The following is a 250,323-nucleotide window of genomic DNA, read 5'->3' as shown; positions in this document are numbered from 1 at the left end:
CTGCCCAACGAAGGAGAAGAGCTATGCTGTCACCAACAGAAGTTGCTCTTCTTTTATCTCTCTTGTTATGTATAAAAATAGGAAAAGGATGTGGGTCATTCTGAGGAAAGTCCTGTGGCACTGGAGAGTACACCAAGGCTCACAGGTGGACTTTTAGGATTTCACCATAAGTGAGAGATATCAGGGAGCTCTCTCCATCCTAGTGGCTCATGGTGGTATAGCTGAGCAGTGACTGAGCAGAGACTATCAGAGCCTCACCACTGTTCAAAACAAACCACTGGGGTTTGGAAGACGCTTAGTGGGTGAACTGCTTTTAGTGCAAGCTTGTGACATTAATTCGGATCCCCAGCACCCATGCAAAAGCCAGATGTTACTGGTGACCTTGCTGGGACACTGCTTGGGGTAGGGGTGTGAAGAAGCAGCAACAACAATACAGGCATTGTCAACAAGTGACAGAGCATGCTGCAGACTCCTTTATTAAGGAAGTTTGACCTGTCTTTATACTGCCTTCCAAGGTCCCATTGGCTCAGTAGGCTGACTCTGCTGCATTGTCCTTTTCTCATTGGTGTCTCCGGTCAGGTGTTTCTTCATCAGCAATCTCTGGGCATAGAGACAGGCTTGGCTCTTGGAGGAAGTGCTTGTTGTGCATGCTCGTGAAGGCTGGCCTGGGCACCTGAGCAGGCAGACTGCAACATGGGTAGGCTGGCGGGCAGTTTCTCCTACAGTCAGATGAGCTTGATGGCCTGCCTTGGAAAGAAGATATGGGAAATCCCTGGAGCTAGCTGGTTAGCTAGACCAAATGCCTCAGGTTCAGTGAGAGATCCTGTCTCAGTATATAAAATGGACAGTGTGATGGTTTGAATGAGAATGACCCCCATAGTTTGAATGGTTGATCCCCATTTAGTGAAACTGTTTGGGAAAGATTAGGGAGTGTGGCCTTGTTGAAGTAACTGTGGCATTAGATATTCAAATCCCATTCATCTTCCACCATGTAAACACAGTACTTTGAAAACTCGTCATCTTAGTCTTCACATGTGTGATGAATTGTCCATCTATGTTTCTTCCTTATCTACTAATCCACAGTAAATTTTGAGTGTTTGTTATATATCTAGCATCTCAATGCGTCTTCCAAGTGTTTGAAAATGGGATGTAGGCTATATGGGATTGGGCCTCAGATGTGATTCTGGAAGCTTCTTCTCACATAGTCTTGATGCACAACTGAGAGAGAGAGAGAGAGAGAGAGAGAGAGAGAGAGAGAGAGAGAGAGAGAGAGAGAGAGAGAGAGAGACTGGGAATAACTGAATATTAAAAGGGACCCAAGGGACTACATCGTACTGCCTTTCCAAAAATAAGTGTGGAGCAGGCTGCGGAGAAAGAATCGACAGCTTCTTGAAGGAGAGTGGCTCTGTACTTCATCCAAAGAAAAATCCCATTGAAACTGCTCCAGGTTACTGTTCTGTGAAAGGCAAAGGACAAAAAAAACTGTGCAAATCTACTTTGCTGAATAAGAGAAAGAACATCAATTACATCCTGCATTTTGTAGCTCAAGTCCTCACTTTATGGCTTGGATTTTTTAAAACACAGAAGTATGTGGAATGGATATTTTTGTCTATAGAAAAGTAAAAAAGGATTAATTAATTCTGTAATTGCTGAATATAAAAATTAATAGAATTTCTAACAAAAGTATAACTATAACATGATTTAAATTCATTGTCATTTCTTCTTGCAACTTCATCCTAAATAGTTAATGAAGAAAAAATTTACAAGTTATACTGAATTAAGCACCTAGTTGAATGTGGGGTCTGAAGACCAATGAAGGATGAGTGAATAAATGATCTCTTGTCAATTATTTTTCTTCCAGTATGAATATTTTATGGTATTTCAATGTCACAATATACAAAATCATATAACTGATACTCAAAGTCATGTGTATCATTTCTTATTTAAAATGTAAAGTTGTCTTAAGCAAGTTCTTATCAATTGAGACTGTTTGTAAAAGAGAATATAATGGTGCAATGATTATTCTTCACCATAAACCTGCTTTAAAACACAGTAACTGTGCAGCCAACACCCAAAAATCCTCATCCTGAGAATTTACAGTTTTAAAAAATGTCTAGTTAATTTTCAGTTTTAGGTACTGAATTTTTATATCACATTCCCCTCCCTTATATAAATGGATAAATGGTTTATTTAACAAAATAGAATTTCTCTGTGAAAAGGTTAGGCCTGTGTTTGGTAATCATACCTGATTACTCATAAATGTTTGACTCTAAGTACATTTATAAACATGGTAGGATGAACAGCCATAATACGTTAAAGAGTCCAGGTTTTATAATCAAAAATCAAAGCTGTCTTGGTGAAAGCCATGCTTATAGTGACTGTAACTTAGGACTTAAGCCGTTTTAGCCCTAGAAAACTAGTGGCTTATTGTTTGATCACATTTATCAAGGGCAAAGTGCTGTTGAATTGTATTTTGGTAATGCTCTTCTTTGGGAATAATATGTGAAGGAATAAACTACTTTGTATACTAGATATCACTTTTAGAGTTGATATATTGTATAACTGTTGATGAAATAGAATGATGACAGCAAACAACTTCTTTGCCTAACAGACTTAAGGCAAATTCTTTGTATTGCATATTATATTTCATTTTACTAAACTCTCTCTTTCAAGAACACTCTTCATATTAAACAGGTATAAAATATGTCTTATTTAAATAATTCTTCCAACATAGAGCTTCACATGTTAATAGCTACAATGTTAATGTAGCAGGTTCTAAGTCACACTGTGTGAGTGGCTGGGCAGATACCTCAGGTGGTAAAGCACCTAATGTGTTGGGTTCAGGGACCCAGCACAGAGCAGCATGTCAGGCAGAGCAGCATGAGCCTGGAAAGCCAGCGCTGTTGAGATGGGAGGAGTTCACAGAGACAGGAGATCCACGAGGCTCATTAGCCAGCCACCCTGGCCAAATCTATGGATCTGAGGTTCAGTGACAGACTTGTCTTAAAAAAATAAAGCAACCATACTAGTGAACTCTCAACTCCACACACATGTATAAGTGCATACACCCACACTAACAAATATAGATCACAAACATGACACATAACAGCATTCACACAAACACACATTCACACAAATTATTCATAAATTAAAATGTAAAAGACACAGTGTTGGCATTAAGCCCATCCCTTAAGGCCATATCTACTCCTTTTTACTACTATTGTGTTTCTGATATAGGCACTTCCCCTTTATTAAAATGAACAAATTAAGACCTAAACAACTGGAAAGCATTTCTAGTAGAAATGTAACAAACATATGCATATATAGATTAAAATTTTTCAAACAAATAGTAAATTGTTAGAGAAAGCAGGCACAGGCAGCCTGCCATTTCTTGTTTGCCCTAGACTGTGTGACTGAGATAAGTGAGCGATAAGAAGAAAGAAATGGGTTGCAGCATGAGTTCTAATTGTTCTTAATAATAAAACCAAGAGACAGATATTGGGGCTAAAGCTGAAGATCCGAGATACAAAGCAGCCAGCCACTGGAGAGTTCTTACCTCTACCAATGCTCAGATCAAAGGGGTGATCCTGTTCTCACATTGCATCTCCAGACTGCATCTGTCTCCACCAGACCTCAGACTGTCTGAGCTCCTGTATCCTCTCATCATATATTCCTCTCTAGTGCTGGGATTAAGAACATGTCACTCTAAGTACTGGGATCATCTTTGTGTGAGGTCTGAATCTCCTAGACAGATTCAATCTCCTGTAGCCCAGGGTAGCCTTCACCTCACAGAGATCCATCTGCTTCTGTGTCCTGAGTGCTGGGATTAAAAGTGTGTGCACCACCACTGCCTAGCCTTATGGCTAACTTGTGTGGCAACTGGGATTAAAGGTGTGTGCCACTACAGTCTGGGCTCTATGGCTAGCTTTGTACTCTGATCTTCAGGTAAGCTTTATTTGTTATACCATAAACAAAATATCACCACAGAGGGTCTCTCTTTTCTTGTCACATCTGCTTTGTGGCTCAGCAGAGCATTTGGGGTTCTCCCTGTGTCCAGGCTTCTCCATATTCAGATGAAACAGAGAATAGGGCCTATAATGCTAGAAACTATAACATGGGTATGTCCAGGATGAGAATCACAGTTTTGCCTTGTGGAAATTTGCTTCCCAACCACTGGTTCCCAATGAAATTGTCCATTGAAGGAACATAGAGCCAAAGGACAAGGGCATTTTTATCCTCTGACAATTCACTAAAAATAGTGTAGCCTCTCCTCTTCTAAACGCCCTCTGTAAGTGGGCTGTGTAAGTAGTTACACGTGACATTGATCTAGTTACTATTTCACTTGAAAGGTAGCATTAAACATCAAATGAGAAAGTGTTAGACAGTTCACGTATTTCTTGATGTACCAGAGAACAATAGTTAATGTGATGTCTATGGAATGCCCTGAGGTGATTGGTAGACTTTTAATCTTGTTTTATATTTTTAATGACATTTTATACACGGGCAAAGATTCACAGTACCAGATTGTATAGAGATTGCATAGCTTTATTTATATATCTTTGTACTCATACATACTACATCTTCTACCATATATGCAGTTATATCCATATGTATGCATATGCGTGCACACACACAGACACACACATACACATATATATGCATGTATAATTATATGTATGTGTATGTATCTCAGACAACTTCTACCCTTTTTTGTTTGTCAGTGTGTTGTACCATATGGTGTAGAGCATTGTGCCAAAAGATAAAAATATTTCCAGAACATATGAAATCATCAGTCATCCAAAGAAGGCTAATGACTTTTGACCAAGGCATTTGTAAATCTGATATCAATGTAGGCAACAATACATGCCTTTAACACCCACAATTCTAAGAAGAACAGATATTTTAAACTTAAAATGGCTATTGCTTTATAAGAGAGAGAATGCAAATGTGAAATCCTTATATTTTTCTAGAGAAGTGGACTAAGGTTAATATTTCTTTCCTAACCAGCATCTTCTGTAGAAAAATGTGGAACTTGCCTCTATTCTTTGGTCTCCAGAGTGACACACATTTCTTTCTAGTCACAGAAGCAGAGGCCTTACAGATGAAATCCACTGCAGGTGGCTGGATTCTGAGTGGTTAATGACATGGACACTGCAGGGGCAGGGTGTGCCAGCTAATAAATAGAGTTCAGAAACTCAGTGTACCACATGAAAATTCATGTCCTTTTGCAATCTGATCCCATGTACAATGACTACCATACATGATGAAATTTCAATTAAAAGGAGAGAAAGGTACAGAACATTTGATCTCAGATCATTCCTTTGGTCTGTCTTTTCCCATTTGTAAGGAACGAGAGATCAGAGATTATCTGTGCTTTGTCTTTCATTGCTTCTCAGAACTTCTCCATTTCAAATCTCAAATAGCTGTGTTTAATTGTGCTATACTGAATGTTCTGTTCTACTACTTGATTAAGCAAGAGTGAATGTATGTGAGATACGAAAGTAGTTAATTTTTTAGCAAAACATTGAAGATTTGGGATGGTGTCCCCCGAGCCTTCTTACCTTCTAGGGTATATCTTCCTAGTGTGTTCTCCATTGTATGATTGGATTATGGTGTGTTCAAATTCTATGGTTGTAGTTCATATTTAAGCAGTGGCTGCTTCATCTTGAGATTCATGATGGTCTAAAGAGTGTCTGAGCTATGGGGTCACTCCAGAAGCAACTTTCTTTTGATCACCAGAAATGTAGCACATAGCAGATTATTTGTCTCCAACTGTAATTAATAAAATTAAATTGATACGTAAAAATCCCTTTAATTAGATTGTATTAAGAAGACATGTATAAGCTCTGTTCCATCTATATATAGCGCATATAAATAAACTCTATATAGTATATAAATGTGCCCTCTATAATTATATAATATATATCAGTATGTTCACATGGTTAGTTTATCTCCTTTAGATGTTGCAGTGACCAGTCCTGTCATTGTCATCAGTCTGCTTCAATGGGAGTGATCGAGTCAATTGTTTTGAAACTCTGTATTTGGTTTCTGTTCTTTCTTAAAGAGAAAAACTCAACAGACACATGTAGTCAAATAGAACCTGAAGCCAGTGTCTGTTTAGAGGTCATCAAAACTATTATTTTCTTACCAAAAGCATGTGATGAAATAGTTTATAGAACTACATTCAAATCTATAGGGTGTTCTAAGTCATGTTGTAAATTTATAGTGTTGCTTATGCCATCTGATCCTGAAAGAACAAATAAAGTTGTTCTTTATTTGTCAGATGCACCAAAGTTTTCTTCTTCTTTTAAAACTTTATTTAGGATATGCATACATTTATTTGTAAATTTACCTTTCCTCAGAACAGGTAATTATCCTTTAATGAAAAAGCAAGGAAATGTGCAAACACATTGTTTTGTTGCAGGGTCATTCTTAAAAGGAACAAATTTTGGCTATGGCCAGAGCATTCTTATTTCAAGGCCTCTGACAACTTCATAGATTTAAGTGAAACAGGACCCATGACAGGAAGTGCTTTTGGTCTCCTGTGTCTGTTTGTTAACCTTCAAGGAGATGCTGTCAGAATAGCCAGGTCAGGAATACTTATCCCTACTGAACAAGAAAAACAAGAATCATGCTATTCATGAAATAGCACTAGTAAAACTTCCACAGGAGAGGAAAAGGCATGATGACACTTGTCACTCTCTCTGACATTCAGTTTACTTTTCTAAAAACTAAGAAGTTGGACTGATGAATCACTTCTGATGACCAGTACAGTGTTATTTTAAGCTGATCCCCCCCCAACATGTATTTTAGTAATGTGGATTTTACCAGACAGCAAACTCAACATGCCTCTTTCCGACTTTTGCAGTCCCTTCCTTTCTGTACTTCTAGAGGAAATACCCATGGCCCAGATCTGTGGGATTTTCCCAGGTCTCTTAGGGAAATCTTAATGTCTTCTCCCCAGAACCTCAAAACTTACATCACAAAATATCATGATTTAATGCCCATCTCCACCCAGCTACTGTGTCTGCAATTTGATATGATTCAAAATCTATTGGTGATTCATTGGTGTGGTTGCAGCATTTAGAGAAATGCCTGGTACTTTTTAACTCATTGAAAAACAATGCATTCTTAGAAAAGCCTAGCTCCCAAGTAAAACATGTTATCTAAGCCATATCTTTGCACAGTCATATTTAGTTTAAAAGATGCTGAGAAGTCTGGCAAACATAGTTCACAACCAAGAATATGACTCATGACCCCACATGTTAGTGAGAAGTCTGTTGTTGGAGATTTATTTAGACTATTTTTAACAATAGTTTTAGGATGCTTGGTATCAGGAACACAAGGCTCCAGGTCCTGAGGCAATGGAGGAGCATGAGAAATGTCTGGTTTCTGAAGATGAGAACAGAACTGTTTCTGAGAAGCAGAGTGAGTGTTTTTATTGCTGCCCTTTGATGGAATTGGCTAAGGATATCTGAAAGTCAAAATCGGGAACAAGAACTCAGATTTATTAAAGTCACTTTGGAATCAAGGTGGCCCAGATTCGTGATGAGGAGACACTTTATAAAAATTAAATTACAGGTGTGGGGGCTCACATTCATAATTTCAAGAAGTATGAAGCTGAGGCATGTGGTGATAGAATAGATTCTCTGATTGTCAGCTGGAAGCTTGAACCCCAGTGTCTCTCTTTGGGCATTTATTTGTCATGTTACAGAGGCAGGAAGATCTGAAGTTCAGGTCAGTCTTGTCTACATCACAAGATCCTGTCTGGAAACAACAACAACTAATACTTCATTTTAATATTTAACATAATAAGGAGGATGAACCTCTTGTTAAAAAAAGGAAGCAGAGAGGGAGGTATTTGACTTTCCCCCTTTTTATTTGGTAAGAATGAGCCAGAGAGCCATTGACAAAGCAGGTGAGAGTGGGGCACTCACACCATAGGTAATGGGGGGTTCAATACTAGCCCTTCTACTAACCGGAAGTAAGGCTTTCAACAAGATATTTTATCTCTGAGGATAGGAGTTGTGGATGATTTTTAAAATTTTCCATGGCTTTCCTTAGATGGGAAGCAAATAAAACTTTTTTTTCACCCCAAAGTTATTGTTCTCCAACAATGTGGGAAATCCCGAGGTGAATGCAAAACAGAATAGCTATAGAGTCTGTCTTTGAAGACTTCACAGTTATGTTAGGAACACAGGCAATGAATTGAGTCTTCCAAGTTCACACTTCCCTGCTCAACAAACCAAGATTGCTTACTGCTTGTATTCCTCAGTTTTACATACTTTGTTTCTTTCACACAAACTCCTAAGTTTGGGCTTTGTATTGAGTGAGGAATTGAAACTATAGGTGCTAATTAGCCTAGGAAATTCCTTCCTTATTTCTCTCAATGTTTAGTCTTCTCATTCTGAGCAATGAATACTAGTTGACTGACTAATGCATGAGTGTATTGTTAGCTACTGGTTATGCATCATGAATAAAAGGTCATTGGCTGATAGCACATGGCCTTTGAGTCTCTACTTTAGATGTTACAGTCTGCTGTTGTTAGAAAAGTTCCTTTTCCTCTAAAAGCCAGAAGTTATAAAGAAGTAGGCCTTTTAACATCTAGTAGCTATTGGCCCTGCCTCAAGGGAAAAGGGAATGTGGGCAAGTGGAGGATTTTAGATAAAGATTGTGTGATTCTGGACTGACTTCAGCATTTTCCCAGGTTTGTGGACATTGCATTAAAGTAAGACCTCCACACAGGTTTGTACATTTTTCTCCATCCTTTATCCATTGTCAGGCTATGTGTGAGCTTCTAGGCAAAGCAGGACACTGGTAGAGTTACAGTTTTGTCTATGAACCAATGTATACTGAGAGGAATATGATAGTTGAGGGAGACCATGGAGGATGGCGATAATTGATCAAGGAGGGGAAGGTGAGAAATGGGGAGAGGAGGGCAAGTGGGGGAGATAGTCAGAACACACTAGAAAATCTAAGTTCCTGGGGCTAATGCACTGAAGTTCTATTGACACCTGAGGCTGGTTTGCTCTTCACCTGGGATGCTAAGCACATCCCCTTCATGCCTATGCTGTTTCCAGTGGGGTTTCTGTTGCATAGGACCGTATTATGCTGATTCGGGTAGATGATAAAAAGAAAACCAAGAGGTTGTGAGCTAATGGGAAGCCTTCTAGTCTCTAAAAGAGAGACTCTCAGGTCTCACAGTTTGTCACAGTTACTATTAAAGCATATCTGATTTTCTAAATACTGCCTATGTCCAAGTCCGGAGATTGTGATTCAGTTTCTAGGGAACATGGTTTTATTTTCAAAACTTCAGCTGAGTTGAGAAGAGCAAAGTAAAACCCCCAACTAAAAGTATTAACCTCTTTCAAATGATTTAGAAGCTCTGAACTAAATGACCAGTGAACATCTAGATTATCACTGCATGCTACTGGGGAGGGGTGGAGAGAAGGACGATATGTTCACTTTTTCCCAGGGCAACTTTTCTAGCTCCAGTGCCTATCCTCTTTGCAGAGTATAAGGAGCGAGACATACAGACTGTGGGCTCATCCACCCTGGCACGTGTTGATGCTGGTGCACAGGCCACCATGAACAAACTGAAGCATGGCTGCCCCCTTGGAGGGCAGTGGGACTTTTATTTGTGTTGTTGTTTAAGGTTTATTATAGTGGGTATATTGGCTTTTGGTTTATGGTTCAATAGTTTTATTCTTTATAGTAGATAAACATTTTCTTGCAAATTAAGGCTTCTGAAACAATAAGTGTATAAAGTATGACACTCTTAATAGGCGTTTAAAGCCTGACAGTAGACTGTACTGAATAGAACTTTGTTCCATGTGTCAAAGTCACTCAGTCCTTTTTCCCACTTCCTAGGTCTGATATTCAGAGTCGGTTCCTCACCTGCTTTATGTGTTGGATCTGCAGTGAAAAAACTGGGGAATTTTGTGTTGAAGTTCTAAGGTCCACTACAATTCCTGAACTCTGAAACTTCAATGACATTTCTTTTTGACCCCCCCAAAAATATTTTTCAGATGGGTAAAATTTCTTCAAATTTTTATTAAGAATTTTTATTAAGAGAAATTCTATGAAGAATTATTTAATTGTGAGAACCGAACAACAAAAAAAGATGAAGCAAAATGGTGAGAACACTGGGGCTCGTCAGCTGTTCTGCTGGCTGAATTTGCTGGGAAAGCTTGAGTGAGGCACTGATGCCTGACCCAGCGTTTTCAGGGTGAGCCTTCTTCAAACAAAGCATGTTCCAGCAGCAAGTGCATGCTTGGCTGGCGGTAGGGAATGAAGGTGGAAGCAGACAGAATATGGGAATAGGAAAGTGAAGATTATATCTGAGGGAGAAAATGTGAAAAAAAAACAATTTTTGTAAGCCCAATACTAGAAATACACCAGAAAAGAAAACTGCAAAGGAATTGCCCTCTCAAAATGAATAATATCTTATTGTATACCTCCTATGTTTAACTATTGGGCCTATCTGTCTAACACTAGAGAAATGTCTAAAAAACAAACATTATTCATCAGTAATTTCAACAAAGAATAATGAAACAGAAAAATAAGGTGTTTGGGGAGCAAAAATACTGCAGGATTTTGGGGTTAATTTTATTCCTAAGATTGATGCATGAACCATTGTCTAAAGGTGACTGGATGAAGCTGAGTGTTCATATAGAACATGAGAAATAGTTTCTTATAAAAAATAACGAACTACTTTTGTGTCTGCTTCTAATCTGAAGCATAGGACTTTAGAACACACAGTGTCACTGCATGAGTTTACTAGTAAAGCACATGGAAACTTGCTAAAGGAACTTACTCTTTCTTGTGTGTGCCTTATTGTCTTAAACTAATTTGATCTAAGTAGCAATGATTCTCTTTCAATTTCTTCACATGTAAGTTATTATCAGTGTGACAGAAATTCTAGAATTTGGGGGAGGGGTGGCAATTTTTGGTCAGCATGAATAAAATTTATCACTAAACCTATAACTGTAGAGAAGTCAAGTCAGAAAAATATAGTATAGGCTCTCATTATCAGGTAGGCTTATTTTTATGTCACATAAAAGTAATTTATATATAGCCCAGCTCCTATTTAGACTTAAGAGCTTAGTAAATGATTATCTTAGATAGGATAACATTGCAATCATGATATTGTTATTAGTGCATGAAAACAACAACCACAAAACAAACCACAATGGTGGGTTTCAGAGTCCCAATTAGGGTAACTGCCATCCTAGATGAATTGCATAAGCTGAGTGTGTATGTTCAATGTTAGCATTTATAACACTTTCAGCAAGCTAAAGACATTTTTCGCATTTGAGGACTTGGAAAGCAACTCAGAATCTCAACTTTGGAATGGGCTTGCCTTTCTTATTTCCTGCTTCCTCCTCGTATACTCTGTATTCTCCAGTACTGTGGGTTATCACCACAAGCAGTCTGAAGACAGCACTGGATACAGTTCACACAAGGTCTCGGGAAGAAGATGGGACTCACATCTTCAAGCATATGGAGTGCTGAAATTTGGGGGAACAAACCAAAATGTTAATCTGAAGTCTTATTTAGGAAACAAAACTTGTGTGACTAGAAATAGACCATGTCCTAAATATATTCTGGTGTGTGTGCATTCTGGTGCATAACAAATGTCACTGAGTAAGGCTTTAGGGGTCAGCCCAGCACAGCATGTTTTTCCAGAGAATGTGTCTTCCATTCCTGGAAATTATTAGACTTCTCATATTTGAGAACTTCAAATCTTTTCTACCTGAGTCACAAAATTTATATTTTCAGTTCTTTGAAGAAATGGGTATTCAGTTTAAGGTAATCCTCCATATTTATTTATGATTGATAAATAAAAAAATGTATATGGGAGCTGGAGAGATGGCTTGGCAGTTTAGATTGATAGAGGACTCAGGTTTGGTTCTAAACATCCACCCGGTACCTCTTTTTAGCCCATATTCCTGACTATGGTTGCTTTTATGTTTTAAATTGTTTTCTTATAAATTCATTCAGGGCTGGAAAGATAGATCAGTGATTAACAGCACTTTGTGCTCTTGCAGAGGACCTGGGTTCTGTTCCTAGTGCCCTTATAGCAGCTCACAGCCATCTGTAACTGCAATTCTATGTAACTTTACGCCCTCTTGTGGCATGTGAAGAGAGGATATGCATGGGTGCACATGTATAGAATACAAGCTCTCATATATGTAAGATAAAATAAATAATTTTAAAACACTGTGTATTTGATGCCACACAATGATGTTACATCTGTGTAACCTTTTCAACACCCATGCTATTTAACATGTCCATTGCATTTATGACGATGCTCCAGGTATTTAATTTAATAATATTTAAGGATGTCCATAATAAATTTCAAGCATATATAGTTCACTAGTATTAAATATTGCTAATAAGCTATATATTACACTTTGTAGAAATTACTCATTTTATAATTGAAAGTCTGTACTCTTTGGCCACCATTTCCCCACCTTCCAGCCCCTAGCAATCTGCATCTCAGCTATTTAAAACGTTATGCACCTTTGCTCTTATCCAATGTTTGTCTTTCAGTATCCTTCTTTTTGCTCTCAGTCTAATGTTCAAGTTCATTTATATAATATACACAAGAGTCCCTTCTTTATAAAAGGGCAACGTTTTGCTGTTTGCATAGACTGTGTGTTGTGAACCGTGTTGCTGAGAATGGAGATGCATGTTTATTTTTTTTTGTTGTATTTAAAGTTTTAAACAATATATTCTGACCACTTTTTCCTCCTCCTCAACTCCTCCCAGATCTCTTCACCTCCCTGCCTTCCCAACTTCATATTCTCTCTGTGTGTCTAAAGAAAAAAGAAAACAAGAAATATCAAACCGATTACTTTTTAAATAATTTTAATGAGGGTATGTGGTATATAAACGGAGAGCAGTCACATAGACGTGTGGAGCCAGGGATGGACTTCAGATCTTTTTAAACTACTCTCCACCTTATTTTTTGAGACAGCATTTCTACTGAACCTAGAGCTCACCAGTTGCTAGAGTAGCTGACCAGTAAGGACCAAGAATGTTGCCATCTCCAACTCCCAGTGCTGGGGTTATAGGGTGGGGCTGCCACCCAAAGCTCCTTCACATGACAGGGGAGCTCCAAACTCACATCCTCAAGCTTGTGCGAATGATTTACTGACTGAAGAATCTCTACATGCCCATCTCCACCACATTTAATAAAAGGGCTGGTCTTGTACATTATAAATCGGTGGGAGCATAAGCACTCTGAACATTAGTAGTCCCGTTCTTTTAAGTTTTGATTATGTGTCAGCCTGTGTACCAGGTCCCACTCTCAACTGAACACACTCTGGGAAGCTGGTTTCCTTTTCTTGCCCTCACAGAGGGAGCTTGTCTATTGAGCCAGTCTGTGGTGCTTAAGGCCACTCCCACTGAGCAGCTGAGTTGGGATTCAAAGTCTCCAACTTATTCGCAAACCCTATATTCTTCTCACTTCTCAGGCTGTTTGACTGGTAAAGACAGAATGGCTTGGCTCTTGTTGGGCCAATGCTTCAGCGCTAAGCTTGGAACTCTATAAAATGTGCTCACTTCTGGGACTCGGGCTTGTCAACATCCTGCAAGCAAGTGAGCTGGAGCCCTGGCGGATCTCCCACAGAAAATGCTGGAAATCCCCATGGCACTTCTGACTCAGAGCTGCATTTCTGAAGCCATGAATTTTTAAACACAACGTCAGCAAAGCTGACTCTCAAAGTTCCTAGAAACTGCGCTGCCCTCCAGCCCAGAAAGTGCTGGGAAGACTCAGTTTCTCTAGTGTCCAGAAACAGAAAGAGAAACAGCAATTCCAAAAGTACAGAGAAAAGGAGCACCGGGGTCTCTGTGGTTTCATTTATGAAGTATGGATATGAATTTGCTGTCACAGAGGTCCTTTCCCAGCTGTATTTTATTATGAAGAACCCACAATGAAGCAGATTGTTAGATGCCGGTGGTAGAGTACGCTTTCCACATTTATTTCTTCAGCACTCAGCAGGCTCCTGTTTACCACGTGACAGTGGGATACAGGAACCAAGGCCTTCATTCTTCACTTTTTCCTCCCCTCCTTCATAGATTTCCAAACTTTCCTAGCACCTAGACATTCCGCTTCCAAAATAAGTCTTGATATTAAACAATGGCTGAATGTTTATTCTAAGTTTTGGATGAAGGACCTTAAGTCAGTATTTTTTATGTTAGCTGTATTTATATATTGAAATTTTTTCTTAAATGTGAAATTTAAAGATTTCCCCCACTAATGACAATTTAACAAGTATTTATCTTATGGTGCTTCACTCTTTTTGGACACTCTATTTATTGTACTGATATTATAATATATATATAATCAGGAGAAAGTAGTCACAAGTTTCTAAGGAAAGGGGGTTAGATAGAAAGTTTTAGCAGAGATACCTTTAAAAGTCTGTTATTCAGTGTTGAGATTATAACATACACAGATTTGACTATATTTCATGCATAAACTCTACACTAAATATCATACATCTATTCTACAGTTAGCTCTATATGAAAAAAAAATTTTGCTTCATTTTATTTTATTGAATTAGTATTTGACAATTGAATCTGGTTACTCTCTGTCCCCATCCTCTCTTACCTCTCTTCCACCTCTATCAACTTTCCCTTCCCTATTCATCACTTTTCAAAGTTTGTAACTTTTTGGGTTTGTTTTACCATCTATTTAGTTTAACCAGGGCCATCTCTATGATCATTGGATTGGGATTATCTGTTAGAACCTGGTGAAGGTCACCAATGCCTGCACAATTAAAAATGACCACACTCTTTAAGGAACCCTAGGCCCTTCCTCCATCTGGGTCTGGCTGTTGTTGGGTCTATTCTTGTGCAGAGTCAGCAGAGTTGCAGTTGCTGAGAATTCTGCCTTGTTTTTAAAGAAGAAAGCATGTCTCACACTCCAAATCTGTTCTCTTGGACCTAAAACTGAATTTACCTAAACTTAACTAAGAAAGAAAGCTTTCCATTTAGGTTTTAAAAAATGAAATTTGCAAATTTGGACATTTATGAAAATACAGTTCACTGGTGAGATACCGTGGAAGTCAGTTTTTCCTAGGTACCGGCATTGAAGCCACCAGATATCGAGTATAGAGGATGGCAGAATGGTGCCACTGTGTAGAGCCAGAGTCAGTGTGGAACAGAAGGTCGTAGGAGTAAGGTTATGTTTAGACAACATGACACTGATATGGACCTCCAAGAGGAATCAGCTAAAACATGGTTGCCACCAGACATCCAGGAGCCCATGAATCAACTAATGATGACTGGCACCGAATGTACAGAAAAAACTATACAGTCATATTATCCATTCTATAACTACTTCTGACTACTCTGTGTGGGTTTTCTATGGCCTTAAGTCACAAACCTTTTCCTTTGTTTTTGCCTCTGTCAGTCTGCCTGTAGGCCAATGTGCCAGGTTTTTTTTTTGTTTGTTTTTTTGTTTGTTTGTGTTTGTGTGTGTGTGTGTGTGTGTGTGTGTGTGTTTGTATCCTTGTATGTGTGGGCTGCTTGTACAAGTATGTTCCCAAGTGCCTAAAAGGAGACTGATTGCTTTTACCCAGTTAATTAAAGTATGTCTTATCTGTCTAGGACTCCTCACATACTCTTCAATCTCGCAGCACCCCTGACTCTCTTATTTCCACTGTGTCACGGTTTGCACCTCACAGTCTTCAAATGATAACCTATGGGTCAGCATAACCCATCTTCTGTACCTCATTTTTTCAGTGTGCAGTCTAGGAAAGGTGTTCTTATATGTAAATATTTGCAACTAATTTGATGACCAAGGGCAGTGAACTACAAGTGAAGTAATCCACTGAAGGAATTTCATTCTTTCTTTCTCTCTCTCTCTCTCTCTCTCTCTCTCTCTCTCTCTCTGTCTCATTAATTTCAGGTGTATTAATTAAACCTACACCACAGAATAAAGAATTGTAGTAAATTATTATACTTTATGTATCATCAGTGAGAGATATGTGGCAGTACAATTCCTTCCTTCCTTTATATACAAACATCAACATACTATAATCACTTTTGTTCCTTATTTTGCAAACCCAGAAATACACAATATCCAAATGTTAGCCATCCACTGTCTAAGAGGAAAAGCTACCAGACAATAGTAGGGCTTATAGGAGAGAGTAAATGGGGTGCTAAGGAAAATATGTTTTTATTAGAGAGTGGGAAGAAATGAAATGTTCTTTCACTAGCTATGCGAATGGAATCCTTCAGAACTGGTCAATTTTCCTATCTTCCAGCAAAAAGTTGTCATTCTCTGTTCAAATGGAGCAAAAAGTCAACACATGCATTGAAACATGGTAAATGTATGCACAGATAGACATGCACACAACACAAGCATACACCTGCTGGATGGCCTATTCTGAGGGAAACATGTCTGAATCTAAAACCTGGGTGACTGTGAGCTAACTGTTTGAATCTCAGAGGTCTTCCCTGTGGTGCTGATTGTTCCCAGAGATGCTGTGGAAAGGACAAAAAAAAAGCTAGCGAGCTCCATTCCTCCTTCTCCTAGAAACTACACCTTTGTCTATGTCCTTCCTAACTCCTCCATTGTTCCAGAATCCTCTGCAGAAAAACAGGCCATTCCTGGACTCTCTCTGTTTATAACTCCCTCTAGGAAACCTAACCTCTGGAATCTGATCACATCACTTGGCTCTTCCACTAAAACCCTGCAGGATGTCATGCTACCGTGACAAAGGTAGATAACTGTAGATATACTGGGACTGAGCTCCTGCAACTCCATCACCAGCAGCCCTCATTTGCTTCTTTTATCTTGCCACTTTCTGTCTGTGGTGTAGCTGGACTCATATCCTCCAGTCCTTCAGTACTGAATCGACTCCTACCTGTTAGCCAGTTTATCTTAAGCATTTAAACGTGCTCATAAACTTAATGGCTTCTCATTTTTCAGCGGTTTGCATTACTGCCGGGCAAACAATTCCAGTATTGAAACAATTCCCAAACTGTGAGACCATCCGAGGATCTTAAAAACACTATTTGTAGATGGAGTTCATCTAGTTTGCACAGCTATTACAACGCTACAAGCCTATTCATTATGCCTACATTTTAGACAAGCTATTTGTAGTTTATTCAATATACCACTTCAATTATAGGCATTCGTGTCTTCCTGTTGCTCTTAGAAGAGAGTGTTAATCCTACACTGGGATACAAGTACTTTCAGAAGCTTCAATTCCTCCTTTGCCTCTCTTTTCATAGGGCTTTGGCTATAATGGCCTCTTTGTTACTTGGATGCATTCAACTGACCTCCTCCTCTACTTGTGACTGGCATTTGGTTGCCACTTTTTCAGGACTAGTTCACACTTGGAATCCAGAGAGACATTTAAATGTCACCATAATTATTCATTATTATTCATCACCCTTTCTCAAATTCTCTCCTCTCTCTGCAAAATGAACCCACCTCATTTTTCTTTAGAATTTAGCTTTCTGCAGTTTGTGTTTTTGCAAGGCTCTTGTCTGTTTATAGTAACTATAAAGTAACATTAAGAAGGCAAGAGTCTTAATTTTAATGTTGCCATCCCCTAAACCATCCAGACACCATTCATTTTGAATAAATGGGCAAATGTTGCCATGAAGGGTAATTGTATGCAGGAGATGGTCACTTTCCCTCTAAGTGAGCATTTTATGTGTACTTGGTTTTTAGGGAAATCTGGTTGATACATAAGGGAAGCCATTTTTTATTTGGGAAACAACAGGAGCTTATATTGATAGTAAATACCATTAGCTGTTTCAAACTGAGAATCATTAGCTGTTTCAAACATAATCTGTGTGCCATAAATAAATTAGAAATTTAATAAATTCTCTCACAGTGATAACTGAGACATTTTTCTCTAAAAAACATTATTATAATTTTTAGGGGAAGCTGCTGTCAGGCTTTCAAAATCATGAACATTGTCTTCATTTTAAAGGATGTTAAACACTTAAAATGACTGAACTCTGATGAATTTTCAATAAAATTCATCTCTTTAAAATTTGAGTAAAACCTAAAATTTCTAATGCTTAAAGACCTTAATATTTGGATGCCATTTTTGCATTCCCCTTTAAATTTCAGACTATTAATTGCATTGTACTTTCCCTTTTACTTATTTATTGATTGATTGATTCATTCATTCATTCGTTTTCTAGACAGATTGTCAAGCCTAGGCTATCCAGGAGCTCACTATGTAATCAAGGATGATCTCGAGCATCTGATCTTCCTGTCTTTATTCCTGACTGGGACTACAAGTGTTTGTCACCATTCCACCATTTGTAGAATGCTAGGAATTGAACTCAGGGCTTTAGACATGCTAGTTAAGTGCTTTACTAACTAATCAATATTGTTAGCCATTCTTCTCACCCATCCCTTTGTTTCTGTATTTTTATCTATGTGTGTGGAGGCAAGAAATCTATGTCATGTATCTTTCTCAATTTTTCTCCACATTATATTTTTGGCACAGCATTTTCTTTCACTCTTCCTAAAGATAAAGGACATGACTGGCCAACAAAGCCCAGGGATTACCCTGTCTCTACTTCTCCATGGTGAGATTGACACACACACATATATATATATATATATATATATATATATATATATATATATGTGTGTGTTCATATATATATTTCCATGGGGTCAATGTTTTAAATATATACATATATTTATATATATATAGAGAGAGAAGGACATAAGGCTTCAAATTTTCAAATACCATAGCATGTAAATTCGCATGGAGAACACTAGAAAAATATCCTTCCTTGAATCTCATTCAGTATCTCTTACCACCTATACCATATCCCATATGTCTTCCCTCATTACAAAAATATCTTAAGTCATTAGAACTCAGTGGGTAGCAAAGATACACTGGAGAGAAGCTCATAATTAATATAAACCTCTTGGGGATACTTTAGGATTCAACTTGATTTACACACACACACACACACACACACACACACACACACTTGATTTTAACAGAATTTGGACAATGCATTTAACTATGAAGACACATTCCAAAGTTTGCAGCCATAGTGATAGAAGATCCTCTCTGTAATTTTTACATAATTTCAGGTGTCTTCTGTTAATGACCCAACTAGAACACTGATTTTTCTTAAAGTATCTGGAAATTTATACTTAAGCTCCCTTTTCTCCTGTCTAGTGTACATCATGGATCAGGTAGTGGCATCTGCTGGCAATGAATGATATTGCCTTCTAATTCTGTAGGTGGTGGGACTGTTCATCACAACTCATCCCAGGTAGCAGAATGTTTTATTTTTCCAAAGCATATGTATATGTAAAACAATAAGTAACAAAATGGGGGTGACAATTATTTTGTATGGTATAACACAGGAAGGAAGGAGAGAATGAGCTTGAGATGATTAAGCCTCCAAGTTACTATGTTCTTTCATACACTATTAGTAGTGAAGGATCAGGGAGTTTCACACACAGGGCAAGGTTCCCAAACTAGTGTAGGTGAGGCTCAAAATAAAATCCCAATCCTAGAAACTAGTCGGGATGACTTCATGCTTGACGTAGATAAACTATTTAGAAGGCAATAAACACATTAGATAGCAATTTAGAGACTATTTAGATAGCAATAAATATTTTAATGTTTCACCACTTATATATACCTTCAGTTCTTCTGAAGAACAATTCTCCTACATACATCAAAAGTCTGAAAAGAGTTGAATGTGGGTAATAAAGACCAATAATCCTAGAACACACAAGATTGGGGCTGGAGGATTATGAGTTCAGGTCCAGTCTGTGCTATATGAGGCTATTTCAAAACATCAAGGTCAACGAAAAACCAAATGAAACTAAAAAACCAGCTTAAAGGCATGCATGCTATTTGACCAAGCAATGACAATGCTAGTTAGTAACTTATCCTTGGAAAACAAACATAGATGTTCTTAAAGATCTATTAAAATACAGTTATCTCATCTCTCTGTGTATATATGATGTCTATTATTGTATTTAATAAATAATGAAAATAAGGTATCTAATATTACTAGTGTCAAGGGGTTTTCATGTTATAATCCATCCCTAAATTGTAATTATATTTATCCCCTAAAAATACAGCAATATATGATGGAATGAAAAATGTTTATATTATTAAGGAAAAGATGTGTTAACAATACTATAAGGTATCATTTTGGGGGTAACACTCTTTACATGCATATGTGAGTTGTCTGAGTTTATATAGAAGATGAACCAAAATGATTATCTCACATTGATTTTTCCCACATCTCTATTTTCATCTATTGTCTGTCTACAATAAAAACACACTACTATTCAATTTTAAACTGATTTATTTATTTTAAAGGTTTATTTTGTTTTGTGTGTATGAATGTTTTGCTTACATGTATACCTGCGCAGTAGATGCACGCCTGTGCACATGGAAGCCATAAGTCAACACTGCATCCAATAGAACTGGAATTACAGATGGTTGTGAGCTGGCATGTGGGTACTGGGGAACTGAGCTCAATGGAAAATGCTCTTAACTACTGAGTCATCTTTATAGCCCCACAAACTAATATATCTTTTAAGGAATATTTAAGGAATATATATATATATATATATATGTATATATATATACATATATATATATATATGGAGAGAGAGAGAGAGAGAGAGAGAGAGAGAGAGAGAGAGAGAGAGAGAGAAACAATCACCACTGGGGGTTCTGGCTAAAAAGAGACCTGTGGGAACAAAATTGGATTGAAACCACTCTAAGGTAGCAAGAAGGCCAATGGCATAAGGGGGTCAGGCTGTCACGCTGCACAGGAACAGTCTGGAAGCATGTGAATCACTTATGTCAGACTTGTCTGAGAAGGGTTCAGCCATGCTATCTCGAGAGTAGCACCAGGATTTAAATCGCCTTTGTACTCAGGAAGCCAGAAGAGAGCACAAAACAAAAATTAGGTTTGGTTCTAAGAAATGTGTACTAGCCTGAGGAAGAAAGTGATCATGTTCAATTAGGAGTAAATCACTAAGCCTCTGGATTCTTCATTTCCCTTTGGTGATATTCCAGTCTTCATTCTGTCACCTGCCTCTGCACTGAAAAGTTACAGAATCATTTTTCTAATAGTTGAAGTGCAGTCTATAGTATATTAACCATTGCTTAAGGCTACTTGTGTGCTTGGAACAAGATGGAGAACAAACAAAACTAAGCCAACAGATGGAGCCAAGATCTTATTTACCTATTTTTCCTTTAGGAAGCAAAGAACTATTGAAGGGAACAGAGGGCCATACGGACTCAGTTTTAGACAGTGTGGCACTGATAAGGATCTCTGGTATGAATCAGCTAAAACATAGCACACACTCGACATCTGGGGAACCTAGGGCAAGTGGTGATGTAATCTGATATATAACTAATCTTGGCAGCATGCCACTTTTTGAACGCTTTTTTTTTTTTTTAAAGCAATATGGCCTTTGCCTTGGTCAGTCTTCCTGAGTGTGTCTGCTTGTTGGCCTGTGTGCATAATTCTGTGTAGCCTCTATGTGGTTCTGCATCTGTCCTTATACCTATCTATGTGCAGCATGCGTGTGCCAAAGTATGCTTGTGTGTCTGGTAGAATCTGCCTGCCTAGTAGTCTACATCTCAGTAAATAAAGTAGTGTATTCACCACGTGTCCACAGCTTCTCTCCAGTTCTTGGTCTCCCAAGCCTGTCATGACCCTCTTCCTTTCCTAACTACTATGACTTCAAATGTCTCTTTAAATTGAGATTATTTGCAACATACAAGTGTTTCCAACCTCGGAAAAAGTTTGAGGCTGTAAAGCTTGGAAAGAAAAGACCAATGAACTAAGAGTCAGTCAATTCTCTAATACGCTGGTGCTCTCAAATCTTGGTGTCATTGACTAAAGAGTGAGATAAAGATAGGATGTCCATCCTATCACACAAGGAATCACATATATCTCTAGACCTCATGTTATGTCTCCCCTCTTATCTGCCCTCCCCTAAATAAGGAACTGTGGAGAGGAACTGAAAACACAGAAGGCTTGGCTGAGGATGGCATGACTCTTTTTGTCTCTGCCCAGAGCATCTGTACAGATGCCTAAAAGTCTGGAGGGGGGCACTTTTTAAATAAATAAAAAGTCTAGGGAGAATTTTAGCATTTTTTATTTACCAAGTTCATTCAAGAACTGTTAAATAAATAGTTTTGTGCTTGACATTTTTCAAAGACTTGGGTAAATAAAATTTAAAATTCCCTTCTGTCAGAAAACTTTATAGCATCCCTTATTTTATATTACTGTACACTGAATCTCTTCATTTTTCCTTCCTTTTCTACTTTGCTTTTAAGAAAAAATACTTTGGTGGTAGTGTGTATGTGTGTGTGTGATATAATGATAGATATGACATATAAATGCTAGAAACCACTGGACTGGTGTAGGAGACAGAATTGTGTCTGAATGGCAGGTACAACCTATCAACCTTTTTCTATTGCCATTGCCTCCACTTTATCCAGTTTGCCAATATCATTTACATGAATTTCTATTAACACATTTTTCTTATTTCCCCCTTGTATTTTCTGCACTAAAATCAGGGATCTACTTAAAATTCAAGTTAAAGAATGTCTTTATTTTCTGAATTTATATATCTAAAGTCTAACTACAAATCCATGTAACTCAGTATTATAATTGTATATCTATCATTCCCTCTGACTTCATTGGAGTCGAAGTTTATTCATCAATAATCTAAGGGGATTAGCATTGAGGCTGCAGAGAGTAGGTCTTCAACAGCATTTGTTAGAAAAATGAACGTTGTCATTTTGGAGGTCATATTTAGTTGAAGTGATGAGCACAGATAAAATTTAGATATAGTAGATGCTCAGTGGGTGATTTATTGAGTTAACGGATAAAATCTACATGTAGGGATATGATGGGGGATGGCTTTCTGTATATATGATTCTCTTATTGGTTGATGAATAAAAGGTTTATGACCAATTGAGGCAGGAAGATGGCTGGGACTAGGAGACGAGGAGAATTCTGGGAAAGGTAGGCAGAGAGAGGAGCCTTAAGAGACGCCATGTAGCCGCCAAAGTAGAAAATAGGCAGGAGAGAGGTGGAGAGAGGAAGTGATGGGGAGGAATCTAGGCAAGTGGATTTGCCAGCCGACTCAGAGCAAGTCAGATGTGCCATACCTAGGAGAAGTAACAGGCCCACATGGCAGAACATAGATTTAAAAAAATATATGGGTTAATTAAGTTATAAGGCTAGTTAAAAACAAGCCTAAGCTAAAAGCAAAGCTTTCTCTGTGTCATTATTTTAGAGGCTGTCAAATCCAAAGATAGTCTAACAAGAAAGGTTGCTATAGGTATTTAATAGCACAAGGTCTTGAAGAGATGAGAATGAAAACTGAGCCAGTCCTTCGGTCTTTTTAGTCTAGCAGTCATCTCTGGGTCCCCAGAAGAACTGAGTTGAGGTAAGAATGGCAGACATGGGTTCTAATTGTAAAGTGCTGTGTCCAAGGGGTCCCTGCAAGCCTAAGCCATGACCTCCGTTCATCCTTTGGCAGGTTTTTGGCTCGACCCTCTCAGTAGCTTCACATGTCTCCCCGTTCAATATTCTCTTTATATTTCTCTAGTACATATTTGGCTGCTTAAGTACCTTTGTAAGCAATATCCAGTTTATTTTATATTGCAACTTCATGAAACAGATAAAATTTGTATTCACATCTTACAGGTCAGGTTTGTATAATATTATGTACACCATAAACATATATTTGTAATAAATAATATAGCATATAATTTAATATGTAAACACTTATGTTATATAATTGTTATATTAATATATTTGAAGCAAATAATGCACAGCTGTATTAATTTAACTTAGCATACTTTACACTGAGAAAACTATAATAATAGGATTTTCATAAATGTATTACAAAATTGTATTTTAATGTAGATTTACAAATACAGATTCAGGTTGAAGATATGCAAAAGGACATTACTAATTTAAGGTTATAAGCATGCCATTTACTCTCCTTTGTGTTTCTAGAGAGTTGTGACAAACACAAAGGGAATTTAGAAAAATATAGAACATTGGTTACTTTGGGGTCCTTTTCTAAATTCTTATGCTCTTAGTAATATTAATGAAATAATAATGTTTCTGAGAATTTGTTTTTATAATAAAAACATTTCTCCTGGCTCATGGTAAGAAGTTCTTTTTCTAAATACTGACTGTAAAAATGCAATTTAATTGAATGATAACTCAAATATAACTAGTTACTGTTTGTTTTAATTATCAAATACAAGTACATTTAATATCAGCACTTGAGTGTTCACAGTCATTAGGAGCAAATGGTTGTAAAATATATTTAGTATGTTTTCTAAAGGAGTGATGGTATAATGTAAGGAATTGACAGTGTCTCTTGCATTATTCCCAATGCAACCGTCTGAATGGATTTTTCTTGTGACTAAAGAAACTGGAAGAAAAAAATGCTTTTCTCTCTGGAGACCAGCACTCTGCGACCTCAACCATATTATCATTTCTGGAGTTGAGTTGCAGGAATGCTAGACATATCATAAAAGAGGGTCTACACTGGAGATTTAATGAAAGACCTAGATATACATACTCATTAAAGAATTTTTATTCTCACCTCCAAAACACTTCCTTTCTTTTTAATTTAACATAGGCCGAATGGGAGAATTTAAATACATTTGGACTTTTTAGTTGAGAGAAGTACCCCTTAATATCAAATAGATTAAAAAAGCATGAGTTGAATAGTTGACTCAAGGGCTTTCACTAAACTGGCCATGAATGCTGAAACCATCTGTTTTTCTGGACGTTGTCAGGGTGAGTGTGGCAGAGGCAGCTGTTTGCAAAGGGACGCTTTGGATGATGAACCAGCCCATTGTTTCTAAGCAATTCACTTGCATTCAGAGGCTCTACCCAAGCGTACTATAGAGCAATCAAAATCAAACTATTGTTTGTACCAATCATATTGATCTGAAAAGAACGTGGTGGGATGACCCCATTGTAGATGCAAATAGTTGTTCTGAGCAGCTGTATGCTGGCCAATATGTACCTCAGTAGGAAACAGGCTTGGAAGCTAGAGGGCTCTCTGCACCCTACTGGGGGAGGAAAAAAGATTACACCAGATTGAACTGCAGTTAAAGGGGCTGGAGGGAATGAAGACACAGGTCTTTTGGTATTAGTGGTAATTTTCTTTCACATGCACAAAAAAGTCAATATTTACTCTATGGTGGCAAAGCTACTTTTGTATAAAAGCTCTCTGCAAACTATGGTTACAGACATCCTTTAAAATTAATGGCTTAAAACTATCACGAAGTAGTGATTTGCTTTCATTTCGAATGTCAGGTCCTGACTAGGTTTACAAATTTAAAAAACTCACAATCTTAGCTTATCAGAAAGTTTTCATGCACTATTTAAAGTGTTACAATTATGTATAATTCTGAAAATGTAGAAACAATCTTGATATTGCAATATTTGCATGAATATTAAAAAGGATAGTTTTTGCCTATGCAGAAAGCAAATGGAAAGAGACAAATGAAAATTATACAGTTACGTTTTTTTAAATAATCGTAACACATTGTTCTATCCATTAACATTTCAGACTTTTGGTTGTCCTTGTCACTTCATTGTGTGCATACTAATATCTTCTCATATAAAATTTAATCTGTTGAACAAAATGAAGGAATTAGTATTTGTAAGACATCTTTCATTAAGCAATTAACGAATCTCTCCAACAAATCTAAAAAAGCATATGTGTTTATATTTAACAATTACTTCTATGGTCTACCTGTTATAACATGCATACATTTTGTGTTTCTTGGGATATTACCATATCTCAATTTAATCAATTATACTATAGAATCCTAACAAAAATGTGTTAAGGCTGTTTCTTTGCTAAAATTGCAACCATTTATGGACTTTATAAGTATTCCATGGTTCAGATTTAAAAGTTAAAAATCCCTCAAGTAGATGTATTTGTCTATGGATGGAATTTTGTTTCATATTACAGTGAAATTCAGACAGCTGAGTGGAGGTGAGACAATTCATAGGCTCTGGTTGTATGCATAGAAAAAGACTGACTGCAAACATGAGGAGGCCTACCGCTTCTGTCAAGTGTTTAGGGGCCGTGATAAGATTTTAATTTGTGTGCTTCTAAAGAAGATATCTAGTTTAGCTTCTTTCCATGGCTTCAGTAATTATTTCTGAGCCACAGTTTAATTAGCTGCCTGCATCTCTTTGTTTGAATACACAGTTGCCTCAGTGCCACTGTGATCCCATTGTGGGGCAGAGCCTGAGATGGTGACAGCATTATACTTTGGGCTGGATTGTAAGAACCTATCTTTAAAAACAAAAGAAATTAAAGAGAAAAAAGCAGTTAACAGGAAAGGTAACAAATAACTTTGTTAATTAGAGTTAACTAACTATTAATGGCTCACTTTTGGTAATTTTTTCTGAGTTTATTTATTGGGAGAAATATATTAAATTGTTCTTTTCGAATAGCCAGGTGTTCATATTTCTCAGTATTAATAGAAAGAGTATAACATTCTAAAGGAAAATATTAAAATGATTTAGGAAATTAATGACCTTTTTAAATGTGCTAAATATAGTAATATGGAAGCTTAACCTATGGACCCCAGACTGATAGCTGGGAAACCAGTGTAGGACTGATCCAGATCCCCTGAAAGATGATGTCAGTGAGGAGGCCTCGGAAATCTATGGGGCCTCTGGTAGTAGATCAGTAAGCATACGAATGTGCTTTGGGAGCCCACTCCACATAGTGGGATACTCTCTCTGCCTAGACACATGTGGGAGGGCCTAGGCCCTGCTCCAAATGATATAACAGACTCTGAAGATTCTCCATGAAGGCCTCACCCTCCCTTGGGAGCAGTAATGGTAGGGGGTCGGGGGGCGGGAGAGGGAACTGGGATTGACATGTAAAACAAGATTGTTTCTAATTTAAATAAAAAATGGGGAAAAAGAAGAGCAAACAAATATAAGCAGCAAAAATGAAAAACAAAACAAAAAAAGACTTGAAGATGTGGTCTTCCCTAGAGATAAACACACCAATTGGTTGCCTGGTGTCAAATGGTTAGTCCTGAAAACATACATACAAATAACATTGTACAGACTGAGCAGGTTATAGCTAGGAATATATATGTACACAGATATATATATATATATATATATATCACTTAAAGAGAAAAGAGGCCATGAATTTGAAGGAGAGCAGGGAGGGCTTGGAGGAGGAAAGGAAATCATTATCTAAGAAATAAAAATGTAAAAATTTTAATTATACAATATAGTGTATGAAATTCACTTTAGATAAAAAAGTTATTTGTCAGCATGGAACTATTTAAAAAGACTAGTGAAGTTTGCAAATGCACAAAGTTTGCAAGTGCTCTTTTGCAGGATCAAGTATTAAGTAGTTCAAAATAACAGTGCACGAATTTGCATGGGTTTCTGTGAGGAAACCTTAGAAATCTATGGGACTTCCTGTAGAATCCCAGTATTTATCCCTAGCGTAAGTGTGGACTTTGGGAGCCCATCCATATAGAGGAATACTCCCTGAGCCAAGACACACAGGGGTGGGCCTAGGCCCTACCCCCAAAGGATACGAAAGACTATGATGACACCCTATGGAAGACCTCACTATCCAGAGGGAGCAGAAAAGATATTTGACAGATAAGGTTTTAGTTGGGGGGGTGGGTAGGGAAGGATGGGTGGGAGAAGGGAACTAGAATTGTCATGTAAAACAATCCTGTTTCTAATTCAAATAAAAAAAGTTGGAAAAACAGTGCACAAATGTTTGGAATTGTAACATCCAATTGAAGATTTTTTTCTTTAATGAATATCTGATCATTAGTTTTGGCTTGATCTCTTTTGATCAGATATTAAAATACCTACTACACCTGTTTTCTTCTTGATTCCATTTGCTTGGAACATCATTTACCATTCTTTTTCACTAAGGTGGGTATCCATCCTTAGTGGTGAGCTATGTTTCTTAGAGGCAGCAGAAGTGTGGGTCCTATTTTCTCCTTCCTCCCTTCCTCCCTCCCTCCTTCCCTCCCTCCCTCTCTCCCTCCCTCCTTCTTTCCTTCCTTCTTTCCTTAGTTCCTTCCTTCTCTGCCTCCCTCCCTCCCCCCTCCCTCCCTCCCCCTCCCTCCCTCCCTCCCTCCCTTCCTCCTTCCTTTCTACATTTCTGGAATAGTCTCTATTAAGCAGCTCTGGCTGTGTCTATTTGTTGAGAAACATATTTGTTGCACAAACTCAAGGCAGAACTATTCTAAGGTATAAAAACAGGAAATAAACATGAAACATGAAAAGCATGCTTGAGATAAAGGCATTAACATCATATAATATTTTTAAATACTCAAATATTATTTGTCAATTTAGGATAACTATTTATACATCTGAAAGTTACCAATGTTCTTAGAAATTTTATTTTAAGCAACATAGTACATGTCAATCATAATTTCTATTGTAAAAAGTTAGTATAGCTATAATTCAGTTAAGTTGAGCTCATAATTTTGTTTTTCACAATCATTGCTCTTACATGAGAGCAATGATAATAATCTATGTTATCAGGAAATCTGTGTAAAATTAGGAAGTTTCTATTAATTAGCCACTTTATTAAATGTCTACTGAGATTTAGTTAGAGATTTTCTTCAGCTTGCAGAGAACTGACCTCAATATTATTGACTCTTTCTACCCCATAAACATGAAATACATTTCTTCATTTATTTAACTCTTTAATTTCTCCTATCAGAATCTTATAGACTTGCAAATAGATCCTATAAATATTTTGTAGGATTATTAGGTGTCTCATTTTGGGTACTAATTATTTGTGGTTTTTGTTCAAAAATTAACATTTCATTTATTTGTTGAAAATTTTGACTTTATGTGTTAATGTTGTATTGGCTTCATGCTTCAGGAGTTCTTTGTTCAATTTTCTGGGATTTCTTTATAGTCATGACCTAATATCCTGAGGTTTTATCATGATGGATATTGGGTTTTTTCAAGTGTTTTATTCTATCAACTAATGCTATAATGTGATTTGGAGGATGGACTATACTTTTTGTCAATAAAACTTATTCATTGACAATTTCATTCAGGTACATAAAGCATTCTGTTGCTCTCACTCCAGTCTCTCTTATCTCCTTCCCACACCCTCAATGATTTCTCCTCCCAATAAAACCTTTTTCTACATTCTTGTTTTGTGTCCTCTACTGAGTTTAACTAGGGCCATCTACATGACCTTGGGTTTAGAAGTATCCATCAGAGTTTCCTGGGATCACCAGTTATTTTAAATTGAAAGGTGATGATTCTTTCTCTTCCAGAATCTACCAGTGGCCAATATTTCAACAAGGTTGTGTGTATAAGGCCCCACGAGCCCTTTCCTGGGCATAATATTAGTCTTGTGCAGGTTCAGTATAGGCAACTACAGCATCTAGACTTTCATTATTGCAATAGTTGTGTCATTACCAAGAGAATCTCCCAATCATTCAGATCTTAATTACTCCTGTGTATATTATTCCTTAGCTCTTCTGTGATATTCCCTGAGTCTTAGAGAAAGAGGTTTAAATCTCCTATTTAGGGATTAATTAGTTCTCACTAATTCTCAGCTCCTGGAGCAGCCATGGGTCTCTGAATTCACTGCTTTTCACTAAAGAGAAAAACATTTTTAATTAAAGTTGAGAATATCATTTCTTTGTGGGTATAATTATAGATCTGTACAAGGCAATTTGATTCTATGTTAATTTAGCTAAATAATAGTACTAAGCTCCCCTACTAAGATCTATGATATCCCTGTCATGTGTTTTTACCCACGTTTATAGTACCAGGCATGAATAATAATAATTTCCTGTGGAGTGTGCCTTGAATCCAAGCAGAGAGTGGTTGGTTACACCTATAATAGTCACGCCGTTATTGTGCAAGTTGGTGCATAGTTCATAGTGCTTACAGCTTGCAAAATTACTGATGCCTTTTTTCCCTGACAGCCTTCATAACACCTTCCACCACTATGACAAACAGCTAGCGGGGATGTTTATGATGTATATGTATGCATTTATGTGGTGTACACATTCATCCGAGTTCAGAGGCCAGAGGAAGACACTAGTGGTCCTGCTTGTTCTAACACTTTTGTGACAAGGTCCCTCATTAAACCTGGAGCAAGGATGATGACCAAGATGTACCAGTGAACCCCCTGTTTCTATCCCCAGCAGCACTGGGCTTACCACCATGTGTGTGGCCACACCCAGGTTTTTAGATGGATACTGTAGATTTGAACTCAAGTCCTCATGCTTCCACAGCAATGTTCTTACTTATTGAGATATTTCCTCAGTACATTTTAATGAGTTTCTTATTGGCCTATTTCATGTAAATTATCAAATTTCTGGGAAGGTGGGTGCCAGTAAAATGATTCAGTGGATAAAACAATTTCATCTCAACCTGATGGCATAAGTTTAATCCCAGGAATGTATATTAGAGTGGAAGAAGAGAAATGACTCCACAATAGTCCTCTCATCTCCAGATGTGTTCTATGGCTTGTGCATTATCATGCATGCACACATCATAATACATATGCACAATAATAACTGTCAGGACATAGTCCAAGAATGGAATTTTGCAAGAGGAATTCTGAGTGATTTTTGGGAAACTCCAAGGAAAGAGGACATCAGTCTTGTGACCTCAATTTCTTCAAAAACACAGAAATGCTCTTGGAATGTGCTTTTGTGCCCCTCCCAGGTGTAGTGGATAGGAATGAATTTACTTTAGATTATTCAACTGGTTATTGGTATTTATTTATATGTCTCTATGGAAAAGCTTGTTTTTGTAGCTTGTCCTTATGACTGTACAATTTATTCATGTGACTCTTTTTAACCTTCAGAGTATAAATTTTCTGATGCTCTCAATAAAGTTATTTATTACATGAGACTTTAGTTTGCCACATTTTAGGCTCTATTCTCCCACATCTCACTGCCTTTAAAGCAACAAACAACAATAAATTAAATTTAAGACATTGTATGAATTCATAATATTTGTATATCATTTTTATAGGATTCATTGTCCACAGAACTGTAGTGATAAAGTCTTTACCCCTTTTTTAACACAGATAAATTATCTAAGATAGATAAATTTTAATTTTCTCTCATGTTCTTAGCATGGAAAAGCGTATCAAATTTATTTGTATTTCTAACATGCCAGTTTTTAATCTTATTAATTATGTTTATTGTTGCCCCTTTTTAAATTAAATTTATTGCTACTCTAAATGATTTGTTCTGCATCTTTTGTGTATAGATTCTTTAACTCTTCTTCTAACCCTCTGACAATTAATATTTTTGATTATAAGTTTTCTTTAGGATTATATGCTTTTGTTTGTTTGTGTTTGATTTTTTTGTTTATTTGCTTATTTGTTTTGGGGGGCAAGAGCCTTTCCATACAGCCTTGGCTGGGTTGGTACTCACTATATAGACTAGGCAAGCTTCAAACTTACAGAGATCCACCTGCCCCTGCCTTCCAAGTGCTGATAACATGTGGCTTGGGATATATGCTTTTATTGCTACATTTTTTTCTATTAGCTATTGTATTTTCTAAAATTTTGATGCATTATATTTTTGCTTGTTTCTTTTGGTTGGTTTGGTTTTCTTGGTTCTTTGTTTGTTTGTGACAGGATTTCTCTATGCAACAGCTCTGCCTGTCCTGGAACTCACTTTGTAGACCAGGCTGGCCTTGAACTCATAGAGGTACACTTGCCTCTGCCTCCTGAGTGCTGGGATTAAAAGCGTGCATGCCCAGCTATGTTTCTGATGTTTAAGTGCTTTCTCCTTGTCCACTGTACTATTTAAGTCTATTTAATTCTCACATAATCCAGGGAATCTTCTGGCTTCCTTTCTGATATTTATTTTTGTTAATTGAATTGTAGCTTGGCAAAGCATGAGTTTTTAAAAGTTCGTTAAGGCATATTTTATTGCTCATTGTGGGATCCATCTTGGTTTGTTTACCCTGTGACCTTGAAAAGTGTGTTTTACTGTTTCTTTTTAGCACTTTCCTTTTTTATGGAGTTCCTTGGGGTTCAGTTTTTCTTTTATTACCATATGTTATCCACATAAAATAATGAGAAAAACAGAGTAATAGTGCTTATTGTGCAGATTTAAGCCAATTTATTCTGCACTGATAAGTCAGTTATTTTCATGGGTGAAAGGGAGACTCTTTGAATTAGAGAGTTTCTTGGTAGATCAAAAAGGTAATTTCTAGTGTATTTTTTGAGCTTCACTTAGACTTTCAAAGTAACCAATTTAAAATAAAACTTTTGCCAAATATGTGTATTTGGGGATAGAATAGTCTGGTCTCCTTACGTACAGCTTATTACTTTAAAAATAAATATGCAAATGGGGCATGGTGGCACCGGATTTTAATCCCAGACACCCAGGAGCCAGAAGCAAGCAGATCTCTGTGAGTTCAAAGTTAGCCTGGTTTACATAATGAGCACCAGGCCAGCCAAGGACACATAGCTCTTGCCTCAAAAATAAATAAAGAAATACATGGATTTTTAGGAAACAAGCAAGTTTTATAAATTAACAATTTACTGATATGTTTAGAGAGACTGGTTTAGAGAATCTATTGTCCTAAAATATTTCTTTTTTTTTCCTTGGTGGAAAACAGATTTACTTTATGATACCCATCAACTTAATGACTGGACAACCTATGATTATATAAGATACAACTTGCCATGACAACAGTTAGTGCTTTTCTGTAGTGAACAGGGAGTGAAAAGATTGTATAAACCAGAGGAACAGGGAGTTTTCTGTGAGAGTCTGATCTCTGTAAGTGTAACAGAAACTATTACCCATGAAGTCTCCCCACCGTGGTTGCCTAAACATGAACTGAACAAGGATGACACTAATAGACTTGCTAATGTGGGTGGGTGAAAGCTCAAATGATCTCAGCCATAGACAACAATTACAGGTGACCAAGACAGGCTGAGAGTGGGAGAAAGAGTCTTCCCCACGGAATAGCACACCAGTTGGTATTGGTACTCAATACCAAATGGTCGTCCTTCAATTAAAGAAAAAGATGCCATGAATTTGAAAGAAAGCACAGCAAGGGAATACATAGGAAAGTTTGGACAGAGGAAAGGAAAGAGGGGAAATATTGTAATTACAATATCAAAGATGAAATTTATTTAAAAATAAAAGGATATACTTATCCAATAACTTGATAGTATGTTGTAGAAGTGTTCTGAACATCCCTGTCATGATATAATGTAAAATACACATTTTTAATTGAATCATTATTGATTATAGGCAGCTGGAGCTCTGTGAAGATGTGTTTGTGTCTCTTCTTGAATTCATGTTGTAGCTTAATCCTTGAAACGTTATTAAGATAAGTGTCCACTGAAGGGTGATTGTTACAAGATCTCTCTTTGCCTCTAAAAATGGGTTAATGCTTTATTGAAAGGCCAGGGGGACCTGAGTAGACTTTTCTTGTCCTTTTCCTTATGTATCCCTTCTAATTGTGATCTTGGAACATTCAAAGTAGCATCTGGGAAGCAGAACCTGAGACTTCATTAGACACCAAACTTTTTAAAGCCTTGTTTTCAGATCTCCCACTCCTCTGAGCTGTGGTGAAATATGTTTCTGTTCTTTACAAATTGCTCATCTCAGTCTGCTTCTCTGTGTAGCAGCAGTAACAGGACAAAGATTTGGTGATAAAGCACACTGCTTAATGCTTGCCCAAATACATTATGATGGCTATTGACAGGAAAATTAAACCTTATTATTTGCTGTACTTCCTAACCACATGGTAAATGCATTTATTTATTCAGTACATAAAGAGGTATGTACTATGAAACAAAAACATTTTCTATAGTCCTTTTATCTGTAACCCTTTAGAGTAGGGGTGGAGTTCACCTACCTTAAGCTTTGTTGAGGGAGTGACTTTTAACTCTTGACTTCAAACTGAGCAGAAACTTCCAGGTACCTCTGTTACCTTCAAGCTTTAAGGTATTTGCACATGAGCTGGCTTCTTAGGTGTGAATTGGGAGATAGTCACATGGATAGTAGAGACCTAGATATGCATATATGGAGGACTGCTGGAAATCAAACCCTTCTTTTAAATCTAGTTTGTTTCTGTGGAAGTTATTGTGAGCATGCCCTGAAAGTAAAATAATGGGTCAGAGGGTCATCTCTTTTATTTATTCTTATGTAGGTATCCAAAGTCCCTCTGGGGGCTGAAGAGACAGTTCTGCAGTTAAGAATTTAGTTCCCAGCATTCATGCCCAGTGTTCATAACTCCAGCTGCAGAGGATCCAGCACCAACTCTGGCCTCTGTAGGGACTCACACACGTGTGTGCATATACATACACAGACTTCCACACATACACAATGTTAGACCCTAAGTTAAACCTGTAAGCCCCACCTGCCCAAGGACAAGGTAACATCCTAACCTCTGGGACTCTGAGAGTTACAATTCTTGGAACATAACAAAAAATTCTCATAGGAAAGTGTGGTGGCCTATCGATTTTGCCAATATAAGCCCCCCCAACCAGTGTCTTAGAGCCATTCAGGTAGGAAGGTTTTCAGGTGATTATCCTGACCAAATTCCATCTTGGTCAGTATTTAACATTTTAATAAAAGTTTTCTTAAATTGAGCCAAAACAGTGGAACTGATTTTTTCTGCCAAGTTTCAGGATTAGCAACATAAATAAAATAAACCTTTTATTACAGCCCCATTTGAATCAGTTGAGAAAAGAAGGACTGGAATATGGGAGGAGTGAACAGTTTCTAGCATGTTATTCATTCATCTTTGCAATGGTAGTGAAATATGCCCCTGAAAATTGATGCATTTCATCTAACTTCTCTTTTTTACAGGAATACTGTGTGCTTAGAAGAAGAAAATTTATAAGACACGACTCTGTACATACACATGTACTATGAGTATGTATATGTGTGCTTGGATATGTAAGTGGTTCTTGCTTTACATAGTTACAAAGTACACAAACTTCAACAACAATAGTTTAGTTAAATGTCTCCAGTCCAGAACAGTTCAAATTGTACTTACCACGGTAAGTTAACTGGGTGATTGTATAAAGTTGGTGCTAGATCTCAGAACCAAACATTAGGCAGTTAACACTTATTCATCTTGATCTGTGACTAGTCATGTTTATAAACATGCTGTGATGGGTTATTTAGTTTAGGTATAGATAACGAAATGTATATTTGTATTCCTTCCTTGTATAGATAACAAAATGTGTAGTTGTGCTTCTTCCTTGTATCCTGGAGAAAGACTTAGGTGATATTTTTTTATCAAAATGCACAGGCAAAAGAGGAGTTGACTTAGGAATTAAATCACAGGGGTTTGGAGCTGATACTCGGGGCTGTGAATTGCCCTAGGTTTGATCACCAGCACCACAAGGAAGAAGAGGGAGAGAGGGAGGGAAAGGTGAGGGGAGGCAGATGAGAAAGAGGAGGGAGAGGAGGTTAAGAAGTAAGGCAAGGAGGAGGAAGAGAAGCATGACATGTTGAAAATCTTTGGAAGACATAGGGGTGGTCACCACCACATTGACAAGACTCTAGATTTTCCAGCTAGAGGAGTCCAATGAAGGTAAACACTTTACCAACTTAAGTGACAAATTGTTCAGAACAAAGGGGCCAAACACTTACCTAGGTCAGTAAGGACACACACAAAAAAATAAATAACTGGATGAAAGAAACTGAGAGTTATTGGACAGCACTAGAAGCAGGACGGAGAGAATGTTGGAATCTGATTGCAATCTAGAAGATAATGTGATTCATTGCAGCAGGAAAATGCTAAGCACTCTATACTGTAAGTCATTTTAAAATTGTGTAAATTTTTTTCTTTAAAAATATCACACCTGTAGACAATGACATATGATCATAGTTAGCCCTGATTCCCCCTAATTTCCTTTATATCCACTAACACATTTTACTCCCAATGTCACATCTTCTTTTCTTGTTTCATTAACCTATTAAGTCTGCTTAGTGATACCCACATAAACATGGGTATGGGATCTCCACTGAAGCACAAGAGACCTTCCCATCACCACACCTTTGTAAGTTTTCAAAGGAGAAATTAATTCAAGTTATTTTTGGTTAAATATTTAAAAATGGGAAAACATAGAAGCTGCACTCCATGCTAAATAAATATTAGCTTTAATTCACTTTTAATTTTCCTTACAATGTAAAACTAAAGGAGTTTCAATATCGTTTTTATGATGTTTTATTGAAGAAAATCTTCATGCAATATATTCTGATCTCAGTTCCCCCTCCCCTAAAGTCTTCCAGAGCCTTTCCACCTCTTCACCCACCCAACTCCATGTTCTCTCTTTTCCCCAGAAAGCAAATAAACAGGTAAATAAAACCCAAACAGAGTTTAAAAAGAGTAAAAACACATACAGGTCATAAATCCATCATAATAGTTTCAAGTATCTGCACAGTTTTAGCTTAAGTAATTTTGTTGTGTCTGCAATGTCTGTTTGTAACACTGTTTGTGTAAATGTGTGTGTGTGTGTGTGTGTGTTGCATGTGTGTGTTTCTGTGCATCCTCAAGTCAAGTAATTATGACAGTAAGTCCTGGATTGATGCAGATGTAGCAAATAACAAGGCCAGCTGAATATACATCTTCGTATCTGCAGCTGTTTTTCAGCTTTTCTTTATTTTGTGCCCAACTTGTTTCCTTGGCCTCTGACTGTTACTGAGCAGCCTTCTCTTTTGTGAAAAGTCCTTAACAACATAATTATATCACAAGACATGTAGGAAGCAGGGAATTCCAGTTTCAGTTATCTTCCTCAGTATTTCAGAGAAAGATGTGATGACTGTTTGGAGCTTTTCATGAAGATAATGGTAATCCTGCACTCAAGCAGCTAACATTTGCTGCATGTTTAGTCCATGCCAACTCCTTCATGGGACATTCCATTTATACTTTTTGACTACTCAACAAGTATGATAACTTAAAGTTTGAGTATATCCAGAAAGAAATTTGAAAATTAATTGGTCTGAATACAATTCACACCTTAGAGATTCTCCCAACTGAGGCAAAGCTTAGACAGAGCATGGGGAAGGATCAAATGGTAAATTGTCCACAGCCTGCATGCAACCAAGTGGCTCAGGTATCTTGAGATGTTCTCCCAAGAAGGTCGGCAAGCTGAGTGCTGACATCACCAAGGGGAACAGATAGCTTCATTCATCTTCAGTTTACAAACAATATACCTGGCCATTTGCTTGTGTGATATAAAGAACATAAGCATGAAAATGAATCAACCTAGTTCCCGGCAATACAGACAGTGGCTCATAATTGAACTCTTCTATATTCCCATAGAAAACTCAATGAGCTGTATTTACTTCTTCATGGCATTATAAAAATTATATACCCTTTTACAAGTGGATTGATTTTCATGGGGGATGAAGACCTCTGCCTGCATGAGCAGAGGACCTATGTGCAGAGCAGGTGCTGCATGCTAAACCCAAGACTTGGTATAGTAAAGGAGTGGCAAGTACCACTTCTGCTTTGTGGTGAATGAGAGCATGAAGAACTAATGAGGAGGAAGAAATGGGTGGATTTAAAAGTTCCTGCTCTAGCATGTGACTAAATATTCTTATTGTTTTCAAATTAGCCAAGCTTCTTCATAGATTGGAGTCAGAGTGTGGCTGAAGTGTTATCTTCTTTGCTCAGTTCTCTACTTTGTAATGTGAGATATCTTTGGGAATCTGTCAGAATTGGCAAGCCACAAACCTTGAGTTCTTTCTTTCTTTCTCTTTCTTTCTTTCTTTCTTTCTTTCTTTCTTTCTTTCTTTCTTTCTTCCTTCCTTCCTTCCTTCCTTCCTTCCTTCCTTCTTTTTTTGTCTTTTGAGACAGGGTTTCTCTGTGTACATTTGGAGACTGTCCTGGAACTAGCTCTTGTAGACCATGTTGGTCTTGAACTCACAACGATCCACCTGTCACTGCCTCTGGAAGGCTGGAACTAAAGGTGTGCACCTCGACCACCCAGCTGAGTACCGGTTTTAAGTCTTTGAATCTAAGTACAGTTCTCTTAGTGGTTTTTCTAGTTGACTTCCCATATGAGCATAATCTTTGCTCAAAGACTCCCTCCTTGTCATCTGTAGTCCTTTTCAGTTTAGAGGAATGGAGAAGTGAGGCAGATGTAGCCATGTGGTGCTGATATTTTCTTAAAATTATTTTTTCAGGAACTTAGATTCTCTGTTTTATTTAGTATTTTGAATAATGTATATATATTGTGAATATGTCATTCATAAGAATTATCAGGAAAATGTGTCCATTGGCTATATGTAGATTTAGAGTCTTAAGTAACTAACAAATAATTAGTTTCAAAGACATATAAGTGAAAAGAATAGATTCACATTGTTTGGAAACAATCCCAAAAATAAGCGGTAAATTATTGAATAAACAAACAATGGAACAAAAATTATGTGGTGCTGTTCATAAGTGATGGGTTCAATAAACAGGGTTTTGTCTGTAGGACTCTAGAGCCCCTGAAGCTTTACTGATTTCTGTATAATGTCTTTCCAAAAGAAAACAGCTTTACATATTTGTCTTTGTGATAACTCCCTGTTGGCACCCACAGTTCACACTGGGTTCTCACATTTATTCTCCCATTTAGTCTCTATCATAATCTAATCTTATATAATAATCATCCTTGTAGACCAGGGAGCTACTGTTACAAATATGACTTGCTCAAAGATGTTAAAAGCCATAATACAGAAGCCCTGAACTAGGAGTGAGGCTCAGTTGGAAGAGTTCTTGCCTATCATACACAAAGTTCTGGGTTTGATTCCCCAATATCAGATAATTTGGGCGGGGGGCGGGGGGGGGGAATACTACATGCCTGCAATCCTAGCACTTGTTAGATGGAGGCAGGAGGATCAGAAGTTTAAGGTCATCCTGGAATATATATTGAATTTCATGCTAGCCTGGGGCACATGAAACTGCATCTAAAAATGATACATGCAGTATATTTTAGAGCTTGTATCAGTACCAGTTGCTCACACAGTAGGTTTTGTTTTCTGCAGTTTGAGTTCTTGTGATCAAGTCTGGTCTAAAATCATTAAGGGGAAAATTTCAGAAATAATTTTAAAGGTTGAGATTACACTATTGTGGACAGTGATCTTCTGGGTCCTCTATTCTCACAGTGTGGTGTTTGGATTGTTCTACTTTATTATCAGCAACTGTTCATCTTCAGGATATATTCATAGGAAAAATTATTTTGTTTGCTGTGTATGTGTATTTGGTATCCTCTAAAATCCTGGGTTCCCACTGAGGGTGTGATATGGGGGACTAGGATCATAGTGTCTAAGCTGACTTCTGGTACAATGAACTAAAATAAAGGGTTTTCCTAATTCTACTGTAAGGCTCATATTCTGACTAGAGTTCCTCAGAAGCATGTGACTTTACGGGGCTGGCAGGCGGGTCATTTAAAAATCACCCTTGAAGCAACTTTCTGAGTACAAAAATGAAAATGTTGGGGAAAGATCTTCAAGTTCTTCTAACCATCAGGGAGTTGACAGCAAAGGATTCTTAGCCTAAGTGTTTGTTCCATAAAAGGGGCTCATTTTCACCCCAAGAAGGCTACACCTTAATTAAACTTCAGTGAGCCATTTTAATTAAAATGTGTCACTCAGATTCTCACAGGGGGACTTGATACCCACGAAGCACACCTTCTGCTTCTTCTGGGATTGTTTAGGTATCTTAAACCCTGCTGGTACTAGGGTCGGGTATGGTGGCTACAGGCTGTGCAATGCACTGTGCCTGCTAAAGGGAGCATAGGCATCCCTGGGCTAATAGTGGAGCTGGGATTGTAGGCAGACCGTTAGAATCCAGATTTGGAATTAGCACAAACTTTCTTCTCTAATACTATATTCACCAAGGGATTTCTGTCGTTTCTGTTAGTCTCATAATCAAGAAGACATCGATAAAGTGTTTCATGCCTTCTCTCTTTCACTCATTTTCCTCTGTCCATTTTCTGCTTTCTTGTGCATGTCCTGCTTCCTTTGTCTTACCTGAAGTCTTATGTATATCTGAAAACTTTCTAGTAGCTACTTCCTGGAGGCTGCAAGGAAAGATGGGAGAGACTGGGAGATGATTAGGAGCCCTGGTGTTCTGAGGGTTCATCGTCACTGATCTTGTCCTCTAGCTCTCTAAATAGTTTATTTATTTTATGCCCAGATGCTAGGAGAAATTCATATTGCAGATTATAAAGGACATGAAAGGAAGCTGAGAATTAACCCACCGAGCTTCTAAGTGGACTCACCTCTCAGCCACCTTGTCTTTTATATTTATGAAACTAAATTTATAGCTTTAGTCTCTCTATGTAAATATGAATTATTTGTTGAAAAATTCAGAGATGACAAATTAATATGATTAATTAAGGGCCTTTGATTAATTAATGATTAATGTCTTTTTTGAATACCAGCCCATTTTCCTCCTCTAACCTCTGTCTCCCTGCCATTCACCCTTCCATGCTCACTATTAACACCTTGTTGTGTGGCCTTGGGCTCTTTCTCCTGGAGCAGAGATGACATTAAACCTATCTGCACACATGTTTGCATAGGTGTTTTGCTATTTTCCATTTTTGGAATCTGTATCCCTAGCATTTTTCCATTAAAAACTTTCAGGGAAAAATTCTCCATCCAACTATTATGAAAGCTTCCACACCTTTAATGGTCCAGATTGTTTTTCTAGTTTGTTTTCCAGATGTTATTTCTTTGTTTCATTGTTATGGTCTTTCCTTTCACAGCTCCTAAAACAACTCTAACGTAACTGTCTTTGATTCCATATGATTTCATATTGCTGTTTTTGTGTATGAGAGGGTTGTGAAATTGGGAGGGGGTAAGAGTATCCACATTTCCTTTTAATAAACATCTCTAGATTGCCTAAGGAGTTTGTGTAATTGTGCCTTTATCAAAAGCTGCTCTTAGCTAATTTTTTTTCCCAAGGATATGACTAAGTTCCTGGGAAATATTTGATTTGGCTCATGGTTTCTGAGGGTTCAAGACTGCTTGGCTGGACCCTGTGCTGAAAAATGGAAGCATATGGTAGAGAAAAGCAGATTATGTTATAGCAAGCAGGAGGAAAAGAAAGAGCAGGAGGGAGGGGAGGAGAGAGAGGAATGAGGGAGGAGAAAAGGCAGTGAGGAGAGGAGAGGGGGAGGGGAGGAGGAAGGGAGACTTAAACACATACACAAGTTGGGGGATCCTAACATCTCTTCTAGGCACATCCTTAGTTACCTAAAATCCATCCAAGAGGTCTCACCTCCAAAGGCTCCACCACCTTCCAATAGCCTCACAGGCTAGGGACCAAGCCTTAGCAAGTACACAGCATTTGGGGGATATTAAAGATCCAATCCAGTCAGGTTTGGTGGTGTGCTCTCTCTCTCTCTCTCTCTCTCTCTCTCTCTCTCTCTCTCTCTGTGTGTGTGTGTGTGTGTGTGTGTGTGTGTTGTGTGTGTGTGTCTCATCTATCTCTCTCTGAATTTTCTGGTTTGGTTTTCCACCTGCACTGTAAGAGGAACCATGCATTCTCCAGAACCTCTATGTATCATTTTCTTGATGGGCTGTGTCATGGTCATGCTGCAAAGATGTTTGGTGTGGCACTGTGGTCAAAACCTGTCTCCAAGTGGTTTCCACAACATTCATATTTTTAAAAAGAGGAGAATTATTTAAGTTTAAAGACAGTGATTCAGGGTTAATGATTGTATAGTTTATTAATCAAATGTGTTTAGCAGGGGAAAAAAGTCAGCTACAATTCACTTACAATTGAGATTTTACTCCATTTTAACGTTATTTTAATGAGCTACAGATTTGAATGTGGGCTTTGTTCATCTGTTGCTTCCGCTCAATTGCAGTTTCACCCCAAGAAGACACAGGACAGATTGATCAGGCTTCCAGTCATTGTGAGGCTTAAATGAAGTGAACAGGGCCGTATGTTTCTAAACCAAATGAGAGGATTAAGGCAAAAAGGGGGAGGGAAGGGCAAAAAGGCACCCCTCCAAAAAAGAAAACCAACTATTCTATGCTACAAGCTATTTAAGTCTGTGTGATGATACTGAATTCACTACCTAGGAGCCCAGTTTTCCTAGGCAAGCAACAGGGACAAACATCATGCAAGTGAAAATCGCACATGTCCCTCATAACCCTGAACATGTCATAGACAGGAAAAGCCTCTGTTTTATAATGTTTTCTGGCTCTAAAAAGTTCAATGCCAAAGTAATGGTAGTGTAATTATGTTAGGCATTTTTTTAGAAGATAATGTTTTATATATGAATGCAGATGGTGCTTTGTTAAAAATTATTCTACATGGATATGGTTTATGTTAAAGCTTAGTTGAATGGTTCTGTGGTTAATACTTGTAACTACACTGCTGCCTGGGGAAAGTTCTTTGGTGGGAAACAGAGGCCAGACAGGTTTGTGCTACTCTTGCTCCTATCTCACTTCTAGCTTGGTGTTTTCCGCTGTAATTATACACTAGCCAAAATGCTTACCATGAAGCGGGGCCTTCAGCTGCAGGAACAAAACTGACACTGGTCATTTTAAACCAATGGATTCTATACCACAACTTTGGTTACCCTTACTAAGTGACAAATTCATTATAGTTTTCGAATGCCCATGGCTCAAACTTCTGATGATAAGAAAATCACTTACACCACCATTATGTGATTTCTAAACTTATTAATGGTTTGCAGTCAATATGATGTTCCTAAGTTAACATTTTAAAATGTACAGCCTCCTAAAAAAATAATCATGTTCTCGTGCATCAATATTCTTGGTAGAATAGGTTCTGTGGACTTTTTTGAATAAACATCAATGAAAATATTTGTAGTTGACAATGTTGTATATACATATAATAATTTTACATGTCATTTTGAATTGTGATATGATGGTAATATTATTTCAATTACTTTAATATATGTTAAATCTGCATTTGAAAGTGTTTTCATTCTTATGGGATATTATTTTGTATGTTATATATTATCTGGCACAGTTATAGATAGCAAACCCTTTAAAAACTGTGCATTTCCATAGGAAGGCATCACATTACCACAGAAGTTGTTTGTTGGTGTTATGGATCAAGATGTTTTGCAGGTGTGTTGTTTCTCTGTTTGAATCAGGCTCCTACTTGCAGGTGGACCTAGAATTCCTATGAGGTTCAGGTTGGCCTAGCACTCAGGACAGTCTTCTGATAGCCTTTTTAGCTCTGGGAATCCTGGTGTAAGAACAAGCTAGGCACTGTACCACACATATTAATCTTTTCATTGCTCCCCACCTACTTTATATGTTGATTTTCCTTAAAATGAAATAGACCTATTTTATTTTTCTCTAACTCACTTTTATTTTCCATATTCATATACTTGGATCTCTTAAGTAATAGGTGTGCCAAGACCAAACCAATATAAAATAAGATATAGAAATTAAGGAATTAGGAAAAAGAAACAGGAAAAAACCTCTATGTCAGTAAAGCCAGGAATCCACTGAGTACATTCTGTCGGTGAGATCTGGTCTTGGGTTGTGCTTGAGCTGCTGTGTAACTTGATGACAGGATTATCATTGTAAATGATGGTGGGTTTGATTCTTTGGTTGCCTTTTGGTTTAGATTAATGTCAAGTTTCTAATGTATCTCATATTAAAAAATTGACAAAATCCCTCAAAGAATGAGGTAAAAATAAGGAGAAAAGTTGAGTTTGATCTTATTGAAAGCAATTAGGTAAGGATCAAGAGTTTCTATTGCTTGTCATTTGTAATTATGTTTGATTTTGTAATAATTTTAGATTTTGTCCTTCAGTTTTGTTTTTAAATAATAAATTTTGTTTACTGCAAGAATGTTTTATTTATGTATCCAGTTTTTGATAGAGTTTTGCATGAAGAGAAATAACCCTTGGAAGTAATTTACAAATAGATTAAATTCAAAACATAATTGAGAAGCATTTACTAAACTCTTCTAAAAATGTATGCAGTGTTTTCATTACACAGAGACCATTGTGTCAGCTCTTAATTATGACAAAACTTAAAATGCATCCACATATACTTTTGTAATTACATATTTAGAAGAAAATTTTTAACATGAGATACTTATATTTGTTTCACTAATGTCTTTTAATGACAGACATGTGGATCTCACTCAAAGATATATGTATTAAAGTTATACAATAATATATCATATCTTAAAGAGCTTAGCTCCATTTTGATGGCTTGTGTACACAGCCATCACAGGGATGTTTTTGTCTTGATTTGAATATTAAAATTTTCTCTGAATATTCTATGGTCTAAGTAGCCATAACTGTGGTTCATTTCACTTAATGGCCATTCATATAAAATTAAAGCCTAAAATATTATTATTTGCTTCAGCTAATACTATTTATATTACTTTTTATAGGTTGGCTGGTATTTTCGCAGAGCACAGACTTTTCCCAGTCTCCTGATTTTTTCATTTTAATGTGTTTTTCCTTTCACTGATACTGCCCTCCCAATAAGTTCAAAGTGAAGTTTTGGGGGCTCAAACCTTTAAGTCAATTTTCATGTAAACAACTGGCAATAACCATCTCTGACATCATTCTTTCCTTAGTCAGCCTTATACTCTCTTATGTAAACGACTATACCTGTGTTTTTTTTTTAAAGTCACTATTTCTAATGGGCACTTTTAAAAAAAAAAACCCTTAGCTATTCAGTGTTTTTCTTCAAATAAATGTAAAGTGGGTGCATTGTGCTTTAGATTAAAGGCCAGCAAGGCAGACAAAAGGGACACCATTGCAAATTAAACCATAAAAGTCTGAAGTATTATTAAGAGGTTCACAGATACTATGTTCCAATCAGGTTCAATGAGGGCTGAATTCCTATTATGTTTCTAAAGCCTCCAAAAAGACATGGGAAGGCACCAGGGCTAAAGTCCTCAAAGAGAAAGCAGTGAGGCCAAGAACACATGAATGTATGGCTGGGTAATGGGCCTTTCATCTCTGAAATAAAAACAGTGTGGTTCAATTGGAACCGGAGCTTCCCCTTTGAGAAAGTTTATTTTAATGAGTTTCCATTTTATGCGTGGGTCGCTCCTTAATCGAGGCTGTTGCATTGAAGTCGTACCCAATGAAGACGCAAGACAGATTGTCCAAGCTTGCGGCTATTGTCAGGGGTTGATGAAGTGTGTGGGCCCTTATGGTTGATAACAGAAGTAGATGGTCAAAGCCAATAAATAAAACGTTAACTCTGATTGTTGGGTGCTTTCTACTGAAAGGTTTCCATTAGCATGGATCTTTGCTTTTGAAGGACTTGTGAACCCAAAGGCAGCATGTAGCTCTGTCACATAAACTAAGTCACTTGGACACATAACAATCTGTCTCGTTGGATAAGCTCAGTGGGGTTTATATAATTCTGAACTTTTTTTGTTTTTAATTTGGCAATCAGCACTGTAAATATCTTGACAGGCGATTAATGCCATTTGAATCTGCAATACTCTTTACTGATTTAACACAAAAGGTGGCTCCAAGAGGAAGTGACTTGTGCTTTGCATTCTGGGGTTCTTAATTTAGAATTAACAATTTGATTTGTTTTAAGTAGTCAATACTTGAGTGTGTGGAAAGGAGGGAGAGCAGAAACACCTTGGGTTTTATCAATGACGTTTCTTTACCCAAATGATAGTCACATACTCTTTAATGGGATTTATTGTTTAAAATTCTATCAAATTTAATTTGGGGGGAATGAATACTATCAGTTGTATATTGATACTCATCCTAATATATGTCAGAACTTCTTGTCCTGAGCTGAGATTTCTTAAAAATATATTCCAGTGACCTCTTAATGATACTATAAGAGTTTAGGAGCTGCTGTACCCCATGTCAGTTTAAATCATGGTTGTCATAGCAGACTGTGCCCAACTTTGATAGATGGTCTTAAAGTGGTAACTACTCCATAATCACCTTACCACTAAAACATTCCCTCTACCTTATATTCCCCTTTCCAGCTTTCCTTATGAAAATCTACTTTGATCTCTACAGACATAGATACAAATGTAGCCCTCAGCCAACATATTGCTTCAGCCATTCTACAATGCCATTTTCTCTTGCATGCCTAGAATGAGTCTTTCTATCTCCAGGAAGTCTTATCAGACTTGCATCCTAATAATGACTATTGGGTAGACTCAAGTGTGTAAGGGATCATGATTGATTTAATGACTGAACCTGAGAAGATGGATATGGGAGACTAACATTTGTCCCAGGTGGCTTTCTATTGCTGAGGCAACCAAAGCTGATATATGAGCACCTAAGATTCAGCCCTAAAGAAGACTCTTGAGGGACCCTGAAACATCATTAACATATCTCACACTTGGACCCATGGTGAATAAGCAGGCTGTTAATGACACTCACTTTGAATTTACAGCAGTGGAAAGACATAAGCACCCCTCATTCTGCTATGGTGAAAGAGGTCTGTGTTACACATATGAAGCAATGTATACCTATGAATAAAGCAACATAAAAACTTAAGCCAGCAACCTAAACTTTATCTAGGTTTTTGAAAATCTGTGTTCTAAAATGCTGATGTCTTGCGTACATAAATGGCCTGTCTTAGATCTTTAATGTTCTTACATGGCCATAGCAAGAAGTATGTGAACATTCTGTCTGTATAGTAATTTACGCTAATAACTATTAAAGTTAGTTGTTCCCTAACTTATAGTACTATTACAATGATTTGGTTGGTATTATGCTAGCCTGTGACAGCATTACAGTAATTTTCTAAAACATTCTAAGATTGTATTCTAAAGAGTGGGAGTCTTTAGCAATGGGAGTCAAGATGGACATAATAGACTGGTAAGGCATCAATATGTTATTTCATACATGAAGACTTCCTAAAGGTGGAAGAAATAAACATGGCTTGAAAGGCTATTCAATTTTGCTCCATTACATAATTATGTTTTAGTGTCTCTCATAAATGCAGAGGTATCAAATTGAGTATTTTGCACAACATTCTAAAATGTTCAGTTAATATGGCTGCAGAATTATATACACTGCTTAAGAGTAACAGCATGGCACTCCTCAACCCCTTTTGACAATATAGCATAGTTTAAGCCCATGTTCCAAATTAGTTATATCCCACCTTTTCCTCAGAAAGATTATTGTTATTTTAGAGTCTCTGATAAATATGTCAGACAACTTTTAAAATTACCAAATCTCAGTGGTTAAGATCTTGTACTGCTCTTTTAGAGGATCCAAATTCAGTTTCCAGAATTCATGTCCAGGTTCTCATAATTACCTGTAACTCCAGCTCCAAGGTGATATAATACCTTAGGCCTTCTAGGGCACCTGTATTCAAATGCATATATCTCTAAACACACACACACACACACACACACACACACACACACACACACACAATCACACATCTATACACACACTCACTCACCACTTAAATAACACAAATTAAAAGAATTAATCTGAGAATAATTAAATTAACTTTGTGTGTCTGCCATATGTGTAGAAGTAAAACCAGAGTCTGGGCACATATCCTTGAAGTTAGAGTTATAGTCAGCAGCAAATTACTTTTTATGGGGGCAGGCAACAAAACCAGGATCCCCTGGAAAAGCTGAAAGTACACTTAGCAGCTAAGCTATCTCTCCATTTCCTACGATATTAATTTAAACATCTACACTCAACAAGAAGTGACAATGGGTGCTGGTAAAAATGTGAGGAAAGTGGAACCTTTAGCCATTATTGGTAGGATTATAAATCAGTTGCAAAACGGAAATCAGTTTGGAGACTTCTCAAACAACTAGAAACAGCAGCACTACTCCTGGGCATATACCCAAAGAAATCTGCATCTTGCTACACATTGCTTATTCATGTTCATTGCTGTCCTATTAACAATAACAGGGAAATGGAATCAGTGCAAATGTGCAACAACAGATCAGTGGATAATGGGAGTAGGGTACATGTAGACATTGGAATTGTATTTAGTTGTGAAGGAAAATGGAATAATGAAATTTGCAAGAAAATGGGTGGAACTGAAAATATTGTGTTAAGAGAGGTATCCCTGACTCAGAAAAACAAATATGCATGTTCTTTGCTCATCCACAAACACTTCTAAAGGTGTGGAAACAAATGTGAGGTACAGCTAGGAAATTAGAAAGGGGCCCAGGAGATGGAAGAAAACAGCTTTAATAAAGGGCTGGGCAATGGAATTAATTAGATTAGAAACAGGAATGGGGAATCCCTGCAGAAGGAAGGCTACAAGGTGAACATGAAGGGAAGTGGAGGTGAGTGGCAGATTAGAATTAAGTCTATATTGAATCACTATTTCCTCAAATTGGTGTTATATATAGTATTTACATTATAATAGATATTACAAATTTTAAAATTAAATTTTAAAAAATCCAGAGGCTAGCAATATAGTTCAAGAATAGAATGCTCATCTGGAATGTGAAAATGTTAGGTTCAAACTCCAACATTGAAAGAAATGCAACCTATAAACAAAATTGGAATTTAAATCAGCAAACACAATAGTTTCTCTTTGTTAGGAAGACAATCCAAGCCCTCATGAAATGTCCCAAACTGTAAATAGTAATAAACATTGCATATACTATGTTTTGTCTTGTAAATACACATTTACAATAAACTTTAGTCCATGAATTAGGCACAGTAAGACATTAAGAGTAACAGTAGTAACATATGGTCACTGTTAAATACACTCTATAAGACTTATGTGAATGTTATCTGTCTCTTTCATAACATCTGACTGTAACATTCACCCTTCCGGAGATGATGCAGTACCCCTGAGATGATGAGTGAAGAGATTCATGTAGTCATTGTGAAGTAGTGTTAAGCTCTCAAAGAAGGATTCTTTGAACACAAGCATTGTATTTACACAGTTTATCTAAGAACTGAGGTGATGAGTGGGCAGGTGGGTGTGATATACTACGTGGGTACATGAGACAAAGGGAGGATTCCTGAGCCAGGTGGAACTGAGTGCAGAATGGCACAGTATGAGATTTCAAGTTTCTTACAGCAGAATATACTTTAAAATCCATGATTCATCCCTGCAATTTTCCATTTCATATTTTCAGACCACAGTTAACCACTGGTGGCTTAGACACTGGAAATTATGAAGCTGGAGGACATGGAACTAATGTAGTAAGATGCCTAGTATGTTAAACAATAGAGGTCTTGGGAGTATAATACAAATCCTAACTTCTAATACATTTCAACAAAGATGTTTCCAGATTTCCAGCCTTTAAGTCACTGGCTGGAAACCATCACAGCATCAGAGCCTCAGGTCAATTACCAAAAATGCTCCCTTTCTCTATTCCTGGATTTGGTGGTTTCATTCTCAAATAGAAATGTGACAGTTTATTCATAACATAGTGAGAAGGAGTTCTACATCATTTTACAACATCCATTCTCTCTGCAACATTAGACTAAACAATTGTTAAGTGTTGAGGTTATCCTACTGATTTTTTTTTTTACATTCAAAAACTAACATCATCTTTGTGTGCAGCCATCCATCCTGAGAGCAGGGTGATAGGGACATCAGTTTTCATACGGTATGTGACACAGAACCAGAAATGGGACACTGTTGTGTCCAGACCAGTCTGTCACTGAGGGATGACCTAAGACTTCCTGATCAATTCTGACAAGTCACTGGCAGTTTGCAGGGGAAGCACATATGTGACAAAGGACAAGCGGGGTTTCATGTTGTCAGCAAGAACCCTCCAGTCCCAAATAGGAGTCAGATTGCTGACAATTCGGGTTTGTGGGTGCACTTGATTTTCATTTGAAATAAAACTTCAGAAAATCTCAATGCACATTCCTCCATGGCTGCAACCTTCCTATTAATTTAGTTCATTTAGATCTGCTCAATGGCAGATCGTACTATTTGAATGCCAATATGTTCTTCATCTTTTTGCCAGTTGGGTTATGCATTTTCTCACATTTATTCACAGCATCCTGAATCCTGAATGCTGAGAGTTTGGTGATATTATTTGTCATGTGTGTATGTCTAGGTGTATGTGCACATATGTCCACATATATGTGTGGAGAGGCCAGAGGTCAACCTTGGGTGTTATTCTTCAGGAACTGTCCACCTTGGTTTTAGAGACAGGGTCTCTCACTCCCACTTTGACCCTGGGCTTGCTGCTCAGGCTATGCTGCCTGCTCAGTGAACTCCAGGGATCCTTTCCTTCTCCATTTACATGCTAACACAAGTGCCTTCTTATATGGAGATTGTGAACCAAACTAACTTCCTTAAACTTGTGTGGCCAGCGTTGTACTGGCAGCTATTTCTATAACCTCTCAACTGATATTCTATAAAATACCACAATAAATTGTTTTGTATTTAAAATTACAGCATAAAGAGGGGTATTTCTAGCTCCTGTCGGGTTTGAGCTTGAATATCTTATCCACTGAATAGACGGTAAAGAGACCACGTGATGTAATTGTTAAAAGTGTGACAGCTGAAGCTAGACCACATGGATTTGAGTTTTGGTTCCTCATAGACTGTGGTGGAGTTGAACACAGCAGCACTTAATGTTTCTGACAACATGTGTCCTTATGTGTAAAATATGGTTAACAAAAGTGCCTATCTCTTCATTTGCTTTGCATGTATGTTTAGTACGTTGAACGTTGCATCAAGCAGGCGTTGCCCCAGCAGATGTGGAGAAGGTGGGAGAATAGCTTTCAGGTGTCAGTTTTCTCCATGCACCTTGTGGGTCTTGGGGATGATGTGTTTATCTGCTGAGCCATCTTGATGGCCCCTGATGTTTTAAAGCTCCAACATGCAACTTTTGTGGGATAGGATAATGCATAAAAAGAAAATATATGAGTTTATAACCCTAATCACATTTGAAAAAATATTATTCCCTGAAAACTTTTGTGTTCCCTCCAACTATCTATCTCTTTGGGCTTCTAGGCACTTGTGTGGCTTAAATTGTCCACATTATCCCACTGGATGGTGTCTGTCTTATTCTTTTTAATTTTTTAAAAATCATTTTCTTCTCTTTTGGTAATTTCTATTACTATTTCATCAAATTCATTCATTTTCTGCAGCATCTGGTCTGATCTGCTTAGTATCACCCTATCCTTTCTTCACTGCAGTTACTTCATCTTCAGTTTTCAGTCTTTCCATTTCTTTGTGTCTGCCACTTTGGGGGAATAAAAGAAAAGCATGTGAACAAATACTGTATAAACAGCTCATCTGCTCATTTTGTGCTTTCTCATTTAGGGAATGTTTAATTGACTACTTCCTTGAGTACCTGATAATCTGACTACAGTTGGAGATTAAGAATTTAAGGTTTGGCCACGTTGCACTTCATCATATTCCTTTTAACAACATGGACTTTGTTCTAGCAATCAGTTAAAACTTCGGGATATTAATGTGACTCATTTGAAGTTTATGTTTAAACTTCAGAAGGCTGTATCTGGCCATGGATCATTAGACAGGTCTCAAATTCTACTCTGACAATTTTTTTAGTAGTACCAGTTATTAATTAACTCACCATCTATTCATAATTCATTGGATACTGTATTTATTTTCTTGGGCATGATCAAATAAAGATAAATAAAAATTTTCAAGGAGCTTACAGTTGAGAAAGCCCAATCTGCACAAATATAAACATTATCAGATAGTAATGTATATTAATAGAATAATAGGCAAAGTGCTGTGGATTTATCAGCATATTACTTTTCCATGTTTATGTGTCGAAATACGCTCATCAAATTTTACTTTCTGTTTAATATTCTCTTTTATACCTACAGTTCGGAAAATTATTTACACAAATATTTGGATGTATAAGACTAGGAATATACACACAGAGTGATATGTAATGTAAATGCATGTGTATATAAAGATATGTGAAAATTTTTATATTGATATGTATACAAACTTATATAATTACCTATGAACAAAGGAACAATATATTTACTTTCATAAGCATTCAAAACTCACTCAACAAATATATAATATGATAGGCTATTATGTGCCCAATCTGGAACTGGAGCCACAGTCATGAACAAAACGCAAATTCATAACCAGAAAATGAAGGGTCAGTAACACATGAGACATTATCAAGGAAGACTACAGTTATCTTCTAGCAAGTGACGTGACGACACTAGCACTTTAGTGAGCATAGAAAGCCTGTCCCAGGAAGGCCAGCTTGTTTGTGTTCTGAGATCTGGATTCTAAGTGCGAATTTCACGGGACCCAGCGAAGTGTCTTCATTTAAAGGACGTCTGATGTGTCGATATGTTTGTCCTTTTGGTGCTATTTCTGTAGAATAGTGAATTCCTATTTTGGGGGTTTTAGCTTTGGAATTTCAAGAAGATTCTAAATTGCCAAAGAGGAGCCAGGCTTGAGCGGCTGCACATGCTGCTACTCCATTCTGAGGCCTCTGGATGTGCTTCCAGCTATGATCCCCTTAATTGTCACCATGTGCCCATGCTGCACTGCAGGCTCTGCTACTCTCTTTCTTTATCTCTTTTAGTCCCTGAAAGAACAGTGATGTGAAGGACAAAAACAGCTCAGAAAAGGAAATTAAGGATTGGCCGTGAAATCAGTTTTAAAGTATTTATGAAAATGAAACATAGCCACCAAGACGGAGATAATTCTTAATCTGCTGTGTTGAAAGTGCTACAATAAGACAATTAGCACATGCTACATTGCACATTGTAAATTGCAATTAGCATTTTTTTGATTTGATGACCGAGTAGATAGATGGCCTTCTGAGAGGGGCATATTTGGAAAATTCAGATCAAATTCTACATTGTTTTCTAAAAGAAAAGCATACTGTAAGAATATTTAGAATTTAGAATTGACCGTCTTATTTCTGTATTACTGAAAGGTGATGAAGAATTCAAGTTGAGTAAGGGACAAGATGGGCTGGGTTGGGACAGCAATGGCTAGGAAGAACCTAAGTTCCACTAGTGGAGAACTGCAGTATGGCCGGTCCAGATAGTTTACCGGCCGGTCCTGTAGTTTGTCTTGGACTGTCCTTAGCCCTATTAAGAGTCACTTTTTGTCCATCTTTTTGTGTGACCAACGGCCTTCTGACTTGCAAGTGAAATCTTTTGGAATTATTAATTTAATAGATCACTAATAGCCTCCAATCAAAAAGCTAAGAACATTTTCAAGTAGTATCTAAAGGCCTTAAAAGAGACATACCCACTTTGTTGTAGCCCACGTCTCTAATGCCTCCATCAACATATTTGGAAAATGCCTTGATTTGTACCTGCCATTGTCCTGTTGCTGTAAAAGCTTCATGGAACTGCTGTCACTTTGGGACATGTAATTGGAGGTAGTCTGATTTTGTATGTTAGAGCATGGTGACTCATATTTGGCTCCCAGGTAAACTGTCTCTTTTCACTTTGAGATGAGAGTCGTGTGTCTTCCACTGACAGGCCTCAATATAGCTGTGCCTGGCAGGATCTTTTTCTGCAAGATTTGACCTCCTTCTCTAAGACCAGAACAGGACAGATAGCAAAACCAACCCTAGTCAGATGGCTTTCCTTGGCCCCTTATCTTCTCTGTAGTGCCCTAATGGTCCACTGTGGTGACTTGTTACAATAAATCACAAGGGGACCTTGGTGGATTCCATGGCGGGTGAGGGTGAATGACGGGGAGAGACAAACATGCCAGGCAGATAGAGCTTAATGTACTTTGGGAACCCACTCCACATAGAGGGATACTCTCCCAGCCTAGACACACAAGTGGAAGGGGGTAGGCCCTGCCCCAAAAGATGTGACAGACTTTGATAATCCCCCACGGAAGGCCTTGTCCTCCCTGGGGAGCAGAAGAGGAATAGGATGGGGGTCAGTAGAAGGGGGGGGAAGGATGGGAGGATGGGAGAGAGAGGGAACTGTGAATGATATGTAAAATAAGATTGTTTCTAATTTAAATAAAAATATATTCATTTATATCAAAAAAGAAAGGGAAGGGGAAGGAAAGAGAAAAGAGGTAAAGAAACACAGAGACAAAGAGAGGACAGAAGAGAAGAGGGACACAGGAAAAATCCTGTCTGCCCCAGGGGAACAGCAGGAAAGAGGGGGAAATGGGGGGCTGTAGGGGAAGCTGTAGGGGCTGGCTACAGGAGTACCTGAGGGCTTGTGAGGGTGTGGTCAGAGTGAGTAGGGGGACTGCGTTTTCGGTTTCGGTTTCTCTTTGCTTCTTGCTGTACAGACTACCACTGGCTGGCTGGTCCGCTCTGTAAGTAAGGCTTTTCCCTATTAAATACCCTTATATTTCTACCTGACTCCGTATTGGTAATTACCTACTATAGGGGGCAGAAAGAGAGGAGCAGGAAAGAGAGAGGGAAAAAGAGCAGAAGTAGGTGGGGTTTTCCTTTTAAAGGGGTCCTTTGCACCTGGGCTGACCAGGGTACTGCCTGAGTGCGCCAGGTAACAGGAGCAGGCCAGCATAATGTCTGAATGCTTACAGTGACTAGTACTAGATAGTGGGGCCACCAGCTAGGAACAGTACCAGGGAGTTTATACTGCTAAAATCCTTTTTCAGCCCAGTAGGTAGTGGAGATTGAGAGATGTCTGGTTTTCAATGGTGGCTATCCCAGATGATCTAGAAGAGACGATGGATGGTAGCCTCCCCACAATTGTTCTGTGGTAGAGTAAACTTTGAATACTTTGAAAAAGAGATTTTGCCTCATTCCTTTGTTTCACACAGCCACAAGGGTAGTTTAACCTCTTAAAAGAACGGAACAGAAGTGAGACATCTGTAGTGCATTTGCCTCTCTATGTGCAGCTTGTTGTAATGGTGGAAACAGTGCTTGAGGATGACAGAAAAGCTTTTGCAGATTTGTTCTTTAAGATCATGTGGTTTCCCCATTATAAAATAGTAGAAATTAGATACATCTTTCTAGTTGGGCTCCTTTGATAATTTAAATATTTTAAATATGAAAGTAAGCTTTCTTTTTATAGTGCCCTTTGTGTATTACATATTATACATATGAATTTAATATACAATTATATGGAATAAAACATGTTTGCAAGCTTTATCTACATTTTTAAAGTACTTGTTTTTCCATATTGATCCTTTGATTATTGATTTAGCCATTATGATAGAAAGTTAAACTGATGCTTAGGAGGTGCCTACAGTATTTCCTACATGATTGTGAAATGACTGGTGTTTGGCCTTGCAAGATAAGTCTGTTGTCAATGAACCAACGGCCACTGAGTGTGAGCAAAGGACTAGAGGAAATAAAATTCAAAGAGAGTTTAGGAGATTAGGAACAATTTGCTGCTACTGGATTTTGAGAATTATCGTTTTAAAATTACATTTATTTCTCCAGATCTTTGGTTTTGCACTCAAGAATACAAACTGAAAATAATGTTTTAAAAATTGTATGTGTGAAAATGTCATAATGAAAGTTCCTCCTTGGTACAACTAACATATCATTTCTTATTTTTAAACTGTGTCTTTACTAAGCATTTTCCTTTTCAGCATTCCCCAAACAAAATAGAGCATAACAAGTTTTTGCATTTTTAATAGATATTATAATTGATCTGGGGGCTATTTAATTTCCACAGATAAATATGTCTAGGTTATATGCAAATACTATGCAATTACACTAGTGATTTGGGCATTTGTGCTGTGGTCTTTGACAAAATGCCCCACTGACTTCCAAACAGTAGAGGGCCTCAGGCTCCATCCACTTCAAAGAATCTGAGTTTATTTGCACACTGGTTAATCACTGATAGTTTCTGACCTGGCCAAAGCTTCACTGACAATGACTTCACTGGGAACAACTGGTAGAAGGAAATGGTGTGGTTGCAGAATCACAAGGGCAGGTTCTGGGAAGAGAGCAATCTGGGAGGTGGAATCTATATGACTGTTCCCAGCTGAAATGTCAGCCCCCAGCAAAATGAATTGGAAGCTATCTTGAATACTGCCACACAAAAATATCCACTGAAGACTGTGGTATGACACAACCAGCCATGAAAGCAGACACATGCGTGTCTCAAATAGTGTAATATGAAATGAAGCTGTGCTTGAGAAATTAAAATCAACACAATGAAAATAATTCATCAGTGAATTCGTGGCTACTACTGTTTTATTTTCACTAATCTCAAGGGCTTCCTGGAGAGAACTAAGTTTATGATTACTTTTTCTGATTTCATCTTCAAAAGGCTATATGTTATTCATAACATTTGTGTCTTTTCTTAAGTTTGTTACATGAATTATGGTTGCATCTAGATTAGCTCTAAGGAGTCTCATGTTTATTTTTGAGGATAGTTTAAATCATAAGATAACATAATAATCACGGAAAACATTCCATAGTTTGATAAAAATTCCTAGACAATGTAGATGTCTAAGTGACAATAATTTTTATTATTCTATTAGTGTATTCATATCCATTCTGAATAGAAATGTAGACATTTCTTGGCTGAAGATATGCAATATATTAGTTCTATATTTCTACATACATACCCATATGAATAGAAGATTTTTGAGTTGCTTTTCTTCTCTATTTCATATAATTCAGAAATAACTAAAAATTAAGACACAAGTTAGAAATATGGGAATCTACATATCAAGTGTATTGTGCTCCAACTGGTCAGAAAAAATGAGGGCTGGCATTTACAACTGAAAGAGCTTATGGAATATTTGCTATGTTGGGCTCTTTCTTACCAGACAAGCCAATATCTGCAGTACACACATCTACAGGACCTTCCCTGGTCTATAACTGAGAGGGAATCCCCTCTACTCTACTTTTTAGAGTTCATCTTTACCCATCAGAACAACATGAATCCTTCATATTAGATCACTCTGGTCCAGGATTACATGAGTTCACATTCCTTCTGTGAAGGTAGGCAAAGGAAATGGTGAGGAATGGACAGAGGAGAAAGTGACTGATAATGTTGGGTATATGTATGCCTCAGACTTCATTGAAGGACAAATATTTTTACTACGCTTTTAGTATGTATGAATGAGATTGTACTAGAAATGTCAGTGTTTTAATATTGAATAGACTCTGAATGCATATAGTATGTGGTGGGTTGAATGAGAAATGTGTGTCACACTCTGATGTATTTAAGCACTTGGTCCTTGGTTAGTGATGCTGTTTGGGGAGGTGGAATCTTCCTTGAGGAAGTAGGTCTTTGGGGTGGGCTTTGATAATTTATGCCCTCACCCCACTTGCAGTTCTCTTTCCGTACTTTGTGTTTAAGAATGTGATCTTTCAGTTTCATGCTCCAAGCTGTCTTGTTTCCCTTGCTCTTATGGATTCTATTATGTAACTACAAGGCAAAATAAACTCTTACATAAGTGGTTTTGCTTTGGGTCATGACATTTTATTACAGCAACAGAAAGTAAACTAATGCATAGTATATACACATGAACCTGCAATAATAAAGAAAATTTTAATTCTTATTTCGAAAACATTATAAATTCCCAATAGAAAATTAATTCATAGAAGTAATGATTAATTTAAAGGTCATAATTACAATTCTTAAAGCCCCACACAAGAAAGGAAAAAAAATCTTTATTACAACATCAAATGTGAATTTGTAGAACTGTTTCAAACACCCTGGCTTGATTTGTAATTATCAGTATAAAAGTATTTCCCTAGTTCACAACAACCACAAAATAATTTGGCCCTTTTGACTTTGTTTACATATATTTTGTTCTTTTTATCTTCCACAGAAGCTTTGAAAATGAACCATTATTTTATTATATTGTTAGGCATGTTATTATTAATATTGTTGAATTTGCATTATAAGTTATTACTATGGTTATTAATAGTATCATGTTATTTGTTCCTTTATTGTATTATTATTTCTTACATTATTATTGTAATTCTCTTGTCACTGCAAAGCACTCAGTATATATCTGGTGGCTAACTGGGAGGACCTTAAAGGGCATAAGGGATGAACTCAAATGACCAGGAATTCTGATAGTAACATTGTATTTATTAAATATTTTATTACTTATCTTGGTGGATTTTCATGGGCGATGTCTCTTCTTAAGCATTTCATGTACAAACAAAAGTGGTTTTTCTTTTACTAAGTACCAAAGGAAAGTGGAAAGGTAGTGCCTAGATGTGAGAATGTAACAACCGTGTCATGTTGGGTTGGGTTAACTGGTAGCTACAATGAAGACAAAGTAGAGAGAGGAAATTTGGGTAGTTTTTCTCCCTTTTAAGTTTAATTTTGAATTTGAAAATCTTAAAAAAAAGCAAGACCTAGAAAAATGTAAAACAACTAAATTAATGAAATATTAGTTAAGTGATTATCCAGTGTAGCCTGCTATATTAGTCATTTGGGAAACTTTATTTGAGATGACAGGCAAATTTCATGAGTTGTATTTGCAGCTGAATTTATTAAGCTTGAGAATGACAATAGTCAATAAAGTATATAAGGTCTTTGTTTGCTCAATAGAAAGGACCATGGGCCAGGCTAGTCTGATGAGGGCCAGGCTAGTCTGATGACTTGATTTTGACACTCTGGACACAGATAGTAGCCTCTAACCTTCATATGCAATTAAAAAATCATAAAGAAAACAAAAGGGAGTGAGGGAAAGAAAAGAGAGAAGAAACATCAGCCTAGTTAGTTTAATGTCTCCAGTACGTAGTAAGACCTCCTGGTAAGTTTGGCCTGCACATTTAAATTGGAAGGAACCTAGAGATGACCTGTACAAATCAGAAATCTGACTGACTGTTGGCTGTCACAGTCTGTGGCCAGCACTTAAGGTAGCATACCGGGGCATATTAGACTTTGGAATTTGAAAATACTGTTAGTTCCCATATCCATCTTGTTGACTTCTCTAGCAACCATCAATACTGAATGAAAATGAACTTCACTAAGGGTGAAATCTTTGTTCCACTTTCAGACTCATTTCTCTGGGAAGTTTGTTAGCTGTATAGATATGTAATGCAGTATCTGCTAATTTGAGTTCTTCTACTGAAGATTTCAAGTACATGCTAATGCTGTCTTAGCTCCTTTTCTATTGCTGTGATAAAATACTATGATCAGGGCAACTTATATAAGAAAGCATTTAATTTAGGGTTCAAAATTCCAAAGGATTAGAGTCCATGGCCATCATAGTGGAGAGTATGGCAGCAGACAAACAGTCATGGTGCTGGATCAGTAATTGAGAACTTACATCCTTCCCAAATAGTGCCACCAACGTGGGACCAAATATTCAAACTTATGAGCATGTAGACAAAAAGGTTTCCTCGAACCACCAAAAATGTGATAGTGTTTAGAGATCAGCTACTCAGGTTTTCTATTACCAATGTGAGTTCTCTAAGCTACGGGAGGACATAGATGGACTGGTCACTTAGATTACAGTGCCAGCAGGTTAGTCCTGTTTCTGCTTTTAATAGCAATCTAAATTTACTCTGTAAGAAAATCGTACCAAGAGTGGTCTTGGCTCTTCTTTTTTGTGTGCCAGTGAAAGCTGTTGCTATGTCACCAAAGGGATGAAATTCAGAGGAAAGCCATGGCCTATCATGAAAAGCCTAAGAAACCGGACTCTGGTCTCCCTGATCTTGCTAGTGATCAGGGGCAGACTCTTCATTATAACAGCCACTCTGTTGTCATTGTTTTACTATTGCAATGGGGATGTAACAGTCCTTATAAATTGCAATTGATAGCAATGTCAGGACCTTGATGGTTTCTGCAATCTTGAAGCACCCACAATTTTGTGCTAGATTTTTCGTAACAGAAACTAGACAAGGGAGGGAACTTTACTTGTTCATCTTTTGATCTCTCAGCATTTCTCTCTATATCTGACTCCAGGTTTTTATTGTCTAAACCAATTAAGAACTCCATTTACAAATTAATTCTACTCCATTACAATTGGGGACCTGATTTCCAAGGTCCAAAATATGAAGAACTGTATGCTTAAGTTATGAATAACTTCTTGAGGACTCTGTGGAAAACTGGTGCTTTGAGAATAGCTTCTCCAAGTGGGTATAAGAAAAGCACCTAGAGTTTAAAGTTTCCTTCATTATAATTCATATTCAGCAGTTTCACTCAAGGTTTTATTTTTACCTTTACCATGAATCCTAACTTCAACTTCAAATCTAAACCCCAAATTTTTCTTAATTAATGTGAATGTTACAGCTTAACACAATCACATAAGACAGTTTGATCTAATCCATGACTACAAGGATCAATAACAAAGGTTATGTCTGTTCAGGATTCAGCAAATGGGTGTGGAGCCATGGTCTTTGCTGTAGCATTTAGATTAAGGCTGGGCTAGCCTCTGCACGAGGTTGTTATTCTATCAGAGAATACTGTTAGTTGTTCTTAACACAGTCATTCAGTCAATCATACTAACCCTTCTGTCATAGCATTTCAGGTATTTATTTTTTATTTATTTATCTACTTATTTATTTATGTTAGTGTTAACATAAGTGACCCCATTTTAATTCTGATGAATTTGTTATAGGCTAGGTATAATAACATTTAATTGGAGGGATTATCCATGCTGTTTTCATTTTCAGCAAATATCTTTGTAAGTGCTTATTAAAAGTGATTCTTATGTAAATAAAGATATCAGTGGACCTGGTGGGTTATGGTAAGCTGTTGTTAAATACAAAGAATTTATCTACACATGTCAGAGTTAAGTTCTCAAAATATTAAAATGCCACATTCCTGACTCTGACTGTTCAGGCTGGATTGTTATATTATCTTGATATTTTCTGGCACTTTCTGTGTAATTATTAAAATAGTTATGATGGCTCTAAAAGGATGTAATTGGAAAAGAAAGATGGCCTGTACTGGATGAAATTCTAATTAATCTTTCACTGTTAAATTATTCCAAATTAATCAAGTATATTGCCTATACCAAAGGCAACTACACTTTACAAATCTCACTCTTATCTCCACTAAGCCATATATTAAAAATTAATTTCTAATTTAAAAGTATATTCAACTGTAAAACCATCAATTCTAAATAACTTTATTAACTCTATCCCCAAAATATCTTACAAGGTTTCATGTCCAAGAGGGTTCTTTGTGCTTAACATTTGAGACTGGGGAAGACGGACTTTAAAACATCAAACTAGGATACATATATATATATATATAAATATATATATATATATATATATTGGATAATTTTTTGGCAGAACACTATTCATTTACTTACTGGTTGATTCATTCATTTGTTTAGTACATGCTCATTTTAAAAGTGATATTTTGGGTGCAGAGAATGAGTATTAAAAAAATCACAATAGCAATGTTCTGCTGTGTGAGTAAACAGTCAGCAAAGTGAATTCTAATCATATTATACATAAATATTCTTATAACATTTGAGAAACTGTAGAAAGTGATGGCTCCTCTTCTCTAAACCGTTTTGAATAGTGTTTTACACTCTCTCCTGGTTCTTACTGTATTTGCCACTGCCACACACCAAAGCAGTGACACACACTCCCCCAAACATATTTGTCTATGCAGTGCTTCTCATCTGGAGGGTGGCCACTTGTCCCTCTGCAGGAGCTGGACATGAGTTAGGGTCCCTTAGCTTTCTGCCCAATTCCTAGGTTGTGAATCATCAACCAGTCTGTGATACTTAATTACTGAATAGGGTCTGAAGATAAATGTTACATTTAGTTCAATGCAAGGTGCTTAATGGTCCTGATGCAGTCAGTACACCTATGTAGTTGACCCCATGCACATGTGCTTGTGCACGTGTGCGAGCACACACACACACACACACACACACACACACACACACACACACACACACACACACGTTAGTCAGTAAACTGTTGATTCAATCAGTTAACTAGAGGTTTTAAGGCATACATACATAACTTATATGTTAAGATAAAATGAGTTCATTATGTTGCTAAGATGTGATCACTGTGCTGTGGAGCACTGGAAGATGAGCATGTAACAGATATTCCTCACAACTCAAGAGGATGAAATACTGTATCACCTTGAGTACAAGAGCTGAGTAGATGCTTTGGGGGTACAAGGTGGGCACCTTCTTGATCTTACCACTTGGCACCCTGAGAATATAAGGGGCTTTTTCCATAAGATTAACATGTACAAATGACATGCCCTTCTTAGAAACAATGAAATAAGATTGTCTGTCTCCCTGAAAATAGCCAGGGTTCTGGGAAATACTATATTCTTAAATCCTCATGAAAAGCACTTGTAATGTTACACATCGAGAAAGACACGTTACTCAGACAAACAGTATTATGTGGATCAAATGGAAGCCACTGAGATGAGTGAGACGGATCTCTGTAGTTCATAGGAATTATTGATATATCAGATTTAATTAATATGCTTATTTTCTGGCTTTGGTTGGATGACTTGCAATTTGGCTAATGTCCTTTTCCAGATCAGGTTGGCAATAAAATCCGGATGGCTGTGGCACAGTCAAGTAGATAAGCTATTTAATGTCATGATATGACAAACTTAAATAAGTTCTATTTCTTCGTGTTAAAGATAACTTCTGGCTTCCTTCTTGCAAACAGAAGTGTGTTTTAAGATCTAACGTATCACATCTCTAAACAATTTATTATGGGTTATTTCTTACTTTTTCTCCTGACCAGAAATACAGAAAGAGGAACCCATAAGACATAAAGGAGAACACCACAAAACTTGAGTATTGTGTATGGTTTGATAAATCTCCAGGGGCATTTATTGCTCACAGTGTTAACTCAAGGAAACCTCTTTGAGAAATCAGTAAACAAAAGGCCAGAAATTGAAAAGGTCCCTCTATAATCAAAATCATTCATGTATGTAATTTTTTGAAAGGAAATATTTTTCAATCAATAAAAACTCCTTTCCCACTTAAGAAATAGACTTTGCAATAATTATTCATGTTTACCTAAAGTCTCCCCAATAAACTCTTTTGCTACAAAGCAGAGAAGTAGACCAATTAAAATAATACCCTGTGCTGATTAAATTTGTTTTCTGCCTGTTTGTCCATCTTCTCCCCATTTTGAATGCAGACAGTAATCTAGCAGAGGCTTCTATAGGTAGTCTAAGATGCTGAGAGAGGTGCCAGTCCTGATAACCTCTTGACTAACTGTGTGTTGTTGATTCCTTTTACATGATCTTAAAAATAGGATTTCATAGTGTCATTAGATGAAATTTACATTAAAGGAGAATAAAACAAACAGACATGCAAGAGCAGGCCAGCTTCATCAGAGTAGAGTACGTGCCTGTGCAGAAGATGTCTGGTCTGTGCTTTACTTACGTTGTTAAGAGATTCAAGTAAATGAAGACAATTTATCTTAGAAACTGCGTTGTTTGTCTTTTTTTCAATGGGAGCTATTTTGCTCAAAATGCATTCAAACCTTCTGTTTCAGAACAGAATGGGAGTTTTAAAAAGATGGATGTTTTTGTTGTTGTTGAAAAAATAGGAGGTAAAGCTGTTGACCCTTCCCTAGGCCCCTTCCACCCATCTCCAGACATGGTGACATTGGCACAGACAGGATTTGTCACCCAGAAATTTATAGCTTATTCCAGATCGCTTTGTAAATTGACTAAAATTTTTGAAAGAAAAAATATATAGGTGTATAAAATAGCCAGTTACAGGTCGTGTTCTATTTAGCCCTTGATTGAAACGTATTGCTCCTCAGTATCTTTTAGCAATGAAAATTATAATATGGAAGAGAGATTAGAATGAAATTATCATGGCTAGGAGGCATTTACTCAGTGGTGGCAGCCACATAAACCTGGGTCCTGAGAATGATGATAATGCATTAGGTTCTGCATGCCCGATATTATTGCCACACATTATGTATGTTTCATTTATACTATTTCGCACACACCAGCAACGCTGACAGATAGGTAATTACTCTCTGCGCCAATGAGCAGTTATCAGCAGCACCGCTGTTTATTGCTGGAATGAAGTGCGCTTGTCAGTCAAGGTCACTTGTTTGTGTGTCCTCCTTAATAGTTCCTTCACAGTTGTTGAACTTTGCACACGGTTCTTACCGCAGGGCTCCTGGAGGTTGCTTTACCGTGTTTCTGCTGTAAGCTGACTCAATTTCGTTTATCACCTTAATTGATAAACAACTAACTCATGGAAAGCAGAACCAAGGATGTGAAAAACCATATTTGGCTAGTCAGCTAGTCCCAGAAGCCATTTCATAATGACTAACCTAAAGATTACGCCTTCAACACCAGCCCTGTTGGGTTGTCACCTGCCAACAGCCTAACTAAAAATTTCTAGTGATATTACATTTTATGACATTAACCTTAATTTCAGCCACTGATGGATACAGACACAATTTCCTAACTATGGCAGGCTGAGTGTTCATGTCCTTAGAGATGCTATGGTCTATTCATTTTCTGTGGTATACACAGGTTATTTTCATTCTTTGTACTTATGCAATGGACAAAATCCATTTGGCTTGACTTCCAGACACTCGTGTTTATTTTTTAGATATGTGCCATTAATCCTCCCCTTACTATAAAAATGCTATTAGTCTAATGCTAGCCCTCCTCTTTGTGTTAAAGCACTAACCTTCTTCCAAAATGAATATTACACAGTGCATTTTTGAGACTTTAAATAAAGTCAATGCCATTGTGTTGATCCCATGCAGCCTGTAATTTCATCTGTTACAAAATAAAGAGAATGGTTAGTCTTTTTATTTTTGTTTGTTAGCTACAGTGCTTTATTAGAAACTGGAATAACCTTTAGGGTATAATAATTTATCCAGTCAAGATAACTGGAGCTATTTCCTTAAGCCTGTGATCAGCTTGAGTTTGTGTGTTGGGAGATTTATATTGCCGTTGCTTATTACCAAAGAAACAGTTAAAAGGGATTTATGGCAGTGCACGTTATGTGTGTGTCTGGAATTTTTGTGTGTTTAACTTCTCTCCTTGCCTGTCTCTGTTCCGTTTCCCCCCTTTTCTTAACATTATCGTGAAACAGAGAGAGTATCTATACCTACAATTAAATGCAAATTTTATTCAGGCATTTAAGCAGAATCACATTCATTCATTAAACCAAATGATTCCTTTATTTGAAAAAATATATCAGCACATGGCAATATGACACCCTGCTTACAAGGGACTCCAGTTCTCTGTCAGTGCAGGAGTTTACTATTTCATTATTAAAAGATTAAACTATTGCAAAAGGTGCCTGGTGACTGTGAATGCTTTAGTTAATTTGATTATGCCTATAAAAATAGAATTTAATTCCATAGCAGCCACCGAATCTTATGCCTGGCAGAGTGGTTGTAATGTGTGACAGGCCTGCTCTTGTTCTGAAAGAGGCTGGATTTGGCTTTTGGGTGAGGCTCAGAGGAAGAGATGAGCCATGCAGTTCAGCGGTGAACTCAGGTTAACACCATGCCACGACGTTTTCAAACCTTGTCCCCTTCTTAGTTCTTAGTTACCAGAATGTTACAAAGAAAGGGTTTTGATCTCATGTAGATAGCATAGCATTAATTACCCTGACACTAATTAAACTGCATCAAACAAATACCACCGTGTTCCTCAGGGGGACAACAGAAGGCAGTTTAAAATAATTACTGGAGCTTCATGCATGTGTGAAGTTTTCATTACTCTTAGGACATAAGCAAACGAGATTTGATATCATTAAAATAGCCACCCTTTAGTGATTGCAACACCGCCACCAAAAACAGTGACTAAAATTTCTGTGGAGCATATTGATGTCTAAATAGGAGTGGCTTCACTTCTTGTGAGTGGTAAGTTTTTCTTAAGAATTGGAAGTCTGTGAAGCAAGAACAGGTGTTGCAGTCACATTCTGGTATGATTATGTATTAGCTTATGTTTGTCAGACCATTTCATTAACCACCCACTGCTATCACATATACATAGACTTTGTTCTTTCTGAACCATGAAATGAAAAGCGTATATCTTCCCTAATGCTGGCTATCAATGTAAATGAGGAAAAGAGGCTTATCACCAATCACTGTGGCCATGAGGCTCACACCTCTGTGCACTTATAGGTAATAAACATCTTTTTCTAAGTAGGAAAGAAAATGCATTGAGTTCCCCCTCCGGGAAGGCATTTGATCTTGTCCTAATTTCATTGTCCTAAACGGCACTTCCCGAACACTATAGGTGCTCTGCAGTGCTACCATTGTCAAGCAAGTTTCTTCTCTCAAAGTCAGATGTGGCTGTTGTCTTTTAAATATTTTGCACTTGTTGAGGCAAGCAACCTGTTCTGGTCACAGAACGTTTTGAACCAGCTGGCCTCTGGGAGATTGTGGTTGAAAGGGCTGATGTCAAAATTGCTCAACCCTGGCTAAAAGAAAGACCAATGGGATATTGCAAGTGGCATTGTCATGATATCAGGGTCAGTTGTAGTGACTGCAGAAACTGTCACTGTGTGCATGCATGTGTATGTGTGTGCACATGCATGTTCGTGCGTTTGCTCGCGTGCGCATGCGCGCGTGCCCTTGAATGTTATACATATTCTCCTGATGCCTATTTTCTGCTTACAAGCCCAGAGCAACCCCAGACTTATCCTCACAAGGTCATATGTCCGTTTGTCTATTGATGGATAAGCAGCAGGAGTCAGGTTACCTGGGTTCTAGCACCAGGTGCAGGCCTTTCTTTCTCAAAGGAGTTAGAAATGAGAAAGGAACTTGGTCACTTCCAGACTTCTGTGGTACTATTTTCATCCAGTGAATGACTTTGAGTGCACTTATGGAGGGCTGTTGAAAATGCAGTACTGCATGATGTAAGCCATTTTTTAATGTCCTTATGAAGGCAATAATTTAAGAAAATTATGCGTCATAAGGGTTCTCCATTGATTTTTAAGATTAAAATAATGCCAAATATTTTAGGAAACTAATGATGAATTGATGTTTTAAAATTGTTACACTAAGCAAATGGGAAAAAATCAAAGCTGTGTAACAGAATAAGGAGTAATGAATCCAGTTGTAGGATTTGATGTGTGAAAAAAAAAAAAAGAAAAAAATTAAAAAAAAAAAACTTTTGTTCTGTGATAGCCAGATGGTTTGTCCTATTTTGGGCAGATAGTATCTTCACAATTCTTTCTTGAATGTCAGTGGTTTTAACTGGCAGACAGTAATGACTATTAGAATTTTCCTCCTTCCTGGATGATCTAAAGTATATTTTTGAACATTTGGATGATCATACTGTACAACAAGAAAATATTATTTTCATTACACTTAGCTCATACTCAAAAAAGTGTTTATATAATTTTTAAAAAACCTCTAAAAATGAACAGTTCTTTTGACATGATGTTGACAGAAGTCACTTTGATCTAGTTTAGAGCCATGAATTTTCTATCTGTTCCATTTTTCCTGGGGCTCCATCAACTCAGACATCCTGGACTGTCATTTTGAAACTCTCTGTGAAAGCCTTGACAGATAGAGGTTTTGACAGGCACTGGACATTGGCAGCAATTCTGAATAAGCCGTGTACATTTCTGCAGGTGAAGTGACAAAATGTCTAAAAGCGTCAGAGGAGCTGAGCAGGCTTCGATCATATCTAATATTCCAAAGCAAGCCTCTATTTATGTTCTGTGTTCCAACATTGTGGGATGGCTAAGATTGAAAATTCTGCCAGAACCTGTGATGAGAGAGCTTTGGCTAATTTACGAGTAGCTATGATACTGAGAACACTGGAGCAGATCACGAAGCCGTTTATATTCTTACCCAATGGCTGGTGGCAATGACCACACAAAGAATGTGATAAGAATCCCCAAAACTATAACACACCATCCTGCATTTCCGGTTTGAGAAATTCCACTAGATGCAAGCCGCTTTCTCATGCTGTCTTTTGAGTCCATGGCCCAGAGTTCCAATAAGAGAAACTTTGTTGGTTCCAGTTTCACTTGAGGACAAGCACTTCCTTTTTTAGATGTGACACTGACTGCCCTCCTTTGTCTACCCTATCAAGGGCCAAAGAGCACATAAACATTGTCTGCAACTGGATTTGTTGTTCTTTTCATATAATTATTTGAGGTCTGCACTCACACAAGAAACAGCTGTTGAAAGTTGAGTGGGATGGAAAACGGCACAGCCTGGAGATGTTCTTGTTCACTCAGTCAGCTCCCTCCTGATGTGATCCCTGCTGGCAGGGTTGGGTGGTGACTACAGCTTCTTTGACAGCTATCAGCACTCCTGACCAGTGGTTTGGGGTTTTTTAGTGAGGGAAAAGAAGAGTAGGAAAGAATTGAGTTAGTTCAGGGTTTTTTTTTCCCTGCTGCTAGAGCAAAGCTTCTGCCAACAGCCATCGAAATCAACACCATGCCTCCTTGCTCTGCTGACCCAGGTCACCCCAACATCTGGCACCACTGTCTGCTACTTTCAGGCTCGTCACTGGGCAGTATCTGCTGTGAATTCTTTCTCAAACTCTTTTTGAATTGTCTGACAGTAAAACCAAGCTTCTTTTACCCAATGAGTGTTGAGATTTTTTTTTTTTAAAGAGGATATTGGGAATGGTAGGATTTCTTTCTTCCTTCTCCATTTTAACCGTTTTAGTAGAAAGTTCTATTGTATTTGGCACAGACATGTGGGCTGAGGTGGATCCTCTCTCTCTCTTTACACACACACACACACACACACACACACACACACACACACACACACACACACACACGGAGTCCATGTATACAGAAGCAGCACCTAGCCCAGCAGGCCTGGGCCTGCCTTTCCTGGACAAACTAAAGACTTAGGAATGAAACACCAACTGTCCTTGGGTTTTTCCTTGCTTTATGTTCTCTTGAGAGTCCGTGTTCCTGCCTGTTGCCTCTTTTTCTGACACACAAACCAATGGCGGGCATTTCACGCATCTTTTTTCATGTGCTGTTAAATATGATAAACCACCTTAACCCAATTGGGATCCAGGAATACAGCTGGGGTCAAACAGCCTATCTTCATGAGGCAACCAAGCATCCCTAGATACTGTTAACTCTGATTCTCTTTAGTTCTTCTGCCCTGTGTCCTCCGAAGTAGAGTTCAAATTCCACAAGCACGAAAGTTTCTTCTGCTCTTGCCAACATCCTATAGAGTGGGCAGCCAGAAATGGACAAGGGCTCGTCTCAGAGTTCACCATGTGGATCGATAAGAAATAGTTTAAATTTTTCTACTTCCATTAGCTGCTGGATGAAGGCTATAGGATGGCATATAAGTCTCATTATCAGGGGAGGGCACTTAAGGTAGCCTCTCCTCTGTTTCTTAGATTATTAGCTAGTGTCATCTTTGTATATCTCCAGACATTTCCCTAGTACCTGGTTTCTCTGTAAACCTAAAATGTCTCCCTCTATTATGGTATCTCCTTTCTTGTTTTCTTCTATTCTTCCCCAACTCAACCTTCTTGCTCCCTCATGTCCTCCTCACCTCTCCTCTTCTCCCCTTCTCATTCTCCTAGCTCACTCTTCCCTCCCCCCATGCTCACAATTTGCTCAGGAGGTCTTGTCCCTTTCCCCTTCTCTGGGGGACCATGTATGTCTCTCTTAGAGTCCTCCTTGTTTCCTAGCTTCTCTGGCGGTGTGGATTGTGGGCTGGTAATCCTTTGCTCTATGTCTAAAAATCCATATATGAGTGAGTACATACCCTGTTTGTCTTTTTGTGATTGGGTTACCTCGCTCAGATTGGTTTCTTCTAGTTCCATCCATTTGCTTGCGAATTTCAAGATTCCATTGTCCCCCGCCCCCCCTCGGCTGAGTAGTACTCCATTGTGTAAATGTACCACATTTTCTCTATCCATTCTTAGGTTGAGGGGCATCTAGGATGCTTCCAGGTTCTGGCTATTACAAATAATTCTTCTATGAACATCGTTGAACAGATGTCCTTTTTGTATGAATGTGCATCTTTTGGGTATATGCCTAAGAGTGGAATTGCTGAATCTTGTGGTAGACTGATTACCATTTTCCTGAGGAGTCACCATACAGATTTCCAAAGTGGCTCTATGAGTTGACACTCCCACCAGCAGTGGAGGAGTGTTCCCCTTTCTTCACATCCTCTCCAGCATAAACTGTTATTGGTGTTTTTATTTTAGCCATTCTCATGTCAGAAAACCTCAAATTTACAGGCATGTTTGGCCTTCTACTGGTGTTGGCAATTCATTATAGTACTTACATGTGAGTTGAACTTCAGTCACCCATAGTTATGATGGTAATGAGATTTTGACTCTACTGCAAACTAAATGCCCAGACTTTCAGGGAAGATGTTAGACCACATTCCCCAGCACCTGCTTCAGAAACTGCCATGCAGTGCCTGTTCCTGCTGGGATGCTCTCATTGTCTTCAGCATCTATTATTCTACAAAATGACTGGCAATCCTTCACCATCAAAGAAACTAAAGCTGTAGATAAAAGACTTTTTTCCCAGTATGATTTAATTTTGACCAACTAGAACAGAAATTTATTTTCATAGCATTTGTCGCAATTTTCAAAGCACTTTTTATTAACTGGGTTCTGTTTGCTCTTCACAAACCCTTACAAATGTGTAATAAACAGACAGTTGTTGAACTTTTCAGTCTACAGTGACTAGGAGAGCCTCAGGTCAGAAATCAGATGATGTTTTAATCTCTCATTTTCATTTTGTAAAGCAATTCTCTGAGAGACAGGAAACACTTCTCCAGGTGTTGAGATCATCAACAGAACGTAAAAGGGATATGAATCTCATAACAATGAGAAACTTTACAAATATCACAGATCATGCTATACTGCAGACCATACAGGAGGAGGATGATAACAGCAAAAAACAACAGCTCAGGGTATTGGCTTTTTTTTTTTTTTTTTTTTTTTTTTTTTTTTTTTTTTTTTTTTTTTTTTTTTTTTTTTTGCTAATACTATGACTTGCAGCAAGTTATTTGAGTTCTATGATTCTCGGCAGTTTGCTGTTCCACGGGAAAAGATCTGAAAATTAGACAGTAAAAATGATCCTTTATATGCAGTTGCCACATTTTTCTTTGCTGTTTGGAATTCTGACACCTTTAATCTGGGTAAATGTTTTTCATGCTATTTGAATAAAGCTTTCTTTGCAGGCATCAGGTTGTAGTTCCTGAAGAATGACCAAGGCCTGTTTTGAAAAGCATCAGTTGGTGTTAATAGCCATTAATTGTGATATTTTTAATAAATCCAATAGTGTTTCTTCCTTTCCTAAATACTTATCGTTTTTTCATCATCTCATACTCAGAAAAAAAAAAATGACTTCATGTCTAGTAAACTATCAGGAGTATAACTATAGCTTACTGTGCACATTTTAATAAATTGCAAATACAATCTAAATTTTATGTCTTTCATATTTATAATTAGCACTCCAGTTTTTTTTCTTTTGAAAACATTTAGAAAAGATTATCCTTTTTTGTTAATGGAGATTTCAATTATTTCTTTGACCACTAGAGGGAGTCTGCATTGTCAGGAAAGCCAGAAACCCAAGGGAAAAGGATGTGTGGGGTGTTTGAGAGCATAGGTAATGTATCCATTGTCTGTTCACGACATCCTGTGTATTCAGAGTGCCGTGATGTTAATACTTAATTTCACAGGCACATTATTTTTTTAAAAGAAATTTAGAGACGTGTTGCTGTTCTCTTAAAAATATGTACACCTTTCAAAGGATGACACAAACTTAAAGCACTGCCTAGAAATCAGGAAAAAGGGAGGCTAAAGGAGAGAAACCAGTGCTACCTGGTGGCTCAGTTTTAGGACTGGCTTGTCATTTAAAATGGAAACTTCCCCAAACACTGAGGAGTAGGCAACAGCTGTGCCTTCTGCATCCCGACCTGCTGTGGTGTCATCCCCCAACCCTTAGGGACTTCTAGGTTGAGAGGGTAATCGTATCTCATGTTTGGTCAGTCCTCGGCCCATCTTCTGAGATTGCCAAACAAGTGGCTTTGTGTGCATATGATCACAGAGCCAGTTTATAAATGAGGAGACCGACTGAAAACACCTGCTCAGTTCACCTCAGCTTGGAGGAAGCAGGGCAGGTAGGGGCAGCCTTTCTGGTCTCAAGGTGCCTGACTCCAGCCTGCAGTTTAACACTGAACAGCTCACACACCAGCTTCCCACAGTCGGGGTCGCCTGTAATGTCTTGCCTTACCCATCATTGTATGAGATTTCATTCACTTCTGGCTTGTTTCTCATTGACCTCAGCCAGAATGCCACAGAATAATGAGTGGCCAAAGCTCATGTTAGCAAACACAGCATATGCTAAGTACATTTAACTTTTACAGGAGCATTTAGATGCTTGTGTTTTTAAAATTCTGGAAGGCTATTCCTTTATTCTCAGATAAAGCCGCACTCTGGAGGTCTGGTGGTATGGTCTAGTACAGTGCATCCCAACTGCCTATGGCAATGCATCAGTTCTCTTATTTCTTTACCAATTTGTTATGGATCAAATTTTCTTTAAGTTTCAATACTAGAAAAAATGAAATAAAAAGCACTTGAAATACTATCTAATTCTATTATATTAACCAGCATAAAACGATTCTGGAGTTGCTATGGGAGTCTCTACTCACATTGTCATCCCTTCCCTGTGTCTTGCTGCAGAGTAGAACAAGCTATGTAGCTGGGATTTTGAACGGACCTGGCCTAGCTGCAGACCTTATTTCACTACACCATCACAGACTCTTAATACGCAGCCAAGGTGTTGCAAGGTAAATACCCTTAATCTGAAGACCCAAACTTTTGAGTATTCACAAACCTCAGACTTCGTGTGAGTCAAGGATGACTCAGGTACAGAATACCACACCCTATCTCATGTGACAGAGAACATCAAAACTACATGGATTATACAAATGCGCTTTTGGTCTCTGTATGCAAAGTGCACATGAAATACAAGGGAACCTTATAATTCATATACAAATTATAACACTTGAAAGAAATCCCAAGCCTTTCTGCTCCACACATTTTAGATAAGGGATCGGTAACTTGTTTTGTTTTTCAAAATAATGCAACTTTACCAGGAAACCCTTTGTAGAGTTGGTGACAGAGTCTATTTAATGAAAGCAAAGTTTCAAATGTTTGACCATGAGCAAATAATTGAGGTTTCTTTGCAGGTGATACTTTATAACCCTAAGCTACAATACCTTAAGTTTTAAGTTATTTTTGAAATGAATTTGAGGCAGAAATGAAGCAAAGAAGGAGGTTTGAACTCATTTAAACCCTGCCTTCATAATCATGGGATATTAAATAAGAAAGAATCTGGGCATCTTAGTAGAATGATATACTGGACATGTTGCTTCACTTTTCTTCCTTTTCAATTGCCCTTTTAAAACAGAGTTGACAGCATTTGTCTTCCAACACCATATTAAATCTACATAGAGTTGTCTGACAACCAAGAAACCCACTGATCATACTGCCCCCCTTGCTAGCCACATGGTCTCTCTGACTCCTTGTAGACCTCAAGACCTCAGATTGCTTAAATCAGAAGCACATTGATCTCTCTACCTTCATCAAAGGGTTTGTCACTGGTAACCTGAAACTAAGTAGTTAGGAAACCTTAGAGATCACAGACATCTGACACTCTCTCACACATGTTTGTATATGCACATGGCTCTTCGTGCATGCAGTGATTCTGAATTTATCTTTCTTGAATTCTCTTGAAGTATATATTCTACGTTCATTGTTAACCAGGTGTGTATGTGGGGGGGGGGAGTGTTTATGGTCCTTTTTTTTTACTTCATCTCCACTCCATCCTTAACTTTAATTACATGATTATTTTCACTCTTGTTTTCAAAGGTTGACGACATATAGCAATATGATTTTTTTTTTTTTGGTTTTTTGAGACAGGGTTTCTCTATGTAGCTTTGGAGCCTATCCTGGCACTCGGTCTGGAGACCAGGCTGGTCTCAAACTCACAGAGATCCGCCTGCTCTGCCTCCCGAGTGCTGGGATTAAAGGCGTGCGCCACCAACACCCGGCTAATATGATTTTTTCAAAGAGGAAAGGATCATTTAAATGCCATATCTAAAGACAGTGCCATTGTCTCAGTGAGATTTCTCAGAACTGTGGGACTCAGTTTGCAGGTCAGGATAAAAGGAGTCCAGTCCCTGACAATTCAGTATCCCACGCCACTGTTCATCCTACATATGACACGCCTATGCATGGATATGTTTAGATTCATGTGTACTTACATGACTACAACCTTGCACGCATATGTGTATGCACATGAGTGACTGCACAAACACATGCCTGCATGTATACATGTATGAATACATGTATGTGGCTGTACATGTTCATGTGCATGCATTTGTGCTCCAGTGCATACAAGTGTTCACATGTGCCAAATGTCTGGCACTTGGTTCTCTCTCTCTAGCCACTGCCAGGCCTTCAGGTTCTGCACGACAGTCCCCATCATCCTGGCTACATCAAAGAAATGATCATAATGGCGATTTCTTTTTAAAACCGACTGCAAATGAGATCACAAGGTCATTGCCCTGGGAGCAAAGAAGCAGGCGATCTTTGTGCTGTGGCACTTGGCAGAGCCTCATCCTCCCCAGCCACTTCTGCCCGAACAGAGACAGATTTGAACAGTTTGACTTCAAAAAATGAAGTTCCGGAAACGGAAATAGATGTGTTCCTCTCTCCCTGGCATATTGGAAAACTCTATATTAACCCCAAAAGAGTAATGAGTCGCTTGAGAACAGCATGGGGCCTCATTTATTTATCCATTTATCCATTCAAACATGTATCGAGCTCTTACTGGATTGGTGTTTGGTGCTGGCTAAACATAGTGCTTGGTGCTGGCTACACTTAGGCCAAACAAACAAACAAACAACAAGAAATCCAAATGTAAGTCTCCAATTTCATGAAAAAAAATGTAGATGAAAATTGAAGATGTAGAAGTGTTGTGTTTGAACTTGTACCTTGTATGAATTCATCAAGGGCACTACTTGAATTCATCTTTACCTTTACCTAGTCAGAGCTGTGAGCCTCTCAGTTCACTGTGATTAGACTTCTCCACTAGCTCATTCCCAGACATGTTTCTGGTCGTTTTCTATTGGTCTTTGTGGTGACCAAGCTTGTGCTGCTGAGGACAATGCCCAGAAGACTGGAGTGTGGCCCGGGCTCCAATTCCATGCCCCAGGGTCTAAGTCATCTTGCTGCCATCTTAGCAGCTCAGTTGATCAGTAAGTAGATATTGGCCATCCACAAGAGAATGGAACATGTACACTATAATCTTACAAAAGACACAGGCAAGTAAAACTGTCCACTTATTATTTACAGTTGAGGGTGAATTATTCCAGAGTTTGAATACTTTCATGTATTAATCATCAAGTGTCTTATTAATGTGGAGAGAACTTAGAGGCCATGCTGCTTTTCCACAGGCACAAGTGATTAAGAAGCAATGAAAAGTCCACAGTCTTGTGGCTCTGTGAGGTGTACTGTCAAAGCCTCTGTGAACTGTTTCCTCGTGTTTCACCTACAAGGGGCCTCTGTTAATGCTAATTTACTGCAATCTTTTGAGATAAAGTTTGGAAAGTACTTCACACTTTCCAAAAATTAAGACTTCCGTTGAATGGCAGGCAGTGCAGCCCTCTGGGTGTTCTCTGTGTCTCCGTGATAAGCACAGGCAGTGCTGGAGAGTTTTGATCAGGAAAGGTACCCTACTTATGGATCATAAGCTTTACTTACACCTTCCTCGCTCTGCTGAGGTGTGAGGTAAAAAGTGAGGGTGGAAGGGCTCTGCCAAACCTCAACACAGACAATTCTATGACTGCTGCTACAGGGGCAGGCCCAGTGCCTCAGCTCCAAGTGAAGTGGACAGCAACAGCCAACCTCAATACTGACAGTCCTGTCTGCTGCTACAGGGACAGGCTTAGCGCCTCGGCACCAAGTGAAATGGACAGCAACAGAGAGCCTGAATAAGCCTATTGCATTCAGTGTTGACAAGGATTTGGAGATTATCTACAACCCACCTCAGCCACCACTGCCTTGTGGGCACCCCTGTGTGTTGGATGTGTGTGCATAGATGCTTCTGTCCCTGGTAGTCTGTCTTTAAACAGTGAACAGAGGAGTCTTCCTCTTCCTCCTTCCTCCCTTCCTCCTCCCTATCCTCTTCTTTTTCAGACCATTTGAAGAGCTATGCCACTAAGCCACTGTAACATAGCAAAAACTATATTACCTACTTCATGATTGAATTTTATGTAAAGAAAAAAGAAATCTTAAATCAAGTATACAGATTTGACAAACATTTCTATTACTTTATGCTACTTAAAACTCTAGCAGCTATGGATGTCATTTCTGTATTGAAATAATACCCTGCATTAGCCTAACTCCTTTACTGTCATTGTTTCTCTGCCTCTGTAGCTACCTGAGAACTGTCCCATGCCGGGCCTCATTCTATCTAGAATGATTCCAGCACAGGCATGATCATGAGAGGAGTGGCCGTGAGTCTCCTCACATGTGTGTGTTTCTCCTAAAATATGTGTCAGTCTGGGTTTGTTCATTATTTTAATAGGATGTTTATATCATAAACATGGGATATCAAATACTGTTTTTCATGTTTCTACAGTGTTGGGGTTCAAACCCAGGACTTTACACATCTCAAACAACCACTTATACTGAGCTACAACCCCAGCCCTGGGCTATTCTAGTCAGGTTCTCTTCTGTGTGCTGGGGCAGACTGAAACACACAGTCTTCTTGCTGCTGCCTCTCTCTCAGGCGCTGGGGAGGTAGATGGGAGTCACTATGCCAACTGCTGGCTCATTCTGCAGAGGGACCAGCAATGAGAACTTCCTTCAGCATTTGTCAGAATCAAGATGTCATTCTCCCTCTGTGTAACCTTGTGTGGATTTTGACAGGGAAGTATACAGCCCATATGCCACTTGAAGCCTTTTCCAAAGAGCAGGGTTACCACTTGAAAATTAGAGTCCTATACAGTATTTGCTCAGCTCAACTCTTAGGTAGTTGGGAATCATAATCTACAGAAGCAATCGCTATTTCAATTTGAACTGACCCAATTCAAAAGCAAGGAGAAGCATTAAGGTTACTGTGCTATTTGTGATGGGAGGCTACTTTCAATAAGGGCTTGCATAGAATATTGTGAGTGTAGCTAGCTTTCATTTAAATTTCTATAGACAGACAAATTTAAGTAATTTAGCTCAAATGGGATGCCTTAGGAGCTGGAGATACGGCTCCGTGGTTAAGAGCACCTGCTGTTCTTCCAGAGGACCTGGATTCAGTTCCCAGCACGCCTGGCAGCTCACAACTCCCTGTTAACATCAGTCATGAGTATCTGGTGCCCTCTTCTGGCCTCCATAGGCACCAGGTGCACTTACATACTTGCAAGTAAAGAGGCATTACACTTAAAATAACAATAAGGTGTTTTTCAAAAAAGGATTCCTTGTATTTGCTAACAATGTTTTAGAAAGATAAAAGATTAGAGTTACTATTTTATAAAACTGATGTTAAGAAATAATGCACATATCTTGAGCTTAACAGCAATTATCTCTGAGTTTATGTTTTTCAGTATTACTATTGGAACTGAAACCAGAATCCTAGGACCTGGCTGGTAGTTAAAGTAGGCTCTTGAGAGTCACAAGGTGGGGATGGGGCATGTATCCTGAGCTTCTCCCAGGGTTTCTACTGTCAGTACTTCTTTAAAGTCTAGCATTAGACCTGGAACATAGTTTACATTCTATAAGAACTTACTGCTAAATAAGAAAGTACAGAAGAAGAAAAAAAAAAAAAGGAGGGAAGAGAGCGGTGAGATGGATGCCCTTCCAAAGCTAGTTTAAATTCTTTATGTGGTAACTCTAGGCCCTATGGCTACTGGTTGTAAATATTTGCTTAGAGAGATGACAAAAGAGTAGAAGCCGCTGGGCATTGGTGGCGCACACCTTTAATCCCAGCACTCGGGAGGCAGAGGCAGGTGGATCTCTGTGAGTTCGAGACCAGCCTGGTCTACAAGAGCTAGTTCCAGGACAGCCTCCAAAGCCACAGAGAAACCCTGTCTCGAAAAACCAAAAATAAATAAATAAATAATAAAAATACAAACAAACAAAAACAAAGAGTAGAAGCCTCTGGCAGGGGCAATGGTCCAGCCTGCACACTGGGTTTTATGTATAGCTGTTTGATGATGACAGGGTACATGCTGAGTCAGTGGATTTTATGCTGGCTACCAGGGATTAAGGCAGAGAGGAGGCCATGTCTGAGCATTATCTCCCAGTACCCAGTGTGCTTATTCAGACTGTGACAGAGAATTGGAGGACTCTGCAGCCCAGGACATGGACTGGGAGGGGACAAGACTGGCAGGGCACTCATGGAGGATGGACCATACACTTTGTCTCCAATCCAGAGCTGAATCTCCAAACCAAAGAGAATCTTGCAAACACCCTTGGTTGATGGACAGAATGTGAAAGAGGCTACAGCAAGAGTCAGGAGGCTTCCATTGGTTCTTTCTTCTTTCACAGTGTTGAAACCAGACAGAGCTCTTTCCCAGCTCTGTAGAGTGGTGCTGACTTGGCAAACTCTCCAAAACTTTCAGCTGTCCTTGTGCTTCATTGGAAGGAACACAAGTTTTGAGTACCTGTTACACACCATGTGCTTTGAAATGCAATGTATCTTTTGTTTCTTTTGCAAGATTTTAAAGTTTTTAAAAGGAGTGAAATATCACTGGGTGTAAAATTCAGTCTTTCAATATCACAAAGCATTACAAGGCTGTGTGATACTCACCACTGTCTAATTATGGGGCATTTCCATCAACACAAAAAGAATTAGCAGTCACTTCTCCCATCCTTACTAATCCACTTTCTGCTTCTATTGATTTGGCTGTTGCAGACATGATATGAAAATGGAGTCCCAAGTTACACATCTCCTTGATCCTGTCTTTCTTCACTTAGCCTAACAATTTCCAAGGTCTGCCTTATTGTACATCTCATATCAGTAATTCATTTTGTTTTAACAGCTGAATTGTATTTCACCATGCATCTATTCACTGGTGGAGTTGTGTGTATCGTACTGACCATTTTGAAAACTGTTTATATGACTTTTATGTATCACCTTTTCTATGGATGCCTACTTTCTTTTAATTTGGGTGAATAACTAGAAATAGAATTGGTGAGTCATTTGATAATTCTGTGTTTAGTTTTTTGAAGATCAGTGGCTGCACTGTTTTACATTCTCACCAGCAGTATAAATGAGCTATTCTTTCCCCTTATCCTTGCCAACACTCACTACTGACTACTAATAGTAGCAGCATCATATTATGGATTTGCTCTGTCTTGTCCTGTGATTAAAGATAATAAACACTGTTAGGAGCACTCTTTCCCTCCAGAGAGGTTCCGCAGCCGCCTTACCCATAATAAGCACACAGATGTGTCCTACATGGTGACTGCTCTCTGCTTACACCTCCCAGAATCCTCCTCATCTCCTAGACCTGCCTGTCTTGCTGCCCCATTGGCCACAGTGTTTTATTCATCAACCAATAAGATAAACATATTTACAGAATGACATCTCCCATCATCTCCTCTTTTCTGTCTAAATAGAAAGAAAGGTTTTAACTTTAACATAGTCAAATTATATATAACAAAAGAGTTTATCAAGTAAGAACTATAGTTACAATATTTAGTCCATTAACATTTAGCAAGACTTAAAGAAAATATTCCATTGTATATCCTATCTGTGTGAGTCTAAAGTCTTAAATCTAACTTATCTTTTATCCTAAATAAGGAAAACTATATCCATAACTATCTCTCTTCAACTCCATCAAACACCACAGAAGGATAATATATAAATTCCAGAATTGACAGAGACATCTCACTGCCTGGACAGTCATCCAAAGTTCTTCTGTAATGTTGGAGCATCCACCTTCAGCTCATAGGCCACAGTGTGTCTGACAGACTTCTCAGTGAAGGAGGAAATTTCAAGCTGTCCACCTGATTTGGCAGTTTGTCAGTCACTTTTCTCTGTGTCCTGCAGAATGTCTGGCAGACTTTCCCATCTTTGGCAAATTCAGCAGTCACTTTTCTGTGGGTCCTGCATGTGCACCTTATATAGCATATAATCAAACAGTTCAGGAAAAAAGTGGTTTCTTGCCCAAATGACTATTTCTTCAATGTTGAAGGCAAACTCAATAATGAGTTTCTTCAATGCCCATCTTCCTCTTTGTAATTGGTGTTGGCAGGAGCAGTTGTGTCTCAATGTCATGAAAAACCCTAAACCATTTTAAATGTCATATTCTATAGGTCTTTGAAAGGTTGGAAGAATATCTATCCATTTGAAATATATCTCTATATATCTAGAAAACCTAACTGACCTAACTATAAATTTTGACTATTCTAGGTGACTATAATCTGCAATTAATTATACATTACAATTTTTAAAAGAGCTGTATAAACACAGCACCTAAACAAGAGGAGAAATATACATATAACAAAATTGACCTTTAATGTGTATCAATGGCCCAAAATCCATATCAATGCAAACTATTCATTTCTATATCACAATTCCCCCTTTTCCTTTGAAAAGAGATTGGTTGTGATCATTCACTATTTATAACAAACCCCATCTACTGCTTTAAGGAGTCTTGCTTGAGCAAACCATATTAGTCTAGAAGCGGTCCACAGCTTTTCATTTCCTGTGGAAACACAAAGAAAACCTTTTTTCCAAAGTAACCTGTCCTTGGACTTAAATTTTGAAATCAAAACATTTTCCAAGTATATAATTTGGATTAATCCAGCAGCATTTATAATCAAGTGTAATTTAGGATTCCCTTTAAGAACTTGCTCTACTGCATGACTTATACTGTGGTATCTTACTCAGACTTAGTACTGGGGATGGGGAATATACAAATCCAGTTATCCATCCATTTGGTAAGGAGCTGCTGAATGCATACCTATGGCAGACATCATTCTACACCAAGTGAACAGTGCCCTCAGGGGTTCCCTTCTGGTGACAAGACACGCCATACCCATAAGCAGAGAGAACCATTACTGAGGCAAAAGAGGGAAGGGGGAGTGTGGATGGTAGGAGTGTTTGCACAGGAAGTCAGGGGAAGCATCTCTGAGTGTCAGTGAGAACGAAGTCAGCAGAGTCTGTGGAAGAACAGCATTCCAGACCTAAGGACCTGCAGAGACACAGACCCCAGAAAGACGATTTGACCAATGGGTTTTAGGAACAGAAAGAAAAAAGAATCTGAAATTTGTAACTTGTAACAATCTTATTCCTGTTTGTAGTTTATCAAAGGGCCCATATAGTGGTTTTCTGTGAATTTTCAGGCACTTTATACATTTTTTAACTATAAGCATAAAACCAAGCCTGGTACTTTGGGTCAAAAAGGGTGTGATTCTGTATGTTTATTCAAAATGAGGCAGAAATCTCATAGAGATGGGAAGGGCAGATGCTGTCATGTCACTGTCTCAGGAGAAGCCAGGTTATAATGGAGCTTGTGATGCAAAGGTGCTGGGACAGTCAGGATGTATTGGGGGGGGGACAGGCAGTTAGGTGGGCTGGAAAGACATGAGCAGCACTGGAGAGAGACCGATGGTGTGGTGGGAGAAAAGATGTGAGGACAGGCTCTGGAGCTCTGGTGTAGGACTACTGAGACACCTCCCAGAAGCTTTCAGAGAAGCAGGTCCGTCACAGAAGAGGAGGGTTGGCTTCCCAGTGGAAACATTTTAAACAGGGAAACCTAATGGGAAAGAGCTGTGTTCTTCACTAAGTAAAAGTTACCATGTTACTAAGAAAAAAAAGAAATATTAAAATAAAAAACGGAACTAGAAGTTGGAAGTTTTAAAACAAGAAAAATGTTGGAAAACACGCTAATTTGGGGTTTTACAATCATCTGCATGTTAATGTCACAGGTCTCTAATCTTAGTCCAGGGCAAGATGATACAGGAGGGTCAGGAGATCAAGTCTACATAGACCATATCTCAAAAAAAAAAAAGAAAGAAAAAGAAAGAATGAAAGAAAGAGAAGAAAAGAAAAAAGAAAAGAGAAGGAAAAGGAAAAGGAAAACAACCAACAAAAACCTAAGCTGGGCCATCTGTGAGGATTAACTGAGGTGGGCTGAGTTTTCTATCTATCCCTGGAGCCTGAGCTAGCCTGTTGGAGCTCATTTCCTGTGGTGGAATGCCATGGTCAGCCTTAATGCAGGGGGGAGGGCCTTGGTTCGCCCCCAACTTAATGTGCCAGACTTAGAGGACTCCCCATGGGAGCCCTTACATGTTGGGAGAAGTGGATGTGGGGAGGCCTGGGGGAGGCAATGGGGAACAGGAGGAGGAGTAGGAAGGAGAACTTTCATTGGAATGTAAAATGAAATTTTAAAAAATTTAATAGTAATAAAATTAGGAATCCTGTTTAACTTGAAACAGCAAAACCTACTTCGGAATCAAGAAACTCTTTTTGAAGGTTGTCTCCACCTACCCATGGAAGGGTCCATGTTCAGCTGTGAGGCTCAGAGCCTCAATAAATGCTCTATTTGAACAGATGTTTGCTGACTACTCAACACACTCTTACAGGTGTGAATCGCCTTCTTGCACAGGCCTGCTCCGTCGTACCTTATTTTTGTCAGAGTTTGGCCAATCTATAATTGGCTGTGTGAGCTGGAGGGATGGTGCAGTGGCTAATAGCGATGGTTACATGAACATGAGAACCTGAAGGAGAGTCCACAGAACCCACTGAAAAAACTGGGCATGGTCATGTGCCTATAATCCAGCATTGCAGGAGGTCAAAGATAAGATCATTCTCTGGCCTCCTTGTATATGTACAGTTATGCTCACATGTACACATGTCTGTATCACACACACACACACACACACACACACACACACACACACACACACACAAAACTGATGTTGTAAGTCCTGTCTATCCACTTGTGCAAGTAAGAGGAATGCATAGAAAATGCATACAGTTGTTTGAGATCAATCCTTTGTCATTCAAGCTGACAGATGAACGGATGAATGAATGAATGAATGAATGAATGAATATACAAATGTGAAAAACAGTGTGACTATTAAACTAGTATATTGTTTGTCTTAAGAAAATTGAATTTTAACAGCAGGACAGAGTTTTATATCAATGAGTCAAAAAATGTACCTTGCCTGCTCCCTGGAAACTCAGAACCTACAAGAACTGTCATGTACATGTAACCAAGCATGTGTCTGTATAGTTTCTTCAAAATTTGTAAGAGCACCATTCTCCGGGAATAAAACAGGCCTGTACCATCTCCATCATACTTAGACAGAGTCCTTCCTGTAGCATCACCTTCCTGTGCCCACAGATGTGCTTGTCATATACAGTCTCTCCCTATTTTCCTGTGCACATCTCTAGAGTGACTTTGTGACTATACAGCAACAACAGCTTTGCTCTTTCAAAGTATTCTAACAAAAGTCTCAGCTTGGTTTATCAAAATCCCTGTGCTGACCCGGAGCACTGAATGGCCATGGACATATTAATTGCATTGTACATGTGTTGGGATGCTATTTCACCTAGTCTAAAACATGCCCTTTTGGAGGGAGGCTCGTGAGGCCAAGAAACTCACAGGAAACTTACAGGACATGAGGCAGTTTGTGTATGCAGTAAATAATGTGGGAAGAGGCATACTCTTCAGTTATCCTTGCGAGTTGTGCAGGCATCTAGGGGATACAGCTTACACTCCATACTGGGGAGTGCTTGTCAGTGGTGCAATTACCAAGATTCTGTAAGAAACCCCAATCAACTTATCTATCCAGTAAGACAGACTTGGACTGAATTGTTCCTTTGGTGTGCCTTTGTCCTCTATATAAGGGATTAATTTTAGAAAACCTCCCAAGGAAAAGTATCAAAACAAATGTCATCTCTTAGGGAGATGTGGAAAGAGTACTTATTATAACATCCCTGATTATATGTGACTTCTCGACAGATGGGTCTGCATCCTACTGCTGACTACTAAGTGCATTTTGTCTTACAGGGTAATCTGTGATCTGTTCAGGTGCTCTCTTTTGTTTTCAGGACTCTCTGGTGTTAAAGAGCTGGAGATGTGTCTCCATGACAGATTGCTAGCTTAACATTGAGGTGTGTTTGATGCTCCCTAAGGCAAAAAGAAAAGGAATTCAGTTTATTCAGCTGAATAAACCTTGCTGGCCTAGTGACCTAGAGAACTCCACTTGCCCCTCTAGTAAAAGGTCAATGTCTAACTTACTCTTTGCCTGAGGGCATCAGTAGACTCAACCTGAGAATATGCAGACAGCAAGCAGGTGAGAGATAATGCAGAGATAACCCAAATTTTGCTTTTCAACCAAGAGAAATTTGAGCATAGCCTCAAGCTACAAGTGTGAGAAGTTTCAAAGGTAGTGCCTGATATTGAGGAAGTACAAATGAGTTTGCTACAAAATGGGTATTAAAGCAAGGCATGCAAAAAAAGGGTGATGGGGAAAGTCCTTCTGTGTTTATGTCTCTCTTATTGGTTAATGAATAAAACACTGTTGGCCAAAAGGGAAACAAGATAGGTGGAACTAGGAGAGAATGAGGATTCTGGGAAATGTAGTAGTGGAGTTGCCATGTGATCCTGGGAAGACAGGATGCATGAGGCTGGCGTCATCAATAAGTCCTTATAAAAGTATATAGGTTAGTAGTTATGGTTAATTATTAGGACAGAGCTAGTAAATAAGAAATCCTAGTCATTGGACAGCAGCACTGTAACGAACATTTATCTCTGTATTATTTGGCGGCGGAATTCAGGTGGCTGGCGGAAAGAGTTATCATCACATAAGGGTTTAGGACTGAGGCCTCTCTCTGGGCAGGAGAGAACTCAGGTCTAAGGCAAGGGCTTGAAGCAAAATGTGTTTCCCATCAAGGGCAGAAACAAAATTATTAGATAGTTATTATTATTACAACAAAGGGACTGGACTAGGTTCAGCAGTTAAGAGCATTGGCTCTTCTTCCAGAAGAACTGAGCTTAGTGTCCCTCAGCTGGTCTCCAAGGGCACCCCCTACACAGCATCCTCTCACATATATACATAAATAAAAAATTAAAGTTATGACTCAACTGTAGAAGTCCTCCCATTAACCTTGGGAAGTGAATATGGCAAACAATGAGATTCTGACATTGTCATATAATAATAATAAAAATTACAACAATTAATGTCTTTTAAAGCCAGACAGTATGCTAACTGCTTTTTAACAATGATCTCATTTGGCAGACCAGATTTTGTATTTTGTTTATATTAACATGTAGATCTTTCACTATATTTTTTTTTACATAACAGAATGAAGGAACAGTGTGTGTTTCCTTTTGTACATTCCTTTTATCACATAACCTTTGAGGGATATTTTGATGAATCCTTAATTTTCTGACATGCAATGATTTTAGATTAGATTTTTAATGTGATGTGTTATGCCTTTTATGGCCTGTCTTCCTCAGTTGCCTGAGAACATTCTGGAGAGTTGCATGTGCAGTCAGTACTTGGGTGTAATTGTTATTTGCCTGGGAAATGACTAATATAATTATCAGGAACATCATTGCCTCTCTCCCCCTCCTGAAAATACTGTATTTACCTCATTTCAGTGGTTTGAGTGGAAAAATCCCAGTTCCTATTTAGCAGCTCTTTAAATATTACTAGAACCTTAATGCTGTTTATACCCTAGCACTACATGCTGGTAAACTTTAGAATTTAGGCTGCCCTTTCCTCCCTGAAGCGTTTGGATCTCCTAGTAAATATCTGAGACTACTTTGCTCTAAATTTAATGGGCATTTAGGGTAGGAAGCTCCACTTTTTGTTCAGCATATATGTTGTCACCATGTATATTTTTCCCTATAACTCAATATTTATGCACATTAGGTTAATAACAAGCTTAGTTCAAAATACATGTAAAAATATTTTGCCTGGTGAGCTTTTCTGTTAGCATTCCTGAGTTTTTCTTTCTTTCTTTCTCTCTTTTGTTTTAGCATCATAATGTGTTGCTCTTACATTGGAACAAAAGCCCCCACATGTCGGTTCATCAGCTGACAATACCAGTTTTGTCTCTTAATTAGAAAAGAGAATAAAGCTGTTTAGGGGTGTCAATAAGATGACAGATGCATCATTAGCAGGCAGCTATGGTGGATCAGTTCTGTGCAACTACTTGGAATGGAATTAATAGGAATTTCGCTAGCACATTTAAATTGGAAGCTTGGGGGGAGAAAGGGTTTTAATGCAGTGCAGTAGTCAGAAGAAACAGGAACAGACAACCACAGACTGAACTAAGACTGAAAGAGAATTCAGGCCCAGATAGAATATATGGTACTGAGATTTTTATATGCCATTAGCATATCACAAGTGGGCATTATGTGATTAATTAATTTAATAAATATTTACTGAGGGTCTACTATGTGCTGAGTTGTAAATTAAGAGACTGTATAAGCCATAGTCCATACACAATATGTCTGCCCCATCTTTGCAGTAGGATGAAATTCCAATTCAGTCGTGAGCATTTGAAGAGATCCTTCAGAGGTTTTGTAGTAGGTGATCTGGCACTATATATAAAACCCAGGTAATGTAGGACCATTTGAAGGAGAATTATACTGTGTTTATATTTCCAGAGTGCATTGGGTGTCACATACCTGAGATGCCATGTCCTGAGACACCAGAAAGTGCTCACTCCAGAGACTGTAGCTCTTTGTCCCACTCTCTGAATATAAGTCCAGTCCTTGAAACTCCTCTGCAAATATTTACCAATTGGTGGAGCAGGAAAACAAGCAAGAGGCTGATTGACAACTTAGAAGCACTCTACCTGTCAGCCCAAATAGGAACTTTAAGACTCCTCTGAAATGTCCCACTGTGTTTTTTTTTTTTTTTTTTGTGTGTGTGTGTGTGTGTGTGTGTGTGTGTGTGTGTGTGTTGGTTCTTTCTCTGCTATTCTGTGAGAGTTAATGGGACTGAGACTCTGAGTTTAGGTGTCCTGAGCGCAGTGACTCCAATCAAACCAGAGGTTTGGCAGCTGAGATCTCTAAGGTCAGCCTTGGCACATACATGCTCAGGGGACTTTCTGCAAATCTCTTCAGGGAAAGTGCATCAGCCCCTGCTTGGGACCTAATTGTGTAATGCATGTGTCACCCTAAGATGATGCCTGGGAAGTGCATGTGCATGCTCTGAGACACTACCTGGCGCACTCTGCTGTCCCTAGCCTGTAAACCAGTTTCATGAGTCATGAACTTACCACTCAGAAAGGCTGTAGTCCTCTTTCTATACGGCCACACCAGGTGCTGATTGTCATGTAGCCATCAGTAGAAACTAGTGTTTATTATTTTAGTTTCTGAAATTGAAAACTCAATATTACAGATAATATAAATGATTAAATTTGTCATGCATGAACTAAAATCTAGGTTTACCAAACAAAAGTAATCCATACTGCAAATTTCACCATTTAAGTTTATATGCAAACAAAAATCTGGGGATTTAACAGGATGATGGTATGGAAACACAGGGTCTGTTTCCTCACATTACAGTCCTGGTGTCATTAGATTAATCTAGAATCTACTGTTTACACAAGGTCTATGAGAAAACTGCTGTGTTAGGAGAAAGGAATTACAATCAAAATGAGTGTAGCCATTTATTTTTTAACTAAACATTTCAAGTTTGCATGCATAGTAATGAGTTTCATTATAGCACTTTATACACAGGTGTCATAAACACTTGCCCTTACCCCTCCCCTCTACTCCTGCCCTCTTCCTCACTTCACCCTATCACTCTCTGATTCCTTTTCTCCCTATTTCTTTACCATCTCCCTGGTTCTTAAGATCACTTCCTCTCCTCTACCACCTCCCTTCATGTTTCCCTTTTATCACACACACAGGCGCATAGACACATAAGCACAGGCACACAACACTAGCCCATTTTTTAAACAGTTAGATACTCCCTCTTGAACTGAATTTCTGTAGCTGAATCTGGCTGTATCAGGATGGTTGGCTGTATAACTAGTGGTCCAAAATTAAATTGCATGCAGAATGCCATGTTCATGAATGAAAATGTAAGAATTTTTGTCTTATTTTGCATATTCCCAGCAATTGTTTAAATCTTAGGTTAATGTGAGATTTTTAGTATAGAGTATTTTTTCTATGACACAATTTAGAATCATTGGTACATGGTGATAATAAAAATTAGACCAACTTTTACTAGTTCTCTCACTGTTTTGAAGCTCTCTGTAGACACTGCCCACATTATTGTCTACACCCATGAGGGATGGACCACATACACGTTTTTTGTCCTTAATCTACCACTATACTCAAACCTTTGCTTCTGCATGTTTCTGACAATAGAAGTGGGGTTTCTTGCAGCCAGTCTTTACCCAGTCCCTGTCCAGATCCCAATCCGTGTCCATGGACATTTTGTTCTGAACCACGTGCTTCCACGGTGTGTATCTTTGTTACTTGCTGACTGGTGCAATACCTTGACTATTTATACCCTACTCCCCACATCACAGCACTCCCACCACCTGCCCTCTTTGCCTTTTTTGGCCCTGATCAGGCTTTTTGGTATCAGTTATTTCATTCTGACTTTTTTCTTTGCTTGCTGTTAAAGACTCATCATGATGAAATCTTTTGCTTGAGTTGGAAACTCGGAGAGTACATAGAAGCAAAGTGATGAGTGAGGAATGTTTTTGTCAATTGTTTTTCCCAGTGAGTCTGTCGATGATAGTGGGTTACAATGTTGCTATAACCAGTTGAGAATATTGGGAATCCAGAAACAATGAATACCCTAAATTAGCAATGTACAAGTCAAGTTAAGCAGCCTTCCATTCCATGAGAAAGGATTGTGGGTGATACAGTGTTCTCTGAACAGATTCTGCTCAGAACAAGGCAAAGTGTAAGAAATGTTCCTCAGCCCATGTATAAGGATCACCTGAGTTTTCAAAAGTGCCCATGCTTGCTTCATGTTAGGTAGCTGAATAATAATCTCTCGATGTGGGACCCTGGCAGCACTTCTTTAAAATTCTACAAGTCACTCTCACCTTGAGCCAGACCACAAATCTCAAGTGTCAAATTTTATAGCCCAAGTTTTAGTCTCCAGTAAAAATGGGCACCACTAGAAACAACTGTGACTTAGGAATCCACTGGACTGACAAGGTCATGACCACTGACTAGGTCTAAGTCTAAAAAGGGATTAGGAAGTCCCAGTATCAGGCTGCCAGGGGACAGCAAACAGAGACACCTCAATGCAAGATGCAGCAGCAGGTTGTTTACCCATTCAAGAAAGAGGACTCTGGAAATTCCCCTAACAGCAGCCATGGTGACGCACCTGTGGGCAGGGGGTGCAAGGGCTGGATTAGCTAGACCACTAGCTGGGCAGTATGCCTGAAACCCATGTGTGCTGGGGTTTGATGGAACAATTGCCCTTAGGATGCTGCCCAGCTTGCCTTCCCTCATTTGCTCTGCATAGTCTGCCTCTGGTGATATGCATCTGGAATTCTGAGGGACCTCCCCAGTGGAGGCTGCTCAGAATAAACTGTCCTGTGCTTTCCCTTGACTTTTCAAGCTTTTCCTCAAGATCGTGTATTTTTCACATTTGTTAACAGGGATTTTTTTTTTGGGATGAGGGTCTCATTTTGTAGCCCTGGCTGGTCTGGCATTCACCAGGCTAGAATTGCCTGCCTCTGTCCCACTAAGAGCTAGAATTAAAGGAAGGTGGTGCCACCATGACCATCTATGGCTTGTTTGGAGAGTCTGGAGTGTCCTCTCTCCCATTCTCAAGCTAACCAGATCCAGACACTATACTTCATTCTGACTCCTCTTCTTAAAATTATATTTATCTCACTACCCTTTTCCATCAGCTAAAACCTTGTTTACTCTCCAGTACATCACTGTCCCAACAAAATGATCTAGGTTGCCTTACTTCTGTGATCCATATGGTATGGTGAACTTTGTAGGGTTTTTTTCCCTTAGAGAAGATTTTTTTCCTAGAATTTGGGGTGAAGTTGTTCTAAGTGACACCAAATACCAAATTTGGTATGGATAGTATCACTGTTTTGTAATATTTCCTGTAGTAACTGATTGTCCATGAAGGTGTTGTCTGGTCATCAACAAATATCTAAGTTGTTATTATTGTGCAATAAAATCATGCCTGTCGAAAATTCTGATAAAATTTATAAATATTGCTATTCAGAATATTTTATGATAGTTACAGCTCTATGAAGCTGACTCACTCAAAATTCAACATTTTTCTATGATCCAAAACAAAGCTACTGCCTTATTTTGAATAATGGAGCTGCTAGTTTTGGGTGGACATGAATTTCAATTAGCAGTGGGTTTCTGAAAGCCAGGTCCCTCTGGAAGATCCTTTTATAGGCTACAGCATGTTGAAATCACCCTCTTGCGTCATTTCTGCAAGGAAGAAAAGGTCCTATTCTCTTTATCTGTCCTTGTCTTTTATTTGCCTTCCCTCCCTTTTCTTCTTTCTTTTTCATGAAACAAGTACAAAGTGGGAGGAAAATGAACTGTAACATCAGTGTCATGACTTATTACCACTACAATTTGCTATTTTATATGTTCATTCCTTTGACAAACATGTATCAAACATGTATCTCAGACACTTTGCCAGGCACCAGGCAGTCAAAATCTAACAGACACAGAAATGAGATGTCTTCCTGCATACTGCAGCCTTGACAGTGCCAGTGAAAGGTGTGCACACACTCAGCCTTGGGAACACAGGCTGTCTTGAAAATAGAAACAACAAAGCAACAAAAACCAAATGGAAAAGAATTAAATATATTTGTCACCTTCTGAATTATCGATATAGTTGGTACTCAGCTGTTACATCCAGCAAAACTTTCATTGCTTTAATTAATTTCTTTGTGCTGATTCTTCCTGGTAGGCCTTAATTTTAACAAAGTTAATTAGGTTGAAGATTAAAAATCCCATTAGTGTCGATCATTCACTTCTTGGCTCTGTCAACAAGGAGCTAAACCCTGCTCTGTTCCAGAGGGGCAAGCGGAGGGAAGGAGGAAAAAGAGCAGTCGTGTGTTGCTTGGCGTCTTTCAGAGCCAGGTATTTTCTACCATCTTCAAGGCTTTCCGTGGATATCAGCTGCCAGCATCTGCTTAAAGCATATTTTGTTCTTTTGTAGGCATTGCTTATATTTTTCAGACCTGTGCCTGAGTGGTCTGTGCCGATGGTTACACTCTGAGAACCTCTTCCCATCTACTCTGATTATCTAATTTGCAGCTTTGCAGGACATAGATTTTTAATCAAGGAACTGTTTCTGCCATCACCTCATCCAATTGTTTATTATGCCTAAGTACTCAATGGTGGCTAATATCTCACTCAGAACAGGAAAGAATAAACAATTAGTAGAATCATGAATTACTCACAGGTCATAATTCTGTTTAAAGTGAAGGTGTGTTTGAGTTATGCTTTCTGCCTTGGCTTCCACATCTGACTCTAAATACAAAGAACTATTGAAATTCACACTTCCTGGTGAGGCCTTATTGAGGCAGTGGCTATGCTGCTCATGTGGCAGCCATACATAGAGAAAGAAAATGTGACCAGAGTGGAGGAACCTAAGCTTCAGTCCAGACGCATTAGAACTAAACAGTGCAAAGTCCATAATGGTGAAGAAACCCAGGGTCTGTGGAGGTGCTGGGAGCCATCTGCAGTCAGGTCCAAAACATACTCCTTTCTGAGCAGTTGAAGACCAGGGGCAATTAGGTCAGGCTTCAGCACTGAATAAAGGGAGTATACACAAAGAAAATGGGCACCCTAGCAAACACTTCTTAAAACAGATGAGAGGGCCACCTTGTAAAACTTTTCTGAGAATGCAGCATGTTCCAAAGGGGGAAACATGCAAGAAACTGGAAAACAATGGAGGAAGCTAGGCAGGGACCTTGAACCTTCAAGAGGGAGTGGTGTATGTGTTCAGCAGAGAAGTACGAATCTTTGTATGTAATATTCTGCACACAGTGAATTATCCAAGAGTTGGCTTAATGGAGGAACACACTCATGTTTCCTAAAGTACCTTTCCCTCAACTACACCTTGTAAATCCCCACCACAGTGCTTAGCGTATCTATCTGTTTTGGGGAGATGTGCTGCTTGTTGTTGGTAGTATCATAGTAATATGTACAGCCTGCAGCAATGTGAATAACTGAGACCACAGCAGGCTGACAAACACATGGTGAAAAAGGCAGGATTCCTGTCATTTCTTCCAGTAATACCCTAGCATAGGGCAACCTCTGAAGAAACAGCTTTCGCCTAAGAACTTACTGACCAGTCTGGGTAGCTTCTAATTGAAGATTTTGAAGCACCTGCTCCTAGAATGAAAAGGCGGCTCTTCTTCAGCAAAAATGTGCTGTAACGAAGGAAAAGGATCAAATTTATCTATGTGGTCCATTTTCATTCCCCAAATAGTCTCATTCTAAATAATGAAAGAATATTTTCTCAGCTGTGCTTGATACCGCCTTTCCCTTTTCCTTCCATTAAAAGAAAAGTTTACTGCCCATGAACCCAATGCACAGCTTCCACAGTGGAAATTTTGTTCAAGACTGTTGGGCAAAGTATTCTCTTTCTCCACGCAAAAGTGTTAATTAAGCCTTCGGCAGTGCCCCTTATCTCTCTGCACAGTCCCAGTGCTGGTCAACCTCTACTGCCTCCAAGAGTCTGCCTGGAAAGTCTGCAGACAGCTCTCAGTAGATCAGAGGCCTCTGCTCCTGCTTCCTGTGTCACAGCTAAACCAGGAAGAGGAGGGTCTCCAGAGAGACAGCCTGCAAATGCAGGCCTTGAAGCCTCACCTCATCTCTCCCAGCAGGGCTTGCCATTGTCTTCAGACTTGGTATCTTGACCCAAAAGACTTTTGAACCAGCCGGGCGTTGGTGGCACATGCCTTTAATCCCAGCACTTGGGAGGCAGAGGCAGGCGGATCTCTGTGAGTTCGAGACTAGCCTGGTCTACAAGAGCTAGTTCCAGGATAGGCTCCAAAGCCACAGAGAAACCCTGTCTCGAAAAACCAAAATACTGAAGTTTTCAGTTCGTGGGAAGCAAGAATGATTCCTCTGCAGATGTAACCAGAAGCAATTTTGTCTTTCCTGTGTAGACTTACATAGTGATTGCACACCTCATGAGTTCAGTTTCTCTTTCTTAGCATTAGATATAAACTTTTTCATCATACATAGCACAAAACCTAGCTCATAGGAATAAATAGTTTTCTCGGCAGAATTAATGATTTTCTTATTTTGAGCAGTTGAAGGCCAGGGAAAATTAGATGGTCCTTATCTCTTTCTCAAAAATTTGCAATCCAAGAGACAACCTGAAGGGAGCTAGGTCACTTATTACTGATTGCCTCAGTTTTCATTGACAGTTAGTCCTTAGTTATATATGTGCCATATACTCACAGACAGAAGTAAGCCTATACCCTATGTGTGCCAAGAAACAAACACAAATAAGCTTTGTTGGAGGAGTGGATCTGGAGCTTGATATGCCTTCTGAAATACTTACCTGACCCACTGTTAACAGTTGAGGTTTTTTTATTATTATTATTTTTTATTAGTTCAAATTAGAAACAAGCCAGCTCCCTCCGCTTCTCTCCACCAATCCCCCGACCCCATCCCACCCTCTGCTTCCCAGGGAGGGTAAGGCCCTCCATGGGGAATCCCCAAAGTCTGTCATATCATCCAGAGCAGGGCCTAGGCCCTCCCCCATGTGTCCAGGCTGAGAGAGCATCCCTCCATGTGGAATGGGCTCCCAAAGTCCTTTCTTACTCCAGAGATAAATACTGATACTACCAGAGGCCCCATAGAGTGCCAAGGCTTCATCACTGACATCCACGTTCAGGGGTCTGGATCAGTCCTGTGCTGGCCTCCCAGCCATCAGTCTGGGGTCCATGGGCTCCCCCTTGTTCAGATCAGCTGTTTCTGTAGGTTTCATTAGCCTGGCCTTGACCTCTTTGCTCATCACTCCTCCCTCTGTGCAACTAAGTTCCAGAATTCAGTTCAGTGTTTATCTGTGGATGTCTGCCTCTGCTTCCATCAGCCTTTGGATGAAGGCTCTAGGATGGCATATAAGGTAGTCATTAGTCTCATAATAGGGGAAGGGCATTTAGGGTAGCCTCTCCACTATTGCTTAGATTGCCAGTTGGTGTCATTCTTGTAGATCTCTGGAAATCTCCCTAGTGCCAGATCTCTCCTCAAATCTATAATGGCTCCTTCTATTATGTTATCTCTCATCCTGCTACCCCATTTCCTCCTCTTCTCCCCCTCTCCTTCTCGCCGTTCCGTCTCCCCTACCCCAATGCTCCCAATTAGCTCAAGAGATCCTGCCCCTCCCCCTTTTCCAGGGGAGCTATGTATTCTTCTCTTAGAGTGCTCCTTGTTTTCTAGTTCCTTTGGTGATGTGGATTGTAAGCTGGTGATCCTTTGCTCTATGTCTAAAATTCATATGAGTGAGTACATACCATGTTTGTCTTTTTGTGACTGGGTTACCTCACTCAGGATGATTTCTTCTAGCTCCATCCACTTACCTTTGAATTTCAAGATACCATTGTTTTTTCCAATGAGTAGTACTCCATTGTGTAAATGTTCCACATTTTCTTTGTCCATTCTTCAGTTGAGGGGCATCTAGGTTGCTTCCAGGTGCTGGCTATTACAAACAATGCTGCTATGAACATATTTGAACATATGTCTTTGTTGTATGAATGTGCATTCTTTTGGTATATGCCCAAGAGAGGAATTGCTGGATCTTGTGGTAGACTGATTCCCATTTTCCTGAGAAATCGCCATACTTATTTCCAAAATAGCTGTACAAGTTTTCACTCCCACCAGCAATGGAGGAGTGTTCCTTTTTCTCCACATCCTCTCCCTCATAGACTGTCATTGGTGTTTGTTTTTTTTTTTATTTTAGCCAATCTGACAAGAGTAAGATGGTATTTTAGAGTTATTTTGAGTTACATTTCCCTGATGGCTAAGGATGTTGAGCGCTTGCTTTCTTATGTGTCTTTTAGCCATTTTAGATTCCTCTGTTGAGAATTCTCTATTTAGTTCTTCACCCAACTTTTTAATTTCATTGTTTGGTGTTTTGGTGCATCTCCTGGTTCAAGTACAGAGAGATCTCAAATTTATTTTGACCACCTCTTCCCTTACAATAAAGTCAGTGAGCATGACCGGTCATACAATAGGAATTATAGACTATTGTGGAATCTTACTTAAACTGTGTAAAGTTGTTATATATGTTTATTCTGCATTTTTTTAATTATGTAAAGGTGTGTTGCTGTTTCACCTTGCCTGCCTAAGGCACCTGATTGGTCTAATAAAAAACTGAATGCCAAATAGCTAGATAGTAGGAGGACAGGTGGGCTGGCAGGTAGAGACGATAAGTAGTTGGAGGAATCTAGACTTGAGAATAGAGAACGAGGGAGAAAGACAGGGAAATGCCCAGGACCAGCCAGCCAGGCAACTACCAGAGAGCCACCTGAAGACAGACCTGGAAGAAGCAGGAAAAGTAGGACATGAAGAGTGAAAGAAAGGTAAAAAGCCCGGAAGCAAAATGTAGATGAAGGGAAACAGATTAAAGTAAGTTATAAGAGCTAATGGGACAAGCATAAGATAAGGCCAAGCATTCTTAACTAATAATAAGTCTCCATTGTCATGATTTGGGGACTGGTGGTCCAAGAGTGCCTGCTACAATAAACAAACACAGGAAATGCACAATCAAGTCTTTTCTCCTTGAACAATACCTTCTATTCCAAACCTTCCAGCTTTGGTGGAAGATTGTTGGTGCTTTGAGAGAAAGGAAAAATGGATACAGGAGACAAATTAGGAGCACAAAGGGAACTTACTCTCCTTATATATTGTTCTCTGCTGTGTTGTGTCTACACTGTTTTCCAATTAGTGCAGGTTAAAGCAATTGCATACTTAAAAGACTTAATCAGTCTCCTTCATTCATTAATCAAGTTAGATACAAGATCCTCCAGCTCTGGCTTGGTGTAATTTCAGCTTGGGGGAAATATTCTCCTTATTAAGGCACCAAACTTAGCTTGTTTCTTAGCTAACTGAAATTGGAATAGCCAGTCTCCCTTAAGATCACATTATTAATATATTCATTATTTATTCCAAATAATTTATTATGCTCATACTATGTAAATTTCTTTATAAAAGATCTATGGAGGAAAGAAAACAGTAATGAGAATGTCACTCCTGTTTCTGTTTGAGTGTCACTGCTTTGAAGAGACCTTCTCTGACCACCAGGTCCATGTAGCTCACTGGTCACAGGCAGTCAGCTTTTCACACTTTGTTTTCAGTACAGCCTGGTCACTATTTCTTGGGGTTAGTGATTTGTTTAAGAAGTTTTCATTTTGCTCTAGAAGAATATCATCCCACATGTGTGGTGTCCTTCTCTTCCACTGACCAGGTGTCACAGAGAATAAAACTAGTAGTAGATAAGTGCACGTGTGTGCTCTAAGTTTGCATGGGTTTTATATTGTGGATTTATGACTTATCACAACAAATTAGCTTGGGAGACAGCAAGAAATATCAAGTCCACACTCACTCTGTAGGCTGAAGGTTGGAAGGAATTGAAGGGGAAGTCTTGAGGCAGAATTTTACTTTTCAGGAGAACTCAACTTTGCTCTTTTAAATTTTTTTCTAACTAACACATTAAAATGTTTTCGGCTGTTCATGGGGAGCCATGCGATGTTTTGATATGTACTGCATAATATTTATATTAAGGCCAATCTATAGTTTCAAGTATTTACCACTTCTTTATGGTAAACATTTTCAAAATGTCCTTTCTTGTAGTTTTAAAAAACACACAGCATTTTATCATCATCTCACATCACCCCAGGGCACATCACATCGTCTCCCTTCTGTCGAACTGTATGGATATTGCCATCACCTCCTGTTACTCTACTGTATACTGGAACTTCTCCCTTCTGTCAAACTGTATGTATATATTGTCATCATCTCCCATCACCCACTGAACACCAGAATTTCTCCCTCCTGTCTAGGTGCATCTTAGCATGCACTGATCAGTTAGTTTCTCTCTCTCTCTCTCTCTCTCTCTCTCTCTCTCTCTCTCTCTCTCTCTCTCTCTCTTCTCTGTGTGTGGTGTGTGTGTGTGTGTGTGTGTGTTGTGTGTGTATGTGTGTGTTCGTTCATGTGCACATGCTGTGAACGTTCATGTGTACATACCTGTACAGGTGCATGTGTGTATGTGTATGTGGAGGCTAAAGAACAACCCATGGCCAGCAAACCTGCCTGTCCCCAAATTCCCCATTGCTAGAATTGTAAGTATGTGCCACCATTCCCAACTTTTTTTTAATATGGATTCTGGGGATCGAACTCAAACCATTTGGCTTGCACTTTACCATATGAACTCTCTCTTAGCTCATATACGTTTGGTTTTAAGGTTTTCAGTTTATTAGATATGGCTCACCCGAATCCTCTAGGGCAATCTCTTTTACTTAAATGAACTGATTATAGCTGTTTCACCGTTTCTATAAAACACTTGCACAGATACACAGTTAGTGTTTGGCTAACTGACTTGATTCTTTAGCCACGCCATACTGATATGCTAACATCACACCTCAACTTCTATCATTTAGAATAGTATGCACGGTACAACAACAGTGATATTGTCAGTTTCCTACTAGTTAACTGACTGTACATTACTTATAAGATACCCCACATAAAAAGACTGATGTTCTCCTGCTGGTATTCTAGGGGTGATGTATCCCCCACAGGAAATAATTAAACCCCAGAACTGAGAATTATATGATTCAGAGCTAAAATTAAGCATAATAACACCAACTTTAAAAAAGACAGCAGGAATTCAGAGAAGGTAAGAGTTTTGTGAGTGCAAGGACTAGGAAGGACCCATTTGTGTGTAGGGGAGGCAGGGGGTGTCTTCGGTGTGTGTCATTACTTCACTGCAGCTTTTCACAGGATGGCAGTCACAACCCAGCAAGGTATTTTTTTTCTTTGCCTTCTCAGAGTCTGTAACTTCACAGTTAAGTTCATTCGTGTTGACGAGGCTGGCAATAACCTCTTTTTCTGGGGGGCGGTGATGCTTGCTCTCTGTGGCACCCAAGTTCCTGTGTAATAAATGGTATGTTTGCCTCCTTTGAGCCATCATCCACAACTACTAACCAGGTGGGGAAGTGACTTACTTAGGCTTTTTCTTATTTAGCAACCTCAATGTTATACTTCCCTAGTTGTAATAAGTGGCACCTGGTTGGTTTGGCCATCCTTTATGTCTGGAGGGAATTGGGAATCCTCTAACTTTCCCTTGTTGTGTGGTTTACACCATATCCTATAAAAGTTTTTCTTAAAGAATATACAGGATGTTATGTGACTACGCACACACACTGGCACATGCAATATGATATTAAATACTAAAAAAAAAATGTAAGAAGAAATTGATAGGAAAGGCATTCTCATGGTTTTGCTGTAACTGCTGGCTGGTCTTGTCCTTCAAGGGAAGGAATATGCATATACAAGGAAAGGTTCCTGGATTTAGAGGGAAGCAATGTGCTGCAGTTCACATGACAGGCAATAGTCCTAATAATGTTCTCAGTCAGTCAGCCACTGAGTATGGCCTTGGGTCAATCATGTTGTCATTTACAAGGATTAATTTAAAATTTGAAGTGAAGTTGGAATAGCCTTATACATGGCTTATCCTAAAAACAGTGCTCACACAAAATCTTATTTTAATACTAATTTATGCCAACAGAGAAAGGCAAGGCTAGAGTAGACAGAGAAGTGTGTCCTTGCACGCTAATACACATGCATGTCTGAAACTCACTAGCTTGAATTTTCCTTATCTTTCTACAAGAAGACTCTGGGAACTCCTAAGTCTTCAGATGAGTTTGCAACAATAGTCTCAAAAGAATGGAATGATGCCTTCAAATGCCCTGAAATTTATATGAAATTTGAAGCAATTCAGCCACAGGTTTTCATCAGTCTGTGCTTTCTTTCAAATGGTAATTGCTGAAGAAACAAGGGACCAGTCTTGCTATATTCTAATCAACCCAGGAATAGATGGTGAGCAGAAGGTCTCTCACCTTCATCAGCTTCCTCTGTCCCTCATACCACACAGCTCAAATGAGATATTTTTACTAAGCTTTACTCATCTTCATTTTTGCATTGTTTATATGGAAGGTAGAGGCTTTCCCATAAACTGGACCTTATTCTAGTATTGTTCTGTAGACCATGCTGTTAACTAACAGTGTGCATTAAATATCTCCCCTTCTTGGTGTGAAATGACTAATCCTTTCAGAGCCGAACAGTTTGAAAAGTTTGACAATTCTCCCTGCTGATGTAATAAACAGTCCTGAAAACAGTCTTTGAGATGCTGCCTTAAAAAAAGCAAATCAGTTATCTTCGTTCTGTTTTAATTCATTTTCTTGGATTATTTCTCAGCTGGGCATTGTATATTGGACAAGTAAGAACCCAATGATCTATTTGTTCATGTTAGCCATGGAATCTGTTTAGTTGAGTCACTGACATCATGCTTGGTGTGTCTGGTAAGAAATTAGACTTTACAACTTACAAAGGAGTTTGCTGTGATTCAAATGTATTTTCATGGACTCATTTTCATTAGTGGCCTTGGATAAGAAACATCTTACTTATTAGTGGAAGCTTCTCATTCTTGTGTTGAAATGTAAATAGAGTTTTAATATATACAAACAGCAATTATTATACTCACCTGGATTTAAACTGCCTGGTCAGAAACTATCCTACCATCAAATTCTTCTTTAAAGTCTGCTTTTAATTTACATATTATTTTGGTGGGAGCTTTTTTTTCCTGTGCAGACAAAGCAAAGCAAAGCTGAGTGTCAAGATCTTCCAGCTTCTTTTACACAATGTTTTGTCAAGTAAGTTGCCAAACCAATCCATCACAAGGAGGTCTGGAACTCCTAAATAAATGCTAGTAAAAAGGAATAGACTTAGTAAGATTAATAATCATTTTAATTTATAGTACTCTTCCAGAGATACTTACGAAGCTTTACAAACATTTGAGCTAAAATGCAGTTTAAGCCACTGGGAGAGAGATATGTAAAGTTGCTGAAAAATAAAATATGAGCCTCATACTGTGGCCCTTCATATTCAGAGATGACACATTCATATTATATAGTTATCAGCTCAACAAGTTTTTACTGCATTTTATTTGTTCTCCCTGAAGCCTTATTTTTGATAGATGATGCCTAAGATATACAGGGAGCTTCCTTCCAATATCCTGTGAGTGATGAAAGGCAAAACAAAACAATTTATCAAATCACACTGCATACATCCCTATAAATTTGGAGAGTGATGAATCTGTAGGCTCATAGAGTGTGGCATGCCATGTATTCATCAAAGGTAAAGCCCCAAACATCTCAAACACTGCAGTTGACAAGATAGCTTCTCTGGGTTGGAAAAAATAAAAGAGTGAAAGAGCTACCCTCTGAGGCTGTTCTCATACTGTGAGGGTTCTAAGGAAGACTGGGCAATTTTCTGAGCTCAGACGAGTAGAGAATTTCATTGTGACTAGTTCAAGGGAAATTCTTTTTTAAGAAAGTTAAGTGAACTTTTGAACCCACCTACTATGTGCTTGCCATTTAGTATTTCTGGATAATAATGAAGAGTCAATAGAAATCACCCCTTCAAATATAAGAAAAGGAGCAGCGATGCATTTCCCCCTCATTCTCAACTAGGGCCAGTGGTTTCTTCTACCACTGAGATAGCACACACTGGGATAAGGAACACAATTTCTTAGCTTCATTCCATCATGGCAAGGCACCCACTTGATGCACACTTAACAGTGAGTCTTCCCTTGTATCACTTGGTTAATAGACTGATACGTTATTGCAGTGCAATTGGTCAGATAATCTTTTTATAGGCATGAAAGCGTGAAGATTTTTAACGATCACTATTGCTATCAAGTACTAAATAACTTAAGTTGTTTCCTGTGAGCAGCTTAGGATGGCGGTGTCTTTTAGGGTCTTCTCCGTTGCAAATATAATAGATTTAATCTTTTCTTGCTCCTCTTTGGCTTCTTGTTCTAGAGTGCTACACTGAACACTTTTTTTTTTCTGCTCTAAAGGGTTAGCAGGAAAGTCATAAGGGACTATATAATTTTGCTCAATTTCAAATTACTCAATTATTAGGACAACATTCCTAACTTTGAAAGTCACTTTTTGTGTTTGTTTTTCTTTTTCTTTCAATCTTACAATTCCATTCTTACAATCTGGTGCATAATGATAGAGGTTGGTTTTCCGTTTGTTTATTTGCTTTCTCCTCTAGCTATTGAAAGACAAAGTTATGTTTTGAGAATACCTGTTTATTTGGCTTGCACTTCTACATTGCTCTTCATCATTGAAGGAAGTCAGGACAGGAACTCAAACAGGGCAGAAGCTGATGCAGAAGCAATGGAGGGATGCTGCTTACTGGCTTACTTCTAGCTTGCTCAGCCTGCTTTCTTATAGAACCCAGGAACACCAGCCCAGGAGGGCCCTACCCACAGTAGCCTGGACCCTCACCAATTAATCAGTAATTAAAAAAATGCCTTACAGCTGGATCTTATGGTCAAATTTTCTCACGTGAGGTTCCTTTGTTTCAAATAACTAGTGTCTATGTCAAGATGGGTTCAGATCAGGGAGTCCAGTTCGAGAGAAGATAGAGGGTCAAGATCATGACAGGGAAACCCACAGAGACAGCTGACCTGAGCTTGTGGGGACTCACAGACTCTGCACTGACATGGCACTTCATGGGAGCCAGCATGGGACTGACGTAAGCTCTCTGCCCCTGGGTGACAGTTTTGTAGCTTGGTCTTTTGTGGGACCCCTAGCAGTGCGACCAGGACCTGTCCCCAATGTATGAGCTGACTCTTTAGAACCTATTCCCTATGATGGGAGGCCTTGTTCAGCCTTGATGCACAGGAGAGGAGCTTGGTCCTGTCTCAACTTGATATGACATTCTTTGATGATTCCCATGGGAGACATTACCCCACCTGAATGGACACAGGAAGAGTGGGTGGGGGGTTATAGAAGAGAAGTGGGGGATGGAACAGGAGGAGAGGGTGGAGGAGAAATTGTGGTTAGTATATAAAATTAATAATAATTAATGAATAATTCCTAAAAATAAAAGACAAAAAAAAATATTAGCCAGCACACAGATCACCTTGGAACTTTACTTTGTTTAGAGACCTGCTCATGGGAAAAGATGACTCTTTCATGAAGATGCTGGTAACTTCTAAGCTAAAGGAGAAGGAAATCTATGACAATGGGGGAATTAAACCCCACTCTGTTACAGAGCTTGAAGTTAGTAGGTAGAATGAAATCACATGATAAGGTTCACAAATTTCATTTGAATTTTCAAGACTGGAAATGAATACTCCCTCTACACAACATAAGGGGCAGCAGGTGGAGATCAGGGGAGGAGCTCACAACAGAGATGCTCAGCACCTTTGAAGGGGAGTAGCCAAACACACAGCTCAATGTTAAGTGGCTTACTTTCAATTTAAAGCTCTGGCAGCTCTATTCATTCTCCCTCATTAATTCAGCTGTGCCTTAGCGTTGTCAATGCATAACCATACAACAGAACTCAAAAGCGTCCTCCTTAGGAGTCCTGTCCGATCCTTCTGCTGTTTGCAGCTCCCCAGACAGACAGAACACTGGGGTTATATCCTTTCTAAAATACATTGTGTTAACATAAAAAAATAGGTTCAAATGGAACACAATCCATCTGTTTAGCTTGAGTCAGTTAAATTTAGTGTTTTGCAGTCCTAAAACAACATTTTCAATGAGAAAAGTGGTACTTGTATGCATGTTTTTGGGTATATATATTATTTCATTTAGACAAACTTAAAATTCTCTTTCATAAAACTGACACTCCAAAATCATGCTTTTTATTATGGAGCTTTCTTGTTTAAAATGAGTATATTAAAAAAATATGTTACTGTTGTTTTCTGCTCCAGAAATATGTAAATGAAAGGGTTTTTCCTATTGTTTATTTTAGGTTGGCAGAACATTGTACCTATTATGTATAACATGATGTTTGGAATGATGAACAGATGAATAGATAGATGGATAGATAGATAGAGAGACAGACAGATGACAGATTGATTCACAGGACCTCGTAGGGCATGACCTATAGTCTCCAAAATAAAAGTACTTTATGCCTTCTATTGACTTAATCTCCCTTGTCAGTCATCTTCTTCAGACCCCACCCCATCCTTGAAAATGACTCCTAGGAATGGGTATAGTCATCATCTTTTCATCTCAGAGATGTTACACACAGACCCTGGTCCTGTACACCTAAGAGTTAACAACCAATGCATGTCTGCTGCAGTAACAATAATTATTAATGTGTGTTCTATGGCTAGTCATGAGTGGGTATCATTTTCATATATGACACATTAACTTCCTAGAGTCCAATTCACAGTCCAACTGCAGTCTGAGTACCTTTGTCATGAGAATTTTAATGTGAGTAAGAGAGATAAATTTAAATGCCTTCATAATCAAGCCAAGTTGCAGTTGGTTTGGATTCCTTTGAACAAATTATTCCACTTTTCTGTCAGTATTTCCACTCTATAGTCTGTCATGTTTCTGATGCTTCAGTGACCAGCTAACACTCTCAAGGAATAAGAGTTCACTTGGACCCTATCCCATCATGGGTCTCTCAGAGGTTTATAGGTGCACCCTTCATTCTCTGTGCTTATTAGTGGAAAGTCATTGAAAGGGCATCATCTCAAAGGAGTGACAACTTAGGTGAGATTTCAGTGCCTGTCAATTGAGCCTGAAGACCTGGAAGCCAAACACTAATTTGCTGTGAAGACCCAATTCAAATCCTTGCTTCCCTGATGTTGAAATACCTCAGTCTCTGTATCTCTCTCTGTCTCTCTCTCTATCTCTGTCTCTCTCTCTGTCTCTCTGTCTCTCTGTCTCTCTCTCTCTCTCTCTCTCTCTCTCTCTTTCTCTCTCCCTCTCCCTTATATGTCTAAAAAGAGGATTATGTTAAAATCTGCAAGGGAAGGTAGCTATAAAGATTAAATTAGATAATCCACTCAAAGCACTTAACACAAAGTCTAACATAAATTGGTTCTATAAATGATAGCTAGCATTATCAAATAGATCTATATATAGGAATAGCATGTATGTGTGTGAGACACATAAAGAATAGGTAGATGATAAATATGTAGATAGATAATACATGCAGTCAAAATGTAGTATAATCATGGATATAATCTTAAATGCTGCCTTGGCCTTACAACACATATATGCAGAGCTGTGAACACATGCATGCACAACTCCTCATCTGACCTTAGGCAGAATGTGTGATGTGGTGTGAAAGAATTCCCAGCAGCTCCTTTTCTTCCTTGCCCCAGTGAATTCTGAGATTTGCAAGCTTCTATTCTTGTTCCTAATCCTGCAGAGAGGGATGGTGGCCTCTTGGCAGAGGGACTGTTGCTGACCCCACAAGATTGCTGGGAAGCTTGGAAAAGCATGTGTCATATGGGACAGGTAACAATCACACATGGCCAAAAAATGGCATGCCATGTTCATAGAGACAAGATGAAGATAGTAGCCAACTTCTATCATACTCCCTGTCCTTTCTGTGTGGTATGAGTAATTTGCATTTTGATTGGTGTAAGAGGTGTTGTGTGTGTATGTATGTGTGAGTGTTTGAGTGAGTGTGCAGGTGTAAATATGTACCTGTGTTTTCACGTGAGAGACAGAGATAGAGACAGAAACAGATGACAGACATAGAGAGTGAAAACAGGTTCTGGAGAATCTTCTGTTGGAAGAAGCTAGCAAATACCTTTGAGTTTTCAACTTGAAAGAGCTGGAGGGCACATTGGTTATTTACTACATTTTTTGACTTGTTAGATCAAGGATGCCCTCACCATAAATGGCAAAAGAAAGTGAGTCATGACTGAATATATTTCAGGAGCTTCTGATTTGAGAAATGACTACTGTTGATTCAGCCCTTCCTGGTCCCTAGGGAAGACTCTGTTTACTTAGCTGATTTTTCATACTGTCATTTCTTTTTTGAGCATTTAAGTGTCAAACACTGTGCTAAGAGCATGGCAAACAGAGATAAATATAAGATACATCCATAGACATTCACTGATAATTATTGATAAACAAACTGAATCAATTTGTTATTTTTTACCATTACAAATAAACATTGATGACAAAGGTATGGTGGTCTCCTTACATGTAATTACACAATATCAGAGAAGAGTACAGACTTCTCACCTTCCGAAAAGGCCCTTAAAGTTAGAGGGAGGAAGAACACAGGGTCATATCTGACAGGGTAAACCCATTTTTACAAATTGGTAAGAGCTACTGACCTGAGCATTCCCTCTGGGATTCCATTTCCTCATATACCATCATGGAAAGTGCACATATACTTACGTGGCTGTGGTCAGAGTTTGTAAGCAAAACTCTGGAGACCCAGGGAGTGCTTGGTATTTAACTATAATCATTATCATTTAAGCAATGGTACAAACAAAATGTGCTGCATGTTGTAGGTGCATAGTAGCTAACACTGACTTTGATTGACAGTGATTTTTTTATTCGTGTTCTGATTGCATGGTCTAATCTATCTCTGTTGCCATAGCAAAATATTTGAAGCTGGACATTTTATTAAGAAAAATGTGTTTTGTTTTGTTTGTTTATAATTTGGAAGGTAGGAAGTCCATGACCAGGCAACTCCATCTGTTGTGCCCCTGTGAAAGTTCATGGTGGATAGCATCATCACGATGGTAGGAATGTTTGCAGAAGAAAACATACAGGAAGTCATAGAGATTCAGGAGCCTGGTTCCTTCTTTTTATGACTCACTACTACAAAACTAAACCAACTGGGTAACAAAAGACAAACATCAGTGTACTCTGATGTTGGAGCCTCTAATTATCTACTTATTTTGCACAAGGCCCCACATCTTAAAACATCAACCATCTCAATACTGCCACAGTTGGGACTGTGCTTTCAGATTATGAGCCTTGAGGGCACACAGATACCACTCATAGCAAAAGAGAAAGGTAGAATTGACTTCTGATTAGAACAAATTAAATTTCCTCTGAGTTACTTTGCACATGGAACTTAACCTTGTATTAACATAAAAGTTAGGTGATATCTTCAAAATTAATAACATTGTGCCTAACCTAATAGGACTCTATCAGTATGTTAATTGTTATTTTGTCTCTTTTTTTTATAGGAATAGGGTTGAAAGCAGAGACAAAGTTGCAGAGGAGGCTATTATTCTAATAGAAAAGCTAAGTTAGGACTGTATCTGTGAAATTGGCCAAAGAACACTAAACTCCATATTTAAGAATGAAATCAAAAGCAAACACTCTGTTGTATGCAGGTGGTCCTCACTACAAAGAAGGCTGAGGCAGAAGGATCATATAAACCTGAGGGCTAGAGAGCAGCTTGGCAGCACAGCAGGTACAGCCTTGTCTCCAAAACAAACAAAAATTCATTTGTGTGATATGTTAGTGTGGAAGAGAATCTTGTTGGGACTTTGTCCTTCATGGTATGCTGTTTTCCTATAGAGTTTTAAGCTCTATTTTCCTATTTAAGTTTTAAATAGCTTGTTCTGATGCAATCCTGTCATATAAAGACATAAGCTTCCAGTTCCGTGGCACCCATGTTCTGAGTGAACTGGTTTCAGTTGAGTGGCAAAGCTACAACAAGAGGTTGCGGACATCCAGATTCCAGTGCTGCTCAGTGCTGTGCAACGTTCACACCTGGTTCTTCAGTTCCTCCCCTTAGCCTTGCCTGGTGGTATGGTAGACTGAGGTACGCTTGACTACTGGAAGTCCTGCCTTGGTGTGTTCCTCTCCCTGTTTGTGTGTGTCAGGTTTACTAGTTTGCTTCTATTGTTTGAAGGTAGAAAATTTGCATACGTGTACATGTTACACTCACATTATCTTCTACCGCCTCTTCTTTTCTCTTCCACTGATCCCTTTATCTTTCCTAGCAGTTGCTCCATTGCTTTCTAGTTTCCAAACATAAGAGAGAGAGAAAACTTAATGACACTTATCCTTTTGAATCTGGCTTGTTTCATTAGGCTTAATGATCTCTGATTCCATCTATTTTCCTGCAAATAATTTGATTTCTTTCTTTTTTAACTTTAGTATTCCTGAATGAACAACATTCTATCACACAAACACACACACACACACACACACACACACACACACACACACACACACACTATATTTTCAGAGTCTATTAATCTATTGGCAGGCACTAGGCTGATCCTATAGCTTGGTTATTATGAATAGTGTGTGATAAATGTTGGTATGCAGATGTCACTATGCATGTGGACTTCCTTTCCTTCTGGTATATACCCAGGAGTGGTAGAGGAAAATAATATGGTAGTTCATTTTTAGTTTTGTTTAAGGAACCTTTGTAGTGATTTCCATATGGGTTGGCAAGCTTACAGTCCTTCCAATGTATTAGGCTTCATCTCTGACACACCGCTATTCTCACCACCATTTTTTGCTTGTTTCTCTGATAGTAGTCTTTCTGACTAGGGTGAGATGACACTCACTGTAGTTTTTACTTCCATTTTTCCTGGTAGCCAAACAACAATTTTTTCATGTATTTATTGGCCATTTATATTTTTCCCTTTGAGAAGTATCCATTCATAGCATGGGAAAACAAAGCAAACATACAAGAGTTGACCCCTATTCCAACCTCAAAGATTGATTTGGCTTCTCACCACAGAGGACAGGACCGCCAACTATTGTGTCCTTTATTCCTGTGCTTCCTACTCTTTGAAGTTCTCATGAAGCTTATGGCAGACCTCATCTCTCTCAAGGACTATTTCTTGAGCTTCTCTCTCATAGTCAATATCACAAGGTATACCCCCAGAACCCTGGAATTATAGTTATTTTATATTTTCTGATCCTCAGACTAGTTTAGTTCCAACAAGCTCCTTGAAAATTTGTTTCTTACTTAGGGTTTCTATTGCTGTCAAGAGACACCATAACTATGGCTATTTCATTGGGTCTGGCTTACAGGTTCAGAGGTTTAGTTCATTAGTGTCATAATGGGAAGCATGGCATCATGCAGACAGGATATGGTGCTGGAGAAGGATCTGAGAATTCTACATCTGGATCAGCAGGCAGCAGGAAGAGAGATACTGTGCCTGACTTGAACTTCTGAAATCCCAAAACCTACACCCCAGTGAAATACTTCTTCCCACAAGGCCATGCCTACTCCCAAGACAGCTTCACATCAAATAATGCCACAACCTTGAGCCTATTGGGGCCATTTTCATTCAAACCATCACATTCAACTTCCTGGCCCCCATAGACTTGTAGTCATATCATAGTATAAAATTTATTTAGTTCAACTTCAAAAGTCCCCATAGTCTATCAGTCTCATCATTGTCTAAATATCCAAAATTCAAAGTCTCTTTTGAGATTCATGGCAATCTCTCAACTGTAATCCCCTGTAAAATCAAAAGAGAAAGCAGATCACACACTCCAATATACAATGGCACAGAATATATATTACCATTCCAAAGTGATGAAAGGGAACATAGTGAAGAAATACCAGACTAAAGCAAGACCAAAAAGCAGCTGATGTCCAAAGACTCTTCAGATCTCTAACCCCTTTCATCTTTGTTGATTGCAACATAGTTCTCTCTGTCAAGCTGGCTCCACTCCCTGTTAGTAACTTTCCTCAGCAGGAATCACACAGCTCTGGTGTCTCCAACATCTTAGAGTCTCCAAGGTAATCCAGGCTTCAGCTTCACATGGAGGCCCTTTGTGTGTGATGCAGCAATCATGTTCAGACACAGTCCCCCTATTTGACTTCAAACATACAGTAACTCAGATGGTGACTGTAAGATTATTGGTCAGCTATAACTACTGGGTCTACGCACAGTTGTAGCTGTAGTGGTGACTTCACATATTTTTCTGAGTTGTCTGTCAGCTTCGGATCTTTTGAGTTTTCCTGTCGCCATTTTTTTCCTGAGATCTGTTTGTCCTTCACTTCAGGATACATCTTTATTTCCTGGGAACTAATTTCTCTGGGAGGGCCATTTCCTGTATTCAGGGCCCAGGAAGATAACTGACAGATGTTTTTGTGGCCTGAAGTCTGTTCTCATTGTTAAGTTTCCCTTTCATTTTGAGCTTTTCAACTAAAGGTAAATGTTTAAATAGCGGCTAAAAATTGGTCTGCCTATTACACTGTAGCTGTGGGCTCTGCTTATCATAGAGCTGAATGCAGCAAGAATTGATGGTTCATATCAACAAACGAGTTAAGAAACAAAATCTTGTAAATTTTCTGAAAGCCTAAGTAACTGAGCATGGTTTTTCCAATGAGATGTTATTTTAGCTAGAATTTGTTCAATGACCTTATTTCAAGTCCTTCTTTCTATAAAGCAAGTTGAGATCTGGTGGTAAAAAATAGATTTCTCAGTGTAATGGAAACCTCCCCTCTGTACTCTCTTCCTCTTTGCTGGAAGACAGCATTGCACAGATAGTTGTTCCTGATGCCTTGTGAGCCTTTTGTCATCAGGAAGTAGTTGAGGGTGTGCCACTTATGCCCATCCTCTTTCGGAAAGGAAAGCTCCTTCCAATTGCCTTCAACAAGCATTCACTAGGTTAAGGACCCTCTCTTCACTGCCAAACACTTGTTAATCTTCCTTCTAACCCATAGAGTGGAACTCAGTTTTGGACCTTACAGAAGCTTGGAAGAACTTTGGAGAACTCTGTCACCATATTTTGGATTTTGCTTGCTTTTTATTTTTCTCTTGTTCTTATCTTGTTCTTCTTTTTTGCCTTTTTCTTTAGCATAGTAATTTCAGTCTTTAAAAAAGGGGCAATAGGCCGGGTGTTGGTGGTGCATTCCTTTAATCCCAGCACTTGGGAGGCAGAGGCAGGTGGATCTCTGTGAATTCGAGGCCAGCCTGGTCTCCAGAGCGAGTACCAGGATAGGATTCAAAGCTAGACAGAGAAACCCTGTCTCAAAAAACAAAACAAAACAAAAACGGAAATATTTTAATGCCAAGAAAATAATACAATCAGGAGTTTCAGGAATATGGCTCAAATTTATGACAGTGGTATAAGAATGTAAATTTGATAACAATCAGTAACTTGGAAAGATGATAGGCCAGGGGCCAAGTTGCAGATTTATGTAACTAGAGCCTGTTTGAATGTTATATTAATTTTTTGTGTATCTTATGAAGAGAAGTTAAGGAATGAGTGGCTTGCTCTAGCAAATAGTTTGCTGGAGTAGTCCATCATGGAGAGAAGGTCACAGAGGCAGAATATGAGTCAGCTGGTCACATTTCATGCACAGTCAGAAAGTGGTCATTGGTAAATATGTGTGTTCCTTCAGCTTGCTTTCTCCTTTTTGTTCAGTTCAGATGCCCATGCAATGGCATTACTTACATTTAAGATGGCTCTTCCCTCCTCAGTTAACCTAATCAAGAAAGTCTTCACAAACATGCTCATTTCCACCGCAGTTCATCTAATCAAGATAAGTCCTCACAAACATGCCAAGAGATTTGTTCCTGTGGTGATTACAATCCCATCGAGTTTATAGCAAAGATTAATCCTGACATGCTTCATTTGCACTTCTGTAACTCAAAATTTTCATCTATCAAATCTCAGGTCAGGTGGTGAGATTCCCTGTAGTGGCTCTTACTAAGAAAGCCTCTTTTCGGAGCTTGAATGTTCTTAGATATTGTGTATATCACTGGATCCTTATGTCATCAAGTGAAGGTAAGAGAATTTTTAACCACAGTTTGGTAAAAAAGAAAGCTGCCTTCATTATTCAGTTGCAGCAGAATTTCAGAGTCTATGCCTTGTGGAAGCAGAATTATGCTTCTTGTAATTGTAGAGGCAGGAAGCCTATGACTAAGCTACCAAACATTGGTCTAATGAGGACCTGTTTCCTGATTCACAGGTGGCAGTTTGTACTGTGGTTTGACAATGCAGAAGCAGGGAGATAATTTTTGGAATCTGCTTTAAATGACAAGCCTTTATGCCTAAATCCTAACTAACTGCCTAGGGCCCCAAGATCAATGACCATCACAATGGGGGTTCAATTTCAACTTGGAACTGAGGGGGTAGAATTCAGTTCTGTCTTAACAGTAGCCAAGATGTAGAGGGAGACATACACCAAAACTGTATATTGAGTAGAAGGTGAATCCAGGAGCCAACCTGGGCTCCTGATCCTGTGTTCCTCACTTCCAAGACTGTTGGTTCTCAGAAAAATTTGAAACATGTACTTTAAATTCTGTAGTATTCATCTGTTCATCGGTTCCTCCCGAATTCTCTGAAGAGATGCATAAACACTGCTCCTCCTTCCAGCATTATTTAGAATACCCATGAGGTGGAGTCATCCCAGAGTCCATCAATAGGTGAATAGATGAGGAATACATACAAAAAACACAATGTAATATATAGAAGCCAGAAAATTCTCCAATATCATGGTATGCACATTTTATTGGAAGAGTATACAAAACATTGGTCCTCAGGGTGAGACATGAAAAAGAACCAAGCCTGAAACACAACTCTCTATGTGGCTTCAACTATGTGGCTGTAGCTGAGAATGTGTTTCTTATTCAGTCTCTGTGTTCACTATGAGTCATCATGTTCATCCCACAGTCTAGATTTAAAGAAAATCTTCCACAAAGGATGATCTTAATTTGTGAAAACACTACAAATGTTGGGAAGCTTTTACTGGCGAATGTCACTATTCTTCACATACATAGGTCAAGGGGAAATCATGTGACTAAGCCTGGCATGTGTGAGTTCCCTCAGGAAGGACATCTGATGGATGTCAAATCTTTACCTTCCTTACTTGCAAGGTTTACAGAGACATTAGTAGGATGTAGCTTGTATGAATCTGTTGCTGTTTCTAACCTTGAATGACTTGGATGATGCAAATCTTCAAGTTCTAAACATTTTGTTACACCAAAAAATCCTAGATCTCTGAGTGGGTGATATTGAGATTTTAAAATTTCCTGACTCGTGTCCTCCTCTTTATTTTCATGCCTAATCTTTGTGTTACTTTTCATTGACCACAAATGGATTAAAACAGGTATTTAACCTAGACTAAGATGTAACCAAAGATGTGTAGTAATGCCTCTTACAGTGTAGCAATAGAAGAAAGGTGTTGATCGAGTGTAAGGTGTGGAAGCCCTTTAGCTACCACATTCTGGCTGGTATCAAATAGATCATTTTGTTTCCAGAGAATAAATGTTGTCTCCAAAAATTAGCTCTCATATGGCTCATTCAGGTAACCTGTGTTGAATATGGAAATTAGATTCTTGTTCATACAATTTTATTACATTATGGTTTATGAATTACAGTGGCTTGGCGCCAGACTCTCTTTCAAGCTAAGCCGCCTCTTTGCTGTGCTATTCCAGCTGAGTCTTTATTTGAAGTGTCTCTTCATCTTGGCTCATTTAGCCACACACAGAAGTTGCCCTATGGGAGATAACATCTTATGTTTATTTACTTTATAGAATTATCACTTCTAGGCATACTGCAAGTGCAAAACATATCAGAAAAGAAAAAATCAGATTTCAGAATGACAAGATGCCTGCAATGGTGACACACGCCTCTCTTTTCTTGTTGCAAAGAAAGCAAATCCTTGGATTATGAATTAGAAGGCATCGCCATGTTTCCTTTAGCTACTTTGTGCCAGAGAACAAGATAACTTTACCTACTGAGTTGTCTCCCCAACCACTGTCTCCCCCTTTAAAATTTTAAAATTTAAAGTATATAAAGTAATAGATTCCATTAACAAGTTTTCACATATAACTGATTGTTCCTGATTCTTTCCTCCTTCTCTCCCTCTCCATAACCCTCCACCCCAGTAACCTCCTGTTCAGTTCATACCAATGGTTTTCTGTTGCCTTCCCCTTAGATTTTTCCCTTTCAAGGCTCTCCTTTCATTTCTCATAACCTAAGCCCGAATCATTCTCCCATATATACATTAAGAGCTAGGGTCTGCTTGTGAGAAGAAAAAATAAGCCCGTAGATTTGTCTTTCTGAGTCTGGGTCACCTAGTTTAACAGAATCATTTCCAGACCTATCCATTTTCCTGAAGATTTCACTTTTGGTTACAGTTGAATAAAATTCCACTGTGTGAATTTTCCACACTTTCATTATCCACTCATCTATTGAGGGACATCCAGGCTTATTCCATTTCTTTGCTATTGTGAATGCAGCATAATGGTTGTGCCATTATTAAAGAATAGTAAGAATTTTCTGTGTATTCACTCTAAATTTTATGTCTTTCCCTGCACCACCATCTATATACATGCAATGCAGCATAAATGAACTCTTTGTTTCTTTCCCACTCATTCTGTGAAATGGACATTTTAATTCTGAGAAAGAAGCAGGATAAACTTTTGAAGGTTCATTAACCACCATTAAGTAAATGTCTTTGAACATTAACCTAGAAGTGTCTACAAAGTCAGAGTGGTCCTTTCCAAGTTCAACAGGGGCTTCTGTTTGCTGAATTGTGTTTCAGAAGAAAAAACAATACATTTTTCTGTAAATGCATGGGCCCGTTGGAATCCAGCTATATCGGAGGAGTGAAGACAAAATATCTGAGGCACTAGAATCCTAACATATTTAACTCTTTCTATCTACTAGGACTTAAGACATCTGTCTTTCAGTGGGGAGGGGCACTCTGTAGTGTAAATTAAGTATTGACTTTGGCATAATTAATTTTTGAAGAGAAAAATTAGTAAATATGACATTTCTTTATTTTCCTTTTTTTTAATTTTTGAGATAAAGTTTCATTATCTTGCACAGGCTAGCCCTCCCCTCCCCAGTGCTTCTGATTATAAGCCTGTGCAGTATGCTCACCAGTCTATTTCTTCCTTTGAGTGTTTTTGTGGATTTTCTCTCATATTTCAGTAGTATTGGAGTAATTTTGAGAATAATACCATGGAAAGATAAAACCCTTTATATACTTACACTTTGTATAAGAAATATACTTTGTTTACTATGCTATATTCTCGGAGTTTCCAAACAAAAATATGAATAAAAATGTACAGCCTAACCCATGTAACTAGTAAAGAATGAGCAAATTAAAATAATGAGATCCTCTTCCAGCCACCATGTGGTTAAGTCACCTGGCCCCACCAACACAGACACAGCCTTTCTTCAACTGTAAGAGAAAGGCAGTGGTGGAGCCTTGGAATAAAGTTTCTGCACACAAAAGATAGAAAATTCAACAACAAACAAAAAAAGACTACCAGAAGATATTTGGAACATAGAAAAACCATCCCAAATCATTATCAATAAGTTTTATAATATAAACTCACAGATCATAAAGGACTAATGGAAATTGAAAATATAGAACAAAATATTTTTCAAAATGTTTAGGCATAGAAAATGTCTCAGAAATTGGGATGCAATAAAAAAAATGATGCAAAATAGAACAGCAGTTACATGAAACATGTCTGGCCACACTGAAAACTAGACTATGTTGAAAGGGTTGAATTAGTAATAAATTCTGGTAAACTCAGGCAAAATGAGAGCAGATGAGTTGAACACCATTTAAATAATGACAATGACACAAATGATGAAAATTGCTATCACCATATAAGAAGTGGGATGTTACAGATAAATAGAAGAGAATGAACCAAAACAAATAAATGAATGAATAAGAAAATCCTTATAAGAATTTATTTAAAATATATCAGAGTTTGTCTCAAATAGGATTTTAGAATAGTTAATTCCTCTTTGGGGATCTCCACATGTGAGTGTGGTGTTTTGCTTCCTGTGTGCCTTGATCCAGTAGTGTTGACAATGAATTTTCTGAATTAGTTATAGTTTAAAATCGATAGCCAAGGCTAGCTTTGGAAAATTTCCTGCAGGATATGTCAAGATCAAGCATTGCCTTCCTACACTTCATGTGGTATGATGAATGTAAGAACACTCACTATGGCCTCTCTAACAGTAGCAACTTTTTAACCCAACACTAAAACATGTTTTGGGTTATGGTATCGTTCAGTAGATGTGTGTGATGGATGACCTTGATTATGAACTGCTTTAATTTAGAGACATCATGAGATTCTAAATCCAGAAAAGTATATGGAAAAGGGATGAGTCACCCTGAATGTGAGAAGCATCATCTATGGGATGAGGGCTCAACCTTAATAAAAACAAGAAGACAAGCTGAGTGCCACATTCATTTCTGTCTGTTTCCTGACTGTTGATGGGATGTCACCAGCCCCCTCACATGCCTGCCATCATGCCTGCACAGCCACAATGAACTATATCCCCTTCCAACTAGAGGCCAAAATAAATTAATTCTTCTTCACTTCTGATATGGTCGGAATGATCATAAATGGTAACTAAAGCATGTTGTTTTCGGGCTTTTCTTTTGTTCCCCACCATGGCAGACCAGGAAAATCCCGATCTGTATATGACGATTTGGGTACTAGTTTGCAGCAGGGGAATTTCATGTCTTCATTGGCTTGGGTAGGTAGAATAACATGTCATTTGATTACTTGACCCAGCATTTATACAGCACTTGCCTTCACTTCTTTGTTGTCATTGCTCAGGCTCTCTCAACTAATTTTGTTATAATTCAGATTTCACAAAATTATTATTTAAATTTCCTATTAAATATTTTAAGTCAAATGATCTAATCAAATGTAAGACATGTGCGTTAATGGAATTGATATCTTTTCCATGGAGTTCAATCAAATCCCATCTGTAAAATAAATTAGCAGCTGATCATCTCATAAATTACCAAGTCAGTTGCATGGTTTTCTATTTTTATTAAGGAGTTGAAATAACTTTCAATTATGAATTGATTTCCCCCCTTTCAGATTTGCCAAGGCTGTCTGCATGTTTTTGGCTGGCATGCTTCTGAGCTCTCATGTTCTCTTGGGCTACTTCTCTCAGTGTATAATTTCCTGATAGAATACAAAATATTTCACATTAAACCTTCAGAGGAGCAAGTCACTCTGTGCCTGACACTCTGACCAGTCAATCGTAAGTGGGAGCTATAAGTCAAAATCTGAATTAGGCAAAATGAGGCTTGTTCATGTGAATGAGAGGAAAGACCTTGAAAATGGGTTCTTGCTAGCTGCATGAGGACAGTGTTAATGTACAACATTAATGGTCTGAGTTTGCAGTGTGTTCACATCATTGTCTTTTATTCTTTACACCCACCTGCTTATTTGATTCTTACATAAAGAAAGTAGAGAAGTAGAAGCATCTCACAGGCTAGGAGTCAGAGACAAAGGTTAGCAAGTCATTCACTGAAATTTTAGGAAAAGCCTGAGATTTAAGCTGTACAATGGACAAAGTCAGTGTGATGAACATAATCTACAGGCTACTGGACTTTTGTAAAGATATACAAGGAAAAAATGGAATGCTTGAACTCTTCCCCATAACTAACTTCACAAAGAAATCCATTGCAAGTCAGACATGATGGTACATGCCTGATAGCCTAGCACTCAGAGGTAGAGGCAAGAAGATCTTGTGTTCAATGCCTGTGAACGTTATGTAGCATGATACTGTGTCCAAAAACAAACAAAAATAAAAGATACAACTGTAGTGGTGTGCTTACTCATTGTCTCATTGCTTAAGAGTCAAGTTTTAAATGATATCATATATATATATAATATATATAATATAATATATATATATATATATATATATTCTCAGTGAAATACTGTGGCAATGAGGCTATGCCTCTTACCCACTGGCAAAATCCTCCCTCTGTATAAAGCTGCCAATGGTGACAACTTTACAAGGCACATTCTATGTAGAGTATGATTTAGATAATAGGGTTGCATAGACAGACTGATTGCTGAGGATTCAAACTGGTGCATGGCTTGAAAGCTGCACTCTTGAGTGTGAAGACAGACTCAGTTACATTCTACTGGACTTGCTCAGACTGTATGTCAGTGGTGGAGGTGTCTGACCACTCAGCATTGTTTATTTCACACTTCCCTCACACACGCGATGCTTTTATCAGAAGCACTTCAATTGTGGCCATCTTCGTTGCCAGGACAGGAAATTTACTCTCAATTCAGTTGTCACCTAGATAGTACCAAAATCTTTCAGTAGGGAAGGCCTTTTTCATTATTGTAGATCTTTCTAGAAGAGTATGCAAACACCATCAAAGAACAGAGGCAAAGTGGATGAGTGACATTTTTACACAGGGATTTTTCATGTGTTTGCTATGAAGCAGAGGTTATGTGAACACCAGATGCTGATCACATAACACCAGTGGATTTGTGAGATTATGGAACTGGGCAGGGGAAATGAGGGTTAAGCACAGGGCACAATAGAGATTACTTATGGTAATGAATTGCATAATTTTCCTGGACAGAGTTGGATTCCTGTTCATTGTGAAAAGGGATTATAGATCATATTCTTGGAGTAAGTAGATATTTAGCAGTTTACTTGTGTTTATACAAGTCCTAAAGAATATATGGCACATATCTAAGGGTGAAAGGAACTGTTCCCTAATTGTGCAGGGAGATGACATATGGTTTAAAAAAGAGAGGAGACTGGGTGTCCTGTGTCAGAGGGTTTTTCCTTTTAGTAAGCCTTAAAGAGCCACACTGAAGCAATCCTTCCTCCCATGACTGTCATAAAGATGATTTTGTTGAATAATCTTTTTGTATACTGTGAAGATGTGTCATTCTGATTAGCTAATAAAAAGCTGAACAGCCAATAGCTAGGCAGGATTTTCAGGCACACACAATTCTGGCAAGAGGAAGGGGGAAATTGCCAGCCAGATGGAGAGGAAGCCGCCTGGGCAGTTCAGAATAAAGGTAATAAAGCCATGAGACAGAAAGAAGGGTCATAAAAATGGGTCGATTTAAGTTATAAGAGTTAGTTAGTAACAAGTCTAAATTATCGGCCAAGCTTTATAACGATTAATAAGTTTCCTTGCCATTACTGGGGATCTGGCAGTCCCAACACAAAGGCCCAACTACAAAGTGACCTTTCTTGACTCATTATCATCACTTGGATCCACCATGAGTCCATAAGTACAACCCTAGCCTCAATTTATTCTCAGAATGCAAGTCACATGGGTTAAATCTTTGGCTGATTCTTGGCTCATCCATCTTAGAATGCAGAAGGAACCTTTAGAATCAGTCTGATTCAATGGTAATGGATATAAACAGATGTCTCTGGAAAGAATATGAGCACATACTCTGAGTACCTGAGGGACTTCTAGTGCCCCATCTGTAGATATGGATTCCGGTGTGCAGCTACCACAGACTCTAAATGGCATATCCCTTCTCTCCACTCACCATTACACCAGCATCCATGGACACCATTGACTATCATGGTTACACAGTAAGGGATTAGGGACTCATGTTAAGATCTGGTATATGTAGCATATATGATTTGTTTTCAAATACCATTCTTGCTGGGGTTGAGGATGGGTAATTTATAGGACAGGATTTAAATCTCCATACACAATTAGAAGGGAAGATGCTATATTTCACCCAGTGTTCCTGCTTTTGCTCTTAAATGTTCTGTTCATCAAAAGGCAGGAATCCCATGGCCTGAATATACAGATAATTACAGGCTCTACACACACACTCTGTGGAACCATCTTGCCTGCCTGGAAGTGCTCTGGTCTAGCATATGGAAGCATGCCACACAAAGTAAGAAACTTGTGGTCAAAGATACACTCACTGCAATAGCTAACATCTGCAAAGTAGATATTGATGAGAGCATCTAAGGAGCAAGGTCCCTATGTTCAACATCCTTTCCTTTGTTAGGCAGTGGTTGTACTGCCTAACAAACACCACCTGGTAGACATTGCTTAAGAACTTTTCTTCCTTTTTGATGCTGTATTTTCACATCTAATACCTCTGTTCTTCTAGTATCTTCCATGAAACAATGAAGTGTCTCTTCAGTCACAATATGGAATGATTATCCAATCTTCATGATAGTCTTTAAAGGATGGAAAATTCTGATGACCCTTGCTAATGATCTGTATAGCTAAATATTTTCCAGTTAGGATATCCTGAGCTAACTTGACCTTGGCAAAGGTATTATTGCTAGTGGCCTAGAGGAGCCAGTTTGGGACAAAGTAGGTCTCTTCAGCAACCATAGCAAGTCCCTAGAGTACTATACCCTTACTTACAGAGAAAAACTATCTTGTTATATTAAAATCAGGTGAAAATCTAGTGATCCAAATAAATCTAAAATTAAAATTTCTTCCAAATGCCACCTGTAAAACCTCTGTTTACATAATAGAACCAAAGCAAAATGACATGCAAAATGAGTGACAAAAATTCTAATGAACTACACTTCAAATGTAGGAAACAAAGAGTAAATGAGAAAACAGAAAAATAAAAGATAGTAAATAGAAATAAAAATTAAGAAAAACAAGAATAAATGAGAAAAACACTAGAATATATTTTCTTGGATATGTAATGTTATATATAAAATATATCTAAAATATATTGTTCAGTTGGTAAAAAATAAAACCTGAGTTCAAGTCTCAGAACCAATATTTTTACAAAAATGTCTGAGAGTTGGGGTACGTGCTTACAACCCTAGTACTGGGGTATTAAGAAGAGAAACAAAACCACAAGATTGGAGACTAGACAAATGACTGCTTCAATAAAATGCCTGGTGGACAAGCATGAGGTCCTGCACACAGATCCTCTGCACGTTTGCAAAGCTGCTTGTAGCAGTGATTGCCTGTAGCTCCACATTGAAGATGGGAAGACGAAAGTGGTGGTATTGGGGGACCCCTGGAGCTCATTGGCTGAGAAATCCCAGCTTTGTCAATGAACTCTATGCTCACTGAGAGAAAAGGATTCAAAGCATACAAGTGACAATGATTAAGGAAGACACAATGTTGACCTTTGGCCTCTATATTGCATACATCCACAAGTACATCTTCATCCACGTGAACACACACACACACACACACACACACACACACACACACACATTCATAAATACACAAATTAAGACATCTGAAAAATAATATATTAAAACTGTAACTAAAGGAAAAAAGTGACTTTTGTTAAAGTCCTAGCTGAAACCATCTCACTGAACTCAAAGGGACAGAAACCTCAGCCCAGCCAGGGCTTTATGTCAGTGCTTGAAGTTGCTTTTAAGAAATCAGAGCGGTCCTGCCAAGAACAGAGATGCTGCACAGCACTTCCCTCCATTTAATTTCTCTAACACCTATTTTAAAATATCATATGTAGGTTACAAATATTAATTGACCTTATTTGATACTAAACCCTACAGAATGCTTCACTGATCTTTTCATTTTGAGTTAGAAAAACTGTAATAATTGACTTTTAAAGAACTCATAATGCTTATGAATAAGATATCAAATTCTTTTTAAGTTATAAATAACTGCTCTCAAAATATTCCCAACTACTTAACTCAAGGTTATATCTCAAAATACATCAACAAACCTGGGGACACCTACATTTTCTTAAATGTTTTTTTCCCCAAAGATTATTTTGCATTTTACAAACTCATTTCTTTTGAGTTTGTTGCTGTGAAGGTATAAGAATGTCATTCATATTTTTGCATGCAATCACAGTTGTTACAGTCCTTGTTGGAAAACTACCCAGTGGGGTCCTCTTTATTTTTACAGTCTGCTTGCTATCAGTCCATGAGGACATAGGGGCAGACTTGATGACAGAGATCCTTGGATGGCCTTGAAATCTGTAGAGATAAAAACCCTCCGGGAGATGGCTTCAGTGAATCAGCTGAGCTCTATTCCAGAGTGTAGGAAATTTATAGGATTAGGAAGCCTGAGGACAAACCCTCATTTGCACTGAGTAGCATAGTCCTATTAGTGGAAATGTAGCCCTATCAAAATGGCAAGAACATTTGCCTAATTACCATGTGAGCAGCAAGGGAAGAATATTTGCAAGGAACTGTGTCAAGGTTAAGCTTTGAGATAAGTGATGGTTCTTATGCCATCAATTTTGCTCTGAGCTGAAGAGTTCTTGACCTGCAAACTTGTTTGTGTTCTTGTGAATATGGAAGTGCTGTTGTCTTCCCACCCCCTAACATACCTCACCCAAAACTGGAAGTCCCAAGTTCAGACTTATAGTAATTGTTTTCATAGTTTTCCTCTACTGGTTGCTAACTGGTTTGTAATCTACTAATGACTCATTAGAACAGTGGAATAAGTCTGTGAATACATCAGAATCTGCATGTTCTTTCTCCATCAACAGATCTTGTTTGAAAAATCTATGATTTGTAAAGTACTGAAGGAGGGCCATTAGTTCAGAGAATTAGAACAAGATAGATCCTAACTCAATCCCCCCCCTCTCAAAACAGGAGCACTGAGAAGGGTGCCTTATTCCAAATACCACTGAATACTACCATAATTCTAAATCTTTAAAACCACCACTGACAGAGCCTTCTATGAGTACCCTACTTTTATTGAATGAAGCGAGATGCAAAGGCGTGTGGCTCTCTAAGCCAGTGAAAAACTTGTCAGAAATGAAGATTGTTCGTTTCTCTCCTGTGGATTGTCTGTTACTTCAACCAGTCTCCTCAGAGATTCCCAGCTTACCATTGGGCAGCCTCACTGTTTTGTTTCCTGTCTTCTTCTCTTTTTCCACTCAATGCCAAGTACCCAGTTTCTTACGCATTTCTTTGTAGTCACTCTGCTCTTTTAGACCACATCACATCAGAGATTTCATCACGGATAATCAAACACACACACACACACACACACACACACACACACACACACACACACACACACACACACACCATGAAGCTTCTAAAGAATCATAGCCCTTTCCTGAGGTCAGCTTTTGGTATAGTGTCTGTTTTATGCCTACTCATCTGAACCTGTCAGGTTCATGTGTATCTGAACACTCAACAATTTCATTTAGATGTAGAGATTCTTCAAAGCTGGGCACCTCCAGAAAGGGTGAAGACAGGGAAGAATGGTTGACAGCTGAACAGCATACACAGAGAGTGAGTGACTGACCACACTCCCCAGCAACTGCATGGAGGGGAACAGCAGGGGAAGCAGCCCTGCTTAGGTACCCACTCTGTCAGTCCCTGTGTGCTGCTGCAAAGTTAAAGCTGTTACTCTCACTTATTAGTAAAGAAACTCAATCTTCATTGTGTGCCACACTTACAATTTCCGAATTTAAGTCAGATATACTGGATTTTAAGAAAACAATATACACTCAGTAGCCAAACATTTAAAAATGTTTATTTTTATTTTATGTGAATGAGCATTTGACCAAATGCATGTGCACCATACATATGCGAAATGCCAGAGAGAGTGCATGGATCCCCTGGACCTAGAACTCTGGATGGCTGTGAGTCACCATATGGGCGATGGGAACTGCATCTGAGCCCTGGCAAGAGCAGCAAATGCTTTTTAACTACTGAGATGTCCCAATAGTAGTAGCCAAATATTTTAGTCTCTGTATTCAACTCTAGGTGTAACATAAAGATGAACTTCAAATATTGTGTGTGATCAATGGGTTGGTCTACTCTTAAATGTACAAGGCTTAATCATTTTGTATGCTGTATTTGGATTCTTCTCCAACATTTGCTTCCAGATAACTTTGGACTTGACATTTTGTATAGATCTTAAGATGTACTCAATCACCTATGGAAGGAACCCCAAGGGCTGATGAAATTATGTATGCAAAGAACTTGGACTTGATCTTTGAGGACACCTAAAAAGATCAAGTGGATATGGTTGATATGTCCTTTTATTACTTTAAATACTAATTTGAAAGTGTATGTATTATTAAAGTGAGATCAAAAGAGAGTATATACTACAGGCCTTTAAACTTCATATCAAAACATTGGGCCCAGGTTCACTTCAGCCTTAGGATTTTATTAGCCACAATTGGCACTGAGCATCCTGTATTCTCACTCAGTAGAGAGCAATGGGTAGTTCATTTTCAAAGTCATGGAGCATGAGTAAGACAAATAGTAGTAGTTGCCTTGTGCCATGTGTCAACAGGCCTTTCTGGACCAATGTAGTGATGTCCCTCCTACATACATAATTTCTACAAATACACCAGTAAAGATAGATTGTTATCTGTCTTGGATGGGTTATAAGTTGAACAAGCACTATATTTTTCCTGTAACTGTGTACAGTTGTGACACAATTCTCAATAATCTTAAGGTTACTGCTGCCAAAATAAATACAGCTGTAAGAAATGATGACTCTGTCATGCCTGTAACAACAAAATGGCATCCTAATGTGGTTCCCTAATTCAGGACACAACTAATATTCCCTTGAATCTCTGCATCCTGTCCTCTCCCCTGTGGAAGCACCATGAAGAATACAGCTTTTGGTTGAATGACAACATGGAACATGACATTAGTTCTATTAAATTAGGATATGACAAAAGGCATAAGTAAATCATATGCACAATGCAACATTAAACCAGACACAATAAAAGTAGATCAAGAAAATGAGTTGAGTTAGTATCTTAAAAGGAAATGCTGTGAACTGGAATGCTTATAAACTTCTAGAATTTGTCACCAGTTGTGTAACGAATTCCAACCTGAGGGTCCCGCTCTCTCCTCATAATGTGGTGTCTTCTTCTGTAATATTGGGTAGAAACAGGCTGGGGAGATGTTTCAGTGACTGAAGTGTCTGCCCCTTAAATAGGAAACTGAGTGTGGAACCCCAGTACTCATGTAAAAAGCTGGATGTGGTGGCCTGTGTCTGCAACCCCAGCTCTGAGTGGAAAACTGGATTCAAGAAAACAATGAGTTAGCCAGGAGTTGGTACTACACTCCTGTATCCCAGTACAAATTTTCAGAAGCAGAGACAAGAACATACTGAGTTCAAGACCAGCCTGGGCAATATGTATGTATGTATGTATGTATGTATGTATGTATGTATGTATGTATGTAACACATGTATATACAGAGAGCTTCATTTTTCTTATTAATTAAACTTATTAATTTATTTTGTAGCCTCACCACAATTCTCCTCCCTCCTCTCCTCCCTTTCACTCCCTCTGCCTCCCCTCTGCCCTCCCACAAACCAGTCCTCCTCTGTTTCTGTTCAGAAAGGGGCAGGTCTCCCATGAGTATCAACAAATCAAGTTGGCAAATTAAGTTGAGGTAGGACAGATGATATGATAATATACATAATCGATCCCAAAAATTCTACTAGGAAAATCCTACCACTGAGAAATATCTTCCGTTATGTGGCTGAATATAAGATGAACAACAACAACAACAAAAAGCAGTAGCCCTCTTCTATCCAAATGGTAAACATTCTGAGAAAGAAATCAGAGAATCAACAGCCTTTACAATAGCCAAAAATAATATAAAATATCTTGGGTGCAAGTTGAAAATTAAAAAAAAAGTCTAACCAAGCAAATGAAAGACCTGTCGGACAAGAACATAAAGTCCTATAAGAAAGAAATTAGAGAAGATATCAGAAGACAGAGGGATTTCCCCTGCTCCTGGATTGGTAGAATTAGCATGTCAAAAATGGCCATTTTACCAAAAGTAATCAAAGCATTCCATGTAATCCCCATCAAAATTCCAACACAATTCTTTACAGACCTTGAAAGAACAATACAGAACTTCATATGGGAAAAAACACAGAATAACTAAAATAATTATGTACAATCAAAATTAAGAGAGTCAATAGGAAAATGGTATGAAGAATAAAATCCACATTCTTTTCTGCAATGTGACTTGTTTCCACCTGTCTGTATATATATATGCTTAAACATGGCATATCCATTATATTAGCAATAAAATAAACTGTCTTTCAAATAAAGAAAGCAAAATCTTCCATTGCTTTCTATCTAACCTCAGATTTTATTTACACACACACACACACACACACACACACACACACACACATACAGTGACAGGATCTGCAGTCTATATTTTATTTAAGTCTACTGTGTTGGTGTGGGAAACAAAACTTCTGATAGAGTTAATATAGCTACATAAAAACCCTTGCTGAGAAAGCCTTCACCTTGATGTTTGATTAGAACTGAGAAAGTAATATTTGTGATTGATCCAAATGGAGTTCAGGAGGCATGTAGTCCACAGATAGACCAGAGAACAGAAATCCTTTTGAATATTTGTTTTGATCCTTTTCAGGGTTAAAAAATAGGGGGGGATTATTCTGTCTTCTTTTTAATTTAAGTCAGATCACATTTACCAAATAAATGACTGGAAGAAAGTTTCAAATACAAGTTTGCTAATGTCAGAGATCAAAAAGAAAAAAAAAACTTTAATTCATAGCATTTTAAGGAATGTTTCACACATGTAAAAGTTATTCTATTAGTAATACTTAACAATCAATCCTAATTGTATTCATTATTTCAATAAAATTCATCATAAAATAAAAAAAATATATAAAATTCAGGAAAATAATGCTGAGGTTTTGTGGGTTTCTTTTTCTTTGTGTGGTACCCAGATTCCAATTCAGAATCTCATGCAGACAAAACAAGCAAGCACTTTACCTCCAAGCTATCCTCCATGCTCTATACTTGCATCTTTATTGTTCTTAATAGCACAACATATTTTTAGAATTAATTTATTGTGGTTCTTCTGATTATGCAATTCCAGCCTGATTGACAGCTGATAACAAAGAGCTTCACTTTGGCAGCTGAACTATGTGACATCTAACACCCAGAGCACAGCAAGAGCTCTCAGATTTGCAGTGTACTGTGCTTACTGCATGTGTCTAAAGGTTCTGTCAGAGAGCTACATTGCTGAGATGTTTTTATTGGGTTCATGGATTGACTAATTTTCTCGTGTAGCTGAAAGCACAGTTGTGTGGGCTACAGAGCTTACCTTAACCTTGAGGCAAATGTCTTAATAATCCTTATAAGAAAAACATGTAACAAAAGTTGCTTGACAAAAGTAGGGAACTGAACTACCTACCCTATAGCCACATAAACAGAAAAAGAATGAAAAAAAAGACAAAATCCATATGCCCATGTAGAGGTGAACTTAAAGAGGCTGTGCTACCCATGCAGCTTATTTAGACTGGATAAATTACCTGCATCTATTACAATGTGGATGATTTCATTTTTCTTTGATTTTTTTTTCTCTTCATAGGCGACCTGATGAACCTCCCTTGATAAAAGGCTGGCTTCCTTACCTTGGCATTGCTCTGAGTCTCCAAAAGAATCCCTTGGCTTTCATGAAAATTCTCCAAAGGAAACATGGTGACACTTTTACTGTTCTGCTTGCAGGTAAGAAGCTCTGCCCTGAGTACTTTGCATGAGGCATAATCTCTTGCTGGCTCTTTAATGTCTTCACATTTGTTCATGGGCAAAGCATGGAAAGTTCATCTAGCATTCTAGAGCAAATGCCCAAGAATGGCATGTGGTAGTGCAGTGATGTCAGGTATACAGCCTGGTTATGGGACCCTTTCTGCTTCCTACAGATGCCATTCTCCTGTTCTCACTTCCCAATTTGTTTTGGGTTAGCTTGGGTTATTTGAGAAGATTTTGAAAAAAAAAAAAAGAACTAGGATGTGTTTTGAATGAATGATTTCTTTATATAGCAATTTGAGGAGTGTAAGGAAGTGCAGCAGATAGTTCACAGAGTTGACATATCCACTCGCTTGGTCACAGATTACTACCTAATAACATTTCATCTCGATATGACACATACATTCCAATTGATGTGATTGTGTGGGTATATTATTTATAGCCCCTTATTTGCTTCCTGGTCTACTTTTGGTGTTATTCTTTGGCTTTTCGTAGATGCATAATGTTATACACACACCATTACACTACCAAAAAGAGTGGTTTCTCCACCATAAAAATCTGAATTCTCCATAATTATTTCTCTTCCTTTGCTTTGCAAACACTTGCCTGGAGTACAGATTTCTGCATCAAAACTGTTTGTTGTTGCTCGGACTTTTCAACATGCTTTAAAAACAAAACACATACTTGTCTCCATGTCTTGCTACATCACAAGTCCCTCCTCTGATGTCTCTATTTCTTCACTTTGGGATCTTTGTCCTTATATTAGAGCTATAACATATGTCTGCTGCTTTCATTTTATTTTCAAAATACTCCTAACTTACCTCCCTCTCTCCCTTCCTTTGCTCCTTCATTCATTCCTACCTTCCTTCCTTCCCTACTTCTCTCCCACCCTCCATCACCCTGTTCCTGTACACTCCCTTCTTGTCATTTTGTCCCTCTATCTATATTTCTATATCCATCTCTATCTCCAAGATAATTTTAGAAAGTCACTTGCATTTGCTGTCTCTAGTAACTTATCTTCTAGAGTTCCCCCAATGGTACCCAGCCTTCTACTCTTATTTATGGTCAAGGTTAGCCTAACTCATCTTTCTTGGTGCCTTATTGACCTCTTCTTTCTTCCTGAAATATCCAGTTGCTTGCAAACATCTTGAAACTGGCCCTTCAGATTCCTTTATTGACTCTGAGTGTCCTTATTGTACCTTATGTATCCATGTATTTCATCAGTGTATCTTTCCCTATAGCATCCCTATTCTACTCCTAAAGAACTTGAGCTATCTTCTGCCTGTAATTGCTTTGCTGAGGATCAGATGCAACCTTCTGTACATACTGACTACCATATAAATTTACCATTTAAGTAATAAAAGAACGGAGATCCAACTTGATTGACTTATCCATGAAGTTAGTTTTAATTTACCCATGAACAGGTAACATTAGTTTTATTACAACTTACTTTTTCTCCTGACAGCTGACAAATCTCTTCCAATGATAACTGCATGAGCTGTAATTTCAGAAAAAAAATGGAAATGAAAATAATCATGCATCTTAGAATTGTAACATTTAATATGATCTTCCCAAGACTCCTACCCAGTCCACTGCCATCCATTCTTGCTAACTGCCTTGTTCTTACAGTATTGGTAGTATGCATCCTTGATGGAACATTCCTACACACATACCATGCTTTTGTGCCTTTGTGACTCTTGACTTTCTTTCTGCCAGATCTCTGCTCTCAACTGACTCTTGAGTCCCTGTTGCACATCTCTTCTTCTTCAGATCCTTTACGTATCATCCAGCCTTTGGAACACCTTCACTGGGGCTCATTTACCCACAGTACCTCTGCTCAACGCAATTCATAAAACAAGTGTTTACCACAGGTTCACCTGGCCATCTCCTTTTTCTGTTAGTGAGTGACTCCCTTTCAATTTAGTCCCGAGCTCTGTGCTGATTTATTCATAATAAATGTCTGATGGGGAAAATCCCTGACATCTTAGGGTTGATGAAATTCTTTTAGGTAGATAAAGGCTGTGCCCAGTGCTTCATCTCTAGTTGCACTTGGCGCTAAACTAAAGCTGTGAAGCAAAGACTTCTTTAAAAAAATAACCTTAAAAATGTAATTTAAAGTTTCCAGTGAGCATTACAAAAATTATTAGAACTTCCATCTTTCTCTTTTTAGGACCTTATACAAAAGTTGCCTAAAATGTTTCAACAATAACTTGTAGACTGTTTGGATGGTTTTTATTCAGCTCTTGGGAGTTTTAGGTAAAAGGTTTTTGAGTTTGATGCCAACCAGCAACACCCATGTAAAAACAAACCTTTATTTTATAAAAGAGGAAGCCTGTGAAAACAGGTCAGTTGGTAAAGTGCTTGCTGCATGGTACTATGTACTTAAAATCCTAATTCTGGGAAAGATGAGACAAAGGGATCTATGGGCTCCCTGTCCAGTTAGCCAACCCCAGGCAGCTAACCACAAGTAATGGTGAGAGACCCTTTCTTAAAAACAAAACAAAACAAAACAAGGTAGGCAGCACCTGAGCAACAGCAACTGTGGTTAATCTCTATTGTTCACAAGCACACATGAGTGCATATGCACACATAAATACATACACACATACAAACCAAACAAAATCAAACAATCCCTGCTCATATATCATATCTTAATCTTAAATTCTAAGAAGTCTAATATAGACTTAAACACTGACTGGCTAAATAATTTAGCCATCATTATGTTTTTGAACTTGGTAATGAACAGCCACCACTAAATAGGTTCTGCTGCCTGCCCCTACTCCCCCTCCTCCCCACACCCCTGCTTTATGTCTTGCATTAGTTTGAATACATCCCTATTGAAAAGGCTTGTGAATACTCACTTTTGATAATCAGTTTGTGATATAGCTCATTTAAAAAATGAAAGACAAAGTCATCCACCCTTGTCCTTGTCGTATGTCTTTAGTGAGTGAGTGGGGTTTTTGTGTGTGTGTGTGGAATGTGCAAATGATTGTCATCTCCAAAAGTCTCATGGGACACAATTGTCACCTTAATAAAGGAATTAAAAGGTACAGCCTTCCATGAGAAACCACATAAATCCCTGACCTGCCCCAGAAAACAGTTTTCTTGCTGGTTTTTGTGTGTTAGTGCAATGGAATCATTTTCCCTAAATGTCACCCCAGAGAAACTCTACTGTACATCATTGTCAATTGTTAGGGAAATCTCCATAATAAAGGGGAGTCAGCACACAATATCGGCCATTCTCAGCAAATCAAATTCAGCTTCCCTGCTGATGCTCACAGGGTGACATTCAACCCTAAACCTGCCAGAGGATTACCTACACAAGGAGATTAAGATCTTATAATTTTAGAAAACTTATTTGGAATCAGCTTTTTTTTATATTTTATTAAGCTCATTAAGCAACTGACTTGAATTCCCAGGCCTATGTCTACTTGGTACCAAATCAACATAAAAACAGCAAAACTCTCTTATTATCTAAAAGTCAGATTTCTTGTGTATAAGACTTCAAGGTAATTAAGTTTATATTTAAAAACATTTCTATCAAACTATTTTGAATTTTGTAGCATTAGCTTCCTAAGTAAATAATATAAAGAAAGAAAAAGGTGTATTGGTTTTGGAAAGCCTTGTGGGTTATCTAAGAATGATAGGATTAATAATCAAAGTCTGCTCCATAAAGGGGAAGAAAAAATAAAATAATTGGCAAGGAAAATATTTAAATTGTCGGCCCCATTTCTAACCTAATGGGCAGAAAAATTACTTTATACTATATCTTTTCAAACATGGACCTCATTTTGACATTTACATTTTAGACAAATGCAAACTCTGAAATTCTTAAAATCAATATCTTATATCCATTTCCAGCAACATTCTCCTCTCTTGAAAATATGGCAAAGGGTATTGTTTTTATGTTGGTACCTCTGTGAACTAGGTGACATGCCTGTTGACACTTGGCATCCATTTACATAAAAATCACACTGAGCAAAAGTTAATTTCTCTCTGAGCATTCATAGCCTTCAAGATAACTTTTCAGAAAAATTTCTTTGTTAGGAAATTTAAATTCATTTCATAAATGTATATGTATTTTCCTAACTGTCTGATTACAGAACACAAAGAAACTCTAGTTTTGCATCTCACATTAGCAGATGGTGGACAGATGGTTTAAATTAATATTAATTTTGGAAAACTTAGCTTAAATTGTTTATACTGAAGATTAAAAGTTGGAAAACCAGCTAAAATCTCCAGGGTTATTGGTACTTCCAAACCTACTTGAAAAGTATGGTCAGAAAACCAAAATGTCCAGTTTTAAAGTGATCCTCATCTCCTTCAGAAGGATGTAAGGTAAAAGGCAAGTAAGTAATGTCATGTTAGGGAAGAAGTTTAAAATCGGAATAAGTCAGAAAAGTTGTGGATCCTAGAGAGAAAAGTTAGTTTGAACTTCTCCATGAGGGTCCCTTAAAGAACTTATTATAAAGGCTGGGAGGCTGCTCATTTGGTACCCTGCCAGATACACAAGCATTAAGAACCTGGTGTTTGGATCCCCTTCCCCCCTGCACCAATGTAAAAGCCAGGGATGGAGAAGTGTGTCCTTAAGTGTGCAGAGACAGGTGGATTCCTGGAGCTCACTTGCCATTCAGCCTAGCTGAAATGATGAGCCTCAGATCCAGTGAGAGATATTGGCTCAAAAAGTAAGATGGAGAGTGACTGGGAGACAGCTGGTATTTGTTTCTGCACTCCATGTTCACATGGACTTGCATATATACAGGCACACACCCACAAGACATGCCTACAACACACACTTACACACACACACACACACACACACACACACACACCTGTTCAAAGTGGTAAAAGTGGTGGTTGCAGTACCATCACTGAGTTGGATCCCCAGTTGGATTTGGTTACAGTTCTGCACATCTGTGATCTCAACATCATCACACACACACACACACACACACACACACACACACACACACACACACACACACACACACCACTGGGAGGCAAAGAAAAGAAAATTGCCTGAAAGCTCACTGCACAATCAGCCTTGGGTACATAACACAATAGCAGAAGCAACAAGGTAACGGTGAAAAGCAACTTCTACAAGTTGTCCTCTGGCTTTCCAAGCACACTGTGGCACATGTACACCCAGAGCACTTGTGCGCCTACACACAATACAGCACACACACAATCAAGTGTTACAGCAGATTAAATTTGTTTGTTGACTTTAACCAATTATTTCACATTCCCTGTTTATATTTTCATCTGAAATGAACCTGATATTTTCTTCTGATAGGGGAAGGTAAAGAGGAAGGGAGAAAAATAAAAGGAGAGACATAGTGAGGAGAGAAAGATAGGAAAGAGAGAAAGAGAAATATTAAGAATGTGTCTATTTCTAATGACTTCAGACAGCAAAAAATCACGTGTTTATCCAGCCTCTGCCTCAAAGGCCAAGTTATAGCAGCTGATAGTGCCTGGGCTGATACATTTTATTTCTTTTTGGATTTAGATGAATATAAAAAATGATTTAAAATTCAAAATATTGCCCAAAGATTGTGATTTACAAATTAAACTTGGTATACATACACTCTGAATTTTGGATACTAATTTTAAAAAAACTATTAATGTTTAACAAACTCCTTCATTTGGGAAGAAGCATGAATGAATCCTCACCTGTGAAAATACATAGCTTTGCCTAATACTATCTGTTTTGAAAAATGAAAAAATTGACTCCCGCACTCCCGATTATTTGTCAGACAGATGCTGGCAATTTTAATTAAGTCATAATGGTAAAGCAAGTGATTTAAAGTGCCCAAATCCAATGTGGTCCTTTCTGCAGTCCCTGAAGTGAAACACAGAAAGAATGAAAACAAAACTCTGCTTAGTTTGTAGAAGGCAGTGCTAGTATCTAACCAAAGTGAATGGCCACCTCCCCACTACCCCTGGCTTCTGTCTTGCCTTGCCCTGTTAAATGAATCAAGAGAAAATGGAGTTGATATAAATCACTGTAAGGAAAATGAATCACATCATTTATAGTGCACATAGATATTTAGCACTTAAGCTGTATTTTTAATAAATTGCCAAACAAAAATCACATTTATGCTGCCTCTAGGATTTGGTTGACAATGATTCCAAATCTTTATCTAAACTCTCTTGTACCAAACTGATCAAGTTATGTAACACATTTGGAATTACAGAAAGTCACAAAGGGAAGGCAGTTCTTCATCTAAGAAAGAAAACTACACACAGAGAGCACAGAGACAGGCAGGCAGGCAGAAACAGAGAAAATAGAGCACAGACATTAACAGCTGAACATAGACACTGAGGGATTATCCCAATGTTACGGGTGTTTTTAGGAAGGAAACCCAGTAACTGATGGAAAGCAGAGATCCACAGGTAAGCACTGAGCCAAACTCCTGGAGTCCAGTTGTAGAGAGGGAGGAGGGGTGAGCAAACGGGTCAAGATCATGCTGGAGAAACCCACAGAAACAGCTGACCTGAGCAAGTGGGAGCTCATGGACCCATTCTGACAGCTGGGGAACCAACATAAGACTGAACCAGGCCCCCTGAACGTGGGTGTCAGTTAGGAGGCCTGGGCAGTGTATGGGGCCTCTGGCAGTGGATCAGTATTTATCCCTAGTGCGATGACTTTGGAAGTCCATTCCCTATGGAGGGATAGACACTCTCTCAGCTTAGATACAGGACCTAGGGGAGGGCCTAGGTTCTGTCACAAATAATGTGATAGATTTTGATGATTCCCCCATGGGAGGCCTCACACTCCCTGGGGAGTGGATGGGGGATGGAATGGGGGTTTTGGTGGGGGACATGGGAGGACAGGAGGGAGAGGGAACTGGGATTGATATGTAAAATAACATTTTTTTAATTTAAATACAATTTTATTTAAAAAGAAACCGATTTATCTAGTTCTCACACACACACACAAAGACATAACTGCTGCTTAGTGCATCCAATAGTTGGAATCAGAAGGAATCTTAAAGCAGTACTGCAATGAGAAAGCTGAGCTGAGTGAGGATCAGTGAAGGGCAAGAAAAAGACCTCACTGCCCGCTGTTGAGCAGTACCCGGTTCTCTCACCTGAGGAATGCAGGGCTTTGGCAAGGAACTCTGTAAAGTTTATGTCAGTTTTGAGAGACAGGCCACAGTGAGAGGTGAAGTTTAGAACTTCAAGAAATTTACCTCGGAGCTTCCAGAGATGTTTCACATTGCCTTTCATTTTCAAAGGGGGAGAGAACTGGCCTTTGAGTGGAATGGATGCCTGTTAAATACCTGTGATAAAACTATTAACTCCTTGATGAAGTCTCCAAAAACTATTGACTCCTTGATGAAGTCTCCAATTTTGTTTTACATATTTCATACTTCAGATATGTGTTTTGTTTTGCTATCAAATAAACTATGTTCTTCTTCTTTTTTTTAAGGGAGGTATACCACGTTTATTCTGGACCCTTTCCAGTACCATGTCATAATGAAAAACCCCAAACAATTGAACTTTTGGAAGTTCAGCAGACAGTTATCAGCAAAAGCCTTTGGCATTAAGAAGTTCGCGACTGATGATGACCTTAATGAAGATCTTCACAGGCACTATCTGCTTTTGCAAGGCAAACCTTTAGACGGTCTCCTGGAATGCGCGAACCAACAACTAAAAGAAATATTTGAGTTCCAGCTACTAAAAACCACAGATTGGAATACGGCAAGTCTGTTTGGATTCTGTGCCTCACTGATATTTGAGACCACATTTTCAGTTATTTATGGAAAAACTCTTGCTGGTAACAGGAAAAAACTTATCAGTGAGCTAAGAGATGATTTTTTAAAATATGATGAAATGTTCCCGTACCTAATATCTGATTTACCAATTCCACTTCTAAAACATGCGAAAGCTGCGCAGATGAAAGTTATAAAACACCTTATGCCAGAAAAACTGGCTCAGATGCAAGGGTGGTCAGAAATTATTAAGGAAAGGCACAGTGTTCTGGAGAAACACTATCTGCCTGAAGACTTTGAAATAGGAGGTAAGAAATTTCTGAATGATTACTCACTAAAATAAAATAATTTACAGGAGACCTTTGAGATAAAAAGAAAAATGGCGACCTTGAAATTTTTTATGCTATTTCTAATTGGCTAGTGATAAAATGTTTTACTCTGAAACAACCCTCTGTGATAATTGATTTTTTTTTTTTTTTGCTGAGGTGGTAAAACAAGATACTTAATGATGATAATGAGAAAGAGTATAACTAAGCGGCATTTACTCCCCTTATCTCATCCCCCACCTTTCTGCCCCCCAACACACATTACATTTTAAACTATTCTCATTAGGCAGAAAATTAGACTTCAGAAGCCTATTGGTTCTCATTAGCATGCACTGATCCTTGGCTGGGTCTGTGTCCTAACATCTTTTAATTAGCACACTGCAAATCTAATCAGTGTAATAAACGCTATTAATCTTCCTTTTCACTTATTTTCTCCCAGGACATCATCTTGGCTTTCTCTGGGCTTCCATGGGAAACACCATTCCAGCTATGTTCTGGGCAATGTATTATCTTCTTAGACACCCTGAATGTATGGAAGCACTTCGTGAAGAAATTGACAGCCTCCTTCAGTCAACAGGTCAAAAGAAAGGGCCCGGATTTTCCATCCACTTCAACAGAGAACAATTGGACAGCTTGGTCGGCCTGGGTAATTTATTTTTATCTGTTATGAAGAGAAGAAGGTAGCTCTCTGCAAACTCAGTTTATCACTCATAGCTGTTTACCAAGAGGTGGAGGACACAGCTGCCTAATTGACATAATAACACCCATTTACATCAATTATAAATTATGTAGTTTATAGCTGTAGATACTCTCATTGCATGTAAACATTAAGGCCTAGCTAATTAACTATGCAAGGTATGCAAAGGGCTAAAGCAAAGCTTTGCAATTATTTGGGGGGGGTAGGAATTGTGTATGCCTATTAAGTCATTTGATTCTAAGCATCTGTTGGCTTGCTGATGCTCCCCAAACACTGTTGTCCTGTCTTGACAAGAAAAGGATTCCATGGCTGAACAGGAAAATATTTCAGAGGGGCATCTTTTGTGCAAAAAGTACTTGCTCTTCCTTAAAATGGCATCAGCATTTTCAGGTATAGGTCATGGTGTTTTATATGGTGTGGAGTACATGGTGCTTAAGTTAAAACCCTTTCATTGTAGGTCAATGGTTTCAACATGCCAAGAGAAAGGTGAGAGGCAAAGAAAGGATGGAAAGAATGGAGGGATAAATGAAGGGAGGGGTGTGGGTGAGGCAAGGGAAATGGAAGGAAACAAAACAGCTATAGAGTGCTTCCTTTAAACATTGGTATTTTAAAAAATATTGCTGATTTAGTAAATAAAAATGAAAAATATTTCAAATATATCTGAGGCCCATAGAAGCTGGTTGCTTTTGCTTTTTCTCCACTTACCACCCCTTTTTTTGTTTTGCTTTTTCTCAGTCAGCCTTACACCTGACTTGAACCATTCCTTGATCTGCAGCAATTGCAGTTCCATTTCCTGAGCTGGAGCAGGCTGCATGTTACCGTTATGTAGGGAACTCATATTCCTAAAGTTAAAATCTGAACCAACACATGTCAATTCCCTTTGTATTTCTTTCTCATCCTATGGCATTTGTGGTGATATATTATTTGTGATTTATTAAAGCTCGCCTGAGGATTTAGAAAGTAAAGTCAGCCTCAAGCTACAGAGATCAGGCAGCGGTGGTACACACCTTTAATCCCAGGACTCAGGATTAAGAGGTAGATGGATCTCTGTTAGTTCAAGGCCACCATGGCCTACACAAGAATGAAAATTAACAGAGCTCATGCCTTTGATCTCAACACCTGGGAGGTATATAAGACAGGATCAAGGCCTCAGAGTGGATATTCAGTCTCAGGATTCTCCAGTCATGTTGAAGAGAGTATAGAAGTCTGGGATTTTAGTCTGAGGTTGGTAGAGCCAGGATCACTTTTCAGTCTGAGGTAGAAGTAAGAGCTAGTGGATGACTGCTTCTCATTTCTGATCTCCAGCTTGCAGCTTGAACCCCAATATCAGTCTATGAGTCTTTTATTTATTGTGTCACATGAGTTCTTGAGGATATAGTATTTTCAGTTTCATTGAACAAATGCATTGTTTATGTGTTTTCTATTTCCTTGGTTATTTGAGTTTCTCTTTGCATGTTTAAACAATTGACCTACAATGAAAAGGTTTTAACTTAAGCACTATGTACTCCACAGCATATGAAACACCATGACCTGTGCCTGAAAATACACACACCATTTTAAGGAAGAGTAAGTACTTTTTACACACAAGATGCCCCTCTGAAATATTTTCCTGTTCAGCCATGGAATCCCTTTCTTGTCAGGACAGGATAGCAATGTTTGAGGAACATCAGCAAGCCAAAAGATGCTTAGAATCAAATGACTTAATAGGCATACAAAATTTTCTCCCAAAATAATTGCAAAGCTTTGGTTTAGCCTTTTGCATATCTTGAGGCCTGTGTTGGCCTCAATTTTTTGTGTATAAAATAAACCTGCACATCCCATCTTGGCCAATTCTGAGATATTAGGTTCTAATAGTTTTGATAACAGTTAACCTGCTTCTTGGCACTAATAAGACAGGTCCAAATGTTACAAATGTGGATCCCACTGGCCAGGGCAACAGCAGCCTCTGTGATTTATGCTGTAGTCAATTATGAAAGTTGTGTTACCTGTAATGTGAATTATGAAAGGAATTTCATATTTCTTTGAAGGAGGAAATACTCTCATCATTATAAAAATGCTAATATTATTTTCTTTTAATTTCAGAAGTCTTTGGGAACAAATACCCAAAATTTATGTAAAATATGTATAGATGGAAGTTTCTGTTCTGCCTGGTCCCAAAGCTGGCCAATGGCTCAGGCTTCTTATTTGGCTAGCTCTCTCTTAATTGATTATTAGCCCATTTCTATTAATCTAAGTATTTCCATGTGGCCTTGGGTTATGGAAAAATGCCTGGCATCCTAACTTCTGGGTAGTTCTGTCTCTGCCTCTCTCTTCCCAGCATTCTCCAACTCTGGTAGACCCACATATACTTCCTGCCTGGATACTGGCCAATCAGCCTTTTATTAAACCAATAAGAGAAACATATATTCACAGTAGACAGACAGGACATCCCCCATCAAATATGAGTGGTTGGTTATACTTGGATAAGTAGTGTCTTCTGAGTTGATTTGGTTTCTATGGTTGCATATTCCATATATCCAGGTAATTACCCTTTCATTTTAAGAATCAGATGATCAGGATATAATGCAATGAACTCCAAAGAATATGTTTGTATTCTGTATATAATTACTACTTTTAACAGTTTGCTAGAAATGCATCAACTCTCTATTTATAGTAGCTGTCATTTAAACAAATGATTGTTTTTAAAGTGCAGTGTTAAGAAAGAAACACTTGGATTTATTTGAACAGAATTGGTATGTTCTGATGTTTTAATTTAGGCCATGTCAGTCCACAGCTAGACTTAGGAACTCTCATCCGTGGTGCCCTTGTAAATTTGCAGCTCTCCCATACTCAATCAATGAACAGAAACAACAAAATCTGTTGTTGTCATTGCTATCATACATTGCATCCTCACCAAAGTTTCCCCTCCCTCCACTCCTCCAAGTTGCCTTAAATCTCACCTCTCCCCCAGATGCACTCCTCCTCCCTTTCCATTAAGAAAAGAGCATGCCTCCCCGGAGTATCAACTAAAATTGCATAACAAGTTACAATGACACGTAGCACAAGCCTTCGTATTAGGGCTGAGTGAGGCAACTCACTAGGGTAAAGGGGGTCACAAAATCAGACAAAAGAGCTGGGAACACCCCAATTCCCACTTTTAAGAGTCCAACAAAAACACTATACTAACAACCACAACAAATATAGAGAGGACCCATACAGAACTCCGCAGGCCCTGCGATTGCACTTCAGTCTCTGTCCCCATATACGCTGCTTAGTAGGTTTGTGTTCTCTTCATGCCCTGGACCCCTATGGCTGCTGAAATTCTTCCTCTACCTCTTCCTAGGAGTTCCCTGAGCTCTGAGGGTAGGGACCCAATGGAGATATCCAATTTGGAATCTCTCTCCACCTGATGTCAGAAAACACAAAGTCTTAACTGTGCCAAAGCAGTGCCTTCCATAGCCAGCCAGCTACCCTGCTGCCCAAGTGACCAGCAGAGGTCAGAGTCATTTACTGAAAGAACTTATGATACAGGATAAAAGGTTTGGTCAAATTGGATCAAACTTCGATGGATCAACGATACACCACATATCCTCTACGTCTAGTTGTAGTTCAAGCAAGAGTTTCCCACATCAGAAGAACATAAAGTGACTGGAAAGGCAAGACTCACTCAGCTGGCTAAGCACCTCCATGGACCACATGACATGAGTGCACTGCTTGCTTTTTTGTGTCCATAAGGAAAGGGTTTATATGTGTTTTGAGCACATTATTTTTTAAGGTGTATCTAGAATCTTTATCCCTACTAGGAAAGAAAAAGTTGTTGTAATTCAGTAAATGCTTTGCCTACTGCCTAGGAAGGGAAGTTTCCAGAGAGTACAGAAAAAGATGTTCTTTTTTTGTTTTTGCAGAGCCTTTGCTTATGAGCTCACCAATTATAAAGCAGTTTTGAGATGGCAAGCTCGAATGTCATAGGCTGTTGGAATAATTTATAACAATCTGTTTTGAGGCATGGTGATAGGTATGTGCTTTTACCAATGAGGATTGTTCATTAAAACCTTTTAACTCTGTCTTTTAAAAAAAATAATACTGTTGCTGGTGATTTCTTTCCCTCCAGGTCCTGCAACTGCTCCAAATAAACATGCAGAGGCACTATATTAATTATAAAATTGTTGGCTGATGACTAGGGCTTCTTATTGGCTAGCTCTGTCTTAATTATTAACCCATAGCTACTAATCTATTTATTACTGCATGCCCTTATCTTACCAGAGAACTCCTAACATGTCCTATCCTCCCAGTCTCTCCATGGTATCTCTCTTGCTACCTTTCCCAGAATTCTCCTCATCTCCTAGTCCTGCCTGTCTTCCTGCCTTATTGGCCAACAGTGTTTTATTCATCAACCAATAAGGGAAACAAATATACAGAAAGACACCCCCCATCAAAATATAATGTTGTGTTTGCATACTTATATCCTATTAAAGATTCTGCATATTACAACCTTACTAAAATTATACATCTAGTAATATTTAGTAAATATCTATAAAAGTAGGTTGAAAAAATTTAAATTGCCTTTATAAATATGATACAATAGAGGACGACTAAGAAAAATACTAATGCAAGGAAGATAAGAGCTCACTATTGAGAGTTAGACAAACTGGATCTCTGCATCTGCTCCCATCAGCTGCTTGAGGAAGGCTCTCTGCTGATGATTTAGCTAGGAACCAATCTATGAGCATAGCAGAATATCATTAGGAATCATTTCAATGACTTCATTCATTCATTCATTCATTCAGTCAATCAGTCAGTCAGTCAGTCAATTGTGTTTGGTTCTACTTTAGATCTCTGAGCCATCCAGCTTTCAGTTCCTGGCATGGGCTCCCTCTTGTGGCTTGGGTCTCAAGTTAGACTAATCATTGGTTGGCCACCACCACAAGGTCTGAGTCACTAGTGTCCCAGTGTATTTTGTAGGTTGAACAGGTTGTGGGTCTTAGATTTTGTGCCTGAGTTGATGTCCCAGTCTCGCCACTGAGAGTGTAGTCTGTTCAGGAGTCCTTGGTAGGGTCACCCTCATAGGTCCCAGGAAGTTTCCACTGCACTAGGTTTCCACATCAACCCCTAAATTCCAACCTAGTCCAGTAGCCCCTGCCCATACTCTCTCCCTTCAACCCCACTTGCCCACCTGATCCATCCTGTTCCTATCCTCACCTGCCTCTGGTCCATTTACAAAATCTATTCTATTTCTCCTTCCAAGAGAGATCCTTGAGTACTCCCTTGACCTCTCCTCTTTATCTAACTTATCTGGGTCTGCAGACTATAGTGTTGTTGTCTTTCACTTAACAGCTAATATCAACTTGTAAGTGGATACATAGGCATATGTTTGTCTTTCTGGGTCTGAGTTGCCTATTGCAGGGTGATTTTTTTCCATCCATTTGCCTGTAAATTTCATGATGTAACTTTTTTCTAACAACTGATTAATACTCCATTATGTAAATATAGCACATTTTCTTTATCCATTCTTTGTTTGAAGGACATCTTAGTACCTTCAGGTTCCAATTTCTTGCCATTATGAATAAAGCTGCCATGAATATAGTTGAGCAAGTGTCCTTGTGATAGGATGGGACATCTTTGGGGTATATGCCCAAAAGTGGTAGAGCTGGATCTTGAGGTTGATGAAATCCCAATTCTTCTGAGGAACCACCACATAGACTTTCATAGTGGCATTCCCACCAGCAGTGGAGGAGTGCTCCCTTGCTCTATATCCTTAACAGCATGAGACATCACTTGTGTTATTGATCTTAGCAATTCTGATAGGTGTAAGATGGAATCTGAAAGTAGTTTTGATGTTCATTTCCCTGATGGATAAGGATGTTGGATATTTCTTAAATGCTTCTCTGCCATTTAAGATTAAGTTGAGAATTCTATGTTTAGATATGTACCCCATTTTTAAATTGGAATGCTTAGTTTGTTGATGTCTAGTTCTTAAGTTCTTTGTATGTTTTAGGTATTATCCCCCTATCAGATCTGGAGTTGGTGAAAATCTTTTCCCATTCTATAAAAGCTCCCATTTTGTCCTTTGCCTTACAGAAGCTTTTCAGATTCATGAGGTCCCAATTATTTTCAACCTTATTGCCTTCACTATCTCACTACTGGTGCTCTCTTTAGCCAGTGCCAATGTGTCAGAGCTATTTCCCACTTTCTTTTCTATCAGGTTCAGAGTGTCTGCTTTTATGTTGATGTCTTTGATCCATTTTTACTTGAGTTTTGTGCAGGGTAATACATATGGATCTATTTGTATTATTCTACATGAAGACATCAATTAGCACTATTTGTTGAAGATGGTTTCTTTTTTTCCATTATGTATTTCTGGCTTCTTTATCAAAAATCAGGTGTGCATAGGTGTGTAGATCTATTTCTGGGTCTGTGATTTCATTCCATTGATTAATGTGTCTATTTTTATGACAAAGGCAGGCGGTTTTTATTATTTTAGCTCTGTACTTCAGCTTGAAATCAAGGATAGTGATACCTTCAGAAGTTCTTTTGTTTCTCAGCATTGTTTTGGCTATCCTGTTTTTTTTTTTTTTTTTTCCATATGAAACTGAGTGTTGTCCTTTAAGGTTCTGTGAAGAATTGTGTTGGAATTTTGATGAGGATTGCATTGAATATTTAGAAGGCTTTTGGTAGGATGTCCAATTTTACTGTATTAATCCACAAGAACTGGAGATCTTTCGATCTTCTGATATCTTTAGTTCGTTCTTCAGTGTTCAAAATTTTTGTCATAATTAGTCTTTCACTTGCTTCATTAGAGTTATCACAAGATGTTTTATATTACTTGTTGCAATTATTATTGCTGAATAGTAAGTATTACTAAATAACATGTTATTATCAAATAACTATTACTATTGTTAAAAGTGTTGTTTTCTGGCCGGGCATTGGTGTCCCATACATTTAATCCCAGCACTGGGGAGGCAGAGGCAGGCAGATCGATGTGAGTTTGAGACCAGCCTGGTCTACAGAGGGAGTTCTAATACAGGCTCCAAACAATATAGAGAAAATCTGTATCTAAAAAGAAAAAGGAAAAAAGTGTTGTTTTCTTCAAGGTCTGCTTGTCATTTGTATATGGGAAGGCTACTGTTTGTTGGTGGTGGTAGTTTGTTGGGGATTTTTTGTTTGTTTGTTTTGAGTTAGTCTTGTATCCTGCTGCTGTGCTGAAAGTGTTTATTAGCTGTAGGAGTTCCTCGTGGTATTTTTAGTGTCACTACATACCTTGACTTCTTTCTTTCCAGTTTGTATCCTCTTGGTCTCCTTCAGTTGTCCTATTGCTCTAGATTAGACTTCAAGAACTATATTATGTAATTAAAAAGAGAGTGGTTGACCTTGTCTTTCTCCTGATTTTAGTGGAAATGCTTTGCTCATGTCTCCTTTTAAGTGGATGTTAGCTGTGGGCCTGATGTGAATCACCTCTGTTTTGTATTCTTAGTCTCCCCCAGGACTTTTATCTTTAAGGGGTGTCGGATTTTGTCAAAGGCCTTCCTGCATAGAATGAGATGGTCATTTAGATATTATTCCTGTCAGTTTGTTCATATGATGAATTACATTTATCTATTTATATATGATGAATAATCCCTGTACATCTAAGATGAAGCTTATTTGGTCATGATACATGATCTTTTTGATGTTTACTTGAATTCAGCTTGTTTTATTGAGGATTATTTTCATCTATTTTAATGAAGGAAATTGGTCTGTAATTTTTTTTTCTTTTGGGGGGTCTTTATGTAGTTTGGGTATCAGGATAACTGTGTCTATTAAAATTAATTGAGCAATGATTCTTCTGTTTCTCTTTTGTGAAATAATTTGAAGAGTATTGGCATTAACTCTTCTTTGAAAATCTGGTAGAATTCTGCACTAAAACCATTTGACTCTGAGCTTTTTTTTTTTTTTGTCCTTTTGGTTGTGAGGCTTTTAATGACTGCTTCTATTTCAGTAAGAGTTATAGGTCTGTTTAACTTGCTTATCTGATATTTATTTAACTTTGGTAAGTGATGTATATTGAGAAAAGTATCCATTTCTTTTTTATTTTCCAATTTGGTGAAATACAAGATTTTAAAGTGAGTCCTTATGATTCTCTGGATTTACTCTGTGTCTGTTGATATGTCTCCCTTTTCACATTTAATTTTGTTAATTTGGAAATTGTTTCTTCTCCTTTTGGTTAATTTGAGTAAGGTTTGTCAACCTTATCGATTTTCTCAAGGAACCAACTCTTTGTTCATTGATTTACTGTATTGTTGGTTTGTTTGTTACTACTTTATTGAGCTCAGCCCTGAGTTTGATTATTTCTTCCTGTCTACTCCTTCTGGGTACAATATTTTTCTTTTTGTTTCTGAGCTTTTGGATTTATGGTTCAATTACTAGTATGAGATCTCTCCAAGTTTGTTGTTGTTTGATTGTTTTTTTTTTTTTTGGCTTTTTAAGACAGGGTTTCTCTGTGTAGCTTTGGAGCCTATCCTGGCACTGTTTTTGTTTAATTTTAGTAGATACTTAGTTCTAAGAACTTAGTTCTGAGAACTGCTCTCCTTTTCTGGTCTAGTCTGTTTGGTGTTTTGTACACTTCTTGTACTTTGGTTAGGGAAACTATCTTCTGTGATTTTGTTGAAAATGTTTTCTGTGCCTCCACCCATATTTAGTCTCCTACCCTACATCTATTCCTATTTTTCTTAGATCTGATCTTTTCATAGTGTCCCATATTTCCTGGATTTAAAGATTACTATGATATTCATAAAGGCTATTTTTAGGGTCTTTTTCTTGTCCTTCAGCTATGTTGCACCAATAAGAGCCTTCTGTGGAAGGGTTGCCTGGTTGTCTTGGAGACATATTGTCCTGGCTGTTATTGATTGTGTTTTTACACTGGTATCTAGGCATGTGGGATTGGGAAGACTGTAATTGTAGGTGCTGATACCTGATCTTGTCTTTGTTGGGTGGTTGATTTGTATCTTGGTTTCTGTTGTCCTCTCTGGTTCTTAGGAGAGTGTGGTGGCTGTGTTTTGTCTAATATGAAATACTTGTGGGTTCTGACTGGTGTGATCACTGTAGGTGTTTCTGGGTATTGAGTGCTAACACTTAGGGATGAGTCTACAAGTGGGGGGAAAGTGGGTTGTTCCATCAGGATCTGCTTAGCCTCTTGGGGACTGGAGACCGATAATGAGGAGAAGCCACAGCAGAAGGTCTACTACAAAGCTAGTGGTGGGACTGGGGGATTGGACTTGGAGGAATGGAGGGTCAGTAAAAACCTATGCTATCCTACCTGTTTTACAGGAGTGGCCTATGGGTTTTCAGGCAATATCTGTTGGAGGTGTTGGCTGGGATAAAGCAATTAGTAATAAAAAGGAAGTTTGGAGGGATAGAACTGTGTAGTCCACTAGAGAAGGGGGTGGGATAAGGGAGGCTGCAGCAGGTGTTCTGCTCCAAAGCTGGGGATAAGACTAGGGAAGTGGTTTTGGAGGAGCTGAGAATTGCGGATCTGCAGTCAGGCTACCTGCATCCCTGGCCAAAGTCTAAACCTATTTCTTGTGAGTAGTTGGAATGTGGAGACAGAGACAACCAAAACAGAAGGACTAGTTGGAAAATTAAAGTCTGTAACAAAAAAATAAAAAAATAATATGCCTATGTTAAACATATCAGTTTTTTAAATATTTCAAAGTAGTTTGTAGTTAATTCATGTGATCTTCACCCAGGTGCACTGAGGGACTGTGGCTGATATTGCATTTTGTCATTCTTTTTACAAATGAGAATTTTCTCAGAATGAGAGAGATAGAATTTTCACTTGGATTTTATGACCAACACTATGTCTATCTCATGAGATATCTCTAATCCAAGATTTTTTTCATTGCCCCCACGGAAAGGAGGGAAGTTTTTCTTAGTCTAGATTAATACAAGCCAGCTACCACATTGTGAATGTCAACAAGAATGAGACAGGCAATCAAAGTCTCGACACTGACAGAGGTTTAAAGTTCAGGAAAAGATGCTTGGTTAATAATGTGTTGTTAAACACATTAATAATGTTGGTGATGGTACAAGGGATTAAACCAGAGCTAAGCAAGTGTTCTACCCCCAGCTATATATTTCTACTGTAAAACTATTAACAATTATTTCAACTCAACAAATGCCAGACATTGTGTTAGTGCTTTGTGGATCTTACTTTTCTTATTATTTTCATTTGATCACTGGGTAGAAATTTCCAGAAAGAGAACCAAATGCTAACTGAATGTAAATAGTAGTAAACCAAGAAAAAATGACACCAAGCTATTGATTTTAATGCTTGATGATAGTCACCGTCACCTCAGGCAAAATTGTTAGAGAAACAACCACTATTTTTATGCAATATGTACCAGTCAGGTATAAATACAGCATTAAATATTATAAAATAAATGTGTAGTTGAAAAATTAGAAATGTAGATAATGAGGGGAATTCTGAGGTTTACCAAAATATTCTCCAGACAAAACACAGAATGAATGAGTTTCACTTCATGTTGTTAATTTTTTTCTTCTCTTTTTTGTTGTATTGGTAATTGAGCTCAGGGTCTCTGCATAGGCTAGGCAAATGTTTTCTGGCTACATTACAGCCCTGGTCTCCTGTGGGAAAATCCTAACCTAAGAAAGAGGTACTTGGGAAGCAGATAGTAAAGTTTTATGTGTAATATTAGGGAAACATCAGTGGAAAGCACTGACTTCAATAGTTATCCATTTTGCATTTTAATGCAAAGCTAAGGGGTTTAGGAAGGGAGTGTGTGTTGGAAACACAAGCAGATTAGAGAGTAATGGTATAATGTTAATTAAAGCAAATTCATCATGTGTTCAGGAAGACTGAGGCGAGGGAAAAATACAGAAAGAGAGCAAGAAAAGAATACCTGAATAGAGGGAGCCATTATAGGTTTAAAGAGAAATCTGGCACTAGGGAAATGTCCAAGGATCCACAAGGATGATCCCGACTAAGAATCTAATCAATAGTGGAGAGGCTACCTTAAATACCCTTACTCTATAATGAGATTGATGACTACTTTAAATGCCATCCTAGAGTCTTCACCCAGTAGCTGATGGAAGCAGAAGCAGAGATCCACAGCTAAATACTGAGCCTAACTCCTGGAATCCAGTTGTAGAGAGGGAAGAGTGATAAGCAAAGGGGGTCAAGACCATGCTGGGGAAATCCACAGAAACAGCTGACCTGAGCAAGTTGACCTCAGTCTGACAGCTGGGGAACCAGCATCGGTTCACACCAGCCTCTCTGAACTGAACATGGGTGTCAGTTGGGAGACCAGGGCAGTCCATTGGACCTCTGGCAGTGGAATCAGTATTTATCCCTAGTGCATGGATTTTAGGAGCCCATTCCTTATGGAAGGATTCTCTTTCTCAGTCTAGATACATGGAGGAAGGCCTAGGCCCTGCCTGAAATGATGTGACAGATTTTGATAATCTCCCATTTGAGGCCTCACCCTCCCTGGGGAGTGGATGGGGAGGTGGGATGGGAGAGTTGATAGGGGACATAGGAGGATTGGAGGGAGAGGGAACTAGGATCTTATGTGAAATAAGATTGTTTTAATTTAAGTTAAAAAAAAAAGTAAACCAGAAGCCAGGCATCTGTGACAAAGGCCTTTAATCTCAGCACTCCAGAGGCAGAGACAGGAGGATCTCTGTGAGTTCAAGGTCAGCCTGGTCTACAGGGTGAGTTCCAGGACATGCAGGGCTACACAAAGAAACCCTGTCTCAAAAAACCCAAATAAAAAAATAAACCAGGACAGAATGGGATGAGGCTTCTTAGCAAAACCCAGCTTCAAGTTGCAGCTCTCATCTTGATTGTTGGTTGGAGTCATCAGGAGAGTTTTAAGAACACTCAGGCATGATCCTGTCCCCAGAGAGTCTGCTTTTATTGTTCTCAAGTGAGGGGTAATGGCTTTTAAAGCTCCCCCAGGTGGTTCTAATATGTGGCCAGGGTTCATCACCTCTCATTTCAACAGTTTTGTTAATGTTGTAGTTCTAATTTCATTGATCTGGGATGGAGACATTATTTTTTTAACTAATCCTGGGTGAGTCTAACAGGCAGCCTAAGAATCTGGTAATCTGTGCAACACCAGAAACCTTCAAAAGTATAAGTAGGAGCCGGCCGTTGGTGGTGCACACCTTTAATCCCAGCACTCAGATGGCAGAGGCAAGTGGATCTCTGTGAGTTCCAGACCAGCCTGGTCTACAAGAGCTAGTTCCAGGACAGCCTCCAAAGCCACAGAGGAAACCCTGTCTTGAAAAACAAACAAACAAAAAAGTATAAGTGGTTAAATTATTTCAAAACTTAACTCCTCATCTGCTTCCACCCAACCAGTGTAACACAAATTAGTAAATGGCTCAGAGACTGATATTGGGGTTCAAACTTCAAGCTGAATATCAGAAAAGCAAAGTATCTGTCCACCAGCTCTCACCTCTAGCTCAGGCTGAAAGAGCTGATCCATGCATGAGCTCTTCACCAAGCCTCAGACTGTAACCTCTCCTCAGTGTGGCTGGAAAACAGATCCCTCCCTGAGACCTTGCTTCTGTCTCTTATACTTTCCTAATGCTGGGATTAAATGTGTGAGCTATAATTCTCTTTTAGACTGATTCACTCTTGTGTAGATTTGGGTGGCCTTGGACTCACAGAGATCCATCTATCTCTTAATCCCAAGTCCTAGTATTAAAGGTGTGTACCACCACCTCCTAACTTATGGATGCTGGGATTAAAGGTGTGTGCCTGGCTTCTATGGCTTGTGGCTGACTTTGCTTTCTGAATCCTCAGGCAAGCTTTAATATATGATAAATAGGATATCACTACAAACCAGTGCTTGTAGTTCTGGCACATTGTGAGAGTCATACTGACTCTCTGAATTTACCAAGCATGTCAAAAGGCTGATGTCATATCTTCTCTGACACAGAGTACAAAATGGTTACTGCAGCCTGAGGTACAGCCTGGAGTAGAGTGCTTGCCTAGCATGTACAAAAGCCTGGGTTGGATACCCAGCACCACCCATACACAACAAGAAAATGATAAAGTATGTATATGTATTTAAGGGGTTGTTAAAGTTTGGAAGAAGGATTAGATTTTTCTGCCTGAATGTTTTATAAAGGTTGAAATTAAAGGGGAGAAAACTTGATTTCAATGTGAAAAATACCTTTCCTCTAAAATAGTCTTTCAGAAAACTGTCATTATACACTCAGAAACTGTACATATCAGTCAAGCATGTCATATGAGCTGTAATCCCAGAGCCTGAGAGGCAAGGCAGGAAGATCATGAGTTCTAGGCCTGCTTGGACTAGAAAGGTTAACCCTGTCAAAGAAATAGGAAGAGAGAGAGGGAGGGAGGGAGGAGGGAGGGAGGGAGGGAGGGAGGGAGGGAGGGAGAAGGAGGGAGGAGGGAAAGGAGGGAAGGAGGGAAAGGAGGGAGGGAAGACAAGTTATAGCTAAGTGATAGAGAAGTTACCCAACATGTTCAAGGCCTTGGGCTCAATCCCCAGCAACACACACACACACACACACACACACACACACACACACACACACACACACACACTTAAATCCATGAAAACCTTATTTGAACTGTGTGCGTAGTGCAGGGACTGAGCACTTGCCTAACATGTGCAAGTCTGAGTCCCACCGCTTACACCTTAAAAAAAGAAAGTACATTGAGAAGAAAATTGCAAAATCAAGATGCTAAGAGTTAAGAGCTTTCCTAACAGTTAACTGGTAGATAATGCATATGCCGATTATGCTGATGGCATAGCTTGGGGACCAGTGAATGTGCTCAGTTAATAAAGTCCCCTGCCTCAACTCTGACAACCTGAGTTCCATCTCTGGGTTTCCATGAGGTAGACAGACCTTCACATATATGCACATTTGATCACGTGGGCAGACACACACACACACACACAGAGAGAGAGAGAGAGAGAGAGAGAGAGAGAGAGAGAGAGAGAGAGAGAGGAGGGAGAAGGGGGAGGGAGAGGGAGAATGATAGTACACATTAAAGTACTATCTTAGGATCCTCTTTGCTATATGTATTTTTCAATTTTGAATTCCCAGATTGCTGCATGAGTGCAGGTCAAATTCACTTGTTGCATTTCTATGTTCTAGCCACTGTGTCCCAGTGTGTTGAGCACAGTTAGACCTTAACAAAGTTTTGTTGAGCATATGTATGTTTAGCTTACATGTGTATAAATATATGGCAGAAACCAAAAATAGCAGAAACTAAAGCCTGTTTCTGCAATGCAGTGTGAAGGTAGGCATTTGTACCAATTCAGATTTATTTTTAACTTTATTTAAATACACAATTGTTGATCCAAAAATTTATGACTTTCCTTCAAATAATATATCAATTATCACAAATTCTTATTTACTTTCTCATCTGTCTAAAGAAGCTATATAAAGACACCCAAGTGTGTGTGTGTGTGTGTGTGTGCGCGCGTGTGTGTGCATCCTCAGCTGAGCTGCACTGCATCATGCCTTCTAGAGAACACCATTTTCATGTCCATTCCCTTCCCTTTCCTAGCTATTTTCTTTTTAAGACCATCCATGTGTTCAGCCCCAGTGACCATAGTGGAGCTGGCTGCTCATTTCGCTCCTGCCATCACTGCTATCCACTGATCACCATGGCTAATCAGATGGTACGCCAGCCTGCACCGATCATTAAGATGACCCAAATTAACAGTCCAGCCATGTCACAGTACATTCATTCCACATATACAGACATGGCCTAAGTATGAAGCAGAAACCTGCATGTGCTTATCTGTGTTTCCATTGTAGCTGGCTTTATTGATTATCATGATCTGCTTGGGCACTTAAAATCTGCAAATGGGAATCACTTGTGAATTCCTCCAAAGGCAAAGCAGATGTGCATTTTTCTCCCAGAAATTCTCTTCATTTGTCTTTTTCCTCCAGTTAGATTGTAAAACATCACAGATGAACACATGCCCAGCCCTCTACTTAAAAGGGACTTTTAATCTTATTAGTCATCTATCTTAAAAAAGAAATTCCTTTATCCTATCTGGGTAAACAAGTTATCTCAGGCTCAAAACTGTGAGTTCATCATCAAAATTCTGTGACCCAATTGTCTAGTAGATGGTCATCAGTAAAACTCAGTTCTTAACAGTTATACAAGCAGCTATAACTAACCACAGCTATGGCTATTTGCACCTTGCAATGCCTGGTGCAAATCTATCCCCCAAATATTTGCATTCTCAATAGTCATTTTTCTACAATACAGTCTAATAATTAGAGGGTCCTATTACTTGCTAAATGTTTGCATAAATTATCAATCCATTTTGCACAGTAAGTTTTATAAAACATTTACAGATAGAGATCATGTTTAATTAAAATTAACTTCCAAATGTAAGCCACGTGTGCACTAATGATTCACAGTGACCTTTTATTACCCATAGTCCCTTGTTTTGGATGGATGATTGACAGCTTGCTGTTTGGCTACCATGTTGAATTTTAGCTGACAAGACTTTTCATTTTAACTCAATTTGCCCGCCTATCACAAGCTGGTGGCAGGCCAGACCCCAGTCACCCAGCTTTGCCTCAGCAGCTTGCTCCAGTTCTCATTAGTACGCATTTATTCAGTGGGAATTGGAAGACAAATGCTTGAAGGCATGTGAACTAAGTATAGCAAATTAGGTTTAAAGACTGAATATTTATAAGTATATGGAAAGTTGTTTTTTTTAATTCTAGAGCAAATTGAGAACCAAGTGCTAGCTTTAGTATAAAAGAAATGAAGATAGAAGGGGGACAATTCTAAGAATAAAAATACTATAAGCTTTTTCTTTCCATTTTGGAAATATGTAAAATCTCTCTGACAACACCTTATCAAATAAAAACCTGGCTTCTCTTTCATGGAATGCTTGCACAATGAAGTTTAGCATCTCATGTGCAAGAAGGGAAGGGGAAAAAAATGAGGGTCATGTTCATTTGTTGCTTGGTTATCCCTTGGTATGTTTTAAACTGCCTTGTTTGTTCGGCACTAGCACAGAAACAGATGTTGCTCTACCGTGCAGGATAATTTACTGTACCTCCTGGTGTAGCATGGAAGTCCTTCCAGGGCCCAGCTGGTCTGTCAATGGCACTGGCTGGTGTCTGCTCAACTATGACAACTACAAGGAGAAGCTGCAGGTTTTTTTTTTTTTTCATTGTGCTATTGTCATTCTTCTCAACATATAGTTCTGCCCATGTTCATTCTGGGGCTGGTAGAAATGCTGTTGGCTTTTGTGTCCCGATGCTGTACTGCAGACCCTATAAGCTACCCTCTCCACTGGCGATAATAACACAACTCATTACTTTTGTCGCCTAATGATTATCGGCATGATCGCTCAGAGCAACAGCCAACCTCGTCTTGCACACATAACTGGTACTGGAAGGTAAAACAGATTTGTCACTTATGATCTGACTGCTGAGCCACACTTTCAGCTCCATTAGTGTGATTAACTTCTGCATAAGATATGCTTGCCCAATTGTCATTTGTGATACTGCAGTGGGCACAAGCTGCCATGCTTCCCAAGAGCACACCAGCCAATCGGATATGACCGTGTTATTCAGACTGTTAAATGCTTACCCTGTCACAGCAGCCACCCCAAGCATTATTTTGCTTTTGTATTTCTTCTCCCCCCACCCTACTGGACTTGCTGTGTGTACAGACTATTACATATGTCAGCTACTATTTCATACCACATGTTAAAATGATGCTATGCTATTGTTGGTCCAACAGGGCCAGCAGCAGGACATGGGAAGTGGATCCTGGATTTTCACCATAGAAATGTTGGTTGTTGGGGTCTTGCCAGCCGAATTTGTCGTGTCAGGTGCCTTGTGGCTATCTGCAGTAGGGTCCATGTTCCAAAACCAAAGTTCTCTTCTAGCCTTATCACCAGCAAACCGATTTGACTCTGCCTGATTAGAATAACGAAGGCAGTCTAAGAGAATATGCACAGCCTCACTATACGTCACATTGAATAACCACACTGTCCACACAGAGCTGACCGCAGCCTCATTTCTTTAGACAAATGCACGCTTAAGGAAAAACCTCCTGGGAGAAGGCACCCAAAGCTACTTCATGTCCCTGTGCAAGTTGTTCATGGGTTTACATTTTACCAAAGTAATGTTTATTTCTCTGTTTTTCTGTATACAAGCCACCACTAATGGGTCTGCCTTTAATAATCTAGTAACTGGGGACTGGCTATGCCAGAATTGTGCTCGGCACCAAGAAACCAGGCTCTGAACATGTGTATGTGTGTGTGAGGTTTCTAAATTGCAAGTCATAAACACAATCATTTATTACCATGTGAAAGGGGGAAGCTCCATTTGGAGCTCTTTCACATTGCTGATTAGAAAGAATCAACCTTTATATTCCAGGATCCATTCACGCTGGTGGAAACACAGTCAGTTTTGATTATGAAGGGAGAGATGCAGCCCTAGACAGGAGCTACACACTGATATGCATGCTATCAGAATGATTTATGCAAATTATGCATATTATTCCCAAAGGAATTCCTCCTCAAACTGCCAGGATAAATCGCCGGAAATTAGCCATAAAATCTGTCGTGCTAGGAGCAAAAGGTGAAGGCCACAGGGATAGCAAGGACATTCGGCTTCTGGAATCTTCCAGGATATGATGATGGTGAATGTTATTCTCCCTGGATAGTGAGAAAAAAAGAAATGTGGTTTTCCTCCGAATCCTATAAAAATGTGTTCCTTTGAAAATTTTCCAGCAAGTGCTGACTCATTTTATTTACAGCTGGTGTAAGAGAAATTAAGTGTTAAGCTGTCTCCAAGTGCATCGACTACAATTACTTTGCTGTTAACTGCCTAAGTGCTGGTGAGTGGCTAAGCCTGGCTTTAAAGGCTTTGCTCCTCTAAAGACTGGTGCAGTAACCCTCCAGTAGTGTGCTGGGAAGGGAGGGGGTGGTAATAGATTCATGTGACTATGTTCGTGAGTAGTCTTTCTCACTCCTTTCCTCACTCCATAGACAGCACAGCTACCTCCTGCCTGTGAATCATCTAACGATGTTGGGACAAAGCCACCACGTTCTTTAGGTACACAGCCTCATTGACTCTCTTGGGTCTCAATGGGTGTGACAAAACTATTTTCCTACCAGGCAACATTGTTGGTAATGAGTCCTAACAGCCAACAGAGATTGCTTCTCCCAGCACTCAGGCTACAAGAGCTGTTGTTTGTTTCCTTCAGAAAGCACCATCTTCGAGGTCATGCGGCTGTGCTCGTACTCCACCATCATCCGGGAAGTTGAAGAGGATATGACTTTGAACTTGGAGACTAGCAGCTACCATGTGAGGAAGGGGGACTTCGTAGCTCTCTTTCCTCCCATCCTACACATGGACCCAGAAATCTTTGAAGCTCCAGAGGTAAATAAGCCTCATGTTGGTTATCACTTCTGCCCCGTAGCAAGCTCACTCCTCCCAGTCCTTCAGAGCACTTTCATTGGAGATTTGAGGCAGCTTGGTGATAATTTCTGTATTGCCCTCTAATAGAAAGACTTTTGCCTTTACAGAAGGTTATTTTTTCCCTAAGAATCTGCCTTTGACAGGTTGTGTAATCAGTGAACAAAAATTTAGGTAAGTCTAAATGCTGCTTAATTCAAATGAAATGGACATTTTACGTTCATCACCATTACTTTTAGCAACTGAATGAGTCTCTTTGACAAGAAATTACTGAAACTTATTGACAAGTGGCATAAAAAATTAAATAACAATAACTAGATTGCTAAGGATTTCCAAAGTGAAGCAGACTTCGATCTCCAAATACCACCATTACTATAGTTAGGAGCAAATAGTAGTTAAGCCCTTTCAGTTAAAGGTATGTGCCCCTGCTTGATCAATTAGCATGGCACTATGAACTTCCAATTGTAAAGCGGCTGCTCTCCGGTGAAGCTCTGAGGGTAATTGTGTCATCTCCTTGTATTTTTTTTTTCTGAAGCTGGAGTTAATGAATATCAAAGACTGGAAATTAATCCACCCTGGTTCATCCCTTAATACCACTTCAGAGAGTCACCCCCTGCATGCAAATTGAGCTGAGTTACATTCTGCTTGTGCTTTGCATGAAGTGATGCTGCTGACTTGTGATATTTACCATCCACCTCTGTAAAAGGAAACTTCTGACCTCCTTTCAAACACTTCATAGATGAAACACTTTTAAATACAGGTTTTATGATAGATATTCTGCAGCTAACCTGAATTACATTTTTGAATATAGGAAATTAATAAGAGAAAGGACTTCAAAAATGGCATGGTTTTATTTTTTTAACCAGCAAAGCCAGTTTCTTATTATAGGAGAAAGTGCAGTTTCTTAGGTAGTTATTATACAGACAATGACAGCGAAGAGTATTTAGAGTTTCAGCCAATGAACGAGCATTCTTCAGAGAACAAGCTGCATCTCTACATTTGTGAATAATTGCAGTTGTTAGTGTATACTCGATAAATAGCATGGCTGAAATTAATATCTGACAAATGTTTGTGAAAGTTAAAATAGCAAAACTTCCCCTTACAATTTTTTACTTCTGCTTAGGGCTTTCTTTGTGATTATTCAATTAGGAGCAGAGTTTATTGTTTATATCATCGTAGTTAAATCAGAATTATTGTTGTCATCAAATAAGAAATGTTCTCCAGACTTCTGCCACCTTTATGGACACCTTTCTTTATGCTTTTCCCACCTCTCACTCTTCTATCCCCCTTTAAAAAATCTGATTGATAACTTTAAGAATTCAAAAGCCAAAATTATACATTAAAAGTGTTAGGGTCAGGCATGATGGTACGAAGGCCATCATATCACTGTGTGCTTCAAGCCAGCCCTAACTACACAGTACATTACTAGCCATCCAGGGCTACATAGTGAGATGACCCCCCTCTCTCTCCCTCCCTCTCTCTCTCTCTCTCTCTCTCTCTCTCTCTGTCTCTCTCTTTCTCTCCTTCTCTCTCTGTCTCTCTCTGTGTCTCTGTCTCTGTCTCTCTCTTTCTCTCTTACACACACACACACACACACACACACACACACACACACTCACAAAGAAGGAAGAAATTATTAAGTGTTGATTAAGGAGTAGTGGTGCACATCCAAAATGTGGCATTTGGCAGGTTGGTACAGGAAATTAGCTAGTTCAAACCAAGCCTTGACTTATAGAAAAACTGAGAGAGAAAGATGGGGATAGTCAAGAGGAAGCTAGGGAAGGAAGTGGATTAAGGAAAGGGGCTGAGTTTTATATTGCCCTGTGGAATGCAGACATTACCCAATGACATTAATAGTAAACAAAAGGTTTTCCTCATACTAAATAAAAATTTAATTTTGTGAACAGTAATTTAAAATTATTAGGATAGCTCTAAGGAGACTTAGTGAGTCTATTATTTAGTAGGTTTTAGTATTATTCGGTTATACCTAATTTCTTTTAGAAATGGACAATTTTTGCTACAGTGTTGTTTTCTTGAAATTAGTTGTGGAATGATGATCATTCTTTGTACAAAAACAAAAATATGATTTGGAACCATTTCTATCTAATTTTGCCGGCTATTATTATTTATTCTATAAATATCCACTCAGCACTTACCACTGTCAGGTAGCACATAAATGTATTTTCTTTGATTCTTGTTAAGATGGCAATAAGAAAACACAATAGAAACTCAGGTTTCAGATGCCCATGCGAAACCACCATCTACGAGCAGTAATGAAAAGTCTAAAAGTCATATGGGCCATTTGTCACTGAAGTCCCTGGACCTGAGTCTAGAAGAGACCCCTACTCCTCACTATAGACTTTATATCTTTCAAACTTTGATTAGGAAGACTAGGAATTACAAGTAGAAGAGAGGCAATAACTGAGCAAAAAAAAATAAATAAGAGCTCCAAATGCAAGTTTACTAACTCTTGGGAGACATAACTGGGATCCTTAACCCAACATGGGCTCTTAGGAGACTAGAGTGTACTTTCAGAACATCTGAACAATACTTTCCAAAACTTGTCCTGTTTCTCCCTTACATGTTCATCCCTGTACTTGTACCTCTCTGCTCCTGAAAAGCTCTACATTAATTATTTCTTTGTTCTGGGAAACCCTACCACCCTTACTTGCCTACCTAGAAAATTCCAAGTTCCTCAACAATAAACATCTTTGTCATCTCCTCTTGGAAAAAATGTGCAATTTCCATCAAATTTGTGAGAATGTGTCATTGTTCATTTGTCACCTTTGTGTCCTTTTGCTATTGTACATGCCCACGGGATATTACTACCTTTCAAATTTCAAGTATTTTGCAGCTACTTACTCAAGTGTCATCCTACCAACAGGATACTATCCATGTAAAGTAACTAAGGAGATATAAAGATGAGTGAGTGCAATGAAAATATACATCAGTTAAGACAGAGAGGTACACACTGAAATATATACTAGATGCAAATAGATTAAATTAACTAGTAGCTTGAGCTTAAATATAGTCATACTACTAAGAATGGTAAGAACAATGGTGAAAGAACACCTGAGGGGGCTGGAGAGGTGGCTCAGTCATTAAGTACACTTACTGATCTTGCAGAGGACCCAGGCTCAGTGCCCAGCACCTACATGGATACTCACAACCATCTGTAACTCCAGTACAGGTGACTTACCTCTGATCTTGTCAGGTACTAGACATGCATGTGGCATACATAAAATAAAATAAAGTAAATCTTTAAAAAAAAAAACACTTTTTAGAAGACCCCTAGAAGGCATCTAAATGGCATGGCTGGGCAACTCACTCTTAAGCCTTTGCAAACACTAAGAATAGCTTTTAAAGATGTTATTTAAGTGGGTTTTAAAGAACATGAAAACTTGACTTTGAGATGAAACAGAATTTCAAATATCCAGAAAAGTAAAGTTGAAAGCTACAAGGGATAAACAAAATGTGTTCTGAAATCTAATCTGGCCTGTAAGCCACCACCATGTAACTAGTGTATGAAGGATTATTCTTTCTCTCAATAAATATGGGCTGCTTATCTTGTGATATCTCATATTTGAATGGCTCTTGCCAGTGTGTGAAAACGTACAGGCAAATGAAACATACAATGGGAGTAAAACAAGGGAAGCAGCCCTCCTTGACTCACTCTTTAGAGGTAAGACATTCTATCCTGCAAAGTCCAGATGATTCGTTAATTACCTAGCAATGATTTGCTTGTTAAAGTTTTTCTAAGGTCTTCCTTAAATTCCCCACTGTTATAGGCCAGAAATCCTATAACTGGCCATCAAGTAATGGGAAGGGAATGGTGATAGTTTCTCTTCTAACAGAAACCATGGAGCTATGTAGAGTGAATGAACGCCTCAGGTCCATTTTTCTAGGTCCAGGCGTGAAACATGTTTACAGTATTAGGCTGTAGAGAACAGGCAGCATTTTTGAAGATGTCAATGAGTCACCATCACCATGCAGCTTCTGAGGTAAAGACAAAGCAAAGTGACATTAGAAGCACAGCATATTCAGACTATTCCAGAAAAGCTCTGCTACTAGAAGGTCTTGTTAAACCTCATGCAGTGTGTCCCCATCTTCAGAAGGTTGTGGGTGTAACAAAATGCTAAAGAGTTTGAAAGCCCTTGGAAAAAAGTACTCTCCATCACTGTGGAAACTTCAATGTCAGAATTATTTTAATTATCATCACTGTTCTTTGAATAGACCTGTTATTACAGGTGAATAAGTACTATAAATAAATGATTATTTATCTTAAACAATAATAGATTGTGCTTTCAGTAGAGTTCAAGGATGCTAACACAAAGTGACCTTCTCTTTTCCCAGAAGTACTTTGATAAAATAACAGTGCCACAAAAATAAAAGGTCCCCTTGTCTTTATTGTTTTCAATATAGGCCTTCCCACATGGCTTTTTTTTTTTCTCATAGCCAGGTACTTTATATTAAGGGAGTTTCTGCCATGCCATCACAATGACTTTTCACATCTATCACACTGAAACCCTTAGTGTCCTGGTGAAACAGTTTTGAAATCCCTAACCTGTAATATTCATTAATTGTCTCTGGTATAAACACTACTATATTGGGGAGGTAAGACGTTACCAACATAAAGACTCTGATAGAGAGCATGGGACAGTTGTACACAACCTCTCACAAGCTAGTACTAGCTGGTAACAACTCATGACTGATTCGAACCCAGATCATGAAGGTAAAAAAGAACTTCTCTGCAATGTCATCCTATCTCCTGGAAGACTAGAATCCAAGGGCAGCACTAGAGTCCTCTTAACTTTTCCAAACACTGAGAAGTTTTGTTTGCTTGTTTTCACTACTAGGAAGTTATATATTTTGTCTAATTTAGAATTCCTACACTCAAGTCAAGAACTGAGTGAACTAAAGATATGAACATATTAAGTATTCCCCCCCACACAAGCAGGGCTGTACTTTATGCCTGTGTATTAGCAATGCCGCTAATACAGGAAACACTTGTTTTAAAAAGTCCATTGAACTGAACTAAACATAGTATTAGGAAAACATAAATGAGGTTGCTAAGCAATTATCTTCTGACATATACATTAAAAGTTCCTCATGATCCAGAAAAGTGTATCTCCTATCTAGACTGGAGTTTTTCAAGTCCATCAGTGTTGTACCATTTCTGCTATTTGTACACTCCGAATTTGTAGGCACATCTCATTCTCCGTATACTCACGTTCACATTCTGTATCTATCTTTTCTTCAAAAACATGAGTATTGCTTTAAAAATAGGCATTACTGTCCTTTGTGCATTCCAACAAGCATATGTGGAACCCTGCCATGGAAGTGCCATTGTGTTGGAGGCTGTGAAAACGCAGAGGTAGACTAAGGAGATGCCAGGAGATTCCCCCACTCTGCCATCTTCTGCAAGGTGGTTCTAGTTGCACTTAGACTTCATTATCTTTGCATGATGAGGTCCAGAGAAAGACTGATTACAAGCCACTGGTTTCTGTGCCACTTTCTTTCCAAGCAAAGGAATTCTAGAGGGCCCACAGACTTTTTTCCCTCTGTACCACTGGCCAGATTGCTTCAAATCCTCTGGCCCAAGTCAATGAGAGTTTGTTACACAATTCAGTGAATGTGCTCCCCTCCAGGACATTATAGTAGAACACCTAGTGGGCAGTAGGCAGATCTGGTATCTTTCACACCCACTCCTGTTTCCAACACCCTAAGGTCACTCAGAGGCTTTAATACTTGTGATTAGTACTGAGTGAAACTTGCTAGCTTACCTTTGCTTTACGTTACTGTTATCCCCAATGGCTCAGGTGAGATTATAATATGCTTCCCTTAAGGGGTTGAAACTGAACTAACTCCCTAATGGAGATCATAGGTTTTCCTGACATGGATCTGTCTGGGTTCTCCATGTATAGGCTGTGGAACAAACGAAATAAATAACTATTCAAATTTATTTTAAATTTTATTCAAATTTGTATATTTATGTTCTCACGATGACATGCACAGAGCAAATGCTACTACTGATATTTTCCCTTTTAGTTTTACTAAATATGCAATAAAGTGGAAATTTCTGAGATATTAATTCTGAGGAAATTAAGACAGTGTGACAGAAAATTGGAAGAGTAAACTTAGTGATTGTCTAGAAGTTTGAGGGAGATGCCCTAGCCTCCTAGAGGGTCATGGAGAAGAATCTGGGCAACCTTGTTAGCTTGAGGCTTATTTTACATTATCTGGATACTGTAAAGTCATAACTTATGGGAAGTTTTCTTTTTTGCTTTTTCTGACACAAACACTAGAACTATAGTTAATTTTTTCTATGATTGTGGTTTTTTTCTCCATTTTTTATTTACACTAGAAACAAGATTGTTTTACATGTCAATCCCAGTTCCCTCTCCATCCCTCCTCCCCTGCCCTCCACTAACACCATACCTATCCCATACCAATTCTGCTCCCCAAGGAAAGTGAAATCTTCCATAGGGATCTTCAGAGTTGTCATATCCTTTGGGATAAGGCCTAGGCCCTCCCCCATGTGTCTAGGCTGAGGGAGTATCCCTCCATGTGAAATGGGCTCCCAAAGTCCATTCCTATGCTAGGGATGAGTACTGATCTACTACAAGAGGCCCCATAGATTTCCGAGGCCTCCACACTGACATAGGATTGTGTTTTATGTCAAAATATACTTAAGCTGTTTGGCCTTAGCAGGAAGCTGTAGGAAAGAGCGTTTATTGTCTTAAATTGGTCAACAGGAAGAAAAATGCAACAGTGGTGAGTTCAGAAAGGTAGGCATGAGCCCCTAAGATGGAAGAAGTTCACCAGGGGAGAGTTTCATGTAACACCTCTCTTTCTCTAGAACACTGTCCACAGAGAATACCACTGTGCTTACTGTAGAGGCGAACAGATTTTCCATTCTGCATTGGTTAGATCTCTTTGGATACATTCCATAACAGTGGTAAAATATATTGCTATTCAAGTATGTTTAAAGTATCACTTGTTAGGAAATAAAACAACTATAAAATGCTAAATAATTTTGTCAGCGTCATTGTACTGATTTTCCAATTTGGGATAGAGTAGGAACTGTTCAAAGTTTTTCAAAGCTCAAATACTTAACAAATAAATTATTATAGATTAGCTAAGGTAAACCCAATACTGATAAAGGAAATGATTAGCCTGATATTACCAAATTTGCCATTAAAATAGTTCAAACATTTATGATGTATTCATAATTTATTCACATTATAGAATTTCACCATAACCTGAAATGTGTTGGATCTGACTTACTCTAAGTTGACTTCATGTAGTTTACATCAAAACTGTGGTTGAGCAGATCTAATGAGCTTCAACTATCATAAATAATTGGTCATCTTTACTGAAGCAATGAGCATTAATCTAATTGATGGTTTAATGGAGGACTTAAATACGGTCACTCAGTTTCCTTTAACAAAGTCAAATGAGAGTTGAGCCAGGATGTTTTGGCAGCATGGCAAAATTAAGGCTGCAAGTCAACTACCCTAAATAAACCAGCTCTCTGATTTTCTGTAGCAAGTAGCATAACTTATTTAAGAAAATATGTCAGAAATGCCTGTTACCTAGAGTTAGTCCAAGAAGAGTACATTCCAATAGAAATGTCATAGGGGAAATTCACATTAACATATAAAAAACCTGTTTTGCAGCTTAGGTTCTCTCTAGGGCTTTGTTTGAATCATCTTATTTTCTGTCTCTTTAATCCATACATAAGCACTGAATCCAAAATTCAGGATACTCATTTATTAATAGATAGTTGGGAGGATAAATGAAAACCAAAATGTGGCTGCTGAGATGTATTACTTCATAGAAACAATGGCAGCATATACCTATAATTGATATGTCAAAGGTCTATATATAAAGAGCCATCATAGAGGACAAAAACGGAGATAGATGGAACCTTGGTGATTAAAAAATCTCACTGGAATCACTGTGATTTGAGTACTGAGTGATCCTTCCAAAACTCACCCTGAAATCTGAATGCCCTGTTGGTGGTTAGGTTGTTGGGTAAGGCCTTTGACTTGTCAGTTATCACTCTCTGAACACCATATTGGCTACCAGAAAAGTTGGTTATTATAATTATATACTGCCTCTCTTATTTTTACTCTTCCAAATGCACTAGCTCACTCTGTCATTTTCTATTGTGAGGAACAGTTCAAGGCCCCATTAGCACCAGGCTATTAGGCCTTTGGACTCTAGAATCATGAGCCAAAATAAACTTCTTTTCCTTATCAATTACCCAGCACAGATGTTACGATAAATCTTCCCGCCAAAGCCGCCAGAGCCCCACTGCCACTTGTGTGCTTTACGCCAGCTGCCCGCCCAAGTTAGGGCCCGAATTAATACACAGAGAGACTTGTATTAGATACAATGCTGCTTGGCCAATGACTAGGATTCTCATCTGTTAGTTCAGTCTTAATTATCATAAATCTATATATTTTATAAGACTTATCTTATCGGATGCCTTATTAGCGTCCCTCCTTGCCAGTGGATCACATTGGGCCACTGGAGGAAGAGCAGAGGTGAAAAAGGGAACTTCTTGTTTCTCCTCTCTTAAATATGTGTCTCCTGGCTATGTCACTTCCTGCCTGGAACATCATTTCTCTACTACATTTCCCAGAATCCTCTTTGACTCCTAGTCCTGTCTAAATGCTGTTTCACTGGCCAAACAGAGCTTTATTCAACAATCAATAAGATAAACATACACAGTACATTCCCCATCACACAGAATACTAAGTAAGAAAAGACAAGAGAAATGTGAATAAAAAAGAGTAGTAGTTTAGGTAATTGGATATAGGTGTCCCTCTAACATCTGAATTTTTTGAAAGTTTGAGCATGACTTTCACATATTCAAGTTTTACTTCCTCCTCTATGTTTTCAGACAAAAAGCAACCTTACACAACAAGACAGACAAGGAGAGATGGCAACCTAGTAGACCTAACTCAAATCAGTTCATGTAAAATTTTAATACTAACAATGTCTGTTATTCTTTATAGGAATTTAGGTTTGATCGGTTCATAGAAGATGGCAAGAAGAAAAATACCTTTTTCAAAGGAGGAAAAAAGCTGAAGTATTCTGTCATGCCATTTGGACTTGGAGCCAGCAAGTGCCCAGGACGATATTTTGCAATTAATGAACTAAAACTACTGATAGCTTTACTTTTAACTTATTTTGATATAGAAATAACTGACAACAAAACCATAGAACTAAACTACAGCCGTTTGTTGTTCGGTGTTCAGCATCCCAATTCTGACATCCAATTTAGGTACAAAGTAAAGTCTTGGAGAAGCTGAATGGATGACAAAAGCTTATCAGAGTGAAGCTACATGTGCTGAGCAATTTGGTTGCTGTACTCCTGAAAATTTAACTACTATGCTTGTTTGTTTGAAAACAGCAAATTTATGTTTGATCTGAGAGCAATTCAGTTTGTTCTTGGTCAAAATGCCTGTCATAAAATTAAGTAGGGTGGCGGAATAAAAAAAATGCCATGCCAATCATTTCAGGATAAGTTCAAAGTAACAATTTCAACTTTGTACTTACTATGCTTTTTATCGTTTCTCCTGAATGTGCTTCTCCAGTGATAAATTTGGCCTTGGGTGATTTTTTTAGTTGCTGAAATCCTCTAATATGATTTTATGTACTGCTGGAAAAGTGTACCATTGGACAGTCTAATAGTTTTCAAATTCTCAAGGGAGAAAGAAATTAGTTCCCATGAGTTATATTGTATGAAAATATTCCCTTCCCTTCAAGTAGAGTCTCAATAATGTCTATATCACCAGGGTACCTTTGCATTAAATTAGTTTCTCAATAGATTAAATGTTCCAACTTCCCTTCAATATTTAATCATTAATAAATGCTCTTTATAACTTTGTATTTTACAGTTCAATAGAACAAAATTTCTTGTTATATGAAACCTCTCGCGTTCAAGTTAGATACTGTTAAAATTTAATATATAAGAAAACCCAAAGCCTATTATATATGCAGAGATTGCTCTAGCCATTGTATTGGATTTATTTTAAAGGGAAAGACTGAAATCATTATAGCATTGATGGTGATATTGGTGTTTAGTATATACAATAGTATATAACATTGCAATGTATCCTTTATTCAATGTTTCCATTTATATAAACTGAGAAATTAGGTGGCATTATTTATCCACAACTTTTTGGACTTGGAGATTAGTTGTGTTATTTAGCACTATCACACTAAACTATACAAATAATTCCATATCACACAATACAGTCTATATCAGTGATTAAAAGATTTCTACTATCAAGTTTCCCAGTGATTGACATTTGGCATAAATGGAGATACAAAATGCAAACTCACAGGGCAAATAATTAAGTCAGATTAATTCATGCTGCATTAATTAGAAATTCTAATGCTTTGGAAATTTTCTGTTTTGTTAGAAAGAAAATTGATTTAAAATAGCACCCTAAAATACTTATCATACTAGGTAAATAGCATTTTTTTCTCCTTCTTAGAGCACATGATGATTGAATCCTGCTCACATGAAGGCATACTGGCATGAATTCTGTCTTGGCTTGATTGAAACAGTCTTTATTCTAAATTTCCATCCTTTAAAAAATGAAAATAGCTATATGTAATTATATAAATTCACAGAATACAAAGTCAGGTTATGGCTTATAAAAACAATGTGGAATGACTAGACCAACCCAAATGATTAAATCAACCCTGCCTGATACTTAACACCTGTTGTAAGAACATATTGAGATATATTGTCTTAGCAATTTTTACCATACAGTGCTCTATTGTTTGCTATATTCACAAGGCAATGTACTAAAACCCTTATCCAGCCTACCCGAACATACACAAAAAAAACCCATATTCTTCCTGGCTAAGAGCTTTGGCTTTGGGGGTTTTTTGTTCTGTTTTGTTTTGTTTTGTTTTGTTTTGAGACAGAGTTTCTCTGTGTCGCTTTGGAGCCTATCCTGGCACTCGCTCTGGAGACCAGGCTGGCCTCGAACTCACAGAGATCTGCCTGCCTCTGCCTCCCGAGTGCTGGGATTAAAGGCATGCACCACCAACCACCAACGCCTGGTTGTTTTCTTGTTTTTTGTTTTTGTTTTTGTTTTTGTTTTTGTTTTTTGCTTTTTGATCATTTCCTCCCTACACTTCCCCTGCCCAAATAATTACTATTTCACTCTGTGCCTTCATAAGTTCGATTATTTTGAATTTTGTATATTCTAAATTTTTCTTGCTAAGACAAGAACATAGTGATCAATGGTAGCCTGGGGAGAAAAGAATTTTTGGAGGTCAGATATCCAAATCATAACACATTTTGGGGGGAAATCAAGGCCAGAACTCAAGGCAGGAACCTGATACAGAAACCACAGAGAAATACTGAATACTGGCTTGCTTACTGGCTCATTCCTAGCTAACTTTCTTATTAGCCAAGGTCCACCAGCCCAGAAATGGTACTGCCTACAAGCCCTGGACCCTGCCATATTAATCATTAAAGCAATCTTTCACAGATATGGCCATGGGCATCTGATGAAGGCAATTCTTCAAGTGAGGTTCCTGCTTCCTAGATGCTCTAGGTTGAACAAAGATGAAATTAAAACTAATGCATGAGGTAGAGCCCATGGTATTAGTCTGTCTCTGCTTGGTTTTACTTAATATTTTCTAAATCTCTCTATGATGAATCAAATGATAGAATTTATTTTTTATGGCCAAGCAATATTCCATCATGTGGATTACCACATTGCCTTTATTCAAAGGCTGTGTCTAACCACCCCTACCTCCTCCAAACAATCCATGACTCCCCTCATTCTCCTGAGAACAAAGAACATGTGTGACATGCCATCATCAGGCCTGTCTGACACTCTTCCTTCTGGGAGTCTCTCTGGTTGATTTTGAGCCACCAACTTGTCAGCACTCAAATTTCCCATCTCATGGAATTTCTAAGTTCAGTGGTTGCATTTTTCAGTTGATAATTTTTTTCTGCATTTCTTCCTGGCCATATTTCGTAATATCTTGTTCCTTTAATGTAACTTCACTATCCCTTTAAAGGTAGTCAGCCTGGCTTATATTCTGCACCTGGCATCTCCAACCATTCCTGTTTTATGTGTATGATTCTGTAGTCCCCTTTACTGCAGAGCTTCTGGTGGCTAAATTACTGAGCCTATGTTCTTTGGAATTTTACTTCTGAAAAATGTTTCTAATCTGAGCTTGATGATCATTCCTCAATGTATAATTTGTGATTGATTTTGTCTTACTGTTTATGTTTCTGTCTAATTCAGATTGCTGGGAATGCTCAACTGGAATATTTGGGAGGAGACATGGTATACTGCTAAGTAACTGTGAATTCCAGCCTTAAATAAAACACTGTTATTAAGGACGTTTGTTTTGCTTGGGGTGTTTGTTGTTTTGTTGTATGTTTGCTTGTTTGATTATTTGTTTGTTTGTGAGGCAGGGCCTCATTTTGTAGCAAAGATATGCCTCACAAAGGTATGCCTGTCTCTGCCTCCTGAGTGCTGGAATTAAATGGGATACTTAAAACCCATGATCAGGAACAGGCAGGAGAGACATTTGATTGTTTTTTGTTTGTTTGTTTGTTTCAACCAGAAACTGATTAAGACATGCAAATATGTCTAATCCTGCACTGTGGAGCAACATTTCTAGTCTATTTACCAAGTATGTTGGCTCTGAAAATTACTGACTTGTGCAGAGGTCTTGGATTTACAAATCATTTATGCACATGCACACATATGTAGGCTTATGCCATGTTGAGCCCTAGACTTTCTTGTCTACCTAACACAAAGCCCAGTCTATTCCATTTGTATTAGGATATGTGGACTGTCTTCATGTCTGAATGGAGATCCTCCATATTGCAAAATTCAACAAGCATGATGTTGCAGAAAAAAATCAACAAGAATTATTGCATTCTAACTTCTGCTTCATATGTAGTTAAAATGTATATGCAAATTTAAAATAAAATGGCTAAAGAAATATTATATGAAATAATTAGAAGAAAGCAAGGCACATAACTGCATCCCCAGCTTTTGGGAGGCTGGGGTAGGAGGAACCTAGGTTCTTGGACTAAGTAGTGAAACCTTGATTTTCACAACCAAAAAAAAGAAGAAAGGAAGGAAGCAAGGAAAGAAAGAAAGAAATAGATGAAGAAAGAAAAATGAAAGAGAGAAAGAAAGAAAGAAAGAAAGAAAGAAAGAAAGAGGAAGGAAGGAAGGAAGGAAGGAAGGAAGGAAGGAAGGAAGGAAGGAAGGAAGGAAGAAGAAACGGTTATGGGGTCTAGCTGGCTTGTTATCATCAACACATGAACTTATTTTGAAAACACAATTGCAATTGTGAGATACTTAAGCAACATTTTGTCTTTAGTTTTTTGTTTTGTTTTTTAATAAGAAAGAGAGATAGCTCAGTAAAAAGCATTTGCTGTTCTTTCAGAGAACTGAGTTTGGCTCTTAGCACTCATAGTAGGCAGCATATAACTCCAGGTCTAGGGAATCCAACACTCTTTTCCAGCCTCTTTGGATACCCACACACATATGCAATTAATATATGCAGACCAAGCACATACACATAAGCAAAATGAAAACTTTTTATTATTTTATTAGTTCTCTGGGAATTTTGTACAATGTATTTGATCATATTTCTCAACTTCCCCAACTTCTCCCAGATGCATTTCCCTCCCATATTTGACCAACTTTGCATTACTTTTTTCTATCAAGTACAATTTGTGCTGCCCTTATACTCTTGCTTGTGTAGCCTTACTGGAGTTTGGTTGATCCACCAGGGGTCAGACCCGTAAAAAGAAACTCAATTTCCTTTCCCCAGTATCTATCAGTTTCCAGTTGCTCCTTAGCTAAGAGTAGGACTTCATTCCCATCTCCCACAAGACTTGTACATGCTATCACAACCACTGTGGTTCATATCTTCACCTGCACTGGTATGTCCAGTAAAGACTGTTTCCTAGTTGTCATCAACTAGCCCTGGATCTCACAATCTTTCTGCCCCTTCTTCTGCAAATCATCCCTGAGCCTTCAGAGAGAATTAAGACAGATGCACCACTAGGGCTGAACATTCCACAATCTGCTGTTCTATGAACCAGTCGGGATCTCTGTGATAATCACAATCTATTGGAAAAAATAAGTTTCTCTGATGATGGTTGAGGATGTGTTAATCTCTGGGTAGAACAATAAGATAATTAGAGTCTATTTAACACATCGTGTTCATTTAGTTGAGTTATGGTAGGTTCTCCCCTACATATATGTCACATTGCCACAAGATCTTGGCTCCAATAACAGTGAGAAGCATGAGTTTCAACTTGCAAAGTGGGCCTTATATGGTGACTGGTTAGACTCATGATGTTTGTGACACTATCACACCAGTCTTTATTGCACCTCAGCTGGTTAAGATTGATGACTACATTTACCCCCTGGTAACCCTCACAACATCTTCCAGCACTATGAAAGCTAGCAATTGGAGATGAAGTTTCCAAGCCAGTACCAGCTTGGTGTCTCCATGCTATATCACTCCATTATCCAGTGTCTTTAGAAGTGGGATCTTACTGTCAAATTGTAGATGGCATACTATTCATTGGATTAATGTTTCCCTTCATGAATATTCACTTTATTGGAGAAAACAACACATAAATAACTTATCTGTTGACAGTTTGTTTATAAATAATAAATTTCTCTTTTTTAAATTATGTTAATACCTTATTTAGTATACCTTCTAAATAGCCTTTTTGCAGCACCCATTAGAAAGTCATGTTCCATAATAAACTATCATATACAAATTATCCAAGCTAAAATATATAGAGAAGGACTATGGGCCACCAAGATCATTCAGTTGTTAACACTTTCTAGTCTGTGGGAAAAGAGAAGTATAAGAATGGGAAATGGAGGGAAATTTTAACTCTAGCTGAGCATGGTCTTCTGTAGCTCTCCTCACTGCTCAACAGATAATGAAGAAAGCTGAGTAATATTTGGACAGTACTCAATTTCTTCATAAAATTGAAATGCAAATACTAAACAAAGTCTATTAACAGAATAGTGTTGGTGAGGGTAAATGAGTCTCTTGTGGTAACTTACTGCAATGTTGCACTGGGACACACTTGCCATGTCTTAGGAACACTGACGGTTCAGAGGTACTCTGATACAACCCTACCGGGAGATGTTCATGATCCTACTAACAGGAAACAGAAGGCAATGGTTGCAGAAGGTGTACCTGATCTTTTGAACTGGTTGGTTCAGTATTTCTTATATACTAATTAGGGTGACTTGCTCATTAAATGGATATTTTATGAAAACTGTACCTTAACTTTTGTTGGTACATGAAGATGTGTAGAAATATCTGGAATTACCGTGATCATGTAAATAATAATGTTCATTTTCTATTCAGAGTAGGGTTTGATAAAAACATTCTATTGTTGTGCTAGATTCTAAAAGGTATTTGATATAAGGGATGACTATATTATAGATTACACAGTAAATAAGTGCTTGGAGATAGAATCATTATTTATTTGTACAGATAACAACTTATAATTGAAGCAAGGAGAACGAGATAAAAACCAGATAAAGGTATTAGTATCTAATGTTTCATCATTTAAAAGATATTAAATATTTGTAAATATGAAGCATGTACCATTCAGAGACATTTACCAAACCAAAACACCACCCCATGTAACTTCCATTTCTAAAAACCAGCCATTGTAGTTAACATTAAATGTGTGTCATTAATGTTTGACAGATAAGTATTTTAGCAAATGCTTGTCTTTTATTTTTGAAGTTAATGTTTAAATCAATCAGGCCTTTACTCCAAAATTATAAGAACCCATATAATTAAGTTTTTGTAAGTGTCTTGATCTTATACATTTAAAGGAAAGTTTGTTTAAGTGTTTGTAATTACCAGCTTCATTCGTAGTGAAGCACGTGGTGTACATGCAGCAGTTGGTCTACTGTGTCATAAACATGGATTTTCAAGTTTTCAACTAACTTATTTGGGAATTAACCATATACTGAATAGTTACAAAAATTCCTTTCACTTTTAAGGAAGAAAGTAGACTAAATGATACTTTCAAATAATTAAACCTAAAGAAGGGCTCTTGGACTACTGAACATTTTCATTAACCTTTGGCCCTAGGTAATGACCATCCACAGCTCTTCTTCAGGGCAAGAGATCACAGTTAATGACTGAGCCACAGGCATAGCATATTTGCTGCTACATCCCCCATCATCCAAAGAAATGTGTTACTTTCAGAGAAAGCAAGTTTTAATTGTTCAAAAATGCAACTTGTTGAGCAATTATAGATCTTTCAAATTTTCACTCATTTGAGACACTTACACTTTAAATTCAGGTGTACACAATGTTGCTGCAAAAGACAATTATAGTTATATACACCCATGTATTTATTAATCGACCCTACTTGCTGATGTACCCAGCATTCCATAGATGAATGCCCTTTCCTCTAGCATGGCTCTTTGTGTTTCTGTGGAGGCCTGGTTAGGAAAATTATTTCCTCTCATCGAAGACTGGAATGAAGAACACAGGCTCAGCCAGACACCCAATTTTGAACATGACACTGAAGAGAGACTGTACACAGCAAATTTAGTGGCATTTACTTGAACAGACAATGAATGCACCGTTTAGCATTTTAACTAGTTAGCCTTATAATCCACCACCATTAGCACCACCAACACCCAGGGTGGGGGAGGGTAAATTGTTTTCTTTCCAAAGAATACATAAAGATATTTAACAGAGAAATTCTTGCACCCAAAACTTCAATAATTGTCACAGTTAAATAAATGTAGAAAATGAGGTTGGGTCATAAGGCATTTTTATGTTGATATCTGAATTTGTATCTCTTAACACCTCTATTAGCATAACAGGTCTGCGATGAAACCATCCTAATAAAAAGGAATCTTTGAGACTGAGAAGCATTTGCAAATAATGGATCCTTCAAATATACCTGGACTTTATCATAAAGCTTATAAGGAAAAAATAATAGTTGCTTTATATAACCACTGATACCACTGTAACATTTGATGAAGATGTTAATTTATGGTTGGTTAGCAGTTTATGGCTCTCATTAGTTTTTCAGTTTGCTCCACATTAGAAATCTATTTTTCTTTTTTCTTTTAATCTGTGTAATTACATAAAGATATGGTTATGTTTTATCTTAAATGTATCATTGTACTATAGCATTTCAAATTATTCACAGATCATAGTTCTTAAATGTGCATATATGAATTTAAAAATACAGCAATAAAATGCTTGAAACAGATCATAAATTTGCTTCATATTTTATTGCATCTGTGAATCAGGTTGAAAGACAAGGACAGCTATGGTCTTTGAGAAAGAATTAACTCTTTCCCAAGCTGGGAAGGAGATGATATCATATTGAGCATAATTAAAGTCAACTAGCATCAAAGTATCCTGGTGCCATGTCGGATGGACATCTTGGCGGGGGTGGGGTGGTGGTCGTTTAAAATCGTCTTTATTTTTGCACGTTGACCTTTCCAGCACTGAAATTTCCTTCTAATGCTGTCTAGTCTGTATTTCTGTGTTGCATGACAAGTGAACATGTCAGAAAAGGGAGACAGAAAACAAACTTTCCCTCCCTCTCTCCTTCTCTCCCTTCCCCCCATTTTGAGACAATCCAGGAAAATATTTTACTACTAACTCAGAAAAAGTGATAGAATTGGATCCACACAAATCTCCAGAAAAGGGAAGGGAGAAAAAGAGTTCCCTTCCCTATAAGGAAGCAAAAGTTCCTCCAGGTTTAAAACCGGAGCACCGCTATCAAAACTCCTGGCTTTGGCTGAGCTGCCTAAGGAGCATTTAAACCTAGAGCCCGAAACTGAAATGCAGGGGGCGGCCAGGCAGGGGGATCTGACAACACCTGAGAAGGGAAATCAAGGCAGAGCGCCTAAGTTTTCTTTGTATCAAGAGAAACTTGGAGACTGGACCACAGTTGACCTGAGAAAAGAGAAAATGCCACTCTTTGAGAAGCAAAGGGAGAAATGTTTTTCAGGGGCCCTGGGGATAGCCACTCTGTCTCAGGGCGCCCAGTGAGAACAGCTCTGTGGGTGCTCATAATGGTGATGCGGTTAGGTTTCTTGACCATCCAGCTCTGCACAGCTACCTTCCCGGTTAGGCTGAGGCTAGGAGACATGCACTAGGGCTAGCTGGGACCTGGCCTGGACCGGTTTATCCGGCACAACCTGAAAACTGAAGAATGCACCAGTTGTCCAGAAACAGAGATACATTTGAGAGAAATGAACTCTCATCCTGAAAGTTGTTTGTACTTCGGAAACTGACTTTACTACCTCTTAGTTTTCCTTTGTTCTGTGCCTATGTTTGTTTGACTGAAAGGCAGAGTTTAGATCAGTCTGAAATCCATTAGCTAGGGCAATCCAGAGGCACAAGAGTTACAAAGGCAGGAATAGATAGCAAGAGACTGGCTCAATTGTTTCTTTTGCCCTCACAACAACAATATCGTAAGTTGATGTAAAGTCCCTTGTGAGTTCACTTTTTCATCTGATCTGCACTTTGGTTAAAAGAAAGCTCATTTTTGTTTGTGGTGTTTGGTTTTGCTATTTAATTTTTTGAAGAGGTATCATTAAGTTCTTTCCTCCCTCCCTGTGCCTTCCCTACATCCCCAGGGTGAATCCAGTTTTCATTAAAGGTTGGAAGAGGAAGCTTGGAAGCCTCCCCAGAGCAGGATTCTCTACCTCCTCTTTTTTTGCTGGAACACAGGCAGACCTCAGGCTCCCCAGCTCAGCCAGGCAGAGCCTCCACAATTTGCTGCAAGCCCGGAAGTGAACTCTCATCATTATTTTTCAAAGTCTGGGAAGTGTATTATTTTTTTTTCCTAGTGGTAATTAGTTACCATAGCATTTAATACGTAAATGTGCCCAGAGCACACCATTAACAGTTAAACGGAGGATTCAATTTAACACATGATTATATCTTTCATAAGTCATTACATTGCAACAGTCACTGCTACTCATGCCAGGTCAGGTCTATAGGCAGGTGGAAAGGATACAAAGGTTTGGTTTGGGTACCACTTGCCAAAAGTTCATGGGAAAGGGAATTCAGGGGCTCTGTGTTTTCCCTGGTGGGTTGTGGAGCTGATGATAGGAAATGGGTGTGATTGCAGGAAGAAAAATTTCTGTGCAACACAGGTCTTGCAAGGATTGCTCAGTTGGAGAGTGGAGACAAAGAACATGGCAGTGTGTGCCTCTCTCTCTCTCTCTCTCTCTCTCTCTCTCTCTCTCTCTGTGTGTGTGTGTGTGTGTGTGTGTGTGTGTGTGTGTACTGTTGTGTTCAGCACACCACAGACACACACATCTACCCACCTCAGGCAGGAGGAAGGAGAGGTTACTTTTATAAGATGTTCACTTGCAGGAACCGCAGTGACTGCCAGGCCTCCATGGTGAAGTGGTGCTAGAATTCCAATGAGACTCAGAAGACAAGTGGGACCCCATCCAGTTCTCATGTTCCCACCCTTACTTAGTCCCCTGAAGATCTGCTGGAAGGACTCTCCTGAGAAAGCATCCTAAAGTGTGGTGGACATCCCAGCAAGCTCTTGAATGAGCCAGTATTGACTGGTACATGCCCGTATTTTCAGGACACTTTCACGGCAAGTACACCCTTGAAGGCCCTGGTGCTGAGTCCTCTTCAGTTCTGATGAAGGGGTCCCAACTGGTCAGAGATGATGGTACAGCACTTAAAGGGTTAATTCTTCATCGAAGGTAGAAAATGGGACTCATGAGAAAAGTGACCTGGGGTAGGGGTGTTCCAAATTTCTCTCACATCCTTTTCCCTTAACTGGCGCACATGCTGGAGAGACTATGAAGAGGCTGGAGTCCAGGCAGAGATGGACACCTAAGTAAATCTGAAGCTCCCTTGCCTTCTCTTTTAGACGTCCTGGGTTCCCTAAAACCACCTGCTTAACAGCTCTCAAGTCTGGAGAGAAGATTGACATGTCTGGAAATATTAAAATGAAACAGAATATCATTGCCCTCAATGCATTTAGATTACACCTGTTTGACATTTTCAGTCATCCTTCTCCAGTCTCTTTCCCCTTGCATTTGAGTTCTCTTCTGGACTAAGCATGGAGTCTGGGCGATTAAAGGGTGAGGGGAGAAGCAGAATTTCTTTTTCCTGAAGTTCAAGACTTGTTATTCTGTCTGATTGCTGATAATAGTCAAACAGTGCAAAGGTTGTAAAGGAATTATTTCAAGGAGGCCTTCTTAATAATGCAAAATACTAAGCAGTAAATCTTGCAGCAAATGTGTCCCCTACAATGTTAATAGGCAAAAAGGGGAAAAAAAACCCGGACTAGTGGTGGCTGTGGCTAATTCCTAATCAGAATGATGGACAGCAGGCCCAGAACAATACAAACTAATGGCTGTGTTGCTGATCACTTTACCCCTTGATTAAAGACACCCAATTATGGTGCAGAACAGTGTCGTAATTATGTTTCTTAATCACATCCAGGAGGTTTAATTGCCTTAACGATGTGTTTCATTAAATGAATTTAGGTATTATAGTCGACAGTTTTCATACACAGTTGTTTTCAAATTAACATAATATTAGACATCGTCATGGAAATTGTTTTAATAATCATAATTAGACGCACCCAGGCTTTGTCTGGTAAATGCTGAGAGACAGTCTTCTTCTCCTGTCTGGGGGCTACCCTGGTCCCTTCCTCCTGTCTGGGAGGCTTGAGTTTCAAGGCCCTTTTGCATTTATGTGGTCTGAAAAGTTACAGGTTCTGATTAATCTTCTTTGATGGCAAGTGGAGCCGAAAAACCCTTCCTCACCACCCCCACTAAGTTTGATGGCATTTGGGGATATCTTTATGAGCTGATGCCTTACAGAGCCCCACACATACACACAAATGCATTCAGGCAACTAGGTCCTGTGGGAGCTCTGTATCTTCACACCTCCACATCAGCACCACCACCTGTATGATGGCCACCACAGTGCCAATTATACCTTCCCAGTTCAAGAGCAAAGGTCTGAAGACAAGCAAATTCATCATACCTTAGTAGATCCCATGCCTAACCCAATCCAAACACCAACATCTCATTAACAAGTAGCAGAAGGACCTCTGGGGAATCGCTACGGACATTACTCACACTTAGGTAATTCAATCAAGTTGACTCGTTTGTCACATAAAAGTAGAATGAAGCCACAACAAAGCCAGTGTTCAGAGAATACAAATCCATCTTTTCCCTTGACCTTCAAGCATTTGGAGGCAGGACTTTTGATTAAAAGCTCTTTTAAAAAGTTTATTCACTTTGGCAGGCCCTAGCATGGCCTAGATCCATACATGTGGAACAGACTTCAGGGAGAGCATGGCTTTGTGAGTTCCTGTCAGTATTGGGAACTCAGCCTGTCCTGGGCTCTACCACTGACCCCTCTCACCTCTGCTTCTATTGGATCCCAGCTGTTGTCCTTTTAGTACCTGTGATCTAGGGCTACTCCTAAATTGTACAGCACTGACAAAACTTTTGGAAATACCTTTCCTTTTCTGTCCCTTTTCAAGCAAGAATAACACAGGAGAGAGGTGATGTCTCCTTCTACAAAGCACAGCATGATAAAATGTTTGATCAAAATATTTTAATAAAGATTCTTTCTGACATAGATACACATACAAATGGTCGTACATAGCTGTCATAGTCTGTGACCTATTTAATATATATATATATATTATTCGTTACACATCCAAAACCCACTGACAGATCCATCACAGCTCTGAAATCATCATCCAACCTGACAAACTGAATTTGAATTATCTGTAAGGAGTGGAAAACAGCAAGACTCCATTTCTGAAGAGGTTTTTCTGGATTTTCATAGGATGAAAGGCAGGCAGATAGCCATGCAAACTAAAACCGACAGCTCACTTTGGGTGAACAGCTCCTTGCTCTTCATTAGCTTTATTTCATTTCTTTTAAATTTTTATAATTTTTTAGAAAAATAACAAATGATTTCACAGCATAAGCAAATCAAAGCAGTCTTTTAACGTAATAAGTCTTCACAGTTAGAATAACTTATATATGTACATCTATATTAAAAGCAATTAAATTAGGCCTTTCAAAATGCACAGCACAACCTGGAAAATATATTTGCCTAGCAGGTTCTCACTTACAAGATCTATCGCTATGGTGGTTTTCCCCTTTTGGAATGCAAATAGGTCCCCCTTTGAAAAAGAAATCAATCCGTTCATCAATTAAGAATACACCTTTCCTGTAATTTTTGGACTGAAGCAATTTATTAAAGCTCAATTTAAATACAGGGATGATGCAACTAAAGTATCCAGGTGACCTTTTAAAAACCTAAGCAGCTCAGGTACATCAACATTTCTCTTCATAATTGTTGGCAAATAAACCTTTAAACACTTGGCACACAGTGTAAGTTAATATATAAAACAGAATTTTAGAAGCATTAAAAGAAAATCTTCACATAAAGACCCAAGACCTTAACACATAATAAATACTGTTTATGTGGATCATTGAAGAATAACAAATAAATATCATGAATTGTTAATACATCATTGCAGAGTGAAAAGTAACAAGGTGCACATAAATATTTTAAAAGCAATTCTTTCATCCACAGCCTGCTTTTTTAAATCACTCTCACCAAAACTTTGAGCATTTTTCACGGGATTTTTAAGTTCAGAGACAATAAAAAATACAAGTCTTTCATAGCAATGTGTGTCTTTCTCTGCTTTCCCCTCCACTTAAATTAAGTCTGCATTTCAAGTTTTTCTCCTGGCTCAGAATCAAATTTGTTTTCGAGTGCCCCTTCTGATTTGTCTGAATGAATATTCTGTCCCACAAGCCTTTCAAGCAGGACTCCTCTCCCCTTCAGTACTAGCCAAATTCTCAACTATTAATAAGGTTAGTATTTTGCCAGTCAATACTTTTCACGTCTAATAAACAAGCACTACTTTCCAACTTATTTTTCACCTTCCAAGAAGACTGTACTTCCTCGAAGTCTAGGCTGCCATCAAGTTGCCACTTTTCTGAGGGGGGAAAAGACCTCCACACTGGATCTCAACTCAACCTCCCTCTCTCCTCCCTCCCTACCCCAAAGACACGCCAAGGCTGAAAGTCCGGTTTGTCTCAGGTACTTCTCAGTTTCTGTCTCTGCTTTGTTTGCCCAGCAAGTGTCTCACAACTAGGAGAGGACCAAAATAAAAGGGGTAGGGAGCAGCTTCTCGCTTTCCTCTTGCTTTGGAGTCGATCTAGAGGCTTTCGAGGGAGGGAGTGTTTAAGGCTTCTCCGTGCACTGTTTGCAGAGGCTGGACGAAACGCTGTTGAACAGGGCGCACTTCTCGGGGCAGGAGGCAGCTGGGGGTAGCCCGGCACTGAATGGGTAGCCGGCTGCCTGCTCGTAGGCGCCAAGCGCGGGGTGCAGGGCAGCGGCCGCCGCCGCAGCGGCCGCCGAGCTGGGCAGAGAGGCGGCAGAGATGGCTTGGCCTTGGTTGAGGTAGGCGACTAGGCGCCGCATCTCCTCCAGGGCCTGCGCCTGCATGAGGATGTAGTTCTTGGCGAGGAGCAGCGTAGCGATCTTGGAGAGCTTCCGCACCGAGGGGCTGTGCGCGTAAGGGATGACCGCTCGCAGCTCGTCCAGAGCATCGTTCAGGTCGTGCATCCTCCGGCGCTCGCGGGCGTTGATGTTGAGGCGCAGCGCCTTCTGCTCTTTGGATTTCTTGCTGCTGCCGCCGCCGCCACCGCCACCACCGCTTCCGCTGCCGCCGCCGCTCGTAGGGCCCCCCGGGGGGAGGCCCGCGCCGCCGTGCAGGTGGGCGTTGGAGCAGCTCTCCACCACCTTGGCACCGCTGCCCCCAGCTCCCGGAGATGCCCGCGGGTCGGCGCCCCCGGCTCGCAGCACCAGCTCGCAGCGGCCGTCGCTGTCGTCGTCGGGGCTCTGCTCGCCACCGCTGCTCTCCGCCACCGAGCCGCGACCCGTGCTCTCGCCGTACTTGAGGCACAGGGCGGCCCCCGCCGGCAGGCTGCTCAGGCTCGGGTCGCCCCCCACGCCCGCTGAGCCCACGAGTAGCCCAGGGACACTCACCCCGCCGCTGCCGCCGCCGCCGCCGCCACCACCACCACCTGCGCCGCCTCCTCCTCCGGGCGGCGGCAGCAGCAGCCCAGCCCCTTCGGGGTCAGCCGGCTCGAAGCAGCCTAGGGGCGAGGAGGACGACGACGCCGGGCGTTCACGAGGCGGCGGTGCCAGGGACAGGTCCATGCCTGGGGGCGTGGAGCGGAAAGCCGCCTCCAGGCGTTTGGCGGTGGAGGCGCCCAGGCTCTTGTGCAGGAAGAGGTCGTCTTCGCTCGCGGCCGCGGTGCCGAGGTGCAGCCCGCGCTCCATCGCCTTGGCTCGCCGAGCAGCACCGGCCGGCCACCGCCTGGGCTCGGGAGTCAGGCGGCCGCACAGACGCGCGCCAGCCGGGCTCCGGAGCTGCTGCGCGCGTCGGTCCCCGCGCTGCCCGCAGCCCTGTCCCCTTCTTTCTTTTTCTTTTTCGCCTTCCCCCGCGCTCGCCGCCTCCTCTTCTTCTTCTTCTTCGTCTCCAGCCGACGGTGCTGGCTGCTGGGGCTCACCATGGGCCGCGGCCCCTCATGGTGGGAGGGTGGTCGCGGAGGGAGTGGAGCCGCCGCTGCTCTGAGTCCAGCCCCGCGCCTCCTCTCCGCACCGTTTATCTTGCTTGGATTCACCTTCAAGAGATTTCCGGACCCATCAAGCAGCCGCCGCCACAGACGGGGGAGTCTTTTACATCATTATCTCTGAGTAGGTTATTATGAAGAAGACTCGCCTGTTGGGACAGCGCTTTCTACCCAATCAGGTTAACGTTTTAATTAATAGGATTAAAACGGTAACAAACAATCGCAGGCGCTATCTGGCCGCGAGTCTGAATAGTTTCATTTCCCAGGTCTGAAGACAGGCAGCAGCCAGAGCTTTATAAAAGGCGCCTGCTCCATTATTCTGCCTGCCATCTGTATACACAGCTTAGCGCATATGTTTGCAAGGCGCTGGGTCCTGTTAGTAACCCAACAACTGCCTTTAGCTTGACATGTGTGGCGACTTTCACTCATCAATGAGCACACTAAAAGCCCTACTTAGAGCCGAGGATGTTCTTTGCTCCTTCAGCAAATTGTAGATCGGCGGTAAAGACTGGGAGTCCGGTGGAGAGCAGACTCCCCCACCCGCCCCCGCTGCGCCCCACCCCCACTACCCTTCACTAGCCACTACTGTCTCAGCTTGCAGAGTTACCCTCACAGGAGAGAATTACATTCCACCCTGTTCATTGCCTGTCTGCATTTCGAGATGGGACCTTGAGAAGAGTGGGTGATGTCCCTGCTGTCTTGCTCTGAATTTACTCTAGATTTTCAGCTACTAGGTGAGCAAAGCAAGGGGGAAACCAGATCCCCCACCTCCCAAACCAGGACCTTTCCCCACACCTCTTAGCCACCGATTTCCTGCACAGATGAGAAAATAAAAATAAAAAATAAAGCACCAAAGCGATAATCTAGTTGCTGACATAGCCTGTTTGCTTTAAAACTCGAAGGGGGTGGGGTAGGGGAGGCGTTTGCACCCCCCCAACTCAAACACACTGTTAAATTGCTGGTGACAGAAGCTTACTGCTTCGTGGACGGAAAGAAACTAGTCTCGAACTTTCCTCAAGATTTAAATCCAGTTGCTTCGCAAGAGTGAACATAGAGAGTCGGATCCTCTCACACACCAAGTGGGGGCATTGGTGCATAATCATTTACCCGCACGCATAACCGCCACTGCTCCGAAGCCGTTTGGGGACATCTGGATCCATCTGGACTGTTCCTGGAGGGTTAGTTCAGGGCAGAATTATGAAAACAAGTGTCCTCCGGATGGGGACAGTACACGCGGTCCTCGCGCTTCTGAGTACAGTCTCTCTCTCTCTCGAAGCACATGGTATTTAGCGGCTAGTTTTCATCCTTATAACAAAAGTAAAGACAATATTCCCCAGCATCTCCAACGAGTCTCTTCCCGTGGCAGAATTACTGAAGGCTATGTAGTTTGTGGTTTCTCTGGTTTCATTAAAAATCCTTTTAATTGTGGCTTTCAGAGTTGGCCCCAGGTGTTGGACTCTTTTCATTATATTTTGTTCTAATGTGATGAAATTCTAATTCTCTCCTTACCATATGGTTAAATTTCCCCACTGAGAATTAGTTGAAAAGGGAGAAATAATCTATTAATCTCTGTAATAGATTCACAAATGAGGTTCAGCACAGAACCTGTTTTTGAATGGTAATATCAGAACAGTTGGGCACCTTATTCCATACTGGAAGCGTGAGGGCACCCACCGAAATGCCTGCATTGTCACCCAGAAAGGATGGAAAGCCTAGGCTCTGCTTTTCCAGAGTGATTGCCTGAGATACAACCTCTCAGGAAGAAAACCACTACCAGGTCATCTGTTACTGATTTTCCTTCAGCTGTATCGGAACCCAAATATTGAGAACTAACAGGAGGACTGCCTGAAGCTCTGTTGCCTGTGATCTTGGCCAGGACATTAGCAGAAGGCTGGAGCCTGTCCACTTGTATAGCTATGGACCAAAGCCTCGATGGTGCAGGGCGGTGCCTCTCATGCGACTCTAAGTTTGCCAACCCCTCTTTCACTCCTCTGTTCCTAGCAGCTGTTAACCTGTCCCTTTAGGAAGCTAAAGACACACTAGTGTTGCTGTTTATCAATTAGCAGCTTTGTTTTCATAGGGATCATAAAGGAAGGATCTCTATAAACACAGGTAGGTCTTCTTTGCCTGGTTATAATAGGCTGATACCAGGCTGTTAGTCCAAGGATGGAGGCTAGAGCCATGGTGGTCCTGGACAAATGGCTGAAAATCTTCCCTCAAGTCTGACTTCGTTCTCCAGGGTATTTTTATTGTGTTCTCTAGCTCTCTTCAGGTTGCCTGGATTCCGTTGGGGGTCTGGAGAAGGTATTTAAAGGGCAGCAGATGTTGCAAGTGCCAGTTTGAGAAGAGCACTGACTTAGCTGCCAGTGTCTTCAGGGGTGACATCCAGGAAGGATAGGATGATTAAAAAACAAATAAACAAAATAAACAAAACCCAGGCTGATGTCACTGGTCTCATAACAAGACTTCAACAAATTCTGATTCTTTTCATGGGTATCCGATGGCTCATTACCCGAGGATATAATCTGGTTTCCCTGGTACCACACCCTATGTCCTCCAACATTGTAAATTCTACAGTAAAGTTTTGCTCAACTTTATTCCGGTAGGTAATAGCCACCCACCTCTCCCGAGATTGGAGAAAATCCCCCCGGGCTCCCCGAAGGAGGCGGCTGTTTAATAGTCTCTGGAAAGTTGTGCTGGGGAAATGGCCAGAGAATTTATGGGAGCTTTAAACGCGGGCCTTATAACCACCTTCGGGGAATGGTCTTCCAGGTTTATGCACTCGTAAACTTTTGCTGATTGCTTCTGGGAAGTTGTCAGGCACTTAACACTGCATTTATCTTACAGGGCAATGAAAACACATCTGCCCGACGTCTTGTTACCCGGTTTAATCGTCACCAATCCCATGTCACTGCCTCAACTTTCTTTCACTTTGCGTAGAATCAGGCCGGCGGGTTTCCGGCCCAGAGGAGGGTGACGTCAGCAGCTCACTCACTATCCTCAGGCCGCGGAAACTCTAAGAAATCTTAAACTTTGATTCTGCAGGAGTTGATAGAGGCAAGGCCGTAGCTCCTGAAGCAATCGACAAGTTGCAAAGCTGAACGCAAAGTTTAAACCAGAGCTTTCTTCTAAGGAGAGTGAGGTCCAGACACCCAGCAGGGCTCGATCCCCCGACCTAGACATGATTACCCCCCAGATCATGAACCATCTGTAGGAGACTCCCGGGGCTCTGCTCTGCAGTGTTTAACCGATGTGGGAAGGGGTTGAGGGGGTGGGTTGGGACACCAGAGATCCAGGGACAAGACCTTTAACTTGCACCTGTGGCAGGGTGGGACAACTAGGGATACTGGGGCTGGACGGGGGAGGGGCAGTTCGTGGGTTCCCCAGGGATTGGACTGATTGCCTCAGTGAAGAAGCTACTTGGCCAACACATCCCAAATGGGTCCGCTTGGGACTGAGTGCTGGATGTATACACATGAAAGGGCTCTCATAAACATGAACAATTTTATTATTGTTGGAGAAAGACTCCGAAAGCCTAAAGAGTCTAAAACATTCAGCAAGCATCACTGCGCTGGAATTGGAAGGTGGAGTCGCAGACCCAAGTAATGTGTAGGTCAAACTTATATTTCTTAGCGATGATTCTACTATTTGTTTGGATTTGAAAATAGCTGAAGCAGAACCGTAATGGAACTAACTCACCCTACCTTAAAAGTTGGGATGCAAGGAATCTCGCTGCGGTATTTCTTTATCTCTGATAACTTTATGGCTTGTCTAAATTAAGCAGCCAGGAGAAGTCTGGCTCTGACTGTCTGCGTGTTTCAATTTATCTATTTCAGAACACTTTGGAAAATAAAAACAAAGTTGAACAAAAATAACGTAAACTTTAGCTTGGGAGCTGCTGGGGGGTTAGAGAGAATTCTCAAGAGCTGTGGGAACATTATGACAGACTGAGGGGGGTGGGGAGTTTCCCGCTCTGAAGGTCCTATCTGGCCGCGACCTCTGGGCCCCTAGGGACCCTCTCTGACAAACTGCTCTTGCGCTGACAAATCCAATGTGGTGAATGAAGCCTGAGCCCCCCCATCCCTCTAGGCCAAGGTTCTCTTGGCTGTTCTCCAGCTCCAAGAAGAGGCACCTTGACCTTGAAGTTGCATTTCCTTCCTCTACACTGTAGTGTTCTGTGCCGCTTGGATCCTCCGAATGCCCGCTTTACCCCCTGGTCCCTTGAGATCTCAGTGGCACAGAGTCAAGTCCATCCAGCGCCCCGGTAAAGTTCCTCCCGCATCCTTTAGCCATCAGTATTTGCTTCGCCTCCTTCAAAGCTCTCTGGAGAGAAGTGGGTCTGCGAATGTCCTAGCATCCTCTGACTTGAAGACAACCAGCAGGGAAGAAGCGGGGGCCAGGATAGTGGCTGGAACTATGGAACAGTTCTGGCAGCGCTCCAAGGGTCTCAACCTTCCCGGTTCCCAAGATTCCGACCTTGGAAGAGTTGGAGTTTGATTAAAATTCTACAAACTCTGCTCCTTAATCTATTTTAAAGAAAAAAGGTTGACCTTTACTGCTTTTCAGTGGTGCAGTAGTTCAAGTCCGAATAGATACACGGACAGAAATCTTGAACCTCCAAAAGCAGTTCCTAGAAATCTCACAAACCGGCCAGAGCCCACTGAAGGGACTTTCTCAATCCTGGTGACTTTCAATGTCAGGTAGTCCGTGTGACAAGAAAGTAATATGGTACGTGAAATCCAGAGAACAACCCAAGCTACATGGCTGAGATAAATAGAAAACTAGCGGGAAGAATTTATGAAGAATTCACTAACCCCTTTCTTACTTTAAAATACAATGTGGCTGTCTTCCGTGGGGACTGGTAACAATAGCCCTCTTTGTCCCATTGCAGGAATCGTTCCCCTGAAATCTTATTTTCAAATTGTTAGAAAACATTCCGGAAAATGTTTAAAGTAATTCGAACAAAAATGGTGGATACTTTAGGGTTTGACCAGAAATAAGAAAAGTAAAGCTTTTGCTGGGCTTTGCGATTGTTAGCTCTGAGATTAAAACCCACAGCGCCATCTCCTGACATAAAAGAGAATATCATGGTGCATGATGATTTTTGAATGCTAAAAACCGAAATATCCAGGTACCAGAGAAACATCTTATTTTAAGCTTCAAAAATCGTTTTGGTGATAGTTTAGTTATAATTTAAAAGCATTATCTAGATATCTAAGGCCATTAAACACTGGTGCAATTCCCAAAGGGAATTACTTCTAAACATAAGTTTGTGTTCTAGATTTATATGCGATTCAATTTTATACAATCAGATGTAGTTCTGTTGGGAAATATTATTTAATTTATCGAATACAGAATTTGTAAATCATAGGTTAGCTTTAAGGCAGACTGGACTCTTTTTATGTGAAGTATGCTGTGAGCTTAAGTCCTGTCAGGAGTGAACAAGTCAGTAAATACTTAGGTATTCCATTACTCTTACGATGATTTATCACCCTGTTTCCAAGTGTGAGTACTTTTAATGGGGCTGCTCCCCCTGGCTTTGGGGAATGGTACTTACCACCTCTGAAGGAAAAAGAGTAAGAACAAAAGTGATTCTTCCAGGCACAACTGCTCCTGCCCCCTCATTTGCATAAGGGACATTAGCAAGTAATGCAGCTCCCGTCCTCTCACTAACCTTCATTCTCTTTAGGCAACAGTTTCCTCACCATACAGTCCTATAGAATGGCCAATGTAGGATTTGATCCTGCAATGTCATTTAGGGTAACTAATTTTCCAGAAAAGCTTAGTGTACATACTAGAATTGCAGGTACTTAGCATGTGCATCTGAAAGTATTTTTTAAAAAAGCTTCTTCCTCTTATTAATAAATCAGAACCTGGTAAGTAAGACACAGAGATAGGCTGAGGTAGATATCAGATTGATTGATAAAGTGCTTGCTTGCATGTCTAAGGTGCTGAATTTGGTCTCCAAATTTGAAAAAAGAATTAGAGAGGATACTCCTATTAAAACATGTCTAATCTATGATTGCATACACAGGCCAGCTGCTTGAACACAAATAAAAGTAGATATGCTTTTTTGTAGTGTACAAAATATTATGAATATTCTTCAAAAATAGCAGATCAAACAGACAAATGCAAATGTCATTTCAGTGGAAGATTAATTTTATTAATTACAGTGAAGATCTATTAAGCTAAATATTTGGACTCATTTACTCTGTCAATGTAAGAGCTCCTGTTTGAAAGAAATTTGATTATATATAGGAGGAACTAGATAAACAGATGGTTAGCTAGAGAGCTTTTCACAGTAAATTTTTGAAGTTTAACATGGAATTAGTTTGACACATCCTCAAATGTTTTTGATGAGGTCATTTGATCTATTCCAGCAATTTGATATTGTTGCCCACAATCATATTAACTCATGCTAAAGAAACATTTAATTTGGCCATTTTGCTAATCTATTTCAGTGAAAAGTAGGAATTGAATCATTTGGTTAGAACACAGAAAGAGGGGGGAAGTAGGGAAGGGAGGGAGAAAGACAGAGAAAGAGATCACATTTGTGTTATATTTACAGTGTTGTAACTGCATATTCTAAAAATTATATATAATCTATCATCTGTCTATCTACCATATATATACCTAAGTATGGTGGCACAAGCCTATAATTTGGACAAGAGCTCCAAGTCAGCCAGGGCTCTGTCTAAAATCCCCGTCTCAAGGTAACAAAAATAAAACAGGAACCAGCAGCTGCAAGGTATCATGATATGAGAGTCAATACACAAACAGCACCCTCTTATGCAAATTTCCAGGCCAACTCTCTGCAGGAGGACACCCTACAATATCATAAATTCATATGATGCCTGTGGGGAGAATGACATTACTATGTGGGTGGTAGAGAGACAGTAATAAACATTTCAAATGGACTTGAAGAGCTGAGGGCCATAAGCACTTCCCCAAAACAAAACAAACAACAACAACCACCAAAGAAACCCCCACTCTTGTGAAGGATGAGAAGTCTAGATTTTTTTCCCAGAAAGATTGTTTGTATCTCTTTCCTTTAGTTACTTCCCATATTCGAAAAGCTCATGGGGAGAAACGGAAGAAGCTAATTGGAACAGAAGGAAATACATGTATTTGAGTTTAAAGGATGTACATCCTGTATACAGTACACATGGGAAGGACTCCTCATCCAGGCAGTCTGTTTCTTCCGCGAAGTTTGTGAATTATGATTCACATGTGTGCTGGCCTGATTGTATTGCTCTGTGAATGGTTTAATAAGGTAAGAATAGCTGTAGCAGATATAGCAGACTTACAGAGCAGTAACATTTATAATATGCAATATTTGGTAATTTCCTTGATCCTACTGAGGTTCAAGAGGAACCTATTATTCATACCTTTCCTGATTTCCTCATGGTATTAATCAGTGTAAACTATGAAAGCAGTTTCTAAGTTGATACATGAATTTGATTTCAACACTATATTCTGTTTCATTGACTATTCAGTCTAAACCAGTTCGGTGACCTTTCACCTAATAATTTATTCCTGTTTTTTTATCTTATCGACTTCTTTTTTATCAGCACTTTCAGGTATTTGTAGATTTCAGAGAACCTTTAACTGAACAGGACATGTTTGAGTCATTTTATGAAGTCAGGGATGGTGGTCCAAGTCTGTCATCTCAGTCAGGAGGAGGCAGAGGAAGGCAGGTCTCATACAAGCCTGTTCTATGCAGGGAAACTGTCAAAAAAAAAAAAAATGTTGCATCATGGAATGTTGGACATTAGTCTATCCCAGCATGTGGGACACAGAGACATTAGGATCTGAAGTTCAGCCTTGGATTCAGGAAACCCTATTTAAAAAAACAAACAACAGCAGCCAAAAGAGTCACAGAATTTGGAGACAAACTTGTGACGTTTTATGCTTTCAGACCCTCAGTGCCCACACCCACCCCTGCTTTTCTCTTCTGCCATTAAGAGCATCCCTCTGTCCTCTGTGTGGAGCACCTGCTGAGCTGAGCAAATCTGTGTCTAGTCTTTTACGGAGTCTGTAAAACCATCCTGATATCAATACACTGCTACACTCAGTTGACAGTCTTGGTGAGAGGCTTGTTTCTTACCCTCACTACTGGATGTATCAGTGCTGCCAGCATTTCCATTGCTGATAGACCATTGTGAAGGTTTCAACTCAGTGACCATATTCCCCTCAAAGACACTGCCCAGAATTAATTTCTCATAAAAAGATTCATGAAGACAATGCATGTCAAAATGTATAAATTTATTACACCTTTTGCCTTTTGTTACTGCCTAAGAGAGTAATTTTTACTGAGGAAAAACATGCTTGCCTGGATTATTTTTTCTCTTTAAACCTCAGCTATTTGTTGTGCCATCTTTCATTGTACCTCAAGATAAATCATACTCAGTTTTTCTTTTATTTTTCTAGAAACAAAATTAAATCAGTCTATAATCCCAGTTAAATCAGGCTTCCTATACATTGGGAAATGTGTGTCGTGTGAGTGAAGAGCAGTATTTCTACAAAGATGGTTTTGCAGGCATCGTGCAGAGAAAGGCCTATCTACACAGCTAAAAACTAGGATTCACAAAAGAAAAGGTTGGTGCACTGAAAAACACTACACTTCCTTTTCTGTAAAGAAAACAACTGTAAACAAACTAAAAAAAAGTGACTTATTGGGAAAAAATAAGTACAGCCAGCATACAAAGGACTTATATTAAACAAAATCTACTTAAGAGAAAAAATGGAAAATAATTTAACTTGGTAATCAACAGAAAAAGTAAAAATGTCAAAATGGCATAAAAAAGAGATTTGAGTTTTAAAAAAATCAAATAAAAGTTAAGAAAATAGGTTAAATTTTAAAAATAACTACATGAAAGTTATAAGAAATAGTGTTGTAAAAATTGTTACAAACAAATGTAATCTAAGCACCCAAGAAATCATAAATCCATGTAGAAAAATATCTAAGGATTTTCCTAAAGGGAAGAAAGTATGAAACAACCTAAAGGCTTACAAATGGTTAAATACATTGTAGCACCCCCATCCTACAAAATAATCTACTATGAAAAGTGACTGTGAGGTTAGATGCAGCAAGATGTACCTGGAATCCCAGCACTTGGAAGGGCATGGATGCAAGAGGGGCGGGATTGAGAGTTTGAGGCAAACTGGGCTGCATAGCAGAAACCCTTTGTTAAAACAAAGATCAAAATTGAATGTGGTAAATTTTTATAAGATGTGGCCTTTGAAGAATTTTTTGGTACATAAACTGAATAAGAAAGATGTAGACTATAACATATTTAGCACACTTTAAAAACTGTAGGATCCTTTTCACTGTTCGAGACAATACTCATGGTATGTGTGGGTTTCCAACACAAAATTCCGGATTTCTCTGGGACTTTCATTAGAGCCATCAACATCTTGCTGACATAGGAGCCAGGACCCACATATCAACACTGTGAAGTGGATCAAGGAGAATCTGAACTCCCTTCTCACTGATGAAGGGTGGCAGGGTGCCCCACATAGACAAAGAAGGCAGACTGGTACTGAGAGAGAAGGGTATGATATCTCAGTTATCACCCACTGTGAGAGTCACACAGGGAAAAGGACAGCCCTTGCAGGCAGAAGGCAACCATGACAAACAATGAAAGCCCACTGAGAGGACCAGTTACAAAGAAAAAAAAAACCCAGAAAGAAAGAAAGAAAGAAAGAAAGGAAGGAAGGAAGAAAGAAAAAGCATATTAGTTATTACAATAACTTGGTGTTATCCTTGGTAGCTATAATTCTGCTTTTGAGGCAAGTGGATTGTAACTAGTGGGAGGCCAGCCTTGGCTACATAGCGAGAACCTATAGCTATTTCATTTCTTATTTGACGGAAACTTTATTTGATAGTTAATTTTCTTTCCCTCTTGGCAACTGAGATTGGGAGATGGAGGGTGGGACATTTCATAAATTTCTTTAAATTGTCTCTCCAAATGTGGGAAGATGGCTGGCAGATGTTTGGTTTCTGTAAAAGAGTAAAGGAAGAAGAAATGTCAGTATCTTCTCTAGAACCTTCGTACCACCATCCATTCGCTTCTCCACTTAGAAATATAATCAGCACTTTCACTAATTTTAAGATGAATCTAAAATTATTCTCTTCCAGCTATCATCCCCTTAAGCCACTTTCTTTTATTGTTGCCTTGGTCAATGATGTGTTTTAAAGTAATCATGCTATTTATCATTATCTCATGCCTAACCAAAATCATCTGCTTTTCCTTACTATTCTTTAGACAGGCGAAGGACATTTTCAACATTCAAAATGGCAAATTATTATAATGTAAAAGTAATGGCTTTATTGAACTTCAGCAAAGAGTAATTAGGACTTAAACTTTGAAAATTAAACCATGTTATACATACAATTACCTATGACCACAGCTCTGTATTCTAAATACTGAAAAGAGATGCAGATTTGCAGAGCAAGAATTCTCACTTACTTCCTTGAAATAAAAAAAGTGATTTCTGGGTAGGATTTTACTCTTTCCATCTATGTACATGTGCTTGTGTCACAGTTCACCCATCTTAGCTCTTTGTTGAAGAACAAGGGTTTCTGTGTCCAGTTGCTAATGTCCTCACTTCAATCTCTCAGAGACGGTTATTTCTGCGTCACACTCAGGTGTCTGATTGTCAGCTTTATGTCTCAGAAAGTGCTTGCTGCAATTCAGGCACAGTAAAGCATCTCCTTCCAGCTAGCCTCCGAGTACTATATAACTTTTATAGTCATTATAAAAAATAATTTATTGAAAAAATCTAAACCTTTTCCAACTCAAGTGATTTTTGATTTAAATGTCTGCGGCCACGCTTATGGTAATAAGTTATGGTAGATTTTTTTTTTTTTACCTGAATTAAGTTTCTGTTTAGATTACAAAGTTCAGAAAATATAAAAAGCAACATAATCTCAAACAGAACCCATTGGGAAAAATGGGGAATCTGCAGTCCATGTTTATCATTACTTGCTTTTGATTTGTATTTAATATAGGGCTTGGAGAAATTTCTTATTCTTTGTGTCATATTTTTCCTCTTCTATACACTTTATTTGTACGGTTGCATGGTGAAGCACCAAGTACCATAAGCTGCACTCTGCTGTGATTATTTGAAACACTTTGACAAAATTAAGAAGCAATTTAAGGTATTAATAATACCATTAAATATTCAAGGAAACAATGGCTTATTAAAATAATTTTAGGAGGTTATTTAAAGGTACCAGCACAAGCAACAAATCTCCGTGGATGTTTAACTGTGAAGCCTATGAGACATAAACTCTCGATATACTGTGATCTGAATTTGAAGGCACTACCCTGAGAGTGTTATTTCCTATGCACACAGGTGTAGCTGACAAGATCAATGTGTCCAATACAACCCTTAGACATATCAATCAAAAATTGCACGATGTACCCCCCTTCCCCTGTTGCTTTGTTATCTAGACTTCGGGTGTTAAAATGAAATCTTTCCTTGCTCAAATGCAAACAGCACTGAACTATTTTTATATTTGCCAACTGAGCTATTCGGACTCGGACTGTGGTCAAAGCAATTAAGTCATCTTTCATCTGTGGGTAGTTTGATGTGCCAAGATCCAGAAATATCATTTGTTATCATGTTACCATTTAAAATAAAGCAATTTGCATACTACTTAAGCTCAGAGCAGCTCTTCTTTGCTGTTTCATTTGGATTTTGCTTTGATCAAATCTCTGTATTTTCTAGCTATCAAGGCTGATGTTATGGCTCTACTTCTTTTAAAAGTGTGGCCTTCTATTTGAAAGATATTATGATACAAAAGTAGATATGCTGAAAATAGTCTCAGACTAGAGCAAAGGAGAAATTATTTAAAAAAATGAATACAGGTCCCTCTGTGTGTGTGTGTGTGTGTGTGTGTGTGTGTGTGTGTGTGTGTGTGTGTGTGTGTTTAGATGGGTAGGTGGGTGTGGGTATGTAACTTGATACTACTGCTCAAATGAAGACATGATTATTACTTATAACACTTTGAAAACAATGCTTTTTGTCTACTTAAAAGACAATAGAAGGTAAGAGGACAGAAATTCTGTCAGGAGAGACTTGAAGAAATATGAAAACTGTTAACTAAATGAACAAACCATTTTTAATTATGTCAAACATAGCTCAGTTGCTAAAATGCTTGATTAAATACAAGGACCTGATTTTCATCCCCAGAACCTAGATAGAAGCTGGGTGAGGTGGTACCCAACTCTAACCTCTTCACTGATGGAGATGGGGAAGGAAAGTCATAGAACTTGCTGATCAAGAAGCTAGAAGACCTGGGGAGCTCCAGGTTCAGTGAGAAACCCTGTCTCAAAGCATTAGGTGGGGAGTGATTGAGAAAGAAATTAACATGGATGTCTGGCTTCCATACACATGTGCACACAATGAATGTGTGTGTGCGCGCACGTACACACACACATATACAAACACACACACACACACACACACACAACATGTGAGATGTTTTATATTAAAAGGAGTTTCAAGAGGAAAAATCATTAAAGAGCCTTGCAGATGATGGTGTATCTAAAGGAGCCCTGATTCTCCATGAATGTAACCCATAATGGAAGTGACAGCTTTGAGCCATAGGTTGATTTGGAAGAAAAAGAGGCGACAGCAGAGTGCTTCCACCAGACTTTCTTCAGTCTATTTTTTGAGGAGCAAAGGTCCTGCAAGGTGAAATTGCTTCAGAGCTCATTATGAAGATGAAATGTGATGCTCAGTCTTCATGAGGGTAAGCTGCGAGTTTAAAACTCCCGTGAAGGAGCAGCCAGGAAAGCTCCTGCCTCCATGAAGCATGTCACAGGGATTTTATATACCAAATTAAGCTAAGCGGTGACAAAACCTATTTAAACATCCCTGCACTGTCTGCTAATGCATTTCACTGGGAATAGATGGGACTCAGTCCCACAAAATAACAGTGTAACAAATACTCAGCAACAGCCCATGAGACTGTCTTTAAAACTCACTAAGTAATGCTCAATCTGCCAATACAATTGCTCTTTAAGAAGGAAGCCAATTCTGTATGAGATGTATGAATTGCCCAGAGGCCCTGGATGCTATGGAGGCATGGATGACCTGTAATGTAGCTGAAGTTCTTGCAAGAGGCTAATAGCTACTAGATAGTGCCTCTGCCACCTAGTGATGGTTCCTGGAAGCTGACTTAGTTGTCAGTGTGAAATACTGACAACTCAAGTTTGATCCTGCGAGAGAACCCCCCGTCTCTAGATCTAGATATGTCATGACAAACACACACATACATACCATGAGCACACACTGTAATAATAAATGTAAATAATCCAGCAACAAAGAATCAGTCTGGATTAATGGCTCACAGCTTAAGAGTAGTGACTGCTCTTCCAAAGGAACCAGGTTCAATCAACAGAAGCCATATGATATTTGTAACTCAAGCCCTGTGCATATGGCCTCCCTGGGCCCTCCATGCACAGATTTGCAGACATGCATGCAGGCAAAACACCTGTACAAACAAAATCATAGAAGTCTTTCTGTCTCTTTGTCCATGCTTGTTGGTGTGTGACTATGTGTGACAGCATACACACTTCCATATAGATGAGGATGATGCCTGTAACCCAAGCACTCTGGAGAATCAGGAGTCTTGGGAGTTCAAAGACAGCCTGGGTACTTTAGTGAGCCATTGTCTTAAAAACTCAATAACGGAAGAGCAAAGATGGATGAAATTTTTAAATCCGTGAAGAGGGTAATTTCATAGTTTATCCTTAATCTTGTATTTCTTGTGCAATATTTCATTTTCCCACTATCATTCTTTCCATTGCCCTTTAGTTAAGACCCACATATCCCACCCCTGTTTAATTTGTCACCTCCTTGTCAGCAAACAACAACAACTCAAAGGAAACAAATGATATGCACATTGCATCATTTTAAACACCCAATCATAATAATTTTTAATCTAGGCCACTGCAGAAAAACACAGGATATTGGTAACAAAATATGTAAAAGTGTAATTGATACCATCCACCCCTATGGGTATAGATCAGTAGCATTCAAGTGGTAATCAAAGCACATCAAAACAGAATTCTGGAAGGATGATTTTTTTGTTGTTGTTTCAAATCCCTGGATTTGCGATAACTAATCATAATAAAAATTTTAAGGTATTTGAGCCAAGAATAGGTCCAAAAGCATAAAATCATACTATTAAGAAAACACATATTTTTTAAAGCACTGTATTGTTATTTATAATTGCCCTGTGTCTGTTGTCTCCCGAGTCTTTCTTTAAAACCAAAACAAAACCCAGAATTTTTTGTTTGAAGTAACAAACAGCAGCACTGCAAAGTGAAAGCCATCTTGTTCGTTAAGACACTGAGAAATATCTAAAAAACAAACTCACAGTTAGGAGAAAAAGTCTGAGTTCAAAAGAAAAAAGCTTGAGTTTGACTCAGCTAGAAAGAATAGACAAAACAGGCATCACAGAGATAATTTGAAAATCCAACCGATACTACTTATCCCTAGCATAGGAATGGATTTTGGGAGCTCATTCCACATAGAGGGATACTCCCTGAACCTAGACACAAGAGGGTGGGCATAAGAGAAGACGGGAGGCAGAGGAAACTGGGATTGACATGTAAAATAATCTTGTTTCTAATTTAAATAAAAAATGGAGAGAAGGGAAAAAAAAGAAAATCCAACCGATAAAACAGAGAGGTAGATAAAGTATATCAGATTTAACAAGTTCCTTGAAATGAAGAATTGAATTTACAGAGACAAAGAGCACATTGCATTCCAGAGGAGATTAAGATAGAATGGGGGTGGGGCGGGGCGACAGAGGAATGGCTCAAGGGGTGGGGTGAGGAATGTGTCATGTCAGCTCTAAGACTGCTTACTGCTGTCATAGACAACTCAAATTTGGTTCCCAGCAACCGATTTCAAGTGTCTCAACCACTTGTAGGTCTAGATTCAGGGGATTTGATCCACTGGCACCCCCAATTCACACTCTTGTACATATCTGCACACACATGTAGACTTAGTGAGGAAAAAACAAACAAATAAACAAGCAAAAACCAAAAAAACCCAACTTCTCAAAAAAAAAAAAATACTAAAGATCGAGGAACCAGCTTAGCTGATAGAGTTTGTTTTGCAATCAAGTACCTGAGTTCAGTCCCCACACATCTATTTATAAAGCTGGGCATGGCTACAAGTGAAGCCACAGTTGATGGCTAGGTGGCCTAGTCAACTGGTGAGTTCTAAGACAATTAGGGACCCAGTCTGAAAAGAAAAAAAACACATGGACACTTGCATACATCCATACACACAGGGACTCCTACATACACACAAACACACATGTACACACCTACATACACATAAACACACATAGACACCTACACACACCCCTACACAATGAACACCTACATACATACAAATACCCATATACACACAAATATACATTCACTCAAAAGAGTGAATAATCCTGACTTATATCTTAAATTTCAATATTTCAACTATAAAATGATCAGGACTGGGCATGGTAACTAATGCCTCTCATCCACAGCTATGGGAAGCAGAGAAAGGAAGATTATTGCAAATTCAAGGCCAGTCTGACCTACACAGTGAATTCCAGGCCATCTGGGGTTATGCTATGAGACCCTGTCTCTAGAAAACCCAAATAAACAGATAAATAAGGCATAGTGATGCATATCTTTTACTTTTTATTTCAGCACTTGGGAGGCAGCGACAAACACATTTCACCCTGGTCTAATGAGTCTCATGCCAATCAGAGCTATACAGTGAGACTCTGTCTCAAAAAACAACAACAAAAATCCCTCCTGACCTATTAAACAAACAAATAAGAAATGATTTAGATTCTTAAATAAAAAATATCCAGCAACTAGAAGATAGCTATAGAAGAAAAGTCAGACCTGCCTCCACTTTTTTTCACAGCAATATCCAATGCCTACTAGCTAAGAAGTATTAGAAGTTTAATCCAGAGACAAAGCTGGCCAAAGAATATTCATCACTAAATGTGATGGCAAAAGGTACCTGTTCCCAGACACAAACACACTCAAGATTGTTGAGTTCTTCCTAAAAGAGCTAGTTGATAATGGAATTCAGCCAGCCATACAGTAGATTAACACACATCACAGGGATGAAGAGGACCTGGGAAAAGAAGCAGCCCAAACTAAGACAAAATAACTATAGGAAATCCATTAGGACAGGGCATCAGTGTGGCTATCTTCATCAGTCCAAGAACAATAGTTAATTAGCACAAATAAAGTAAAAGGCAGGAGAAAGTGTGACCTTCTTCCTGTCTTTCACTATTACCAAATAGTATTAACTAAAACTAAATATGATTTTAATATCAGCCATAACTCAAATCACTAATTTTTTCTTTGTGATTTTGCTTAATTTTGGTGGGAGACAGACATGTTTTAAAAATAAAATGCTTTGTATTTCAGTTTTAATTTGCTAAGTATAAGTAAAATTAGATACTTAAAATATATAAAATGATCTTTATTTTATGTGCACTTATGACTTTATTAATTGTCTGCATCTGTGCATGTAGAGTTATTGTGACTAACGTTCACCTATGATAGAATAATTTCTGATTAGATTTGAAATCATGATCAGCTTTGAAACATTTCTTGATAGCTTCACATTTTTTACTTAAATTTCAAAAAAAATACATGTATCATTTTTACAAAAGCAATAAACTAAAGTTATGTTTTAATTTTTGTTTGTACATAATGCATATACTCATGCATGTATTTATACACAAGCATGAGATCAGAGGAGAACATCAAGTGACTGATCTGTAAATTGCCACATACCTGGAGATTGAGTTTTTCGGTTAAGCTGGTTGACCAAAAAAGTCCAACTGTCCTCCTACCCCAACCACCAATGTTGGGATTGCAGTTGCACAAAGCCATTTCCAACTTTTATGTGAGAACTGAAGATCTGAACTTGGGTCTCATGCTTGCACAGGAAGAGCTCTTCTTTTCCACCAAAAAAGCCTCTCTCTAGATTAACAGCTAAACACACACACACACACACACACACACACACACACACACACACACACACACACATTTGGTGCTGGGAAACTAAGGCTTCACACTACTACAACCGAGTTATATAAAAAGTTTCATTTTGACTTCAACTCACACCATTTCCTTTACTATGATTTTGGGTTTTGGGGCTTTGTGGATTGCTGGGAGCATCTTAAATATTTTATTATTTAAGTGGGCTTGAAAAACCTGGTGCTATTCAAGATTCTGAGACATAATGCAAAGATAGTATTCAAATTAAATATTACACCAGATGCACTCACACCGTATGTGTGGTTTGCAAATGCTGCTTATTGTGCGTTATTCATATCATGATTTCCTTCGATACCTAAAACTGTGAACTTGCATTAGAATATGCAATATTGTGATTCCAAACACTTAACTCCATGTTGTTAAAATTGTATACATTCGTGTCTGAGATTTGAAAGACAGGTGCTATGGTTGTTGCAAATGGAATTTGAAAGGGTTCATTAAACTTAAGTAAAAAATATTATTTATAGTGGGAACATGAACGTGGAGATTTAAAATTCAATAGAAGTTTTGGGAAAACAAAGTCATTTTTGGAATATTTGATAGGAGTTAATTGACAACAATACACTCTTTAGACTTGTAGAGTACTGCTTAAGATGTTAGGATCTGGTGTAAAGGAAGAATGTTATCCGTATTCAGTGACAATGTCATGAGTTCCCTTGTCAGAAGGAACTGATGAACATCTGAATATCTGTTCCTTCAGTGACGCCGCTGCATGGGAGGGAAGCCACCAACTGCTATTCCATATCAGTGACCACATGGAATAACTCATTTCCTCTTTCATTTGTGTTTCTTTTTAGTATTTTCATTTTGCCCTGCTATGAATGTTGGAAGAGGCACGAGGAAGTTGAGTTGAATGTTTATTCACATACCAGGCACCTTCAGTGTACTTAAGCACCACACTGAGCATATGTGGTATGAAGACATAGATGTAAAGGGAACTTCAGAAAGCTGACAAGATGGGACAGACGGTATCCATTCTGGTTTGTCTCCAAGAACAATGCCCATCCACCTTCTAAAGCAGCAGAAGTTTTGAGGGACAATGAGAATGTGAATTAAGTCAGACAGACATGACTTCTTTACTCAGTATCTGTAAACTCCAATGTACTCAAGTTTAAATAAAAATGGAGGTGTGTTGTGAAGGGAGGGCTTTGACAAATACATCCCATTTAGGATTCAGTGCTCCATTATCTCCCACTCTCTGCACATTGACCCATTAAGGCTCTCTGTGTTTGTTCCTGTCTTCTGCAAGAAGCTTCTCTGATGAAGGCTGAGCAAGTGACACATTGATTTATGGGTATAGCAGAATGTTGTTAGGAGTCATTTTATTGTTGGGTTGGTTTAGTAGAATAATAGTATTAGGTTTCCCCTCTAGATCCATGACCTAATCCAATTTTAGTTCTTGACCATTTAAACAATGCCAGTGTGGGTTACATCTCATGGAGTAAGCCTAAACCCAACTGAAAAGGTGGTAGGATCTATGAGGATGAGGAGGCAGAAAGACTTTAAGAGCCAGAGGTGGTAGATGACTCCAAGGTAACAGCTTTTCCAGACACAATAGGACTGATAGACTACTGAGTTCAGAGATTGTCAGCACATGTAAGACCTGCACAGGTTTAAAACATAAAAAAACCCATCTCTGAGAAGGAGAAGTGAACACAAAGTTCTCCCCTTAACCAAGAAGCTATTTGCAATAGATAGCTGCTGGGAAAGACAAAGAATTGTCTACAATTGAGTGCCACCGAGTACATCAATCACACTTCAGGGCAAACTCCAGGTCCAGGAATAGTAGGTCAACTCAAAATGGACTTGGGATTTTTGTCTTATTCTTGTTTTTTTTTTTTTTTGTGTGTGTGTGTTTTGTTTTATAGGCTTAAGTTTGAGAGAGAGAGAGAGAGAGAGAGAGAGAGAGAGAGAGAGAGAGAGAAGAGAGAGAGAGAGCAAAAGTCATATGGGTAGGGAGGTGGGGAGGATCCATGAGGAGTTGAGAGAGAGGAAAGAATTTGATCAAAATACAGTCTATGTGAATTTTGTGAATTTTAAAAATAAAAACATGGAAATGATACCTTGTGAATTCATGCTATGGAAAGCTCTGGTAAATGTAACAAAACGGGAGAGCATTTCTGAAATTAGCCTGACCTTTTGCTTCTTCTCCACATAGTGTGTATCTGCAAAGTTAATGTCAAGTAGGTGCCAGTGGATATGTGTCTACAAAAGCATGTTTTTCCTTTTACATGTTTGCACTGCATTTGGCACCATACATTCTTACATCATAATCCCCGTTTCTCTCTATCTCTGTAGCCTTAGAGGTTTCAGCCTCACTTGGCTTTCAGTGTTTTCAAACGTTTCATTTTCCGTTGTCTTGATACTCTTCCTATTTTTTTCCTCATTTGAATGAAGCACAATTGTTTGTGTTTGTGCCATTCTTTACCTAGAGCAGACGGCCACCCCTCCTATAACTGCCCTCTATATTGGCTCATTTTCCTGAGAGCAAGTGTTGCCTTCTTTACTATCTAAGGCAAGGCTCTTCCTGAAGATCTTGCCTTCCTCAGGTGCCTTTCCATATGGCACACCACTCCATTCCATTGTGGTGTTTGCTGGAGATCTAAGCACCTAGCAATCACTCCAAACCCCAAACAAAAAATGAACAGAACAAAGCATGATTCATTCACGGCTATGGGGTCCACTAGACACCTTCCCCTGCCTATCTTTACCTCGAAAAAATATTTGACCCTCCTCCTCTTCTCTATTTTACCTCCTCTTCAGTTCTATACCCACTGTAATTTCATTCATTCTTATTTAAAATGCATTTCACTAAAGTCTATTATGATGGCTTCACGTTTAGATCCAGGGTACTATTCATTACACTTCTTACTGGAGGGCCTGTACAATGGCTGAATGGGCAAAGTAGTTGGAGGACAAACCTGATGACGAGTTCCATCCTCAGGACACACATGATGGAGAAAGTTATCATTTGATGTCCATATAGATGTGCATGAGTGTAATATGCACGCTCCCCAAAATAATAAACCTAAAATACTTGAATATCATTTGATCTCTCTGTTCCACTTAAAGATGGACTTTTGAGCTGGGCAGTAATGGCGCACACCTTTAATCCCAGCACTCGGGAGGCAGAGGCAGGCGGATCTCGTTGAGTTTCAGGCCATCCTGGTCTACAAAGCTACAGAAAAACCCCGTCTCAACCACCCCCCTCCAAACTCCTTCCCTCCAGCCACACTGCTCTACTTGCCACATGCTACCTCAGTTCCCATGGTGCTGTGCGCATGTATTCTAAGCAGAGCTTACTTTATTCCCTTTGTCCTTTTTATATACTCTCTTGTGCTAGTTTTCTTTTTGTAACAGCTAGATGTCTAAACAAAAGAAAAAGTTAATTGTAGAAATAAAGATCTAAGACTAGTGATGGTACGAAGGGCTTGAGTAGTTCTGCAGGCACGCTTCTGGCAACTTCTGTCACCCTTGCCTGGTCCCGTGGAAGGGATGTTAGCTGGCATCTTTCCTTTCATTCTTTCATTAGAGACTCTGGGGCTCGGTTTCTTGACACTGTTTTGATGCCATGATTTCTAAAATAAATGTTGTATGATGACTATGGGAAGAAAATATTTATAGACAAATACCGCTACTGGTTACAAATGGGTTTCTGGACTGACCTACGCCAGTTCTCCAGCATTCCATCAGTCAGACCAGCCATCTACTTCGTTTCGATGTAGAGTGGCTCTGTCCTTGATGGTCAGGTATCCCCACAGCAACTTTAAACTACAGAAGGGGGCACTAACTCTTCCGAGTTAGCCAGCCACGACTTATTACATTTTTCAACTTTTATATGACTTCAACAATTCTCAGTAACGATGGCATTTGCTCTCCCAAAGGGTAATTAAGTGCTCTTTTGTGTCTCAGCAATGATCATCATTAACATTCATGTTATTGCAGATGCTGATGCATTTAATGTTATAATTAGGTACCAGGGAATGTAGCAGATTGTCTAAGGAGGGACCTTGTCAATATCTTCTCTCAAGTCAAACAGCTTTCTAGTTTCTCTCTGCCTCATTGATTCACCGTCTTTTTCCAAATCTCATCTGAAAACATGCCCTTTACTTTGGTCTGTGCCTCTTAATTTATTTCTTCCTCTGCTCTTTATTATTTAACTGTGTATTGTTTAATTAAATCAGATTACATTACTATATACTAGTGATGGCATTCCAAGGAAATTGTTACACAGTATTTAGTCTTTTTATTTCACACTATGTTACCAAAGCACTTTAGAGTATTAATTAGTAACTTCTCACAACATTTCACAGGGGTGAGTTAATTGTATCACTTTTTCTGATGAGAAGCCCATCTAAGTGAAGGACAAAAGGAGGTATACTTAGCTTCATAGGCACATCTGTCTAGATTCCTTCCCTTTGGTCCAGCCCTAATGAAAGTTTATAATGATAGAAACGCTAGCAATTATTTATTGAGGTCCTTTGATAACATCATGGTAAACACCTTGTGTGCGCTGGACCTGGAATCTTCATAATATCCCAGTTAGGTATTGCAAGGGATAAGATAGATTTAGAAATGTGCTTTGAAAAGCAGGTTGACTTATTCACATTTAGAGAAGGTAGCCCAGAACAGCACTGAGTATAACTTTAGTTAACATGTTCATAGCAAATGATGGCTAGGTAACTTAAAAATTATGCCTTTTCATACACCCAAAAGAAGCACATTCATATAACAAGGACATCTGTTCAACGATGTTCATAGCAGCACTATTTGTAATAGCCAATAAACTGGAAGCAGCCTAGATGCCCCTCAACTGAAGAATGAATAGAGAAAATGCAGTACATTTACACAATTACACAATAGTACACAATGTAGTACTACTCAGCAGAAAAAAAAATGGAATCTTGAAATTTGCAGGAAATGGAACTAGAAGAAACCATTCTGAGCAAGGTAAGCCAATCACAAAACGATAAACATGGTGTGTATTCACTAATGCAGATTTTAGACATAGAGTAATGGATTACCAGCCTACAATCCACACTGCCAGAGAAGCTAGTAAAGAAGGAGGATCATATGAGAGACATACATGGTCCTCTGGAGAAGGGGAAAGGGTCAAGATCCCCTGAGCAAATTGGGACCAGGGGAAGAGGGGAGAGGCAGCTAAGAGAATGAGAAGGGGAGAAGAGAAGGGATGCAGAGGACATGAGGGAGCAGAAAGGTTGAGTCAGGCGAAGAATAGAAGATAACAAGAATAGAGATATCATAATAGAGGAAGACATTTTAGGTTTACAGAGAAATCAGGCACTAGTGAAACGTTTGGAGATCTCCAAAATGACATCAGCTAACAATCTAAGTAACAGAGGAGAGGCTACCTTAAATACCTTCCCCTGACAATGAGATTGATGACTGACTTTTATGCCACACGATAGCCCTCATCCAGCAGCTGGTGAAAGTAGAAGCAGACACCCACAACTAATCACTGAACTGAACTGGAATTCAGATGCAGAAAAGGAAGAGTGAAGAGCAAAGGGGTCCAGACCAAGCTTGTGAATCCTACAGAAACAGTTGACTTGAACATCGGGAACTCTTGCTCCCCAGACTGATAGCTGGGATACAAGCATGGGACTGATCCAGACCTCGGAACATGGGTTTCAGTGAGGAAACCATGGAAATCTACGGGACCTGTTGTAGTTGTTCAGTACTTATCCCTAGCACAGGTGTGGACTTTGGGAGTCCATTCCATATAGAGGAATACTCCCTGAGCCAAGACACATGGGGGTGAGCCTCGGCCCTATCCCAAAGGATATGATAGACTCTAATGACACCCTATGGGAGGCCTCACCCTCCCTGGGGAACAGAAAGGATATGTGATAGGTAGGTTTTTAGTGGGGGTGGGGATGGTAAGTGAGGATGGGAGGGAGAAAGGAATTGGGATTGTCATATAAAACAATCTTGTTTCTAATTCAAATAAAAAATTATGCCTTTTATTTCCACTCATTGCCATCATCCTCTAGTCATTTCTCTACCACTATTCAATCACACTAGACCAAGGAAATGCTTTCTCTAGAATGTCTGGTGGTGGCACATGGAGAAAAAAGAGAGGAGTGAAGTACCATGAATAGAAATTCATTCCTGGATGTTCAGTCCCCACCCAGTTCTTGACCCAGAACATTAGCTGCCTCAGAACTCACTAATCAAGATCTTCTGTGGAAGGGTGGTGTCAGGAAAGTTCAATTTAAATTAATTTTTATTGTGGATAATAACTAGCAGGCTTTACAATTTTTTTAGCTAGAAATCTATGCTATGCAATGAGTACTATTAAATGGAATCATGGGACAATTGTGTGAATCATAAGATGCCTGTGTATATCCAAGTAGATTTTGACAGAGATTCATAACTAATAAAGAGAATTAAAAACGAGACAAAATTTAAGTGTTATCTTTCTGCTCATTTTCCCTTCTGGTCTTTCCACCTAATAACGATCCCATGACATTTAGAGTCCCTTCTCTGGTCACGTTAATTCTTGCTTGGTTGGACTAGGAAGAGGTGCTACAAATGATTTCAGGGGTGATGACTTGATTTGCACTGATGCCCTAAGATGTTTTAGGGGCTGGATAAATTTGTGGGCTCATTCTGAGGGGTTCCTTTGTTATGCCTTGATTTGGTTTGTCCCAGCACACTCTGCTTTCCCTAGATAATTCAAATAATTCACATAGAATAAATGCACACATCTTAATATAGAAACAATTGAAGTTATTATATATCAATGTATTAAATGTAAGAAATGTAACTGGGATATAAATGCTCTCAAATGATAACTTGCACAGATTCTCAGTCCACTAGAAAAATATCTTTCAGCGTTTACATGGAACTGCCTTATATTTTGCAGAGATTTTCCACATTTTGATATTGTGATAGGATGATGCTATCTACAAATGTTTTGAGCCTCAGTCAAAGCTATACTGAGATGCATGGAGCCACATGGGATACAGGTTAGACAACGGCTAAGTTACACAGACTGTTGAAAATGCCTAATATTATGTAAGTAGTCTGCAAACAGTTGCTAGTCTGTTTTTACTTTTGTTTTACTTTTGTTTGCCAAGATAGGATCTCACTGCAAAGCTAAAGCTGTCCAAGAACTCATGATTGTTTTGCCTCTACTGCCCACATGCAGGGATTGCAGGCATGTACTACCATGTCCAGAGCAGCACTGTTTTTGGACATTATTTTTATTTGTTGGTGTGTATGTGTGTATGGTGGGATTTGAGTGAGGGAAGATATGCTTGTCCCACACCATGCATGTGGGGTTCTTCTCTTATCTCTTATCTTGTTTTTGAGGTGATTCTCTTTTGTTTCTGTTGTACAGACTAGGTGACTCACAAACTTCAGGGCAAACAAAGCTCCTGTCTTTTTCTCCTGTCTCTGAGTGTTGGCATTGCACACCAGTGCTATTGTACCAGGATTTTTTTTTTTGTGGGTTCTGGGGATCAAACTCAATCCTCAGAGTTGCACAGCCAGAGCTTTTACCCATCCAGACACCAAACAGCCCTCAGCTTAGTATTTTAACTTATAAGCAGAGTTTTCTTTTTCATCTTGTGTGACTGAAACTTTACTGCCATTAATAGCAACTCCCATGTGTCCTGTAACCCCACCCCTTAAAACTGTTACCTGCTTTCTACTTTGATAAGTTTGATGGCTTTAGATACTTCATATAAGTGGTAGCATTAGGAAGCTCTGCCTTTCCTACTGTGAGCATCTCATCTCACTCAGCATAATGTCTTCCATGCTCATTAGTGCTGCATATCAAAGTTCAGAAGAACATCTTTCTTTCTTTTTATTATTTTTTACATTTCAATCACAGTCTTCCTCCTCTCCTCCCATTCTGCCTACCTTCCCCCCCACCTCTTGTTTACTCCTCAGAGAGGGTAAAGCCTCCCCTAGGAAGTCAACTCTGTCTGTCCCATCACGTCATTGAGACAGGACCAAGCCCTTCCCCTCTGTGCCTACACTGAGAAAGGTATCTCTTCATAGAGAATGGACTCCACAAAGTCAGTTTACACATTAGAGTTAGAACTTGGCCCCACTTCCAGTGGCCTCATATACTGCCCAAGCCATTATCACTTGTATTTGGGGGCCTAGTTTGGTCCCATGCAAGTTCCTCAGTTGTCAGTTTGGAGTCATTGATCTCTTATTAGCTTGGGTCAGCTGATTCTGTGGGTTTCCACATTATGATCTTGACTCTTTTGTTCATATTATTGCTCCTCCCTCATTTTGATTGTACTCCAGGAGATCAGCCCAATGTTAGTTGTGGATCTCTGCATCTGCTTTAATCTGACATCAAACTACCAAATAATCCAATTAAAAATGGGGTGCAGATCTAAACAGAGAATTCTCAACAGAAGAATCTCAAAAGGCTGAAAGACACTTAAGAAAATGCTCAACATCCTTAGTCATCAGGGAAATGAAAACCAAAACAACTCTGAGATACCATATTTTTATTATTAATATTTAGAAACAATCATTTTACATATCAATCCCCCCTCTGTTCCCTTTCCCTCCCATTCTCTCATGCTCCCTACCAACCCCCCCCCACCAACTCCCCAAGGATAGTGAGGCCTTCCATGGGGGGAATCATCAAAGTCTATCACATTATTTGGGGGAGGGCCTGGGCCCTTCTCCATGTATCTGGCTAAAATAGTATCCCTCCATAGGGAATGGACTCCCCAAATCCATTTGTGCACTAGGGATAAGTACTGGTTCCACTGTTAGAGGTCCCATAGACTGCCCAGGCCTCCTAACTGGCATCCACATTCAGAGGGCTTGGTTCAGTTCAATGCTGATTCCCCAGCTTTATGACTAGTGTTCCTGTGCTCTCACTAGGTTAGTTCAGCTGTTTCTGTAGGTTTCTCCAGCATGGTCTTGACTCCTTTGCTTATCCCTCCTCCTTCTCTACAAATGGATTCCAAGAGTATGGCTCAGTACTTAGCTGTGGGTGCCTGCTTCTGCTTCCATCAGCAGCTGGATGAAGGCACTAGGATGGCAATTAAGGTAGTGATCAATCTCATTATAGGGGAAGGACATCAAAGATGGCCTCTCCTCTACTGCCTAGATTCTTAGTTGGGGTTATCTTTGTGGATCTCTGAACATTTCCCATCTTACATGATCAGAATGACTAAAATTAAAAAAAAAAAAAACAAAAAAAAAACCTGATGACAACTTATGCTGGAGAGGATGTGGAGTAAGGGGAACACACCTCCATCGATAGTTGGAGTACTAACTTGTACAGACACTTTGGAAATCATGGTGGTTTCTTAGAAAATTGGGAAGCAATCTACCTCAATACCTAGCAATACCAGTTTTGGGCATACACGCAAAGAGTCACAATCACACCACAAGAATATTTGCAACATTGTTTGTAATAGCCAGAACTTGGAAACAACCTAGATGTCCCTTAACTGAAGAATGGATAAAGAAAATGTGGTATGTTTACACAATAGAGCACTACTCAGCCATAAAAAAACAATGGCATCTTTAAATTTGTAGCCAAGTTGACAGAATTAGAAAAAACAAAACAAAACAAACATCCTGAGAGAGATAACCCAGACCCCAAAAGGCAAATATAGTATGTGCTCACTCATAAGTGACTCAAACTGCTGGTTCCCAGAATTATTTTTTTGGGGGGAGGGGACAAACACTTTTAAATACTGAGATGTCTCACCTGCCTAGCATTGTTTTGAATATATTTACACAGTATAAAATAATGTTAGTAAGTAATTATATCTATGTTTTTACCAAATAAGTTTGTCAATGTATGAGACAGATAAAAGTGGAGCAGTTTAAGGGAATACACTATAATTTAAACTTTGTTTTGTCATGAGCTCTGTCCATGCTAGGCAAGCACTCTACCTGGTCCCCTGAACCTTACTTTGGAAAAAGAAAGTATAAATTTCAAAATAAGTATTTCATAGCTTCGTTTGCTGAGATAGCCCAAGGCAATGACAGCCCCATAGTTTTGCTCTTCAGTTTGTAGCTCTTCCAGTAGAAACACAGTAGTAGTTCTCCAGTAGATACACAGATACAGTCTATGAGAGAAAATATAGAAAATGAGCTTTGAGTATTAGCAACTACCCACCAACAAGGGGCATCTGAGAAACTGCCAACTCTTAGAGTCTATTAAGGACACAAGACAATGAGAGCAATATGGCATTCTGGATAGTACCCGTGATAGAAGAGGATTTTAGGTACAAACAAAGAAATTGTGACTCAAGTGTGGACTCCAGCCTACAACAGTGTGTCAGTACTCACCCATTAATTGCGACAGGTGTAGTACTAACAAGGTGCTGACATTGGAAACACTGGCCTGAATGGAAAATATTGTACTATGTAGCAATTTTTAATAAATGTAAAACTATTATGAACTTAAAAGTTTATTGTTATTCTTATACTAATAGGTATAGAATAGAGGGTTCCCATTAGGAAATTAAACATTATTTATGATGTTTATATATAAGAACTGCTATTAATGAACATTGGCATAAAGTAAAACTCAGAGATTCACAATGCAAAATACCCAGAAATGTAATAAGTAAACACACTTTGAAGATACTAGATATCAAAAGATTACTTGAAATGTTTCCAGTAAAATAAGAATGCTCCTGTCATTATGTAGCTCTTGCCCATGAATTGGTTAAATCAGTCATTTATCTATCACACCACCATAATTGAAATAATTATCTCACAGAAAATGATAATGTTTGGTCCTCATGTAAGAAAATCTGTAAAAGAACACCAAGAAGGTATTCATTTATACACATAAAAAACTAATATAAATCTTAGTATTGACTCCAATTTTCCATAAGCACAGAACATGATAAATAAATGTGGATGCTGCAGGAAGGACATAAACAATGGCAACAGAGTGATCTAATTTCTAGCACAAGTCAGTGACATGAAATAATATCTGGAGGGGAACAGAATTGCTTCAAGAGACATAAGGCTCATCAGAACCAAAGCCATATTTGGGCCTTGTTTGTATACAAGTTTGAATCAATAGCTATGATTCAAAAATTTATTTATTCAGTAAGTGTGTGTGTTGTGCATGTGTGTGGAGGTCAGAAGGCAACTTTGTGGAACTGGTCCCTTCCTTCCCCAATTATAATAGTCACCAGACTTGCAGGCAAGTGCCATTATCCACTGCAGTCTTGCCAAAGTGAATCAACAGCTATGAAGGGGCACTGTTTAGTCAACTAGAGAAACATGAGTACACAGGTACTATAATAACTAAAGAAGTTATTGACTGTTAGATGTAAACATTTACTATGCTTTGTAAGAAAGGGAAAGGTGCCCCAAGGGGAAGAATCAAACATGTTCTAAATTCTCAGAAACTCATCACTAGGTTGCCACTAAAGTTGAATCTTTAGGGAAATTTCCCAGAGCTAGGGCCTTGGGAAAGGGAGTAGTGTTTTATTGAACACTGGGCATCTTCCTAGAATTTCAGCTTTTAAACATCTTTGTCAGTTTGAAATGCAAAATATCATTTCAAAGTTTTAACACTCATTTCCTTGATTACTATTGTATAATACTCTTCCCCCATGTGCTTATGTATTGGTTGATCTCATCTTTTGTGAAGAAATTTATTAAATTTTGAAGATTTATTTATTATGTATGCATTATTCTGCTTACATGAATGACTGCACATCAGAAGAGGGCACCAGATCTCAGTATAGATGGTTGAGAGCCACCATGTAGTTACTGGAAATTGAACTCAGGACCCTGAAAGAGCAGCCAGTGCTCTTAACCTCTGGGTCATCTCTCCAGCCCTTGTGAAGAGATCTTAATTGAATTTTTACATATATTTTTATATAATGTTATTTTTCTAATTTGGGTGTTTTGTTCATGTATGTCACTACTTGTGTGCCTGATGCTCATGGAATCCAGAAGAGAACACTGGAGCCTCTGGGGCTGGAGTGACACATGGTTGTGAGTGGTCATGTGGGTGCTAGGAATTGAATCCGGGTCCACTGGAGGAAGAGCAGCTAGTGCTCTTAACTACAGAGCCATCTCTTTACTCCCTCATTGTTTTATTTCTTTTCTCTTCTTATTTTACTTAGAGTTGGAAAAAAGATTAGTTTGTTTTGGACATTATGTTTTGGACATTATGTTTTGGACATATTCAAGGCTATGAACAATTATATAATTATAATTATTTTTCATGCACATATACATAGCAAATGAAAGACACTTCAAAGATCTCATCTTCAGGAATAAGCTCAGATTTGCTGAGGACAATTTTGCCTCATTTAAACTTGAATGTTAATTTGAGTTTGGGTAATGCATTTTGTGACAGTTAATCGTCATTATCAACTCAACTTGACTTATAGTAACCATTGAATCACTTCACTCATGTCTCTATGAAGGCTTTACTGAGGAGGGAAAGCCCACTTTGATATGGGTCTCACAGTCTCACTAAAATGGAGTCTAGGACTGACTTAAAAGGAGATAGCTACTCACCTCAGCACTTACTGAAAGCTGCCTCATATTCTGCCACCACATCTTCCCTTCCACAGTGGATGTTATCTCATTGAACTATAAGCCAAAGTCAACTTTTCCTCTTACAAGCTGCTTCTCATCAGGTAACTGGCCACAGCAATAACAAAAGTAACTAATACACCTTTCTTAGCCGGGCAGAGGCAGGTGGATCTCTGTGAGTTTGAGGCCAGCCTGGTCTCCAGAGCGAGTGCCAGGATAGGCTCCAAAGCTACACGGAGAAACCCTGTCTCAAAAAACCAAAAAAAAAAAAAAAAAAATACACCTTTCTTCTTTGCAGTGGGTGTTCCATCCCTTTAAAGTAATTAATTTATGGGGCTTCTTTTGTCATACTCATGTAGTTGAACACTAGTTAACCCCATCTGTTTATATATGGACAGTCTCAGAAAGACACATGGATTGTATGTGCTAAATGCTATGCTGAAAGCTTGAAGACTCCCTCCACAATGCCCTATGGGAAAAGGTGAATAAAAATTTGGAAGATTCTCTGAACTCTGACTAATGCTTGGCTGTAGATCTCTGTGTCTGTTTCCATCAGTTGCTGTGTGAAGCCTCTCTGATGTCAATTGGGTGAGGCACTAATCTATGAGCATAGCAGAATATTGTTAGAATTCTGCAGAATGGGGGAGGGGATGGTAGGAGCCAGAGCGGTCAAGGACACCACAAGAAAAAATATAGAATCAACTAACCTGGGCTTCTAGGGGCTCACAGAGACTGAACCGACAACCAGGCAGCCTGCACAAGATTGAGCTAGACATATAAGATACAGTTGTGTAGCTTGATCCTTTTACAAGACTCCTCACAGTGGGAACCAGGGCTGTCTCTGACTCTTTTGCTAGCTTTTGGGACTTTACTGCTCATACTGGGTCACCTTGCCCAGCCTTAATACATGGGAAGATGCTTAGTCTTACTGCAACTTGATATGCCATGTTTATTGGTCAGCAAAACATGGTATATATTTCCTTAATAGAAATGGAGCAGTGGATGGTTGGGGGGAACTGAGAAGTGAAGGGGGGATTTCGAGGAGAGGATTGAGAGGAAACTGTACCTGGATATAAAATAAATTAATCAATTTAAAAAATAATTGATTATTTAGAACTCAAAAATGGAGGAATTCAAATTCATGTGGCTATACAGTATCTTCTAAAGTACAGGATATGAGGACAGTGGAACTGTGTTCAGTCTTCGGAAGTTCTGCTTTGAGGCATCAGAGGGTATTTTATTTTCCTGATCGATGTGAGGGTAGTTTCCATCACCCATCTCTTTCACTTCAAGTTAGTAAGTATAATTCACTTCATGCCAATGAAGCCTGGATTGGCTGTGAAAGTCGCTTTCTCAGCTGAAACTAAATGATACTTTATGTGTCCTCAAATAGTGAGATCAGAAAGCTGTGTGTGTATATAAGAAGTGGAGTGAAGCACCTTAACTCTGTGATAAAGTAAGTGGTTTTGTAACTGATTTCATTACTGAAGCTCAAATACTTTTTTCTTAGTAGTCGTTGTCAATTATAAATTAAGATAAAGAAGCTGGAGAAGGGGCAACTGAAGCTTCGTAGAATGCTCCAGGGATCACGTTTTAAGGACTATTAAACACAATTTGTTTTTGTCAGATTTCAATTTATCTGTATCTTAGCCAGCCCAGGGTGGGAAGTTCTGACACTGTGTACATCCTTATTAATTATTTACGCTTGGGTTTCTGTACTTGCTTGACCTTATGGACTACATGCTGTTTACTCTAGTGAGAACTGAATAGAATATACAGAATATTTGATTTGAATAAATGGAGCTGACCCCTTATTGCCTTTCTAGTTGCAAACATGTTAAATATTTGGTGCTCACTTACTCCACTCAACCATTTCTTTGGGGAAGAAAATGTTAGTAATAAGTGGCCTTTAAAGAAATAGTGCTATTATGTGTTAAAATCTCTGGTTTTCTTTTTAAGAATTGAAGCACCCTGACTTTGCTTGTTGAGATCCCGTTATTTCTGTGAGTTCTAGAAGGCAATTTCTCTTCCTTTACAGTGGATTGCTGGTGACCTTGAGCAGCAGAGCTCTTCTTTCTAGAGAAGTGGACGGTTAAACCCCAAATTTCCAGGAAAGTATAAACAATTTCCTCCAGTTCCCAAAGTATTTTTTAAAAGTAAAATTCAACCAACTTTATGATACAGGTTCAGGAATGTTTCTTTCACAAAAGAAGTTTCTCAATATTAATTGCCATTTCTGTACAAAATTAAAAGGCTCTCAGCAACAACAATGAATGGAGAAAAGATAGTCTATTAAAAAAAAACAGTGCTGGAAGAAATGGATGTCTATTTGCACAATAATGAAATTAGGTTAATATCTTTCACCTTGCAGAAAAATCAACTTGAACTGGGCAAATACCTTAATTAAAAATGTAAAATGATGAACAGAACTCCAATACCACAGAAAGTAGCTTCTAGAATCAACAAATGGCCCTAGTCTTATTCCCAGCTTTGTAGCAGACCACCTGTGTGGCCTCCTCCCTATCAATGCCCCCAGTGGGTCACACAGGTCTTCATCTTTTCTTCACCACCCTATCTGTTTATCTCAGACACCAGCTCAAACGTCAAAGTAACAGAAAATATTTTCAACAAAAACATAGAAGAAAATTTCTGTAACCTAAAAATGGAGGTACCTATCAAGGAGCATAGATAACATCAAATAGACTGGTTCAGAAAAGAAATTTCCCATTTCCCAGGACACATAATAATCAAAACACTAAATGTACAGCACAAGGAAAGAATAGTAAAGACTATAAGTAAAAGGCAAAATAGCATATAAAGGCAAATCTATTAGAAGGATACCCGAATTGCAATAGAGATTTTAAAAGCTAGAAGCACCTACATGTATGTTTGACAAACTCTATGAGGCAGCAGATGCCAGACTCAGACTACTGAGAAAATTTTTCAACTTTCAAAAATTTCATTACATGGAGAAAATAAGACATTTCATGATAAAAACCAGATTTAAGCAATATCTACCTACAAATTAGGCCTGTGAAAGGAGCTAGAATGAAAACTCCAACCAAAAAAGGTTAAACACACATAAGAAAACAAAGAAATAAATCATCTCTGACAAGCAAATCAAAAGAGGAAAAAATCCACATCACCACAACAAAATAGTGCAAGTCAATTAACTCTGCTCACTGATAACTCTTAACAACGGTCTCAATTCTCCCAATAAAAGACACCAACTGACAGACTAGGTTTGAAATTAGGATCCAGCATCCTAATTTTTCCTGGTGCATCCAGGAAAAAACACTTTAACTTCAGAGATAGACATCACCTCAAAGTAAAATGATAGAAAAAAATAGTCCAAGTGAATGGATCTACAAAACTAGCTGGGATAGCTATTTTAATACCTGATAAAATAGACTTTGGACCAAAACTATTCAAAAGACAGAGAAAGACACTACATACTCATCCAAGGGAAAATCTACTCAGAGGATATTACAATTCTTAACATGTATGCACCAAACTCAATGGCATCCAAGTTCATAAAAGAAATACTAGATACAACTGAGATCACATATTGACCTTTACACTGTAATAGCAGGTAACTTCAATACCCTACTCTTGCCATAGACATGATATGTAAACAAAACCTAAACAGAGAAATGCTGCAGCTAAATGATACTGTAAGTCAAATGGGCACAACAGATATTTGCACACCATTTCACCCAAACACAAAAGAATACACCTTCCTCTCAGAACCTAATGGAACCATTCAACATGATAGGCTGCTCATTCAGACACTAAGCAAGTCTCAGCAGATATAAGAAAATTAAAATAATGCCCTGTACTCCATCAGACCATCACTGATTAAAGCTGGACTTCAATAACAAAAGAAAGAACAGAATGCTTACAAATTCATGGAAACTGAACAACTTTATGCTGAATGAAAAATGGATCATGACAGAAATCAAGAAAGAAATTAAAACCTCTTTAGAAGTGAATGAAAATAGAAACACAACATATCCAGACTCATGGAACACAATGAAGGTGGCTCTAAGAGATGAGTTCATAGCATTAATTCTTACATTAAGAAAAAAATGAGATATTTCATGTCAGTCAATGGCACACATGACATATCTAGAACAAAAAGAATGAATAACACCTGAAAAGAGTAGGTTGCAGGAATAACCAAACTAATAATAAAACAGAAACAAGAAACTTAAAAAAAAGAATATAAAGATTCAATGAAATGAAGAGATGGTTCTTTGAGAAAAATCAATGAGATTGACAAACCTGAGGCAAATTAATTGAAAGTCAGGGAGAGAAATACTAATTAACAATATTAAAGGTAAAAGGGGGTACATAACAATAGACAATGAGGAAATCTGAAGAATCATAACAATACACTTTAAAAATCTGTATCCCACCAAATTATAAAACCTGAAAGAAATGGGTAATTTTCACAATGTATATCATTACCAAAGTTAAATCAATAGCAGATAATTCATTTAGAAATATCTACAATCTCTAGTGAAATGTAAGCAGTCATTAAAAGTATCACAACCAAAAAAGAATGCCCAGGGACAGATGGTTTTAGCACAGAATTCTACTAAATTCCATAAAATAGAAACAAAAGGAATATTGCCAATTCAATTTATGAGGACAGAATTACCCTAAGATCCAAACTATATAAGGACCCACCAAAGAAAGAGAATTGTAGACCAAACTCCCTAATGAACGTAGATGCAAAAATTCTCAATAAAATACTTGCACACTGAATCCAACAACACATCTGGAAAAATCATCCACTATCATCAAGTAGGCTTCATCCAAGAGTTATAGGAATAGTTCAATACATGTAAATCAATAAATAAAATCCACCAAATAAACAAACTGAAAGACAAAACCCACATGATCATCTTATCAAATGCAAAAAATGTTTTTGGCAAAATCCAATACCCATTCATGACTAAAGCCTTGGGAGAGATGAGGGAAACAAAGGGCATATCTCAAAATAATAGAGGTGATTTACAAAAATACCATAGCCAACATCAACCTAAAAGGAAAGAAATTCAAAGAATTTCAACTAAAATCAAGAGTGAGACATGGTTATTCACTCTCTATAGCTATTTAATATAGTGCTAGAAATCTTAGGTTGAACAATAAGACTTCTAAAGGAGATCAAAGAGATACAAATACAAGGGGATACGTTAAAGTAACATTATTTGCAAATAATATGATTGTATACATAATGACCCTAAAATTTTATAAGGATACTCCTACAACTGATAAATACTTGGAGCAAAGTAGTCGGATGCTAAATTAATACACAAAAATGAGTAGCATTTCTCTATATAAAGGACAAATGAACTAAGAGAAATCAATCAGTAAATTTTACAATAGCCTCAAAAAAATACCCTTGGGTAATTCTAACCAAGCAAGTGATAGACTTGTCTGATAAAATCTTCAAGACCTTGAGGAAAGAAACTGAAGAAGTGATCACAAGATGGGAAGGTCTCCCATTCTCATGGGTCATTAGGATTATCATTACAATTATCATACTAAAAGCAATCTACAAATTCAATGCAATCCCCATTAAAGTTCCAGCACAATTCTTCACAGAACCTTAAAAGACAATTTTCAGCTTAATGTGGGACCACAAATTCCCAGAATAACTAAAACAATGCAAAATAATAAAAGAATTACTTGATATATCACCATCTCTAATCTTAAATTGCACTTCAGAGCTATAGTAATAAAAACAGCATGGTACTGGCAGGAAAACAGACATGTTGATCAATGGAATCAAATTGCAGGTCAAAATATAAGTCCACATACCTGTTTTTAATTAAAAAAAACTAGAAATACACACTGGAAAAATGACCACCTTCAACAAATGATGCTGGTCAAACAGGATGGCTGCATATAGAATAATCCAAGTAGATCTATACTTACCACCCTACAAAAAACTCAACTTCAAATGGGTCAAAGACCTCAATATAAAACCAGATACACTGAACTTCATAGAACAGAAAGTGGCACAGGAAAGACTTTCTGATTAAAACAATAGCACAGGCATTAACAACCACAATTAATAAATTGGACCTCATGAAACTGAAAATCTTCTGTCTGGCAAAGAATATCCCAATTTGTGCATAAAGAGGCTAAAGAATGGGAAAAGAATTTCACAGACATAACATCTGATAGAAAGTTAATATCAAAAAATAAAGAACTCATACATAAAGAACTTTAAAAACCCCTAAACATCAAGAAAACAAATACCTCAATATAAAAATGGGGTATGGATCAAAATAGAGAATTCTCAAAGGAGGAAACACAAATGGCTAAGATACACTTAACAAAATGTTAAACAGCCACATTTATCAGGGAAATGCATATTGAAAAACTATTTTGAGAATCATCTTAACACCAGTCAGAATGGCTAAGGTCAATAAAACAAATGACAGCTTATTTGGTGAGAATGTGGAGCAAGGGAACACTGATCCATTGCTGGTGGGAATACAAGCTTGTACATCCACAATAGAAGTCAATGTGGTAGTTCCTCAGATAGTCTGGAATTGATTTAACTCAAGATTCAGCTGTAATACTCTTGTGTGTATTCCTAGAAGATGCTTCAACCTACTACAGATACACTTGCTCAACCATGGTCACTGCTGCTCTATTTGTAATAGCCAGAAAGTGAAACATCCTAGATGTCCATTGACAAACAAGTGGATCAAGAAAATGTGGTGCATTTACAATGGAATATTACTAAACTGTTAAAAAATGAAATCAGAGAGGCCATAGGCCTGGCCTGCCTTTGTGATGCCCAGGCCTGTGATGACACCAAGGGCCATGACTGGACCCATGGTCCTACTGCAGCTAGAGTCCGTGTTAATGTCTGTATTCTGCATTACCCCCAAAGATCATACAGATACATGTGGCTTGGGCTGCCACTTAAGGCCATGTTGATGCTCAAGGGCCATGCTGCCACCATACTGATCTGAATGGCCTTCACTGCCACTTGAGGCCATGGTGACATTTGTGCCCATGCTTTAGCCAAGGGTCATCTCTGGGTTCTTGATCCTACAGCTGTCAGTGTTTGTGCTATTGTCTATGGCCCATGTTAAAAACCATGCAGAAGCCTATGGTCTGGACTGCCACCTGAGGCCATGTTGATGTCTGAGGCCTATGCTTAGCTGACCACACCCCTTATTGGCCCCAGGAGAGTTGGCACTAGCCCTACCCCTCACTGGGTGCCATAGTGGGAGAGCTGTCTCTACTGGCATTGGCATGGGAGACCTGTCTCCACCATTCATGGGAGAGCTGGTCTCACCCATCACAGAGGACAGTGTCCTGGTGAAGACATTATTTTACCAATTCAGCTACTGCCCAAGTCCACATCCAGGGCTTTGAGTTGGACCACCCCAACATCTACCCCATCTATGACCTGATAGAGCTCATGAAGGAAATAGTACCATGTATCCATAGCCACAGATTCTCCATGACTCAGACCGACAATAGGATACCCAAGAGGAATCTTGGTGAGGGTCCAGTATTGATGGTGAAGCAGAAGCCAGAGGCCTTGAATTAGACCAATGACTCATTCCAATGTAAATTTGTAAGTATATCTGTTTTGGCAGAAGGATATACTGTGTGACACCCCACAGCTCCCAATGCCACTATGACAAACAAATAACTGACAAAGAGAGGTATGAAAGTTGGAGAGTTATTTATTTTTAATTTTTGTTTCTATTGTTTAATTCATTTTGGGAGGGAGGGTTTAGGGTGAAGGGCAGGCATGGAAGTACTGGGAAATGAGTGTGATTGGGGTTCATGATGTGAAATTCACAAAGAAAACAATAAAAAATTTAAGGAAATGAAATCATGAAACTTGCACTTAAGTGGATGGAGCCAGAAAAAAAAATTCAGAGTAAGGTAACTCAGACACCCCAAAACAAATATGGTATGATTTCACTTATTTTTTTTATACTATCTGGTTAGTCAATGATACTGAACCTATAATTTGTAGAACAACAGATGTTAGGTATAGAGGAAGGGACAGGTGGGACAGATAGAACCTATTAAGAGAGGGAAATACAATGAGTAGTTATGGAAGAATATGGGAGATGACAGGAATTAGTAGATCAAATGTGGGGGAAGGGTTGAAGGATGGAATATGGGTAGGACACTAAATCTAAGGGCCACTTGAGAGGAGTCATTTGGAAACCTAATACAGAAGAAGGTTTCTAAAATATATGCATGTATGAAGGTGATTTAAATGAAATTGTCAAATTATGAGGGAGAAAGAGCCCTAACTAGACATCTCTTGTCACCAAATGAAGCTTTCAGTGTTGTAAGTGGTTTACATGTAACCAAGTTGTTGCCAAAAGGGCCCCATGGAAATCCCCAAACAACCCAACTACAAACTCTTTGATCTACAATGATTATCTGTCTGTAAGAAGTGTTAGTACAATAATGGCACAAAGCTTATGGTATAACCAACTGATATCTGATTTGGTTGAGGCTCCCTGAAGGAGCCCATCTCTGATACTACTTGGAAATCCAAGAACATGTGATCAGATTGTCCAGGGACATAGTGGAAAATCAAATACTTTTGGTTATTGTATGAAACCACATTTTATGTAGCCATAAAATGATTCCTAATGACACTCTGTGATACTCATGATCTGCCTTGCTCAAGAATCAACAGAAAAGCTTTCTTGCAGTAAATGGAAATAAATTCAGACATAACCCCCACCATTGGATAATGGGTAGAGAGTGAGAGACATTGGATAAGTCAGCCCTAAATGGGATAGTGCCATCAAATCCTTCTCCTCAGGGCTCAGGGAACTCGGTGGAAGAGAACAGGTAAAACTTGTAAGAGCAGGAGGCAATGGAGGATATCAAGGAAACAAGGCCCTTTAAAACACAACAGGATCACCACACATATGAAATTACAAAGACTGTGGCAGTATGCAAAGGGCTTGCAAGGGTATGCACCAGATGGGTTTCAGCACTAAGATAAGTGGACACAAGCTATCTTGTCCCAGAAGCTACCTCCACTTTGTAACTACTCACAAATGAAAAGTTAGTTTTCTCCAACAGAATCTCATTGGGGTTACAAACCACTCTTAAAGGAAGGCCCATGTTCAGCAGTAGATGGAAAATACAAAAAGAACTCAATGGCATCTTCGATGTTTTTGTCTCATACTGTTTTTTTTTTTTTTTTTTTTTTTCAGGGCAGTTTTTTTTTTTTTTTTTTTTTTGAAATCCTACATGCTCTTTGCATATACATTATGGCTTCTGGTTTTGTATTGTTATGAGATTCCACAGTGTAGGACTATGTGTATGATTCTGTGTCTATATGTGTTTCAAAGGTATTTTCTTTTCTTTTTTTTTCTGTTTGTTATGTCCTATGTTGGTTTGGTGTTTATTTTTTAATATTATTTTTATTCTAAATGTTTTTCACATGCCAATCCTTTCTCCCTCTCCCTTCCCTCCCACACTCCTCCACCCTAACCCGACCTACTCCCCGCCCCATCCACCCTCCATTCCCCAGGCAGGGTAGGGCCCTCAATGGGGGGTCTCCAAAGTCCTCCACATCATCCTGGGCCGGGCCTAGGGCCTCTCCTGTGTGTCCAGGCCCAGAGTGCATCCCTTCATGTGGGATGGGTTCTCAAAGTCCCTTCTTAAACCAGGGAAAAATACTAATCCACTATCAGGGGCCCTCTAGAGTGCAGAGGCCTCCTAATTAACATCCATGTTTAGGGGTCTGGATCAATCCTGTGCTAGCCTCCCAGACAGCAGTCTGGGGCCCATGTGCTCCCCCTTGTTCAGGCCAGCTGTTTCTGTGGATTTCACCAGCCTGGTACTGACCCCCTTGATCTTCATTCCTCCCTCTCTGCAACTAGGTTCCAGAGTTCAGTTCAGTATATACCTGTGGGTGTCTGCCTCTGCTTCCATCAGTCACTGGATGAGGGCCCTAGGAGTGCATAAAAAGTAGTCATCAGTATCATTATAGGGGAAGGGTGTTTAGGTTTTCCTCTCCACCATTGCCTAGGTTGTCAGTTCGTGTCATCCTTGTAGGCCTCTGGAAATCTCCCTAGTGTCAGATCTCTCTTTGGACCTATAATGGCTCCCTCTGATATGGTATCTCTCATCTCTCTCTCCTCTATTCTTCCTCCAACTCAATATTTCTGCTCCTCCATTTCCTCCTCTCCTCTCCTCATCTCCTCCTCTCATACTGGCAGCTCCCTCAACCCCCACCCTCATGCTTCCAATTAGCTCAGGTGTTCCTATCCCTTCCCATTCCTGGGGTCCAAGTATTTTTCCCTTAGAGTCCTTCTTGTTTCCAAGTTTCTTTGGTGAAGAGGATTATAGGCTGGTAATCATTTGCTCTATTTCTAAAATTCATATATAAGTGAGTTGCATACGATGTTTGTCTTTTTGTGACTGGGTTACCTCACTCAGGATGGTTTCTTCTAGTTCCATCCATTTACCTGCGAATTTCAAGATTCCATTGCTTTGTTCTGCTGAGTAGTACTCCATTGTATAAATGTACCACACTTTCTCAATCCATTCTTCAGTTGAGGGGCATCTAGGTTGCTTCCAGGTTCTGGCTTTTACAAACAATGCTATTATGAACATGGTTGAACATATGTTCTTGATGTATGGACATGCATTATTTGGGTATATGCCAAAGAGGAATTGATGGATCTTGAGGTACTGATTCCCATTTTTTCTGAGCAACTGCCTCCTGGATTTTGAACTGCAAGGCTCAAAGTTGGCACCACAGAATTTTCACTATAATGTGAGTGAAGAGGAAGTCTTGCTGCCTCTTTACAGCACCCATAAATGAGGGGGTGGATCCTACAGGAATGGATATGGAAGAATTAGAACATGCTGATGCTCTCAGTTTGTAGCCACACCAAAGTGGAAGATAAGTGGCTGTCTGTCCACATGGTTTTGACTTACCTAGCTCCAGGCAACCCCCAAGCCCCTCTGCACAGTATCTTCTTTCATTGCAGTTTTCCACTTCCTAGTATGGTTGACACTGGTTTTGTCAATTCTTTCTTACAACTCTTCTGTGCAGAGATGAGGTTGGCCCTGGAAAGTCAAAATTGCTAGCTTTCTGGATCTGAATTCCTTGGTCTTAAACAGAATATGTGGAACAAAAAACAGTGCAGCCCAAACTTCACGGTTTGGCACCAAACATTTCCCTGCATTTTTAGAACATGAAGATGTATGGGCCCAGTCAACAGCTAATAAAATGGATAAGCATGTTGCCTGTGTTAAAGCATAATCAGCAGTCCTTAATGTCAAGCTCATCCCCTGTTTCTGGTTGGCAGCAACAGGCTGAATAATGCCCTTTTATAAGCTTGTGAAACAGTCCAAGATGCAGGGGCTACTGAAATTAGAGCTAGAATGTTGTTCTCATCAGATTTCCTTGGCTCCCACATTTTTAGCTGAATTAGCAGTTTAGGGCATGGTGTTGAGGTGTCCACTTCTTTTTTATTTTTTAATTAACAAATTTTATTTAAATTAGAAACAATCTTATTTTATATATCAATCCCAGTTCCCTCTCCCTTCCATCCTCTCATACCTTCCACCAGCTCCTCCTATCCCCATTCCCCATTCACTACTCAGGGAGGATGAGGCCTTCCAAGAGGGATCACCAAAGGCTGTCACAACATTTGGGACAGGGACTAGGACCTCCCCTGTGTATCTAGGCTAAGAGAGTATCCTTCTATGGGGAATAGGTATCCAAAATCTATTCCTGAACTAGGCATGCATCCTGGTTCCACTGCCCAAGGTCCCATAGAAAGCCCAGGCCTCCTAGCTGACACCAATGTTCAGGCGGCCTGGTTTGGTCCTATATTGGTTCCCCAGCTGTCAGATTTAGGTACAAGAGTTCCCACTTGCTCTGGTCAGCTGTTTCTGTGTGTTTTCCAAGCATGGTCTTGACCCCTTTGTTCATGACTCCTCCCTCTCTACAATTGAATTCCAGGAGTTTGACTCAGTCCTTAGCTGTGGATCTTTGTCTTCGTATCCATTCTGTTAGCCTGTGTCTTTTGGTTGGTGAGTTAAGACCGTTGGTATTGAGGGATATTAATGACCATTGGTAGTTGATTCTTGTTCTAGATTTGTTTTTCATGGTAGGATTGTGAGTGAATTCTCCCCCCAACCCCCTTTTCTGGCTTTTGGCAAAGTAGGATTATATATTGTCTATGTTTTGTGAGTGTAGTTAACTTCCTTGAGTTGGAGTTTTCCTTCCAGTACTTTCTGTAGGGCTAGATTTGTGAATATGTATTTTTTAAATCTGTTTTTGCCATGGAATATATTGTTTTCTTCATCTATAGTGATTGAGAGTTTTGCTGTGTATAGTAGTCTGGGCTGGCATCTTTGGTCTCTTAGTGTTTGTAGAGCATCTATCCAGGATCTCTGGCCTTCAGAGGTTCCATTGAGAAGTCAGATGTAATTCTGATAGGTCTGCCTTTATATGTTACTTGGCCTTTTCCCCTTGTTACTATTAATATTATTTCTTTATTCAGTATGTTTCATGTTCTGATTATTATGTGGGGAGGAGCCTTATTTATTTAATTTTTGGTCCAGTCTGTTTGTTGTTTGGTAAGATTCTTGTACTTTCATAGGCATGTCCTTATTTGGGTTGGGAAAGTTTTCTTCTATGATTTTGTTGAATATGTTTTCTGCACCTTTTAGCTGGGCTTCTTCACCTTCTTCTATACCTATTATTCTTATGCTTGGTCTGTTCATGGTGTTCTATATTTCCTGGAGATTTTGTGTTAAAGATTTGTTGGACTTAAGATTTTCTTTGGTTAACGAATCTATTTCTCTAGTTTATCTTCAGCATCTGAGATTCTGTCTTCCATCTCTTATATCCTGGTTGGTATACTTGCATTTTTAGTTCCTGATCATTTGCCTAGATTTCCTATTTCCATCATTCCCTCAGTTAATGTTTTCTTTATTGTCTCTATTTCGGTTTTCAGGTCTTGAACTGTTTGACTTGTTTCCTTCATCTCTTTGATTATTTTTTTCTTGGCTTTCCTTAAGAGATTTGTTGATTTCTTGCATTTTTTGGTTTGTCTTTTCCTCTATTTCTTCCAATTTTTTTGTTTGCTTTTTCTTCCATTCCTTTAAGGGATTTTCTCATTTCCTCTTTGAGGGTATCTGTCATTTTCATAAAGTTGTTTTTATGGCCATTCTCTTCTGCTTCATCTGTGTTGGGATGTTTAGGTCTTGTTTATATATAATTCCTATACTGTGGTGGTGTCATATAAGTCTTTCTGTTGTTGAATGTGTTCTTATGCTGTTGCCTTCCCAACCTTTCTTCCAGTGGGTACAGGTGGGGTCTCTCCCTCTCCTGGAAGGTATGGGTTCAAGGCTCTCTCCTCTCCTGGTGGGTGTGTGCGAGTCCAAGACAGGAATAGTGGCTGATGCTGGATGCTTTGTTCTGCTTCCACATCCCTCTGGGGGATTTGGTTGAGGGAAGGGTCTGGAGGCTGCAGATGAAGGGACTCAAAGAGGGAAAGGTGGGCTGAAAGAGCCCCTGGCACTCACCTCTCTCCTGGAGGTGTCTCCTTGCAGGGGCAAGATGGAGGTGTCAACATGTAATGACTCCTCAGAGCATGTATAGTTGGTAAGAAGATGTGACTACCAAGTTCTGATTAGGAAGGCCATGGCTTCAGAGTACAAGTGTGTGTTTTATGTAGAACAGGTATTAAGCCTGGTTCTGCCATTTGCAGCATGTGATTTGGGGTAAGTCCTGACATTTTCCTATTTTTATTTTCTATAAATTGTTACTGGGAAGTCACCATCAGGGCAGGCGCTCTCAGGTTCTTACTGCCTTGTGCATAGGACTGGAGAACATGCAAGTAGAAAATATACAAGAAGTTTTATTAAGAATAAAACAAATATACAACCTTTTGATATACAAGAGAGGAAGTGGGCCACAGGAGTGAGCAAATACCCAGGGGCCCAACTGTTGTTTGTATGTTCTCTTTTGTGTGCCAAGATCACTACTGGTGTAGCTTGAATGTTTTGTTTTTTAACTTTTATTGATTCTCTCTGCATTTCACATCCCTATCCCAGTCATCTCCCCATCCCCATCTGCCCTCTGCTAGTGCAACAACCAAAAACAAAACAAAAACAATAACAAAAAAGAGCTTCATCATGGAATTTGCAGTGTGGATCTTTGAGTTTATCCTTTAGTCTGTTCACCTTTACTTGTAAGTCTTCATTATTATGAGTCATTGGTCTGGTTCAAGGCCCCCTGGCTTCTGCTATACCACCAATAATAGGCTCTATTTGGGGCTCCTCTTAGATGTCCTGTTGTCCTCTGTCATGGAGATCCTGATGTTTTGCATCTGTAGGTTTGTACTCTTCAGATGTTACAACAGTTCTTGGATGTGGTGGATGTTAGGGTGGGCCAACTCATAGCCCTGGTTCTGGGACTGGGTGGTAGCTGGGTTGGTCAGTCAACCAGTTTTCCCTCACTGTCATTACTGAGGTGAGCTTTCCAGCACTGCCTTAGCTAGCTCACACAATGCAGCCTACAGCAAGGATCAGGACCAGTTCTACTACTCTCTGATCCATCCATATTCACAGGGCCAGGTCTACTGCTTTGCACAGATGAGTTACAGGGAGTAGGGGGAATACAGGTGGGTGTTTGGTGTAGCTCCAGCTCTCCTGTCTTTATGGCCTCTGGGCTGGCTCATCTATGACCCTGACAACAGGATCAGCTCTGGTGTGTTGCCCAGGAAGGGTGCAGAGCCTGCTCTCCTGTGTGTTGCAGCTGGTAAGGGACAAAGCCAGTTATCTCACTCTGACCCTGGGGACAGCTCTTTTGCCTGCTTCTGATAACAAGTGATAGAGGGGAGAGGGAATCTTTCTATCACCCGTGCCACCACACGACAGATATGGGGATGCAGAGATAGCTTTCCTGTTCTCTTGCCCACAGAGTCAGCTCACCTGTGCCCCTCAAAATAAGAACAGCTCTAGTGTGCTGCCCAGGTGAGTTGCATACCTGTAATGAGGGGTGGGAACATCTTTTCCAACTGTGGAGGCCATTTCTGCAGCTACAATATCTAGCAAGGAGCAGGTCCAGCTATCCCAGGGCCAATGAAGGGTGAGGCTGTCCCAGCACAGCCCTGGGAATTCCACACAAGTAGTTCTATGACCTCATGTGTTAACATTAGCCATGGACTTCATCACAGACCCCAGGTGTATCAGGGCCATGGACCTCACACATGGCCCTCATCAGCAGCTGGAAGTCACCATGGTCCCAGTGCCAACACAGGCCACCAAGATCAATATAGCCCTGGTGGCAGCATGGCTCTCAGACACCAACACAGTCTCAGATGGTTGACCTGGGCATCTGCACAGCCCTTGGTGGTGACAGGAGCTATTGACACCATCCCAGACCCTGGCTGCTGCAGGGCCATGGACCCAGACATGGCTCTAGGAAGCAACCTGGGTTCAGATGTCTCCGAGGACCCTAGAGTAGCACAGGCTACCCATGTCAGTATGGCCACGGGCAGCAGCATGGCCCTTGGACACCAAGATGGTCTCAGGTAGATAACAAGACGCTTGTCATCTGCAAGGTTTTCAATGGCAGCAGGTGCCATGTACATCAACTCTGACCCTGGTTGCCACAGGGCCATGGACCCAAATGTCTGAGTGGTTCTGTTTTAATAGACAGATGTGTTGTATAAGTTTTTCTTTACTGTGCAGGTCTTTTCCCATGATGCATCTCATTCTAATCATATATATTCAACTGTTCATGGGCATATGATGGTAAGCAGGGGATTCTACCTAAACGTTCACACAAAGATAGAGTTTACTGTCACTGTCCTTGTAGTTAAAACCAGTCCAGGCTGTATTTGGCCCCTGTATCCCAGTCCTGTGTAGATCCTGGAACATGTCTGAGTAGAATTGAGATGTCACCAAACAATTGTTCAGGACAGTAGCTTGACTTATTTCTGTTGCTTGAGTCATGAGTACTTGCAGCCTGATGTGGGTGGCTGAGGTGCTGCTGTGCCACAGGTTGCTAACGGGCTGTTTATGTGCCCTGCTGGAAGAATTGTGTGTTTATCTAAGCCAAGTAGATTCCCTAGTGGCCAAGCTCTTTCAGTTTTTGCTTCCTTCAAAATTAGGTTGTACTGAAAGTTAAGTAGCAATATTGGTAAAGTAATAGATCTAGGGCTCAGGATAGGATGAGGTTTTTTATTTTATTTTATTTTTTGGTTTTGGGTTATTTTTTGGATTTTTTAAAAATATAGTTTCATCATCAATTCTCACAATTCTCTTCAAAGGACTGAGACTTGGCCATCCTTCCTCTAAAATGATGTTTTTTCCTCTTTGTAACATTGCTTGTCAGTGTGGACTGCTTTTCAGGACTTGAAAATGATTCAGCAGAGTGAGCCTTTTGGTTAATATTGTTTACTGAAGTGGGATTTGAGCAGCAATTTAGACGCATAGCTGGCAGATGGTGGCGGCCTTTGGAGGCAACACCATTTGCTTAGAATACAGAGCTTGAACTCTCTCTTTACCAGTCATTTAAAAAATGAGTCTTACTTAGAATTTTACTGAAGCACACTAGCTCAGTATTTATTTACAGCCTGTGAACCCAGCAGGTACTTAATCTTAAAAGCAAATTCCACAGGCCTCTTAGAGTCCTTGTTCTTTGTGCATCTAGGAAGATACACTGGAAAATCAGCTTCTTCCCGGAGCCCAAACCCATGACAGAAATAAAAATTGAAGAAATAATTTTCTCTCTAATTTGTAAAGCAAACAAGAGAAGTAAAAAGAGCAGGAAGAAGCCAGCTGCTGGAACAACAGCCAAATGGGATACTGTTCAATAGGTGAGAAATCACAGCTTGAGTGGAGCTGGAATAGAAGTGCTCTCAGGCTTTCCCACCTTTCATCAAATAGCTACAGGGAATGAGGGAAGCCTTTAATGACAACAGAGGGACCCTAATGACAGGACTGAGGAAAAACAATGGCTCATCTTTGTGCAGTCATAGCACAAGAGCACAGCCTGCTGGGAAGGCTTGTCTGTCAGTCAGAGGTAGCTGACAGGCTGACTTGGAGCTTGGTGTGGAGGGCACTCTATGTAGAGACACAGAAGGAGTTCCCTTTGTCCAAACAGCATGGTGAGTGACCACAAAAATGCCCTTAACTCTGTCCCTGCACTTCTTTCCAGTGTGCCAACTTGTGTAAACCAACCTGCCCAGTGCTCTCCTGAAATGCAAGCCTCACTAAGGAAGGGCTGGGAAGAGGACCTAGCTAGTAAAATGGGAAGTCACCTTTATCAGACCTTGTCTGTGAACAGTAGTCTTTAGAATAATGGCTCACTATAGGAGGCCTGGGCAGCTAATTTCCCACATATCAAGGATGGCATCACTTTCCAAGCCAAAATAATTAGCATAACTAGTCTTATATGCCACCAATTCTGCTTCTGAAAACTATAGGCTGAACTGTTGCCTTGTCCAATGTGGCTCTAGGGAGAGATCTGATGGGGTGAGCAAGGGAAAAAAGGACAGACAAACAAGCAAGCAAACACACTGGTGTGGGCTCTCACCTGGAGAAACCACAGCACCCTGGAGACTCATCAACTTTATTGTATAGAGTTGAGCAGAGACTTGGGTTATTGCATATAGCCGGACAAGGATACATATGTGTATATAGATAAACAAGGATGCAAGGTTTATGGAAAAAAGCTGGATTGATGCAGACATCTTTAGCCAAACTATGTAGGAACAGTCTCTGTAGAAGAGTAGTCTTCAGATTGTAAACACGCTGGGGAGAAAACTAAGGTGGATGATGGGTGATGTCCTTCTGTATATATGTTTCTCTTATTGGTTGATGAATAAAACATTGGTTGGTCAATAACCAGGCAAAAAAAAAAAAAAAAACATAGGCAGAGCTACCAGACCAGGAGAAGACTGGTTAGGAGGGCAGAGAGAGCTGCAGAGAGATGCCATGTAGCCACCAAAGGAGTAACAGGTCTGGGCATTCTCCAGTAAGCCAAGACCATATAAAAACACATAGATTAATAGTTATGGGTTAATAAGAAAGAAGCAGCCAGTAAGAAGCCCAAGCCATCAGCCAAAGAGTACATAAATTAATATAAGTCTTTGGTTGTTTATTTGCCGCAAAGCAGCTATGGGACCAGGAGGAACAAGAACCTCCACCTACAGGTGGACATGTTCTGTTTCCATGGTCAATTTCCATGGTTGATTCCTCAAGGAGGGCTTTGACATGCCTCTATTACATCCCATGTGAAAGGGTCTGCTGCTCCTCCTTGGATCTAAGGCTGTGGTCTTTGGCATGTCCAGCTCATATCAGCAGACACATTTACTCATACTTCACACACTCAGGGTTTTCTCCTACTTTCTTCAAGTGCACAGTTTCATCATTGCAAGTAAGTCTACAAAAACCTACACTATCTGAGGATACAGAGTGAAGAACCGTACTCCAAACCCAGATGTTTCTGGGAAAAAAGGTACCTAGATTCCTGTAGGGTGGTACTTGAAGATGCCAAAAAGCAGCCATTTAACTTGGGTGAACAGACATAGTTGAAAGATTGCATTTACAATTAGACAGTGGGAGGAGGCTTTGTTTAGACTCTATCATTCATTTGTTTAGCCAAGATGGTCTCATCAAGTCTCCTGCATGCCAGCCTGTCCTCAAACTTTCTGTGGAGCTAAGGGTAACCTTGGTGGTCTTCATCTTCCTACATCTGCCTCCTGAGTGCTAAAATATAGTAGTTTTCACTACTCCTTGTTTTATGTGGCACCTAGACTTGAACGCAGGGTTTCATGCAAGCAAGGCAAGTCAAATTAAGCTATATCTTAACTCCATGAGAGTGTAGCTTATCCAACATGTTCCCTATGAATTATTTTAAACTATTAAATTGCTTTTGTTTTAGGTAAATAGAAACATTATAAAAATGATCTCAATTCTGTTTGTTTATTCACAAACTCCCCTTCTAAACCCTGGTTCAAGATACTGCTTATCTGTAATTTTTCTTTTTCCCGAAGGTCACATAAATAGAACTGTATAATATGATAATTTTTTATGTGCATTACTTCCTATTTATTGTATAAGAGAGATCCATCTAAATTACTGTGTGTCTTTGTGAAATTTATTCCTCTTAATCAATGTGAAGTATTCTATATTCATTTCCAAAATTGTCCATTAGTCAGGTAAAGATTATTTGAAATGTTTGTCACTCTGAGTATAACTTCTCCAAACACTGCCATACATGTCTTTATGTCGTCAACTTTTCCCATTTACCCATTTCCTGCTAATATGAGAAACAGATCAGACACCACAAGAAACTACCAAATTGTTTTTTTAAAGAGATGTATGCACCATTTTGCATTCAAAATAATATGAAAATTCATAGTACTTTCATCCTGGTAAAATTGTTTGTACTTAAGCTATTTAAGTGGGGATGTAGTGTTAGTTTGTTGTACAAATGGTCTCCATTACCATTCTCAACATGATTTAAAGAGGAACTCACAGCATAAAATAAGCAAGCAAACAAACAAACAAAACTGTTACAACTCACTTCTTTCGATGAATGGATCAGCAGTAGAAAATGCTTATGGGGAGAAGTTCTAGCAAACAAGATACAAGATTCCTGGTGCCCACCTTGGGTAGCTCAGAGGGAAGGATCTTAATTCTCCCAGGATTGACTTGTAGCAGTCCATATGGAGAGATTTCTCTAGAGAAGTTCTCCATCTTGGTGTCCAGGGTTACATGGTAATGAAGCCACACTCTATCTCTGTGAAAGACATCTATCTGGACTCTATACCTCACCATATCCCCTCCTGAGAAAAACCAGGTGTTCATCATAAGACACTGGCAGCATGCCATCTGCTTTTTGAATAATCTTCAAGTATTATCTTTATATTTTGGCTATAAATTGTTTATCAAATGTGTACTTTACAAATTGTTTCTCTTAGCCTATGGGTTAGCTTTTCTGTTTCCTGACAGTTTTTTTTTTTTTGGAAGTATGCAAAGCTTTTACTTCAGATAGAATACAGTTATTAGCTTCTGCTTTTATAAGCTGTGTTTTGTACCTTGTTGCCTAATGACACAGAGACTTCTTTGTGCTTCTGTTCCCCTTATGCCTTGCTTTGTAGCTAAATAGGAACCTGAGCACAAGTCTACTTTCTCCTCTTACCAGACCAGTATTTTTCTTTTACTTTTCTCTCAGAAGAATTTTCTCTTGTCTTTTAATCTTTGCTTTCTGATGAACTTAAGTCACCTGCTTAATTTCTCACATGTTTAATGTAAGAGTGGCATTCTCTTCTATCCTTTTATATCTTACGTTGAAGTAGAACTCCCAAGACAAATGTTGCAAAAATTGGAAATTTATCTGATTTTACTCACTAGGTCCAAGACTAAAAATAGTCACATTTAAAATCATATCTACAGTGTAATCTCAACATTAATAAAGATCCCATGGTTCTGGGTTTTTTTTGGCAGGCAATATCTGCAAGTCTGATAATTTTCGCTTCTTTGTAAATAAATAATGATGAGGCACAAGCCAGAATTCGTGAGTGACCCACCTTGTAGCAGAACTGTATTCCCTCTTTCTGTCCATTGTGACCCTTCCCCATGTCAACACCATCCTACTTCATTCATGGCCCCGCTGCTGTTGGGCCCCCACCTTCAATCCCAGCAGAATTCTGTCACAGAATACACTAGCCAGAGTGGCTGGGCCCTGCCCCCAACCCTAGTAGACGTCCCGATACTGAGATATAGATCACACCAACCACAACCACCCTTCCTAGCAGCCCTTCCTCAGAACTCCAAGAGACTCCACGCCACAGTCCACACCAGTTATAAGAACAGATATCATAGACCCACATACAGTCCACAACATTCAAATGAATAGCCCTAGCAATGTTACCAGAGGCTTGACAGGTCCTAGATATCCCAGAAGAAGACTTAGGCTTTACTGGAAGCCAGGCTGGATGTAGCGAACAAAAAAAGACAGTGGCTTTACCAGAGGCCAAAGCATATCAAGGAACCCAAGGTCCCCAAAACCCCTGTGGAGTCACCATGCTGGACCCGGAGACTCATTAGTTATCAGATCCTTGGTCACATAGGCCAGAAGACCAGAGAGGAAACAGAAACCAAGTAACAAAGCACACATCTAACAAAGACAAACATTGTAATCAACACCTAGACCAATAATCACCACAAATCCAGGTGCCTAAATGCCAGTGTAAGAACACAATGAGATGATAGAACAGACTTAGTGGAATTCCTAGGGGAGGTCGTACCCTCTCCAAGGAGCAGATGGGAGGTGGGAGTGGGGATGGGGCAGGAGGAGAGGAGGGATGGGGAACTGGGATTGGATTGTAAAAAATAAATTAATTAAAACAATTTTAAAGAAAGAACACAATCAGTAACAAAATGGACATTGTATCACCACCAGAACACAGGTATCCTATTGCAGCATAACCTGAACATTCCAAGGTAGCTGAGAAAATGACCTTTAAAAACCTTAAAAACAACTTTATGAAAATAACAGAGGTCCTTAAAGAGAAAAAAAAAACCTTAAAGAAATGGAGAAAAAGACAAACAAAAATTGGAGAAAAATCAATAAATCTCTTAAAGAATGTCAAGAAAAAACAAGCTAACAAACAATTGAAAGAAGCAAATAAAACTGTTCAAGACCCGAAAATGGGAATAGAAGCAAAAACAAAAAAGCCCACAATCTTAGGGAATTCTAGGAATTGAAAACCTGGGTAAGTGAACAGGGACTAAGGATACAAGCATTACCAACAGAATACAAGAGATGAAGGACAGATTCTCAGGCATTGAAGATACACTAGAGAAAATAGTTTCATTGTTCAAAATGATAAATATAAAATATTCCTAACACAAAACATCCAAGAAATTTGGGACACTATGAAAAGACCAAACTAAGAATAGGAGCAATAAAGAAGAATCCCTGCTCAAAGGCCCAGAAAATGTAGTCAACAAAATCATAAAAGAAAATCTTCTCAACCTAAAGAATGACACGCCTACAAAAGTAGAAGAAGCTTTTAGAAACAAAAATAGATGGGACCAGAAAAAATTGTCCCCTCACCACATATTAACCAAATCACTAAACATATGGAATTAAAAAAAAGAGTATGAAAAGCTGGAAAGTAAAAAGTTCAAATAACATGTAAAGGCAGACCTACCAGAATTACACCTGACTTCTTAATGGAGACTCAAAAAAACAAACAAACAAACAAACAAACAAACAAAAAAAAACCAAAAAAAAAAAAAACAGTTCATCATGGACAGATACTTGGCATCTAAGAGCTCAGACTACTATACACAGCAAAACTTTCAGCTGTTATCTCATGACAAAATCTAATTTAACCAGTATCTATCCACAAACCCAGATCTACAGAGGGGTAATAGAAGGAAAACTCCAACCCAAAGTAGTTAGCTACATCCATAAAAACACAGACAGTAGGTAATCCAAACTATGGAGAAACACACACACACACACACACACACACACACACACACACACACACACACACACACACACACATCACACTGCCACCAACACTACCACCACCATTACCACCACCAAAACCACCACCATCATCAAATAACAGGAATTCTTGTATTCTTGTCTCTTAGCTGCTTTACCTGAGGCTGACTACTTTGCCTGATTCCATATCCTTCATAGTTTTGACGATTACTACAGCAATGGGTAGATATTCAATGAGCCAATCAATCAAAGTCTTTGCTAGGATTTCTTCTGAAACCATTGGGAAAGAAACCTGCTTTAATTTTGGTGTTTTTCACACTAATGTCGCTGGTCACACTGAGCTGCTAAAGGCTATGTAGATCATAATGTAGAGAAACCATACCTGAAAGGGAAAAGACCTGAAAGGGAAAAGGTACAGAAGAAAGTAAAGGTTGAAGAGCAGAGAGCCAATGAAAGTACAGAAGAAAACAAGGCTTACTGAGGAGACAGACAAAGACAAGATTGTGCTCATTTTAGGGACTGAACTTCTGTATTTCAAGTTACTCAAGATAACAAATGCTTATATTTTGGCCCAAGTATTTTGAGTTCAATTTCTGTCACATAAAACCATGTAGATTTTGACTTATATGATTATAAAGGAATATACACACACTCACAGGAACACAGTGTCCCAAATACACATAATATTTCTCAGAAATAAAAAAAATGGGAGACTTTCTAGATTTTTATTGCCATTTTCATGGTTGCCTGTTTAGTTTTATTTAATTCTTCAATGCAAAGGACTGACTGAAAGGTCTTTCCAAGGCAAGGAAGGTATTCTCACACTGAGGTATATCATGTTTCCTAATGATAGGTAAGTGTAATATAGAAACTAATATTCTCCCTACCAGAGCAGCTTTTTTCAATGGTATAGCAGTGTTGCCATGAGCGATGAACAAGACAAAAGATCAGTGACTTTCTCATCAACAAGAGGTATTTGTATGCAGAACTAATAAGTAGAATGATGTCAGTAGAAAAGTTTGTTTATCTCCTGACTTTTGCTGATACAGGCTGAGAATGTTCTAATACCTTCAAGTGTTCACATCAGCCGAGGCTTCACCCACTTCCCCATCTGTCAAATTCTTCCTTTTCCTTCAAGATCCAGCTTAACTCCTGTACTTTCTATGGGGGATTTTCATGGAAAGATGAGACCCGAGGAGACTCAATCATTCTCTGTTGAGGAATGGGCCTCATTTCAACATAAGGATTTAAGTCTTCCTTTCCTACATTGGGGTCACCCAAAGGCATTACTGCAAGAAGTGGAAAAATTAATCATCCTGTGCTGTTCCAAGGATTTCTAGGGGACTAGAAAGGCACAGGGTTCAGCAGCTTGGTGCTCTGAGCAGGCCTGTGGTACACGCTCTTCATTTTGAAAAGACCTGTCTAGTCTGAAATTCTGTAGTTCTTAACTGTGTGATGTTGATACACATTACAAAATGTGGACTTGTGCCATTTTTAATGTGTCAGCTGTTGGGTGGATTCCATGAATAAAATCAGCCAAGCTTTAAAAATATATGTTATTGTCTCTAGAAACCATAAGGGAACCATGGAAATAACTCCCTGTTACTAACATAAACTACAGCAGGGGCCCTGCTGCCTCAGGCAATTGAAACCACACATGGTGCGACAAGTGAAAAGCAGGAAAACCCTTGCCCCATTTGTAGTTATGTACTAAACAAATGAGCAGTGGCATCAGCACAGTACCCACACTTGCTCTCCATGGGATGCCTTTTCTACCAAGGGCCATGATGCTTCACCTCTGCTCCTGCATTTCAGTTATGGTTACGATGCTCTTGTCATCACCACTATTACTATTGTTTCATCACTATCAGTGGCATTAAAATTTACTTTAATGACTGTACTGTTTCCTAAAGACACGGCTTTCATACAAGTCTTCCCTGCTCTTCTTCATCTCTGTTGTTGGACATACAGTATTAACCCTTGAGGGATAATTGGAAACTTTCAAAGAATTCTCAGGGTCAATAATGAAACTTGATTATCTGACAGAGAATTTGGAAGGCTCAAGAGAGTTGTTTTACACATGGTTTATATCTGTATCACATGGCAAATGGATCAAAATACACTTTCTATTATTATAATATTTTCTATGGCTTTTATTCTTAATATTGCTGTTGAGTAACTATAAGGAGCAAATAGCCCTCCACATTCCATAGTAAAGGTAGATCCTCCCTGTTTAAAGTTGAAACTCTGGGAAGTTGGTCCTCTCCTTCTACCTCAAACTCAGGTTGTCAAGTTTGGTGGCAAGTGCCTTTAACTGCTGAGCTGTATTGCTGGACCTAATATTTCTTATATAGAGATATGTGTGATTAGTAAGCATAATGACCTATCAGAGCTAAAGCACTGACTCACATATCTTGATTTTAACTGTAATTTTGAAACAGAATTTATTTTGATTAAATGTCCCTTGCACTCTGAGTATCCTTTTACTAATTTGAAACAGTAGCTTAACATTCCGAATCTAATCTTCCTTGTTAAGATGGGGGAGTTTTTTATTTTATATTCCTAAAAAGAAATTTGATCTCTCTGTCTATTGCCTACTGCAACACTGTTTGTAACAAGGGATGAGTTTGCTTTTAGCATTCCATGAATCCCTTATAATTATATGGGTGTGAGGAAATGGTCTTAATTTGTTGAAAGAGTTATTCACTTAACAGTCATGGATTTAGCAAGCGAGATCTCAGCATACTCCACAAGCTTAATTAAACACATCCTTCATGGTGTTGTCTTAGTGATCCTTGTTGCTGCTGTGGTACAAACAGTGGAGTTGTCAGAAGGAATGGCATTCACTAGCTCCCTGATTTGATACTGGAGACCCCAGAGGATTTATTGTTGTTCCTCCAGCCCCAACTTCCAAATGCCATTGGAAGTATTTTATTTATTTCCTTTATTTGCCATCTATATGAAAACTTGGAAAAATGAGTGTGGCAGGAGCACAAAACTTTAACATGAGCCCTCAGCTTCTTGAGGCAGGAGAGTCATGAATTTCAAGTCAACCTGAGTTACATAGCAAGATTCTGTCTCTAAAACAACAGCAGAGGACATGGTTCTGCCATATAATCATGAGGAATTGAGTTTGAATCCCCAGAAACCATGTATATCTGGGTATAGTAGTATATTTCTGTAATTACAGTGCTTCTATGGCAAGGTGAGAGATTAAGAATCTCTAGGGGTTTACCATCCAGCTCAGCTGGAAGATACAGCAATAAACAACATAAAAAAAACACCCCCCCAAAAAAAAACAAAATGAGAGGCAGTGTTTCAAAAAGGGTGGAAGGCAAGGAGGGATGGACACTCAACATGCATGCTGCAGTAAGCTCACACCTTTACAGCAAACACACTTAGGTACACATATATGCATGTATCTGTACTCATCATGAACTAAATTACAGGAGAGAAATCCCAATCTTAAGGTCCCTAAAGAGTTCTTGATGATGGGCAGTCAGCATGTCTGCCTTTTATTTGAGAGAAAATACTACTTTTGGGTTCCCAAGGCTCTTTGCCCTTTCTGTTTCAAAAGAAAATCTGGAACAATGGAGGTCAGCACTTCTGCCCATAAGCTATGCAAGAATATGAAGAAACGATGGAGCATGTTTCCTCTCACCAACTACTTCCCTCAAGTGTCTGTTGCTGTGTGGAGCTACATGAAGTAACATTATATCCTGACATAGAACTACCACGGACAATTATATCATGAGCCATACTCTATGTGGAATATATAAAAATGAGAATGAATGACAATAATAGCTGAATTTGGGCAGATTTTATAATGTGACAATGTTACAACAGAAATGAATTGGTCAATTAATGATGGAATGAAATGCTTAAATACCAAAATCACAAGTATTTGGCTTTGGCTTCAGGATCAGATAGTGAGTAATAAGGAAACCTATGCAAGGGAACCAAATTATGCCCATATTATAAGCACAAGGTAGTCGACAGAACTGTTGCATGTAGTAACTTAGGAGACAGAAAATCCACTTAATAAACTTACAATATTTCATGATTAAAAACAGACCTTAAAAGTATAGACAAGGATGATAAAGTAATACAGAAAAACATGGGTTCATCAAAAACGTAGTGTGCTTGCAAGTAAGAGTTAACAAGGCTAAGAGACCTCAGGTTTGGAAAGTAAACTGGGTTTTTGTAAAAAACAAAAAATAAAGATGTACCAATCCGTTATACTATAGAGACTAAGTCAACAGTCAACAACACCTTTGTTACCCTTTATAAACAAATCAACAGACTGAAGTTTTATCAGTCTCTTGAAAGGGTATTGTGTTACTTTTCCTCAGGAGCTATTAATAGTTATTTAATCCAGATTGGGCACCGACAAGAGACAAAAGAAATTACTATGCACAATTCTAGGTTAGTGTGCTGGCTAATTTTATGTCAACTTGACACAAGCTATAGTTATCAGAGAGGAGGAAACCTCAATTAAGAAAATTCCTCCCTAAGAGCCTGGCGTAGGGAAGTCTGTAGAGCATTTTCTTAATAGTGATTGATATAAGAAGGCTCAGCCCACTGTGGGTCAAGCCACCCCCCAGCTGATGGGCCTAGGTTCTACAAGAAATCAGTCTGACTAAGCCTTGAGGAACAAGCCAGTAAGCAGCAACCCTCACCCCATGGCCTCTGTATCAGCTCCTGCCTCCAGGTTCCTGCCCTGCTTGAGGTCCTGTTCTGATTTCCTCCAATAATGAACAGCATGTGGAAATGTAAGCTAAATAAATCCTTTCCTCCACAGTTTGCGTTTGGGCATGGTGTATCACCATAGCAGTAGAAACCCTAACTTAAAAAAAAAAACAAAACAAAAAAAAACAAAAAACAAAACTTGTAACCAATGAGTTTACTGGGGTTACGTATAGGCACATGGGTGAGTGGCTACTTTTAGGAGCATAAATGATGCTAAGTCAACTGCATCAGAAAAGACCAGCCCAGCTCACAAAGGCTCCTTGGCAGAAGTTACTTGCCCAAGTTATAGGCAATGTCACAAAACAATCTCTTCCCTGCTATTCATTGTTTGTTTACTGTTCATACACCTCAGGGAGCAACCCCAACTCTGGTAAGTTTTTGAGCTTTGCAAGCTCCCTGAACTGTGTAGCTTTCTTTAGCATCCTGAGTCTTAGGAGATTCTCTCCTTCTTCTAGAGGCCAGTGTTTCAAAATTTGGAAGAAATCTCTCCCATCTCTTCCTCTAGCACTGATATTCCTTTTACACTTCTCCTGCAACGTTCCTTAACTTTGAAAGAGGAAATATAAATATTTCATTCCTTTCTTCCACTTATGGCTGAATGTAGGCAGGGGAATCAAGATTCAGTAGACTGTGCAGGTTAAGTGAAGTTTATTCTAGGAGAAGGCCCTTACACAAGAAACAGATGACTGCCACGGGTTCCCACTCCAAGAATGCTGACCCTGCCACCCAGATGCTCTGGATGCTCTCTGAGACTGGAGCAGGAAGTAAGAGAAAGCTCCAAGCCCCAAACCTAATCCTTATCACCAGTCATGCCTGCACCTGTGACCATGCCCAAAAGGGTGTGGTCAGTGCTACAGGTGTGAAGGTGGATATCACTACAATTTACCTTTTAGTCTAAAGAAGATTTAGGCTCGATACAAAACTATATACAATGATAGCAAATATCAAGATACTCTAGGAGAAGGAAAGGTAAAAACGGTACACAATTTAAGACCTACTTCCAGTGAAGCAACATAGAGCAATTATCATGAACTACATATCCAGTCCTAGGGTAAAGGCATAACAGAGATTTCTATGAAGTTGTCCTATACTGGAAAGTTTAAGTATTGTACCTGCTATTTCTATCTAGGAAGAGAGAACAATGATTGTGACAGTCTAATCTCCAATCTCTTCAAATACCTGAGAAGGAGGCTAACAATACTAGGGTAAACAGGAAGTGCAAGTGAGCATCTTCCAAAAGGTGCAAGCAAAGACAGAAACAGCAGGCTACCTGGACAGTCACCCAAAGTCTCACAGCAGTGTAGGGGCAACCAGCTTTGGCTAAGACCTAGAGTAACTGAATGACCAACACAGAAGCAGAGAGATTGAAAGGCTGTCTTACCCTGACTTGGCAAGGTTCAGCAGGCTTCTTTAAGTTTTTCTCCTTCAAGCTCAGTTAGGGCAGAATGTCCAAAATCAGTGGTCGAGGTGGGGGATGTTCTTTGCCCAAAAGGCTATTAACTGAGGACAGAATGAACTCCTGAAGGAGTGTCATTTGGTGCCCAACATATTCTCAGGAATAGCTGGGTGCTGTGAGGAGCAATTATGTCTCATGTCAATGGAGTACTAATATTAAAACTTTTAAATGCCATATTCTTCAGGTCTATGAAGTGTTTGAAGATCAAATATCTATGTCTGGCTAATCCCATAGGTATAAGAAACATGGGTAATTATAATCTATTTTTCAGAATCAGCTGTACAATGGCTGAAGCTTCCCAAAATAATTTAGCAAGGACCATGGCTTCAAAAAATGTAAATATATATATATATGTATATATATACATATATATATACATACACACACATATATATGTATATATATACATACATACATATATATACATACATATATATACATATATACATATATATACACATATACATATATATACATATATATACATATATATATACATATATACATATATATATATATATATATATACATATATATAATTCTCAATAACAGAGATATAACTGAAATATTTTGACTAGTTAGAACTGTAAAGTGAAATATGATAAAATATCCTGTTGTATCAATATACAAAATGTAAATACATCAAGATAGTTTTATATTTGTGTGCAAAACATTGTAAACAGAAAGACAACCCTATACAGTCAACACACAAGAATCTAACAATTTAGGTTATCTATAGCCAATAGTTGATAAGATTAGTTCACAAGAAGCTATATTAATCTACCTATATCTCATTCTAACTGTACCTTTCCCATCCATACCCTTAATCTTATCTGAAAGAGCTACCCAAGTCTGAGCATCACCTACCATACTCAACCCTATACAACTTAAAACCAACCCTAAGCAGGTGTATTATTACTTTTTTTTAGCAATGAGAAAAAAGAAAAAAAAACACCCAAAATACCCTTAATACCAACAGTAGGTAAAGGGGGCATTGTTTTCTTAGAATTATTTCCTGCTGAAATGGGATGACAATGGGGTTCTGTTGGAAAAAAATTTAAAGCAATGAGAAGTCTCAAGAGGACTGACTAGCTGTAACATTTGTAGCTAGTCTCTGAATGGTGGGATATGCTTGACTGAAGTTCTTATCTGAATCTCTGGCCAGGGTGTAATAAGAAGGTGTACCATTTAAGCTAGCTAGTCTGACACCAGGCGTTGGTGGCGCACGCCTTTAATCCCAGCACTTGGGAAGCAGATGCAGGCGGATCTCTGTGAGTTTGAGGCCAGCCTGGTCTCCAGAGCGAGTGCCAGGACAGGCTCCAAAGCTACATAGAGAAACCCTGTCTCGAAAAACAAAACAAAAACAAACAAACAAACAAAAAAAGCTAGCCAGTCTGGAATTGTCTAGAGCAGTATAGTCCCTAACCAGGTGTGGTCACAGGTGTGGAGGTGGATATCATTATACTGATTTTTAAAGTGGCTATACAAGTTTGAACTCCCACCAGCAGTGGCAGAGTGTTCCACTTTCTCCACTTCCTCTCCAGGATAAACTGTCATTGGTGTTTTTGATTTTAGCCATTCTGACAGGAGTAAGATGGTATCTCAGAGTTGTTTTGATTTGCATTTCCCTTATGGCTAAGGATGTTGAGCACTTTCTTAAGTGTCTATCAGCCATTTTATAGTCCTCTACAAGATCTCCTGAGCAAATTGGGAGCATTGGGGAGGGAGAGAGAGTTAGGAGAAAGAGAAGGGGTGAAGAGAAGGGAGAGGAGTACATGAGGGAGCAGGAAGGTTAAGTGGGGGGGATAGCGGAGAGCAAGAAAAGAGATACCATAATAGAGGAAGCCACTATAGGTTTAAAGAGAAATCTTTCACTAGGAAAATGTCCAGAGAGCTACAAGGATGATAACAACTAACAATCTAAGCAATAGTGGAGGGGCTACCTTAAATGTCCTTCCCCGATAATGAGATTGATGTCTACCTTATATGCCATCCTGGAGCCTTCATCCAGTAGCTGATGGAAGCAGAATCAGACACCCACAGCTAAACACTGAACTGAAATCCTGGAATCCAGTTGCAGAGAGGGAGGAGTGATGAGCAAAGGGGTCAAGACCAAGCTGGAGAAACCCACAGAAACAGCTGACCTGAACAATGAGGAGCCCATGGACCACAGACTGATAGCTGGAAAACCAGCATAGGACAGACCCAGACCCCCTGATTGTGGGTGTCAGTTAGGAGGTCTGGGCTATCTATGGGGAATCTGACAGTGGATCAGTATTTATCCCTAGTATATGAATGGACTTTGGAAGCCCATTCCCCATAGAGGGATACTCTCTCAGCCTAGACACATTGGGGCAGACCTAGGCCCTGCTTCAAATGATGACAGACCTTGAAGACACCCCCCCCATGGTAGGCCTCCCCCTCCCTGAGGAACAGAAAGGGAATGGATAGGAGGTTAGTGGGGGCAGGGGAGGAGGGAGGGGTGGGGGAACTGGGATTGACAAGTAAAACAAGCTTTTTGTAATTTAAATAAAAAAGAATATGGAAAGTTCTATTACTCAGTCTCTCTGCTTCCATACCACTCAGACTGACCCAATGTGCCCCCATGTTCCACAGCTTCATGAGCCAACCTGTGAGAGGTGCTTTTATTATTCATTTAGAAGTCTTCCTCAATTTTCAAATTTTATTATTTAAAAGGGCATCTCCCAGTTTAAATAGTTCAAATACCTAGCTCTTGCCTTCAAAGCTTCCTGTACTCAACTACTAGTAAAGCTCTTGTATACACAATGAATAATAGTTTTTCTTCTTCAGACCTGAGGGGTATCTGCTGTAACTTCTACATCATTGTCTCCCTCCTTCCCTCTGAACCTTCTCACTGATTCCAAGGCTATAGGACACAGGAAGGACCCTTTAGCACAGCTCTAACTTGTGCTGTTTTCCCCCTACATACCCTAGGTATTAGAAGCAGCTAAATAACATCTCCATTTCATCCTCCCATTTTTTACTTTTGTTGCTATGGATACCATCCACATACATTATTTTCCTTGGGTTTTGTCCTTCATGTCAGAAAGTTCTTTCTGGTCAGATAGCTGAGCCTCACTTCCATGTCTTGCTGCTCACAGCAAAGGCCACACAGCTGCTGACATGATTTGTTTATGATCTCTTCCCATGTGAACTCTTTTGTGAGATTGCTACATTTTTATTTATTTATTTATTTATTTATTTATTTATTTATTTATTTATTTAGTCTATTGGCCATTTTGGGATCACCCTCAGATTCACACTTCAAACATTAGTCATCAAGGAGGCATGATCCTCTATACCTTATGGAAGAAAGTAGGAATGCTGATTATTACCCCTAAAGATGTGTCATTGTTAAATAAATCAATCTTTGTTGCATATAGATTCATATATTACAAAAAGCACACACTATCCCTACATCAAGGAGGCACACCATCTTACCCTGTATGAGAGAAGGTAGCCATATTGGAATTATTTCTGTTGATGTATCACCCTTGGATGGGCCAGCCTTCTGGTCCATCTGATATACCAGCTTTCCCCTAGGTTATCTCTGGATCTGTTGGTCCTGGTGCATGAATCAATTATATTCCCTTACTCTTCCTGAGGAGACATGGACAAATACATTTTCAGTCCAGGTTAGGTACAAACTACATATCAAAGAAATTATTCCACCAAAATATGGCTTTTGAGCACCAATGAGTTTGTTGGTATTATTTATAGGACCATGAATAAGGAGTTACTTAGAGGCACATGGGTGCCTCAAAGGCAATTGTAGCATCCTAGAAGCCCACTCAAGCATTAGTAATGAATGACTCATAAAATCTGTACAACTACTTTTACATACACAACTTTCAGACAGCACCATTCAAAATTCTCCCTTTCTCTAGAAACTGATGACTACTCAAATAGTCTCAAGGGATGGTTTTCTAAGCCCCACATACTTTCTGAGTCTGATGAAATTTAAAATCTGGTATCAAAGGAACAAAGCTTAGGGTATGCCTATAAAGGATCATTTTGATCAGGTTAATAAGGTGGGAAGATTCATCCTAAAAATGGACTGCACAACTCTGTGAACTTGACTCCTGGACTGATGAAAAATGAGCAAATAAACTGACAACCAATATTCATCTCCCTCTGCTACTTTACTGTAATTCCTGAGGCTGTCACATCCCTACCTAGTGGTAGATTCTACCATTTGCCATGGGCCAAAAACAAATAAGTAAATAGATAGATACATAAAGAGATAGACAGATAAATAAATAAATAAAAAGAATTCACCCCTTAGCTTTTAAATGGCCTCTTTCTAATATTTTGTTTTATCAACTAGGAAAGCAATGCAATGACCATGGTAACTTTTGCTAGCTTCCCCTGTCTTCTTAACCTTGCTTTTCTCTAAGAGAAAATGTTTCAATTAAGAGGAAATAGCACACCACAATTCTAGAAAAATCAAAGGAAGGGTAACACAGAAGCTTGATGTATTAAAAGTACCCATAGTTATTCTAGATGGAAAAATGCCTTGAAGATTGTGCGTATGGCTCTTGGCAGTTCGTGCTGAATTATAATTAGGTACATTGAAAACAAAACAAATTTCTGAAAGACATATTGGCAAAAGAACCATCAGCCTAGACTGAAAGACACAAAACCTATTATAGATATATAAAAACTTCTGATTCCCAGCATTATATTGTCAAAAAATTAAGCACACACACAACTACTTAAACACTGAGTAATGCTTTTCAGGTACCTGTTACTAAAATATGATAATGATGGCTGAGAAAGGGACTTCCAAGAGAGATAACCATTTGTGAAAACAATGAATAGGGAACCATATCATAGACTATGGCCATGGTTTTATTGTTTGTGTACTCTGCTTTCTCAGGGACAAAGGCAACCACCTTGTTTGAACTGAAATAATTGTATAGAACAAGCTCCCAGTGAAATATCATTGTTTATGAAGGCTTATCTTTCTTTAATTTAGCAATATAGAGCTATAATTTGGTGTTGGTCTTCTTCCAGCTGGATGCAGTGAAAGTTATACATTACTTTGATCAATCTGTGAATTATGATTATTTTATTAGTCAAAGGTCATTAGCCTGGCAAGGACTCATATTTTCTTAAACCTTTCTCTTCTTTGCATGGATTAGCCAACTCTGTCAGATAGAGAAGTTGATCTACCAAAAGTGGGATGAGACAGTCACCATCTACCTCAGGGATACAAGACAGGAGCTATGTTGGCCGAGGTGTATTGCTAGCCCCGTTTTTTTATGAAAAAAAAAATTGCCTTGCCGAGGTAGTTTTGCTTTGTATGTGTATTCCTTTGCATTACACTGAGAATATTGATTGCTGGTTTCTAACACATCTTTGGCTCAGGAATGGCTCACAAGCAATGATTTAAGAGCTGGTGACATTTGTTCTGCGGTGTTATAAAACTACTATGGACAAGAGGCTGGTAGCTTGTTTCTATTTCCCCTTTTAACTGTAGGAATATTTACTGTGAATTTTCTATCCAAGTTACACAACTACACATTAAGGGTGTGCAGAACAAAGAACTTGTGTTTTTAGTTCATAATTCTTTAGATTGAACAAAACTTTGTCCATAGCAAAACAAACAATGAAGTCATAGATGTTTGTTTCTGAGGATACGGTTTTAAAGGTGAAATGGTGTGGCTTTCCACCAACCGACCCAGGAACTAGGTGAGTGAATCTCTGCCCTTACCCAACTCCCACCCCAAACATCACTTACCCCGACCACCCTGGGGCCTGTGCCTGCCTGGTTGGGGTAGACACGCACAGACAAGGAGGAGCTCCCTGAATCTGGAAACATCCCACTCTTCCAACTCCTCCTGCCAACTGATTCACAACGAGTAAGGAGACTACCAGGAGAGGCAAGACCACCCAGAGTTGTGCACATTGAATTCCTGGCCCCCACACACCACTGGGTCACAAGAGGAGATAGAGAGACCCCACCTGCACCCACTAAAAGAAGATGTGGGAAGAAGACAGAATAAGATTTCACTCAACAACAGAAAGACCAATATGACACCACCAGAATCTAGGGACTCCACTCAGCAAGATCTGAAAAGCCCAACACAGAGCATGAAGATGAGATGGACCTCAAAAATTATCTCAGCAAGATGATAGAGAACTTTAAAGAGGAAAAAAGAAAATCCCTTAAAGAAATAGAAGAAAAAAGCAAACAAAAACTTATATGAAATGGAGGAAAAGACAAACCAAAAAATTCAAGAAATAAACAAATCTCTTAAAGAATCTAAAGAAACCCAAGAAAAAACATCCAAACAAGCGAAGGAAGTTCTTGAAACAGTTCAAAGCATGAAAGCTGAAATAGACACAACAAAGAAAACACAGAATGAGGCGATGCTGGAAATGGAAAGGCTGGATAAAAGATCAGGAACTAAAGATGCGAGTATAACCAATAGAATTCAAGAGATGGAAGAGAGGACCTCAGCTATTGAAGACTCGCTAGAGGATATACATTCATCAACGAAAGAAAACCTCAAATCCAACAAATCCCAAACACAAAATATCCAGGAAATATGGGACACCATAAAAAGACCAAACCTAAGAATAATAGGTGTAGAAGAAGGTGAAGATACACTGCTCAAAGGTACAGAAAACATATTCTACAAAATCATAGAAGAAAACTTCCCCAACCTATGGAAGGATATGCCTATGAAAGTACAGGACACCAAACATACTGGACCACAAAAAGAAGTCCTCCCCTCCACCCCCAACACATAATAATCAAAACACCAAATCTACAGAATAAAGAGAAAATATTAAGAGCAGCAAAGGAAAAAGGACAAGTAACATATAAAGGCAAACCAACCAGAATCATACCCAACTTCTCAATGGGAACTCTGAAAGCCAGAAGGTCTTGGATAGATACCCTACAAGCACTAAGGGAGCATGGATGTCAACCCAGACTACTGTATCCAGCAAAACTTTCAATCACTATAGATGGAGAAAACAAGATATTCCATGACAAAAACAGATTTAAACAATACATATCCACAAATCCAGCACTACAGAAGGTTTTGGAAGGAAAACTCCAACCCAACGAACACAACTACACTCACAAAAACACTGGCAATAGATAATCTAATTTTACCAAACACAAAAAGAAACAGGAGGGTGAAATCCACATGAAATGACACCACCAACAATAAATCCAAAACAAAGAAGAACCAATGAACAATGGACATTAATATCCCTAAATGTCAATGGTCTTAACTTACCCATAAGAAGATATAGGCTAACAGAATGGATACAAAGACAGAATCCATCCTTCTGCTGTTTACAAGAAACACACCTCAATTTCAAAGATAGGCAATACCTCAAAGTAAAAGGATGGGAAAAGATTTTCCAATCACATGGGCTCAAGAAACAAGCTGGTGTAGCAATCCTAATATCTAACAAATTAGACTTTAAACCAAAATCAATCAAAAGAGATAAAGAAGGGCATTTCATACTCATCACAGGAAAAGTCCATCAAGATGAAGTCTCAATCCTGAACATCTATGCCCAAATACGAAAGCACCCACATTTGTAAAAGAAACATTACTAAAGCTCAAACCACACATAAAACCACACACACTTATAGTAGGAGACTTCAACACCCCCCTTACACCACTTGACAGGACCACCAGACAGAACCTTAACAAAGAAACAAAGGATCTGACAGAAGTTATGACCCAACTGAGTTTAACAGATATCTATAGAACATTCCATCCAAACATAAAAGAATATACCTTCTTCTCAGCGCCACATGGAACCTTCTCAAAAATTGACCACATAGTTGGCAGCAAAGCAAACCTCCACAGTTACAAAAGAATTGAAACAACCCCCTGTATCTTATCAGACCACCATGCATTAAAGCTAGAATTCAACAGCAATACAAATTGCAGAAAACCTACATACGTGTGGAAACTGAATAACACCCAATTGTACCATTTCTGGGTTGAGGAAGAAATAAAAAAAGAAATTAAAGACTTCCTAGAATTTAATGAGAATGTAGACACAACATACCCAAACTTATGGGACACTTTGAAAGCAGTGCTAAGAGGGAAGTTCATAGCACTAAGTGCTCACATGAAGAAACGGAGGAAAGTCACATTAGAGAATTGACAGAACAACTGAAAGCTTTAGAGGAAAAAGAAGCAAACTCAACAAGGAGAAATAGACGCCAGGAAATAATCAACCCGAGAGCTGAAATCAACAAAGTAGAAACTAGGAAAACATTACAAAGAATCACTGAAACAAAGAGTTGGTTCTTTGAGAAGATCAATAAGATAGACAAACCTCTAGCCAAACTAACCAAAAGGCAGAGAGAGAGCATGCTAATTAACAAAATCAGAAATGAAAAGGGGATATAACAACGGACACTGAGGAAATCCAGAGAATCTTCAGGTCATACTTTGAAAACCTGTACTCCACAAAATTGGAAAATCTAAAGGAAATGGACAGCTTTCTGGATAAATATCACTTACCAAAATTAAACCAAGATCAGATAAACAGTTTAAATCGACCCATAACCCCTAATGAAATAGAAGCAGTCATCAAAAGCCTCCCAACCAACAAAAGCCCAGGGCCAGATGGCTTCACTGGAGAATTCTACCAGAAATTCAAACAAGAGCTAATTCCGGCACTCCTCAAACTGTTCTGCACAATAGAAGCAGATGGGATATTGCCAAACTCTTTCTACAAGGCTACAATCACTTTGATACCCAAGCCACACAAAGATATGACTAAGAAAGAGAACTACAGACTGATATCCCTCATGAACATCGATGCTAAAATACTCAATAAAATATTGGCGAACCGAATCCAAGAACATATCAGAAAAATCATCCACCATGGCTTCATCCCAGGGATGCAAGGATGGTTCAACATACAAAAATCCATCAATGTAATCCACCATATAAACAAACTGAAAAAGAAAAACCACATGATCATCTCACTAGATGCTGAAAAAGCCTTTGACAAAATCCAACATCCCTTCATGATAAAGATCTTGGAGAGAACAGGAATAACAGGAACATATCTAAAAATGACAAATGCAATATACACCAAACCAATAGCCAACATTAAACTAAATGGAGAGAAACTCAAAGCGTTTCCTTTAAAATCAGGAACAAGACAAGGCTATCCACTCTCTCCATATCTCTTCAATATTGTACTTTAAGTTCTGGCTAGAGCAACAAGACAAGAAAAGGGGATTAAAGGGATACAAATTGGAAAGGATGACGTCGAACTTTCACTACTTGCAAACAACATGATAGTCTACATTAGTGACCCGAAAAACTCTACCAGGGAACTCCTACGGTTGATAAACACCTTCAGCAAGGTAGCAGAATACAAAATTAACTAAAAAAAAAAAGAGATAAATCCAATGAGAAAGAACTCAGGGAAACATCAACTTTCACAATATCCACAAGCAACATAAAATATCTTGGGGTAACACTCACCAAAAAAAGTGAAAGACCTGTACAATAAGAACTTTGAGACTTTAAAGAAATTAAAGAAGATACCAGAAAATGGAAAGATCTCCCATGCTCTTGGATAGGTAGAATTAACATAGTAAAAATGGCAATCCTACCAAAAACAATCTACAGATTCAATGCAATCCCCATCAAAATCCCAACATATTTTTTCACAGACATTGAAAGAACAATACTCAACTTTATATGGAAAAATAAAAAACCTAGGATAGCCAAAACAACTCTCTACAATAAAGGATCTTCTGGAGGCATCACCATCCCCGACTTCAAGCTCTACTATAGAGCCATAGTTCTGAAAACAGCTTGGTATTGGCACAAAAATAGACAGATAGACCAATGGAATCGAATTGAAAAACTCGATATTGACCCACGCACCTAGGATACCTTATTTTTGACAAAGGTGCTAAATCCATACAATGGAAAAAAGATAGCATCTTCAACAAATGGTGCTGACACAATTGGATTCGGACATGCAGAAAATTGCAGATTGATCCATACCTGTCCCCATGCACAAAACTTAAGTGCAAATGGATCAAAGATCTCTCCATAAATCCAGCCACACTGAATCTTCTAGAAGAGAAAGTGGGAATTACCCTTGAACAAATTGGCACAGGAGAATGATTCCTGAACATCACGCCAGAAGCACAGACACTGAGGTCTGCAATCAATAAATGGGACCTCCTGAAACTGAGAAGCTTCTGTAAGGCAAAGGACACAGTCAGTAAGACAAAACGACCACCCACAGAATGGGAAAAGATCTTCACCAGCCCCACATCTGACAGAGAACTCATTTCCAAAATATACAAGGAGCTCAAGAAGGTAGCCACCAAAACACCATACAATGAAATTAAAAAGTGGAGTGTAGAACTAAACAGAGATTTTTCAACAGAGGAATCTGAAATGGCTGAAAGACACTTAAGAAAGTGCTCAAAATCCTTGACCATTAGAGAAATGCAACTCAAAACAACTCTGAGATACCACCTCACACCTGTCAGAATGGCTAAAATCAAAAATACCAATGACAACCTATGCTGGAGAGGATGCAGAGAAGAAGGAACACTCCTCCATTGCTGGTGGGAGTGTGAACTTGTAAGACCATTCTGGAAATCAGTATGGCGGTTGTTCAGAAAAATGGGAATCAGTCTACCTCAAGATCCAGCCATTCCTCTCTTGGGTATATACCCAAATAGTGCATGTTATACAACAAGGACATATGTTCGACCATGTTCATAGCAGCATTGTTTGTAATAGCCAGAACCTGGAAGCAACCTAGATGCCCCTCAACTGAAGAATGGATTGAGAAAATGTGGTACATTTATACAATGGAGTACTACTCAGCAGAAAAAAGCAATGAAATCTTGAAATTCGCAGGCAAATGGATGGAACTAGAAGAAACCATCCTGAGTGAGGTAACCCAGTCACAAAAAGACAAACATGGTATGTACTCACTCATATATGATTTTTAGACATAGAGCAAATGATTACCAGCCTATAATCCTCTTCACCAAAAAAACTAGGAACATGAAGGACTCTAAGGGATAAATGGTCCCCAGGAATGGAAGTGGCTTGAACTCCTGAACTAATTGGGAGCATGTGGGTAGGGGGAGGGAGCTTCTACAATAAGAGCAAGAAAAGATGAGTAGAGGAGAGGAAATGGAAGGGCAGAAATATTGAGTTGGGGGAAGAATAGAGGAAAGAGAGCAGGATGAGAGATACCATATCAGAGGGAGCCACTATAGGTCCAAGAAGAGATCTGGATCTAGGGAGATCTCCAGAGACCTACAAAGATGACATGATCTGACAATCGAGGCAATGGTGGAGAGGATAACCTAAAAGTCCTTCCCCTAAAATGAGATTGATGACTTCTCTTTATGCCATCCTAGAGCCCTCATCCAGTGGCTAATGGAAGCAGAGACAGACATCCACAGATATACACTGAGCTGAAATTGGGAATTTAGTTGAAGAGAGGGAGCAATGAAGAGCGAAGGGGTCTGTACCAGGTTGGAGAAACACACAGGAACAGTTGGCCTGAACAAGGGAGAGCACATCGACCCCAGATGCTGTTGGGGAGGCCAGTAAAAGACTGATCCAGATCCCTGAACATGGATGTCAATAAGCCTCTGTACTCCAGGGAGCCTCTGGTGGTGGATTAGTATTTTTCACTGGTGCAAGAAGGGACTTTGAGAGCCTATCCCACGTGAAGGGTTACACTCTGGCCCTGGACACATGGGGAAGGGCCCAGGACAGCACAGGAAGATTTGGTGGACTTTGCAGAGCCCCCGTTGAGGGACCTACCCTGCCTGGGGAGTGGTGGGTGGATGGGTTGGGGGGTAGGTTGGGGGTAGGGGAGGAGGGATAGGGGTGAGGAGAGGGAGAGGGAGAGGGAGAAGGGACTTACATGTGAAACAAGCTTGTTCCCTAACTGGAACTAATAAATAAATTTAAAAAACAGGTGAAATGATGTGAATATATTTTGCATGTGGGAAAATACAGACTATCTCAGAGAAAAATGTTGATTGTATTATAAATATTGTTATATAAATATCCATTCTGTTGCTTTACCTCAATGGGAAGAATATAACTCATTTTTCTCTCATTGTGGGGCTTGACTCCAACTTCCTTTGGTTAAGGAAACACTAGAAAGTGTTATGCAAATTGAGGCTTCAAATGCATTTGTTTGATGGCCACATTTACCCTTTTGACTTATGGCTAATGCTTAGGAAGACCAGATAGAATAAATGCTAGCCTTATGGCTTGGGCCCCAGTGTTAGATGCATGAAACCTGGATGCCTCAATCAATAAACCTGTAGCCTAAAGTAGTGGTGACTCAATGAATTTACAGGTTCATGAGAGAAAGTAATAAATTATCTGCTGCACAAATTCAAATTTTGTAGTGATGTTTGTTGCAGCAAAATCTGACGTATAGTTTTATAGTTAAGAAATGATTAAATTATGAGCTTCTTGTACTATGAAAAAAACAACAGAAACATTGTAGTGTTTTGGTGTTGGAAATAGAGGGAGTAACGAAACCTAAATACAATCTATAAGTTGTAGTGAGCGGACACGGGAGAGATTAGGAGGAGAAAATGCAAGGGAGAAACTATATTTTAATTAAAATAAAATAAGTCTGTCAGGCTTGGAGGAGACAACAGGAACCTGCCAAGTGCCATTAAGACTGAGCAATAGACAAAGATCCAAATGTTCATCCTGGACTCTTTCTACCCTAGCCAGGAGGAGACCAGGTGGTCAGGCTCTATTATGGTGAGCAAATATATGGTGGGGTACAGGAGAGATAGATAGATAGATAGATAGATAGATAGATAGATAGATAGATAGATAATAGATAGAGACAGAGATAGAGATAGAGACACAGAGAGAATGGTTCATGTCCTATGGATAAAGAGATCCAAAAAAGTAAACATGGTGAGGAATGGGCTGAGGTGAGTGGCTTGCTTGCTACCCATGGCCACGTTGTTGTAACTTAAGAAAAGCTGCACGTGAGAGAAAGATGCCATGAGACTGGGTTCAAGCAGAGTTTTTTGTTTGTTTGTTTGTTTTTGTTTTTTATTAGGGAAAGGGATCATAAAAAATGGGAAAGGGGAGGGGAGGAGCCTGGCCTCCAGAGACAGGAGCAGCGGGAGAGAGGAAAGAGGAAAGGGGGGAGGAAAAAGAGGGAGAGAAGGAGGACAGAGAACAGAACAGAGAGGGAAAGAGGAGGATGGAAGGTGGGCAGGGCCCTTTTAAAAGGGAACATACTGAATAGGCACAGGTGGTGCTCTTATGGGCTGTGAGAACCCCAAGGGCAAGTCAGTACACATACCTGAATACTAACACCTGGTAATGTCCAGGCCTGGACTGCTGCCAAGGGCCATGTCTATGCTCATGACTGATGTGACCACGGCCTGTGTTGATGTCCCTGGCTCTTTTTACCACTGAAGGCCTAGAGGATAGGGCTGAAGGGTTGGTCCTGCCCCTCGCTGGCTGCAGCACTCAGGAGACCAGTCCCTCTACTTCTATACAACAGAGTAGCGCTGACCCTGTTGGTAGGGGTGTGAGTGAACCTGATCTGAGGTCATGAGAGTGGGAGAGCTGACCTTGTACCCCTACTCTGCCAAGTGGCTAAGGAAAAGATAGCCCTCCCCACATACTTTGCCATTAGTGGCAGGTGAGAGAGCTGGTCCCGCCCCTCGTCAGCTGCAGTGCTCCAGATAGCAGGACCCACACTTTAACAGGACATCAAAATAGAGCTAACCCAGTTGACTGGGCCAGCCGGAGATGGTAAGTGTGAAAGATCTGGCCCCACCCCTCATCTGCTATAAGGTGGTATGGGTGAGGGAGAGAAGATACCCTAGTCACCTGTGGCAGGTGGGAGAGCTGTCCCTGAGGCATAAGAGCAAGAGAGCTGCCCCTGCCTTTCACCAGTTGCACTACTCAGCAGAGGGGCCCCTGCACCTTGCTAAACAGCCACGATAGAGCTGACCTTGGTAGTGTAGGTGAAGGTAAGCTGTCCCTGAGGGCATGAGAGCCGCTAAAGTGGCATCCCCTGATGCTTATTGAATCGGATGAGCTAGCCAGAGTGGTGCTGGAGAGCTCCCCCTCGTGGTGAGAATGAGGAAGAGCTGGAGGACTG

General features: G+C 39.1%; 2 protein-coding genes across 5 annotated transcripts; one reads left to right on the top strand and one right to left on the bottom strand.

Moving 5' to 3' along the window:
• The first annotated feature begins 7,309 nt into the window (after nt 1-7,309).
• Nucleotides 7,310-163,124, top strand: LOC100754734 (cytochrome P450 7B1). Of its 4 annotated transcripts, none has more exons than XM_035439955.1 (7): nt 7,316-7,428; nt 72,419-72,525; nt 125,781-125,917; nt 133,371-133,961; nt 134,419-134,625; nt 152,888-153,063; nt 162,126-163,124. In XM_035439955.1, the coding sequence occupies exons 1-7, from the start codon at nt 7,324-7,326 to the stop codon at nt 162,420-162,422; spliced, it is 1,620 nt and encodes a 539-aa protein (XP_035295846.1). In that variant the 5' UTR covers nt 7,316-7,323; the 3' UTR covers nt 162,423-163,124. The 4 variants fall into 4 exon arrangements, with proteins under 4 accessions (XP_027259284.1, XP_035295846.1, XP_035295847.1 ...); XM_035439956.1 differs by lacking the exon at nt 72,419-72,525 and adding an exon at nt 8,708-8,745 and having other exon boundaries at nt 7,317-7,428; XM_027403483.2 differs by lacking the exon at nt 72,419-72,525 and having other exon boundaries at nt 7,310-7,428.
• Nucleotides 163,125-176,397: 13,273 nt separating this feature from the next.
• On the bottom strand, nt 176,398-177,501 carry LOC113834412 (class E basic helix-loop-helix protein 22). Its single transcript, XM_027403481.2, has one exon. The coding sequence runs from the start codon at nt 177,499-177,501 to the stop codon at nt 176,398-176,400; it is 1,104 nt and encodes a 367-aa protein (XP_027259282.1).
• Between the last annotated feature and the right edge of the window lie 72,822 nt (nt 177,502-250,323).

The sequence above is a fragment of the Cricetulus griseus genome, chromosome 2 (assembly GCF_003668045.3).
Source record: "Cricetulus griseus strain 17A/GY chromosome 2, alternate assembly CriGri-PICRH-1.0, whole genome shotgun sequence".
Classification (NCBI taxonomy): domain Eukaryota; kingdom Metazoa; phylum Chordata; class Mammalia; order Rodentia; family Cricetidae; genus Cricetulus; species Cricetulus griseus.
Note: the sequence above shows the minus strand (reverse complement) of the source record. Positions and strands in the feature narration are given on the sequence as shown.

Coding starts and splice junctions, on each gene's coding strand:
- LOC100754734 (XM_035439955.1), top strand. CDS start 7,324: ATGCTTGGTATCAGGAACACAAGGCTCCAGGTCCTGAGGCAATGGAGG. Junction 125,918..133,370: donor TTTTACTGTTCTGCTTGCAG/GTAAGAAGCTCT, acceptor CTTTTTTTTAAG/GGAGGTATACCACGTTTATT. Junction 134,626..152,887: donor GGACAGCTTGGTCGGCCTGG/GTAATTTATTTT, acceptor TGTTTCCTTCAG/AAAGCACCATCTTCGAGGTC.
- LOC113834412 (XM_027403481.2), bottom strand. CDS start 177,501: ATGGAGCGCGGGCTGCACCTCGGCACCGCGGCCGCGAGCGAAGACGAC.